The 288358-nt window shown below is 43.0% G+C and overlaps 3 protein-coding genes across 13 annotated transcripts in view; 1 reads left to right on the top strand and 2 right to left on the bottom strand.

Moving 5' to 3' along the window:
* Positions 1-1353: 1353 nt before the first annotated feature.
* On the bottom strand, positions 1354-30021 carry GOLIM4 (golgi integral membrane protein 4). Its single transcript, XM_033069039.2, has 16 exons — positions 29482-30021; positions 17972-18046; positions 16734-16783; positions 15971-16024; positions 15358-15508; positions 14129-14211; positions 13486-13569; positions 10326-10478; positions 9186-9509; positions 7795-8021; positions 7300-7379; positions 6602-6714; positions 5367-5534; positions 4890-4958; positions 3442-3522; positions 1354-3122 (listed from the first exon to the last, which is right to left on the bottom strand). Exons 1-16 carry the CDS (start codon positions 29666-29668, stop codon positions 2964-2966), a joined length of 2058 nt encoding a protein of 685 aa, XP_032924930.1. The 5' UTR covers positions 29669-30021; the 3' UTR covers positions 1354-2963.
* Positions 30022-59875: 29854 nt separating this feature from the next.
* LOC117000611 (multiple epidermal growth factor-like domains protein 6) lies at positions 59876-268164 on the top strand. 7 transcript variants are annotated; one of them, XM_042779597.1, is made up of 37 exons: positions 59876-60069; positions 72620-72754; positions 73384-73493; positions 74857-74961; positions 161006-161128; positions 180191-180313; positions 186122-186247; positions 190331-190453; positions 193026-193148; positions 195714-195851; positions 199512-199634; positions 200478-200600; positions 201525-201683; positions 203917-204048; positions 206878-207006; positions 207742-207870; positions 208989-209123; positions 210101-210235; positions 210744-210869; positions 211174-211305; positions 214013-214138; positions 216996-217124; positions 222779-222907; positions 228400-228528; positions 230167-230295; positions 230765-230890; positions 231845-231973; positions 232145-232273; positions 233367-233498; positions 238105-238233; positions 239095-239220; positions 239645-239773; positions 241741-241869; positions 242153-242281; positions 242965-243090; positions 245618-245746; positions 246144-250875. In XM_042779597.1, the coding sequence occupies exons 2-37, from the start codon at positions 72693-72695 to the stop codon at positions 246221-246223; spliced, it is 4491 nt and encodes a 1496-aa protein (XP_042635531.1). In that variant the 5' UTR covers positions 59876-60069; positions 72620-72692; the 3' UTR covers positions 246224-250875. The 7 variants fall into 7 exon arrangements, 6 of the variants coding, with proteins under 6 accessions (XP_042635531.1, XP_032924276.1, XP_032924277.1 ...); XM_033068385.1 differs by lacking the exon at positions 59876-60069 and adding an exon at positions 60597-60777; XM_033068386.1 differs by lacking the exons at positions 59876-60069; positions 180191-180313 and adding an exon at positions 60597-60777.
* Positions 268165-283646: 15482 nt separating this feature from the next.
* The window catches only part of MECOM (MDS1 and EVI1 complex locus), a 329403-nt gene continuing 324691 nt past the window's right edge, over positions 283647-288358 (bottom strand). For all 5 annotated transcript variants that reach the window (XM_033069196.1, XM_033069199.1, XM_033069197.1 and 2 more), the window contains 3 exons: positions 287019-287255; positions 286277-286463; positions 283647-285355 (listed from right to left, as the gene is read on the bottom strand). In XM_033069196.1, coding sequence (XP_032925087.1) covers positions 285221-285355; positions 286277-286463; positions 287019-287255 — 559 coding nt within the window. In that variant the 3' untranslated portion in view covers positions 283647-285220. The remainder of the gene's footprint in view (positions 285356-286276; positions 286464-287018; positions 287256-288358) is intronic.

The raw sequence follows: 288358 nt of genomic DNA, 5'->3' as shown, positions 1-288358 counted from the left end.
TTAACTGCCAAAACCATTTGCTGCATGGTTGTAAACTACAGAAGACCCAGTTTTATGTTGGTGAGCATGATCAGAAGGCTCAGCAGGACTCTGGGGTTAACTTGGGCCCAGTCTGGAGGTTTCCTCTCAAAAATCCTTGTCCAAATCCCTGTGCTGGCTTCTCTCTGCAATAGGGTTTAACATTTCCTTAAAATGGTTTGAGAACAAAACATGCATTAAAGTCCAGTGACTGTGCTCCAAGGAATGGTAAGTTATTGATCAGAATGCCTGTGGGTTTTCTGAGGTGTTTCAGCACACAGGAACAAGTAAAGCTGTTGTTGTTCTCATCAGCTGACTATAACAGAGCTGATAGACACCTAGAATATGCTGAACTTCTCAGGAAAAAAAAAACCAAACAAATTTTACTAGCAGATACAGCAAAATTATTTAGGTTTTTATTCTCTTTAGTTGTGATGATGATGATTAATACTTCTGCATGTGAACCAGCAAAAAGCAAACTCTGTGTCAGATCTAATTTTTTACCTTGCTCTGGATGCACAGCTCTGGTTTGTCCCTGCCTCACCCTGCAGATGCTGTGTGTGCCCATTTATCCCTGGTGCAGTGGAACAATTTCTGGTCAGAATTCCATGGTGGGGTTTGTTGTGTTTCAGTGGGAGGCTGAGGGCTCCTGCCCCTCTGGGTGGTTCCCTGGGTGTGTTCTCAGCCAGCACTCTGCTCTCCCCATGTCTGTGCACGGATTTTCCTTCCATCAGTAGAATTTTCTCAGTTTTCTGCTCCCTGACCTGTCTCCAGTGTTTTGATGAGTCCTGGTCATGGGATGCCCATGGCTGCTCTGCTGCTGCCAAATCCCATAGGGATGGAACATTTCCCTTTGAATTCAGACTCCCCCTCTCCTCCTAAACCAGAGCAGCATGCTGGGCTCAGTCTGTGAGCTGGGAACTGAGCATTCCCCTGTGCTGCTCATCCTCTGCTCCAGCCTGGGGCTGGGACCCAGCTCCACTTGTTTTCAGGTCACAGAAACTCATTAAATTCTTGATTCAGCCAAGCATTTGGCATTCCCTGAATTGCAGGGATCCCATGGCAATGAGGACCAGCTCAGCTCCCCCAGGGTCCCCCTGGCACTCTGACCCTCATCAGAGGTGGGAAATCACTAACAAAAATATTCCAGGGCTCCATCCCTTCCCCTGCCTGTCCCTGCTTCCTGTATTAAAATGAAATCCAAACACCTCATTAGGAAAACTGACACAAACCCTCATGCCTGTGAAAGATCAGTAACTACATTCCAGTTTATTGACTGCAGTCAAGTTTTATTATGCCTCAAATAATTAAATACTGCAACCATGACATTAAAAATACAGGCCAATTTACCAAAATAATTGTATTCTGAAGATTATGTACATATTATACATTTTACAGTCTCATGTAAACTTTTTTTTTTATACATAAGGTAAATCTGATTTATGGTAACTAGAAAACCCAAAATACTCACTGACAAAAATCTTCCTATGAAACATAAGCACTGGATCTGGGACAATTAGGAAAATTGTAATGAATGGAAACCAACTATAAAACATAATATAATCAAGTTAGTAGAAAAAATGAATTAAATTACATTCATATAAAAAATTAAACTAAAAACATTGCTATGCATCATTATTAAAAAAAAAAAAAGGGAAAAAAACCCCCACTCCCTCTCCCTTTATATATTAACACAGCCTTTGATGGGGAGCTCCCCTGTGCCTCATTTCCAGCAATGGGGCATAGCCTGGGAAATCCAGATTCCCATTCTCCTTTAACATATATTAAATAACTAGTGTCTGTACCAATACAAATATTGTATAATTCATGCACTGGGATTATGTTCAGGGTAGCCCACACCAAGGCACAATTTTTGTGTCATTTCCCCCCCACCCCTCAGGTTTCAGCATGCAGTGCTGGAGATGTTTGCTGGGCTAAACAACTTCTGTGGGCTTTGGCTCGAGTCTGAGTCTCACCCTGGGGCAAACACAAATCCTTCCAGCAGATTTTTGTAAATAAATAAGGAAAAGAAGGTAAAGGCCTTAAAGTTCAACATCTTGTACCAACTGTGTCAGCTCAGCCACCACACCCTCCAGAAAACTTGGCACTGAGGCAACATCACTCTGGTTCTGGTCAAATATTTTGTACATCAGCTAGGACAAGGAAATTGCTGCTGCTGTAAATCTTCCTCCCTGTGACAGCTGTAGTGTTTTGATTTGGCATAATGGAGCTCCAAGTCTAAATTGGTTTTTAGCTCCCAGCTCCTCTGAGCACAGCCCCATTTGCATGAGCAGCCAGGTACTGAATGTAATTGAAGTACCTGGGAAGGCTCATTAAAATAAATGCATAATTGAACCGTATCTAAACAGCTGCCAAAATTAACAGCTGGCAACTTGGCTGCATGCTGAAGGCTTGTATAATTTGCATATTTTATAACTGTTCTGCACCTAGAAAAGGCCTGGTCCTGCAAAGGGCTCGGCCTGTGCTTGGCTTTGTGAGGTTACACGGAATAAGCAGCCCTTGGTCAGAATAAATCCATGGAAGACAACGAGCTGGAGTGACTGAAGTCACCTGGATTTAGGCACTAGGAATGCTCCTTCAGTGCTGAGTGCACCTGACATGACACCAAACATTCTGTCAGGCCTGGACAAGGTGAAAGTGTATCCAAAATGGCCTCTAGAAACCGTGCCCAGAGTTAGAAAAAATTCAGCCTAGAGGATGTCTGGTTATGTACAGCCTGGATAGAAAAGAAATCCTAATCTAGAGTATCAAAATATTGTATTCATATAAACACAGGACAGCACCTAATAGAAAAGTAAAAAGTGGAAAACACAAGCCTTTTTTTTTTTTTTTTGGAAATTAAATACCCTAAAAAAAGTTGGTTTTTTTAAAAAAAAAACAGAACAGGAATTTGTGTAATGGAAAAAAAAAACTGAAGGGAGGAACTACATCTCCCCTCGTCTGCGAGTTTTTGCTGCAACAGCTCTGCCTTCCTCCTCCTCCTCCTCTTCCTCCTCATAATTTTCTTCATGAATTTCTTTCTGGTTGTTGTCTTCTTGCATTTCTTGCTCTTGGTCTGTCCCTCTGTTATTCTTTTCATCTGCCTGATTGGGAAAAACAAAACAAACTTACAACAGATTCAGTGCCAGCTTCTTTACAGCTTATTTTAGGGCAATGAAATGATTTTCAGCTGGAGTTGTGAGAGCTGATGGGCAGAAACAGAAAAAAAATTTTCCAAAGCCTCCAGGGAGCAAGAATTGACACAGAGATGAGGTGAGCTAAAGGAAGCTGGGACAGCATGCAGTGCTAAGCTCTGTGATCCAAAGCAAGCCAGAACAATTGTTATGTCCCATCCCTGTGCCATGTCCAGCTGTCCCTAGGGTTTGAGGCTGTCCCTGACCCCTGGGCTGGCACAGAACTCACATTTTCCTCATTTTCCCCATAGGGCTCCTCAGCATTGTGCTCCAGCTCTCGCTTCTTCTCTTCAGTCAGATCTTCCTGCACCTGCAAAGCACAAGAGATGTTCTGTATGGTTCAACTGCATTTCAAAGAGTGGCCTGTGGCACAGCTGGGCACATTTCCACAGGGGTATTTTTACAGAATGAAGATCCTAAAGAAGGGAGAAGAGAGCAGAGAGAGGTTAAAGGAAGATAAAAAGAAGCATAACCACCCAACAATCAGGAAACTCACTTCCTCTGAGAGCATCTAACTTTTAAAGACAATCCTCACAGACAATCTCTTCCAATGCTCTCCTTGGAGAGAGCAAGTCATGCTGAATCTGTGTCCCTGATGTTCAGCTTCAGGATCTCTCATCCTTTCTGTTCTGCCAGCACTCTCCCTCCATTCCATGCCCCACTTCCCATGTTAGGTGCAAATTTGAGAGAGGAATGTTTTGAAGTAAACCTGATTTGCTTTTGGGAAGTGCTGCTGTGCTTGTCTGCTCCAAAGAGAGTCCTGAGAGCTGGGTCAGAGGCATCCATCACACCAGGATCACCCTGGCCACGAGCTGAACAGCAGTGGGTAATATCTACTAAAGAAACTGATGCTCACTGCAGCATCTTTTCTCTCTTAATTGCTCACTCAGCCCCTGCTCCCTCTTCCCTACTTCCAGGTCAGCACAGTGGGCACATCCTTTAGGAGATGGGTATAAATTGCTTCCTGTAAGCCAAGAGCAGCTGCCAAAGGGCAGCTCTGCCCAATTCTCAGTGGGCTGCTTGGATGTGAGCAGCAGCATTTTGCTCTGGTGAATGCTAAGTGCTCCCCATGAGGGAGTGACAGCAGGCAATTTCAGGGCTTTTTTTGAAAGGGATTTTGTGGGAAGAAGGAATAGGAATTAATCAGGTGCTACTGAGGGGCTGTGGGGTGGCTCAGGGTGGTGCCTGCACAATGAGCATGATATAAAGGAAAAAGTCCCTTCCCTCCCTCTCTCCTCCAGCTCCTGTGCTGTCAGCTTCCTGAGCAGCTCCATGAACTGCAGCTTGGATTGCTCAGGAGGAGCACAGATAAATCAAAGTCAGAGCTAAAGAGTAAGTAAGTGGCCAAGGAAGGAGTTTGCTCAGAACTGCAGTGTGTGATTAGAGATTAATGAGGTTTTCTGTGACCTTGAGGTTTCCAGGAAATTTTCCTTGTGTTGTGAAAGGCTTAATCTTTTCAATTATTGCACAATTAATGCTGTATGGCATGGAAGACTAATGGATTGCAGCACAGGAGCAGGAGTAACCCTGAGTGTATCCAGAAGGGGACAGCAGAGTCATGGCAAAGACTTCCCAGGTTTGCTAAAGTCAATAAAGTGATTTGGGTCCATGCTGCAGTTCCAGGCTGGCTGTGCTCTGCTCCCTGAGCCTGCACCTGCCTTGGCTCTGTGCTCTTACCTCCTCTTCTCCCTCTTCCTGGTATTGTTCATCCACATTATCCTCCTGCTGGTCAGGGTTTCCTGCCATCTGCACAAAAATCACATAAAAATTCAGTTCTATGAGCTTGCCTAATAACCAGAGGGCTGATGATTAAAGCTTCTTGTTCTGGAACTAAAGCTCTCTGTAAAGCTAAAGTAACAATAATGGCAGGAGAAGTTTTAGTGCATTCATTAGCAGTAGTGAGAGCCCAGCTCTGTGATTTAAAATTGCCCTCAATTAAAAAATAGCAAGATGAATATAAGAAAATTCACTTCACAGAATAAAGCAACACTTTCCATACTGAGCAGGAAGACAATGGAATATTCACCCCACTGAAGACCAATGCCATAAAAACTCAGATTCTGCCTGGAGGAGTTTACAGTTCCAACACAGTTAAAATGTGCAGTTTTAACCTCCTGAAGGAGCCCTAGGGGTGCCTCTTTTGCCTTTACCCACCACCAAGTGCTCCTCCATTCCTGGGTGTCCTTGTTTCTGACCCGTTTCCTTGTGCTTTTCATTTTCATCAGGCAGGTTTTCTTCTCTCTCTTGCTCAGCTTCTTCAAATTCATCTTCTCCCTGATTATTGGGGTCATCAGCAGGATTCACATCTTCCATGGCTGCCTTCTGTAATTTACAGGAGTGAGGGTTAAAGAGTTTTAGCTCATGGTCCAGCTGCATTTCCCTTGAAAGAACAGCAGCAGGGGCTGGCAGAGGCAGCTCCAGTGGCAGCACTGGAATCTCTGCAGGATCAGGGCTCACTGAGGTACCTCAGCATGAGCAGGGACAGAGGTGCCTCTTCTGAAAGCCACAGAATCTGAGAATTTCTGTGCCAGAGGCTGCTGAACAACCTGTGTTTACTGACTAGCTGACAGTGCCTGATAAGGCCATGTGAACAAAGATAAGAGTTTAATGCTCACAGCTCCACACAGAGCTGATGGCATCACTCAGTATCAGCCTGTCCTGCTCTGTTGACCTTGCCTGTGTCTACAAGAAAACAAAACACTTTTCACCTTTGCCATGCAGGAAAGGAGCATTTTCTGCTTATCATTCAATAAAAGCAGTTTTATATTGTTATAGACAACAAATTAAAGATCCATTAGAAATATTCACTGTACATCTTAATTTGCTGAATGGGAGGGGAGGAAGGAGATGCACTTGATGCTGACAGCAGCAGAAAGCTGGAGTTTGGGGGAAGGCACAGGGTGATTCTCCTGCCCCAGATCTCTGTGCAGGGCTCAGTTCAGGGCTGACCTACATCCTCTTTCAGGACCTCACATCTCTGTACTGACTCCAGCTGCTTACAGTGGCTTTTGAGCTGCCCTTTAATTAATAACAGCATGAAAAATATCATCCCCTCTCATTATGACTGGGCACTGCTAGTACTTTTTGAAGCCAAATGTACCTGTTCAAGTCCCAGCTAAAACCAAATCCTTTATTCCACCAAAAGCACAGATCAAAGGAACGTGGAAATAAACATCTGGCTTCCAACAAGGAAGCTTTTTCCTTTTATTTCTTCCCAAATGAGTAAGGCCACTTTTAAATGGACTTTAGATGTTGTTTTCAACTCTCAAGCCTGTCTCCCTAGCAGAGCTCTGCTTCTCTCCTTTCTGTAGGTGCAATTATTTCAGATGAGACCTGTGGGCTCTCACTTCAGTAACACTGCAACCCTCAGCATCTTAATTCATACTTACTGATTCATCAGCCTGCTGATTTTCTGCCTGATGTTCTGCTTCTTGCTGTTCATTTGCATTATTCTGATCATCATCTTCACCTTCATCCTGGTGCTGGTTGTCATGTTCATAAGCTGAGGAATTTTTGAGGTGATTATTGTTTTACAGCAGCTTTTAGTTATCCTTTTAAGAGTCTCCTACAGACAAGGTTCCACACGTGCTTTTAGCAGTAGGCAGCCTTTACATAAACAGATAATGCTCACAGAATTGATTTACTCCTAACAGGAAATAGAAATTAAGAGATCAGGCCAGGTTGGATGGGGCATTGAACAACCTGGGCTAGACAAAGCTGTCCCTGTCCATAGCAGGGGTGTGGAAGGAGATGAGTGCCTTCCAACCCAAACAATGTCATGATTCTGTAATTTAAAGAGATCAAACAAACCCCTAGGCAGAGCCAGGAACATAACCAAGATCCACAGAGCCTGGTAATAACAGCTCAATCAAAAGGACACTTCTCCTTTCAGGAATGTGGATATGATCTTTAGTAATTCCTCTATTTCACTCAGAGTTCAGCCATGGTTATCTGAGCTTCTGGTTTTAAATTGCAAGTTTATGTTTCACTTGAATCCAATCTGGATATGAAATGAATATTAAAGTCTCCCATGCAAGGCAGTACACAGGGAGCCTGTGAGATGGCAGGGACAGAAATTCTCTCTTACCTCCTTCCTCTTCCTGAATCCCTTGCTCTTCCTCCCCTTGTACAATGTCCTGGTCCATGTTATCATAATGAGCCTGTTGGCTGAGAACATTAAAAGCCAAGCATCATTTCAGTTTCAAAAGTGTGTTTTCTGCTTCAATAAACAAACCCCCCACCTGCAGCTCTGCCTCTCTCAGCAGCTGCCAGAGCAGGCCCCAGTTTCATGCTCTATTATCTGGTATTTCCTCACATCACCTTTCCTGAAAAATGCCTGATAGAACAGAGACTCTTGTGCTGCTGCACTGACTTTGTGTTGTGCATCTCTGCAGGAGGAATTGTCTTGAAGGATATGGGTCAGGCAAAGAGCAAGGACTGTGATTTCAGGGAATAAACCTCCAGCTCTTCAAGGATTTACCCAACAGGACCCCCTGGAAATCTGCCCTCAGGGACAGGGGAGCAGAACAAAGCTGCCAACATAAAACCCAGAGCACAACAAACTCATGAGGGAGAGCTGAACCTGAGGTGGTTTTTGTAGAGTTTCTCCCCTTGCTCTGCCTGTCTCTGCAGCTGGAGCTCTCTCTCCTGGAGCTGCTGCTGCCTCAGGAGCTGCTCTCTCAGCCTCTGCTGGTGCAGGGACTCCTGCTGCTGCTGGAGCTTCTTGGCCTCCTCTGCTCTCTGGGCTCCGAGGTGCTGCTGCTCCAGCTGCTGCTCATAGGCTGCTTTCTGTCTCTCTGTTGGCATTACCTGTCACAGAAATGTGTTAGTCACACATTAATCATCCTCTCAGTGATCAGAAACAAGCAAGGAGAAACCTGGCCAGAGGGGAAAACGAGCTCCATGCAATTACAGCAAAGTAATTTCAAAGTTTTTGTGTCCCTGCTTGAAGTTAAAACATTTTTTGGAACACAAACTGGAAGTGTTGGGGTGTTTGTGGAGTATACAGGGGAGAAAGAGGAGGTTGTGGGCTGAGCAAAGCCATGCTTTTCCTATAAATAATAATAAAACCTCCCAACAAATTACACACTAAAAGGAGGTTTTGATGACTAATAAGACAGCAAAAGTTGTCATTGATTTAAGTGCTAGTCTCAGGGGGAGTTGCTTTCAGCCCTAAGTGAGACACTGCACATCTTTTATACTCAGCAATAACTTAGACTAACTCCAGTTTCACACTGAACCCATTGCTGCTGCTCTGACCCTCTGCAACAGCTCCTCATTACACCAGAGTGACACAATTAATCTGCCAGGACAGAATGTGCTCACAAAGCCTAAAGTGAGACCAGTGCAATACATTTCCCACTGCAGATCCAATCCAGGATGCAAATCCAGGATTTGCTGGTTTTATTTAGAGATGCACACTGATTTCCCCTGGTTATTTTAGTCATGTTTGTCTGGCAGTTAGAATTCCCTGTCAAACAGTGAGCACTGAGCTGGCAGGGTGTTTGCAGAAGGCAGGTACCTCTGACAAGGGAACACTCTGCAATTTGCTGAGATGCACCACAAAGCAGAGCAGTTCTCCACCCCAGCCTCCCTCTCACCTGCTGAGCTCCTCATCAGCTACCAGGGCCTCAGGTTTAAAGTGGGAGACAGGATTCAGTCTGCTGCTCTTTTTTTTTTTCCATCTGTTGTTTTTTATCAGGAGAATTAATGTTCATTAAATCTGACCAGCGCTGCAGTACAAGTGTGCTCAAGTTGAGCCTGAATCCTATTGCATCCAAGTGCTTTGAATTCCTAATTTTCTATAAGTATGACAGTAATTTTATCTAAAAAAACAGTGAGTGCTCTGAATCCCAAACTCCCTATAAAAACTTGGTTTTGCCTAGAAATAGGTGAGTGCAATACAAGGCCAGCAGTGATAGACAAGCCTCCATCCCAACAGCAGATTTAACCAATTAGAAAAGAGCTCCCTACCTCTGACTGCAGCTGATCACCCAACATGTTGGTTTCTTCTTCCTTTTGCTCCTGCTTTTTCCACTCATGCTCTTCTGGGACTTGGTCCTGTTCCTCCTCCAGGTGCTCAGGCTGCCCTGCCTGCTCCATTTCTTCCTCTTCAAGCTCCTTTTTGCGTTCTTCTTCCATCTGCTCTGCCCGTTGCTCCTCATCCTCTCCAGCCTCCTGCTGCTCCTGGATGTTCAGCTCCTTGGCATCCTTGTGAGCCCTTCCCTGCACATGGAAAGGCTCAGCCCTGTCCTGCTCCTGGCTGTTTGTTTGTTCTCTCTCCCTTGGCTTCTCATTCTGCAAAACAGACACAGGATTATGTGTGCACAACACATTTATGGGTTTCAGTTTCAAGAGAGCCAAGGCCAGACTTGGATCCCTTGTGCCAGCCCAGAGCTGTTGTCAGGAGAGCCAAATGGCTGGTTTGGAATGAGCTCCTCCTGCCAAATGGGCTCATTATCTGCTTTGTGGCTGCACAGCTACACAAGGTGTTGTACAGTTCCACCACAGAGTAAGTTAAGCCTCATTTTAGCTGAAGTGGAATAAAAACTCTTACAATTCTACAAAGCCAGCCTTGTGTTTCAGAGCCACAGTTTAGTGCTGGCTTTGGCAGACCCGGGCTCACAACTGGACTCAAAGATCTTAAAGTTCTTTTCCAACTTAAATGATTCCATGATTTTTATTTCTTGTTGGTTCTGCTGGCCAAAAATTCTTGTAAAACAAAATCACAACTGGTACTTCTTCACTTCTAGATTACATATTTTCTGCTTGAACCTTGGTGTGGCAGTTTTAAATTCACTGATTTCAATGTGCCACTGGAACCTTATTAAATAAAAATTTCTTCAGAACTTCGAGATAGCTAAAATTTTATATTTCTTATTTAAAAAAATTAGATTTTGAGCAACTTCTTAAAACAGCTGGCATAAATACACTTAGAACTGGACAAAGCATGTGAGACACGATCATCATGAATAGATTTTCTTACTACTCAACAATTAAACCATTTCTCACAGCTTTCCTACAGAGCTGACAAAGGTGCACACACACTCCTAGGAGACACTGAGCATGTTTAGCTGGGTCAGAACCATTCCAGGGCTGTCTGAATCCTTTTACCTGCTGCTGCTGCTGCTGCTCCGGGGGGTGGCTGGGGGAGGACGGGCCCCGCACCTCGGGCTGCTCATTCCCTCCTTCCACCTTCTCTGCATCTTGGAAACTTGGGATTTTTTTCAGTGTGTCCTTCAGCTGTTTGTATTCCTCCACCTGAGTCTAAAGCCAATATGTTAATTACAGTGTGTCCAAATTAATTTCTTAATCAAGTGTAGTCACCTTGGAGTGAATTTGCTGGCAGAAAACTTGATCTTTCAGGGAGGAGAAGGGATAGGAACTTTTAAAATGTAATTTTTTCCTCCCAACATTAGATGACACTGATCCATCAGGATCTTTTCAAAGAGCACATGCATACAAAGTGTATTAAAAACACCTCAGTGGGACAAAGAAGAGGAGTTGTTTTATTCATGCCAAGCAGAAGTGTCAGAAGGGGCTGATGCAGCTTTCCTGGCACACTGAAGCGAGGGAAGTGGAGAGCACCACAACTTCTCCTTTGCTGGTAGAAAGAAGTGCAGCTCTTCCAGAAACAGAAGTTTCAAAGTACATCTACGTGACGTGAAAATGCCAAGTCCTCAACATTGAGACAGGTGTTAGACAAGACAACAGCCAACATAAGGAACTGAGGCAAAGAAACTCACAGTGCTGAAGGGGAAAAACAGAAGGGAAAAAAAGAAGTAGAAGGAAAATGTAAATTTCTAAAGGCTTCCTGAAATGCAACAGTAAAGTGTTGGAATTTGATTTGCTGATTAACTTTGGACAGGATCAGGAAGCTTTAAGGAAAATCCAGCAGGGTTGGTACCCCAATCCCTGGCTCTGCAGCAGGAAGATTTCTGATCCAAGTGGATTTTTGGGGTGGGCAGGGGGTATAAAAGCTGACCAGCTGCACACACAACAGGTGCCACACCTGAGAGCTTCCCTGCTGCTCCAGGGGAGGTGTGGGTGTGTTTAGAACCTCCACAAGCCTATGGGCCCCTAAAACAGAATGGCCTAAAGGGAAAGCAGAGTGCACACTCCTGTCAGTCCAGGGGGATGCTTCTGCTCCCTGATTAACTCCAGAGAAAAAAGGAGTATTTACTGAACATAAAACTAATACTCAGATCTCTGTATTTTTTGTCTCCCCTCAGTGAGCATCCAGAGAGATGAACACACTGGGAAGAGTCCAGGAGGCTGTGGAGATGCTCCAAGGGCTGGAGCCCCTCTGGAGCCAGTCTGGGAGAGCTGGGGGTGCTCACCTGGAGAAGAGAAGGCTCCAGGGAGAGCTCAGAGCCCCTTCCAGTGCCCAAAGGGGCTCCAAGAGAGATGGAGAGGGACTGGGGACAAGGGATGGAGGGACAGGACAAGGGGGAGTGGCCTTAAGCTGAAGGAGGGAAGGTTTAGATTTGATATTAAGAATAAATTCGTTACTATAAGGGTGGTGAGGTCCTGCCACAGGTTGCCCAGAGAGGTTGTGGAGTCCCCATCCCTGGAAGTGTCCAAGGCCAGGCTGGACAGGGCTGGGAGCAATCTGGGACAGTGCAAGATGTCCCTGCCCATGGTAGGGGGTGGGACTGGATGAGCTTTAAGGTCCCTTCCAACCCAAACCATTCCATGATATTTTAACAGTGCCCATCCAGAGCAGAATTCAAGTACTCTGCTCTACTGCAGAGTCACTAAACTGAACATTCTGATTCAAGGCCACAGCTTGAAGGTGCTGATACTGGCAGAAAACAGGGTTTATTAAAATATGTAATTAATCTGCCTGGCTGAGGAAGAGCACAAAGACTAAAACACTTTAAAGATTCAGGTCAGTGCAGCACGGACTGCTGGTGTTCTATGTCTAGAATACACCTAGAAACAGAGGGATCATTTATGGAGCTGGGAAAGAATCCCTTGGGGACTTCTGCAGCTGGTTTGCAGGAGAAACTACACAGAAGTGTGAAATACCCTCTGTTCTCAAGGCATGTGCAAGACCCTTCTCTGGAGGGTCCCCACAGGACAAATGTCACACCCTGAGTGCAGACAGAGAGGCTTTGTGTGACACAGGCTTCCTAATTAAAGAGCTGGATCAAAGCCAGGAGTGTGGGGAGCTTCCCTTTGGGTTTGGTGAACCTTCAATCAGCCCCTCCACGTGGCCTTGTGGAATTTCAGATGTTATCAGCACATACCACACAGCAAATGTGGCCAGTGGGAGAGGAGCTCAAAATGAGCTGCCAGTGTGGTTTAATACTGCAGATAATGATTCTTCAGATATTCAGGCTATGAGGGATCTTCCTGATCTTTCCCTAGTTTTTTAATATCTACACATATTGACAGGCACAACAAGCAGAACTGAGAAAAAAAAAAAAAAGATCCAATGCTTTTCATGCTGCTAACGATTTTGTGGACTGTGAAAATGCCTAAATGAAGAAAATCAGTCAGGAATAAAAATAACTTCACATTGCCTCATTGCCTTTCCCTCTGATCTTTCACCAAAAGTCTTCCTCTGCTCCAACATCACTCCCACCTTCAGATTCCCTGTGGTCTCCACAGCTTGCACTGGCACAGCTGACTGAGCCTGCAACAGTTTGTGCTTCAGGGGGAGTTCACTTGAAAATGACATTTAAGGAACTTAATGCTGGCTCTTCTAAGAACTAATTTGAGTTGCACTTGGAGTTTACACACCTCCATACACATCTCATGTCTGTTCTGCTGCTGCTGCACTGATCTGGATTGATCTGTGTCCAGGGCCAGGCTGGATGGGGCTTGGAGCAGCCTGGGACAGGGTGACACTGGATGAGCCTTTTCCAAACCATTCTGGAATTCCATGAAAGCCTCACCACCTTTCCAGTTCACACACAAGAAGAGATTTCAGAGCAGCATCCAGGTCTCAGAGATAAATGTGAAGGTCAGAGTGCAGGATGCTCACAGCAGTTCCAGCAGAGAGGACAGAGACAGAAAGGCACTGACAGCTCCCAGGGAAGCAGATCTGCTCTCAGAACACATGCACTGCTGGGCTGGCCCCCAGCTGCTCTGCTCCCTGAGCCCTGGGAGCTGCTGCAGCCTCTCAGGAGCAGCCCCTCTGTGCCATGCACTGGTGGCACCCCCATGCCAAAGGCACATGCAGCACCCTGCAGCCAGCCAGGCCAGGAGAGATTTGGGAGACAGATTTGGGAAGCTGAGAGCTGGCAGGAGCTGCCTTCCTTCTGACCTGAGCAGCAGCTAGTGCACTCTTGTGGTCTTCCAATGTCACCACAAGCTCGTTGTGCTGGGACAGTAAGTTCTTATGCTGTTGCTACACAAAAAGAAGAACACCACATGTTTCACATAAAGTTCATTCTAAAGATCAGTTAGGGAGGCAGGAGGGGCTTGAACTAGGAAGATAATTCGATTTATTTTGAAAAGGAAATCCTTAGCTGGAATGGCAGCACTTATTTATTTCATGTGGAATGCATATTAAACAGGCAGAGGAAGCAGGCACACCAGGGAAGGCAATTTGGAGGCCAGGATTTGTGTAACTAAAATAAAATTAAAAGTAGGGGTAGATGCTGATGAACACTTAAAAAAAATAGAGCTGGAAAACATTAGGCATTGAGTTTTGCCAAGACCCAATTTTTAATTTGTAAAACCAAATTCTGATTTCTATACTAAATACTTTTCTTTTATTTTTTTATTTTTATGGGCATATACCTAAAGTGCAGGTGACCAAAGACAAATCCAGTTCAGTCTATTCCTCTCCTTCTTCCCACATAACAGAAACTACAATTCTACAGCACAGCCTGATCTGGGCTTGGGAAAACTTGGGAAAATTCCTTCCTAATGATGTTGGAAGTTCTCCTTAGAGCAAAGCCTACCTTGACATCCTGCAGCTGGGTGTGAATGTCTTGGTGAGCTTTTCTCAGCTGCCTGTTCTCCTCTCTTAAGTTATACAGGGATTCTGTTGCAAAGAAATGAGAAGAAATACAGATTTTAAACCTGGCTGGATTTGTAACACCAGGCTAAGCACCAAAATTAAAGCTATAACAGAATCCACATAAAATCCCACAGGAGTGCTGTAGTAAAAATTAGGTAGAATAATTGTAAGGTTTGTTTTTCTTACCTCTCTCCCCAACCCTATTAATAGCTTTCCATTTTCAAGCAGAAAATTGTAACATTTGGTGAAATTTTTTATCAGTGCACCCAACCTGCACCTGGAGTTCTGCATCACTGCTCCTGCTGAGTGTTGCAGATGGCAAAATTCCCAATGGAAATCTGAATCCTGGAAAGGCAGAGGGGAAGGCACCCTCCTCTCTTTCCCCACATCACAGCTGGTGAGTGAGAATTTTCTGTCACAGGACCCAGGGATGTCCAGATGGCTCCAAAAGCTTCTGGGATCAGGGACAGAGGCTTCTATTCCCACTATTTACATGATGTTGATGTGGAGCCAACAAACAACCCCTGCCTGCAGTGCAGACAAAGCTGCAAACAGCTCCAGAAGCAGCCCCTGAGTTAGGGACAGGTGGCAAAAAAGGCTCTGATGGACACAGCCCCATCCTTTTTGTTCTTGAGGAGGAAGAGGCCTGAAACCTGCCCAGAATCTCAAACAGGAAACTGGACACCAAGAGGAAAAACTGAATTCATCACCCCAGTGTACAGGTGCAACATGCTCCAGAGGAACTGGTACATACAAGGAAAAAGGAGGTGTAAAATGTAAATAAAGTCACTTCAGAAAGAGGCACAATTACATCTCTGCTAGCAGTGGCAAATATTTTTAGATTGTCTTTCAGTTACAAAAAAAGAAGAGGCAAAACTTTTTTTTCCAGTCTTAGAATTAAAAATTAAAGACTGACTCAACAACCTCTGACACTCAACAGGCTTTTAAGTGGATTTTTTGCTATTTCTGTAACCCAGACAGAAACACAGAGCAGATATGAACAGATTTCAGAGAGGCCTCAGAAAATCATCAATAAATGTAACTTGTCAGGAGACAGGATGTCATGAAGGACCTGTGAGTGAGAACAGAGAAAATGCCTCTCTCACACCACAAAAACACAATGCCAAACACTCAATTTAATGTGGGCAGCCAGACACAGGTTACATTTACCCTTCAGCTTGGAGATCTCCTGCTCCTTCTCCTGCTGCAGCTGTAGGTATCTCTCCTTGTGATCACTGAATGTCCTGCTGAACTCCTCTCCCTGTTTTCTGTGATCCTCCTCAAGGTCAGCGTGCTGCTTCTTCAGCTCCTCGTGTTGACTCTGCAAACACCAAGTTGGGACACTGGAACAGCTCAGTATCTGCAGATCTGCCTAATATTGTCTTTGGCAATTTGTTTGATGAATAGGAAGCATTCATAACAGGAAGGTTATTATTCAAAGCATGCACATGGCAGCTCCTTCCAAGCACAAAATGATCTCTGTGATGAGCAGGCTCCTGTTCCAGGGCTGTGTCACCTCAGCCCAGAGCTGCTGAATGTGTCTCACAAAATCCCTACGTGCCAAACTCCATCAGGGCTGATAAGTCAGCATTCCCTACAAGTAATTGCATCTGATAAGATTAAATTACCCACTGGAAAGCCTGACTAGGAAAAACTGCATGAAACCATCTTTTAAAAGTCAGAGAAGGCCCTGCCCACACCCTGACATTGTGCAGAGATGGCAGCAGCCAGCCAGGCTGTGTGTCCCCAACTCCCCAGGTGCTCTGCTGTCCCACTCACCCACCTTCAGCATCTGGTGCTGCACGCTCAGAGCGCTGTATCTGCTGTTGGAGTCTTGCTGCAAAACAAAAGCACTGGTGTGAAAGCCCTGGCACTGCCCTGAGCTCTGCACATGCAGCTTTGGGACTCACAGCCACCCCAGGACACAAATCCATCCTGCCCTGGCTTTGGAGCACAGCAAGCTCCCACACTCTGCACCTACTGATTGTAACTCCTGTTCCTCAGCTCCCAAACTGCTCCCCAGTTTCAACATGAAATAGCCATAAAATCCTAATTTACTTGCTTTATAAAGAGTTCTCTACAGGTCTCTGGGTCCTCTGCCAGATAGAGTTTTCCTTCTGGCACTTGGTATATAAAACAAAGTTTCTTTATGTTTTTATGCTTTCCAGTTCAAAGCCCATGTGTTAGAAAGCTGTCACTGTTCTTTTCCCTGGGGGCTAAGCTACAAAAAGATTTCTAACACCTTCTTATTCCCCTTTCCCCTTAAATAAAACAACATTACATTTGAACTACCATAATATAAACAGGGGATTATTTTCTAAATTAATTTTCTGGAGAGGTATTAGCATCTCCCACTATAGCTCAAATAATTAGGAATTGGAGAGCACTTATGAATGCAGAGTAGAACTGGGATAAGTGAGAGCTCTTTCAATTAGCATTTTGCAAGATCTCTTCCTTTGAACAGTCATAATTGCAAAGTATTTCCTTTTCCTTGCAACTCAAATAGCATCAGCTATTAAAAACTTGGACTAGGAATGATGACTTACCCTTCCTTTATTTAGTGTTTCCTGTGCTTCTAGTTTATAAACAAGAAAATCTGCAACATAAAAGGGAAAGTACTGATGAAAAAAAACCACCAGGAAGATGAGAATCTGTGCTTGAATAACTTGACTGTTGAGTACATAAATTCTCTTTAAGAGCTGAACATTCATGCAGAAACAATTTTAACAATTTTCAAAGGATCTTAAACAAAAAAAAAAAAGGAAAACAACCTATGGAGAATTTGACAAAATGTGCACATTTTAAACCACACAAACTTTAAAAAGTTTCATAAAATATTTTCACTTAAAGATTTCATACTCCAGTGAGAGATGCAGGGTTCAGGCTCAAATCTACAGATGGGTGATTAAATCTGATACATGAACTCTCTCAGCAGGAGAGGAATTTTCAAAAGGAAAAGGGCATTTATAAACTGTGTACTTTTGGAAATAATCAAACATTTCCTCATTTATTTCTCAGCCCCTCTCTTTGCAGGGTTTGAGGTGTCTCCCCCTCGGGTAGCAGCAGGACCATTCTACACTAGATGGCACCAGATACCCACCAGGACCTGCACGGTGAGAATCATTCCTTACTCCTTGGCAGCTTTGCTAAAGGCTTATTTTTAATTCAGAGCTGAGTCCTCAGCTTAAGGAAGAACAGAGGCTCTACCCTGAAAATTGCAGTGAATTCAGAGGCTGAGGAAACTCCAGAGGATTGAATCCTGCTGAACTTCCACAGAGGGCACACAGAGGTGTAAGAAATGCAATTTGTGTTTGCCTCACACACACCTAGAATTTAGTTTTAATCAGAAAAAGGTGTTATTATAAGCATGTGCTCCAATACTGATTTCCAAGTTTAATTTCCAGCTGATGGAATGGAGGAAAAGATGCCAGGGCTTTGGTACAAGTTTTGAATTTTTGGCATGCCAGGACAGGATTTACAAGTGCCCATACCCCACATGCATAATGGTTTGTTACATACATGGATACAAACATATTCTCTGTGTATATTACTTCATACTGCAGTCATCTGTAAATTGTGTTTAAAAGATGATTGCTTTTAAAAGGATCTGATTAAAAAGATGAAATAAAAAAGAATTACTAGAAAGAGCAGCACAGCTCTGCCAAGTGGATCCTAATATATTGTTTATATGCTACCCAAGTCATTTAAAATTGAAGAAAAACCATTTGAAATTTACTTTCTACTATAATCAAGTTAAATGTCAAAGTGAAAAGTACATTTTTACCTTCTTTTGCTTTCTTATGTTCCAGCCTTTCCTTTTGCAATGATTTTTCTAACCTTGACCGGTGCTCATACACAACTGAAAAGAGAAATTTTGTACACAACTCATTTAAAAAGTAACATACACAGACCTCACCATCCACCCCAACACACCCAGGGAATGCTGGCACAGAATGCACCAGGAAAATACAAGTGGAATGAGGTCATGGGATAAAAGGCTGTGACAGTAACTTTTCCCTTTTTGCATCCTTTATGGATCCCAAATCCTGCCTTATTTGCATTGCTGGAAACAGAAAGTGATAACCAGGTGAGGGATTTGTTTGTGGGGGCAGAAAGCTGTGCTGGAGCTACCAAACCCTCTTTGCCTCTCAGGGACATTTTCCACATTTCCACCCTCCCCTGCCTTGTTTGCACACAGCCAGGGAAATGAGACAGGACAGCTCCAGTGCCAGAGGAATTCCTGGCAGCACACGAACTGTGCCAAGCAGGGAAGGGAGATGCCCAAGGGCAGAACAGCTCCAGGAGGTGCAGCAGGGCACAGAGAAGCTGGGAGCACCCTAAATTCTTCCAAAATCTGGGAATACAGTATTCCTCTGCAGTCTCCCAGCAAAAATGACTCCCAAAGTCAAGCTGCCCATGATTCCTTTGCAGACACCACCCCAAAATGGGGTTTACATTTATGACTTTGTTGTATCCAGATGTGTATTTCATTCAGCCTGGAGTCTGGGATGTGGCACATCAGTCCCTATTTACCCTTTCCTCACCTCTCATTATCTGAAAGCCAAGTTTGCAGAAAAGATATCAATTAAAACTTATGGAAATGCACAAGAATAGGTGTTTAAGCTCAGTTTAACACAAGTATCTTTCAGTGCCCAAACTACAGTTTGCATTCTTCTAATGAATTATTCATTTGTATTAAAACAATGAGTGATTTTTCCATCAAAACCAGGAAAGTCATTTTCTGAGAATAAACCATTGGTAAATGCAAGCCTTCAACAAGAAGCATCAAATAACAATTTGTATCTTAGCAGCCACAGAAAACTCCTCTTGCACCACAAAACATGTTCTTAATTCCACCAAGGTGCATTCTGCAGCCTTATCTACAAGTGTGTACGTTTTAGCTCTGAAGCTGGATTGCTAATCAATCCCTGGCACCTATCTCCACTTTGCTATTTATCTTCTAAAGTCAAGGGCATCAGTCAAGATGAGCCAATGTATCAACACCCTCTGGAAGAAAACAAGCAGACAATGAATATTGAAAAAATCACCAGCAGGCTTGGAGAAGGAAAAAACAAAAGGCAGCACTACACAGCACTACAGTAATGGTTTTATTTAGGCCCTGGAGGTGGTGAATGCTGAATTATTGTGCAAAAGGAACAGTGGTTGCAGCACAGCAGCTCAGGAGAGCAATGAAAATCCATAATGGGCTTCCCCTCCCATGCAATCAGGGTGGAAAAGGGTTCTTGGCAAACACACGAAACCACAAATGGATTTGGAGGGAACATTTTCCATTCCACTTCTCCATCTGCAAGTGCAGCTTCCACAGCTCCTCCCAGTGCTTTAACCAGTGTGGGGAGAACCCTGCACAGCAAACCCACCACAGGGACAGGGGAAAGGGGCAGGGCAGGCAGGGTCTGGGGCTTAGGGACCTCTCAGAGAATCCCTGCTGAGCTCTGGGTTCATCCTGAACACAGCAGGGCATCCTCTCCTCCACCTGCTGAGTGCTAATGCTTGAACTATGGGACAAAGCTGGAGAAGTGCTAAAACAGCTCCTCACTTTCCTCCTCCCTCACCTCTGCCCCTTCAGCCCAGTTTCTGGTTGGCCTTCCACATTTCTCTCTGACAGATGTCCATAAAGTGCAATTAAGTGATTAAAAACAATTATTAAAGCAGAGTTCCCGTTTTCTCACTTGCTCCTTTGGGGAGCAGGTTGCAGGTCAGATTTTGTAAGCACATATAGGAGTTAATCTCCCATAAAGCTGAATAATTTCCACTAGTTAGGAACTTTAGGAAGAGCTCAAATAAAGGGCTTGTTACTACAATTGGAATTTCTCCTTCTTCACTGCCAGCCTGGAAAGAAATAAATACACTGAAAAACAGGTTTTTAGGAAAGTCCACCCCAGCAGGGGGTGGAACCTATCTAAGGAATCTGACAAAATCCCACTGCTGGGATGCAAAAATCATTTCTCCTAGGGTAAGCTTTTAATTTTGCACTGAGCTTTGCACAAATAATTGAACTTTATTTCTACATTGTCTTTAACAGAATGCTAAAAAAGAGAGGGAAATGTTGTCATTTAATGGTTAATAGGCACTATTCCAAAGGTGGAATTACTGAAGGTGTCAGCTCAATTCTTGAAATTACCTAGAGAATTACCTTTGTTCATTTGTGCTGTCTATACAAATAAACAAAGAGCCACAAACTCACAGAGCCCAGAAACTCAACTGGTAACCTCAGAGATCAATGAAAGACCTTTCACCTTCAACAAGGAAACACAGAAATTCCTGAACTCATCCCAATAAAATCAAGTCCTGAAGATTTTCCCCACAAAGAAAAGGAAGTGAGGGAGAAGAGAGGTGTGGAATGCCCTGTGTGCTCCCAGATTGCACAATTTCGACCAGTGCTGAACGTTAATTACAACACAGGAATCAGGGAGGTGATGAAATGAAGATTATTTAACACATTATTTAACAGCTCCTTCTCTTATCTTTGCTCTGCCTCTCTGAGCAATAAAGCTATTACTAAGCAAAGTAAGCCATTAGTGTACATTTAAAAGAAAGCATTTCCTAGTTTACATTATCAGCAATTTTGTGCCCATGTTATTTTAACCATTTGGTCTGTCAGAAGGATGATCCAGTGCCCCAGCTCCCTGGGAAATTAAGATTACATTGGAATTTAAATACACATGATACAAGAAATTTTACTAATTTCAACATGACTGCTTGTTATACAATTCTGAAATCTTCCTCTGAGCTTACAGTAATACCTTTCACTTAAAACCAGCAGATTTCAGTAGTCTTGGCAACACTCAGTGTTTTCCCTCACACTGTGGCAGAGTTGAACTGAACCAGCAGCATGGGGTAAACCACACTGGCACCTCTCTAGTGACACTGTGAAGGTCTGCAAAACATAAACTTGTTATAAAAATAGTTAATTCCCCATTCTTGTCCCTGCAAATAGAACCATTTAAAATGTGAACCCATGGCAAAAGCTTTCCTGCTGAGAGTAAAGCATTTCCATGAGGCAAAGAGGAATCCCTTCAATATGGGGTGCAGGATAAATTCTCTAATCCAATGACAATAATTAAAATTTTGACCTCAGATGACATTTCATGACTCCTCTGACACATTTCATGTTGGGAGGAGATATTATTAATATAACAAGACCTCCTCCCCAAGCTTCCAGTGAATCTGCTTTCAAACAAGATCCACTGATTTCACTACTGATAATCTCATCAGAACCAGATTATCAAAGTGCAGCAGCAGGATTCCCAACCAGGGTACAAACCATGCTAGGCTCAGCATCACAGCCTGAGCTCCATCTATTTCAGACACTCAGCTGAGGGTGCAGCAAAAAATGGATATTCAACACTGCAAATATCTTGGAAAAACTGGAAGCATTCCCACAATAAAGACTAGGAAATCTCTGTTTGAAGTACAGAGCAAGAAAACAACATTACAAAAACCATCCTTTTATCATAGAATGGTTTGGCTTGGAAGGGACCTTAAAGCTCAGCTTGTTCCACTCCCCTGCCATCCCCACCTTCACTTGCACTGGACCAGGCTGCTCCAAGCCACAGTATTTAGAATATATTGAACAAAATATCAAAGCCATTTAGTAATTTATGTCCTTGAAGTTTTCTGGTTTGAATTTCCACAAAAGGGACAAAAATAGAAGCCAAGGTAGCGTGAAAGTGATTGTGTGTGAGGCTTCACTGTGGAACACCCAGGCAGGGATGGACTGCTCTCATCCTGCTCTCTGCACAGCACAGCTGGCACTGTGTGGACAATGAGAATTACTTTTACTTCCAAACAAACTCCTACACTTTGCAATTCACTCACATGATCAAGGAATGGTTCTGTCTAATTACAACCAGTCACGTCAAGTTCCTCCTGGAAAACCACACCATGCATTGGGAGTTGTGCTGAAAAATGACCCCTGCTTTGACTGAATTCCTTAATCATTTATTTTACTCAGAGTAGTAATGATTTGAAAAGTTTGTATTTAACATCTGGACCTTTACATTCAAGGGATTTTTTTTTTTAAGAGAAAGCATAACATGCTTTTAGAGATCCTGCACCAAAAATGAGCTATCAATTAAAATAAACCTGTTCCTCTGATTTACTCAGTATTCCAGGAAGAAGTTCCAACTAAAAAGTTCCAGTAAGAGGTTCTAGTTTTGCCTTCACTGCAGTTCTGAAAAATGGGAAATGCTGGAGAATATGGCACATTAATGCACTTTACCCCAGAAACACACACTTGTATTTCTAAGAGATCATTGTGGCTTCTGTTCAATTGTAAGGATGACAGGAAAATTAATTTTTAAACTGCAGCAAACATCTACATTTAATAGAATCCTTTTATTGCACCCAGCCTCACATTCTGCCGTTCTTAGAAGTCAATAACACCTCTAGGAAACAACAGATTTAAGATAAGTTGGGACAGAAGGAAGGATTTATCATGTTCCAAGAGTAAACTGTAATAGCTGCTGCTAAAAATAAGTTGCAGAAGGGGTATTAGATGTGATTAAATATTTAATCCGTCACAGATAGGCTTCAGACCTGACTTTTATCAGGAAGGAGATCATGTTCTCCAGAAATTATTTCCAGTGTACTCCACAAAAGGTTTCTTCCAACCCTTGGTACCATGGGTGGGATCAGCATCCCACCTTGCATTCTGTTTTCTATACACCAGCAGATGATAAAAGATATTTTGCTTTTTTTTGAGTGATGATAAATGCAGATAGTGCAAACAAAATCTGTGTAGTGATTTTAGGCTAAAGTTAGCAGAAAAACACATAAACATTGATAAAAGCTGCAGAGACAACAGTTTTCTTCTCACATCACCTCTGAATCTCTGGGTCTGCCCAACCCTCAGCTCCATAAAAGAAGGGGCTCTTCTTTCTCTCAAAGTTTTACAAATTTTTCAATTTTATGAAGGTCTGGTGATTGTACCTACACAGTGTCAGGATGTACATAAATATCTGTATTCAGAAATTAGTAAAAAATACAGCCTGAAGAAAAAAGCCCAACCTACAGATGCACAAACTGCAATCCAGAAATCAAGAGGCTGAGTCAGTGATTCATTTTTTGACTGAGAACGGCTTTGTTGAGTGTGGTGGTGTGGACAGCAGCAGGCTCCTCACTCTGCCCTCCAGGAGCTCAGGCAGGCCATACTTCTCTCATCATCTCTGTCATTAAGTCCTGGAAATGACTGCCAAACTCTGGGGCTGAGTCACCTCAGGAAAATAAGATAGCAGCTAATTTCAGATACCTTAGGGGAGAACGAAGTGGAGCAATTGCAGTTTCTTTTATTGATGAATTACAATTACATAGCAGAAAATTTCAAGAGGTTTGGGTTGTACTACATGACCACAAAAAGATCAGAAGTGCATTCAGCTCACAAGACCCTTCCTTAAACAAGGACAGCATCTAAACAGCTTGAATTCCTCAAGTGCTCACCTCAGGCTCCAACATGACTAGAAATTCATGCCCCTGAATCCTGCAAATCCCAAGAAAAATCACCCAGCAAAGGATTCAGCTTTAATTACTTGTTCTCTAGAGCTCATTTTCCCCCCCAGTAATCTGATTTATTTAGCTTTCATTACCATCAAACCTCAAAGCAGCACCTGACTTTCAGCAGGGCAGATTAAATGACTTTTTCCCTGCAAGGATCCCATTCCAAAAGGAGCAAAGTGAACTCTGTTAGCCACAAATTGCTGGCAATATCCTCAGCAGCACTTCAGAGATGCTATAATGGGCACTCACATCTCTGACAGGGTGGAAGCCTTACTCATAAGTTGCCCCACCCAAACTCACAGGCTGACAAGCAAACAGCCAGCCCAGTGAGACAATGTGCCTGGAACGTGGTTTTTAAAGCTCAGGAATTCAGTGAGGCAGGAGATGACTGTCCAAGAAGCCAGAATGCAAACTCAGCACCATGAACCCACCCTGCCTCCCTCCTGCTGTCCCAGCTGCATCACTGACAAGCTTCAGGAGGCTCAAATCATCATCAGTAACAAACACTTGAATTTATTTTGCATCATGTTGGCTACCAGATCTTGTGTCAAACTGGGGAGGGGGAACAAACCACCCCATGACCTCGTTCTGCCCTGTGATCCTCACTCCAGCTGGGGTGTAAAGGGAATGCTGCAGCAGAAATTCATCCTGGAACTGTTATGCCCACAAGGAAAGGGCATTTGGGCATGGATTACAGCAATGAAAAAATAGAAATATGGGCACTCCTCAATTTATCTTTCAAGTCATGGAAATTCTGCTCTGGGCCTGGAAACAAACTTTCCTGAGTTAACTGATCTGAACAGAGCTCCAGCAGCTTTTCTGTACTTGGGTAATGAGTGAAAGCTGGATAATTCCAGGCAACTCAAAATCTTGAGGTTGAGCCGCAAAACAGACACGTCTGTCTAGTTTATACATGCTTACATGTACATGCAAATGCATATTTATAATTTCCATTCTAAAATTCTGCACTATTTCAAGTGTTTCATGTGTTTTAAGTTTTTAAAACATTAAATATCCATAAAAATGTGAATGGAGGTAGAGCAGCCAGGTGCTCAGAGGAGGTTACAAACCAAAGCTTTCCATTTCAGGAAGCCAGGTAGCAGAATTTGGGATGTTGCACTTGCCATTTCAGGGGAAGCACACACAGAACCAACAGTGCTACCATGGATCTCTCAGGCAGCAACAAAACACTATCAAAGTGCTGCAGTGTTATGTGCAACCTGAAATGGTTGAATGACAGGAATTCAGGATTCTGTTATTAGGAAGAGCAACCAAACCCACAGGAGCTGCAGCAGATGTCTGAGATAAGTGAAAAACCAGCCATTGAAAGTAGTGCTGCTTCTTGCCAGCTCTGCCAACTCAAGTTCAGGTAAGAGAGGGTTGTAATAGCAAAGTACACCCAGAAGTGTGTGATGTCAGGGCAGCTTTGCACACAGATATGATTAATATTAACCACTGAAGTGACACAGAACTGTGTTCTAGATCAGGGCATTGTGCAATTCCACACACACAAAGCCACCACAGATCTGACCAGCTCCCAGCAGGTCACCCCCTCAGCCAGCCTCTATTTAAGACAATTGGCACAGCAGGCACAGAGGAATCACCATTTGCTTTACAGCTGGTGCTTCCTAGCACTGGATCAGAAAGCTTTGAGGAAATCCCCCTTGTCCACAGTAGGGAAAACTCTCAAGTCCAGAGACCCTGCTGTGCTGGCTGCCAAGATCACAGGACACTCAGACTGCACAGAGGTTGCACAAAGACACGTTAAGACTCTCACAGGAAGAGCAGAAAAAATTTAGCTAGTAAGAGGCACTAACTGCAGGCTGTTATCAGGATTAGGGATTAAACCAGATTAAACAGATTAAAATAGTACACGAGGGGTTACTTAACACCCAGAGGATGAGAAGAGAGAAGCTGCAAGGGCTAAGATGTCTGCAGATACTTTCAATCCTGCAGCAGTCCCAGGTACAATCAGGCTCACCTGCAGCTCTCAGTGTGGTTCTGTTCTAGCAACTGAAGCCTGTTCCTCTATGGGCAATAACTCAAGACTTAGTCTGACAGTTTCAAAGGAGGCAAAGAGCATCAAGTTTTGCTTTTATCACTTTAAGAAATACTAAGTAAGATTATCTCCATGTTTCAAATGTATATAGAGCTCAAAGAATGAGACTTGAAAATAATCAGCTTACTGGGAAGATCAGCTTCTCTATGAAAGACCTCAGAGATAACAATGACTTTAGGTTTTCTCAGCAGTCAAAAAATTTTATGTCATCTCTAAATTTTGCCCCTGGTATTCCCTTTGTGGATTACAAAAGCAGCACTACTTTTTCCATGCCCAGCAGAACTTTGTTAGACAAAAATGCCAAAGTTTGGTATTCTGCTACAAAATTCTCTGCAATCTGATCCTCTAAAGGCGGTGAGTTTAAGATCCCAGCCTTTCTAACCCTGTCACTGTCCTTCCCAGGTCTGCCATCCTGCCCTTTGTACCCTGGGCTTATTCCAAGGGGCACAAACACTTCTCAGCAGACTGGCTGAAGCTGTGAACACCAGGGAGAGCAGAACCCCCCAAAGCCATGTGCAGCTCTCCTCAGATCAGGTGGATGTGCTAAATGACTCTGAGACTCTTCCTGCACCATTCCCCAGTGATCTGTGTGTTCTGCCCTGGTATTTCCCCACGTATTCCCAGGAGACTGAGCCTCCTTCATGTGCTGCTGTGCTTGAGCAAAACAAGGCAATGAAAAAGATAAAAATCTGAGACAGCTGGCTTTTCATGGAAAAACAGAAAGAACAGCTCATTCGGGCATGAAGAACTGGCAAGTACCAAAAAGAAGGTTGTTATTACCTACATGGATGAAAAATCCCACAGAAACATGAAAAATAATAGAGGGGACAGCAGAAAGTGAAGGGAGCTGCACTCTGAGCTACAGCTGAGGATCCTGATTCAGATTTTGGGCATTCAGGTCCTAAACTGACACTGTGCCCATAAACCTCAGGCATTTCACAAATGGACCCAAGTTGCACTCCCAAGCCCCTCTGTGTGCAATCAGGAAAACAACTGCCTTTGTAGGCTCCAGCAGCCACAGCAAAACCCTGTAAGAAGTCAGACAACAGGTGACACTTCACTGTCCTCCAAGAGATTGACTCCAGACTTCCAGGGGCACAGCCAGCCTGTCACAACACACCCTCAGCAGTCTCAAAACACCACTTTTAGAAGTTGTCTTTTATTCTTGTAGTTTACATTTAAACCTATAAAAGCTTTCTGATGAAATGGTTGTTCAGGGAATAGAAGTCCAAGGTTTCCTTTTCTGCTCTGCTTTAAAGTCTTATTCCATCACTCAGGAGAGCTGTGAACACCAAGAAATCAATCCCTATTGCTGAAGCACCCTCCTTTTCTTTAACTTTGCCCTTTAACTGGTTTCTTTTTAAAAGATTTCAGAGTGCTTCCATCATAGTTCAGGCCCCCAAGTTATCTCTAGTCCAAGATCTACAGAGAAACTGGTTATGCTGCATGGAAAAGATAAGTTGCATTACTTTACCAATGCAATACTTAATTTTATTGTTCTCATATAGCAATAAACTCAAAGAATAATCTTTGGGCAGCCAAGAGATGTAGCTCAGACATTCACAAAGGGTTTTATTTTGTTTTGGTTTTTTTTTAGCAACAGGAACATTGTTGATTTAAAATCCAGGTCATTTAAAATGAAAAGTTCAAAGTGCAGTCAGATACTGCACTTGCAAACTGGATTTGCTGTCAGCATTTTATGGTGTTTCCAAGCCTTTGCTTAAAGAAAATTCCTTGCTGTTTTTCCATAACAAAGAGTTCAATAGGACAGGCTCAGGAATGGGTTTGGTGGTGGGTATAACAACTTGTGTCCCTCCAGGTGAGCTGGGTGTAGGCACAGGCTCTGAATTCCCTGTGTTCTCCTTACTAACAAACTCCTACTGCAAAAATCTGGGTGATTGTGCAGGGGAGGTCATTGCAGAAGGACAGGGAAGAAAAGTTAATTTCCCAGATCCTCTGGAAATCCTCAGGACTATAATTTTCCTTTACTTTAGTGGGACATCAGGCAGCTAGGGGCAGCTGCTGCATTTGGTATTTCTCTAAGGTGTAACGGCTATTTCCAGAACATAGGAAAATTTAAAGAACCGTTTTTTATTGCTACATTTTACTTTGCCTTCTATTCTGTGACTTAGTTGCCAGTGATTTTTTTTTAAAGAAGGTTTACTGCTACTGTATTTGGCACAGATAAATTCTCCTGCTTAATGGGCATGATACACTGGCATGGATCCCAGAACCATGTGAGTTTATTGCATGGATCATCAAATCTATTAATGTTATCAGATCCTAGTCTGTATTTCACATTTCCTATTGATACACTCAAATAAGCAAGAGAATGACAGAAAATGCAGCTCCCACAATTGCCTGCTGCTTCCATGAACATGTAGGGGATGGCTACTCAAAATCATGTTTCAAGTTCAAACTAACAGTCCAGACTTTATATACCTGACGCAGAGAATCTCTCCTCTGTCAGGATAAAGTTTGTTGCATGCTCCTCTGGCAAAGCCAGAGCAACAGAAAAAGCCAACTTGTCAAATTTGAGCCTGAGAACAAGATGTTCCTGTGTCCTCTGTTGGCAGATGCACAACCTAGCAAGACTAGCCCTTTAGCCATCTGCCACACACCCCCTTCCCAGCCAAACATTTACACCTTTTCTGTCACTAAAATAAATGTTTCTGGCAAAGAGCTCCCTGGAATTACCTGGAAATGGAGTGAAATTGAAATACTAAGTAAGGATGGTGTCAGCTGGTGACTAAACACGTTGAGGGAACAAATCACTGTAAGAATCTAACAGCATAAACCCAAGTCTGTGCTCTCTGCACACAAACTGTGCTGCCAGGCATGCTTTGATGGATGCTTCCACAGGGAAAAGGATGGCTCAGGATCTCCCTGAAGTTTAGTGCTGCTACAGCAGATCCCTCTGATTCTTCTTTCATGCTATTTTGAGAAAGAAAACTTGACTTGACTCTGGGCTTTGTCTGTGCTGACCTGATAACCTCGCATTTGACAATTAGAGAGGTGCTGAGGTCTTTCACTTCCCACACCACTGCTGTTTCAGGTACATCCCTGCTGCTTTGCTTCTGATTTTCTTGGCATGCAGATGTCAGACATGGACAACTTTTCATCTTCAAACAGGACACCCACATCTGCTGCATCCTTAAACCAAGATACACAACGATCTGTATTTATGTGGCACCTTTAAGTCAAGAAATTCAAAGTTATTCCAAAAGTAATAGAACAGCCTTAGTCAAGTAACTTACTTGAACTTTACTTTTAAATCACCCTTTAAAACCACTTTATTAGAATACTTTCCTCCGTCCTGGAGCTGTTTAAGGTTTATGCTGCCCAGCAGCTGCAGACGGATGCTCAACATAAAACCCTGCAAGACAACAGAGAAGCCCAAAAAATCCCAGCCTGGACACGGTCTGCAGTGCACGCCTGCCTTTCCCATCTATGCCAGGAACTGCCCAGTGATGTGCAATCCTCTGGGAATAACTCACTACAGGATGTGAGGGCACGAGAGCTCTCTAGGAATCCAGGGCCAAACCTCACCCTGACCTCGGCGGGAGACCTTTGGGGAGACCCCAAAACCCCACAGGCTGCAGGAGAAGAAGGGGGAGAAGGAGCAAAACTTTGAGAGAGGCTGGACAGCCGCAGGAGGAGGAGGAGGGTGTTCCGCAAGCCTTGGGGAAGGGCAGCAGAGGCTCCTGCCCAGCGAGTACCTTGTAACTGAGCCGAGAGCGACTCCTGATGCTGCTGGTACTTGAGCGCCGTGGCCTCAGCCTTCCTCAGCTGGCCCTGCAGCTCGTAGTAGAGCATCGCCCCGTACAGGAACCCGAACACCACGGTCAGCAGCAGCAGCGTCTGGAAAATCCGCTTCTGTTTCCGGGAGCACATCCCGTTGCCCATGTCCCCGGCGGGGTCCCGAGGGCCCCCGCCCGTCACGGCTCAGCAGCGGGCTGGAGGCGGCGGCATCGGAGGCCCGGGAGGAGCAGGAGCAGGAGGAGGAGGAGGAGGAGAAGGAGGAAGGGAAGGAGGAGCGGCGGAGGCGGGGCCGGCTCAGCGTTTCAGCCCCTGGGCACGGCCGCGGCGCCCGGGGCGGTCCCAGCGGTGCGGGCAGCAGCGGGGCTCATGCCGGGGATGCTCCGTGTCCCTGTGGCCGTGTGCTGCCGCTGCGGCCGGGGGAGGCTGCGGGGGGAACAAAGGCAGATCCCGGCCCCGCACTGACGTGTCCCCGCTCGGCCGCGGCTCCCCCACCGCGGGATCCCCGAAGGAAGTCCCGCTCCGGGCGCGGCCTCATTGGGTCGGGCCGCGGGGCTCTGCCCTCCCTCCGGAGCGCATTGGGTGCCGGCCGCGTCCGTCCGCAGCGGGCCGCGCTTCCCGCCCGCCCCTCAGCCTGCGGCTCGGGTCCCGCATCCACTGAGCCCCGCGTTCACTCAGCCCCCGCGTCCCCTGAGCCCCCATCCCCTGAGCCCCGCATCCTTTCAGCCCCGCGTCCCCTGAGTCCCCATCCCCTGAGCCCCGCATCCTTTCAGCCCCATCCTCTGAGCCCCGCGTCCTCTGAGCCCCGCGTCCTTTCAGCCCCGCATCCTTTCAGTCCCATCCCCTGAGCCCCCATCCCCTGAGCCCCACGTCCCCTGAGCCCCGCATCCTTTCAGCCCCCGCATCCCCTCAGCCCCATCCCCTCAGCCCCGCATCCTTTCAGCCCCCCATCCCCTGAGCCCCCATCCCCTCAGCCCCGCGTCCCCTGAGCCCCGCGTCCCCTAAGCCCCGAATCCCCTGAGCTCCGCGTCCCCTCAGCCCCCGTCCCCTCAGCCCCCATCTCCTCAGCCCTTCATTCCCCGGTGCGGGGCCGCCTCGGGAGCGGGGCTCGTGTGGTGATGAACGGGAGCTGTGACAGCGGGGGTGACACCAGGGGTGGCTCACACCGCGTACCCCAGTGGCACCACCGGCGCCCTCTGGGCTCGGGGGCACCGGGAAGGCAAAGCCGCAAAGAGCCGCTCGTAGCCAAGCACTGAGGTGCTCATGGAATCGCAGGATGGTTTGGGATGGAAGGGACCGTAAAGGTCACCCAGTGCCACCCCTGGGGTGCCTCCCACTGTCCCAGGCTGCTCCAAGCCCAGTGTCCGACCTGGGGCACTGCCAGGGATCCAGGGGCAGCCACAGCTGCCCTGGGAATTCCCCACCCTCACATGGAAGAATTCTTTCCCAATATCCCATCCAAACCTACTCATCACATTATTATAATCTATTATTTTTGTAGTTTGTTGACTGCACTTTGTTTTAAGTGCCCTTGGCCTCTTCTTCCCCCTAGCCCAACCCAGGCCACTGTTACATCTCAGTTCAGGCTCCTGAAATTGTGCCATCCGAATTCAGTGCTCCCAAATCCCTCTGGTGCTGATAAACGTGACACGGGTCACATACACTTCATCAACATAAATTCAGATTTAGCCTAAATACAGCTTCCTCTCCCAGTGCATTTCATTACAGGACAAACAAAACCCAACCAACTCTCAAGCTGAACTAGAGGAATAAGCAAAGAAATCAAATTCATATGCCAAAGTATTTTTGTCCTAAATACATTTAGCTCATAAATCCGTGTTTTGCATAGGCATTATTCTGGCCTTAATAGAAAAACAACATCAAAGAAGCTTAAGAAATTCTTATTCAAATATTCTGCATGTTGCAGTAATTAATAGCAGTCAGTACCTCAAGCTAATATGATTTCTACATGTATTTCAAATATCTGTTTGATATATTTTTATTAAATGGAATCCCTTGCTCTCAGTTTGAGGAACCGAAGTGTTTGAAATTATGAGTTAGATACCCCAGAAAGAACTGTAATTGCTTTGAAACAGTGATGATTTAAAAAATAACAAAAACAAAACATGATCCTTTTCCCTTGTCTTTTGGAAGCGTCCTGGGGTACTCAAAGTTATATTTAAAATCTGTTCCAACCATGAGTGTTTCAAGTTGAGGTATTTTCATGCTGGTTTAGAGCACCCATTTCTTTCACAAAAATATTTCCAGGAAGTTTCTTAATCACCCAAGCTCCAGCTCCCCTCCCTCTACCAAACTCCTTCAGAGCTGTCCTGTGCTTTTTCCATTTCCAGGCTCTTCAGGCTGAGCTCTGCTGAGTAAAATGAGATAATTCTTTATTTTTGGACCTTGACTTTCAAATCACTGGGGGTGATTTATACTTCAGTATTGCAGCTCTTCAAATGATTTAATTTTTTGTTTCCACTTGTTGCTTACATCGCCACTCATAAAACCAGTCTGCGTCTTTAGTTTTGATTACTTTGCATTGCAGAACAATTGGCTGACATTTTTAAACGTTTAAAATGATAAAATGTGAATTCAAAAGGACACTGAACCCACAGTGTTATTTAATATCTATTCCAAATACATTTAATTGATTATGGTGTATATATACTTTAACTGCTAGTAGAAATTGGCAATATCATTAACAAATACTAGGGGGAAAAAAAGCAAATTACTATCTCATTTTGTTTAATCAAATATTACTTATATTCAGTAGCTGCTAGTGATAGATCTCTTCAGCTTGTGTAAATTGTGATTCTCCATGAACAAACCAATTAAAGTTGAAATGAGGAATTTATTGGGAGCAAGGGACTATTATACAAAGCTATTAGGGACATTTGAATTGAAAGTCCCAAAATAGAAAGGTTTGGACCTAAAAGAGGCTGTAATATATTAAAAAGCATTAAATTAGTTGCTGGGAGAGAAATGTAACTTGGCCTAATCTCTGGATACGTTCCTGATCTAATCAGGAGAGATGAGGGATGAGTGGTTTCCGAGCCGTCGGGAGCAGAGGGAATTCGTGGCAGGAATTTACACAGAGCCATTTGTCAGCTCTGCTTCCATTTCCTGGGCAGAGGAGGCTTGTGCAACCCAGCTGGGTGAGTTTGTGCTGCTCAGCACCAGCCCTTGGCCAAAGCATTTGCCAATCCCATCAGATCTAACCAAGAAACGTTGAACAAAATGAAGTTCCTCTACGTTTTGAGAAACGTGCAGATTACAGTCCTGTGAGTTCCTCTCCATCTCCCTCCCTCTATTGGGGGAGAGATGGCAGAAAAATCCCATTTCCTTCAGACACAGGTTCTCTGGAAAGTGCACCCCTCTGGAATTTGGACACCACAGAACTACATTTTTTTGTTTGCTTGTTTCCTTTGTTTATTTTCCTTCTCACAAGATAATTTTCTTGTATTTTCTGTCATTTTATTTCACTGTCAGTTTTACTAAACTCAATGCCACAATTATTACATCTCTAACACAAAATGATCATTGAACAGCTTTGAGCTTTTCCAGAGTGGTGTAATGAGCACAGCAGCTGAACAGATCAGGCAGCTGGTTTTTTATTTTTTTTTACTTTATTTTAATCTTCCAGATCAATGGATCAGGGATCCCAAGCGATGGAAATGCACAGTGAAGGTTGTCCCACACAAGTCACAGTCATTCCTTTGGCTGCCAGAAGCTAAGGAATGTCCTGGCAAGGAATCTGTTATTACTTTTCCAGCTACAAAATACATTCCAGCTGCAGATGTTGAACCTTTTTGTCCAGTGGCTAAAGTTTGCTAAGACATACAGAGATTGTTTTAACATGCAATGTCATCTATTAGTGATCAGGAATAAAAATATTGGACTTGAAGAGCTGAATGTTCCTGGGAAAACTGAATTTACCCTTGCTTGAGGTCATAATTTTGGTGAGATTGGGGGAAGTCAGGATTTTTATAGCTGAGCTGTGTCTGAGTGATCAGTTGAACTCTGCTGATGTCCAGAGTAGAGGTGAGAACAGGAGGGCTGTGTTTTAATATAGAAAGTTCTATGCTATTTAAAATTCTGGGGGAAAAATAATCAAACATAAAGCATCCCAAACTGGACACTCCAAATTATCAGAGCTTTGACAACTATGTTGTGGATGTGGAATAGGAGATGATGATTGATGTTTACTTCATGAATGCTCATAAAGACACCTTTTTATAAATCCTTCTGCATTCATGGTAGGAGTGGGGATGAAACACTGGTGAAAAAATTTTGTGGGGGTACAAAGAGTAATTTAAACAATTTAATGTTTAACAATTTAAAACATTAAAAATGAAGTGAGAAATGTGGTTCCTGATGAGATGACTGAGGAGGCTGCACTGTGACTTTGTTTCTGGTGCTTCCTGACTTAAAACAGCCTTGTCATTTTACTGCCTCAAAACCATTATCCTCAGTAAATAATTCATGCAGGTAAGTAGATGCATTCAAATGTACAGCTGTACAGCAGGGCTTGGGAGTAGTGGAGCTGTATTTGCCACAGAGCCACAAATTCACTTTACATGTGCAGGGTGCACACTGAGTTTGTGTCATTGTGTCATTGCCAGGCAGTCCCCACAGCTGAACTTCAGAGTATCCTGTGCTGGAGCTTGTCAAGGCAGAACAGCTTCTAAGAAACACTGAAATTTGAGCAGCCTTTTGCTGCAGCTCCCAGAGGGAAAAAACCCTCCTCATGCCATTACATGCTCCATTGTTCTTAACATGACAGCTTCCATAAAAACAGTAGTAACACCTAAAATAAAGAGTGGGATCCCATGTTTTATAAACAGCGAATTGACTTTAAACAGTGGTCAGGTGATCCACCTGATGAGAAATTCAGAATTGGAAACCCCTGTTCCAGAGGAACAAAATGATTGTGCTAATGAATAACCTGGATACTCCTACAATTAAGGGGCAGGATATTTGAGCTTTTGGACACTGATCCAATGGCACATTTTGTGCATTTTCACAGGGATCTGTTTGTACTTTGCTTCTCTGTGGTGTTCTGATGCTGCAGATCCCTATGAACCAGTGGGTGAAATACAAACTGCCCCGAGGATGAACAACTGCACATCAAAGCCCTGGGGCTGTGCCTGCAGCCAGGTGGGAATGGGAGGGAAAAATCCAAAATGCGAGGAAAAACCCTGACTGCTGGGGGAGCACCGCGCAGCTGTAAGGACAGGGAGCCTGGTGAATTCTCTGTGCCTGCAATCTTGGGCAATTTCTGTTTTATCTGCCAGGGAAGGAGCTTCCCCACACTGCTGTTTCAAAGGACAGCAGTTACATTCCGCTTTTTATGAGTTGGAGGAAATTGTTGAGCTTGGGAAGGCTGAGTGCAGACATTGTTTCTCTCTCATACATAGGATAATCTCCAGTGATTACTTTTTCCTGGTGCATTTCCCGTTGGGCTGTCCAGACTGGAGGCTGTGGCAGATGCAGGAGTAAATAGGTCAGTGAATTTTGAATTATTCCATTCTCTGCTTTTTTGCAGTCTTGTCACACTTATCCACTTTTGTTTTTTTCCAGCACCTGAATAAAAGCCAGGGTCTGATATCCCACAGCTGTAAAGCTGTCTGGCCTTCCAGAAATCCCATCTTCATAATTGTTTACATTATCATTGCACTGTAAGATAGTGAGTGATGGACTAATGCACATTCCTTGATGTTTATGTCTGGGATATCCTTGGGATTTTTAATGGATCTGAAATGGACACTTTCAAATGGAGTTTGGAAACTCTTACTTTGTAAAGTTAATTTGAAGAGAGAAAAACAACCACTCTGGAATTTATGTTTAAAACCTGAAGAAATTTAGATAAAGTATTTTAAATGAGTTTAAAATGAACTCAGGACTTCAACAGCCATGTCCACATTCCTTTTCATGGGACTGATATCTCTGCTGATGGTATTATCATGGTCTGGCAGACTCAGAAACAAAAGCTGTTTTTCCAGTCAGTTACAGGGTTACCCCTAAATAATAGTTTTAATTTAATTGGAGTTATTGACTTCTAGCTTCTTCCTGTTCACCAGGAAAATGTGTGCAGGCTTTTTTCCCAAAACATAACTATCTTTCCTAACTGTTAGTCTTGGAAGGGCTTTGCTGTTACATTACAAACTAAAATTAGTTCCAGTCCAAAGGAATTCTACATATTTTTTTGGGAATGTGTAAGAGCATGGAGGAGTGGAGAAAAGGGCTGGGTTTGAGAAAAACCTGCTGAAAAATCTCAGTGTCTTCTGAAAGAGATCCAAAATTACTTCAGTCCTATTAGTGAGAATTACTCTTGACTACTTCCTGTTGGAAGAGTTCTTGTGTTTTATTTGTTACCAGAGCCTCGTTTGAGGCATTCTCTTATTTCCTGAAAGATGAACGGCTGCTGGCAGCTCTCAGTCACTGCTCCATCAGTTTTCCTCACAGCTTTCCCTGTTTCCCAGGATCAGGGTGTTCCTGCAGGGGTCAGGTTTATTATGCACATGAGTGAGGATAACAAAGTAAAGAACTTAAATGATGAAGGTCCTGAAAGAAATAATTAATGATTGTACCAGTCAGACTCCTGAACCAGTTGTAGAACCCACACTGGAAATTGATCTTTGTTGTCTGGGAAAAAAAAATAAAACTTAGCTTTTGGCTTGGATCCATCCAGCACTGTAAGGACAGGAAAAAAAGATCCCGGGGGCTGTTTGTTTTTGTAGTTATTAAAACCGATGAGCTCAGAGCTTGGAAATGCTGAAAGAAAAAAAAAAAAAAAAAGATGGGGAGAGAAGACCTGGAGCAGAGCAAGGGGAATTCACACACAGGGTGGAGAGGGAATGTTGGATATCGGTGCCACCTAGTGGGAATTCTCTAGAAGATCAAGGAGAGGCAAGCTGTTCTTTTTCACCCTAAAAAAAATCTAAAAATCTCTTCAAGAAATAAAGAAATCATTGATGATGGTGTGGGCACTCAATAAGTAAGGCCGGGAGTGTGTGAGATGGAGGCTACAGGTGGTGGGTGGAAAAAGTAAAGTTAATTAAATCTCTGGTACAGCTCCTTACAAGGGGACTGTGTCTTTTAGAGTCAGGTAACAAGAACCCCCAGCCCTGCTCAGTGGGTGCAGGGGAGCTCTTTGCCTGTGGAATATTGCCCTGGAAGTTTGGGGAGGGGCTGGGACAGTGCACATGCAGGATTTATTAACCATACCTGGGCTGGAAGTGCTTGGAGGCAATGGAGCTCATAAAGTTTTACAAGCATTTACACAGCACATTTACATTGTGAATAAAGAAGTGCTACAGCTGCTGGTAAGAACCTCTGTGCAGAGTTACTGCCTTACAAATAATGAGCCTTGAGAGCAAAATCTACTCACCTACAGTATCAGACATTCTTGTGCTCTGGCCATGATGATGAACAAGTCCAGCTCAGTGCCTGCCTTTTCTTGTTTGACTGAAAAAAAAAAATAATTTCCTTAGGAAATGATGTTGCAATCAGACAAGGGTGTTGTGTTTTTGTGTTTTTTCACTTTCAAACCTTGCAGTTCATTGTCTAACTCAAGCAGATTTACCAGAGGGCAGCAATCTCAGATATGACATTCCTGAAAGTTTCCTGAAGTGTCCAGGTAGAAGAGAGTCAGCCAGGGGTAAACTGGCCCCTAATAATATGGAAAAATACTTAATATATAGTGCTAGCACAGAAAAAAACCTACCATTACTTTTCATAGTAAAATATAAACCACAAGATTTTCAAAGATAAGCTTCTGCTGGAAGTATTTGTTTAGGCAGAAGCAAGAGAAAAGTGGTAATAAAACAGGAATGTGAGTGGGATTGGGGCATTGAGCAGCATCAGGATTTTACTCCTGATTCCACTCTGCAGTGAGATGCCAGCACATGACCTGGCACCTCTGAATGCCACAGGGATTCTCAGCTGGAATGCATTTATATCCTGGCAGAAACCCAAAGTGTTTGCCTTCCCTGGATGGCTCTTGCTGTTCCAGAGCAGAGAAGCCTGGTGCACTCTGAGCACATTCTTGCTGTTTGTCACTCGTTCTGCTTGAAATGGGAGATCACCTTGTGCCCAGGTGGGGCTCAGAACTGCAGTGTGTGACTGCCCAAGGGGCTGGGTTGAAAGGGGATGGCAACTCACAGAGTCCCAGGAAAAACAAACTGGGATGGAATGGAATGGAATGGGATGGAATGGAATGGAATGGAGTGGAATGGAATGAATGGAATGGAATGGAATGGAATGAACTCCTGATCTCTGTGCTGCCCCTGGGACACCTTTGCCTCTCTCATCTCTGGGCTCAAAGGGACCCTCCCTTCCTCCCCATTTCATGTGGAAAGAGGAGGATTTGTTTCATGGGCAGTTGGCCTTGCATCCACAGGGATCAAATATATGTTTGCAGGAGGAGAGGGGAGGGGAAGTGATCCCAGAAGCCTGGAGATGCAGATCCCAGAATCCCAGAATGGTTTTGGTTGAACAGGACCTTAAAGCCCATCCCATCCCATCCCATCCCATCCCATCCCATCCCATCCCATCCCATCCCATCCCATCTCATCCCATCCCACCCCCAGACACCTTCCACTATCCCAGGTTGCTCCAAGCCCTGTCCAGCCTGATCTGGAGCACTTCCACGAATGGGGAATCCATGATCAATGGGGACAGTCCACATTTTTCAGCAAATAATTCAAACCCCCACAGCATCAAGCTGTGGAAACCTGATTCTCTATGGCTTCTCTTTGGATATTTTATACTTTTTGGTGTGTCACTTTTGCTGACCTGCTCCAGGGCTGGGACACAAGGCTTTAAATGGTATTTCTTGCATATTGTTTATTATCTTCAAAAGGAATCTCCTTTTCAAACAGCCTCACGGAAGTTCCTGTATTTAAAAATAGCAGCCCTGAAGGGCTTGGATTTTCCTTTGGGCTTAGCTTCTTCCACATTGCATGAGTCAAGGAAAAGCCTGAGCATACAGGCAGGAAGTGACATAGACACATTGCTCATGATGAGAGCCCTCAGCAAATGGGAAACAGAAATTTGGCAGGGGCAGTATGGAAGATTAAAATACATCTGGAGCAGAGCTGTGGTATTCCAAGGGGCAAAATAACCAAAACAATTGGAAATCAAAATGCATTATTGGATATTAACATTGAAATGCCAGCAATGAGGAGAGGGAATTTGCCAAATTTCGATAAAATAGTATTTTATTATGGTGGCTCAGGTAAACTTCCTGGTTGCTTAAAATTAACTTGTTTTATCTCTAAAGACACTGAAAGAATGAAGAAAGCTGCTACAGCAAAGCAACAGAGTTTCTGAGTTCATGTAGCACATGTAGAAGAAACCTATTGTTAGGAAGAGCTGATGGTTTCTCTGCAGCTTCAGATGGCAGAAATCTCCAGATCTAAAGTTAAAATAATTGCTGACCTCTTGCCCTTAAGAATGATTGGCTAAAAGTGCAACTCTTAATCAAGTCAAGTAAGAACTATGTTTACCTAGGGGCTGCACTTCTCAGAATTGCTATTTAATGTGCATTATGTGCCTAAAACAAAGACTGGAATTCCTACTGACACTTTTCTGGGTGACACCCTCCTTCTGTTGAAGCCAACATCAGGTTATTGACTACAGCATACTCCAAATTTCACTTTTACTTTCTTTTCCCTTCACAATTTAGGAGGTGCCTGCTTTGTTTTGACTTGACTCATAACCTGAGGCATGACTAACGCTGATGTGCAGCGATAAAACTTCCTGTTAGGGTAAATCCCAAGAAACTCGAGCAACTTTATTGTCAATTTGGACTCGTACCAATGCTACAGTGGAGGATTTTTTTCATTTTTATTTCCACAGTAAAAGTAAGAGGCCCCAGCTGAAGGATGACAGCCAGGCTGCATGTTAGAGCAGTTTGGGTCCAGAGCCAGACCTGTATTCTGCAGCCTGAACCTTTTTCTAATTAAAATACACTTGATCTACTGTTACAGTGTTTGAGAGCTTTTGAAGTCAGACTCTCCCTTTTCCACTTTTGCAGGGTATTTTCAGAAAAGAAGGTTGTCTCTGCTTTGGGACACATAAATGGAGCTTGGTTAATAGATGAGAGTAAGCATAGGGTAGATGAGGTTGTAAAACTTCTTCTTCCCCTTTGATGTGTCCATCCTAAACCCCAAAATTTTTTACTGTATTTATCACAGTGGAATTTGGTGATATATCAGGTTTAAGAGTGGGCTTGCTGTCTTTTTTCCCCCTCAGCTCAGTGTCCACTGTCTTTTTAGAGCTCTCTTCATGTGTTTCAGTGCAAATTTTGAAACTTGTCCAAGAAGTAGGTTTTATATGATTTTCTCAAGACATGAAGCCTCAGGGTTACCCATCCTCTTTGTCACTTAAAACCAAATTTGCCAGTATTCCTCTATAAATACCAAAGGCACATGGCCTCATCTGAAGCAAAGATTTTTTAAATGGAAGATAAATTTCCATTTTTTCCCCCCATGGGAATTACAGTATCTGGGACATTTTCCTTGAAACAGATTTCTTCCCTGATTTGAAGGGAAGAGCTAAACCCCTGACTTTAACAAGCCTCACACTGTTAGCAATGTGCTTTTTAGAGATCACTCCAAAGCCTGTGCAGATATAACAGGATATTTGATATATTCATGTGAATGCAACACACAGCTGAAAACTTCAGGGTTCTCAGAGGCTGGATGACACTCCTGAGTGTCTCTTCTTGGGAAAACAGCTGTTCTGGAAGAGCAAGAGTTGGTTTACACTTGATGTTTGGCATATTAACCTCAGAGAATGCTCCACATCAGCCTCATTTGGGTTGAGGGCTCCCCTGGATCCCTGGAAATGTCCAAATCCATCCTGGGATGGTGGAAGTGTCCCTGTCCATGGCAGGGGTGGAACTGGATGGGCTTTAAGGTCTCTTCCTACCCAAACCATCGTGGGATTCTGTGATAAACCTGTAAGTGGCAGCTGTCCAACACTTTGTTAGTGCAGGATTTCCTCTGGCAATAACAAAACTCTTTAAGGTGTCAAAGCTGTTACCACTGGTCACAACTTCTGCATGTAAATATAAAAAAATTCAGAGTGCAAAGCCACAGGCTAATGATTATCCTTGGGGCTTTTTTCATCATCCAGGGTAGAGCAGTCCCATACAACAGGAAACTTCACCCAAGGGATCTGTCCATAGGTTTTGAAATCCCTGGGAATCTTTTTAGCACTGCCTGGGCTCCAAACCCTCTCATTATAAACCAGATCCAGAGCGTGCATCCAAGCTTTCTATCCTGTTTCCATGCCATAGTGCTTTGTTGGGACACAATTTAAATCCCTTCCACCTCAAATTCTCCTTGACTACAAGAAACATTGACAGGGACCCTGCCTTTAAAAACAGCCAAGCAGAGAAAGCTCTGTGCTCCATCCCAGCCAGGCCTTTGTGACCTGAGCTGCTTTCCACACCAACATCTCCTGTGGGAACAGTGCATGGGTTACACCTTCCTGCCAGTTTAAGTTATTTTTCTTTGCACCTAAAGATTGAGCCTGGAAAAAAATGGGGGTTTTTTATATTTACTTTGATCATGCTGCTTCTCTGTCCAATATCTTATAAATTCCTTTTGCCTTGAAGTTTATGTGGACTTTACTTTGAGACCATATTTACCCCTGAGATCAGGACTCTGTAGTGGAATGGAACTTGGAAAAGGCAGTAGAAAATACAGGGTATGAGCACATGTGCAAAATGTGCAGTAAAGAGCTTTTAACGGGTGTCTGTCCATCCCTAGAGCTCTCCAGAAGTGGCCAACAATGCTGACACACTGAAGAGGATGATGAAGGAAACAAAGAGAGAAACAAAAAAAGAGGCAAAGAGGCTGATTGATGATCCCCAACTCATTAGTAAACTTTTTAAAAGGAGGGAAAGGCACCAAAAATTCCTCACTCCAAGCTCCCTGGTGTGTCCTGTTTTTAAGTTCATCCTAGATGCATCTGCCTTCTGGACAAAGGCCACCTATGTTTTAGGATTTTAGGATTCTGATTCCTTTTCATCAGCAAGAAGCTTATCCAAGCTTTTTTAGGAACCTCCATGTGGATTGAGGGCTGTGTGACCTTTAACTGCATCTTTCCATGACAATAGGCACCACCAAAGTAAATGACTGGAGTACAAATCCTTCTGGGGTTCTCAGTAACCTCTCAAATGCTGAATAATAAATAAGCCCTTTGAAGTGGGTACATAATCCTTTTTTGGAGTTTTTCAGTGAAATATGACTTCATGTTTTAGACATGGCAGGGAAGCCTCTGTATGCAAATCACCTTGTGCTGATGAGGTTTTGTTTTACTTTTTAATGAGGGGAGAAATGCTGACTGAAGTGCAGCCGTGTTCTACATTAAAAAGGAGCAGTATATTTGTTAGCCAAATTTGACACCTTGTAACAAGAACATCCAGTGACAGAAATATTTCTTGCAAGTGCAGCCTGGTGGGAAAATGCTGAGGTGTTCTGGCTCTCAATTTGCACAGCACAGTTCTGCTTTCTGAGGGTATGAGCACTGCTAGGTGTGGTCCCAATGTTCATTTTACATTATTTTTATCCATTACAATCTAGGGATGGCACTGGCACCTGAACTCAGCAAACACAAAGGAGCCAAGTGGGAATTGGTCTCCCTTCCAACAAGTGACAGGATGAGAGGAAACAGCCTCAAATTGCAGGAGAGGAGGTTTAAATTCAATACTAGGGAAAGTTTCTGAATGGAAAGGGTTGCCAAGCAGTGGAGCAGGGTGCCCAGAGCAGTGGTGGAGTCACCATCCCTGGGAATGTTTGAAGATTGTGTGGATGTGGCACTGAAGGACAGGGTTTAATGGTGAGCACGGTGATGGGGCTGGGCTGGCTCTGGATTTAATGACCTCAGAGGTCTTTTCCAACCTTAAAGAGTCCATGGTTTTATGATCCCTGGCTGGAAAAAACTTCTCCAGTCCACCTGGTGCTTCTTTCTGACACAAGGGGCTTTTTTACATTGTTAATCTTTTCTCTGCCATTCAGATTTTTTTCTTCCTCTTCTTTCCTCTCTCCTTGTTCAATGATCTTTAACCCTGAATTATTTAAATTTCTCTTCTATTTACACTCTAATATTCCTCAGCAGCACCAGCCCTTGTTAGGTAACCCCGAGAACTTTGGTTTATGTGCCCGTTCAGTCAATGACATTTCGGATTTAATGCAGGGCCAGGACCTTGGATGTTGTTCCTGCGGGGAGCAGGAGCCTCGCAGGGGATCTTCAGTCAGGAATTCCAGCTCCAGAGGAGGAGGAAGGTGGGACCAGGCGCTTTCCTGGGATCCCCGCTCCCGGTGTCTTTTCGGGATGCGACCGCCAGGTGACACCAGATCCCTAATGCTGGGGGACATCCCGGCAATTCCCGCTTTTCCCGGCCATTCGCACTTTTCCGGCCATTCCCGCACCTCCCGGGCATCCCCGCACCTCCGGGGTATCCCCGAACCTCCCGGGCATCCCCGCATCTCCCAGCAATTCCCGCATCTCCCGAGCATCCCCGCATCTCCTGGGCATTCCCGCATCTCCCGAGCATCCCCGCACCTCCGGGGTATCCCCGAACCTCTCGGGCATCCCCGCATCTCCCGGCAATTCCCGTTTTTCCGAGCATCCCCGCATCTCCTGGGCATTCCCGCATCTCCCACGCATTCCCCCTTTTCCAAGCATCCCCGCACCTCCCGACCATCCCCGCATCTCCCGACCATTCTCACATCTCTCAATATTCCCGCATCTCCCGAGCATTCCCGTTTTCCCAACCATCCCGCACCTCCCGACCATCCCCGCACCTCCCGATATTCCCATTTTCCCAACCATCGCCACACCTCCCGAGCATTCCCGTTTTCCCAGCCATCCCCACACCTCCCGATATTCCCATTTCCCCAGCCATCCCGCACTCCCGAGCATCCCCTGATATCCCAGCACGGCAGCCCGGGACAGCTGGCTCTGGCCCGGAGTGGGAATTCCGGGCTGAGCACGGAGAGCTTTGGCTCCACCTTTGTCTCCTTTTTGTCTGGCCAAACCAAGCCCTGGGAAGGTGAAACCGCTTTGGTTTCCATTTCAGACTTAATAAAATAAAAATTCCTCAGAAGGTGACTACAGAGATTGAGCTAAACTCCAAATATTAAACTTATTGAAAAAAAAAACCTCAAATTGTGGTTTCAGAGCTCCCTAAGCCAGCACATTTGTTGGAGGTGCTGCTCTGAAGGATCTTTGTGAGGAGTTCTTTGAACCCATCTGCCCTCCATGTTCCAGGACATCTTTGTGGAAAAAACTTTCATCCTCCTATCCTTGGCTTCCTTGGTTTTTTTGTGCCACAGAACTCCTCCAGAATTCCACACAGCTGGATGGATTCTGCTCCTCAGCTGTTTGTACCTGCCCTGCTTTCCTGTTCCTCTCTCCACACACCTCCTGCTCCTGTGCCATTCCAGGTGTTTGAGGAACATCTGGAATTCTACAGGGCATAAAGAACTTGGCTACTGCAAGGAAAACAGTAAATACTACACTGACACTCTTCTGCTCTCTTCAGTGAGAGGAATCCATTCAAGGAAAATTTAGTTGGGAACACCTGTCATGATGTTCTTTTTATTCACCAGTTTTATCTCAGAGCCAAAAAAAGAAATAGGAAAATAGAAAATAGGAAAAAAAATCTTGCCCAGTTTGTGACAATTTCTTCACTCAGAGAGGTTCATTTTGTCACAAAACATAAAACTGTGTTTGATGATGCTCACCTGAGCTTCTCATGGTCTGATGCATTGGTGTGACCCTCAAGAGAACTGCTCTGAGGAACTGCTCTGAGCATCCCATCTCTGCTGCACTCTGGACATGTCACAAGCTGCCTTCTCCTCCCCAGGGAATGAGGGATGGTGATTTTCTTCTCCCAACCTGTGGTTTATTTAAACTATAAGAATGGTAATCTCCCACAGTGTATTATTTTATAACTGATTTTGTTTCAGTGGACATCCCTCAACTTTAATATAATGGAAAAATATTTGCTGTGATTATTTTAAATTAATTTTTTTCTTTCTGTTTATCAATTGTTGATAACATCCAGGAAAACTTTTCCAGAACTTTTAGGCAGCTTTTGCCAGAGGTTTGTAAAGTTTTGAGATCTGCAGGATGAACACTCAAAAGTGCCAAGTGAGATGATTAACACTGGATGTTTCTTACCTTGAAACAATTCACAGAGTTTCATCAGAAACAAGAATAAAGTGTTTACCAGCTGATGGAAACTGGGGGCTTAAAAAACATTTTAATTCCCTTCTTCCCCCCTCTGCACTCTCATCCTGCTTTTCCTTGACCTGCTGCTCTCAGGGTGCAGGTGAGTTGCTTGTTTTCAGTGCAAATTTCATTCACACAGCCCAAAGCCTGCACTGGAAGTGAAGCACTTTGGCTCATGTAGCCTCATTATTTTTCTGCTGGCACAAGGGGGGTTTTGCAAAGCTTAAATGAAACCAACAGGCACCTGTCTTGCACTTGTTAGAAATGCCTTCCTGGTACTGAGTTTGTGTATTTGGGCTTGTACAAAAATATTGATGGGAAATTGGTTTCAAACTTATTGTAACAGGGTTGCTGTGGCATCACAGGGTTGTTTATGTCTCAGAATTTCGCCCCTTAAGGTCCAGGTTTTATTAATAACTAAAAATGCATCTGTTCATCTCTGCTAAATGGGATTTTTACCACTGCACAGCCCCACAATCACTGGGAACTGCTCAAACTGGAGGCCTCAGCCAGGGCCCTAAGAGGAGAGGAAAGTGGAAATTTGTGTAAATGGGATTCTTCAGGGCAGCTCCAAATGGGGCTTGGGGTCACTCGCTTTTCTCAGGAACAGCTTTTATAGGAGATGTTTGTGGAGGGAAAATCCTGGCAGTCTTAAAAGCATTGGAAACATGTTTTTCTTTTCAATGGACATCTGTTGTGCTGAAGACAAAACAGGGTTAGAAAATAATGATGACTCTGTGGCTCCAGATTATCTCCACTGCTTGTCCATCCCCAGCACAAACGAGATTTGTCAAAAGTCTGCTGAGCATTAGTTGAGTGTTGATGTAAGTACAACAATCTGGAGCGTGCTTGGAGAAATCCCATCACAGCTCAGGGAAATGTGAGCCAAAGGCAGAGCATCCCCAGCAGCCTGGAGCTCACCCTGCTGCAGGGCAGCTCCAAATTCTTAGGAGAAATTAGAAATGCTCCTGGAATGCAACTTCTGCAGCTTTAGTTTGTCGTCTCTGAGCACGTGGGGCTCTGTTGATTGGCAGTGAGAAGCGAGTCGAATGTGCTGGACAAGGTCAAAGCATTTCAAGGCAGCAATTTCTTTCCTTGGTAACATGAGGCAGAGATGTTTCACCAGCAAAGTGGAGGTCGGGACGATTCAGGGTCAGGCTTAAAAGTGCCAGCCTTGAAAGAGTGATAAACACAGAATTTTCCACTGTTCAACTGGTTTTACAGCTGATTACTCCACAGTGAGCACAGGTAGTCAGTAATCATAAAAAACCCTGCTGCTTTTACACCTGAGGGGAGGAGAACGTGCTGGAAGTTTCTGTGAACACCCATTTTTTTTGTAGGCTGTAAACATGTCAGGAAAGCTCTTTGCAGGGTGATATTTTCCCTCTGGGCTCTGTGAGTTGAAAACTGGCTGGGCTAGGTAGTGACATCTTCTTAGAACTTCAGCACAAGTTGGACATGGTCTCTTATTCCAGATAAGAAGATAAAATTTTGTTTTGTTTGTTAGAAACAGGAGATTCACTGAGTGAGAATAATTCATGTTTCCTAAGCATGCCACATTTCTTTAATATGCCTTTTCTACAGGCAAAATGTGTCTGTGTCCTGTCCATCATCTGTCCAAGAAACGGGAAAATGAGTGACAGAAACTATTTGTTAAAAATGGTTTAAATTGTTCCACAAATGCTACAGGAAAGAAACATTCTTTATGTGGTTACACTGTGATCTGTGCTTAAAGTGAAATGTACTGGGGGAAAAAAACGTGGTCAATGGGCTCAAACGTGTTAAAGGACTTTTATTTGCATGGATGATTCACTTTGCCAGCTCTGATTTATAAATCTGTGGATTCTGGCTAAAAATCCATTTGGATAGCATTTTCCTCTCATAACCACATACTAGAGGTGGAGTTTGCTCAGCAAAACTGTCACCCCCCAGCTGCAAAGATCAGATCTTTCTCAGCATCCTGAAATGTCTGGGGCTTAATGGGAAGAAATTTGTTTTACATATCTAGGGATAATAAAACAAAATCACTGCAGAAGGGAACAGGTGGAAACATTCATGTTCTCTGATGTTTAGACTTGTATATCACAACAGCTAGTGATTTCTAGAGCCTGATGGTTTATTATTAGTTTATTTCTCATAATTAGGCTGTCTGTGTGCTCACACGGACTTTGTGAGTCACATCTCAGCTCATTATCTTGGGAAACAGACCTATTATTTTTGAAAGCCATCCAGTCAATAAATTAGCTTGGAAGAAATGATAGTCCAAAACACCTTTTCAATAGATTGCTGTCATGCTTGGTTCCTATCAAAGAGAAAGCTGGATTTTTTGTCATGACATATGGATTAACTGAGCCTTTCCTGCTGTGAGAAAACAAAAGGCAATTGGTGATGCATGGAGCAAAAAAGATCTTAAAACAGAGACATCAACAAAGAAACACGACAGCATGAAAAGACAGAGTACAGTCTGCTGTCCACATTTACAAAGTCATCCTGCCTGCAGCTTTTCCCTGGTTTTGCCTCAAACTAAGTGACAGTGTTCCTTCCCTGCAGCATCTCAAACCCTGCACCCCAGGCAGGAGGGGGGAGATGTTAAGCAGAGTTGTTTTGGCCTTGATGGTGCTTTCATGCTTGCTGTCGAGCCACAAGAAGCTCACCCAGATTCAACAAGGAATAAATAATTCTCCAGGCACAGCTCCTTTCTTTGCTCTGCCTTCCATTTGCTCTTCCACACTGCTGGGGCCATATGGAAATTTCAGTGGGATACAACAGAACGAGCTGGTTGCTGTTTCCCCCTCATTATTTATGCATGAATATGGCTCTTACCTGATATAATTGTTTTCCTTGTGCTTTATGCAGTTCTGATGTATTTAAATAGCTCATTACATAATGTTTAATGTGACTTTGTAATTGCCAATTACATCTTGATGCTGGATGTAGATATAATGCAGAGATTTAACACAGCTGGTTCTCATCTGCTGTGAGACAAAGGCTCAGGGCTGGATCAGCTCACATCCTCACCAGATCATAAAATCACAGAATATTCTGAGTTGGAAGGGACTCACAGGGATCATCCAGTCCAGCTCCTGGCCCTGCACTGACACCCCAACAATCCCACCCTGTGCATCCCTGGGAGCATTATCCAAAATCTCCTGGGGCTGCCAGGGGCTGTGCCCATTCCCTGGGGAGCCTCCTCAGTGCTCCATCACCCTCTGGGGGAAGAAACTTTCCCTAATCCCAGCCTAGACCTGGCCTGGCACAGCCTCATGCCAGGTCCTGAGCTCAGTTGTTGTTATACTGGGGGTGAAAAGCCCTTGTTTGACAGCACAAGTGACACAGCCATGAGGATTTTCTTCCTGAGTGCAGCCTCAGGAATTTTGTACTTCCTGATGTGACATTTAAAATTGAATCAAGTGAATCTTGATCATTATCTTATACCCTTGCTCAGGTGTTCTGAACTGATATTTTGGCTTTTACCCCTTAAGGATCTGAGCATTTTGGTTTCAGTGTCTTTAGTAATAAATGCTTAGTATTTTCTTGGTTTTCAGAGAGGCAGATATTTTATCTACTATCTCTTTAAAAGTGTGTCACTTCTCTGAAATTCGGGCTTTTTGTGTGAAAAATTATTCATCTATTGTGCAGTTGCTGTCTTTTTGACTATTGCTTTTAAGTGTGATTGATTCTTAAAGAACAGCTAATAGAGCTCTTTGCCCACTATCCCCTTGTCATTGCTGGAGATAGAAAGAACCCTTTCAGGGAGAGAAACTATTGATTTTATTACACCTTGTACAGACTGCCATCCAAACAGAGCCAGGGAGCTTGATCCTTCCCTTTTTACATTGGTAATTCCTCCAGCTCATTTCTGTGAGAAATGAGAGAGGCTCACACAACCTCTGCAGATGGAAGGCTTGGAGCTGCCATCCCTTAAAACATGACTCAGAAAAAAAGCATCAGGACTGTGGGGCTTGCACAGAGACCCTGAGAAGGCAGAAGAAAATGGTCAGGTCTCTTCTTTACCCACAGAGCCTTTAATTATTGATGAGCTCTACCTGCTTACATAACTCCTATAATGTAAACAGACCTGCACATCACACAGATTAATGGATTTGTCCTTAGGCCACCTTGGCAAGGCAGGGAGAACTTAAAGGGAAATTTGAAATTAAAGCACAACCCACCCTGTGCCTTAAGACATGGAGGTGAAATACAAGAGCTTTAATCCTTGCCAGCTCAAAGCTCACAATGGCCATGATTTTGGTCGGGATGTTTCCCTGATGCTTTTAACAATCTGTTCCAGCTTGTGCTCAGAACTGCCTCTCTCAGAGCAGGGCTTTGCCTGCCCTCTGTGCTGCCTGAGATAACCTCTCCACAAGTCATGGAGCCAGTATTTACTCTCAACAGGAATGATGCTGGTCTCTATTCTTGCCCAACAGTTCAAAAGAAAATGCCTTCCCTCAGTGTTTCCTGTACTTCTGCCAGTGTTCACCTTTGGAGACAAAGGAGAAATTGGGATGAGAAATTGCTTATTTCTGGAAAAATGCTGAGAGGAAGAGGAAGCCAAGACAGGGATGGAGATGGGTGGAGGTGCTCAGAGCAGGAGCAGAAGGCACTGAGCTGAAAAAGAGGGGACTTGGCCTTGACCCCTTATCTAAAAATTGCTAAATTATCAGTGATTACTCAACATAAAGATCAGGGCAACCCCAGACTGCAGAGCCCAAACAGATGGAATTTGTTCATAGTCCAGGAAAGTGAGATTTAGGACACATCTTTGTCCCTTGTGTTTTCCTATGGGATAATTTTCATGGCTTCCTTGTGGTGATGCTGTGGATCCATTTCTCCTCTGCTCCAAGTTTAGAAACTGCAGCTCTACTTTAGGGGCTAAACAGCCTGAAGTTATCTTTTTTAAAAAAACTTTACAGCTCTTCTCATGACTCATTTCAGGTCACCTATGAGCTTTGGGAGCAAGAAAAAAACCCAATTCCTATAAACTTTTAATTCCTAAGCTGTCAAATTCTGGTTCTCATGCTGCATTTGCTGACCTTTCAGTAAGTAAAACCAAGCCTTAAGAAGGACAGAATGGTTTATCAGTAAATAATGCATATCTGAATGATATCACTGCTGTGCTCAACACTTCAACAGACAAAATACACAAAAAACCACCTTAAGTTTAAAAATTTTGGCTGCAACAGCCAAAATACGTCCCAGTAGTCAGGAAGCAAATCCCATTTTCACAGAAGAACACCAAGAGAAACTGGCTCTCAGTGTATGGATGCAATTCCAAATAACAGGAGCAGTGTGCTGTGGGGCTGCTGCTTAGTCCAACACACACAGAGTGAAGTGACAGGGGAGAGCACCTCAGCTGCAGGGGCATCCCCCTTTACCCACAGGGCATCCCCTTTATCCATATCATGCCCACACCAAGCTCTGCCTGTCAGTTTTATATTGCCCTGGCCCAAATTATCAGCTATAACACTAATTGATGTTAAGTGAGTGTTGTCTACCACACCAGCTTTATGAAATTAAATGTTTCTGTCGAATTTTTCTCTCACAAGTTCAGTACCAAAGTGGGAAAATGCTGCTGCACAAAATGTTCTGCAGTTGTTTAGATCCACAAAATCAACTTTATAATTGCTGATCAATCCACAGCCTTTTTTTTCCTGCATGCATCATTGCTGAGGATAAAGAAAATTTAGGAGGCAACTTGCTGATGTGATAAAGATGTGATAGAAGCCTCTGACAGCCCTGCAGTGATAACCTTGAGCAGTGAATTTGTGGTTAAAAAAGAAGCTGCTGCTACACTGAAAAGAAAGTTGGCACATATTATTTTCTAATTCTAACTAAATTATAAAAACTGATAAATTCTCAATGTCAGGAACACTGCAAACAAGCTCAGCCAGCAGGTTTGGACTGCCTTGGCACCTGTGCTGTAGTCACCCCTAGTCACACCTATCATGATGAGGGTGCATGCAAATTGCAGCTGGTCTTTGCATTTATTCATCCTCTGGGTGTTCTTCTGTGATCTAAAACACAAACACATTTCTCTGCTTAGAGAAAACACCATGGCATGCTCTAATGTCAGGGTTAATTGTCTATTTTTTGGGTATTATTTAGATTAGCACACGGCTGACCATCCCCAAGCAGGGTGCAGGATTCTCTTGCACCCAGCCACAAACCAAAAAGATTATTCCCATTTCAAGGAGCAAAAGGTTTAATTGTTGGTAGTCACTGACAGTTAGTTAAATTTGCCTCCTCCAAAGCTATTTCCTACAGTTACTTGAGGCACAAGTTTTGAGCACAGGAGTTACCAGGTCAGTGCTGTTCTTGTACCTGAGGCTGCAGCACACTGTGGGGATGGTGATAGATTCAAAATTAAACAGTGAAACCCAGCCAGGAGGGAGGCTTGAAAGGCACTGCCTGGTGACCAGATCCAGCTCCCTGTTATCACATAAAAACATATTTTAGAATTCTCTTAATGAATTTACAAATTTCCTCCATGGTATTTCCTAATTTTGTTGCTATTGCTTGCATTAGGTTATGGCATAGATACTCAGTGCTCAAACACCTGTGGCTGCTTTGGGCTCTCATGCCAGCCTTGCCTTTTACTGTGCCAACAATCCTGGGTGTCCCTGAAATTTATCCCATCCCACCCCCCTTTCCACAGTGTTCTTTAAGAGAGCAATCCCTCTTTTCCTCCCTCACCTCCATCCTGCTAGTTTAAACAAACCTTAGTTTTTAAACAGCTCAAATTCCATTTTTTTCCTGGCTGTTTGGCTCATCCTAATAGTCCTGTTCCATGTTGAAATCTCTTCTCCAGCTCCTGAAGAGTCAAAATTGGATGAGGTAGCTCAGAAGACCCCCCAGTAGGAGAAATTATTCTTAGTCCCCAAGTGTGTCATCCAGCTTTTCATGGCTTTAGATTCCATCCATGTTGTCCATAGACTTCAGCCTCAAAGTAATCTTGTTTTTCCAGCAGGAGATTCTCATCCTCATCAGCCTTTTCCACAGCAAACTCCACGAGGCTGGGCCTATCTCTTATGCCAGGGGCAAAGATATTGCTAATTTTTGCCTTGAGACTCATCACTGGAAGTTCATTAATGAGCTTCCCACAACAGAACAATTCCCCTTTTGACACAACTCACCATTATATCCTCCTTAGCTCTTCCTGCACAGAGAACTGCTCCAGGTTAAACAAGCAATTTTCCACATCTAAGAAACGCTTTGCTGAAGTCTGTATAGATCAGAATTTGCATCTAAAAAGTCAATAATAGAAGAAAAATGTTGGGTTAGTTTGGCAAGGTTTAGCTTCATAAACTTTCCAGAACTTTGCAGCATTCCTATTAATCTTTAATTCTAGTAAACTTCAGAAATATTTTTGATTTTTGCACAAATTAGGAGGTCAAGCCTAAAAAGCCTGTATCTGCTGACATTGCCTTTTCCCCCTGTATATCTAGGTGCTTAATTTATTATTGTCTTGATACTAGAATTAATAAAACATGCTCAGTTTGCAGCAATGCTGATTTTCTTGGAGGGCAGGCTGCTTTTTGGACTGCTGGAGTTCTTTTTGTGTAATTCTTTACAGCAACGTGGGTTCCTCAGACACTTCCAGTGTAAGCCTTTGTAGGAAATGGGTTTCTCCACGAGTTAATCCCAGAATTATGAGTTGGGGATTCCATCCCAGCACCATTAATTGTTGCTGGATGTGGCCGTGGTGCTGCAGATAAAGAGCCAGCAGGCATGTGTGAAATATTTAATTGCCATTTGCTCACTGCAGCCCTGTGCTCGCTGCTTCCTGGAGCATGGGCAGCACAATTCCCACATGCACCATGATTTTATTTGCATTTAGCAACAAATACTGCTGATGCTAATATCTGCCTCCCTGAAGAATTTTAAGAGAAAGCTTATTAAACCATTTTTGGTTCATCAGCTCCCTGTGGACAGCAGTGTTTAAATCCTGCTGTAGAATATGTAAATATCCACCTCTGTGTGCATGGCAGCATGGGGTTAACTCTGTGGATTAAAAGAGCTGTTCCAGGGCATGTAGAATTCCTTGAGAATAAAGGAAATTAAATACCATTTCATGTATCAGAGTTATTACAGTGACATGAATGCTCTGTGCTTCTTAGATATCCAGGATGAGGAAAACAGGATCTGTGTACTGTTAACTTTTAAATAGTTCATTTATTCTTTTAGGAGAACTTGGTCATTAATATTTCAATATTTATTTTTCTTTTAAATCATGATGAGTACTTTTGGAATATAACTTTTGGCATTCCAGAGAAGCTGTGGCTGCCCCATCCCTGGAAGTGCTCAAGGCCAGGTTGGATGGGGCTTGGAGCAGCCTGGGGTTGTGGAAGGTGTGGAACTGGATGATCTTTAATTTCCCTTTCGACCCAAACTATTCTGTGATTCCCTCTTCTCACATCCTTGGGCTCAGACTAAAGCCAAACTAACTGGTGGTGTTTAAACCTTATGTTCAGGCACCTGAGCTTGACCCATTTTGGTCAGGAATGAATCTGGATAAATTTTGGGGGTTGCAGATCACACAGGTCATTCGTGTCTATGGAGAACAGACCCAGCAGGAAGGAAGAAAAGAAAAAAATCCCTTCTTTTTTATATCAAATGTAACAAAGTTATCCTAATATTAGAACACCTGTTTAGTTCTAAAACTATCTGAAAATCTGGGTCAGGTCTTGCAGTTGCCACTCACTCCAAATACACACTGCAGTCTGTGAGTGTCAACAGGGGAAAAACAAATACAAAATCTTAGATTTCTTTTATCTTAGATTTCAGTATCACCCTTCCCATGAAATTCTTCTGGTTTCTGTTAATAGTTGAGAAATAGATTTATAGTAGGTGAACTGACAGGAGGAGAAAGCGCAGACAAATGTTCCTTTATGCTACAGATAAAGCACCTTTCAAAGGCAATAAAAACATCAAGAATAAGGAAAAAAAATCTCCTTTTTCATTTCATCCTTCCCTCCAAGCCACTACATTAATTAGCTCTCTGACTGATTACTCAGTCAAGGACTTAAAAGATCAATGGTGACAGTAGCCAGGCAGGTAATTTGGAGGAAAAACCAGTAAAGTAATGCTCTAATGTCTTTGGGAGAATGAAGTGTGGTCTAGTTGTGTCAGCAGAACAGACAGAGAGGGAAGTTCCACACAGGAACACGCTATTGAGTTTCAGCTCTGTGACAAATCACCTGGAAGTGTATTCCTGGGATTTCATTAGCTCCTAATTGGAAGCAAACAAACAAAGCATTTATTCCTTTGAATTTTAATATTTTAAGTCCCGGTGATGTGCTGTGTATGAGACAAAGGAGGAAGCTCAGGCAGCATCTGAGATCCACGAGCAATTCCAAAGGGACGGGGAAACCCTGAGGAGAATCCGACTTCTGAGCCCTTCTTTTCTTTGATTTATTTTGTGACTGCATTTTCAGTGATGTAGATGAGAGTTACCAGCTTGAACATCTAAAACCCAAATTTTGAGGGGGCTGCTTACCCTGGAGGATAAATTAGAATGATTGAAGTATCAGTGCTGGTTGAGGCTGGGGTTTTGCAGGCTGAGGTTGCTGGGGTGTTGTTTCTGCCTGGTTTGTGTGATTGACTTCATCCCTTTAGTGTTGCCCTGGCACTCACTGAACTGTGCTGTGAACCAATGAAAAATTCATCAGGGCCAGCAAACCTCTTTTATCACTTTTTTTTTTTTTTCATTTATTTCTTTCCATTTTCTTAAAGGATAACTCTTGGAAATTTCCTGTCCTGTTTTAAGACCTTTTTGATGGGTCAGGAATATTTGATAATCAGATTGTTCTTTACCTCTGACTGGCCAAGTCTCCAAGAGCTTTTGTATCTCCTGACTTGATGAGCTTTTAAACTCTCCTAGCATAAATACCCCAAATTTGATTTCTCTGAATGCACAAGCATGAAGATACTCTGCTAAATTTTTGAATGAGTTGCTTGTTCAGCTGCTTGCAGGTGCTGCTTTTTGTGGCCAAAAGAAGATCACTGTGAAAAAAAACCATTAAAAACCAAATAAAATAGTTCTTCCTAGACATTATTTAGTAATACACTGCTCTGCCAAAAAAATAGATTGCTCTAAAGTTTCTAAACCCTAATTCTTTCCTTTGTGTTGAGAGGAGGTTGGAATAGCTGCATTAAATGTAGAGTTCCATCTGGCTCTCACCTGTGTAGGTCAGAGAAGATGTGACTTGCCCCCTAATGTGTGATTTTAATTGGAATGTACACAAGCACACCAGATTAGCCACTCATTGGAGTGTCGTTATCCCAAACCCAGAAATAGATGAAAGCACTCCCAGTTGGTATTGCCTGCCAACATAAAACTTATTTTAGGATTATATTGTCAAGAGCCTGCTCTTACCAGAGTTTTGGTTAACTAATGCTAAAGAGAAAAGCTCAGGAATGAGATCAGTGGTCTTTACAGAAGTAATTGTGGATGTGGGTAACGTTGTATTTTCCCAATCAGATGTAATAGGTCCCTACAGAAATATCCTCCTGACTTGAATACCAATGGGCTTCTCCTAATCATGTCAAAAAGAAATACTTTGGTTGAACATTTCTGCTGTTTGGAAAGGCTGAGTGGGGTGAGGGGACCCCTCACTGCCCTCCAAACCCACCTGAGGGGGGGTCAGGAGTGTCCCAGGGACAGGACAAGAGGAAAAGGTCTAAAGTTTTGCCAGGGGAGGTTCAGAGTTGATATTTGGGAGTTTCTCCATGGAAAGGGTTGTAAGCCCTGGAACAAACTTCCCAGGGCACTGCTGGGGTCTTTGTCCCTGGAAATGTTCAGAAAGTCTGAGGATGTGGCACCTGAGGACGTGGTTGAGTGAATGGTGAATGGAGTGGTGGTTCACTGTTTTCATGACCTTGCAGGACTTTTCCAACCTTACCAACTCTGTGATTCTATTATTCCACTGCTGTGGAGCTGGTTTGTTCAGACTTTTTCTATCTTCCCTCCCTTCCAACCCCTCTTGCCCTCTCCTCTTAAGGAACATGAATGAAAACCTAAATTCCTGTCACTCTGGGAGAGTGCAGCTGGTGGCTTGGCTTGGCTTGGCAGGGAGGAGGTGGCTGGGGAAGGAGCAGGATGCTGACAGAAAATTCCTACAGAATTCAAACCTATATAACAAACATCCCCTGTGCTGGCCCTGCCCAGCAGTGCCCCAGTCCCCAGTTTGTCCAGACCCAGTTTCTCCTCACTCTGTGGATGGATCTGCTGCTCCCAAGTAATGGGAGAGAGGGTCAGAGAGCAGAAATGCTCAGAAAGATAGAAATGAAGCAGGAATTTCAATTCCAAGCTAATGGATGGGGTTTGGAGGCTGCTATTAGCAGAAATTATCACTGTGTTAATGTACTCCAGGCAGCATTTTTTACAGTTGAATATGGTGTTATTTTCCTAGTTATCCATTCCCTGACAAGTGGTTATAATCAAAGCTGTCTGTGAGCACTATTATCAGAAACTTACTATTATGTGCTGGAGGAAAAAAATATCACAGGACGCTGCAGTGCAGGAAACTATTGTAGGTTTTCAAGATCTACTGCAACACCAAGTATTTATTTATGTACTGCTTTTACCTCCTGTGGAAGAAAATAATTTTAACTTAATTTTCTTGTCTCCCCCAACTACTTTAGAAAATGCACCTCCCAAAATAAGTCCATAATTATGATTAACAACATGGGCTAGATCCTCAGTTGCTGTAAATTAGCATTCCCCCATTCCTTGCAGTGGAGCAAAGCCAATTCCTTGCAACAGAGAAAGCTTCCCGTGCCCTTGGCATGCTGCTTTACATCTTTAAGGGTATTAACAAACCTTCTTTAATGTGGCATTGGACAGAATTTGCTCTGGCTGCAAAAAAACTTAAAAAAACCCCCAAGGATAAATCTGGCATCATGGTCCTAAAAGTCTTTAAAATTATCTTGTAAACAAAATGAATTCTTTCAATGTATTCTGTTGATGAATTAAATCAACGAAGCTGCTACTGCTCTATCATGTGATCTGGTTTCAGAGAACAACTTTATTTTCTTCTTAATTTTCAAGTTGTTCCCATACTTAATAATATTACTGTAATTCTGGCACAGCTCTGAGAAGGAAGGAGCTCCAGTGAGACAGCACAGAAAGGAAGCAATTAACAATAAATGTTTATATCTGTATGGTTGACTACAAAACATGAAGAAAAAATCCCCTACCACAGGGACTTTCAGGTTTAAGGATATGAATAGGCAATGAAAATTTCTGCACTTTTCATTTAATAAATCCTCAATAATGATCAGATTAATTTGAGCATCTGAGTAATCATTTCTGAAAACATTCCCTGTTTTAGGCTGCTTTGCCATGCTCTCCATTGGGTTGGTGCTGATGAAAATGATGCTCCAAGGCTAAGATTAGTGAAGAAAAATCCAGAATTCCTGATAGACACTTTACATCTGAAACAGGTACTGTCCCTGCAACTTGTTCTTCTCAGCTTCCCCTCTTTTTCATCTTACACCTGGGAATTGAACAGAGTCCAAAAAGGGTTTGGGAACAATCCTAAATCAGGGATACTGTGAAGACAAATGGTAAATGTCTGTTACCCCAGCTGCTAAGTTAATTACTGTAATGGGAAACATCTTGACAGAAGCATTGCATATGGTTATTAGCAATTAACCCACCACTCCAAAAATCACAATTCTGCTAATAACAGAACAGAGCTCAGCCTTCCTAATTACAATCTCTGCACGAAAATTTCTTTATATCAGAAGGGACTGTTAAATCCTGTAACTAGCTACAATTTAAAAAGACTGGCAATGGAGATGCTGAGTATTAGACAGAAAAATGAAAATAGAACAGGATGGTGTGACACTGACTCAAAGTTTTGGGCAACACTCGTTCATGCTTGGGGATACACAACAACTGTCACAGCCTGTTTGTAGGAAATTACACATCAAAATTAAAATGCTGATGAGGGGGAAATATGCTTTAAAGTGGATGGGATGGAGCATTGTGAGAGATACCAAACCTTTTACAGAATTCGTGATCTGGACAGTGTTGTGCTGAATTTGGATTGTGCTGGAATCTGACAGAACAATTTTCTGATCAACAAGAGAGGAGAATAATGCAATTTCCATCCCTTAGAAAGTCCTTCAGAACTATATGGAGGGCATGAGCTTTTTTTTTCCCCCTAACCACTTGTACTCTAGGCAATTGCATCCCATTATAACTGCACAAAGCCACCAAGGGGAATTGGCACTTTACCTGCTCACTTCAAAAGCTGGTTTAGCTGAGCAAGATGCAATTTAATTTATTCCTTTTCCCAGTCAGGAAGGGAGCTCTGGTCAATGTCCAGTGACTGCTTTGGCTGTGGCCAGGGTGTTGTTTGTAGATGCCAAGGTCAAAGATGCAGAACTTGTAGCAAATGAATTTCAGGAGAGCAGGAACGTGCCTGGTTGGCCATAGCAAGGATGTGGAATATAAAGAACTCCCTTATGCTGTTTTCAGGGCCTTTTTTTGCCAGAGCCCAGTGTAAGAACTGGAATAGATGAGTCAGCTTCTACCTCTGTGTCAGGTCTGCAGGTTTAACTGGCTTGGGATCCCAGCAGATCAATTATCTCAGGAGGTTTTGAAACTCCTCCTTCCAATGCTGCAACTCTACCCAAGGGAATCGTCCCATTAAAGCCAACAGCTCTGCAGGATATTCTCAATTAAAACACAGCCAAGGAGAAAACATCAGATAATGTTTGTAAGAAGAACACATTGCACTGACTGGGTTGGCTTTGGAGTTCAGGACAATGTCAAGGACACAGCAGCTGAAGCCTCCTGCTCAGAAAGAAGGGATTTTTTTACTCCAGAGTTTGGCTGCAGCTGCATTTTGCTGTGTGGCCCCCAGATAAAGGTCTCATCTATTAAGTGGCTTTCACTCTGCATTTCTGTACCTCCCAGTTTGCATCTTGCTGGTCCATTACTCTATACAACTGGGTATAATAAATGCTGTGTATGGTTTATAATGATCACATATAGCTTTGAAGAACAACGTTGAATAGTTTAAGTTCCCTAAGATGGAAAAAATTAAAGTGTTTTTAAGACTAATTTACCTCTCCTGAGGTAACAACTGAGGAATGAGATCCTTTGCTATTTTGCCATGATGTGATCCTGAAAATAATCCAGGCTGGGATGACATCACAGGACATAATGAAGACTCAGCCTTGACATAATGAACGTCTATTATTTTATGAAGAAAGATTTTCTGGGGTTTAAGAAATAAAATGATTAAAAACTATGTGCTCTGTGGGAGGTAATGAGATTAGCTCAACACAGGGTCCTGTGGAGTTAAAACTACTCCAGACACAAGAAAGACTCAGCCATTCATTGGAAATTTCAGGGTACAATTATTCTGCTCTAAGGCCAGATAAGGGCTGTGTGTTTTCTTCCCCATGAAAAAAGAAATCAGTTGATAAAATCTCAAAGGGATCATGTCCATTCAAGCTTCAAAGCAATGAACAATATAAAACCAGTTTTCTTGTTATGAATGGTAAATGTTTACCTACTTCAGCAAAGGCCTTGGAAAATAACAACCATACAGGAAACCACTTGTAAAATGTGTGTAAAATGAGAAGTGGGTGTATCATGTTACAGGGCTGAAAGGGAGATAAATTAATGCTCTGTAAAACAGAGGCTGACTCCTGACTGCTGAGGATGCTGGTGCACCCCTCCAGTCGTGTCTGTCACACATTTGTGCAGGAGAATACTTCAGAGCAGTGGAGAGCAAGCCCATGGCATGGGAGTGGAAAGGAATCGCTGTTTCCAGCTCTGCCTGGCTCAGGGCCCATCTGCTGTTCACAGCCCAGTGCCTGGCTGGTCACAGCTCTCTGGAGAGAGGGAAACCGTGCTGTAATGGACACGGGGACCTGCAGTAGGTCATAAAACGCTTAAGGTGTGTTTTCCTCAATTTTTTATTCGCTACTATGCACAGTTCCCTTTCCAGGTCAGTTGGTCTCCTTCTCTCAGCAGTAAAGGGGAAAGAGTTGTGTTTTGACAGCAGTAAAGGTCTGGAGAGATCATAAAGATGAGAGGATGGTCTAGAGGACGGCAGGCAGCTCTGGGATTCACAAACCGCTCCTCAGTCCCCAGTTTTATGTTCTTGCTGTCACTAACTCTCAGCAGTAGTGGTGTTATCCCTCCCTCAAGACGTTAAACGCGTTTATTTTCACGGTTACCTCTCGGAACTGCTCAGCTATGATTGCAGTGGGCATCCTGCACAGAACAAAGAAGGACCTGAGGAAATAAAGAGCAGCCAAGATACGTCTCTGTGAGTGCAGCAGAACGCACTTGGCATCCCGGCAGCGAGGGGAGAGCGGGGAGGATGCAGGGCTGGAGGATGCAGGGCTGGAGGATGCAGGGCTGGAGGATGCAGGGCTGGAGGATGCAGGGTTGGAGGATGCAGGGCCGGAGGATGCAGGGCTGGAGGATGAAGGGCTGGAGGATGCAGGGCTGGAGGATGCAGGGCTGGAGGATGCAGGCTGGAGGATGCAGGGCAGGAGGATGCAGGGCTGGAGGATGCAGGGCTGGAGGATGCAGGGCTGGAGGATGCAGGCTGGAGGATGCAGGGCTGGAGGATGCACATCCCTGCGTACGGACACTGCACACAGCCTCCTGCCTATCTCCTCCGCTCGTCTCCTCCTGGAGCTGCTCCCCGCGGGGATGCGAGCAGGAGGAGCTCCCCTAGCAGCGGAACACAGCGATATTCCCGAGGGGAGCTCCCGGGACACGCTCCCCGCTGCGGGCGGGGCGGGGCGGGGATGGGGCCGGGCCGGGGATGGGGCCGGGCAGCTCGGCTGTGCCGCCGCTTTAAATGATTTGGGGGGCTGCTGCTGCTGCTGCTGCTGGTGGTGTTGCTGCTGTTCCAGCCGGCTCTCCATCCTCCATCCCCCGGCTGAGCCATGCGAGCCGGCCCGGCGCTGCTCTCCGTGCTGCTGGGCTGCGCGCTGGCCGCGGAGCCGCGGCTGCAGCGGGGCATGTGAGTGACTCTGCGGGGCTCGGCGGGGACAGCACGGCCGGGACACGCCGCCTGTGGCCCTGCAGGGACGGTCCTGCCCCCCTCGGGCCCCCTCGGGCCCCCTCGGGCAGGGAAAGTTTGGGTGGGTGCGCTGTAACTCCGCGCGTCCCGCTGCGCTGTCCGGGATGCAGCGGGGATGGAGCGCTCGGCTCGGCTCTGCCTCGGGAGGGGAAGCAGCTCCGGGGTGCTCTGCTTCCACCTTCAAGCCGAGGAGCTGAGTTTGAGCAGGACAGAGGTGGGGGGATCTTTGGGAAGGCAGGGGAAGGGCAGGGCAGGAGCGCGGAGCATCCTGGCGGCCGGAGCGCACAAAGAGCCGCACGTGTGCGGAGCTGCGCTCAACTTTGTGCCGGGGGCTCCGATGGCACCAAACGCTTCTGTGGGGACTGCCCTGATCGCTCGGGTTTGCTGGTCGGGTTCTGAAAGAGAGTGGCTGGCCGCATGCATAAAATCTGCGGTTAAAGTTTTCGCGTGTCGGAATGGAATGTTGCTGGAAAGTGTTTCCTGCCTTGTGTACCTTTCTTGTGTTTTAAGGAATGTTGTGCCCCACTGCTCCCCACTCTCAAGGCGATCTGACATTAGCCTTTTCTAATGTCTGTGTGTACCCTAATTTCTAACCTCTCTTATCTTCTTGGGGTTTATCTTCATCAACTTCATCCCACTCTTTCATAATTAATGTCTTGTATTTGCTTTCAGTTCAGTTCTTTCTTCTGCCTGAAAATCGAGATTTCCAAGCCTATTGCTCCCTGGCTTTCTGTGCAGTACATATTTACACGGTATTTACCAGAAGTGCTTTCAAGGTGGTTTATATTACTCCATTTTGCTGGAGTACGAAGTATCCATCACAGTGCTTAGAGAAGTTAAGCTCATTCTGTGGTAAACATTTTCCTTTGTTAAAAGTGCTCTGTGTTTCTTTCAGGCATGCTTTGTGCTCTCTTTCTGAGCAATTACTCTATCAGGAGGAGGAATAGCACTGGCCTACATTAATCTGTTTGCATTTGACATCAGTAATAACTATGATTCTGCACTTTAGAAGCTGGAGGTGCTGTTAGCTGTGAATTGCCTCCAAACAATTTTTGGTTGCTTTTACCTTTTTAAAGATTGTGTCGCTGAAAGACTCGAGGGAGCATTTCCTTCTGGAAATGATGCTGTGTGAGGATGTTGCTGCTGGGCTGGAGTCACTGGGAGCAGCAGAGCTCTGTCAGCCAGCAGCAATCAGGAGCAGCCACCCAAACCCCCAGACCTGTGTCAGAGCCTCGAGTGCTTTCCCCAGGAGTCACATTCCTGAAATTACTGCTGTCCTTCCTGCTTTCCCTGAGCTGGGGCAAATATAAGTATTACTCCAAACTTTCTTGCTATTTAGGGGCTTTACCTTTGGTGTAAGCAGAAATACAAGATGTCACCACCCTTTAGGAGTGAGTCTGCCAGCTTTCACCAAGAAACTGTGAAATATCCAGGAGGATTCTTTTTGTGAATCACCTTTGTCTGGTTTGTTCTTTTGACGTTGGTCATCTGCAGTCAATGAAATCAGAACAGCAAATGTATCCCTTGGAACACACCATGCTGAGTGTGTTCTTTGCTGTTGTTTTGATTTAGATCTTATGTGGCTGAGGCTATACAGGATATTCTTCATAATTGTTTTCGTTCTGTTGCTAACTTGAGCGCTTGCTCCTAGTGAGAAATGTGAGGGATCTTTGTGGATGTTGGTGTTCTGCTTCCAAGCCCCCTGAGGAGATTTAATGTAGAACAGATTACAGAATGATGAGATACTTCTATCAACTGCTTTTCCATACAATTAGCCCTTGATGATCCTCTAACAGAACTTCAGAGAGCTCTGGAGTGACCAGAGAACAGATATGCCATTTTCACTGCAAAGCGTATTTGGGCCTCTCAATGAGGAATTAACCATGTCTCATGATAAAAAACACATTTTTAACACCTTCTAGTGAGCTCTCTAGCCCAAAACTGGGGTGTGTAAGACAGTGCAAGTGTGATGTGTGGTTATCCAGCATTGGGTTCACGTTCAGCATTGGGCTTCACAGAAATCCAGGGGTAGTCATGGGACAGTGCAGAAAAGGGAACTAAGAGAAGAGGATTTGGTTTGCTGTCAGAAGTGGTAAATCCTCTGCTAGAGAAACATCCCCCTGGGAGTTTGAGCAGTGCAGATGTCTGCTCGTAGTTAGTGCTGCAGGACAGAGCAGAGGCAGGAGTGGTTGTGAGGCAAGTGCTGGGAACCCCCTTTGTGCAATAAATATCTCCTTTCAGAGTCAGGGCTGGGACAGGGCTCAAGGATGGATTCCTCTGTTCCCAGGTGAGATGAGTGAGACTTCTTTGAAAGAGTCAGGAGATGAGTTTTGTTCCTGTCAGCACTAAGCCCCTTAACTCACTCTGTGTGTTTGCAGCTCCAGGATGACATCTAAAGGGGCTGGTTTGCTTTTAGAGGATCCAGTCTCAATCTTGCAATAAAACTGTTTTGCTCAGAGTTTTTCTTTGCTGCTCACATGTATCTGCATATTTTCACTTTATCCATAAGCAATCTGGCCTCATTCCAAGGAACACCTGGATGCAGAGCTGGATTCCTGCCTGAGTAACTGTTTTCCAGCTTCTTCAATTCTATGGGGCACTATCAGCTTTCTTGTGCTCCTCCTGATAAATCTCATTCCCAAAAGTGAAATCCAGCATCCACATGTCATCTGCATTTGCAAACCTGGAGTGAATTTGGCCCTTCAGCTGCACCAGCTGTTGGGTGCAATGACACAGGACTGGTTTTACACCAGTGCAAACAGATGTGGCTGCAGACAATTTTCAGGTGGCATATATAAAAATTCCTTTTAAAGTATAATTAAAAAAGACAAAGTCCACTTATTTTTTTTATGGAATGCATTTCAAGAATTAACTGCTGTTGTGCAAAGCATTTCCATATGAGGAGATGCCTCTGAGTTGTGATTGTTACAGCAGAACAAATTGCATGGCAATTTGAATATTTGGAATGCAACGCAGAAAACAAAATGAGAAATGCGTCTAGGAAGTAGATGGAGATACAACTTAAACCTGGACTGGGAATTTTTGTTATAATACTATCCAAATGATGTGAAAAGTAGATTGTGTAATCATTTCTTGGTGAGAAATTGTCTCAATGTATTGGCTGTTTAGCCAATGGACTTTATTTTCACCTCCAGCGATGTCAATTTGCAGGTGTGAGGAAACCTCGTCTTCCTAGCATTAAATGAGGGCTTAAAGTACATTTACTTTTTTGAGCTGAACTGAATGATGTAGTGGAATCTCCTTCCATTTCCTTGGATGGATTATCTTACACTTGGAGGTTTTCTAGTCAAAAAAGTTTCCAGGTTTTTCTGGTGAAAATAAGGACTTGGTTTGCTAGTGGTGCATTTAAATTTGCACCATAGCTTAATTTTGTATTAAATTTGTACATCAGGTGAGATTAAGTATTTCTCTTTAAACCTTGGTTGAAGTGATGCTGGCAACTGAGAGAATCATTGACAAATTTTGATTTAGGCTGCTGAATTTTACCTAACTTGTTCTCAGCTGAAACCTCAAGCCCTTCTTCCCACTGGTGTCTGCTCAGAATCCGTGGGGTTGCAGTAAACCCTCACTACTGAACTGCAGCTACTCCAGCCTTGAGGCTTGGAAAATGTGATTTTAGTAAGCATGGTTTTAGGTTTATGCTGCTTTCATCCCCTCATTTCCCCATCCCTGCCCCTCCAATCCTTTAATTTGCAGTTGAAGGCTGGGATGTTTCTCACCGTTGTGAGTGTGAGCATCACACAAAAATAATCTTTTTAGCCTGTGCACTACAGGATGTTGCCACCAGATAGAGCTCATGCTGGTCAGCATTACAGCACAGAACCCATTTCTCAAGACTTTGCACTTAAAGCTTCTGTTTCACAGTTCCTAGAGGAATATTAATTTTGAATTTGGTCTTTTAACAGATGGCAAAGCGCTCTTTTCCTCTTTTTCTGTCCCACTATATTCACTGTCAGGAGACTTAAAGATAATGAATGAGTGTCATGGTGGTATTGTACTTTTCCTGATTTATGACATTTTCCTGCTCTTCAGGAGAAAAATGAGATCAAGACTTTCTCCTAAACTCTCAAATAACTGTAAGACAGGATAATAAAATGGGATAGCCTGAAGTTGTTGTATTTATCAAAGATGAACTGTAAATATTTTCCAGCTTTAGAAGTTCCTGGGTTTGGATCAGAGACATCATAAAATGGTTCTAAATCTAAAGAGGTTTAGAAATTTCCTACTCATAACCACACACTGCATGATTCTTAAATCTGCACATTTAAGGTAAGAAAGTGAAGGGGAACACCCCTCCACTTTTAATGGGATTTGACTTCTCACATTACTGTCCAAAATTACACTCTAAGAGGAAAAAAACTTGTCAGGTTTCTTTAGGTATAATTTTTATGGAATGTTGCTATAGTTTAGTTATTTATGCAATGATTTAATGTGCTTGAAATGTGTTTCTTGGGGAAATTGCCTGGTTTTGCTTTGACTTTTCTTCTGCATTGTTTATATCCAGCATTGCCTGTTTTTCCTTGTTCTAAGCAAGCCATGATGTAGGTATAACAGACTGTGGAATATTTTTAATAAATTTGAAGAAACCTCCTGGTGAGGAGGAATGAGATGATCTGTGGTGGCAGACCTGGTCTGGAGCTGACTTTTTTAGCAGAACTTTGATGAAAGTGGCACTTTGGCTCCCAGAGGGTTAACAGCCCATATTGCAAACTTGTGTTTTTCACCAATTAAATACCTTTTCTCTTTGAACACAGTTAATAGATTTCCTTCCTCTGAAATTCAAGCCTGTTATTGCTTACGTCCCCTCTCAAATCCATTGCTTTTAATTTATTTCTGAGGAGAAAGAAATTTCCTTTCATTACTGCAAAATCAAAGCATTCTAAAATGATGTACTGAACATGTGCAGTTTGTGCTTTGGATCCCAGGCTAGCCTTGGTTTCAAACTAATCATTAATTGTTCCGGAGGGGAACTTGATATTTCTGCCTTTGGTGTGAGATGTTGTGAGCTTTAATGTGTACACTGAGCTCCATTTCAGTGCCTTTGACCTGGGGATGAATATTTGTGCGTGGAAAGGGGAATGTTGTTTAAGTCAGAGGGCTGACACTTGTTTTTGTGTTCTTTAGTAGAAGCACCTTGCTGTCTTCCCTTTGGAAGTCAGAGCAGAACTTAGCACAAAATCTTCTTTAGAACAGAATGCCATGCCCAGACCATGTTTTTATGTGCACAACCCAATTCAATATTGAGAATTTAGCATTATATCTGAGGATGTGCCTGAGAAGAGGCTCTATAGGCTGCTCTGTACTGGTTTTTAACAAAGAAATTTCCATAAATTAGGAAACAATTGGGTGTTTTGGGCCTGCTCTTCCCAGGTTGGAATATTCCCATATAGGAAATGAGTTTTTATACCCCTCAATCCACATGAGGCTCTTCAGTGGTTCCCTTCTGGTTTTAATTGCTGGTGCTCTCCTTGCCTGACCAGTGCACCACCAGTGGTGAAAAATGCAGCTGTGTAAACATCATATCTCTCATTTTTATATTGCTTATATCTTATAATGGTGAGTCAAAGCCTGTCCAGCTCTCTCTGTAGGGTAACACTAGGAGCTGGGGGTTGTTTAGAACCTCACCATAAGTTTCTAATCCAAAAGATATAAATTGAGATTTTTTCCCCCTTCTATTTTGCCACTGTTGAACAGTAATCCACTAATGCATGCATGTTAGTTTTTCTGTGGTTAAAATCAATTAAATATTTAGCTCAACCCAGTTTTCTTAATGTTAAATCAAACAAACAAAACCCCAAATCAAACAAAAACCCTCAAAAACCAGACATTGGTATCACTGGTATCAAGCTAAGGATTTATAGGGGAGTAAAAGACTTGGAATATTTTAACACCTAAAATGTTGGCATGCAGGGATTTTTCTTACATACATTGCATACATTAGAGGTAATCCTGTTTGTTTCAGTTTGACTGGAAGTTATATATGACATGTTATTTTAAAAGTAAGCTGTAAAAAAAAAAAAAAAAAAAAAAGAAAAGTTCTGCTTTGGAACTGTTAAAATCTGGCAACCACCAAAAAAGCAGTTAACAATTCCTGGATATGGTTGCTGAAATAGAATGAGGATTTAAATACCTTCTAACTCATTTAATTGTCAAACAGCGTGGCACTTGCTGTAAACCAGAGTGAGCTTTCTCTCCTTATGACAAAGTGGTGTGACACTTGGAGTGATTTGTATGTAAATCTTATAAGATCAGGTCCCTTTGTGCCTTCCTGCTGCAAGGAGCTCAGGTGTGTGCACCTGGCAGATTTACTGGGGTACCTGTGTTACAAACTTCTCTGCAGGGGATGGCAATGGCAATGGGTGCAGTTAATGTGAAATTACACCTAGAGCTGGCTGCTGCTGCTCAGGGCTTTCCTCTCTCATTTCACACTTTTACATCCTCAGTTTACTCTGAATTTTGGACCCTTTTTTGCTTTGTCTTAACAATGAGTGCACGCCAGCTATTTCTTAGCCTCCTTTGTGCGATATCCCATATGGTTTTCTAATCAAGACAGAGATCCTTGGGACACTGGTCCTTAAGTTTGTAAAGCTAAATGTTTGTGCTGCCTGGGGCTTTGCAGGCTGGGAGTGATTCTGGTGCTCTCCTGGATGTAGTGGACAAAACTATAATCTGGACGTTGCTGGGGATTGAATCTACGTGACACTAAAATAAAAAAAAATAAAAATCACTCCCTGATTTTTAAAATGGAAAAAAAAAAAAAGTGGCTTGGCCAATCATGGTTAAATGATCTGGATGTGCATGTTTATCTTGTGCTTTCCTTGCCAACCAAAATAGATTGTTGTGTCCTGGGGGAGGTGGGAGGATGGTTAAGTAGAAGGTAAAGGACAGGCGCTGCACTTTGATAGCAGCAAGAACTAAAAATCTTATTGTTGTTATAATAGCTGAGTGTGTAATTAATCATCTCCTATTGATTTGCTCTTCATCTAGATGCAGGGCACAAAGGCTGAAGGAACTCTCATGTTATTTAGCTGCCCCATCTAATCAAAGAGAGGATGTGAGTAAGACACAGCAGTGCATTAGTAACCTGTGGGATGAGGGCAGCCTCGTGTGCTGGACCTTCATCCACAGAGCCAGGAGCAGCAGTGATAATGAGACCTAATCTAAATGAGCTTGGTGCTTACAATCCATGTCCCAGAGGGGCTATAAACATCACAAATATTGATACAGGATCAGGAGAGAGCAGGGATTGATTAGTGGTCAAGGGAGCAGGATGTCCTAATTGTCTCTGGTAGTGCTGATTAATTTTATCAGGGAAATGAGCCTTAAAATAGATTAAGGGGAGAAAGGGGAGCTTGGCAGTTGAAAAAAATAAAAGCTTTTTCTGTCATTGAGGTCTTTGTGAATTATTAAGCAATATGTATTGAGAGACAAAATTTAAGTACATAAATTATATAATATATGTAACTTGTTCTTTGCACCTTTTGTTTCTGTGGCCTGTTTCCTGATTTGACTTTTCTTTTTCTATGTTCAAATACAATTAGCTTTTTTCTCCTTTCCAGTTGAGATCATATAGATTAAAAACTTTTAATCAACATCTCTTCTGCATACAATGTCATGCTGCTGGCTGTTTCTTCTCTACAGTTTCTGCAGGGTGCCACCTTGTTTTTCCAGAGGTCTTTTATTGGACAATGGTGATATTTTGCTGAGATGTTGGAGGTGTCAGGGGACTCAGGCAGTTAACCTGAAAAGTTTCTAACCAAATCCTTTGTAGCAGTGTACAACTATTTTCAGATCAACATCAGTGTATCTCTTGTGCAAAACCAGTTATCATCACAGCAGTGGAGATTTGAGCCCTGACTGTAATCTTGGTTCCCTTAAGAAAACTCTTATTTGATCTTTTCAAACCAAAACTGAAAAAGCAGACTGTGGTTTTCTAAACTCTTAGTCACAGCAGAAGGGGATGGAGCAGCAACCAATTAGTGTTTTGAAAATACAGAATTCCAGCAAGTCGCTCCTTGTGACAGGTTTCATCTATTGACTGATTTATGGGAAGATCAATAGTGTTCAGGCTGCAAATCCGTCAGCTGAGGCAATGCAGGCTGCAACATCTCATTTCTAGGGAGATGTTAACAGCCATCTGACTTAGTGTAGAAGGTGGTGTCATTCACAGAGTCTCTGTGGAAAGACCCAAAATCAGACAGCCAAATTCATATTTGTTAATGTTTTGATTTAAAGTTTGTGCTGTTGAAAGAAATCTTTAGGGATATCTTGATGTGTGTTTGCTCTCTTGCTGCTGTTAAATCTACTTACCTTTAGCTTCTTGTACTGAGCTGGGAAAAAGTAATGGGTTAGAATGAGAGATTTTCTTTGGCATTCCAGAAAATGAAAGTATCCCTATCACAGAGATGTGATGGACTTTTACAAACAATGGGAGTGTCCAAGGCCAGGTTGGACAGGGCTTGGACAGCCTGGGGTAGTGGAAGGTGTCCCTGCCATGGCAGGGGGCTGGAACTGATCCTTAAGGTCCTTTCCAACTCAAACCATTCTGTAACTTTGTGGTAGATCTATTCCTTTTCTTTTTAAAATTCCAAACACAAGAACGAGCTACATCCCGCCTGGAGATGCTTTTAATTTTCTCTGAACTTTTCCCATTGTGCAGTGGTTCACAGGCTCCACAGCCATATGATTAGCCCAGGCTGCTCCTGCTCCGTGTTGGTCTAATTATCTGTTCATTAGCATCTCAAGTCTTGAGCTGGAAGTGTGTAGGGTGTCTTTGTTTAAAGGGCAGTCTCCTAATGCAAATATTAAGAGAACTTTCTGCCTTGCCTGAGTCAGACTGACAAGCTAATAATAGCCTTGGTGTTAGCCTTGGCTAGCACAGAGCCCCAGTGCAAAAAGGCTTTAAGGGACTGGTGTATCAATCAAATCGTGGCCCATAATATGCCTTGGTGTCTTTTGCTTGTTTTAACACTTAAACTCCCATTAAGAAATATCTTCTGAATGCAAAGGGCACGGCAGTAAAAGAGGAGCTGGTCTCTAATACACCACCACATCCACCTGGGGCTTCAGCAGAGTCCCAGGGTGCTGAATGGTGCCTTCAGTAGCTGTAGCCTTGCTCCAGAAGCTGCTCTGAAGTTCAGAGGTACCAAGTGAGTCAGATGGCTCAAACACTGCCGTGTTGACTGTGTGTGTGTGTGGGGAGCTGAGAAGATGCTGAATTGTTGGAGAGGGCATGTTTGATTCCCAGCTTTGCCAGCACAGGATTACATGTTATGCAATTGCTGCAATTTAATTATAGTGTTTCAGCAGTTTTGATATCTGCCTTTAAATTATCCCAAGGGCATCAAGGAGGAATGGCTCACTTTGAATAAATCTTCATAAACATATGACTCTGCTGCTGGCTTGTTTTGCTCTGTGAGCGTCATTTGTTCCCATTAACCATATCCTAGAAGTCAATACTGCTATTCCTGGGAACATGGCAATATCACATGAGGAGGAACTGGTGGGATGGGCTCAGTGTGTCATTACAACAATTGCCAGCTCCTCTCTTTTATTTATGGAAGAGCGATGCATATGAATGTACCTTTATCTGGAAAGTTTTAGGCAATTCTAATAAAAGGAGATATGCATGAATTATCAGAACATGATGTTCTATTCACTGGAGGGAGAATCATTTTAAAAAGCCTGCTAAGTGAGGCATGGTTGCTAAGTAAGGCAGGGGTTTTATTAGACCAACTGACGTAATGGAAAGGAAAAAAAAAAACAGGCAAGATTTTGGGCACATGAAGATCTTTGGATGGGAAACAAATGGCAGACTTTGTGCTAAGGATGGCTTGGGAACAATGGCTCTGAAATTCAGATAAATATGTTAAACTAGGAGGTAATTCTGGAGGTAGCTGGGACACATGGGAAGGATTGCTAAGTAATGGAGATGGTGTTGGGAATGTAAGGGAAGGCTGGTTTCCTGAGGGATTTAAGGCAATCTGAAACTGGGCTGTGACCATCTCCTGTTCTGCTTTGAGTGTTGGTACCCAGGGCAGAGCTGAGGAATGGAAATACAGAACAATTTTGAGCATGGACTGTGCATTAGAGGAGGAAGGACATGGAGGGATGTCCACTGGCAGTGTGGTCTAGGATGGAGATGATTGCTGTAAAGCCTGGGAGGAGCAGATATTCTAGTGTAGGAAAATAACTTCTGTCAAGGTCAGGTGTTCCAGAACAAGTGGATTCTTGACTTTTTTCCCCACGTTGATACAGAACAACCAGAGCTTACAGCTGTGGGCTTTCTTCTCCTAACTTCCTTCAGGGCTACCTGAATTCCTGAGGGCTGGCTGGGTTGTGTTTAAATCTGTTCTGCTCCTCCTCCCGAAGTGTCCTTGTTGGGCAGAGTTCCTCTTCACCCTGAGATGATGCCCAGGAGTTCCCTTGGGGTCTGTGGTGCCTTTGGGAGCCTGGCTGGATGTCCCATTCTCCCTGGGGCAATGTCAGAGCTCTGCACAGCGCTGGGACCATTGTGGGTTTGATCCAGGCAGGGCTCCTGCCAAGTGTTCACTCAGCACTAAAACTGATCATGATTACAGCATTTTCTTGTTCTGCACAGGCTTAATTTAATGATAGTTGTAAACTACTTGTAGACCTGTGGATGAAAGATGTTCTTTCTTTAGCAAGGCACCTTGTGTGGTGTCCAGGCTTATTAGGGAGCCTCAGAGATAAAAAGCACCATAAATAAGAATGAGATATTAACAATATCCAGTGTCAGTGATGATGACCAGCTGCCAGGCAGCTCTTGGGCTAGAACTGCTCTCTTCTTAGTGCCACCCCCAGGATTTCTGGCACAGGGTTCCTACCTGTGAGGAGTGACAGAGGAAACGAGTGTGCCAGGCTGTTAGTTGGTCACTCTCCAGCTTGGAGACTGAAATTTGGGGAAGGACTTGTCTGCTGAATGCTGGTGCTGCCAGGGTGGGTATAGAAGGTCCCTGTTCCCCCCTGTGTTTGAGTTATTGAGGTTTGTGCTTGCAAAGCCTCACCAGGCTGTCTTGGGGAATTGGTGATTAAATTATTGCACTAACGATCCATAGACTACTCCAAAACAACCAGTGAATTAATTTCACTCATGTCACAACAGGTTCCTGCCTTAAAGATGACAAAACCCCTCGTGCTTTATGGTTTTAGTTAGACCCTGAATTTTTGATGCTGTTGTTTTCCGTCATGCAGAATTTCCTGATTTATACCAGGGCAAAGAAATGGGGATAAGGCAGACAAAAATCTCTGCAAAACCATCAGCATGTAACCTTTTTTTTTGACCCTCCATACCTCCTGCATTCCTGCTATTTTTGTAACTCTGGCTAGGTAGCAGGATGAAGATCACATATCATCCTCCAAAGCAGCGCTTTTATTTTGGTCTTGTTATTTTAGGAATAATCAGCAGAGAACAGGGATACTTCCTCTTATGAATTTCTTGTGTTTCCCTGAGGGGACTGATAGCAAGGAGGGCTCTCACAGAATATGCAATTTCCCTAGAAATGGTTTAGATAAATCTCATCTGCCCTTGAATCTGTGCTAAATCTTTCATTGACTTGTGTGGAGCCTGAATTTCAGTACATTGTTCACAGGCTGCCTTCTAATGCTTGGAGCTGCAGTGCGTTCAAACATCAGTAAAAATTCTATTTCAAACTTTGCACCCAGCACAGTTTCATGGCTGTTTCTCTAGATGTCTAAATTCAGTGTTAGAAATAAAAATTATCTTTTCCTTTGCCCCCAGGCCGAATGTGTGCCCAGTGCTGGAGCTGGCCCTGGTGGGACACCAGGAGCCCTGCATTCAGTCCTTCAGCAGGATGGTCAAGATGTGGAAACAAGGCTGCACAAAGAGGAGGTGGTGTGTGAGCTATGAGAGAAGGTAATCCACTATCCACTCTTATAAATGGGTTTTGTTGCTCACCTTTCTGCAAGTTTTTCAACTTTTTAAAATTTTTCATCTGCAATGTGTGGTTGTGGACGTGGTGTCCTCCTGAGGTTTGACTTGAAATCTGTTATTACTGAGTAGAAAATGTGACTTTTTAATGTGTTTTGGGTTGCTCATGAGCTTCGTGGCTGGCTTTAGATTCAGAATTTTACACTGTCAGAAAATGTTCCTGTCCTGTTCTTGTTCAGGTGAAGCCCAGCTGTCAAGTCATTGACTTTGAAAAATGGAACTTCTTTCTATTTCTGTCACATGCTTAGAACTGATGGGAGATCTGACTGCCCCAACAGCTAAACCCAAAATGGATTGGAAAAAAAAAAAATTACTCACCTTTGGCTAGCCTGAATACAAATTCTTCAAAAATAATATGTGGGCATAGCATGTCAGAGCTATTGGATGTTATCAGGATGCAGTTTGCTGTATTTGCTTCGTTTTTAACGAGAACTCCTGATGGAGGCTGAAAAAATGTCTCATAAATCTGAGATATGAGTGCAGTGTGCTGCTGGTGAGGTGGAGAGAGGGGAATAGGAGTTGTGATTGCTCTCTTAAACTCCCTGTCCCCACAGGTCTGGCTACTACACGGTTTACAAGCAGGTGTACAGGATGGAGCAGCAGACTGTCTATAAGTGCTGCCCAGGCTGGGCACAGCAGGACAATGAACCCGGCTGTCTGCACTGTGAGTTGGGACAAAAACTGGGACAAACCAAGAGGTGACATCCCCAGGCATTGCCTTCCTACTCAATCCCCACTTGTGGATGTGTGGAATTTGTTTCTTGTGGTTTATGACTGGGATTTTCCCAGCGATGGGGGAATAGATGTCCTTTAAAAATACAAAAAGCACTCATGTAAGAGTAGCAAATAGCTCTGATTTTAATTCACGTGGTGAAACAGTTTAGATTAACAGTCTAAACTCTAATTGGAGTTGTTGCAGCATTTTTATGCCAGCCTGGCTTTGACAGGCCAACCAAATTTATTGCTTTTGCCCAAATTATGCAGAGAAATCTGCTGTGAGGCTCTTGTTTCATGGGTGCAGCACTTGCTGTGGAGTCTGACTGGTTTTGGCATTTTCCCTTCTGCTGTTGCATTTCTACCCTGTGGTTCTCCATCTGATGAGAACCCCTTTCTATCACTGATTTCTAATCATGATTGGATGTTTTCCTAAAAGAAGGAATTTAATTTAAATGATAAGGCAGAACTTCAGCCACTGCTAACAAGACATCAGTAGGAGATGGCAACCTACTCAGTGTTTGGTTTTGTTACTGTTTAGTCAGTAATTGCATTTTCTATGTGAAAGTTAGCATCTGTTCTTATTTATTTTTTAATCTTCTTACCAACTTCAGGGCTGCATTCAGAGAGCTTGCTTTTATGGTTGTCTCTTTGTAGTTAAAAAACAAAAACAAGCCTGAGAGGTATTCCTGTTGGTTTCAGCCTGAATCTACATATTTAGTGTGCACCTGCTTGGTTGTATGAAGTAAAAAATATGTTTACAATCTGTGTTTTAATCTCTGGTGTAAAGGAGTTTAAGGTATGTGAGCACCAGTGGCAAAATGAAATTTTGTGCAGTGCAGACTTGCTTTGAATTCTTTAAGGCACCAAAGTGGTTGAATTACACTTTTGTATTTGATACTCTTTGCAAGTTTGGCTCAAGCATGTGGAATTTAAGTTACTGTAAATAAAACTGTTCAGTGTTAGAGGAAGGGAAGAATTGTAATTCCCTCCACATATATAATATCTCCCAGTGCATCAGTGGTTTTTAACCATTCCTGCATTATTGTCTGGCAGATTTTTCTTATTTTATTTTGGACTTAGGCAGTGCAATATCTAAGTAATTTTTATTAAATTTCTTCATATCAACAAGGTAGTACCACCTATGATACCAAGTCCTGCTGCAGTCCAAGCTTTGCCCTTAAATAAAAATCTCGGTTCTTCTCATTTGGAAAGTCATGTTGCAACAGGGCTATGTCAGAGAGACAGTTCTGGAGGATCCTTGGCACAAAATCAGCTAAAACACCCTGTCCCACTCTGTTTGTGTGCTCTAGTGCTCTGCACTGCTGGCACCTGCTTCAATGGAGGGAAATGCTCTGAGGAAGGATCCCAGGTGTGCCAGTGCCCTGCAGGATTCCAGGGTCCTCGCTGCCAGTATGGTGAGTCCACTGGGAATTGTCAAAGTTCAAATTAAAGATGACTTTGCTGCACTTTTAAGTGGTTATTTGATCATTCTCTGATTTTCCAGAATTTTATTTTTTTTGTATTGAATTTTAACAAAGCAAGATGAAAATCTAACTTGATTTCTATCAGATGAGTGAGTGTCTGTGGTGGATAATATCCCTGAATATCAGCACTGGTGTCCAGTGGAATATCTGTCTGTTGCTTCTCAACTTGAATGTTCCTGTGGTGCTCTTACTACATTTCTCAGCCTTGCTTTTACCTTTGTGAGAGAAATTCTGAGTCAAAGCAGGTGGGCAGCAGGTGAAGAATGCAGCAAATCAACCACACTATTTGTTCATGGGATTTTTTTTTGAGTGCATCTCAAAATAGGAAGGTTTTAGAGCTCACTATCAAATATTTCATAGTATTCCTGGAATAATATATGCACCAATCTTTCATTTCACTGTGTTCTAGCATACTATAGACTGAATTCTGTGTGGCTTAGACTCTATCACCCACTCTCAATGAGAATCTTCTTTGTCTCACACACTGGCTCACAATTTGATAAACCCACAATGGGCTGTCTTGTAATTTAACACACTGTGTAAAGCTCTCCAAAATTACAGAACTGCATCCATTTGGCTTCTTAAGGGAGGGAAGAAAGTCATTCCTTCAGAGTAGGCTGTGATTGGGACAAAGGATTTCTTTTGTATTAGGGAAATGATAATTTCCTTTTCAACTGAAGCATATTGTGCTTTGTTCAAAGGAAGGCAGATTTTTTAAGTGTTTCTTTTTTTTTCCCTTTTAAATTCTAATATGTTCATGTCCTCACCTGGCTTGTCTGTCAGGCAGAGTGAGTGAGAAGAACTGTAACAATAAATCAAATGCAGAGCTGTTTACAATGGAGCTGGGGCTGCCTGCAGACAATATTAGTGCAGGGAAGCTGTGATTGGGTATTTCTTTACTGCCCACAGAAACAAGTTTGTGTGGGTGAGTTGAGATGAGCCAGAGTGACACCAAGGCAGGTTGGCTGTGATTAACTCACACAAGAGCTGCTGCTTCCAGGTAAGCAGGATCACAATCTCCAAGAAGGCTTTATAATAAGCTTTTACCAAATGGAATGGATCTCAGCAAATTATAAATTGTCTTTTGAGACTCCTTTTTCCTTGGAAATACCTATGGAACTGAGGCATTCCCAGCAGGCAGATTGTGTGGATAGCACAGGTCAGATTTGCAAGCAGAAATGAGATTTGTGCAGTCTCTATTTCACAGGTTGGTGACTGCAGCCCCTGTAAAAACAATGAGAGGTATCCTGCAGTCCTTGCTCTTTGCACTTGGGTGGAACTTTTATCTTTGGTCGTTTGTCTGCTTTCTATTGATTCCTGAGGTTTGAATGGAATTCCAGGAGTCATCATTTTCAGGTTTGTACAGCAGCTGCTATCTCAGCCTGGCAGGAGGAAGTTTATAAATTGAATTCTGAAGGGAAAAACCTTCTTTCAGGAAGAATGCTGTGGACCATTCACCTGCCTAACAAAAGCAAGGTAATTTAGAGTGTAAGGCCTCTTAACTGTTGCAGGTGCCTCCAGTCAGGTTCTTCTGAGGTTTGTATCATATTTGTGCAGGCAAAAGGAAGAAGAAATGTGCTGTGGGACTAACAGCCCTAGCTCCCAGTGTTCCTGGCTGATGTTGGAATATTGCTCTTAAGGTAGCCTGGGATTAATGTGCCTGCATTAATCAATACACCCTGGGTTTAGATGATCATTAAGCTTGTTCTGTCCCTCCTCCCTACTTGTCTGTCTGACCTTACTGCAGGTTGGAGTGGTTTCCTTCCATAACCCAAAAGAAAAAGGGGCTCTCTTCCACCAGCATCCTTCCCTTTGAGCATTCAGTGGCAGGGAGGGGTGCCAGGGAAGCCAGCCAGATTTGGAGCACGTGCTGTGACAGTGTCAGAGCTGGTGCTGAGCTGGGGCTGAGTCCCAGGGGACTCCTGGTGCCGTGTCCCTGTGCCTGGGGACTGTCCCCAGGTGCCCCTCTCAGAGGAGGGAGGCTCCAGGTGGGTGTGAGCCCACAGCTGCTGGCAGGAGCTGCCCCTTGGGTGTTCTTGGTTGTAATCTTGCCTTCTGTCCCTTCTGGTGTTGTGGCCTCCTGTCAGTCCTCTGGCAATTCACAGCTGCACTTCAACTCATTTGAGCAAAATTGCTTCATGTATCCCATTTTGTATCTGCCCCTCTCCAACCTTTTTGCTTTTCTTCTCTGTTTCTGTCATCAGTGATGACAGCTGATTCTCAAGTTTTGCTTGTGCAGGAACATCTCCTTGCTGGGTGCTGTGAGCTACAAACAATAGGCAAGAAATTAATATAAAACTATTACTAAATTCAATTGCTCTAAGAAGTGAATGGGAATGTGTATCTCAAGAATCTTCTGATCATTCTTCTTTTTGTGGAGTTTTTATTCGCCTTTGAGTTGGGGAGTAGGTCAAAAATGACAAAATGAAGTTTTGTCCTGAATAAAGTTTGTGATGGATCCTCCACAATGACTGGAGACAGCCCAGTGCCTCCCAGCAGTCCCAGCAGAGGTGATTATTCACAATTGGCACGATAGCAGCTAATGACTTTTCAAAGGAATCTTGGGGTGGTTTTGCAGCCTGGGATACAATTTATTCCTGATGAGATGCTGAAAGGGTCAGGGCTCCCGTAACAAGCTTGATGTAATTGTGTTTAGAAATGTGTTACTGCATCCCTTGTACACGTCACTCCATGGTTTTATTATTTTACCCACACAAGCAGCAATGAAAACTTAGGAGAAAGATTTATGAGTGAAATGGTCGAGTTCTTCATACAGCCATTGCAGGGACTGGGTAACAGATTGAGCTGTCTCTTGCATTGTCTGCTGCAATTTGTCTTGTAATAATAGACTTATATCAATTACAATGTAAACTTGCAAGCTGGATTTCTTTCCATTTATTCAACTTGTTTGGAAGTTGTGATCCCCATTTGTCCCAGTGTAAGGGAGGCAAAACCTGTAACAAAACAGAGAGAAGGCAAAACCCAGTGCCAAGAATAAATTCTGCTGCAGTGCTGGTGTCATTGATATTCACTAGTTGTCCTGGTAATCTTGTCCAAGGCCTGGTAACCACCTGAGCTGGACATGGAAGTAAATTAATTTCATTTAGCTTGTTTAATTTAGCCCTGGGACTTTTACATGGACAGGCAGCCAGTGAAAACATTCCAAATTCTACAAACAGGGATGTATTTATTTACTCCTCATGTACATGGAATTGCTCACTGGAAAATGAGGGGTTAGTTTGGACTCTTAAGTGTTTTGTCATCAAATCTCAAGTTGTTGCTGGTTTCACTGAGTGCCTCCTGATGGGTTTTAAAACAAAGTAAAAATCCAGAGTGAGAACTGAACAGGCTTTATAATGTCTTGACTGATACAAAATCTGAGCATGATTAATGTTTTGCAAGAGGCTCCCATAATTAAGAAAGAATAAGTATAATTGAGTCTATCTTAGACAATGGGTGTAATTGGAAGATGTTTAAAAATAGTTGAGGAATGACCAGGGAAGGCTTGTCAGCAAAGTCATCTCATGGTGACATGGTGTTTGTCCTCTTTCAAGAGAGCTGAATACAATATTCCAGTGTTTAACAGATAAAGTGTCAATAGATTCAATTTTTGCTCTAATGTTTGCTGTCACACAAGTGGAATTTTAAGTTCTTTTGCAGTTCCTGCTGCAGATTATTAAAGACTGCAGTAAGACTTGAGAGGCAGTGTGCTCTGAGTGCAGTGCTCACCTGATAAAAGCTTTTTTTTCCACCTGCCACTGACCTTGGATATTTAGAGCAGCAACTTTTAGCAAATTGCCCCACTCTGCCTGGGCTTTGTTGTACATGAAATGTTGATAATGGTGGCTCGTTCCTTTGTCAGGTGCTTTGAGACCCAAGTAATTAAGTGTAAGATAATAGCACTGGAATGTGTGTATAAAGGCAAAATGCACACTGCATGGGTAGCTAAATGAAATGCTTATGAGGGAGATATTCATCAGTTCATTGACTTGCTGTCAATCTCTGCCTTCACTCTGGTCACACACTATTAAGATATTGAACTATATAAAGATTCTGGTAAACAAAATGTCAGCACCTCCTAGACCAGGTAGATCAGAGTTTACAATATAAAACTCCTTAAAACAAAGGTGGGTTTTTTTTTTTGTTTTTTTAAGCCATTGATTAAAATGGCAGGAATTCTGATATATCTTCTTGCAAATAACAATACCCTTTTCTTTCGCTGTGAAAAAAGAATTTTCTTCCATTTTCCTCTAGGAAATATTTCTTCCTGTAAAGAGTTGTTTGATTCAACTTCTGATTAATGTCCTGCCTGCCATCCTGGTTTCTTGTAGAGATGAAGTTTTTCTTCTTTGATGCTGAAGACCTACACAAGCCTTACAGAGCAGTGTAAAGTCATGAACCAGTTTTACAAATTTTCCTTCTTTTAAACAGCAAATGGCAAGCTGAAAGCTCCCATGGATCTGCTGCCCATAGGAATGTCTTCAGGTTTTTTTTTTCCCACTGAAACTATAAAATGTTTAAATATTTGTGGGGGTAAATTAGTTCTGATAGCTGGGCCCTCATTGTGCAGGGGTTTTGGCATTTTGTTTTCATATTTTGGCCATGAGTCCCCTGAAGCTTGACCCAAGATAACCTTTTTAACTTGAAAATTTGCCATTAGCCCATAGGGAGAGTGGAAGAGGATGGCACAAAAGATAATTTATGCTCAGATTGCTCTAGTTTGGTGCATACAATATCTTAAAGATACCAGTTTTGGTTTTTTTTCTGTTTTAGCACAGTCATTCTCCTGCTCCAAATGACTCAGTCTCATTAGTAAAATGCCAGCCTGTCATGGCAAGGGGAGCAGAGATGAGTGATGAGGCTGCTCAGGGTAGGAAGGCACCTGTCCTAGGCAGCAAGAAGCCTTGTGATCACTCCCTGTCCTAGTGGGACCCTCGGTTCTGTTCTTCCTCTGCTCCTTTTTGACTCCCAGGAGCAGAGCCCCATCAATCCTGTGGCTGTTTTTTGGCTGGGATGGAGAAGAGCCGGCAGGCAGCACATGGGAAGCTGGGGATGCTTTTGGGCTTTCCTGCAGCACTGAAGGAGCCCCAGTGAGCTCTTGACAGCTTGAGAGCATCCTGTGGGCTGGGAGTGTGCTGCAATCACTTGTTCCTGCATTAGGGACTGTGGTAATGAGCCCTTTCTTAGCACTTGTCAAGGTAATAACAGTGCTGTGTGCTCAGAGCGTCCAAAACCCTTCCAAGGAGGAACATTTGAAAACATGAGTGTGTTCTGAAGAGCCAGCAGAGCTAACAAGGTGTGTTGACGTGTTCCATCTCACCAGAAGTTCAGAGTAGATTTTTCTGTCCATCATGTGTGCAGCACACAGGAAACACCAGCAGTGAGGCAGTTGTGGATGATGGTGCTTAAATGTCTTCACTTTGTATGTGGCAGGTTGGCTGTGGCCAGCAAGCAGTGCTTGATCTGATGTTAAAGATGTAGGCACTGCTCTAAACTCAGCCACTTCCACAGCAAATTAGTTTGATTCAGTGAAAGAATAGGCAGTGTAGGATTTAAACCTTAATATTAATTGGTCATACTGCAAAGGCAGAAGCCCTTGATTTTGATGAAGTGATCTGAGAGCCAAGTAAATATTTTTCTTTGCTATAATTCTCTCCTACACTGAAGATTTCAGACATTTAAAGCTGTTTCAGGTGATTTTTAGTCAGTGCTCAGTATGCATTGAACAATACCCCTTCCATGACTTTAGGTGGTTTTGGATTTAAAGCCCAGCTTCAGTTGTCTGGACAGCTCTGCCCTTGCTAAAACCAGTGTAAAATAAGGATGCCCTTTTCAAACTTCCCCTCCCAGTATCTCATTTCATATGGAAACATTTCTGTTTTCCCTGTATTACCCCCAGCCTTCATCTCTTGCTGTCCCAGGTGTGTGTGGAGCTTGCTGCCATCAGGTGAGCTCACAGCACATTCAGCTCTGTGCAGTCTCAGGGTGTCCCAGCCTCAGCTCGGGGCTGGCAGGGCTGAACTGGTGTCCTGCTGTCCCTGCTGCCTTCACTCAGAGGCTTCTCCTGAAATTCTGCTCCTTGGAGCTGCTGCCACAGCCTCACATCTGCACAGCCAGTCTGGGCCCTTCCAGAGGCACAGGGAAAAACTGATGTCTTTTCCTTTCGGTTTATAAGTAGTTTATCCAATTTAGTGAGAATTTAGATGCAGTCAAGTCTTCAATTTCAGCCTTTTAGCTGATTCTACCCTCACTGGAGAGTCAGTCCTTCAGCACTCCAGTGACCTAATTGCCTTGAAATCCTGAGAAACAAAAAGCCACTGCTTGATTTTTTATGTTTTCTTTTAACCCCTAAACCTTAATGAAATCTATAAATTTCACATTAGATTTTTACATCACTTAAAGAGAAGAAAAAAAGATTATGAGTATTAAGAAAAAAAATCTGTTTCTAATCTACAATGTCATCTCATCATGTAGGTCTATCAAAACACTCATCTCCTGACAGGGTTTGGTCTCATGGTGACACAACTTTCTGTGATCTGTCTCCTGTACTCTGGTGACAACTGACAGCTATCCTGACACTTAAAACATAATGGGATTTGTATATTCAAATTATAGCCATATATAGCTACAAATCAATAGGAAGTTAGCACTGGACCTCAATATAAAGTGTCACAAGTCTGGAGTTGATTAGAAACCCATTGAGAGAGTTGAGTTTGGATGTTCTGTTGGGCAGAGATTTGCAGAAGACAAATGTAGTGCACAGACCACTGCAGGAGGTCCAAGCTATCTGTGATCTCTCAAGGAAAAAAAGTTGTGGTCGAGATAAAATGACATTATCTGTTCTGGTGATAGATAACAGTTGATTCAGAGATTAATTCCAGTCCTGAGCAAGGCAGGATTCAAAGAACCTGAGAGCATGGCTTCCTCCAAACTTTCCACCCTTTCTTCTTTGCTTCCCTCCTCACACCCACCTGCTCTTTGCCAACATTGGCCGTGGAAACACCTTTCATCACGGGAGAGACACGAACCTCTCCGGATGAAAAGCCCTTTAAAGCAGCCACTGAAAAGCCGTGAGGAATAAAAGCTTTGCTGTTCTAAAACAGGAAGGGTAGGAACACTGATTGAAAAATCATGCCTGGCTCTCTCCTAGGTATGACAGGATATAATCATCAGCCCATCCTGCTGAAAGGCTCTGCAGTGCCTGGGCTCCACTGCCATTAGCAGGGAGAGACAGGCAGAGAGACAGCAGAGCTGGAGCTGCAAACAAACGTGTCAGGAGTAAATGAACCTCGGAATAACCACTCGAGAGAGAATTCACCCCTGTTGTCTTTGCCACAAAAGGCTGTTTACTCTGTGCTGGCTGCAGGAGGGAAAAGTAAAAAATCACGGGGGAAGAGCTGCTGTCTGGTTGCTGGCATTGTTTGCAGAGCTGAGTGCTGTGCAGAGGGGCTGTGCAGGTACATTCCTCCCCCCCAAATTCACAAAAGGTGAATGAGCAGATTTGGAGTCTCTAGGAACATCTGGGTTCTATTTTGTGACACCTGCCTGGCCTTCCTGTGGCTGGGGGCAGATTTATTTGGGTTTCCAGCTTTCTTCCTTGGGTTTGATCAGGTAATGCAGATGAATTTAATTAGCCCAAGGTACCATGGATAAGTTCTGCCAACACTCAGTTCATGCAGTGCTTGTGTAGCTCTGGATGCAACCTCTGTATTAATAAAGCATCTAGACAGCATGGAATTTTAACTGATTTGGCAGAATACCCAGCAGGTTGTTATGTCTTTAAGAATATTTTTGTTGTGTTTTGGTAGCTTTTCAGAGTGAATTTGGAGATGCTGTGCATTTCATTGTCCTGTCTGCAGAGAGCTCTGCCCTTTTCCAGCCTTCCAAAGCTCTGAGTTAGAGGTCAAACACTTCTGCTGCACTTTCCTTCCCATCCTCAAAAAATCTTTGGGCTGATGTGTGTTTCCAAAGAGGTACAAATAGCAGGAGAACCCCTCACAAAGAAAGCTTGGCTGGCTGTTGTTTTCCTACTTCAGTGGCATTAGTGCAGTGTGTCACTGCTGATTGCTGCTCCTGCCATGAGATGTTCTTGAGGCTTTGTCACTGCAATGTTTGCTGTGAAGGGAGGAGAGGAGCTGCCTTGGGCAGCACTGCAGGGACTCTGACTGACAAAGTCAAATTTGGCCAGCTAATTATTTTTGCTGACCCAAACCCTTTGACACGGGGGTATGGGCAGATTTGCACTGTGAAAGGAAAAAAGGGACATCTCTAGGAATGTGTGGGTTTAGCTGTTCAGCCAGGACTGTGTCACAGGTTTGGAAGGGAGAACATCTTTTTACCTTCCACTGGAGCAGGTTGCTCCAAGCCCTGTCCTTGAACACTCCCAGGAAGGAGGAGCCACAACTTCTTTGGTCTGGCACCTTTAAATCTATTTTAAGCCAGGAACAATGGCCTTTAAAAATTATTTTAGCATCACAGGAAAGCCTGTGGTGCCTGTCCTGGTTCCTTTCCAGCCCTTGTCTGCAATTCTCTCAAGCTGGGTCTGGGTATGTGCTTTATGCCAGAGGCTGTGTTTTAAGGCTTAAGAGTAGAAGTGTTAATGTGTGTCCTGTCACTTTTCCTGCAGCAGTCTCCTTCCATCCCGTGCCTTGTGTCTCCTTGGGTGTCCTCTCAGTGCTTTTAAGGAAACAGCTCTTTGTTATCAGCCATCATCCACCTAGAAATTTGTTTTCTCAGGTGTAATGACTGCAGCAGAATTCTTCAGCATAAATACTATTTTACAGTCATTTAACAGCATTTTCAGTGCTGATGTTTATTTCATCTAAAAGGGGCAGAAGAGTTAATTACATTGTCTAGAAAGGGAGAGAGAATGTTGCCAGCAACCACGAGGCACTGCTGCTCACTTCGATAGAACTGAACTCACAGTAGTGGCAGCTGGATTTAATTATAAGTTTGCAACCCTGTGGTTTCAGCAGCAGCTGCTGAAGAATGGATAATGCAAGTAGCCTTCGAAGCCATTCACATTAGAGATAAAACCTTGTCATTCACAGAGACAGCTGACTGAACAAGTATTAAAATGAATAAAGATTTCCCCAGGGAGGTTGCAGGATGGGGTTTGTTTTTTTGTCTCGCTGGCTCTTGCTCAGATGTGTCAGGGTTTTACTCTGCTTCCACCCAAAAATATGAGGCTGCTCACAAATAAAAGTCTTAGATTATCTAATCTGAGCACTGGTTGTGTGATTAACCTCAACAAGTTAGGAAGGAAATATTACTTACTGGGTATTTTGTATTTCTGTGGCAATCTTAAGAAAGGACTCTCCCTGCCTGGAACAGGGAGGGATGGGAGAAGGCTAAACATACCTTTAAAATTCACTTTATTTGTCATTTCATTCAATGATATGTCAGTAATAGACTGCAGTAACTGAAATGCTATGGAAAAGTATGTGACTGCTGAAGTTATATTTTCATTATTCTGTTGTTGATGTTTTTCAGCTTTTGTAAAATGGTAAAAAATTCTAAAGTGAATTTTAGCCTTGTAAAACTAATAGCTAGAACTTCCACAGCAAATTAAAATATTCTCCAGGTCAGGCTGGAACAAGAACTTGATCTAGATGATTTTTCCAGCATCATTGGACAATTGCTTGCTAAAATGACTTCCCATGCTCTCTTAAGTTTTGAGGTGATTTGGAACATTGGAAACCCTTTTCTGCTTTCTCTGCCATAAGATTTGTTATCCGCTGAAAACAGGTCCTGTTTAAGACAGGTTTTGTTGGTCACATGAAAAGCTAAATTTCAGATTTCACTGTTTAAAAATTGAGTCTCTAAGTGTCCTCTTAGCTGCTTCCTTTTTTCCCCCCAATAATAATGAAAGCACTGATTTACTCTGCTTAAAGGAAGTGCAGCTTTTATTTGTCTAGGCAGATATTTAATTTCTGCTTTGTCACATCTCCTGTGGAACCAGAGGCAGCTGTGGATGAAGTGGTCCCTGGAGGCACTGACCCTGTGATTCTTATTTCTTTCTTTTATTTTTTAGTGTCTTTATCATTCTTTTTCCTCTTCATTTTTTTTCCATTTTTACTACTTTCCAAACCTCAAGTTGTGACTTTAAGTTTAAAGTTCTTAAACTTCAGATCCAGTTATTTCAAAATTGTTTTCTGCTTCTTCAGGTACTTTGTAATAATCTGAGTATGCCAGAAGTTGAAAAGGCCAAATCTATTTTGTGACCACTTGGAATAAAAGTGGCTGCTCCTGTTTTTCAGACATTTGAGAGATTCTCATGGTGCTGCTGAAGTGGGGGAATTGGTGTCTGTGCTATCCTTTTAAAGAAAACTTATTTCTTACTGTTTCCTTTTTTGTAAAATCTAATTGCTTTTGCTTCACCAAGAATTCACAGGCAATTGCTTTTCTCACTGTTATCCATACTGCAAGGGGAGCTTTTGTGTGCAGGGTTGCTGACCTGAATCTGTTTTTTCTCTCTGTAATCTCGCTGTTTGGAGCTCAGAGAGCTGGCAGGAGTTAGGGGAGGCAGTGCTGATGTGCTGCTTGTCTGACATCGTTTCCTTCACGTGTGAGTACTGGAAATCCTGTCAGTATTAACATAATGGAACATGAGGGGATAAAGAGCCCATTCCATGGAAATTATTATGGCTGGGTTTTCACTTGTCCATCCATCTCTTCTTCCTAGACCTGCTCCAATCTGAGATGTACCTGCAGGGTGACTTTTATCCTTCCCCACTGACCCTTTGCAGCTCTCACTGAGTGCTCTAGACCCATGTGCTGCATTTTGTTGTAAATAATCTAGAAGCTATAAATGTAATTTTTTGGGATTAGGGAAAAACAAACAAACAGCTCAATGTGATGTTAAACTTCCTGAATATTTCCTCATTTTGGATCTTGGTATCCTATGAAACATAATCTTGAAATTGTGTGTGAATCTTGTTTAACTGGATATCCTTGTTTGCTTGTTGTGCTGCTGCTATAAATAGGGGCTGTTTATGTAAGTGATGTTTGCCAAGCTGAGTCTGCAGTGCATCCTTTCTGGATCCTTGTACAGCCAAAGAAATCAAGAGTTCAGTTAAACCCTCTCTTCCCTGATTTCTGTGTTTTGTGATTAAAATCTTCTTTCATGCCCTGCAAGGTTGTACTGTATGAATAGAGCTGGGAACTGAATTTGGAATTATTTTGACACACAGTCTCCAGTCTCCACTTGTAATAATCTTCCTTTGGTGTTATGTGTTGTGGGAAGCAACAGGAGGGAGGATGTGCTAACAGAGTAGATAAGAGAGAGATGTTCATCAGAGGGCAGACTTAATAACTGTGAAATAAGTGAATCCATTCCAGTGCTTGCTCAATTCTTTGCATGGAGAGCAAATTCATCTGTGGCATGACTGTGCAATTATACACTGATTGCAGCAGAGTTGTGCCTCACATCTCTAGAGAATTTTGCCACAATTTGTTTCACGTTCCACCTTTGTTCCAGCCAAGTAAACCTGAGACAGAAGAAAATTGCACAATACATGGGGAAAAATGGAAAAGGAGAAGCTGTAGGTGTAGCTCTGAGCGTTGTTCTCGTCATCATCTTTGTATTGCAGAGAGCTTTGTGTGAGGATCCATTTATCCTGGCAGTTGTTCATTATCCTGCCAGCCCCTTGGCATTATCATTCATCCTGACAGGCACATAATAAAGCCAGGAGTTTCAGAGCTGATGAACAACTGTATCTGTGAATAAATACTTCAGGATTTTTGGGTTGGGCAACTAATTCAGTTTCACTGAAAACATTCTCTTGGTTTTGTCTCGTTCTGCATGGAAATGGGATGGTAAATAGGTTCACCAAAACCTGAAATGCCATCACTCCTCTCATGGACTATGGACAGCTTGCTGGAGGTGAAGGATAAAGCTAACTAGCAATTTAAACAAATGTATGAAGAGTGGCATAACTCATTAAAATATCACAGCAAGTTACAGTCACCCATTCAGAGCAGATCAGGCTGAGGTTTGGATGGTACCTGCCTTGTCTCATTTTTCCTCAAAATTCCTGTGTATTGCTAGATAAATATTTGTAATGTAAGGGTCCTGTCTTTATTTAAAAAATATATTTCAAAAGAACTTTTAAAAGTTATTTTATAAAGAACTTATTTTTAAAAAAGAATTTTAATTAAAAAAACCCCATTTATTTATTTAAATTTTTATTTTTTTAAAAAGAACCCCCAGAACCCAAAAAAGGTGGCATGCTACAAGTGTGTTGTTTTACAAACCTGGTCAGGTAATTTGTGAGCTCAGCACTTCAGAATTGTTACTGCATCCCAGAAATTGTTGTTTTCGCTTCCTTGTGTTTTAAAATAAGGAAGACTGTCTAAAGAAAAGCAATTAAACTACCCCAAAATATACAGAAACTCATATTTGTGAAATTTCAGTAGTGCCTAAACATTTAGAAAAGGGAGATGCACAGGTTGGAGTGGGGAAGAATGGATGGGAGAACTGAGTGAGGTTAAATCTGCTCTGACATGAGTAACCAGCATTTTTTGAACCAGGACTCTTCTCTTAGTGCTCCTTATTAATTGACATATTGCTCTCATGGCCTCTTCCTAAATGTTCATTTACATAAGCTTTCAAAAATGCAAATTCAATGCCAGAATCTCTTTGTTTTTATTTTTAATAGATGTATCAATGCATCAAGATGAAAGTGTGTATAGCAACAGCACATTCTATCTTATAAATATCAAAACAGATGTAAAGCTTGCTCTCTGGGTAGCACTGAGCCTTGGGATTGAGGAGCAGAACGTGCCTGAAGTGTAGCTGATCCCAGGGTGTGACCTTGCAGCCACAGCCCTGCACTGCAGCTCATTCTGTCTGTCCAGGGCTCTGAAATAATGCTGGGAGTTCTGTTTGCCCTCTACCCTGACACAGGTACTTAGCAACCATCACCTGATTTATTTTATTGGGCTTGTTCCTGTCCAATATCAAATTTCCTGACTTAGGAGTTTTAAGCAGGCCACATTTTTTGCTCTGTTGGGAGGCCCATATTTCTGTCACCATTCCAGAGGTTTTCTGTGTGGGCATTGTTAACCTTGTTCAGTGCTAACAGCAAACCTGTGAGATTTTTAACTAGTGCTGGTGAGGATCTCTGGCCTGCATAACACACTGGCTTGGCAGATGTGCCAGTCTCTTCCTACTGATATTCTGATGTCTTGGTGGCTACCTTCTTTTCCCTCTGCCTTCACTCAGAGTTGGGATTGAAGCATAAGAGACAAATTTTCCTATTTGGACTCAGTTGTTTATTAATTCTTATCTATAATACAGTGAGTTCCACAGCACCTCTAGCTAACAAGCTAAAACCAAAAAAAATGGAGCTGTATCTCACTGTTACAAGGTCTTTTAAAGCCTAACTATCCAATTAAGACCTGACATCTATATTATTTATACTTGTGACCCAATGACCAAACACCTGTGACCCACAGTGCAGGATTTTCTAAAATCATGTGGAATAAAGAACAAGAAGGAAGAAGCCAACACCCAAAACCTCCATCTTGTCCCATACCTATTGCTATATTCTAAAACCTCAAATTCCAAACCCTTCACCATGTTAATTTGCACACTTCTATTCCAACTACACACCAGTGATTCCAGCTCCATCACTCAAATTAGGAAGCTTTCTCCAAGCCCTCAGGTCAAAAGCAGTGTTCTTTTGAGGGTCAGTGCCAGAAAGCACAGAAAACTCAAAATTCCCAGGCTTCAGGGTTCCAAAAGCTATAGGCTAAATTAAATGGTGACTTACAAAGCTTTTCTGCACTGAAGCTGGAGGACAAAGCATGAGGGGTTGTACTTGTCCAGAAACTACATCAATGTCCATGTCTGAGAGTGTACACAGTCCTGGGGAAAAGAAAATAAATCTGGCTTTGTTGTTTGATAGCAGAGTGACTGGAGGTTCCTCTGTGCTGCTGTGTTGTCATCCCACTTGGGGGACAGAGGGGTCCTGCTTTATCCAGCACCTTCCTCAATCCCTTTCCTTCAGTGCAATTCATGTTCCATCAGGGTTGTTTCTTGCTTTCCTTCTGTGTTTAGTGCTGCAGGGTGTCAGTGTGAGCTGTGAGGCTCAGGGTGGGTGGCTGTGTGTGGTAATCCCTGGGACAAGGATGTTTCAGTCTCCTGGGAAGTGTTCCTTGTGTTTTATTTATTGCACTGGAGTGTGAGTGGAGCTGGTGCAGAAATTCTGCAGAGCTTTGTGGAGCACCTGCTCTGCTCCCCAAGCCAGGGAGGATTTTTTGCCTTGCTGTAGGTTCAGATTATCCTAAATTGAGATAATCCTAACGATTGTCCCCAGCCCTTGGGGTGGAAGTGATGGCTTTAGGTTGTACCCTACACAACCAGAAGTGTGTGTTCCCCAGGAGCCCTTGCCCCATCCCTGCTCTTGCCCAGCCCAGCAGGAGTTGTTTGTGCTGGCTTTGGCCTCTCACAGCCTCTCTCTGAAGGTCTGGTGTGGCAGGTGCTTTGCCAGCTTTAAACCCTGCATCAGGCTCATTTTACTTCTCTAGAGAAAATGAACTCTTAACCCCAGTGCCATGGCTCTGTCCTGGGCTTGTTCTCTGTCTGGGGCAAGCAGCTTTGACTTTCTCATCTTGCCCATCTGTGAAGTTCATATGAGAAATGTGGATGGTTTATTTATCTTTATAATTGCAAAGCCTTTTGAAGCCCTTGTAGAGAATTTCATCTGTATGGAGAAACACTCATTAAAAGCCTATTCAGGTCACAATGAAGGAAGTGAGATTCTGTGGTTTAAAAAAAACACTCATTTCAAAATTCTCTTTAAAGTATTTCAGCAACTACATTAAAACTGAGGAGGGCTATTGATTTAATGCACACAATATGATATTGTGCTGTTAGGTTTTTCTTTTGGTAGAAATTTGCTATTGATTGTTTTCACTTTGACCAGATAGTAATGAATAGTGAAGTAAGTCTACAAAAGTTGTTAATATAAAAAAAGATTTGAAAAGTTTCTTGCCATTTTTGATGTAGTGTACTTGTAATGATCTCATTCTTTCTCATACTTAAGTAAATCATTGTCTTCATTTTCTTGAGAATAGATTTAAACTTAAAATGCAAGTTTATATAAATGGCAGTGCTTTGTGACTTGCTGTTACAGTTCATAGGTAGGAAAATGTGAGTGTTGCAGATAGTTGAAGGGACTTTGGCTGAAATTACCCTGACTTAGACTCTTTTTCAGCCCTGCTGACTTTGAGGGAGGGATATGAGGCAGGAGAAGACTTAATGCACCATTAACCACACTAAAATAGAGGACCTTCTTGACTTAGGTGCTTGCAGCTCAGACTGAAATCACTGGGAGGTTTAAATGTGAAGCAATGCAAGTTTGGGTTGAGATGGGTGAACCTGAAACAAACTGCCCCAGCAGAATTTGGGGGAGAGCAGGGGCAGAGAGTTAAAATAGCATTTTATATACAATGGCTTTGTCTGGCAGGGTCCCTCCTGACTGCACACACCCTAAGCATGTTTGGAAGCTTCATTATTGGTAAAAGATGTGCTGTCACCATGGAGTAAATGAGAAATGATCACCCCCTGCTAGAGGAGGTGGGAGAACTCACACACACGAGGTGTGGCTGAATCTCTCTGTCCAGGGACTCCAAGTTAGTGCCAGTCACAAGGCAGAGTAAAAGTACATCCTAGTTCAGGTGGGGAGGATAAAGAAGAGTCAGAGGAGTTCTGATTCAGTGCTAAGTGATGTGGGGTGGCAGTTCTGCAATTACGTGGATCTGGGACTATGCAGGCAGAGGGAATAGTCCTGGAGCCAGAGAGAAATTTAGGAATAGATGCCAGAAGAATGGATGATTGTTTCATTTTTAATTCTTATTATTTATACCATTAATTTTTTATAGATTTTTTTTTCCCTCTGTCTGATGGCTGAAAGTTAATGGTTTGTGCTATAAACTGAGGTTCTGGTCTTGGCAGTGAAATGCAGCTAGAGGATTTTGGCCGGTCATCTTGCTTAACTCTGCCCATCTGTCATCAGCATCCTCTGCTCTGTGGCAGAGAGAAACGGGGAGTTTGACTTCAGAGATGCTTGTTATGCCTGGCATGTCACTGCTGGTGACAGATCTGATGTGCTCGTGTAGCAATTAATGGTGGTGCAGCTTTTCTTTTGGCACCATCGTGCTTCGTGAGTTTTCATCATCCTGCACTTAGTTTGAAGTGAACAAAACACTGAATATTGGAGACAGAGGAGGCTGAGGTTGCAGATGCCTTTGTAAATAGTGTGAGAGAAGATGTGCTGTGGTCTAGGCCTGGCTGTGCATCAAGATTTCTGTTCTGAGCTTGTTTTCAAGATCAGAGAGATGTTTTGTCTTTGTCTCGCCGTGATTTGGAACAGAGCAACAAAATTCAAATATTTATGGGCCTGAAGATCTCACTTTGCTTCAGGTTGAGAACACCTGCACCTTTAGCAGAGCCCTGCCCTGGCAGGTGCTGAATAAATGTGCAGAGATCCCTGTGCCTCCTTTTAGAGTCCTCCCTGGGATGAGGAGCCCTTCAGCCACAGCATCCCTGGCTCTGTGCAGCCTTGGGGGCCAGCACAGCATCCCCAACACCCCAGCGCTGTGACTGCAGGAAACCCCTGGGCTTTGGGCTCCAGAACCCCTCCAGATGTGCTCTCAGGGCTGCTGCAGGCATCTCCAGCTGCTCTCTGAGCTTTGCTCTGCACGAGCATTGCCTCCTCCAGGTCTCACCAGAGCTGGGCTCCAGCTCGTGTTTGCTGTGAGATGCTTTCTTCATTGAATGATCTAAAAACTAAACAAGCTTGTTTTCCTTGGAAAGGTCTCAACAGCCTTTATTGTAAATTTAATTCTGCTGGTGTTTCTGGAAGATCTGATTGGCACAATCCACTGTGTTGGGCCTCTTCTCAGAGATGGTCAGCAGGGTGGGTTTAGTGCTGCATTAAAATCTCCTCAGCTGAGAACGTGACTGCTTCTATTCTAATGCAAAACTAGTCAAATAAAACACTAAGTTTAAACTACTTTGCCTCAGAATGAAACTCAGTATAAATATTTAGGCTAAAATATGAAATGTTTTACAGCAAGATACAGTTTTCAGCATCTACTCACATAAAAGAAGGTAATAAAACAAAGATAATCTTTATCTTCACCAAATGAAAAAAATCCACAACGCTGATCTCACTTAAGCCTGTATAAATAATTACTCTGAATTAATTTTGGGTTTATGTTTATTCTGCAATGTGATTGTCTGACAGCTGTTTATATGCAGTTGTAGCTTTATAGCCTAATTCTGCTGCTGCTGATGTGAATGTCAAACTCAGCTTCCTTCAGTGGGAGGACAATTGGAGCCATCTGAAGAGAGAAACTGCAAGTTTTTACTTTATAAAAGTAAATTGTTACAAAGCCCCTTCCTGTGTCTGGGTTTTCAGTGACTAGAACGTGTTTTCCATATTCAAACTGTAACCAGTTAAAACTTGCACTATTATCTGTGCTGGTTTTAGTGACTATTACAGCATCTTTCCAAAGTGTTTTACAGGCATAATATTTCAGGATTTTGGTTATTGTAGTCTTTAAACTGAAAAATGGCCTTCCAGAGCTGAGCTGTCCAAGCCCAGCTTGGCAGCTGCTCTGCTGCAGACTTGGACCTGTCCCACTTCACATCTTGTCAATGGAGTTATTCCATATTGTATTACAGATTTCTTATATAAATAACTCCACATCTCAAAGGCACTGTGACTTTTCTGATCTTTTATGCCTTTGCTGGCAATGATGTGTGTGTGGGTCCTGACTCAGCTACTGCACTCTTCTGCCTGCTTTTTTTTAGCTCCTTTTCCATTATTAATACCAGAGGATCCCATAGGCACCTTAGCCTAGGTCTGCACACCCCATTTGCTGGCCAGTTTTGCTCTTCCAGCCTGCAAGGCCTGGATCATCTATGCTTTAGAAAAAGAATTACAGTAAATCTTTCATATGGGAAAAATGCTTCTTGGAGCTTGGACTTTCTTATTTTATTCCCTTTGCCTGTATTATGTGTGACAACTAAAGTACCCAGCCATAATTGTTTCAAACCATCATTATTTAGATTATTTTTCCCAAAGGCTATGTAATTCTTTCTGTTTCTCTGCTGTTGATAGGAATGGAAGGGACAGATTTTAGATGTGGCTTAGTCACTTTACCATTTGCATAGCAACAAAAAACATTTCCTAAAAATCACCTTCTGCTATACAAAAATTTAATATACAAAAATAAATGTCTTTAAAATACCTTGAAAAGCTATTTATCTCTGGAAGCCTTTAAAAGTTAATTTTAATTATCAATGCTGCATGCCAGTATTTTCACAGTGAAAATCCTTTGTAGAAGAAATTTCTTTTAATGCCTTCTTTTGTGGATGGGGGTGGGCCTCAAGATCTATTTGTACCCTCTCAAAAAAAGGGTTTTAGTGAAGTATATCTGCAGAAAGGTGGTGATGCCTGTCATTGAACTGAGTGATTGATTGATTTATGTCTGTGGTTTTAAAAATGCATTTGAGGATATTCCTGTTTTTAAATAAGTCTTTCTGGTTCCAATAAAGAAGGAAAGAGCTGCTTTTGGATGCTGTGAGAAATTTCAAACAGTTCCTTGATTTTCTTTTTCCCAGCCACCAGTGTTACAATGTGGGAATCCTGGTTTATTCCAATTTTCAGGACAGCCCAAGGCACTTCAGTAAAGTCAGGATTGTTTGTTCATAAATCTGGTGTGGATAGAGGTCATCTCTTAATGAATATCTAATTTGGAGGGGTGTTTGTGCATGTCTTTGTACACATCCTATCAAAGGGTAATAAAAAAAGGTCAATTCTGTAAATCTGTAGAGTTTTTTTAGCCAATCTTAAAGGTAATAATGCTGTTTTCCTGCTTTGCTTAGAAATTTTGTTGACATACACATACAAATAAACTCCAAGTCCACTGTCTGAATAGTCTGGGCATTGTGAATACACACAAAAACATTCTTTAAGGGGAGCTCCTTCCTGGCTATTCTCCTTACAAATGCTCACAAGAAGAGCAGAACCTTTCCAAGACAAGCTTTTTTCTGAGGATCTGTGCCTCAGCTGAAAGTCCTTTAGGAGTAATGCTTCTGCTCTAGCCTGGATATTGAAATCTCAGCACCATTAGCTGGAGTGTCCCAATTACTTTAATTGACACAGACATATTTGAGGAGAGAGGCTGTTTCCAAGGTTACCAGGATTTGAATTACAGCAATACTTTTTAAAAAGAAAAAAAAAAAGAAAAGAAAAGATAGAAAAAAAACCACCTTCCCTCAAAACTCCAGTCCTATTAAAAGTCAAAGAAATTGTAGTAAGAGTGGAGTAGGCTCTTCCCAGCCCTAGTAAACATGGTCCTAAGCAAAATTATTCAATGTCTTATCTAATGCTGTGGCCACTTTGATTTGATTTATTCAAAAAGTACCGGTGTTATGACTAAATGCTCTTAAAGGATCAGTTTCTGGATCTTAGCTGCAGCCACTGGGGAATATTGTGAAACACTTTCTTCAGTGTCAGGTCCATGTGCATGTCTGGCACTGAAAGAAAACACATCTTCTCTCATCACCTCTTTTCAGGAGAAATGTGTTACAGTCAGTAGAAATGAGAGCTGAGCCTTCAGCTCTGTTCTATATTAATGTTAAAAATGTTCATCTTATTATAAGTTGGCCTAATTCTAGAAATCTCGTGTCTTCCAAACACTTTTAAATAATTCCTGAAAGTCCTCCCTGCTCTGTGATGCAACTCCTGGTTCCACTGCTGCATTCCAACATCTGTTTCACTGTAGTGGGAATTTCAAACTTGCTCTGAGTGTGCTGTGTGAAAATTTGAGAGTGTGATTCTATCCAGATTCTGAGAGCCTGACACTGGAGATGGCAGCAGGGTGGGTGTGGGCTTTAGGCTGTCCTGAAAGGAGAAGTTATGCCTAAATTGTCCTTCTGCTGGCACTTCATTGTGAATATTGCACAGTAACACAGAGCCAGGCTGTGCTGTGACACCTGGAGCTCCTTGCTGGGCTGGTGGCTTTCCTGGAGCCCCCTCCCATGTGCCCTGCAGACCCTTCCCTCTCCCCCAGGCTCACTCTCAGGCATGGAGACCTGCAGGAGCTGCCAGTGGTGGCTGTAAATGAGGACAAAACATTGGAAGGATGGAGGGAGAATCTATAAAATATACATTATTCTCTTCCCTCTGGCAGCCAGTTTTGCTTTTAGCTCTGGAGATGAGCACTGGGAATTGACTCAGCCAGTGCTGGAGCTCAGCACTTGCTGTTGTCTCCCCTTCTGTTGTCTTGTGGACTAAGTTGTGCTCAAAAGTTCAGGGGATCATTTTGTTCTTAATTCTGTATTTTCTATAATGGCCTAATGCAGAAAGTCTCTCTGCCTGTAAGTTCAGCCAATTAACTTTCTGTGAACTTTCCTGCTAAATTTTCCTCCATTTCCATCACTGTAAATCAAGAGCAGCTTTACTGGCCCCAGTCTGAAGTCTCTCTCTGTAACTGAAAGAGGAGAGTTTGAAAAGCACTCTGCAAAAGGTTTAGTGGCAGGAATTCTCTTAAGAGAAGGAGCTTTTAGTCCTCCTGGGCTGGTGCTACGTTGAGCAGCAGCCTGTGTGCTGTGGAACAAGGACAGGTACCCAGTTAATTTACACCTCAGAGCCCCCTGGGGATGAGAGACCTCCCACTGGCTCAGCTTTCTGCTTGAGCAGGTCCAGGACCATTTAAAAGCCATTTTAAAGGATGCTGTGGCACACCTGCATTCCCCAAATCCCTCCTGTCTGCAGCACAAAGCAGAGGAAGGCACTGAGAGCCTCAGCCCAGTGAAAATCTATTGATAAGGATTTGGACACGGAGCCAGGGGAGTTCCATGAGCAATTCCTTAGCTGGGATGAGTTTAAATAAAGTTCAGCAAGGCACACTGGACTCTCAGATCATCAGTCATCTGTGTGGATGTGGCTGCAGTTGTTACAGGCATTGCTGTCCAGACTCTGGAATACTCTGCTAAGGAACCATTCTCAAGGCAGGTTCATAATCAATTTTTTTATTTGAGTGAAACCAATTCTTTTTCTTATTGGAACAGACTGTGAGATCTGTGGATCTTATCCAGCAGATTTATTCATTTCAAGCCATTCTGGATTATGTCAGCTTTATTGAACTATAACCATTAAAGAAAATAAAAGGCTGTTCTCAGAGCCCAAGATCTTTTCATTAGAGAATTGGAGAATGGGTAAGAAGAGCTTGGGATGAATTTCCCTTCTAGTCCAGGTGTTTGCAAGAAATGATTTGTGGGTGAATCCAGATTTCTGACTGTGTTTGGCCAGGAGAAGAGGCAACAACACCCTCTGAGCAGCATAATGAAAATAAGGCATTTAATTTTTCAGTATTTTCATTAAGCAAAGCCTGCCAGTTCTAGCCATATGTGCCATTACTGTTTTAATCATATAAATGCTACATACACAGAAATGATACACAACTCACACACTTGGAATTACTGAGTGTTCTTTATGCCACTTCTGTGAAAAATAGCCTTTTATTATCATCTTTTAGAGCTCTGAATAGAGAATTGCATTCCTCAGTGTTGAACTGGGGGTTTTAGTGGCTGTGACTTGCAGCAGGAGGGTTGTGTTGAGGAGTGGACATGATGAGTAGAAAGTCTGTAGAGAGAAGGCTGACAAAGAAAAAACTCATTTTCTTTGTGAAACCAAATCTACCAAGACCATCTCCTACTGTATTTTTCTTAATTTTAAAATTCAGTTCCCTCTTTCATTCTGTACAGAATTGAACACTTGGAATAAATGAATTGTAGATAAGGCCAGTTCCTTTGCATGGGTGCAGTGTTCTCCCAGTGCTTTATTCTGGGACCAGTGCTGGTTGATATATGTATGCACTGGGTCCCAGTGCAGGCTCCAGCAGCAAGGAGGAGTTTGGGATGAGTCTGGAGGGGTGGTGGATGCAAACTGACTGTGGCAGCTCCCAGAAAGGCCAGGGAGCTGCAGAAACACTTTGTAGTCTCGTTAAGGGCTGGGACAAATCCCATCTCTGGAACCATCCTGTGCAGAATTCATGTGGTTGTGACTTAAATTGCAGAAAAAAAACACAGAGTGAAGCTGCAGCTTTTATTTTTTCCAAAGAATGCTAGAGATCTTATTGCAAGAACTTAAAAAATGGTAAATTCTGGACGAAGTGCTTTGTTTGACGGATTATTTAATTATTGTCTCTTTCCAGTAAATGTGTTGTAACACACACATGTGTGTTCACCTCCCAGCCATGCTGTAGGAGTTTCTGATCAGATCCGTGGGGGCTGTTCAGTCCCCATGCCCAGCCTTGATTTTCTAATTCCAGTTATGCAAAAACCATTCTGGGGACATGGAGTGAGAAGGCAAACTTTTGTTTTATTCCAACCCATTGAAGAATTGCTTTAACACACTTTTCATCATTTATCTCCTCATTTATATTCAGCTGCTGTTCCGGGATTTACCAGACTCAAAGGTTTTTCATTTTACTATTTCTCTCCTTGTTTAAAGGAAAAAAAAAGATGTAGTAGTTGGTTGCACTTAATAATTGTCTGGGGGTGAAGTCATGGCTCCCTTAAAATTGATAGAAGAGCACTCATTGACTGTAATTAAAGTGACATTTCCTTTTGAAATCTATTTTTAATTATGAAAACAAACCTTTCCTTTTTCTTTTTTTCTTTTGCCTTCTCCTCTCTTCTCGATGTTTCATCCCTGCTCTCTTGCATGGTTGTTCAAAATGCTCTTAGCTGCAATTTGTAGTAACAAGAAACTTTATTTATTTTGAATGATCAACTTATGAGACCCACAGGATCATCCAGCCCAGCTCCTGTCCCTGCACAGACATCCCAAGATCCCACTCAGGGCATCCCTGGGAGCATTATCCAAAAACTCCTGGAGCACCCAGGGGCTGTGCCCATTCCCTGGGGAGCCTGAGCAGTGCCCAGCATCTTCTGGGGAAAGAACCTTTCCTGAAATCCACCCAAGCTGCCCTGACACAGCTCCAGCCACTGCCTGGGGTCCAGTCCCTGGTCCCCAGAGACAAGAGCTCAGTGCCTTTCCCTTCCCCTCCTCAGGAAACACTGGGTTCCTCCAGACCCCTCCCTGTTTTCATAGCCCTGCATGTTCAGCTCTCCTCACTAATTCTTGTGTCTTTTAAAGAGGAAAAACAGCCCTTCAAAAACAGTTTTTGTTGCTGGCAGCAAGCAGAACGTGCTCAATGTCTGTTAGATGGATGTGGGTTCCCTGTTCATCCTTGGAGTTGTTCCTGGGAGGAGCTGCAAGTCCTGACTGAAGGTATCAGAGTGCATGGAAGCCTTTAGGATCTCACCCTAAATGTCTCACTGAGCACTCAGTTGTCCTATTGAAATTAAAAATGAGCTAAGCACATGCTGTAAGTTCTGAAGCAGTTGGTGGAGCTGAAGCCTGTTGGAGGAATATCCTGTTCTGTTTCCCTTTTGATGCCTTCTTTGAAGAGCTGATTCTGGCTGCAATGGCCACCAGGTATTTGCAGAAACCTGGGAGCAGTGTTTCCTAAATCCGTGCACTGTAAATAAACCCAGTGGTTGCATTGTTGTGTGGCAAGCCCTGGGTTTGTGGGGCCTTGAAAAGAGGGAATTGGATGTACAAGTTCCTGCATTGTTAGGTAACCTCAGCAACCAGCTCCTCTGACAGTGAACATGAAAGGGGCTCGTGTCTCCAGACATTGCCTTGCTGCAGTGGCGTTTCTATAACAACTTGAGGAATCATTAATAAATTTGAAACACAGCTTCTCCCCCAAAGCGTTTCTTGCAGCAGAATGGGGGCTCGTGCTGGATTTCAAAGAGAGCATCGTGTCTACAATTTATTTTCAGAGTAAAATATATTTCTTTTTGAATCAGAATCGAGCTGATACACTGAATTAGAAAATCCCTGATGGCTCTGAAATTTGTCCAGTGGGTAGCTTGCTTAAACAAGTAATTATTTCTAACATTCTGTAAATTATTAACTCCTTTAAGATATGAACACATTTATCAGTTGAACTGTTCTTGTAATGTTTTCCCTTCCTATGTTATTTTTCCTCTTCTCTTGTATCTGGAGATTCAAAAATAACTGAAGATCTTGCAGGTTTATGCCCACTTATTTTTATTTTTAGATTTTTGTATTGCTCACCTCTTAGGATTTTTCAAAGATTGCCTCTGAGAAAATTCATTAATGATGCTTTTTTGAGATATGTATTTCATGGGATTATAAAAAGCAGCTTCTGAGCCCATTTCTTACAACCAATTTGTTCTTGGGGCTGTCAGTTAATTTGTCTGTTCCTCAGTTGCTGAAATAAAACTGAGCTTATCTTGTAATGAGGTGTTTGACAACTGTTACATAGCTAACGAGAATGAGAAAGTGTGGTCACAGAAAGAGCTTTAGAAACTTTGCTAACCTTGTGCATAATATAAATATATTACTTTTTTTCAAAGGTTGTACCTCTGTGACTGCCATCCTTGGAAGTAAAAAATAAAAGCCAGCATGTAAAAACTGTTTCTCCTAGGTTTTATTTGTTGCATTGCCACCTGTAATCTCCCCAGAAAAATTACATTAAGCTAAGTGCTCAAAGAATTTATGCATATTGCAGCATCTCCTTGTTTGTGGTTTGACCTAATAATGTGCTACATCTGTTCACTGGTTATCATTTACAGAAGGACCTGATTTAGGGCTCTAATAAATATTGGCCAGTGCTCATACAAACCTGACTTCCAGTTGAAGTTATTCTTCCAATTTAATTTTTGAGATAGTAGATCTCATTGCAGGTGCACAGGCCTCCCCCAGTAATGGCAAAACATCCTTGGTGCAAATGGAATGTTCTGAAGAGCCTGTAATTATGACAGAGGCTTGATCAATATTTATTTGCTGGAAGATCTACTGTGGCTTTCTTGGTGGAGGGCTGGTGCAGTGATTTACCTTCCGCTGAAATGCGCCGAGCGCGGCGTCGTAAAACCAGATAAGACAGTTAATCTAAAAGTCCATTGTGGAATAACAAATGTTATTATTATGGCCTGTGCTGAGCAGCCCAGTGTGTTCCTAGAGAGCAGCCTGGATGATTCATGTGGTCCTTGTTTCCATTCCAGCTGTCCAGGATGAGTAATGGTGTGCTGGCCAGAACATGGGATTTCACAGCTCCTCCTCTTCATGCAGATCTGGTGTTCCACACCAGCCCTATCTGCTCTTAGCTGAATGTCTCAGATCTCTGCTTTCAGAGGACAGAAATGCACAGGCCTTGCTGAGTGGAGTTGAGAGGAACTCTGCTAATTCTTCTTTTAGTTCATTCAGGCTCGTTACTGAAATCAGCTCAGGATGCAGAGCCCAACTCAGTCCAGTTGCATCTCTGTTGAATATAAAACACCGACTTGGAGCTGTCTCTTGTTTGCCCTATAATTTTCAGCCATTGACTCTGTTCTATGATGCCCTCAGGAGGTTATTAAGAAAGTAACTCATTATGGGAATCCAAAGTGTGGCGATAATCACTCGCCATAAACTGCGTAATGGAAGAATTTTATAGATTGTTAAAGCTCATTTTAACATTCCTTATTCCATCCTCTGCTTTGGGTTAATGCAAAGACATTGCAGACAAAGAAGGGATGATTGCTGCTGGATTTGTGATCTTGGATCAGGGTGGATAGAGTCAATGAACAGAGGCAGATGGTTCCTATTGGGCAAACAGGGTCAGGGAAATCAAATTAGTGTGTATTTGTACTCATTTTTTTGCAAATAGTAAGAGCACCAGTCGTGATTTCAAGGTCTCTAGTGTGCTTTTACCAGATGCTTTCAATGAGAAATTCTTTCTTTTTCTGGCAGTAGGATTAATGCACAGTGCCTGCCCAGCCACAGTCTGTGTACTCCACAGTTAAAAGCATTGCAAGAATAGAAAATATTGGTAATAAAACCATTTTAGCATAAGTAAGTGCACTGTCCCTCATTGTGATATTGAAAAGACTTGAGGAGGTTCACTAGAAAATACAATACTTGTGTATGAACATGTAAAGAACTGCCAAACTCGGGGAGGGTGGGGGCCAGAAGGAGAAAGAGAAGGATGTCCCTTGTGATTTGGGAAAAAAGTGACAAAATGCAGGAGTCATCAAATTCTACTGAAATATGGGATTTTGTAGATTTACTTCTTGTTTAACTTGCAGGGATAAAAATTAATTTATTTTTTAATGATATTTCACTTAAGCATCATTACCATGATCAGTTAGGGGTGAGGTCCTGAGACTGATGAAAATACAAAATAATTTTGCTTCTCATTGCTCAGAATTGCTCCTTAAATGTAAAAGATGGTAGACAGGTAGAAAACCAGAGAAAATTTAGGATATTTATTGGGTAAAGTTGTGGTTTTTTTTCATATCCACAACCTAATCTTAGCAGAGCTTCATAGTAACAAAGTTCTTAGAGAGGTTTTTGGTTGAGCTTTGTTTGATGAGAGTCGAGTCCCTGGTCCTGCAAGGTGACAGCCAATGTAAGACAATATGCAAGAAGAGTTCTTTGCTTTTATTTTTATCATATGGGTAATGTAGGCTGACATCTTGATTGATGGGACAGAGCTGTTGGGGACCTTGGAAGGAAGGAAAGGCGAGAAAATAAAAACCTGATGTCGCAGAGATGAAGGAGCAGCAGCAGAAACAGTGCTGAGATCTGGCTGCAAAGGCCACTTACCCAGACTGGGCCTTTCCCAAGTCTGGATGGATATGAGTAAGGGAAATTCCAACACTTGGATTTGAAAAAAACCAAAAAAAGTGATGTGCAGAGTTGGGGGTCACCTCCCAGGATGTCAAGGAGGTGCCTGGTAGGCAAAAGGAGATGTGGCAGAAGCTTTTGTTCTCTCCAAATAAAACCTAGACAGAAAACATGGCAGCCCTGTTCTCCCCACTGCAGTTAAATCCTCAAAGGAGTTGGAGTCTCATTAAAACATCAAAACAATTTGTCCATTCAAAAGTGAATGCAAGGAAATAATTGGAATACCTGGAATCTGAGTTTCTGTGGAAAAGCAGATTTAGAATTTTATGTCTGAGTAAGAGCAAGCAGTAAACTAGCTGCTGTTTTGAGCAAAACAATGGGAGAACTAAGAAAATACAGATGGAGTTGATAAACCAATTATCAAGCAGTTCATCTGAGTGGAAAAGTTACCCCAGGGACTGGATGGATGTCAGTTTTCCTGACCAAGTGCACACTCCCTCTTGTTACCTGCAGTAGGCTCTGTCCTCACATTATTTTTTTTCCTTTCAATATGTAATTATTTAGTTGCTAACAATTATTTTGACTTCCATTTTCCCCCCACCTTGTCAGTTTGAGAAAATTAATAAAATGCCTGACAGTGACCAGAACTATAAATCTCTTGTGCTTCACCATGGGCTTTTTTTGTGTGTTCTTTTCTGAAGCCAAAACATGTTCAGCTTCAGACCCATGTGGCTGGCACGTTCTGTCTCCATAAGGATTCTTTATTTTGGAAGTCCTCTGAGACTCCCAAATAAATTGAGTTGACCTGTGCAGCTCTGTGTTTGTCTCCTGCCTGACCCTCCCCTCGTGCAGCCAGCAGACAGATTGGAGTGAATATGATTATGCAGGCAGGAAAATCCTCTGCTTATAATTGCTTTTAATTGCTGATGCTTGACACTGGAAAGTGCCAATTCTTTTTTTTTTTTTTTTTTTTTTTATCCCCAGAAATATTTTTTCTACAGGAACTTTTCTTTGAAATGGAGATCTGGCTTGTTGAGTGACTATGCCATGACTAGATCCTGGCTGCTATAATTAGTATCTAATTACAGATTTTGATTGCATGTCTAACACCCTGTTTATTCAGAAATAAATGCACCTTTTCTCTGGCTCAGGTGAAATGAGTATCAGTGTTTTGTTATTCTGCCCTGTGATCATGCCCCCTGCACCAGGAGCTTTCCCTTTCATGTGCTGTTGGTAGGAAATTTGTCTCTGTCAGCAGCATTCCCTCGCTCTGCATACCCAAGGATGTGTCTCTGTTTTATCAGGTGCCTCAGAGCCAGCCTGTGCAGAGGGGGAAGTCTCAGAGGAGGAATTTGTCCAGCCATTTGGGTCAGGAGTCTCTTCCCTGGGCAGGATTTTCAATCCAGCTATCACAACATTAATGCAAACACTTGCAAACTGGAAGCTGCAGCATGCTGGAGACAAGGGGGATGTTTATTAATATACTTTGCCTGTGCAAGCTGTAGATAACAAACAACAATAATGATGCTGTGTCTGATACACAGCTGCCAGTAAACTGCTTTTTTTTGTTTAAAAAAGATGATCTAGATAACTCCTCACAAAAAAAAAACCTGCAAGGATTTTCAGTTTAAAATTTATGTATATCCTGCCATCCTTAGATTTGAATCAGAAGTTAAATACCTGTTTTTTTTTTTGTCTGTGTCACTCCTGATAGTGGTACTTGCAGGACAGTTTTTATATCTGAAACTTAGGAAACAGTCATTTTAATGAAAAAAATAGTTCTTTGCTATAATAAGATACAATTTTGTTTTTTCTCTGCATAGACAGTGCTGAATTATTTTTCCTTTCAAGCAGCCTCCTCTGAAGTAGAAGAAAATGTTAAGTACTTCAGATAGGTTGGATGGAAATCTCTGCCTTGCTGCTGCTGCCAGCCCTGACAGTGGTTCTGATATTTCCCTGGCACTTTGTTTACTGGATGGAAATATTTCATCACTGATATCTTCTTTTCCTGTTAGTCACAAAGAGGAGAATTGGACTTCATCCCTTTGCATCAGAACTAATACAAGGAGAGCCATGCAGTGGTGCTGGTAAAGTTAGCACTTATTTTTTGAAGAAAAATGAACTTACATATGTGAAAATAAAACTTTTTTCTCACCTTATCTTAATGTTTAATCACAGCTCCCATTTTCCCTGCCTGGTGCTTAAGGTTTTGATATGATAACTCACACTGTTCTACAAACTTGAAAGCTCAAGGAAATGCCTGTAAGCACATATTAATGGTACAGTTTTTCTGGATTAAATTCACTTACATCGTTCCAAAAAGAGGAGATAAGTTTGAACTGCTAAATCTGCCCAGTTTCTCTCAGAGAGAGGGGAAGGGGGAGATGTGGCTTTATTTGAACTAAAATTACTATCTAGGAAAACAGGGGTGCTTGGACTTTTGAAGAGGAGCAGTCTATTTTGCTGAAATAATTTTACTGTTACAGGGCACAAAGTTTGAAGACTTAACTAGTTGAATGCTGAATTTACAATGCTGATTTAACCTGTGTATGTTTTTATCCTAAGTGTTGTCTTGAGGTTTTTTTAAGCATTTGAATCAGGAAAGTGCTCCCAAGGAGCTCAGCCTCACCTCTCAGAGTGAGGGCATCTCCTGATAACCTGATTATCAGCAGCATTCAGCCTGGCCACAGCACAAATCCCAGCGATGCTTAAAGCCCTGACTCTGCTGGTTCCACGTTTAATTTTGTGTTCCTTGTGAGCATGGTTGTTGTGAGGAGAGGAACAGAACCCTGTGAACATCAGCTCTGGATCCTTCCCTGTGTCCCACACTGGGAGCAGGGGTGTTTCCTTCCAAGCTGTTGGACCCCCAAATGTTCCTCAGTGCTGCTGCTCCTGGTGGAAATGTTTCCCAGCAGGGAGCTAGCTTTGTTCCCACTTCAGGCTTCCAATTTGTGTAAATTGGGGTTATTTTCAGCCTGGTGAGGTATTAGCTGTAATCTGGGTAAAAGCCATTTAACTTTGGAACCAGTATTGGGAGTACAGGATTTATTTGACTGGGAACCATCATTATGTTCAGCATTGTAGAGTAAAATAAACCTAACAAATACTGGTTATCTTTATTCCTTGCCACTCTGTTACAAACAGTGGTGCTCTCAGCACTACAGGTATTCAAAAGTTCAAAGGCTGTTTCACATTAAGCAGCCTTATTCTCTGCAAATGTATTCTTGTGCCATTACTGGGATCTCAGACCTCCCTGCTTGGCCATAAGTCCTCTAAGCTTCCATCACCTCTTTGCAATGATGCTTTTAATGAGACTCTGCAGTTCACATCTGGCTTTTACTACTGTGGATGTGTGACAGAATACAAAGGATTCCTTGTTTAAAAATGAAGTCCTGAGGCTTGTAAGAAAGCAGTAGGAGTTGAAAGTGACTCTAAACAAAATCCATTTAAAATGGATTCGAGCCTGTAAGAGTGTTTCTTGTATATCAAAGGCCTTAATTTCTTGTTTATGATAGGTAAAAATGGCATTGCTCAGTATTGTTTTGTCTTTATTTCACTGTATTAATGCTTGGTTACTTTAGGGCAGCATTATATCCCATAAATCTATTTACCTTTATGCACAAAGAGCAGTGGATATACATTCTCTGTTCGGGGCAGTACCTCTGTGTTTACACAGCACCAGGTGCTGGTGTCCTTTGGTGACAGGTGATGGATGATATTTGCAGAGGGAGCAGAAAAGGGCTGTGCCAGGGAGGAGCAGAGAGGGGCAGCCCCAGCAGGGGCTGATGATCCAAGCAGGAAGAGCCCTTGCTGCTCCTCTGGTGCTTTGGAAAAGGGCAGAGAGCAGGAGTTTGAGGGAGCAGCTTCTCATCTGAGAGCAACATCTGGGGTGGCTGCAGTGATGCTGAGGAGCTGGGAAGATGCTACGAGCTCTTGTGCTGCTCAGCAGAAGGTGCCTGCACAAATCCCCTCCTGCAAAGTGCAGAAATGCATCAGCTCCAGGCATGGTGGTGTTTAAAAATGATAATAACTCACTGGTAGCCCTGCAGAGCTCTGCTGCATCTCTGGGGCAGGCAGCAGGCCTGGCTTGGCTGCAGCATTGCTCTGTCTGCTCTGTGTTGGAGAGTCCTTTTGGCTTTGCTGTGTTGTTGTTTTTCACCTCCTTTCTGGTTTGTTTGAACTAATTCAGGATGGGGATGGTTTCTCACTGCTGTGTGCTCTCAGCTGTGTTATCTTGCAATTTCCCCCAGACTCTGTTGCTATTTTTTTTTTAGCTAATTTTGCCACTCTGCTCCTGATACCTGAGCTAACATAACACAAAGTGTGTGGGAAGTGCTGGAAATGGCAATTTGCTGTGCCATGTAGGCACCTTGTTTGCTTTTGTACAGGTTCTTACAGCTGAGACCTCTAAATGAGACCATATTCTTGCTGGTTTCATTGACATCTTAACCAGATAAAGTCAGGTTGTGTCTCTTTGTGCTTTCCTTTGGTCTCTAATTGGACTTCTCTTCATTACTTACTTCATACAAAGAAATAAAAAGTGATTAAAATTAATGGCATGTGTAAAGCCATGAGAATATGGTATTAAACTAATTATACTTCAGGGAAAATAGAAAATTTGTTATTGTGAAGTTGTGTACCATTTACTCACAAATGAGGAAGCTAATCCCAGCCCAAGATATGAGGAAAATCACTTTTTAAAAAATGATTTTAAGGAATACTGATGTTAACCTCCTCAAGGAGTTCATAAAATAAAGGTTCATCTCTGGAGCAGATAAACTCTGGTAGCTGATTAAGAGATTAAGTAATGAGAGGGGAAAGAAAACAACCTTTAGGTTGGGCCACATACACACACTCATTTTGGTTAAGATAATTTGTGAGGCTGGAAACTGAAAAAAAACCGTGCAGGGGAGAAAATGTTATGACAAAATATATTCCTGCACAGATGGTTTTAGTTAAAAGGTGACCCCAGAGCTTTTCTGTCACTGCTGTGGGTGCCAGGGCTCCTGGGTCTCTCTTGGCTCCCTCTGCTTTGGTCGCAGAGTGGGGCTGATAAATGCCACATCTGAATAATAAATAAATAAATAAAAATATAGATAAATAAATAAATAATAAATGAACATCTGTGGGGGAGCTGAAGGGATTTCTGGGGCAGGTACAGTGCGCTGCACAGACTGCAAAATTCATCTTCAGCACAATAAATTCTCTGCCAGGGATTCAGGGCAGAGCGATGAAGAAACGATTTGTCCATGAACGAAGCCTGAACAAGTGAGCATCAGCGCAGAATTTCCCTGCTTGTTTTTCACCTGCAGCCCCTGATGGGCACAGTTTGTAGGTCTGGGTGTGAGTTTTGCTTGGCAGCTCGTTCCTGGTGTGCTTGGCTGGGCTGTGGCCCTGCCATCCAGCCCTGCTGCCAGCCTGACCTTGGCAGGACCGGCTGTCTCCAACCCGGCTCCATCTGTGACAGAAAGCTCTGGGAGCCTCTCTGTGCCCACAAATGCTTGCTCTGCTCATCCCCACTTTCCTGCTATTTAACAGATGAGGTCCTGCAATTTTTTTTTTTTTTCTTGGAAATGACATCGTATTTCCTTTTTATTCCTGATTTACTTCTTGTGTTTCTTGCCAGGAAAGGAAATTCAGAAGACGTGGTTTTCTAGAGCCAAAGCAATCCCTGTGGTTTGGCATCTGAATCTGTTCCAAAGCAAGAAAGGTCTACCTTCCCCTTTGGGTTTGGTCAGAATATTACAAGATCTTTCAATTCAGACAGAAAGAAACAGTGTAAGAACAGTTAATTTGGGCAGATTTTTACAAATGCACCCTGCCCTGCTCTTCTGGTGCAAGTATGGATTTTATTATGCAAATTTTTTTTTTGGATAATAAATGTCAGAGACTTCCAGTATGCATTAAATTTTGTACTCCATTGGTATATTTATCAGGCAGCATGAGGTGCCAAGGAAACATTTCCACCCTTTGTGGTATCTCTGTTCCTGTCGTGCCATATTCTGTGTTCTTGTGGGCTTTGGTGGCACATACACTTTGTACAAAATGCTGCTCACTGTGAGTGAGGTTAGTGTAATCTGTCCTTAAAATTCAAGATAAGGAGTTTCAGCACCTCCAAGTCCTGAATAGTTGCTTTTGTAGCAAGCAGCGTGATGAGAAATGGAGCTGAGCAATTGAATGCAGGAAAGATCACCAAGGTCTAAGGGAAACAAATACAAGAAAAAAATACTGTGCTGAACAAGCAGAAGCCTTTGCATTGAACAGGCACTGGAAACTTTATCTTCTGGGGGCAGATTGTGTGATCTTTGGTTATCTGCTCCAGAGACAGAAAATACTTTGTCCAGGAAAGTTTCTTTTCCCTCCGTTCATTCTCTCATTATGTGGCCTGAATTTTGCCTGGTTAACCTTTCGTGCTCACACAAGGTTAGAGCTTCGAGGATATTTTCTGCTGCTCCCACAAAAGCTGCAGCATCAGGGAGGTGCAGAATGCAGCTTCATCTGCTGCAGCTCCTCGGGTCACCCAAAGCGCTGCAGAGGCACCAGAGCTGCAGGGCTGGGGGCCAGGCTGTCTTTGTGTGCCTCTGCTCTCTCAGGGCTGGCACAGCATCAATTCACTCCTGGTTTTTAAATGACAGACCCTGAGCACCCCATCTGCAGCACAGATTGTATAAAAAGGGTTATGAGTGAGAGAAACTGAGGCATGCTGTTGTTCAGTGTTTGGGGAAGCAGGGCTTGGTGAAAGGAGAAATAATTGAGCCAAATTTCCCTATCTTAATTTATTTTTGTGGCTCCTACGTGCTGGTCCATGCAGGGTTTAACCCTTGCCATTAGAATATCCATTTTTATTGGTAACCTGCTCTCTTGGCTGTTCAGAAATGCTGACACTGAAACCATCTGGGATCTCATTTTGGGATGTGTGAACTTCACAGCTTTGAAAATGAGACTTTTGGGGTTGTAAAGTGTTGTTCACAGCCTTTAGAGTCAACTCATAGAATGGGTGAGGCTGGAAAGGACCAGGGTGGGTCACTGGGCTATCCCAGAGCACAGGGCTGTGTCCAGATGGCTCTGGAATATCCACAGCCAGGGACACTCCACATCCTCTCTGGGCAAACTGCATTTCTCAGCTCCAGAAAAACAGTTTTTCATTTACTGTGCTGTGGCAGTGGTAAATAATCAAGTGCTCAGTGCTTTGGTTGGAGTCAAGTGCAGTGGGGCATAAATGAGCCCTTAAACCAAACCTGTCCAAAGCTAAAAGCTGAAATACAGGTCCTCCCCTCCAGATTAATGACACCATAAATTGAAACAAAGCTGCAAATGTGCATCCAGGTCAGGGCTTCTTTACCCCTTCTGTCTTCAGTGTGAGCCAAATACTCTCAAGTCTTTCCATTGCTACTTTGGGGATAGAACAGGCTCTAATTGTCCCTGTAATGAAAAGTTGACCTCTTGACTGATTATTTTTCTTTTACTGAATTAATTTCTTTTTGTGTTTGAACAGAGAAGAGACTTTGGATGCCACTAAAGTTGACTCTGTTAAATAAGGTGAACTGATATTTTAAAATAACAGTGATGATGCTTCTCTTGCACTGGGATTTGCTGTCCCCTCTAGGAACATTCTGGCACCATTGTGAGTGGAAATCAGTAGAGTCCTCTCATTAACCCCTAACCAAGGTCATACAAAAAATAAATACAATAGAATATATTACAAATAAATAGATTTTTTTTCATGAAGCTTAATAAGGATGAGCTATATCTTCAGATACTTTTCTTTTATCTCCTTCTATAGCAGCTTGATAGAACTATTGGCTACAAAGAAACTAAAATATTTTTGTCTGTTCCAGCCAACTAACTATTTTCCAAAACTGAAATATCTGACAGCATGAAAAGCTTTTGTGCTAATGCATGTATAGTTTTTATAAACTAATAAAATTTTGAGTAATTAGAAGTTAGCATTAGAAAAACACTCAAAATGAAATATTTTATGAGTAACAGACCTCTATTATGACTGTGTGACATCCCAATACTTTAGGTAATATTGTTTTCTTTGAGAATTCCAGGAGGCTGGGACCCATGAATGACTTGTATGAATTTTTATATCCAAGGAGGATTTAGAGGTCAGCCACTTCCCTGGAATGTCTGCTCTTTAGCTAAATCACAAGCATTGTTCTTTGAAAGGATCAGGAGCAGTAATGAGATGCTGCCTTCTTTCCAAAGAAATATGGAGCCTGGAAAGAAACTCTGTGGGGAAACCAAATGCAACCATCTAATATTTTATGAAGAATTATTTTTCCTCCAGGGTTACTATTTCATGGTTTTATTCTAATAGATCTTGTTAAACAATGAGGCAGGTAACTCTGTCCTTACTTTTAATGACTGCTTTCACAAAAGTGCAGCTGTTCATCAAGTTAACTGCTTAATTATAGTTCCCTAGGCCATTTACAAATATGCCCAGAAACAGTCTATCAGAATAGAGATTAATTGAAGTCTTTTTGTTGTCTGGGGAAAATTTGAAGTAATTTTGTTGTCTAGAGAGAGTTTCAGAAAGTTTTCTCTATTTTTCCCTGGTTTTATGAGTGAGCTCACAGGTGAGGTGTCAGGGACTTGTGCTGGGCTTGTCATGTGTGACAATTTTTTTCTCCAGCTCCAGACAGTCTGTCACTGTTTCTAAAACTATACCTTTGTCGAGGAGCTGCTCCAAAGTCTGTATCTGAGATTTTCAATCAGCTCATGGCAGTGTGTTGGCTTCCTGCTGTGACTCAGAGGACCAAAAGAGCTTCCACTTCACTGATCAACAGGCTCTGATAATAAGGCAGAATGAAGAGACAGTGATTTTTTCTTTGAACACCTAGCAAAAGTTGCTTCATTAAACCATCATCAGCACAAAAAATACCTGTTCAAATAGGCAGTGCCTACCTGCTAAGAGGTTGGCATCCTGAACAAGGTTTTACATTTGATGTATATTCTGCTTTTCATCAGTGCCTGTGGGCTTTATGAAGTGTTTATGAAGTTCTTTGCTTCTCTCCTTGTGAAAGTGCATTAACCTGCAGGCTGGAGTTCCTCAGTCATTACATCACATGCCAGTAGCCTTAGAGAAAGCTGAGAGAGAACTTAAAAATTATTTTTCTCCTCTTTTGGTAGTGTATGAAAGTCCTGATCGTGTTCAGGCTCCTGTTTTGCTGAGCAGTGTAAAGCTACATAACAGGAAGATAATTTATTTCCCAGATACAATAATAAGACAAATATAAACTTAACAATAACAGGTGGAGGCAGCAGATTGAGGGAGCACAAGTTAATGATGATGTGGCTATAATTAAAGTATTAGCAGTGGTTATTTTACAACAGCTGCTTTGTTGTCTGGAACAACCTCTCCAGCTAAAGTAACAATGATATGGGTGAGAATGTAGATTCTAATAAAAACCTCTGAGAGGCATTGCCATCTTGTCATTAATGCCAACTCATCCTGCCATTTCCATGCACTCATTACTGATTTATAACAATCACTGCACCTCTTCAAAGTCTGGTCCAGAAGATGGATCTTATCACAGTTGCAGAGTATTTAAAGTTGTAGTGAGATGGGGATTTGCTTCTCATCCATGTTACTTTTGGCTTTTTTAAATCTTTTTAAATTATTTTTTTAAAAATTGATCTTTGAATATAAATTTTGTTAAGGTTTAAATAATTATATAATTACAATTAAATAAAGGAATCTATCCTTTTAAAAATTGATGGAGAGAACAGAGGAGTTCCCATATCTGTGGAACCCTCACAAACAAGTGAAGGTGATGCTGGAAGACAGACATCTACTTCATTTCTTGAAAAGCTTGAGGCCTGATGGGGCAGAAAACCAAGCTCAATAACACAGTGACAAATGTCCCTACAAGTATATTCCAGCATCTCAGTTTTGGCCAGAATTATGTCACTTGAGAGGGGCTGTTTTAAGTAAATCAGCTAAAGAAACTCAAGGCTGTTGTGGCCATAAAAACAGGAGCAGCTCTGAGGAAAGTTCCCTCTTTGACAGGACTGACACAAACTGGATTTTCTTTCTGGTCATGCAAAAGCCACAGTGATATTTTAGTTCAGATTTTGAAAGCAGGTGTAGGCAGCTCAGGATGAGGAGCACAGGACAGAAGGGAGGGAAGTTCTGTGGTGCTCTTCCAGTGCTGTGAAAATAGCTGGTATAAAGTGATGGTATTACAGGTTGATTATTGTAGTCCTTGCCCTCATTAAGGTCTGTCTGGGAGGCTGATACCTTGCCATTAAGAAGGCAAGGGATTTTTCAGTGTGAAAAGCACAGAATTTGTAAAAGCTGGGAGAGTCTGTTCCCACCAGGAGGGAAATGCTTCTGTCCTCAACCCATGGATTTGTGTGTAATAAATGATTGGAACAAACATATCCTGAGTAACTGAAACAGTCATCACATCCCATCCTACAGCAGTGACACCAAACTGAGCTGGTGGAAGGTGTGAGTGAGATGATCCTTAAAATTCCTCCCAACCCCAGCCATGCTGTGAGTCCATGATAATTCCTGGAGCAGTGTAGGGAGGTAGAGCAGTAATAAATATACCCACTCCTTAGCTTTTGCTTTGCTTCCAAGCAGTGCTGCCACAGGGATCTGCTGAAGGTGAGCTGGAGAAGCTCCTGGCATCAGTCTGAGGCAGCAGAGTCAGCAGGTGCTCATTAATCATCCTGACCTGCTCAGTCCTTGCAGCTCTTCCGTGGTTTCCAGGGCTCTCTGAGCTGCACCTTGTCCCTCTGCAAACAGAATTAAAGAAGCAGCTGTTCACAGAGAGCAATTTCCTGGGAGAAGGAGTGTCTTAGGTGTAGAAATATATATTTTTTTTCAGCACACAGTAGAAAAATAGTGTATTCAGGTCAACAATTCATTGGGAGAAATTTCTTGAAAAGGCAGTCTCCTTGGCTTTGAGTGATGCAGCTTGGCAACCACCACATTCTGCAGTGTAAGCTTGCAAGACCTCAAACGTGTTGTCTTTGCTCAGCACATCACATGTATTAATAATTAAAGTTGGATTTCAAGGGACAACTGGGCTTTGATATGCAGCTCCTCTGCCTCCTCCCTCTTCTGTTCATTAGGGACCTTTGGAGTGAGAGGAAAAGGGAGAGATTTTCATTCCACTTTTGCTTTGCACAGAGAAAGGGCAGTTTTTGAACTGCAGTAACAAATTTATTTTTTCATTGGTCTTGCTGATTGGATTAGCAATACTGCTGGCTTTATTACCCCTGATTAAAGTCAGGGCACTGGGGATCTGACAAATGAATTCTGTCTGTAGTTCACCCAGCACACACTGTTTAATCCTGTTGATTGCAAGGCTTACCAAAACTGTTTAGTCACAAAGCTGCCTCTGTAAGTCAGCAAGGAGAAAAAAGGTAAATAAAAGATGACTCAGGAGGAAATGTGTTTGCAAATTATATAGACTTATATAAGCTCTACTGAAAGTCCAGAAAATCAGAGTGTTAAAAAGTTAGAGCTCTGGGAGACCTTTCAGTCCTCTGGTCCGTGCCTGTACTGATGCTGGATTATTTTCTGTGCTGTACATCTTTTAAACATTACAGAAGGGAGATGATGTCTGAGTACTCTGCTCATGAAAATTACTCAGTGGTAAAACTAAAATAAGAGCAGTGCATATTTCACTGCTCTCTGTGTTCCTTGGACCTCAGATCTTCTAAATGTAGAGGAATGATTACATTATTTTCTTCCATAAACATTTTTTTTCCATAAGACTGAATACAGTAATGGCTCTTTACTAACAGTATTAGTGGCAGGAAAAATTAGTAAGCTCCTATTTTTGGTTGTAATTCTCTATGGGGTTTGTGGTTTTCATTGTTCTCTAAATGCCTTGTCTGCAGCCCTTAATTTCAGTTTCCAGGCTGCAGCCCTGCTTGGCTCCCACCTTGTGCTGTCAAGCAATCAGGCAGAATGTGCCCAGATTTTGTGGGGATCCTCCTGCACTGCCAAGGTTTCTGCAGTGCTCTGTTCAGCCTGGCTTCTTCTGCTCTTTCACTGCAAGAGAGTCTGCTTTGGTGGAGTTTTTCAGGGTTTTGTTCTGCCAGCCTCTGGGAATTGTGAGGAGGAAAGACAGGTCCAGGCAGGGGTGGAAGAATAAAAGCTGCACAGAGCAGAGGGATGCTGAGAGTGCAAGTTGTACAGCAGGGATGATGTATTCTGTGACCTCTTAAGAAAAAGCCTACTCTTAAAATAGCTTGCCAAAGCCTGGAGGGATATGATGAGCTTCACCTTAAAAAGTGAAGTTTGGAGTCCCTGTCATTCTGCAAGTGAAGGTTGTGACTGGTCATTCCTGCTTGGAGTGTGTTTGTGCTCCTGGAGTGAAAACTGGGAGGTTCATGTGAGCTTTTAAAAGCTTGATTGTTGGCCCTGCTCAGGACTGAGAGTTGGTCTTGACTTTTCAGTGTTGCTGCTTAATTCAGTACAGTAACATTGGAAATCTTCTGTTAGAAAACACTAAATTAGATTTTGACTGTAAATTGAGGTTATGTAAATGAGATGTGATAAATCAAAGCTTTTATTTTCTTTTTTTTTTAAAGAGTGTAATTGGTACTGAACAATCTTGGAATGAGTTTTGTGGATTTGGAAGCCGAATATTACAATTTCAATGTGGCAGAAATATGTTTTGTGGGAATTAATTCCTGAGTAACAGAATTATGTTTGTCTACTCAGGCTCTCTTCTCTCCAAGGCTTATTCTCCTTCCCAGTTTAAATTTGGATAAGGTCCGAATGAGAAAACTCTGGGCTGCACTGCAGATCCCCAAGTAACTCAGGGAACCCATTCCTGCTGCAATCCTTCCCCACTCTCTGCTGGAACAGGCCAGGGAAACTCTCTGAGCACACAAACAGAGGAACGATGTGTTTGTCTCTCTAATCCTGGTGAGAAAGGATTCACAGAATCGTTAAGGTTGGCAAAGACACCCAAAAATCACTGATTCCAACCTTATGTATTTACAATTAGCTTGACCAGATGTGCAGACCAAAAATCCAGGAGCAGCTTCTCTTGGTGTTTGGGTTTATGTCATGCTGCGGGGACAGGCTCTTCTGCCCCTCTTCTCCCCAGGTGAGAGCCTGGCAAAGCTGGTAGGAATGAGCTTCCCTGCTTAATGATCCTGCAAAAAACAAAGCAGGAGAGCTGGGAGCATCTCTGCTCCTGTTGAGGTGGGTGGTGGTGTTTTCCAGCAAGGTTGTTTTCACCTCTGCCTTGTTATCCTTTTCACATTGCTTCTCCTTGTCATGCTTGGGGGCTTGGCTTCTGTATTTTTGTTAATAAATTGAAAATACGCAGTGGCGTTCAAATCTTGTTAAATGATGTTTGGGTTGCCTCGTAAAACAAGATAATTGTGCAATCACAAAATGGTTTAAACATCTGATTTGGATTAGAAACAAAAATGCTGTGTAATTGCTCTCTGAAACTTGTAACTCACATGAAATGGGTGTTATCAGGCAGATGTTCTTTTATTCAGCAGCACACTCGGAATCTCTGGCTCCTGAGTGCCAGGATGAGTGAAACCTGCTCAGTGAGCTCAGTGGGCTGTGGCTAATGCTGTGCCCAACCCTGGCTGCCAGGTACAGCTCTGCACTGGCTCCTGACAATCTCAGGCACCTGATGGTGTTACACTGAGCCTGAGTGCAGGACAGAAAATTGGTACAAGTTTGGGAGCAGCACCTCTTACAACTGCCCCCTGAAAATTGAGGATTTTTAAATGGTATTGATGAGTAAAACCATTCACATCTTGCTATGGAGTGACTTAGATGGAAACCTCTATAAAGATTTTTAAAATCTGAATTCTTTCAGGAGTTAAACTTTAAAACCCAGCTTAATTTTTTGCTGTCCCAAAATTAAAGCCTCTCATTTTTGTGCACACTTTCTCTTAGCCTTCAGACCTGTTTGCATGTTCTGAAGTAAATTAAAAAACATTTCCTAGTGAATGCCACCTCTTCCACCAATCTGAGAAGTGATTCCAAAGAAAATTTAAGTAGTAAGAAACTTTAAGTGTAGGGGGCTGTTGGCAGGTCTGAAAGGATCATCCTGGCAAAGAACAGTTCCAGCAGTCCTGAAATCTCTTCTGAGAGCCTCTCAAGTGCTTGGAAGTTCTCAGTGGAGCAGGAAGTTAAAGGTGACTGGAAAAAATCTTTCTAACCAGAGTCTTTTGGTATTTCTGCTGCATGTTAGTGGCTTTCCCCTTGTGCTGTTACCTGTCCTGTTGTTGCCAGGCCTTCAAGGCTTTCTTTAAGCCCAGGTTGAGGCAGAAATTGCTTTTTTAGATAGTGTGAGCAGAGGTTGTGTCTTTCTGTACTGAGCTAAGGCCAAACCCTGGATGTAAAAGGATAGTGGGAGGTTTTAAATCCAAAACTTGGTTCTCATTGCCCTTTAATGATGTGTTTTAATGATGCTAATGCTGGGATATTTAATTTGTCTGGCTAAATTTCCCTTGAGGATTCAAATTCAAAAACTTTTCTCCCAGCTCTCTGGTGCTGATTGCTGGCAGATTTTTCCTTCTATCCTTTTGTCACCAATGTAAGAATTTAATACCCTCAAATACAAACTCTTTTTATTTCATGGATGGGACCATATTCTTTCAAGTTCATTTTCTTTGTGGCACCTCAGCTCCTAAAGCCTAAATACATGAGTCTGAAAAGGAGAAAAGCAGAAATGGTGGCTGAGGTTTGCATTACTCACCATTCTGAATAAAACACAGCACAAAGGGTGCATGTAGACATCTCTGTCTTCTGCAGAGAAGCTTCCAAGAATCCTCCAGGAGAACTATAAAATCCTGTTGCTGAATTAATTAATTGCTAGGAAAGGGAAGTTTAGGTCATAAAAGCAAATTAAAACCATAACATCATACCACAAAGCACCTTCTAATTTTATCAGAAACACTGATCATGCTTAGAAGCATTTATGGGATCGTTTTTCAAGTGAAATTACGACAAACAAAGACAAAAGAAGCCATGTGCAAGCAAGGCTTCCAAACTAATTTTAGGAGAATATAACAATGAGCAGATCCCAAGGTGCAGCATGAGACTGTAAATGGATTGTAACTTGTGTAGTTGACAGTCTAAGAATCCATGTGCAGTCATCCTGAAATATTGTTAAATTAACTTAAAGTTGCCTCATGACAAAAATTGATTTTTTTCCTCCTTATCAGACTTATCTTTCCTACAGGAGAAAAAAAAGCTATTATCATATTTGTTGCATTTAAAGTGTGCCTAGGCACCTTGAAATCTAGTCCTTGGATTAAAATGAACTAGGGATGGACACAGGTTTATTTCTGGTCAAAACAGAATTTGCCAGCTGAAATTTTGGTGGATTTTTAGGGGTCTGCTCTGGCTGTGCTGGACAAATCTATTGAGGACAGCTGGGGCTGTGTTGGACTCCTCATTCTCATTTACCTGCACAGGATCTCTGACACAGACAGGAGATCATGGGAACATGGCACTGCCTTGCAGGACCTGTTTAATTAAAAAAATATAAAAATAATCTGTGCACTTGTACTGGGCTAAAGATTTAACCTCTCCAGCAAATCTGGCAGTGAAATTGGGCCAAATCTTGGAAATGCTCTTTTTTGTGCAGAGCTCAGGGCACTGCAGGTGGGAGCTGCAGGGTCTGTCCCTCTGCACCAGGGCTGGGGCTGGTTTTAACATTCCTCACTGGCACAAGGAGAATTTCCCACCTCTGGAATCAGGCTGCAAAACAGGAAGGTGGTTATGAATCTGTAGCAGCTGGAGGGCTAAGATAATTTTGCAGCTGATTTTTCTGAGGTTTTTAGTCACTGATGGATTGCCCTAGAAAGAACTTAGAATGTAAAGTTTAGTTTAAGCCACGCTTTAACACGTTCTCTTCCTCTGGGGTGGAAGGGGAGCAATGGAATTTGAGCACAGAGCTTGATGTACTTGAGTTCATGTGAGTTATTCTGAGGTTTGTGCAGTAAACTGTAAATTGCATATCAGTATTTAAAGCTTTTCCATCCAGAAGCTGTTTGTAACTTGTTAATAAGGAAGGAAGGATTCAGGAAGCAATTTTGATAGTCATATTGTGTGCTGTGATAAGGGAGTCACACTAATGAAGGCTGACTGAGATTCACTGATCTTGGAAAAGTTAGAGCTGGTAATTATTTCATCAGAGAGACGATGAAACCACTTAGGGAAAAATGGTTGGTGTGGTGAGAGCAATGTTCATGGATCAGGTTATAGAAGGCCTCAGCATCCCCCCTGGAGAGTGGAGGGCTGGAGATGTGTTAATGGGAGAAGGGAAGGACAAGCAGCTGGTATTTGCTAAATTAAATAGTAACAGAAATGAAATGGGTTGAAAAATAGAAATGAGGTTGTAGGGGCTGGGAGACTTGAAAGCACAAACTGAGTTTGGGATTTCTGCACTGGGGGAGAGCTGTGAATGCTCACAGTGTGCAGGTGTGTGGCAGCAGCCAGGGAAGTTGGGATTTGAGAGCTCACTGTAGGTGGAACAATAAAGGGAGTGTTTCAGCAAGGAGACTTTGAGCAAGACTGAAAAGAGGGAAGGTGCTGTGGTGCCAGAGCTCTGCTCACTGGGGCAGCTGAATTCTGCTCCCCTGGGAGCCCAGGGAGGCCTCTCAAACTCCCCTTTTCCTGCTAAAATGGAAAGATTTGTGTTTCCTTACCTCACAGCAGAATGCTGATAGTGAATTAAGAGATTCTCATGAAATAACACAAATCGAGGACTGGAAGAAACTCCTGAGCCACTGACAGAATTTCCAGCTAGAGCGAGCAGATGTGTCTTATTAATCCCTCTATAAACTTGTTAAGCAATTGCTTTAAAAACCTTATGTTCTAGTATTTGTGTCTTCCTTTCAGATTTTACTGTCATTAAATATTTTTTTCATTGCTGTTGCTGGTAAACCATCTGGCAGTGGACGTAGATTTCTAATTTTTCTAAAGGTTTTCTCCAGTTTCTCCTGTTGGGTTTGGGGTTCCTGGTTCAGTACCAGATGTAACTGCAAAGAAATGAAGAATTGAGGGACCAAACCACTATTAATGCTTTTACTTTATGACCCATGTGCAGGCAACACTTACTTGAACCACAGACTGAACTTTGACTGTCATGATGGAAATTTTGCATTTTCATACGTGTTTAGTAAAACATACAGTTCAGAGCACAAAAATATTTATAGATCTTGGACTTGTTGAGTCAAGTCCTTGCATTTTAATTTTTTTTTGAGGAGATACAGTCAAATAAATCTTAGAATGGCAGCAATAGGAAAGGTGAATCAGGATATCAGGTTGGAAAGAGACCTCAAGAACCTTGTGATCCAACTTTTCATGGCAAAAACATCAAAATGCTGTGCTGATGATTAACAGGAATACCAAATGTGAGCAACTACAACATTAAACAGGAAGGAAGGAAAAATGATGGAGAACAAGGATGAAATTATGTTTGAAGATGGTATTTTGGTTGCTATGACATTTCATTTAAAGGACATTCTGCTGTAGGTGAAATGCAAAATATTTTTAAAAATGCAGGCAGAACCCTGGATGCTTTTGCACAACATTTATAGGCACGAGGCACAACTTTTCATGGGGTGTTTTGCTATTTACCTATAACTAAACCACAGTACATCAGTTCTGGTTTTTAGAAAGCAGATTTGTGGCATTAAAGAAACTCTCCTTGGTACCATCTCACTTTGTTGTATCTTAAATCCAATGATATTTTTCTATAGAAAGAGGAGGAATTAGCTGTGGTAGAAGACTTTAGGCAACATTTTTCTCCCAATACAGGCTTGAGTGCAGCGCTCTCCCCTTTTTTTCTCTTTCTAGTTCAAGAGGAAGCAGAAATGGCTGCTGGTCTCATCTCATTTCTCACCTCATCTTTTAAGTGGCTGTTTTATCTAAGTTCACTTTTACTTGGGCTGGTGAAGGTCACGCTCCTCTCTGATGTCATTAACTGCGTGACACTTCTGGTCAACCTTCATTTCTGTAATGAATCTCAAAATGCCAGCTGGAATATGGGGAAGAGTCCTTTTGCTGTCCTTCTGTGTTTGCATGTTTGTTTTGTGGGGACTGTAATTACTCTCTCTGCTTTCTTTGTTTACAAGGTCAAGGTGTGACCCGTTTGCACCTTGCCATTCTGGCTGGAATTGCAGCTCCAGCAGTTAAGGTTGATATTAGATATATCTGCTTCCCCTCCAACACTCTGAGAGCAGAGAAGCCAACTGAACACTGATATCAAGTTCTGTTGATGGCACTCTTTCTTCAGGCCACTCTCCAGACAAACATTTCCGTCCCAATTGTTTTTATGTGGCTTCTCTCAGCACAGTAAATTTTTCCTTGTATTTTTTTTTTCATTTAGATACATTTATTTGAGGCAGAATTGGCTATAAGTGCAATTCTACACCAAAAAAATGGAATATTTTTGTGCTTCAGGCTGCATCAGTTTGTTAAGCACCCTGTCTGCCACTTGGATTTTGGATCCTCTCATCCAAGCTAACTTGCAGACTGACACCAGACTTCCAAGAAAGTCTTGGTGTGAGCCGTGCTGCCTCTGCCCTGGAGCTGTGAGTTGTACAGCTGCGCTGATCCTCTGTATTTACAAAATGATCAATGTGAAAGAAGAGACATCCCTGTGGCAGCTGCTGCTGTTCTGGGTTCCTGGCCAGGATGGCAGCACAAGAGCACATCAGCATCCTTGGTGCCATACGGCCTGAGACTGCTGTGTCGCACACCATGTGCAAGATGAGAGAGAATCATTTCAGCTGAGTGTTTGGGGAAGGCTGCTGGGTATTTCAGGTGCCTCTGTGTCCTCATCTTGACCTCATCTTAAATCTTGTCAGCAGAAAGGTTTGGGACACAAACCCTTCCTCATATTGGATAAATTAATATTTAATAATTAATATTACCCCAATGATTGATTTTACCCCGTGTCCCCCTGTCACCATCTCTCCTTCCTGTTGTGAGCAGGCTTTACATCCTGACATCCCCTTGAAGTGTCTTCACAAATGGCTGAATTAACTTTCTTTTGAGTCTTATCCTGTGTGGTAGACAAGGCTGGTGTTGTTGGTGGAGCTGCTTTCTAGTTAAGCACTCACATCTGATATCAAATGCCCCTTTTTAAATGCAAACAAAACATATTCTGCCAAACGAAAACAAAGCCTGTTAAGCAAAGACCAGGCACTCAGGGCTTGCCTGATGTTCAGAAGTTACTTTTTTTTTTTTTTCTGCTGTGAACTCCTGTCAAAGCCTGGAATCCATGAAAGTAAAAAAGAGCCTTGATTCACTTCTCGTGCCCTTGGGGAATATAGATGGCAAAAAGATTTAAAATTCTGATCCAGCTGCTTCAGAAACATGGCATCCGAGATAAATCATTCTCAGTCCTCAGCAGCAAGAGAACTTTTACACTGAAGTTGTTCCTTTTGAACTTGAGAGGGGTGTGCAGCACCAGAGTCTCGAGCCACTGGCACCGGGCAAACGCCGTCGCCTCCCCGGCTGGTCCCAGCACTGTCAGACTGCTGCTGTCCTCTGCTATTGATCACTTGGCTGGAAAATGAGAAGATAATTAAGAGTCTGCAGTTTAATAGGGCATTGTTTAAAAAACAAGGCAAGGGCCTGGATGGAAAGGGTTGCTGGTGGAAATCACCTGGAGATTGCGTGTTTCACTTAACTGCAGATTTGCCTCATAAATCTTAACAGTTCTGTTCCATATTGAGTGAATTTGGTGTCAGCAAATTTTAAAACTCTGTCTAAAGTGTCTAATGAATTTATAAGCCACTAGAGAAGATAGGATGCTTTGCTTGCAGCGTGGAGCTTAATTTGATATTCAAGGTCAGCACATCAAACTTCTTAATCAGGACCATAATGAGGAGAACATTCCTGCTGAAGCAAAGGAGCAACAAATAGGCTCAGTGCAAAAAGGAGCATTTACACAGCTGATTAACATGTTCTTGTTTTAGGCTCCTGTCAAAGCAAAACCAAAATTCTCGTGCTCTCCATTTAACTGGTGCATTAAAATGCAAAAAAGTTTCCAAGGGATTGGTGAATGGCTCTGAAACCACATCATCCCATTTTATTAGCAAGGTGACAGTGTTCTGCTGCCCTACATTTCAAATGGAAAATCTGAAGCCTTCCAGTCTTAATGCATTAAATGCTCCCTTAAATTGGGCTGGAGTAGAAGTGGAGCATGGGGAAGGAACTTTGAGGAAAGCTCTGCAAGAGCTGGGAGCTGCTTTGGGGAATTAGTGAAGGTATTCTGTTTATATTAGCAAATGAAGATAAGAACTGCTCAGTTCTTTCGCAGCAGAGTTAAAATCTCAGTCCTTAGGGCACTCTTTTCAATGGAAAAACACTCTGATGCTTTAATAATTTTATTTGTACAGCTGATAACAGGAATTGCTTCTGTCTTCACAAGCTGATGTCCAAGGGTTGAAGCAATAGTGCTCAAGTAGAGCTGCTTTCTCGGAGTGCTGCAGGCATTTGACCTTCACTTTGCCCTTCAGCTGGCTGTTTTTGGCTCTGCATCTGCAGACAACACAAGAGGAATGTCCAGAATTATTTCAGGCTGAGATACTGTCAATATGTCATCAACTACAGCCCTACTGGGGAGTTTTAAAATTCCTTCCAACACATAATGGATATATCTGTTTAAACACTTCTTAAAATTCTGAGGAGACAGACAAATCCGGCAGAAAATCAATAGGATGTTGCTAGTGGCTCTATTATTTATTAATTTCAGCCCCATCCAGGACTGCTAGGTGAATACCAAAGGCCAGGACTTTTTTTTTCAGTACATTATGAAGATAATATCTTATGGGGGTGGGAGGATAATTTGAAAGTCTTTTATCAGATAAATATCTCCAGAGGGTCCATCAACTCAACTCCATTCCTTTTGAAGTCTGGGGTTCATTTTAGAGTAAAACCTGGGTATACAGACTAATATTTGCATGGATTTCTGTCGAGTTACTTTTCTTCACAGTGTTTTCTTTTCTGTGAAATTAGAATATCTAACCTTTGGTGTGACCCTTGTGTCCATGGTGTTCTGTAATCTTTCTAGGAAATGAAGTGAAAAGTCTGGTATATAGAAATACTTCCTTTCCCTCACTGGGCTATCTGGTGTGCCTTATAAATAAAGATTTAAGAAAAGCTGCTGCAGTAAGTATATTTATATTGACAATAAATCTATTTTATCACGGTACAAGCTATTATTGCTCATCGTGGGTGTCCACTATAAACTGGCAATAGCTTGGGGCAGCTTCTCAATGGCAAATTGTGATTATGAAGGTATTAAAGCCAGGCACTCTCCTCAGAGTGAGTAGGTAGTGATGATTCCATCTGACTTGCAGATCTGCTTCCTGCAGGTATTAATGGTCCAACCTGCTGATGGAGGAAGCTGAAATAGGTTCTGTTTGCTGACTAGCTCCTGGAAATGGAGCTTTTCTCAGGGCTAAGCAAATCCACCCATCCTTCTTGGGAAAGCTCTGATAGCAGGATCTTTCAAGGCCAGTAATATATTCAGCATAAAGAAGAAAATTGATAATGCTTTTAGATTCAAAATGAAATTGCTATGCTGTCGAAAACCAGTGTGAGGAAGCCAATAAACTGATCAAGATAAACCTAAAAATCTCCTGGGAATGGGACAATCTCCTGGACCATTCAGAAAAGGTAGGAGAGAAGTGTATTCCTTTGCTGCAAAAATGCACCACTGTAGGGAAAAATGTGGCAGGTTTTGTGGTTTTATCTTTCTTCTTCAAATGCAAACTGCAAATCTGAATTCTGTGCAGAGCCTGGTCAGCAGTGCACAAGGACAGGAAGGGAAACGAAGTCTGGAAATGAGAACTGGTTCTTCTGATGTATTCCTTGAGCCATGCTGGGGTGGGATGCAGTGGAATTTTTCAGAACCATGGTGGCCCACTGGAAATGTCCATTTGGGGGAATTTAGGGCAGCTGGATGAGTCTGGGTAACCAGCTCCAACTTTCTGCTGCTGTGGGCCAGCCATGCCACGTTAGTCCTTACAGATTTTTGTTTTCAGACTGCTGTGTTTTCATTTCATCCTGTGCCTTTGCTGTTCTGTAATCAAGGGATTCAGAACTTACAGCTCATTCTCACCCTGTGTTGGGGAATCTTGTGGCAGGTACAGAACTGATAATCTCCTTTTTAGCAGTAATAAGGTTGTTTAATAATTGTTTCTATGACTGGAATTATCCTCCTCTAGCCATCTTAGAACCTTTGTCTTACACCACCCTTTTCCTTCTGTGTATTGGGAATGAAAACAACTTTCTAGAAAGTTTTTCTGTCATTATAACAGACTGAAACATTTAATGGTAAAACCATAGCACAAATTTTTAATACTGCAGTTTAGAAGAAAACTTCTTATGAGGTTTTTATATTGAATTATTTCAATATTATTTCATTCCCATTGTTGGGAAAGTGCCATTCCCATTTTGGCTCCCATGCTTGATCTGTTATTTGCAATGGGGGTATAAATTCTGTTTGGACAGTTTTATGTTCATTGTAGGTTCTGTGACTTCAGATATAGAAATAGTTCAAACTATCTGAAACTAGTGGAATGTGATCCTGATCAGTGGAGTCAAAGTCAACAGTAAAAAATTATTTTATTCTCATTTGAAATAAAATCATAAAAGGAATATGTGATCGTAGGTTTTAGAAACCTCTTTGGAGTTTTAATTTCAGAGTTGTTCTCTAGTATAATGAAGCTAAGTCCTTTACTATCTATTCATGTGTTTGTGTACATAAAATCCCCTTTAAATCATGTATGGATTAGGTCAAATTCAGTCAAGGAAGAATCTTGGCCAAACACAGTAAATCATCAAGTCACACATGAAAAATAAGCTTTAATCCACTTAGCAGGTTCTCTGTAGAAGAGCTGTGAACCATTTTATGCTCTGAGTGATGGGGTGTGGATGTAGGACTCCTGTGGGAAATTTATGAGGGGATATTTGGGAGAAGGTATGTGCTGCAAAGGCAGGAAATCTCATTCTAGTATTTCTTTGTGGTTTTAACAGTAATGTGCATTTTTGGGGGGGTTTTGTGAGTATTTTTTTAGGTTTTTTATTAATTCTGTAGGTGGTTTCTCTTTGCCAAGTGGACTGTGTAGCTGTCTAAGTCTAGTGCAGCTTATTGTTTCATTTGGAATTCCAATTTGCAATAGAAAGTAATTTCTTAATGTCAGATTTGAATTAGCATATTTTTTCTGTAATATATTTGAACATGCAAATATTGAATTCTAGTTTATGGTATCAGAATACCTGCTAAATACACTTTTATCTTCCCCTTCACTAGAAAAGTCATTGTTACCTGAAATATATTACTTTTGTTGGAGACAGATATTTTTCATTTTCAATAATTTATTGCGTATAAATCTTTGCTTATAACTTCATGAAGCCTTCAGGCTGGAGGCATTGTTGAAGAAGAGTTATAGAAGGCAATAATTTTTTATATGTTCCTAATAAATGGAACTAGGCCAGGTAAGGGTATAAAAAAGTCAATCTGCAAGAAGCAAAGACGTGAAGCCAGTGGATTTGTGTTCTCATCTGAATAAGAAGTATTGGAAATGCTACAAAGAGATCAAGTAAGGTTTGTTGTGCATGTGGGTACATAACAAACTCAGTGAAGGTGAATTCTTATTTTGGGTGTTGTTTCTTTCTTGCAAGGAGCCCACAAAGGGGCTGTGTCAATGGTTGTGTCCCAATGCAATTTGGTTTTCTTGGGTTTCAGATCCAGAACAACCCCTTAGATCTGAGTTTGCAGCTGAATTGTGGATGCCATTTTTCACCAAATACACTTGAAATTATTTATACCTTCATTGTGTGGAGCTGGTTTTCCTCATACAAACCCATGCACAGGGACAGTTTTCATGTTCAGCCTCATGATGTGACACCAGTGCCACCATTAAACCTGAACAGTGACAGGGACAGAGCAGCCAGGCTCCTGGAGCTGGGGTATAAAACACAAATCAGGTTCCATGTCCATATATTTGTGTATAAATACCCCAAGGAGAACACCAACACAAACTCCCGTCTCAGGACTTCTCCTGCAGCACAGGAGGCTGCTTCTCCCACCACTTACCCTAAAAAAATTCCAGGTGTGCTCTGGCACTGCCCTGGTGCTGCCAGAGCAGCAGGTAAGAGCCTGCAGTGCCTGTGCAGCTGTGCCAGATGTAAAATCAGCATCTCAGGGAGGGCACACACTCACCTGAACCGTGCTGCTGGTGGAAATATTCTGTTGGTGACAGCACGTGGGGATACCTCCCCTGCTGGCACTGTCCCATTTGTGCCTCCTGTGGCTCAGTGGCAGCTTCTGCTTGGCACCTGCACAGAAATCCTGCTTTGTTCTAAGTGGGAATGCAAGGAGTTGGAAAATTCGGAATTCTCACTAGTGGAAATGAGGGTTTTCAGGTTTTTGGACACCCTGAGAAAAATATGTTTGTGCTAAAGAGGGCACAATCAGGGTCAGCCTTGGCACAAACACAATTGGGAGCTGTGGGAGAGTTCAAGGCTCCTGGTGTTCAGGCATGGAAACAACACAGTTAAAAAATGAAAATAAAACTCCATCTGGATTATTTAAAAAAAAAAAAATTCTAACTCTTCCAGATCTAACTCTTAGACAGAAACAAGGTGAGTAGGAGTGTGACCCTCCCCAGTGTGGGGATGTCTCACCTGTCTGTGTCTCCCCAAGTCAGGGCTTTGCTGTTGGGAGCAATGCTCAGCCTGAGCCACTACCTGAAGAGAAAGATTAATGTGTCAGTGCTGGCTTAAGTTGTCAAGCACGTAATATTTCTTTTTTTCTAAGAAAGTAATTACTAGTGAAGTAAAGGATGGGTTTAGGCATCCAGAGGTTTGAACTGACATGAAGTATTTGGTGCTACTATTCTAAGAGGTGATTTATCCTGGTGGGTCCAGAAGGCTGGGGCAATGAAAATATTTCTGTTACTTTTACTGCTTACCATGCATAAAATCCCTGAAAGAGAAGTATCTGAACCATCCTGAAGAGTAATACTGGAAAGAAACCCAGGATGTGTGGTTCCTTGCAGTTTGTATTCATCATCTCACTCTCACTGTTTTCTTTTTGTTACCTGGAAAATTCCAGTATACTATGAATAATATTTACTGCTAAAACACCCCAACACTTCCACTGTGTTTTAAAACCTACAAGCTGCAGGTCTGTAAATGAAGTGAGCACAAGATTATTTGGCTGATTACCCATTTTCACAATGATGGGTTTCCTTGTTGCGTGTGAAAACCAAATGATGATGTTTGAGTCACGACTGCACCTTGGCAGCCTTTGAATTTGGATGTGCAGAGCTTTCCTTGAGGTAATATCAGAGCAGTAATTGATGGGACTGATCTGCCAGTGAACCCTGCCAGGTGGAAGAGGAATAGCAATGACTTGCAGGAGCTGCAGTAATGAGCCAGGCTGGGTTTTACTCTGCTTTCCTAGGTGGGTGCAGCTGCAGGTTGTACAGACCAACCCTGTGCTGCACAGCCAAGGGCATCCTCAGCTAACCCCAGAATTTCAGTTTTCCTTCATTTCAAACAGATCTATAAATGGAGTGGTTTTATGGGTGGTATAAATGCTCTTGTATATACATTTTGCTAAAAAGGGATTTTTTTTTTTTTTTCTTTTCATAAATCTTCCATCTGAGCAAAATCCCTGTGGTATTTGCAGCGTTGCTTTGGTGTTGTTTCATAACAAGTTACAGGATGGTTTCTTGTATGTAACAAAACAGGTTGCTTAACTTTCACTGGTGTTTAAAAGAAAGAAGAGTTTCCTTCTTTTAAATATTCCTTAAACCCTAAACTAATAAAGTATAACCTGTTACATATGGTTTAGTATTAACACACTGAATCTGGCCATAGCATTTCTTCTACTGAAAGAACTCTCTGCAAATAGCTGGCTTCAAACAAGGGCTGCAAAATATCAGACTCACATTCTCTTGTTTTATCCATGTATCTCACATTTCAAATGATGCTTTTACTTAGTTCTTGATATAAAACCCTTCCCTTGAAAAGCCCCAGTCATGCTGACGTGCTCCAGGAGGTGATTCCAGCAGGGCTCACCTGGGCAGGGCTGGTGTTCAGCTGATGGTTCATGGATTCAGTCTGGGAAATGGGGAGCTGTGGTGGGATATTTCAGAAAAAAACACCAAGTCTCATAGATCACATTGAATGAGATGTTTGCTCGTGGTTTTTTCAATTCTTATCAGTGAAAGTGCATGTGAAGGCATGATGTGAAAGCATGATGTGAAAGCAGAAAATTGAGGGGGATTAATGAAATTGGCAGTGGTTCAACTGAAGGAGCCCATCTCTCTGTAACACAGCAGTGGTGGTTTGCACCCAGCTTTGGCAGGATGAGAAAAGTGGATGTTTAATCCTTGATTTCCTTGGCTTTTCCCTGTCCTCTGCATGCAGCTCCAGCCCTGGCAGCACTGCAAAGTTGGAATTTGTTTGTCAGAGCTAAGGTGAGGGGAGGGTGAGTTTGTGCTGCTGAGGATCAGTGGCAGCACTTTCATTGACTTCCATGGGGTGAGAAAACAGCACCCAGGAATCAGGGCTGGGGGGAGGAGGGATGGGCATTACTGTTTGGATCTGAGGGGAGGTGGGAGTTAACAGGGTCATGAAGTTTATGCATTATTGACAGAATACCCATAATGAGTCCTTAGGAGCTATTACCCAGTGATATGTGATGGCCTTACAGGGGGATGGTTTAATTTATGAATCATTTCTGTGATGGATTGCCTGCTCTGTCAGCCTGGCTGCTGCACTGACTCGGGGTTCTTAGTTCATTATGGAAGATTTTATGCAAAGTAATTGCTGTACAACACCACTCTTCAGAATGAAATAACGTGGCTGCTTTCCCCCCCTCCTGCTGGTGAAAGCTTTTGTTCACATTCTGAGCAATGCCCTGTTTCTGAAGTATCATCTGGAAAAGCTTTGCAAGGGAGCAGCTCTGCTGAAGAAAGGAGTTCCTGAAATGCAGAGGTTTTTTTGCACTTACAGGTCTAATCTTTCAGGTTTCAGCTTCACTTCTGTCTAATGAAGTTAATTCCAGCAGAAGGAACATATTGAAATTCTTCCTTCACAAATCCTCCAGGGGAATTCAGGACTTGGTTCTGAAATATCAGGGGTGAAATTTAAAAAGGTCTTTTTATTATTTTGGTGGTTTTCCTGGCTCATAATCTTTCTCTGCCTTTCTCTTCTTACTGCAAAATGAAGTTACCCATGTGTCCTTATTTTAGAGAAAATGAAAAATTATTTTTTTAAGCAGCACAAACTGAGGGAACTCAGTTTTACAGTGTGTGGAGCCTCAAAAAAATACAAGTGAGTTCTGAAGAATTAGAAAAATTCTGTTCCCACCTGAAACACTTGGGTTCTGTGGGCCAGGTGCAAGTTTTGTCTTGGCAAATCTCAAAAGAATACAAGCAGAGTTTAGAAGGATGGAACATCCCATCCTACAAGGAGGGGCTGGGAGCATTGGGGGTGTTCAGCCTGGAAAAGAGAAGCTTCAGGGTGACCTCATGGGGGCCTTCCAGTACCTGAAGGGGCTGCAGGAAAGATGGAGAGAGACTGAATGGGACTGGAGTGACAGGGAATGAATGGCTTCAAAATGAAGGAGGGCAGGGATGGATGGATATTGGGAAGGAATTGTTCCCTGGGAGGGTGGGGAGGGCTGGCACAGCTGTGGCTGCCCCTGGATCCTGGAAGTGTCCAAGGCTGAACAGGGCTTGGAGCAGCTGGGACAGTGGGAGGTGTCCCTGCCCATGGCAGGGGTGGCACTGGATGAGATTTATAGTCCTTCCAATTCATGCTATTTTATGATTTTATAATTCTTCCTTTCCCTCCTGATGTGCTGATTTCCCAGTGTGGGCCAGGCAGGACATTTCAGTGTGAGCAACCAGGACATTTCAGTGTGAGCAGCCAGGACATTTCAGTGTGAGCAGCCAGGACATTTCCCAGTGTGAGCAATTCCCAGTGAGAGCCAGGCAGGACATCTCAGTGTGAGCACCCAGGACATTCCCAGTGTGAGCACCCAGGACATTTCAGTGTGAGCAATTCCCAGTGTGAGCCAGGCAGGACATCTCAGTGTGAGCACCCAGGACATTTCAGTGTGAGCAACCAGGACATTTCCCAGTTTGAACAACCAGGACATTTCCAGTTGAGCAGATAGGACATTTCAGTGTGAGCAGCCAGGACATTTCAGTGTGAGCAGCCAGGACATTTCCAGTGTGAGCAGATAGGACATTTCAGTGTGAGCAACCAGGACATTTCAGTGTGAGCAACCAGGACATTTCAGTGTGAACCAGCCAGGACATTTCAGTGTGAGCACCCAGGACATTTCAGTGTGAGCAGCAGGTGCTGCCCAGGCCAGGCTGTGACCATCTGGGGCACTCTGGGTCCCTCCTTCCCCTGGTTCCCTGGCAGCCCTGCCCAGCTCCCTGCCTTTCCTGCAGGGTGAGGTTCCAGTCCTGCTCTCCAAGGAGGAGCTCATCTTCTACACACAGTGCAGGGAGGTTGGAGTCAGCCCCAGAAGAAGAAGCTTGTTAAGATGGTACATGCTTAATTTATTCTGCTCCTCAGGGGGTGAGTGGCGAGTCATTACTGAGCAAGAGCACAAACACAGAAATCCAAGGCATGGTTTTGATAGTTATTTTAAAAATCTTAATTCCTTCATTCTGCTTTCCTAATTCAAAGCAGGGATGGAATTGTACTATATTCTTCTGGGAAACACAAAAATGGATTCCTCTGGGGGAAAAAATTCAAATTTGAATATAAAAATAACTCGAGTGATCCTTTTTCTTTCCATTAATATGTCCTATTTTTGAAGTCTGGAGATGAAATCTTGTAAGATTTTTTTTTTTCTTTTTCTTTTCCTTTCAAATAAATGGATGAATAACTTAAAAGTGCAGTCCCAGAAATCTTGTAAGAGGGTACAAGCTCTTCTGCCTTGGACAAGATTGATGAGGTTAGCCTGACTGGCAAGTGTGCAGTTTACATGCTAATAGCAAGTAGGTCGCCTTGCAGGGGGAAAACACATTGCAAAGTAAGTGTGGAATGTTTATTAGTCCCAGTAAAGTGCAGGGGAGACAGCACAGATGATGTCAGAGGAATGCTGTGCAGCAAACACCAGCCACAACATCAGCCATGTGTTTGTTGGCCAAAGCCCTTTGTTTTAGCAGGGCTGTGCAGACAGACACCACCCTCCTCATCCTCACCCCACGCTGCTGCAGACACTGCCCAAGCAGCCCCTGGCCCCAGAAATCAAGGGTGGGTAAGACCTGTAAGCAAACTCCAAGGCGACCCATACTTGGTTTCAGGGGCTGGGGGGTCTCTCCCCGCTGGGTTCTGATGCTCACTCCAGAATTTCTGCTCCTGCCCTGCTCCCACAAAGCCTGGGACAAGGAAAAGCTGAATGGAGAATGGTAAGAGCTTTCTGCATTGGGAGATGAGATGCCAAGCTTTCCTTTTGCTGGTGGAAAGCAGGGAGGGTTTGAAATCTCACCGTCCTTTTCTTCACGTTGTAAATTTGAGGGAATTTGAAGGCACAGTGGCTGGAAACAAAGTGAAATTTATCCTGTCCTGATGCTTCACAGATGGAACTTCTTTTGTGGAAAGCAAGCACCTTGGTGTCATTTTATTGGCTGCAGCTTCCTTGTTTCCTTCTCCATTTTACACAACCTGCTACTTACCAAAATCAAAATGTGATGAATTTATATTAATATAATTTTAGCATGTGGAAGGGGATAACATTTTTTTTATGCTGTACCTACTTTTCTCTAAATTTTCTTCTTCAAGAAAATTCAATTAGTTTTCCTTTCCTTGTTTTATACAAGAAACCCATCAAAAATACCCTGTAGTAATGACTACTTGTCTTCACCTTCCAGTACCCACACTTCATTTTTAAGTTTGTTGGACAAACCATTTGAGTTTTCATTCAGCACAGCTAAAGATTTACTCACATTCCTATTTGCCAAATTAGAGTGGAAATTTCCAACAAACTCTTGTGGTGTTATCAGCTGCAGATAAGGAAAAGCTGTCAGGAAGCAGGAGGAGTCTGTGATGCCTGGTATTGAAAAAGATTACTTTTGCCAGTGAATTTTTTCCAGATATTTTGCCTTGTTAATATTTCTCCTGGTTGTTGATCTGATCATATTTATTTGCCTGTGCAGGTGTAGCTGTCTGCACTAATTATTCCAATATATCTTGTGTTTTGAGTCCCTTGAAGCAGGTGACAAACGTGGTGGACCAAGGAATCAGCACTTTGCTAGAGAAAATCCACTCCATGTCTTTGGGCTTTTGGTTTTGCCTCTGGGTACAGACAGAAAAATATAAATCAAGGAAGGATGGACAAATAAAAGCATCTTTTATATGACAGTTGTCGACAATAATCTCAAACAAAACAAGCCACCTGCTCTAAATATGTTCCAAAATTCACTATCAGTGGCTTTCCAAGCTCAAACACTTAGAAAAAGAAATAAGGAAAGCATTAAATTGACACTTCACTATAGAAACAGAAAGCTCAAAAATTGGAAGACTCCAGCATGATTTTAAAAAATAAAGAAATAAAATCAGATCCCTGCATGCCATTTATCCACATCCTTCCTCATTTGCAAATGGCAATCAAAATAACCTGCTCCCAATCCTCTGAATAGATTCTTCCAGACTATTTTTTTTTAATTTTTTTTTTCTCTTTTCTTAATTGCCCTGTTTCCTTCTGGCATGTAACACAGGGCATTGACTTTTATCTTACCTCTTACTTGAGGTGTAATAGTTTTCAGAGACATGCTTTTCTAGAAATATAAAATTTTGGATAGCATATTTTTAAAGCTGATTTACTGTTTTTCTTTTATTAGCTTAAGGGTTAGAAGCTTTGGACAGATTTTAAAGTGTTTGATCTTTTTTTTTTTTCTTTCGTGGCAATCAGTGAGCTTTATCTTTCTGGGTTTTCTGCAAAATAAATATTTTTTTATGTGAAAATATAGTTTCACATTTTAAACGGGGGCCGTTTCAGGAAAGGCCATATTGTAAAAAGTTTTGAAACAATGATAATGATGAAAGATAATCCTTAAAAAAACAATCTAAACTTCATTCTATCGGTTTTCTCGGTGCAGATTTTACAATTTGTAAGGAGAGAGCCAGTGCAATATCTGGGATTTGTAAATCAAAGCAGGAGTCAGGCATGCTCAGAAGTGTGAATGGATGTTGGTCATGGAGAGGGCTCACAAGAAAGGAAAATATTCTTATTTACAGAAGTTTCATTCTTCTTCTGTCTGTGGCCATCTCTCTGTTTTGTGTTTAGAGCACACTCTGCTTTCCAGTTCCCAGAGGTTTCATTCTGGGTTGCAGCAGATCCTGCCCTGGGCACAGTTTGGTGGCTCTGGATCTGCTCCCAAAGCTGGCACTGCCCCAGTCCAGCCCAGGGCAGGAGCTGCAGGGACAGGCTTGGACAGTCCCAAGCTGAACACCTGAAAGCTCACTGCTTCAATTCAGCAAGGGAAAACGACTCTTTTTCTAGTTAAAAATCAATTTTCTCCAGTTCTCTGCTTTGCTTCAGCACCGTGTCTGCTGGGACTCGTCCCCGACTGTCTTGGGCTTTCCTGGTGAAACTGGAACATTTCTCTGCTTGCCTTTGAGCCCCTTTCCCCCTCCTTTTACACTTCTCCCTTTTTGTTTTCTGTGTGCTCAGCCCTCCCTGAATGCTCTCTTTATCCCTTTATCTTGTGGAAGGACCATAAGAGTTGTTCACTGTGACAAGGCAATGCCTCTCATCTTCTGGGTGTGGATAAATGACATTACATCCACAGCTGTTGGTATCTGTGCAATCTAAGGAATGAGGCTAATCTGGGACACAGCTAAAAGTGGCATTCTCTTTTAAAAAATTTTGACTGTGCTGGAAAATTATCTGTAAGAATTATTCCCATTCCCTTTTCCCAGAGAAAAGGGGGAGAGTGTCTGTCTTGCCTCTTTGGAAAACATTTAACCATTCAATTAGCAAGTTCATCTGGAAGCATGTGAAAAAAAGACACAAGAATCCTCCAGGGCATGCTGGATGAATACCAGTATATTAATTAAAATCTACCTAAATATGTCAGTATTGTGCAGCTAGAGCCATATCACAGGGCCATCTTTTATCATAAAGTTCCACTGTACACAGACAGAACTAGGTATCTATCTTTTAAAAAGCACTTTATTTCTGGGATATGTGTGTAAAATTCTGGAAGGCTCCTGGGTTTATAAAAATGTCTCCTTTCTGCAAACAACCATGTTGCCATTCCAGCAGGGAGATGTGCTGGGTGCCCCACACTGGGCCCTGGAAGGGCAGGGTCTGTTTGGGTTTGTCCCTCTGCTCTCCCTTCTTTGTTTAAACTATGAAACAACACAGTGTAAACACATGGAAAGAGCCAAACCCAAATGTAATCTATTAATTTTGGTGCTTTGGGCTTAGGTTTGTTAAACTGCTCTGGAGTGCATGTTCCCAGGCTCTTGGACTTTGTTCTGAATCAGCAAATCTGCCCCTTTCTCCTCCTCCCTGCAGTGATCTGTTCCACCAGGCTCAGGTCTTGTTGTCACCTTAGCTGCTTCCCCTTCACTTTCTTTTACTTTCTGTTCTTCTTAATTATCCTCCCTTTTTTCTGTAGAGAACTTCCTACTCAGCTTCTAAAAAATTGCTATTTTGGGACCCCAAATCTGTGTGAACTTACAGCTAGAACAGATGCTTGTGCTTTGAGTCCATATTTCCCCAGACCGCTATTATGGAAAAACTAAAAGATACTAAAACCCAGGATTTCCCTACTGTCTGCTGGCAGGAATCCAGGGGAAGGATTTTTTGGGAGAAAATTAGCAGCTATTGCAAGGCTCATGCTAAATTCCAAGGGTGGGTAACCTCACATCATACTCTCAGTTGTGGCTTACAGCAGGTAGGAGGGTGTCATTTAGGGTGCTGTGCTGGAAAATATTTAAAACATGTTGGATTTAATATTAATTTAATATTAATTTAATATAAATACGTGCTGAAGGTGTTTAAAAGATGTATGGACCTGGCATGTGGGGACATGGTTCAGTGGTGGGCTTGGCAGTGCTGGGTTAAAGGTTGCACTTGATGAACTCAGAGGTGTTTTCCAGCCCAAAAAGTGATGATTCTGTGGAAATCCAGAGGATCCTGTGGGCAGGAACATCAGGACACACTCTCAGCCACCAGTACCTGTAATCAGTGCCACCTCCCTTTGCTCCCTGTCCCTTTGGGCAGGGGATGGGGAGCAGGACGCAGGTACAGGTGTTCCACCTGTCAAGGATGGTGCTGCCTTGTCCCTCTCCCTTTAAACCCTTTGTGCCTCCTGTGTTGCTTTATAAAGTTCATAAAGTTTTCCCATTCCATTTGCTGTTGCTAGGTGCTGGATTTTTTTTTTTTTTTCCATTGTGCTTGTTATGAAGAAGCCTTCAGCAGGCTAAGAATATTTTATAAGGTTAGAAAATGGTGTTAAATGTTAATTAGCAGTTGCATAATCCCAGGTGGCATCCTTTCACATGCACTCGTCAATTTTTAATGAGTGTCACTCGTGCACATCAAACTCAAAATTAGCTTTCTTTCCCAAGTACTCTGTTTGATTTTCACACTCACTTCCCCTCCCCTTCTCCTTTGATGTTACTGACACAATATATCATGCTGGCATTTGCTTTGGTTTCATCTCCAATGCATATTGTCATGTAGCTAGTTAGTTATCTGCAACATAGACACACACTCCTACCCGCAGGAGCGCCCTTCAGAGAGGCACAGGATGGAGCTTCACTTTCATTTTTCCCTTCTTAGGCGTAGCCTCTTGTAGCTGCAATAAGGAAAGCCTTTTGCAAAGGCATTTCAGGTTTTGATCTGAGGATTCTGAGTGCTGGAGCTGCTCTCTGAGCTTAGCTGGAGGTGCCCCTCACTAATCTGCGTTGGGTAGAGCATCCAAATTAAAATTTGGAGCAAAAATCTCTGTGTACACTATCTATCACCAGCTAAACACTAAAAAAGCATTGTACTTCCATTTTCCTGCTAACTGGTGAGATATTCCCACTTTATCAGTGCACTATGCTGCTATAAAAGCATGACTGCTCAGAGGTTGAGGGGAGATTTTTATCCCAAAGCCACCCTGTGTGGGGTGCTTTGGTTTCTCAGAAGGGTCAGGAATGGCAGAGCCCAAGCCCAGAGCAGGTTTGCAGCTGGAATAACCTGGTTCTTGCTGCTCTCAGGGCAGCTGAGCAAGCTGGGGAGGTTCTGCCCAAACATCTGGGCTGGGAGGAGGAGCACAGCTGGTCGGGGTGCAGATCAAAGGGCAGCCAGGCTGAGATGATCCCAGCTCCTCTGGAGTCCTTTCTCAGTCTAGCAGAGCTGGAAACTCAAATCTGCTTGGTGGCTTCATGGCAAATAATGGGCCAGCAGAACAGAAGCCCAGATAACTGAATTTTCACTGCTGATCAGTTCCATTAGTCTTCTTGCTTGTTAAAAGCAAAACTCCATCCCCCTCCCCTTCCTCCAACAGCACAGCTTGGCCCTTAGCTTCTGATTTGATCATGGAAGTAATTTCACTTTGGTCTGCATTTTGCTTTGATTTTTATTTGTTAAGGAAAGAGTTCTTCTAAGCACCGGGATGATTTTGTTTTGTTAAATGGAGTTGTTAGCTCACTTGGCAGGAGGCTCTGTACAGACTTTGCTTTGATTTCCCCCAAGAATACCATGTGTTTGTAAAATATTGGCTTCTTGACACCACAGTGCCAGTGACCTCTTTTTTCCAAACTCAGCTTTAAATTATTTTTATTAATCAAGATTTTATCTCTTCCCGGAGATTGACAGCTCTCCAAAATCTTTTTGACAGCTACTGATACATGCAAGAGGTGAATCAGAATTAATGACCAAGGGTTAGGGGGGCCTGATTCCTGCTGTTGCTTCCCAAAACATAAATGGGGGGGAAGCTTGCTGATCCTCCTGTGCTTACAGCAGCACAAATGAGATTAGAGCCCAGTCGTGTATCCAGGAAAATGAAAATGTCACGGCAATGACTTGTGTCCAACTTGTGGAATAAACAGATCAAGCAGGAGTAATTGTGTTTCTCTTTCCCCTGCTCTGCACACAGATACTTTCCACTGTCCTTTGATGATCTCTACAGAAAATGTAGATGATAATAAATATTTCCACACCCTTTTCTAGTTTGCAAGAGTAATGTAGCCACTTAGAGAGAAGAAAGTGGCAAGATAACACAGAAGGTGTTGAAGTGCCAAAATACCAGTCTATTTTCTGAAAGCTTAAGACTTAAAATGTGGGGTTTGCTGTTTAAGGTTTTTTTTTATTATTTATTTACTGTAGCAAAGAGGAAAAAAAAAAAAAGCAACGCTGTTTGGTTTTTCTGGTTTGTGATTTTGGTGTGGTTTTTATTTATCTCAGCAGCAGAGAGAAGCCCCAGTCCTGGACAGACCCCAGTGCTGGCACTGTCCAAGGAGGCAGCAGGGATAAATCTGATCCTGCCACTCTGCCAAGTCCCTCAAAGCTGTCCTCCAGTGCAAGCAAAGATACAAAATACTCAGATGTGCCCACTGAAACATATTGTGCTTTCATCTTAGAGCTCTTACTGCTCACGAGTCTTAAAAGATGCCTCTAATATCAATTAACCTGCTTTTGATGCTTTGTGACAAAAGGCAAGCTGTTGTCATAGGAATCCAGCTTGGAACTTCCAGCTGCTCTAGACACATCTGGAAACTCAAATGCAGTGGATGACTCGAGGAGAGAAATGATCTCTGAGTTTTTCCCCCAGTCTGGAGCAGGAGTTGAATGTTAGAAATGTAACGGGGTAATTTGCTGTGGGGGAATTTGGAACCCCAGTGGAGTTTTTTAAAAGCTCTGAGCAGGGCACAGCATTTCCTAGGACTGGTTTGGGGTTTGTTCTGACTCTCCCTGTCACCCTTCAGCTTTTCATCCTTTCTTTTCAAGAGCTTTGGACTGTCCATCGAAGCTTTGAAGAGCTAGGTACCATAAAAGAGGATGTGGTTTTCAGGCTATTTTTGTTGGCACACTATCAGACAAATTATCAGCTGCTTCTGGAAGATCTCCAGTCATTTCATGTGCATTTGTGACCAGGCATGCACTGCCAGGCATTTGCCTCCTGAAAGCAGCTTATTCTTCAGTCTGCTAAGCCTTGTGCATCAGCCTTAAAATGCTGCCTGGAGAGCCTGGGAGAAAGCAGCAGAAAGGTGCTCCCAGGGCATTACTTCATGTCCTGCTTCCTGACTCATAATTAGGTATTTTTCAACACACATACTATAATAAGTGAAACCTATTCATTTGGAGGGCAGAGGTTTTTCTTTTCTCCCTCTCCTTGCTTTTGAATTATGATTTACTTAATGTAAGATACTCTGCTTTCCAAGAGACAGAAAATTGGTTGCTTCTGCCAATATTTGGAGTTACAAACCATTGCTTAAACTTTATGATGGCATTAATCCCAGTGTATAGATTGTTACTGTGGTTAAGGACTGTCTTATCAGCCTTAACAGCCCTTGGAGTTGCTTCAGGCCATTAAGCAACAAATTGTCTGTGAGAAATAATTTGTTGCATTTCTCCTACCTTGTTTTATAATGAAAGGTGTTATATTTAATGTTATGCTTGCCTGGGTTCAGTTGTCACCCCCAGACAATGCCACCAGCTCTTCAGTCTGTAACTGGCCAGTTATTCCCTCTCTTGGGAATACACCTTGGAGAAGGGGATGTGGATTTTAAAGTATTTGGAATAATGGCAGAGTTCACTTGTTGAAATTCTGAGTCCAGCAATCCCATGAAATCTCTGTTCTTGTGGTTGGGTTTGTTTTTTAGCCCATGACAAGCAAATGTAGACTTTTCATCATCCATTGGCATGTCAGTATTGAGTTTTATGAATGCACATGCTGGCTTACAGAAAGTTGTGACAGAAGAAGGATGTCAAAAGACAGAATTACAGAGGAAATTTAATTATGGAATAAAGTTATTAAATAAAAATAGAGATATGATAAAACTAGAGTATGGCCCTGCTTTGAATGAAGACTATGGAGATGTTTCATGTCATCATGTCTCTTGGATTGTGCTAAATCCCATTAAATCAAACTCTAATTGACTCTAAGCTTGTTCTTGGTGGGTTTTGTTCTCCATGTTTACAGCTTGTTTTGCCAAAGAGAGGAATAAGGGCTTTTTCAGCCTTCATAAGTTTCACTGTAGTTTAAAGGAGGAAGAAGCAAAGGCAAAATTCTCAAAGCACAAGGGGATGAACAGAACTTGCTCGGCAGCAGCAATATTGACTCCCTGTGTGCTGTCCACAGCAAGGTCCCTCCTGCACACAAAAACCATTCCTGTCTCCATCCAGGCACTGGTGAGCAAACACTTCTCTGTAGCCAGCCCTCACTCACTTTTTCTCAATTCATTCTGTGGGTTCATTAGAAAGAATTCAGTTTCTCTGGAAATGCCCCAGGTGCATTTCTGAGGAGAGGCTGGGAGTAATGAACAATTACACTGCCTTGCATCACTGATCCACCTGCAGCTGGGAGATCACAGGGGTGGAAAACGCTGGGAGAAAAGGTAAGAAATGTGTTTGATGGTTCTTTCCTTTTTCCTGGACCGTCTCCTAGTCTGGCTGACTTTGAAAGAAAGGCTGGATTCCAGCTCTGCTCCAGACAGGTGTTAGCATTTCACAGTTACTGATTTGGGCAGGGTGATTTAAAAACCTGTTAAAATCCCTTTTTCCTTCTGCCTTAGACTCCAGGTGCCAGCAAAGCCAAGGACAGTGCTGTAGAGAAAGCTGTGCATGAGTGAACTCCATCGATTGTGATGGAGCCACAGCCACTGACACCACCCAAGGAATCTGCCTGAAGGGAGAGGTGGATTGGATTTTTTTTTCCATTATTACTTAGAGAATTGGGAGGGTTTTACATTCTAGTTAGCTCAGAAATGTGTAAATTTGTTGAAAGCTTTTTGGTGACACAGGGAGCAGCAAGGACATAATTTGGCTCTGTGGAACTTTGAAGTAAGAAGGTGAAAAACAGAGAGGTTTGATTTTCCTTTTAGGGGAATGTAAATCAGAAATAAGCACTGAAATAAGTGAGCTACACAAATGTAAAAAACAGAGAAAGCAAAAAGCAAGTCTGTCCCATTAGCATTTTACTTGTAAACTCAAGGCATCTGATAAAAAATCATTTAGAAATAATAAACATGCCATTTTTGCAGTCACATTTCAGAGCAGAACCACGCTTTGAGGGCTATAATTGTGACCTACATTTTGAATTATTTGATAAGGCTGACCCCCCATGATGATCTCAAATTAAAATCTTATAAATTACCACTTTCTGGCAAATAGGATTGCTGTTATCATTTCACTCTGACATTTATTCTTTGCTATGGGTCACTGCTTTATTACTGTAAGAGCTTTTGGCCAAGTGCTGTTCCCAAAGCATAGAAAAGACGTTAAAGGTTAATTTCTTGCAAACTGTGAGAAAATGTTATGTCTCATTCATTTAGACTTGCATTACTGAATTTGCATTCTTTTTATAGTGTGTGTATTAGTATGTAGCTAAAATCCCTCACAGCAAATCAACCAATAAATTGCACTGAATTGCAGTGCAGTAATGAATTGCTTGTCATTTGGTTCCTAACAACAATAACAAGAAGGTTTTTTATGCTCTTGGCCAGACAATTGGCATATTCTCTGGTGGTGTAACTCTGGAGTCTTTGGAGCTCTGCCTGCACAGAGCTTGGCCCAAAAGTTGCAAGTGCCATAAAAGTCCAATGTCATGTCTTCATCTGAGTGTGCCTGGGGCTGTAGCCTTGCTATAAAACATTGGGATGATGAGAGCTCATGTTTGGTTCCACTCTTCACTGGGTATTCAAATGGACAGGCAATTCCCCTGAAAAGTAGCAGCTGTACCTCCAAGGTAAAACCATTCCTGGCCAGCCAACACAAGAGCAGATGGGCAAATTCCCCCCAGGAAGAGCCCTGGGAAGAGTTTGTGCTGCATGTAAACAAGATCCATGTAGGATTTGGCACAGGGACTTTTGGGATTTCCCAGACCTGCCTTTCAGGTGGTGACAAGGCCAGAGGGCAGCAGGAGTGATCTGAATGTGCAATTCCTCCTGAATACAGTGTGATCCTTGGGAGGGTTCCTTTTGAAGGTATTAATGTCTCCCCAATGGGAAATGCTGAGCAGGGAGCTGTTAATTGTCTCCACACTCAGCTGGTACCAAGGAGGAGCTGAATGACTGTGACACCTTCATGTTGCCTGTGCAAGCACTTCCCTGGGGGGCTGAAATTGTCCTTGGAAAACAGGGGTGCAGCACAGGGCTGATAACAGGGAAGGCTCCCACACACACCTGGATCCTTTGGTGTTACTCAGAGGAGTTTGGCTGCAAAGAGGAGGAGGGAAGGAAACACTGACGCAGGTTTTTACCAGACAGAAATGATTAAAAAATGAATCATGGTTCTACACCAATCACTGGGAGATCCCTGAAGAAGTAGGTTAATAAAGCTGTGGCCTGATTAAGTCACAGAACTCTTTTTGTCCTTGACTGTTGGAGTCTGACACCTGCCAGCCTTTGCCATGGCCCCAGCCCCTCGTGCAGGACAGGTGAGGTGTTTCACAGATTGAGTCACTGAACATTCCACTTTTGCCTTGTTGTTGACTTGTGTTAGCCAGTTTATTGTTTACTAGCAGGGTTTGCATGGAGTTTCTGCTCAACATCAGGAAACATCTGTGGGATCTCTCCCAAGGCTTTTGTCATTACTGCACCGTCTAGCCCTAATTCTCCCCAATTATTTTGGCAATCATGCAGTCTCCCTCTGCTGCCAAGTTTGGAGGCTTCAGTAAATAGCAAATTAAATGTGTAACCTGTGTGTAAGGAAAACCTATATATCATAAAGGCACAGCTCCCCTCTGCACTGCATGACTCACAGTGCAGTCAGGGAGGATGAGCTGTGTTAGATCATGCAGGGTTTGCTTCGTGCCAGCTCTGAGTTACTCATAATTGTGGGTCTCTCCCTGTGCCTGATACCAGTGTTTGACCCTGCTGGTGCTGGGGTTGACTCCCAGTGAGTTTTGCAGCAGTTCAGTACCAGAAATGGAATTAGTGCCTCATTCCTGGCACTGAGTGAGGTTCACATGCAGGATAAAACCAGTGAGATGTTCTCTCTCAAGCTGTACTGTGCTGTGCTGGTACACAACAGGGAGTACACACACACAATATGTACTCACATTCTACTCTTTCATGGCTTCACCAGGGTTAAGATAGGAATTGGAGCTTTATGTATGTCCCTATTTAACCATAAAATAAATCTGACCTTCTGGGATTTTATTTTCTTCAGTGTGTAAGCATATTGTGTCTATGCCTTCATTCTGAGCTGGAGTTTTGAGTTAAGCTCTCTGATAGCTGTCAGTGAAGGATGTAGAGCCATGGTTATGAAATTCAATAAGCCACTGATATGATTATAATAGCCTCAGCAAATAGCTGTGACACTCAGCCCTCACAGAGCTCATTTTTTCATTCTCATTCTTACCTAAAGAAGTGCTAATGAGAACATTTTGGAGTGACTTCTATAACTTTTCTCTTCTTTCTTGTACGAGACTTGGAGGTTTAGTTCGGATTTGTTAGACAGCTTTTTTTTTTTATTAGGTCTTTTTTTTTAACAGGGGAATATCAGGGACTGCAAGGAGAAAAATGATAGAAACATGTTGGAGATGAAAATAGATCAGTATTTGGCACTTCATGTTACTTAATTGGGAAAACATTTAGTTCTTTTTAATTTAATTATTTGGTTGATGTAAAGAACTGTAAGGATTTTGCCATGAAAGATCTCATTGTACATCAATATTCTCATTGATTTTTGGCATAGTTTGAGATATGCATGTTTTCTCAAACATATCCCTGGTGCAGATCCTGAAGATGTTTTATCTGTGCCAGTCTGTTTGACAAAGGGTCACCTGGTGGGAGCTTCTGACCCGAGCAGATCCAGCTCATGTGGGTCAGGTCTTTCCTCAAACTGCCTTAGGAGCTCAGCAGCTGAGAGAGGAAATGCATTTGGTGATGGATCATCCAGTCCCAGTGCCATGCTGCAAACTGTGTTACAGAATAATCAAAGAAAGTGCCTTGAGCTTAGAATTTAATCACTTGGGTGACAAAATTATCAGTGCATGCTGAGCTGCCCATGTCAGTTGTGTCAACTCTAAATTTGGAACTCGCTCTGTTTAAGTAGCAATAGCAAATAATCTTTTTTTTAACCTTAGTGGTAATTAAATTTATCTGATTTAATACTGATTGTTTTCAAGCTTTATCATTTAAGTATTAATGCTAATTAGCCAATTCTTTCATTGCTAAGGGGATGCACAGTTGTCTTACATCTGGAGGAAATTGGGTTTCCTCATCTTCCTGGAGTCCTCAGCCCAAACTTGCCATAAGAGAAAAACTGTCTGGATTTCATTTTAAAAACAAATAATGAATGGAAAACTCCATTCAACTCCTTTAATAAGTAAAAATAACTGATAAAGGATACCAATAGAAAACTGTTTTTTCATGAAGTGTATGATGGGAAGAAATGAATTTTTTTTAGAAATGAAATGCGATCAAGACCTTAAACCAGGGTTGCTTGTTCTGTAGAAGTCAGGCTGGTGACAACTGTCAGTTGAGTGAATTAAGGAGAATAATGAGTGTCTCCCCTCACTCTGTTCTGCTGCCTTGCTCTCCAGATGCTTTCAGCCCCTCACTGGGGATGTCTATTACCTTTCATTGTATGGATTTGTCCTCTAGGTAAACACATTTCTATTTTAAAGGGTGCAGGAATTGTGCCAAGTCACAACTAAATCATCAAAATGTGCTCCCAGCTCTTGGTGTAGTTTTTGGCTCATTGATTTGGTCTGTGTTTGGCTAGAGTAGATTTAAAACCAGACAAATGAGGCAGTGGAAAATAAGGGAATATCCTGCAGTGGCATGGGCTGGCCAGATGATACAACAGGTTTTTTCCTGCTGTAAATCCTGACATTGCACAAGTTTAAATTAAAAAGAAGATTTCAATTTACATGTTAAGTAGTGAGGATATAATGTGTAACTTCAAAATAAAAAGGCAGAAATACAGTATTAAATGTAAGTATTCAGTGTTAAGGCTCCTGAGATGTTTGCCTAGGTTATTATTCTTCTAAGTTTAAATACACAGTAGTGCTTTTGGAAAATCACTTGTACAGACATGCTATTTCTCTTTGGGTAATGATGGTTTACCACCTTTTATTTTATCTTTTGGATATCCAGGGTAGTAGTATTGGCACACTGAAATGAAATCACATTTCTTATATCCTGTTTCATTCTCTTTAACAGCATTTGACAAGACAAAGAACAGTACATCTCCAAACTACAAAATACCCATATGTCCTTAGGAGAATATTATGAAACTAATGAGGCACATTTCTATAACTTCAGTCACGTCGTCAAAGGAGGCAGAAGCAATATATTGACTAGTGAACTACTTATATAAGGAAAAAATGGCACTTACTGTGTTGCAAGGACTTTATGACCATTTTATGGAGATTTCTGGACCCTGAGATTTAATAATCTTTTTGATTTGTCACTCCAGTGGAATGACTGTGCTCATGAATTTACTCAAAATAAAATTTTCTAATCATCCTTAGGAAAATTAGAAATATATGGCAGATTAAGGAACCAGCCATTCATCTGCTGGGTTAAACATACTAACATGAACTTAACAAGCGATGTCGTCTTTTAACACATGCAAAGGACCAAATTATCTGCTGAAAGACTGACATTATGTAAATGTAACATTTGCTGGACCTCTAAACCCTGTGATTAAATTACTGTCTAAATTATTCTGCAATATGAATGTCGCCTACAAAAAGAAAAGCTGTAAAAGAGACGGCTGTGACATCTTCAGGGTTTGCAGTATTTCCATAATGAGTGTTTGAGATGAAGGGTTTGTACGTACAGCTCAAAATCTTAATGAAATAAGGAGAAAGAAAGGGGAGGATGTGATGTGAGGGAAAGTTACTCTGCAAAGAGGTAAATTTATCCTGGGGTTTCCACAAGAATTTGTTAGCAGGAGAAGCATGGCTCAATTAAGGGGGGAATTTAATCCACAAATCAAAACTTGTCACTGGAGAGACGCTTCCCCCACCTTCCTCCGGGGATGTGTTGGGTGATCAGTGGCAGGTAATCTGTTTTCACTTAGTACTGTGAGAGTGACACTTCTGTAAAACAGCAAAAAATTAAAAAAGGGATGAGTGTGCTGAGACTCTGGTACTGCAATAATTACGACCCTAAAAGGCTGCGTGCAAATTGTTCCCTGCAAAAAGCCAGAACAACCCATCAGTTCACTTGCACTGTATCATTAACTCACGTAAATTGTCTTAACTCCTATTCCACTCATTCAAAAAATTAAGATCTAGCAGAACAAATGTGCTTCAGCAAATGGAGGAATTGAATGTTCTGTTAATTGGCTGCTTGGGAAGCTGTGACAGCAGCAGAGAGGGGCTGCACTTCACCCCCTGGCACCCTGAGAGGTGAGATCACTGACAGCTCTCTTTGGGTTACCTGGCACCAGAATCCACAGTGAAAACCCATAAAGGCCAGGGGTTTGCTCCTTTAGCATCTCCACAAAACCCCAGAGTCCAGCACAGATGGAAAGCTGCACAACTGAGATGCTCAGAGCAAGCTCCTGTATCCACCTTCCCTGGCAGCTAAGGATTTCTGGAAAGCTCAGCTTTATTTTGGTGTAGCTTCTGCTCTTTGGTGGGGACCTTGTTCTTTCTCCTCTCTGTGCCTCTTTCTTTCTCAGGGGAAGGATTTGGGGGGACAGGGGAGGCTGTGGGAGGGAAGGGCAGCTCTGAGACCTGAGGGAACACTCCTGCTCCCCTCTAATTTATAAATATCTAAATAGAGATAAAAGGAGACAAATACATGTTCCTTTAGCTAAGGTGGGCTCTTACATTGCTGGGTTTGCAGTGGTTGGGTTGAGCTTGCACTAAGGAAGTCTGTCAGGGCAGTGGGGAGAGAAAAGACAGAATATTTACAAATCTGCATCAAGCAGACACTGGTTTTGTGTTTTCAGGTTTTGCCAACATCCATAACAGTCTCCACAGAAGTGTCCTGTAGTTTGCAAGACACCCTGTTTAATTTGTGCTGCTAGCTTTCCTTCCCTCCTTCTCTTCCTTAAAATAGGCACTGCAAATTTTGTTTTACCCCATAACATTCCCCTCCCTATGGAGATTTTTCAGGGTATTTATTCACAGATCTTTATTAGAAAAGACAGTCAGTGTGAGCAGTGCTGATTAATGTCAGTGACTCAGCAGATTGATCTGGGGGGTCCTTTATCACAGAGATTTTCACACCACTTTACATTTCTGATCAGTTTTGCCTCAAGGTTTGTTGTTATCCTAAGGGAAGCTGCTCCAGATCTCCATCATCCTTAGTGGTATTTTATAATTGAGAAGGCAGGTTCCAACTCATGGATATCCCTCCTTGTTTTCTCAGCAGCTTGATGGGACTTCTTGATTCTTTTTATGAATATTTGTGGTTGCAATGAACAGAAAATGTACTGTGACCATTTTACCTGCAATGTTATCTTTTCTCAGACAGCAGCAAAGTTTCCTCTCAGTGCTGTTTTCCTGAGAGCCTCGTTCCCTTCTTGTTTTGTGGGCAAAGTCCTGTAACAGGAGCAGCAGTTCTGTGTTTCAGACAGGACCATTTCATTCAGATCCTGGGGAAATCAGGTGCCTTTCTGCATCAGCTCATGTTTCCACGAGCCAGGAAATCGTGCTGCTATTTCCAGATGAAACAAATCTCTCTCATTCCCACAGACAAGAAAACTCACCTCTTGTCCCCATCTCCTCTATGGGATTTTGTACAGTGAAATCAAGGTGGAAAAGGGTTTAATTTGTGTGATTGTGTGGTGATGGTACCTGTTGCAGTGTAAGCTGCCTCTTAAATGGTGTCTGATAGTTCATTTTGCTAGAAGATTTTGTTTTTTCACCAAAGAATCCTCCACTTGTCCTTTTGGTTTCCTTCATCCAAACCTTCCTGGTGTGTCGGAAGAAAAGCGGATAAAAGAATAATAAATGTAATAATAATTATAATCATAATCACAGAATAAACCATCTAAACTGACCCACCTCCTCAAACCATTTACAGATTCAACCAAAATGACATCTTAATGTTCAAATTTTCATTTTACGTATGTCTCCTCTTCACTGGCCCTTAGAAATGTAGCCTGGCCAGCACACAGCTGGGAGAATGCTCTGCAGAGGGGACTTGCTGGTTGTAGCTTTTCTTCTTTTGAAGTGGAAATCCAATTTTCTGTGCAACTGTACCAAAGTTACCTGCAGGATTTGCTTCACCTTTTGTTTGAAAAGGAAATATTTTGGGTTTTTCTGTTCCCTGTTTTGTCAGTACCAGATAAATACATCTGAAAACAGCTCCTGGTCTGAGCAGTTGTTTGTCATTGAAAATATGAGGGAAATAGGAAAGCACAGAAATCAGTGGCATGTGTACTCCTTTTTTTTTTTAGTTTATTCATATTCTGAAGAAAATGAGTGGCAAAGGTGACTAGCTGAGTTTAAATGCTTTGGGGGCGAGGGCTAGTCCTATATTTGATTATCTCTGAAATATATATTGCTTTTATTTATCCCATAATCCCTGGTACCTGAGAATTTTGGTCACATCTGGCACAAACATAAGCAGCACTTCAATTTCTTGCCATCCACCTTAAATTACCCCAGGTTTACACTTGTGTAACTATAACTGAACTTTTTCATTAATTTTTCAGCATTAAAAAGAAAAAGTAGGCTAAACTTCAGCTGTTGTAGATGAAGTATTTAGAATAATTTCCCAAAGCCCTTCATAAATGTGACATTGATTCATTGATATACAGACCATTAGCAGTTAGTCTCCTCTGTTCATCTATCATTTCAATTATCTCCAGACTTCCCCAGGGTCTTTGACAAATGGGAGACAATTTGCATTTTGTACATTAATGACCTTGGTGGAATTTGTAATTTTATTCCCCCCATCTTATAATTATACTTTAGCATTGGAGGGGAAAATCCCACAAAACTACACTGGTCCAGTTTTTAATTTAATTGGCAGCATGGGACTGTCGAGGTGAGGGGAAAGGAAGAAATAAGGAAAAGGAAATGTTTTAAAGTATTTTGCAGCTTGTGAAGAACTTTCACCTGGAGATGAAGCAGATTGTTGTAAGTTAAGCCTGAGGTCTGGTTTACAGTTTTACAGTTGCCTCTCTGGTCACAGGCTTAGGGGAGCAGTTAAGCACAGCCTAAATCTTGGCCTAAGGAGATTTGTTGGTCTTGTCCCAAACCAAGGGATTTCTTCCTGAAAAAAGCTGAGCTGTCTCTTGGTTCCTTTGATAATGCACAAAAGGAATTGCAGAAAGTGATCCCTAAAAAGAGAAAGACGTAAAGGAAAAGGAGCTGTGTTTTAAGATGTGCATTTCAGAGGTCTATGGAATGGGTGGGTGCTCAAGAATCTTAAAAATTTCCATTAATAATTTTGGGTTGGCTAATACCAACAAATGATCCTTCTTAGCTTTATGTTCTGCAGAAGTTTGCCCATTAATTTAAACTATAATTTCCTCCTCTCCCATCTTTGAGCCTCTGGTTTTTTGCCCTAGTGGTGTAATAACCAGGTTTTAGCATTACCTGTGTTGGCCACAGTTCACACCTTTCCTGTCTTTGAAAAAATAAATATAGAGAAATAATCACACATTATCTGCACTTTCCACTGTTTGTTAATGGTCATAAAGCAGGTATCCTGGAGAAGAGATACAGGTATTTAGTGAAATTGGGATGTACAAGTATCCAGTAAAATTAACAATTTTACACTCCTGGGTGGGCGACAGAGGCGGTGCAGTGTGGGCAGAAAAAGTGAAATCAGTAACTAAAGTATCCTGTAATTAAGAAATAGTTTATGATCTTGCTGCATTCATTCCTTCAGCAGAAAACTTCAGACCAGCCAGCTGTCATGTTTTGGGGTGGTTTGTTGTTTTTTGAGTAACCCAGGGACGCGCACAGCGCTCCATCCCACGATCGCTGCCTTCTCCAGGAATATCCTCCAGGTGCTAAACTCCCCGTTGCCAGCAGTAACAGCAGCGTGGGATCTGAGACACCAGAGGCTTTGCCTTTCCCTTTGAACACGAAATCACTGCAGTCTCTCAGACAGCATTAGGTGGTAACTGTTGGCAACAGCGGCGATGTTGGGAGCGACGTCTGTTTCTGGCTGCATTTCCAGAACCATCCATAATGCTGTGGTGGATGTACTTTGCTCATAGATCACACTTTCCCTTTGTGCGTCACAGTGAATTTGGCTGCCTCTTCCATGCAAAAAAAAGTAATTAGCCCGGGTTGGATGTGAGGAATTTATTTTTTGATTGGAACTGAAGGGTGAAATTCCGAACGCGGAAACCTGAGCTGTGAACTGGCATCGACCTGCGGCCGCGGCGCTGCTGCAGTCCTGCCTTGCTGCTCGGGTTTGGGGGTGTTTTATTCATGCAGCTGGAAAGATCTTGGTTTTAATCAGTGCTCAGGCCAGGCTGTTCAGCCTTGGATTCCTCTGACGTGCGTTGCAGGACTGTTTTTCCGCCAGCTGAAGAGCCGGCAGCGCTGGGTTTGAAGAGCTTTGGTTAAATGAGATGCTCTGAGTGGTCTGTAAGAGTTAGCTAAAGATCAAGGTAAACATATTTATTGATTTACTTCCTCACTCTTCTGAAAACAGGACTCAGACTCCAAACAATACACGTGTCTGTGGAATACACTCTCTTTGCCTGGGTTACGTGTGCTGCACACAAGTGTGTGCTGGATATGTGTTTATTTTTACACAGCCTTCTGGCTCTGTGTGAATTTTTCTCTCCCTAGTAGTGTTTGCCCTTTGCTGTTTGTTTTTAATTTTTTGAGCATTTTGAATAGATCTTTAAAACTTCGAGTTTATTTCTAATGCACGTTCTGTTTAAGAGATTTAAATTTAATACTTTGACCTTGCTGTTGCTCAAAAAACCAGAGTTTGTTATCCTAAACCAAACAATCTTACAGGAGTGTGGTGTGATGTAATATTTTACTATAGTACACATTTTGTTAATAGTGAGGAACATGAAAATATATGTCAGCTGCTTGCAGGAAGAGAGGTAGAGGAACACATGTTTTAAGGTGTAAAATGATCATATATAAAAAGACCAAATCATGTAGTAACTTTGAAGTTTTAAATTATTTAAGCTGATGAGACGCTGATGTCTCACTGAAAACATGAATGCAAATTTCTCTTCAGTTATACCCCCTGAAAAAATAGGGTATGGCTTGCCATCAAGACCAGATGCCTGACATCCAGAGCAATTTAAAAGGCAAATTTAGCTCGTGTTGAGAACCAGAATGTGAAGTTTGGGTTACATGAAGCTGACTCTTCCTGCTCTGGTATGAATTAATTTCAGCCATGCAGAATTAACAATTTCAGCCCTCTAATTTCTGCCTGCAATCACCTTTGACACCGCTCCATTGGAAAAACCTTGGGATCCCATATTTTTATAAGCAGAATTCCGGGGGGGTGAGGCTGAGCCTGCTCCCCGTGCTCAGGCAGCAGCCACACGTGGTGAGCACATGTGTGAGCAGGAGCAGGGAAGGTCCCAGGTTCACATGCTGGTGTCAGGCTGAAAGAACTGGCTGCCAAATTGTTCCTTCTGCAGAGTGTCTGCCTTACCCCACCATGCTGATTTATTTGTTTTAGAGGAGTGTTCTGTGCTGTTCTGTTCTGCTGGGGAAGGCCCTGAGAAATCACAGCTGTGCTCTGCCCCTCATTGCTGATTTAACTGGAAAGAGAAAATCCTATTCCAGTTCTGTGCTTCAAGCTTGTCACTGGTGAAATCTGCATGGAAGTTAATGGTTTGTACATCCTTCCTTTTTCAAGCTCGATGTAACTCCAAGATTAAATGCCCTGGGTGAATTCCTCGGTGGGAATTCTCTTTCAGTTAAAGGATGCTCACCTGGTGAGCAGGATTCAGACCTCTCTGCAATATTTAGCTCCTGTTCAGCACTCACTGCCATCTCTGCCTCTTCCAGGGACTCCCTTCCAGCAGGGACATAAACAGTAATCACAGTGTGCAGGAGTTAATGAGCACCCATTGGTGTCAGAGAAGTTGGAAGAATTCATAAGACAAATCAGGCAATGGAGTCTCTGGGAATAATGACTTCCCTTGTGTTTCTTTACAAATTAAAATGATGGTGATTTAATATTTTTTTTTTTCTTCCCATGGGTTGCTTTGCCCTTGACACACAAGACTAGTTACTGGAAGGCACAGTGACTGTGCCTGCACTTCTGCCTGTGTAAACTGAATAACCAGCTCCCATTTGTGTCTCTTGTAAACCTGGTTGTGTGCTTCTGTTTCAGCCACGCAGGGAATGATGACAGAAATGCTATTTTCTGTAGTAGGAAGTGGAGTGAGTTTACATTTAAAGTTAGCACGGGATTTTTGTCAGGGCAGTGAGTAATTCTGCCCCCAGAACTGCTGGAAAGGTCTTCTAGAAATGGAAAACAAAAGATGGGACAGAATGTTGAAAGGAAGAGAAATTTAACCCATTTCAGGTCATAGCAGAGGCTGTTTGATCTAATCCCAGGCTAGAGCTGATGATGAGCAAAGTTTCAGATTAGACTGGCAAGGACAACTATTAAGAAAAATAAGAAAAGAAAATAGGAACTTCCATTTAAATCTCCGTAATGAATTCCTATTCTAAACTAGAAGCCAGCACACATCATCCTTTCTCTGCTGAGAAATTTTTTATATTCATTTCTGTTCATAATGGTTTGGGAAAAGAAAAGAGAAGAAAGAAAAAAAAAAGGTTTTCATTATTCATGTGAAAAATGAACTCATTTGCTCACATGCTTAGTGCTGGGGTTAATTATATTATGAAAAAGCACAGTTTGTAAGGAACTGGCTTATTACAATAGGAATGCCCTGAAATTTAAGCTGCCTAATTTGTCAGCTTGCTCAGACCCCATGCTATTGTAACACTCAGCCTGTTTGTGGATTTAGCAGCAACTTCTGGGCTTGGGGCTCTGGTCCTGCACTGGGGCAGATTTGACAAATTCTGTTCTGGGGGTTCCCCTGTGCTCATCACCTGCAGTCCTGGCATCAGGGACTGCACCCTTGGCATCAGGGACTGCTTTGGAGCAGGGAGAGCTGCCCTGGTGTGGATTGAAGTACCAAAAATTGGATGTGGAGTGCTTCAGGTGTCCCTTTCCCACAGTGTTGCAGTAAACACAAGGACACTCCTGGGTTTGAGACATTTATTCTGCAAAAGGAGACATTCTCTTGCTCAGATTGATGAGTTCTTCTGAGGACAGAGTAAAGACAGGGACAAAGGTGGAATAAACACTTACTTTATTCTACACTTACAGCAGGACTTTTCTTTGTTGTCTTTTCTGCAGCTAGAAGCTAAAGCTGTGATTTGTGTCCTTTCCCTGAGTGTTTGGAAGCTGATTTCCAGATAAGCTGTTCTTGCAGCTCTTGGTTCCCTGTTCCTGCATCCTGCTGGCTCGAGCTCATCCTGTCACACTCCTGCTGTCACAAACTCAGATTGCTGCTGTACACAGATTTTCTGGTAATATTACAGCAGAGCTTCTCAACACCCCACGTTGCACGTGTATGCCACCACTAAATGGTAGAATCTGACCCATCCTTACAGGTTTTACCTGGAACAAGCACTTATTTCTGTTTGAAATTGTTCATTCACCTTTCATCCTGGGGAGCCTCGAAGGCATCACCAACATGCACATCTATCTTTATCTCTGGTTTTGTTATTGCTGTGTTGGATCATTGCCGTGCTCTTCATCAGACCTGACATCATAAATCCCCTAAAAGTGCAGGTTGAGCAGAGTACACAAAGTGCTGCCTTTGCTTCCTTGCTGTTCCTTTTTTTGATGCCAGTGCTGTGGTCTCTGAGCTTGTGTTTGGTCCTGAAGATGTTGGCACTGGCTAACCCAGGGGTACCTGCAGGTTATTCACACTTTTATATAACACTGGCTGTCACTCCCCAACTGCCCTGGCATGAAAACCTCCATCCATTTACATAGCCTTGATTTTTTTCTTTTGTTCTCATGGAGATCTGTAAAAATTACTGTAAATGCTAAGCTTTCAGAAATGACCCAGCACATTAGGTTTTTTCCTACATCCTTTTCAATTCAGTTCTGCTGACCTGATTTATAGATGTTTACAGGAAGCTGGAGAAAGGGCAGAAGTTCATGTAAATTTTCTTGAGATCAAGAAAGGAGAGTTGGGGATAATAGAAAATATTAGCAAAGAGTCAGCCTTAGTTCATTTCCAAGTGGTTTACTGACTTCCTCCTCCAGGAAAGCAGAAGGCAGCAGGGTGCAAGGATGTCTGGAGTTCAAGGTGCATTTTGTGAACTTTCCTTTGGGCACCAGGACTTGGCTTGGCTGGAGTCAACTGTGGGGCTTATGCTTGGGGTTTAGCACTCAAAACACCAATCCAGTTGCTAAGAGTCCTGAAGCCTCACTGATAGTCATTGCCTTGGAAATTGTGTTTGAAGAGTGTTTACCTGCCTGCAAAAATACCAAGGGCTTACATTGTGGAATCAGACTTGGAAAGTTCAAAGCCTTTCTGTGTTTGTGTGTGTGCATAACCAGCACTTGTCGGTGCTGGAAGTCAGGTACACTGCAAAGAGACTGCATTTCTAGGGCAAAAGCACTTGTAGACAAAAGCAAGGGCTTTTAAGGATGTCACTGCAGAGCCCTGAATTCTTTCTAAAAGGGTTCCATTTTGTGGCATAAAAAGTCAAAGCAGAAAGAAACTCATCTCGGCAGAGCTCTGATGGGAAGGTGCCGTACAGCCAGCCAGGCTTTCTTTTATGTTTTGCTCATAACCATCATAGCAGGGAAAGGCAAACACTTGTCTAATTTGATAAAATATCTTTAATTGCAGCAGCAGTACTTGAGGTTTGGGCTGGCTGCATCAGCTCTGTTTGTAATCACAGCTCCAGCCGCACTCCACAATCAGCACCGATTGATGCCAATTAGCATCCGCTAGGCTGGTGTTGCTTTATTCAGATCTTCTGGGGTGTTTGGCTGCATTATTCATACCTTGCCTGGGAAAACACAGTTTAAAAATGAGCACCATTACAAGGTTTCATTGTACTGTGATAGACCTTCTCCCAACTCCACCTCTCAGTTTAGTTCTAGTTAGTGAAGAGAGGAAAAACTTCAGGCATCATCTAGGTCCTGCATTTCACTTCTAGGAAATAACTCCTGCTTGAATTTTAAAGAGATCAAAATAAATCAAAGCTGGTGTTTTTTCATGTAACAGTTTGGTTTTGGAAGTTGTTGTTGCAAAATATTGTCAATGTGCAGGACATTAGGAATAAAAGTGAAGAAAAAAGAAATTTTAAAGTGAGCAGGCATGTACATGGTTATGGAGGACTGCCATGACCAGGGACGGGGATTTTAACAGGACTTTTAAGTGCCAGTTTCAGAACAGAGTGTGATCTGTGGTGTAGGAGAGCTTGGGGTGGAAGGGGCCATCTCTGTACCTGCAGCAGGTACAGAGTGTTCTCTGAAGTGGCACAGCATGGGCTGCAGGTCCAGTCTGACACAGCAGGTTCTGCCAGCATCCTGGGCTTTAAGAGCTTGTGGTTTCACCTATTTATACTTTGAGCCTGCTTTTTTCCCCTAAAGGATTTTATTCTGACTTCAAAGGAGTTGTTCTTAATGCGAGCAAGTGCAAATGATTGATGAATGTGTTTGTTTTATTTTCTTCGGATGATGATTTTAATAAGGAGAAATGAATGCTGGCTAAGTATGTTTAACAAGGAGCTTTGTTTGCTTTTGGTTCTGTATCTAAGTTGAATTAAATGAAATTTTTTAGTGCCACAGTAAGAAAAGAAAGCAAACCATGGCAGAGCCCCACATCCCTGGGGAGCAGGGACCACTCAGTACGTGATGGATGCTCTCCACATATGGGAATGTGACATGGGGATAAAGAGGAATGAGTGCACCAGTAATTTCTTTAATTAAAAAAAAAATAAATTAATGGAAAAAGGAGGTGATAACTTGTGGAAGCACAAGGACCACAGCTGCCAGCAGAGAGGGTGGCAGTGATGGGTGTTAGCTGGGAGGTGACGCTCCAGCAGCCTGTGCCAAACTCTCCGACAAGTTTGCTCCACTAATCAGGCGCTTGTTAATAACGGCTCAGATTTACGATACTTCATAACAGCCCAAGAAGAAATATTCATCCTGGTATTGACTTTGTGGGGGAAGAAAACCTAATAAAGCATTGAGAGTGCTTAATCAATAGCCGGGCAGGGCTGTGCTGACTATCAGAACGAGCAGCTTTGTTTGCTATTCAGGCGGATAATTTATGGTTAGTGCTGGAAGTGATGTATGTAATTTATGTTTTAGAGACAATTACTGCTCAAAGACAACTGCTGCAAAGCTTTTTGCAGGAAACCAAGAAAAAGACAAATGCAGTCTTTTGGGGTGTGAGTGTTGTGCCTGGCAGCCTGTGCGGTGTGGTTGTTCATTACATTATATTTATGTGTAATGTTGATATATGTGCATGTGTGCTCGTGTGAGCTGTGTTGCATTGCAGCAGTGAGTGGCCTTTAAAGTTCAAATCAACTTTCTCAGGTTTCAGGATTTTTGAGACATATGGTTTTGGTTGCAGACCATCCAAGCTGTAATTAAAGGGAAAAATAAAAAAACCAGTGTGTAAAACTTAAGGAGGTACTTAATTTTTGGATCTTTGGAATTTTTTAAAAGTTCATTCAAATTATTTAAATCAATTTATGAGAACTTGTCAAATGGGCATTGTGATTTGCAGACACTTTCCTATAATTCCTCCTCATAAAAGAAAATTGTAAGATTTTTGCAGTTCTACACTTTTGTATGCCAGGCACTCAGATATATTAAAGTCCAGGTACAGGAGCATTTCAGGTGCACATGATAAACTATATTTAGACTTTGATCTGAACCATTATGATGGTTTGGTTTGGTTTATTTTGCCCAAGAGCATTTCTGTTTTCTGAGTTAGGAATTTACATCTCTCAGTTGCTATGAAAGTCAATATAAGCTGCCAGTGCCTGTTGAGAGAGGAATCAAACTGCTTTCTTAACATTTAACATTTAGATCCCTGAAATCAGCCCACCTTCATCACAGTCTTCAGGAGAAGGTCCCAAGTGTTATTAATGAAATAATAGCACTTTGTCTTCCCTCTAAATAAATATGTTGTGTTTGCTGTGACCCCTGATTGAAGCAGGCTGTGTTACCCTAACGCTTTTAAACTAATCAAAATCACCTCCTCACTCCGTGCTGGTGGGCTTTGTTCAGGCAGGATTGCAATAACAATGGGAATGATTTTACAGATTTTGTTCCACTTCAGTGATTTATTACAAGTCCAGGGAGCCCTGACACGCGCTGGAGTCAGCGGCTCACGGGTCAGAGCACGGGTTAGCCCCAGAGCTGGGCACCCAAATGGCAACTTGGCATGTGGCTGCCTTAAATGAGTAAAGTTGCTGCTCATATACAGCTGATAAATACAGAAAATGGGCTTTAAATACTGGGTGGCAGTTATGAGATTCCTTTTGTTATCTAAAAAATTTATATTAATGAATATGGCATAAACTTGTTGTATGGGGAAAATAAAAATACCTTAACCTGGAGGCAGCGAGTTAACTGCTGTGTTCCACTGATCTAAACACACAGACTGATGCCAAAATTAGATGGTGTTTCACTCCATGGCTTTCCTGCTGCAGAGCTGAGCCCCTGCTCTGTGCAGGTGATTTCTGCTTCCCCAGCTCTGAGCTCAGGGCAGGTTTAATCCCTCACTGGATTTTAGAGATGCTGAACTGAGCTCCAGGTGGAGACCCTGCAGAGCTGCAGCCCTCACCAACAGCTCAGTGGAGAGGAGACTTCTGCCCCAATGCCAATATGTATTTCTACTTTTCACACTGATTTTTCTTCATCTGCTTCCTACTTTTGAGAGCTAGTGATGGAGCAGGTTGCTGCTGTTAGATTTCAAACTGGAATTTCCAATGAAAACCGCTTAGTCCAGTGTCTGTTTTTACATAAAGCCTTCATTTATTTGTAGGAAATCTGAAATCACGTACATTTTCATAAAAGCTTGGTGAAGGGTTGTTTTCTCTGGAGCTGAGGATGTGTGACATTTTCAGATGGAATAGCAATAAGAAGAGAGAAGTGAAGGGATTGGAATTGTCCTCTATTTAGCATGTAGCTCCTAGGCAGGGTTAATTGGGCAAAGGTGGTCTGCTTCACGAGAAAAAGTTATGTTCCCTTCCATATCAAATATTAAATAAGATTTTTGGAGAAAAGACACCTTTTCACATAGTTCTGTTCTGTAATAGCACGAATGCAAGGAGTGTGGAACATGGGCACATGTCAACAATCCACATTTTAACATGCTACTGAATTTAAAATATATTGTGGAATATTTTCTCCCCTCACATGTAGGCTAGACAGATCATATATAAAGTTCATATCAAGTTAATCTAGATGCAAGGTGTTTTCAGTTATTTTTCCCATGGCAAGATTGAAGGCTCACATCTAGTATGTCCCATGGATAATGTTTTTGTGTTGCAATATTGGCTCTATAAATAAACGTGAAACATTGCAGTAGCAAACATCACATTTTTGTTGTTTTTTTTTTGAATTGCCTACAGCATGTCATTACAGATGGATTGATAGGCTTGATAACATTGAACTTTTGTCAGACCTAACGTGGCAGACTTGTTACGTGTCAGAAATTTTCTGTCATTTTTCTCACTATTCAAAAGGCAAAATATATTTGCAACCTTGAGTGACATTGAATATGGAAAGCAAACAGAAATTTATCATTTGACAGAATTGTTTTTGTTGAGTTTATTTTAACTTTCCTTTTTCATTTTTAAATTTTTTTTTCCTTTTCAGTGGCAAAGCTGTAATCAGATTTTTAAATCCTGACTACTCTGTTTTAGGAATGTGGAACAGCTGATTGTGGCTTGTAAAAGCTCTATGACCCAGCCTTTTACAAATGTAAAACACATTCTTTATTACTTCACATTCAGATCATTTATTTTTGTGCTTCTTTGGACTGAGGCAACATCTGACCTTTATTATGGAGTTGCAGCAAACATCTTGGCAGGGAGCAGGCAGTGGGGAAGGTCTGGAACAGGAGACAGGACAGCAAAGGATGCAGATGCTTAGAGAGCAAATTTTCATAGCATTAGGGCTAAAACTGGTGAGACTTATTCCTACTCACTGTATTCCTTCAAAAGTGATTGCTCTCTAATAAAGCTGTACCAAAAAATCTTTTTTTGATGTCTTAATTCAGAAATTAAATCATGGTTTATTATATAATGGTTAGCTTTAAATAAGGTGTTTGTTTTAAAGACACATGGAGATGGAAAGTCAGAAGAACAGAAGAAGTGGTGGGTTTCTGGTGTAAAAAGCAACAAAGAAATGCATGAAAGCACTTAATCAAAAGATGAAAACAAATATTAAGGCAGAGACAAGGAAATCCTGGACAGAGCATTAAGAAGGTAGGGTTAGAAGGAGGAAATGAGGTTTTCAGTCATACAGCACCAACAGCTGGACCACAGAATTTTATGCTGAACAAGGAAGGAAAAGAATTTTTAATTGCTAACAGGAACACTCTGCAATCAAAGGAGAAACTTCCTATATATTAGCATGCAACAGCACTGCATACTTCTGAATGGATTATACCCTGGTGAAATCAAGGGGATAATGATGAGCTCCTCAGCTAGAAAGGTTTTGTTCCAATATTTTGGTTCAAAATACAGACACTGGTGCTAATAAACCAGGCTGTATATCCTAGACCACCTCACCCAGACAATATTTCATGCAAGGAGGCCACGTAGCATTGTGGGCACTAAAGAATAAAGCGATTCTTCCCTTAATTTTGTTTAAAAAAATTAATAAAAAGAGCAAGGAGATTTTTTATTAGTTTTCAATCCTACTAGCATAAATAGAAGTGGAAGCTGTGGAGCTGGGTTATCATGTGGCTCAGTCATGTTTATCCCCACAAGGTGCGTGTGAGCTGGGGGAGCGAATCCCGCGGAAGGGGCGCGTGCGACGCCGAGCGCTCGCGTGCCTCCCCCCAGAGCTGGGAGGAACACGTCCAAAATCTGTCTCCTGTCATATGTTCTCCCTGCTTCTTGCCGAGGAGAAGCGAGCAGACGCATGTTCTTATTTTGGTGCCGTTTGTTTTTGGAGGGGAGGGAAGGGGGGGAGTGTTTTTCTCAAGGAGAAGTTTCTGTTTCAATCGCGTTCGCGTGAAATCGAGAAGAGCCTCGTTGGCTTCACGCGGGTTAGGATTGGGTTTGTTGTGTAGCTCTGAGATAAATGAATTTTATTTTATTTCTTTATAGTCTGCCAGTGTTTTCCAGTATCGCTGAGGACAAAGAAATTATCATTTTGTTGTTCATTGCATTGAATCCAAAGCTGAGATGGTTTTAGTGGGTTTGTGCCTCTTCAGCTACACTTAGCAAAGGTTGGCGTTTCAGGATACACTTTTCTTTTTGCTTTTTAATAGTCTGAAACCGCCTCAAAAATTTCTTTTAACCTGTGGCTTGTAGCCAGGATCAGAAATGAAGCAGTCAAGTGAAGCTTGAGCTCATCAAAGGACTAACAAACCTTGGTAAATCTTAGTCTTTAACACAGAAAGGTTGCAGTTGAAAGGCTCTCATCTCTCTTGCATGAATGTGAAATTCCTTTTTTTTTTTTTTAAATAATTAAATTTTTTTTTAAAAGCTTCATTTCCCCCTTGGGAACAAGGAGTGCCACTAATACAAAGTCACTCCTTGTTGTTTTTGCAGTCATGATGATTCTTATCTTCTCCTGCTTAATCCTCCTCCTCCTCCTGACTTTCCTGCTGTCTCACCTGCAAGCAATGTGAGCTCCCTCCCAGTGCCAAAGGCGTCAGATCTGTCACCTGCACCCTCAGCCCTGGATCTGCCACCAAGGCAGATCAAGACATTTGCCCAAATATTGAAGCCAAGCTCCCCCCTAGACCATTATTCTCACACAGGTCCATCCCTGCTTGTCCTTGCACTGCTGGACTGGGGATGTGTGGGGCATGAACATCTCAAAGTGATGAGAAGGAATTTCCCAAGTTCAGTGTGCAAGGAATCAGTGCAGTGAATATCTGCTGGGCTTGTTACATTTGCCATCCCCTTTGAACAAATTTTTTATTTTGGAAGTCACCTCCATATAATCTGTTGTCTTTGCTCCTGCTCAGCAGAGCAGCACTGCTGCCCTGATGATTTCTAACATATTTCTTTGGAATTTCTTATGTAGGGTATTTAAGTAGATATGTAAGTGAATGTCTTTGCTATTGATTTTTTTCTCTGCCACTGGCTGTCTATTTACTTATTTATTTATTTATTTTTATTTCCTTCTTTAATGTTCTTCATTTGTAATGTGTAAAGTTCTATTTTGCATGCAGGAAAACACCAGCTCACAAGGTGAATGAGTCAGGTGTGTAGATAACAGCACCTGACAGAAAGCAGGACCATAATTGATTTAAAATCCTACCATCTTTCAGAGGTTTTCTCATCTCTGCCACTGCTTCTAGAAGCAAGCTAATACCCAAGTGAGGAAATGACTGTATAGAAGTTGTTCCAGAGGTGGAAGTTGGGTAGAGCCAGCAGCCAGAGCCAGGTGGGCTCTGCACTCACCTTGGGCAGAAGGGGAGGAGGAAAATCCCACCCTTGCAACTCTTACAATCACAGAATCATTTAGGTTGAAAAGCCTTTTAAGACCATTGAGTCCAACCATTAACCCAGCAGTGCCAAGCCCACCACTAAGCCATGTCCCCAAGTGTCACATCCACTAAAGGTTGGGCTCGAGGACCTTAGGGGTGTTTCCCAGCTGTAATAATTCTATGGTATCTTTCTTTTAAATCCCTCTAGGGATGGTGACTCCACCACTTCCCTGGGCACCCCATTCCAGTGCTTGGCAATGCTTTCAGTGAAGAAATGTTTTGTGATATCCAATCTAAACCTCCCCTGGCACCACCTGGTTGGGCGGAGAGGCTCAGCAGCAGAGCTGGGAGCGCTGCTCCTGGGGTTGTTTCAGGGTCCTGAGCTGTTTATCTCAGAAACTTCCTCATTTTTTAAGCCAGACACGACTGCCCTCAGATCTTCAGGTGCTGTGCCCACTCTTCATGGTTGCTTGTGCTTTCTCCTGGCAGATGTCAACGAGTGCAGCACGGAGAACGGGGGCTGCCAGGAGCGCTGCTGCAACACCATCGGCAGCTACCACTGCAAGTGTCCAGCTGGCCACAGGCTGGGGGAAGATGGAAAATCCTGTGAAGGTAATGCTTTGTGCTATTTGTGCTTTCACTGCCATTAAGGAATCAGCACACTTAGGATGGGGAAGGAAACGTGGCTTTTATGTGGAGCCAGCTGAAGAGTGTGTGCTCAGAGTTGTCGAGAGTGCAGGTCTTCTCGTGCCTGGATTATGAAGATGTAACTGTAAGAACACTTCAAAGGGTTGGGGTTTTGTTTTATTTTGTTGAAAAAAATGTTATCACTTAACCTGGATTGGCTGTGCCATGTTCTGATTATGGGATTTCCGTCATCAGTTTAAAAACTTGAAGAAAGTGTATATGCTTGGTAATATTTCGTCTGTCTCTAAAGCAAAATGGTTCTTATCAGAAAATACACATACATTTTCACATTTCAATCACAATTCCACAGCTAGAGATTAACTGAATAAAAAAGGATTTAAAACCACATGCTATGTAAACCCATTTGTCTTTTTCCTAAGGGAAATTTAAGTCTAGTTAGTGCATGATAGGGTATAATTCATTCTTATGCAAAAACTTATGTTAAACACATAATGAATTATGGTCAGACTTCCTAAAGGTGCACTGGCAAACAGAGTGGCTGTAAACAAGCCCAGGTGATGTGCTGACCTGCAGTCACTCTGTTTTGTGCACCATCAGTGCTGCAGAAGGTCGGGTGTTAGGTACCCAGGGTGTGCTGTACTGCAGCCCAGAGCATTTCCTTCTTCCTGAGCCCTCCCCTGACACAGCTGCAGGGATGTGCTGCCACATGGCCTGGTGTGCTCTGCTGTGTGTCTGGATTGCACCTCCCTTGCCTTTCAGTGCTGCACTAAATGCATCAGAACTGATTTTTTTTTAATCTCAGGGCACCTTTTCATGAACTGCATTATAATCTTTTCACAAGAAATTGTGTTCTCTGGCTTTACCCATTGCACAGTATCTCAAAAATTCCTTTCTTCCAAGATTTCATTTTACCATTGTCCAACTTATTCTTAAGGTTTGCATAAAGCACTGAATTTCTTGCCTGTGGTCATATGATTTATCCTAACTTTATAATTTATTTGGCTGAGCTCCTTTTTTCTCTAAAAGATGATGGAATTATTTTCTATGGCAACCTATCAGTTGAGATCCACGTTGACAGTGTAAATAAGCTGTAGATGGTTATTTTATTTTGATTGAAGTATTTCATTATGGTCCTCCATATTTTCATTTTGGCCTTTGCAGAGCTCAACCCAGGAATGTCATTTATGATTCACAGATCTCTGCTACTTCACCTCTCTTACCTCTTGTGGGGACTGACTGGCAATATGCCCATGAGCCAGTGCACAGGTCTGTGCTTTGATGACTGCTTACTGCTTTCAGTGCATAAAAGTGTCCCAACCCCAAGGTTTTTGAAAGCAGGACTCTTGCTCATCATAAACTTTAGCATGCAAGGGTCATTTTTCCTTTAGACTTGTTGTATTTTAATAAGTAATTAAAATTAGTGTTCCTTCTGCACAATTCTTACAATACACCTTAAATTCTACCATTTGGACAGTCTTTAAAAATTCCAACAGAGATTAAGGTATTTGATTTTTTTACTATATTTTATCTGAGCAGGAATTGCAGGGGAATATACTATTAGCTGTTTTGAAGCCATTTTAAAAAAATCTTCAGGCAAAAATGGAAAAAAAAGGAACTGGAAACAGAGTGAATGTGGTGGTGTCACTAAATACACCTGAACTTTTGCAGAGGTGACAATGACCGAGGGAATTTGGCTGTGCTGACCTGCAAGGAGGCCAATTCCAGCCAAGTTCTGGCCATCAGGTGCTACAATATGAGTAACTTAGTGGTTGGTCACTACTTGAGGGAAAACTGAGCTCCCAAACAAAACTGTGAGTGCTGCTGTGAGGTCCTCCAGGGGTTTTATTGATGCCTCTGCATTGCTCAAAGGAGTAATTTTTGCAAATAGGTGTAAAACAGCTCCTCACTCAGGTTAACCAGTGGTTTTGGAGGAATAAAGTTTATTGTTCTGGGTTGTTCCATTCTTTCTGTCTTTATAGCATCATTGTGCTTTATGTTACCCCTTAGTCTAAACTCAGGCATTAAATAGATGTGCACTATTGTTCTGCTCCCATTATTTGTCTCATGGTTGGTTTTATTTCACTGGTGCCTGCAATGATCGATCAGTGTACGGGGTTTTTTATAAGCCAAGGTACAAATAAGGTGTATTGTTAGAAAAGCAGCATGGAAGTAGCACAGACTTTATTCAGCGAGTCATTATTGCTGGAAAGATTGATTGTATTTTTCAGAAACAAAATAGAGCATCCTTCTGACAAAAGAGAAAGATGTCAGGAAAGAATTGTTGGGTTTTTAAAAATACTTTTTTAGCCATTTGTAGCTGTTTAATGCTAAGGAAGGGAAAGTGGATAAAAATTCACTAACCAACAATGTACTGAAGTGCACTGCTGTTTTGATCAAGCATTGCTGGGGGTTTGTGAGCAAGTTTTTTTGGAGACCCAAAGGCCTAATTTCACAGCTTGAATGAGCTGACAGTGCTAAACATCTCCCCCTTCTAGGGTGTCAGAGGTGTGTGCAAAACACAAGGCTCCATGAATATGCACAAGACAACAGCATAAAATAGGTGAGATAATCTTAAAATAGTTGTTGCCATCAGCTTTGATTAAACCTTCTCCTTCTTGGGTGATTCTGTGGCTGGTTGGACCCAGGTGGGGAAGGAGGTTGAGCATTACAGCCTGGGACACCTGTGGGGTGTGTCCTTATTCCAAGGGCTGTAGGGACATTTCCTGGCTGTTTGAAGGTTCTTTTCTGGCAGTTTGGGGGTTCTTATGGCAGGATATGTCATTCAGAGTTACGGAATTTGTAAAATCTTTCTTCGCTTTGGTGAGGGACACTCGCATCGAGAGGCAAGATGTGGTGAGCTGAAGGCATCTCCAGAGAAATGCCAGCCAGAGCAGTGACCTGATTAGCCTCTCAAAACTAATTATCTCCATGTTGTACTGCAGCTTTCACTCTCCAGCCTTCACGCTCAGAACTTCAGTTTGCTTCTCTGACAGGGAAATATTTCCTGGCAGCTCCTCACGTAGGCATTTCAGGCTGTGACAGAAAGCTCCTGCTTCCCTCCCTCTCCTCGTGTGCCTGATGGAAATGAGTGATGAGACAGGATTTGGCTTAAATCACTGCACAAATAATGTGACAAATTAATACTTGACATTTACCAGTGTAGGACTGTCAGGCTGATGCTGTGCCCTGTGCATCTGTGTGGTGCTCCTGGGGCAGCCTGGGCAGGGCTTGTGGCTGGGTTTGCTCAGAAAGGTGTGACCTGGTCTGAGGAAGGGGGAGGAAATGGGTGTGTGTCCAACACCTCCTTGTTTGTGAAGCAGAGATACCAGTGTGTCAGGCTGTGAAATGCAGAGATATCTCATTTTGTGTTTTATGCTGATGCGAAACGGTTCTACTCGAGCATTGCAAAATGCAGAAATGGTATTTTCTGAACATAAATACCATCTAAAATGGTATTTTAAATGGTAATTTTAAAGCTCAGCTGTTGGCACAAGTCCAGATCTGTAAGGGATGCTGAGGCTACAGCTACAAAAGCGTGTTTTCACACATGAATAAGCTGCAGAAGTCAAGTAGAAAAAGGTCTTGCCCTTATGTTAACCTTCTTTGGTAAACTGTCATTTCTTATTTATATTATTGTGCTCTCATCTGTCAAGGCAACTGAAGGAACTTAGAGACAAGTGAAGTCCTGTGATTAAGTGTTGATGTAAAGGAGCTCCTATTTTGTTGATTAGAGTGATATTGCAATCACTGTAAGCCCATCCTTGGGGGTTTTGGCCAAACCTTGGAGCTCTGGCAGCTCTCCTGACCTTTGCTGGGGGAATTTGGGAGCTGCTGCCTCCAGAGCCAGAGTGTGACTGTGCAGGGCCACCACTGCTTACCCCAGTAATGGAAAAGTCACTGGGGTCACTGCTGGAGCCTGATCCCAGGGCAGGGGGGACTCTCCACTGTGTGTTGCCTTGGAAGAATTAATGGTGGGCTAAAAGGATTACTGAGGGACATGTCTGAGAGCAAGAAAGTGTTTATTAATACAGTGACAGCATTTGTTCAGTTAGTAAGGTCTGAGATGTGACTTATTCTTGCCAGATTCTGGTTTTGTTGGAGAGGACAAATGGTGATTCTGCATTTGGGCTGTTTTCCCTGCCCAGCAAATTATTGTACAGGGGTCTGCCATGTCCTGTGATAAAAAAAAAAAAAAGGACATAATACCATGCACTTCAAGGGAAATGCCAAGGGATTTTTATTATATTTATTTCATTTTTATTAGATCAGGAGAAGTGAGTCTAGTGGAAGGATTCAGGATGCTTTTGCATTAGCTCTAAAAGTTGCATTTGATTCAACACACAGTGTTGGCAGGCCATGACACTGAGGTGCTTATTGCCAGGAACATTTCAACAGGAGGAGAACAAGGAGAATATATTCCACAAAATTCAAAAAGTACCAGTTCTTATTCCAGGTGCAACAAGTACCACACCAACTGAACTCAAATCTTGCAGCACTCAAGTGAAGGCACCCTTAGATGAGGTGAAGCCACCCAACCCTCTTCATCTTCCACTATTTCAAGACCTTGTCTTGAGACAAGGAAATAAATCCAGTTGCAGGAATTGTATCACAATTATCTCATTATCTGTAACTGAATTACTCTGTCCACCTAATGTCTGCCTCCTGGATTGAGGGGAATGGACAACTCCACCTCATCACCTTGGCAGACCCTGGCTGAACCATCTTGATAACTGAGGCATTTCAGGGTATTGGAATTTTACAGCAATTCTAAAAAGAAGAGAAAAAGAATAGGCAAAAGAAAAAGGCTTGTGAAAGGAGAGAAGGTAAAACCTAATTTTTGATTTTTCCAAACCTGTTGTTAGTGGCTCTCAGGTGTCTTGGGACTCCAGCTTGGGTTTTTAGAGCTAAGTCAGATAACTTCAAGTATTTATGTTTCAAGGTATAAAAAACCCACAGTAATCTGCCAAGGGGGTTGAAGAATAAATATTTTCTTCTCCGTTAGTTTGTACATCCAATATACTGGTAAATGTCTTATATTTGAAGTGAATTCAACAAGAAGTAATATCTCATTTTACATTTAAATATTAATTATGTTTGCTTCTACCTGTCAAATCACTATTTTTAGGCATGAGTAAAAAGCTTAATAACTGCTTTTGCTTTCAGATCCCAGCTGGTAATAAAAAATAAAAAAAAAAGAAAAGGGGTTCCCCTACTCCTCTTATAGAGGGAACTGTATTTACTGAGATTAAGGATTAATTGTGCATTATAAACACTATTTGGCATTGTGCACTCAGACTTCTGTGTTTTTCTGGAGACACTTGGATTTGTGCAGGGGGACTGTGTGATTTTTGTGCATGGCTGCAGAGAAGCTCCAGGCACAAACTGCTGGAGATGTTCTACATTTGCAAACTTGATGGGGAATCTAATTTTATTTCTACTCCCAAGTCATTTTTTTGGAATTCTCAATTTCAAGCCTTTCCCTGAGAAGAAATGACAGCTGGAGGTTGTTCCTCTGACCTCCCTCGTGCTCTCCCGTGCCATGTGGATCCGGCTGGGATCAATAGTTACACTCTCCCAGGCAAATTGTGTCATCTGTCTGCATTTGTCTATTCCTGGTAGTTCCACAGCAAAAAAGGCTCTCCAAATAAGTAGCAAAAATGACAACATATTCCTAGTGAGGGTAACACTGACTTCAGCTCATTGGACTCTTTAAATGAATTACCTGAGTGCTGATTCCTGGCAAGCCCAAGCAGGCATGAACCTGAGCTGAATTTTGGGGCTCATTCCAGGCTGGCAGTGCCTTGGTCTGGGCAGTCCCCTTTCTTTTTGGGAGCCCTCCCCAGCAAAAACCACTCAGCTACACAAACCTTCTCAATCTTATTAAAATACATCAAACACCAAACTCAGCAATTCCCAGTGTCTTTTGTCTGTTTCCCTTCAGTCAGGGAAGGACATGTTGCTTGAACAGACATTTCCCACCTGGTTCAGAGCATTTCTCTGTTGGTCAGGGCTGAGAAGAGCACCTGATGCTCTGATAACTGATTTATTGTTGAGTTTTAATTGCCCTGGTTTCGTTTCTTCCCAATTCCTGCCTGGCTGCTGCTGAAGCCTCCCCACTCCTGCCTCACACAGCAAAGGCGGCTGTGAGCTGAAGCACCCGATTTCTCACATCTGCCATCCCTCGGGGTAGACAGGCTCACAGTTATGACAGCTCCCTCCAAAGTGAGCGCTGCCATTGAAGGCTGAGCTCGCTCATCCTGGGTGTGTTTTCGTGATGGGAGCTGAGAACGGGCTGAGGCAGTTCACAGTCACTTTTAAAGCAGAAGTTTTGTGCACACCAGTTGGGTCATGGGTATTATTATCCTAATCCAAGGCTCAAAGCAACAGTTGAAAGGGTCCTACCCAAAAGCCCTTGACTTTTGGGGAAGACTGGGACCACTTATATTTCAAGGATTCTGTGATTATTTCCAGATAATCTTGGTAAATCTCCTTTTCTCCATGGAGCTTGTTTTTTTGTTGGCTAGATTTTTGCCTCGGAACACTTAATTCATCCGCAACGTTTTAATAACAGCCTTTTGCATAAACAGACCATGGAACTGGCAGCTTAATTTTCAGGTTATGTCAGGATCACACAGGGTTAGGTGTAGTGCAGCTTGTCGCCGTGTCATACATTCAACTTGTGCCATGTTCCAAGGCAGCAGCATCTTTTTAAAAAGCACAGCATTGTTCGTACCCCACGGGAAACTGGCACCTTTTCCCTTTGCATTTCAGTTATCAGATGAATTATTGATCACTGCTCTGAAGGGGAAGGCTCGTTTCTGGGTGTCACAGGTAGTAGCAAATGCAGAGCCCCATCTCCATGGCAGCTCCTGATGCTGTCCATACGGCGCTGGCGGCTCCAGTGAATCACAACAGATTACAGACATGGGTTATTCCACAGCAGATTATAGACTCAGCACATGGGTTATTCCACAGTAGATTATACACTCAGCCCATGGGTTATTCCACAGCAGATTATACACTCAGCCATGGGTTATTCCACAGCAGATTATAGACATGGGTTATTCCACAGTAGATTATTGATTCAACCCATGAATTATTCCACAGCAGATTATACACTCAGCACATGGGTTATTCCACAGCAGATTATAGATTCAGCACATGGGTTATTCCACAGCAGATTATAGACTCAGCACATGGGTTATTCCACAGCAGATTATAGACTCAGCACATGGGTTATTCCACAGCAGATTATAGACATGGGTTATTCCACAGTAGATTATACACTCAACACGGGTTATTCCACAGCAGATTATGGACTCAGCACATGGGTTATTCCACAGAGATTATAGACTCAGCCCATTGGTTATTCCACAGCAGATTATACACTCAGCACATGGGTTATTCCACAGCAGATTATGGACTCAGCCCATGGGTTATTCCACAGCAGATTATAGACCCAGCCCATGGGTTTTTCCGCAGCCTTCCTCTTCCTCCAGCTCCACCAGCTGGAAGCAAATACAGAGCAGGAACCTTATCCTTGGAAAGGAGTGTTTGTGGTACGTGCATTGACAGTGACCGCCACCCTCTCCGTGAGCGACTCCAGGTCTTGCAGTTTTGAGTTTGTGTTCACAACAAAGTTGGGCATGGGCAAAAAAAGATTCAAAACTGACCTGGAGAGTTTTCTTTGTCCAAACCACTTGATGAATAAAGCTGTATTGATCAGCTTTTGATAGTGAAAACATTTAAAGTTCAGAAATATTGCAGTATTTGCCACATTTCTCAGGGACTTAATGCTTTTAATTAACAGAGGAGCTGTGAAGAGTTGGATGAAAACCATTATAGAAGTATATAAAAAGGCTCTTATTGTCCAGATGAAAGATAATATTTGGAAATAATTTGACAAAAAATGATAGACTGCAGTACAAATATGTTTTGAGATATTTCTAGGGCTCTGATTAGTTTATATTAGCTAGTTTTTTGCATTTATGACTATGTCTGAAAGGCAGGTTATGGAGAATGTTAACATTCCAGTGGGCTGATTGACAATAATTAGTTTATTTTGAAGGAAAGGAAAGAAGCACGGTATTGTTGGAGCTGACTAATGTGAATTAAAAGCCAGGTAATCTTTTCTGCAATTACAGACATACAATGATTGCTGTTGTCAGAGAAGAAAATCCACTCGTACTTTTAAGAATCATTGTGTAGGAAGGGCTTTGCAAGCCTGAAATTGAAGCTCTGGTCATGATCTCCAAAATTACACTTAGTAGTAATTTTATGCAGAAGTAAGACTTTTGAATACTTAAATTACAGCTTGTTTGTAGCAAGGTATTTACCAGCAAATACAGGCATCTTATAAACAGCACATGAGTCATCTTGGTGTTCATTTCGAGCGCATCGAAAATGCAAATTGCAGCTGAATTATTCTTGTGTGGAGAGGCGAGGCTTAGAAAAACCTTAAATTCGTACTTTAAATGGAAATTGTGAGAGGAAAAATGTGCACATTTGCCTTTCAGAGGAGGGTATTGTGCAGGGTGGCTACAGCTTGTTCTGTAGCTTTGCCTACAGGCTGCATAAACAAGAACTAACAGCAGATACAGGGATGGGAAGAGCACAGCTCCTGACAGGTGTTTATGTTCCTCTTTGGGAGCATTTAACACTGTTCTTCACCAGGACAGCTAATAGAACTCCCTTTTTTTTTATTTTTCTTTTTTTCTTTTTTTATTATTGAAATGCCTGTGGATTTTATGAGCCATCTGATATAACCTTAAAAAGCTTTAAAACAATTTGTGATAAAATCTAAAACAAACAGAAACCCGTCAGCTTCTCTGTTCAAAGCCTTGGCCCAAAGGAAGCGATGCAGACATGACTGTCAGCGAGATAGCAACTGCTGGGAGAGCTACACTGCATTATTAAAAGATCAGTAGTTTGATCAACATCATATTGGATTACTCAAACTTCAATTACAGGAGTACCTGAGGGCTTTAGCTGGGATATATTAGAAGACCAACTTGAAGCAAACCTGCTGTTGTTGCACGCTGGCTCTGTGAAAGGCCCACCTGAGAGCCCTGTGAACAGCCCCTGTCCCAAAAGGGATTCAGTGTCAGCCAAGGAGTTCAGGAATGACTAATAAAAATGGAGCAATCAACTGATTAATTTGATGTGAATTTTAATCTCAGGAAGAGGAAGAAAAAAAGGATGTAAAATAAATTCTTTCGTGGGTGGTGATGTTATTCATACAAAGACAGGGTGAGAGAGCTGGGGTGGTTCAGGCTGGAGATGAGAAGTGTCTGGGGAGATCTCAGAGCCCTTTCCAGTGCCTAAAGAAGCTCCAAGAGCACTGGAGAGGGACTTTTAACAAAAGCATGAAGTGATAAGAGAGAGGGACATGGCTTCAGACTGACAGAGACAGGTTTAGATCAGATAGTGAGAAGAAATTCTGCCCTGTGAGGATTGTGAGGCACAGGCACAGGTTTCCCAGAGAATTCATGGCCTGTACATGGGAGAGTTCAAGGTGTCAGGTTGGGCAGGGCTTGGAGCAGCCTGGGCTAGTGGAAGGTGTCCCTGCACTTGGCAAGGGAATTAGAACTGGTTGATCTTTAAGGTCCCCCCAAACCATTCTGTGGCTCATGATTAGGATCCAGCTCTGCAAGTTGGCACAGATAGGTTCTGGATGTGTTCATGTCACTTCTCTCTTCCCCTGGTAGAATCTCTGCAGTGATTTATGTCATAAAGGAGGCAGAGCAAGACAATCTGTGCAAAATGCTCTCCTTTGCTGGCAGTTTGCTGTTTTAGATTGTCCTGGAGCGGAATGGGGCTCAGTGCTTGTGGTGGCACCTGGAGAGGTGATGGCCTGATGGCTGTAGAGCAGTGCCAGGAGCCAGCCGTGGCAGAGGGACAGGAGGCTGAGCTGTGCTCTCAGTTTTGGACTGGCAGAGGTGCAGCTTGGTGGCTGAAGGGTGCCTGTGCCCTCCCTGCTCTCCTGCTCCTTGTCACAAATCACATCTGTACTTCCAGCCAGCACAGCTCATGTACTGTAGGCTGGAAACATCCGATTATGAAGGTGTTTGCATGATTATAATTTCCTTGTGCATGTTTTACCTGCTGTGTGTGGAAAACACATTTCTCTGCATTCTGCTCTGGTAGAGACACGGAGCTCAGCAAGTGTGCATTAATATTGCTGCTAGCAAAATCCAGGTGCTCTCATCACATCAGGCATTTCTCTTTTTATTCCATAACTACTCTTGGAAACTGCCATATCCTGCCGAGAGAAGATGCTGATGGCCCAACATAAAAATCTCCTTAATACAGCTCAGAACTGAGTCCACACAAGGAGTTTGGCTGTATCATGCTGTCATTTATTAAGTGCAGCTCCTTCTAGAGATCCTCTCCTCCTTTGCCACCCTCCCACCTCACAGCAGGGCCCAACTGGGTTGTGCTGAGGAGCTGTATTTAAAAATTGATAGACCCATAACAAATATTCTCTCTGCTGTTCCGCCCCACATCAGAAAATCTTGCAGGAGCATTGCAGTAGTTGTTGATGCTGGTGATCTCAAAGTCTTTCTCCTAAGCAGAAATCACCTAAAATTTTGATTTTTGTCTTTAAACTGTTCCCTTCCAACTCCCCTGTTTACAGCCAGTACATTCACCTCCTTTCTATGGAAGCAGTGACATTAATGAAGCTGGTTTTTTCGGTGTGTAAACGTGTTTTTAGGAGCCCAAGTTCCCCTTTTATCTGGTTTGTTGTTCTTCAGCTTGTTCTCCCTTGCTATTTCATGTGGTCATTCACTTATCCTGGCACAGTTCTCTGCTGAGAGTTTGTGTCCATCTGTGTGGGTTTCATGTTGATGGGAGTTGGAGTCGTCAAGGGGGTGCAGTTGCCAAAATATCTATTAGTCTAACCCCACTGTGGAGGCTGGTAACACTACCACTCTTCCTTTTTGGATTTTCTTTGCTGAGATGCTGTGTACTACACTGGGATCCCAAAATGGATCGTTATCTTTTGTTTTAAATACTTAGAGTGGAGAAAAGCATGCGGAACTGCTTTGTGAAAGGATGGAAAAATGTATTTGTGAAAACATCACAGTCTGAGGTCTGTCCGTGAAATTGTCGTGTTCCTTGCTGTAATTCTATAGCCTGGCTTTCTTGCAAATTGTCTGGTTTCAATAATTGCCTAAAATGTGTGTGTATATACATATATATGTGTGTGTGTGTCTCTTTGTGTGTATATTTAATGAAGAATTCCTGAAACTCTAATTAGGGCTGCTTGACTCCAAAGCAGTTTACATATCACAGGCTTACACAGCTATCAAACAGATGCTTCTCCTTTTTTTTCATTCAGCTGACATTTTCATTTTCTCTGCATATTTTGAGCACTGAGCAGTGATGTGTTTTGACTCCTGAGGCTACAGATGATATCAAAATGAGGATTAGAAATGAAGTTTACCTGTCAATTAAGTTGTTAAGCTTGTCCTCCACAGTGTCTACACTTTGAAATGGCCTGTTTATTGAATTTGAAATAGTTTTCATTCTTGACTTTGTTTAAATTGAATGGACAGTTCTAATTATAATCTTCAGGGTTTTCATCTGCAACATATGGTTTGCATTGAGAGCTGTGGATGAGGGGCTCTTGGATGTTTATTGAGCTAAACCACTGTTAAATATCTCGTGAGAGAGTGGCATGTCAGGCATTGAGAGTAAGCAGAAATGGGCAGTACAAATATTGGCCAATTTTCTCTTTTCACATCACTCTGTCCAGCAGATCTCCTGGGGGAAAGCTGAGAAATGAACTGTGGTGGCAGGGGCCAGGCACTGGTGAGGAACAATCACCACTTTAAATGGCTGCCTTGTGTGAGTCTTACCTTGAAAGCAGTATTGAAAGCAAGGAAGAAGTTCTAGAGCATCTTTGATATATTCCTCCCCCATCCCAAGTTCAAATTCAATTAATTCAAATTACCAGGATGGTTCTCAGGTCAATGTTGTTGTTTCCAACCACCTGTGGCCCCCACTAACAGGGTCCAACAGGGTTCCATGATATCTCATGGCAGTTTCTTCATCCAATTGTTCTCCAGTAAGGCCAGAGACAGACCAGGAAATGAAATCCAGGTCTCAGACTTGATGGGGCAGATTGTCCACTGCAGTGCTCATGGAAGTTTTCTCCCCAAAAGCTGTGGGGCAGCTCCTGCCATTCCTGCTCCATGGATCTGTCAAAAATGCCATACCTTGGACATGCCTCTGCCCTTTTCCCTCGTAAATAGGCAGCAGGAGATGCATCTCCCTTCAGATCTGGACAAATATATTTATTATCTAACACAAGGTCCCATTGATGACTCTGCTGTTCAACATTTCATAGTGCCCTGATTTCCATCCTTTGGTGTTTTATGCATAGAGAGGGAGGGAAACCTGAAGGAGAGAAATGAAACCTGGCCTTGACACAGCTGGAAGTCCTTAAAACTGCCTGGGAAAACATCTGAGGTGTAGGGCAAGGTACCAACTACAGGGCAAAGATGCCTCTCCATAATGGACCAAATCTCCAGAGAGGTCTGGGGGAAGGACTGACAACACAAAAAGTTGTGGTTTAATGCCATTACCTTCCCTTCCCCATTTCCAGGGGCAGGTAAATAATCAGATTATTTGTAAAACCTCTTTCTCTGCCTCCAAAATGGGTGCTGGCAAAAGTTGCTTTGTCCTTAATCCTGGGTGAAGAAATGTAGCAGAAAACTGGCTGCTCCAACAAGGATCTTCCTCCATTGTGAAATCAGCTTGCAGGGGCTAAATGGGTGAGGAATCATTAACCTTGCCTTTTAACCAGTCTCTTACCAGCCATGACGTGCTCCTTTAGGTTTGCTGAGCCATTCCTGAAGGAATACTGTTGGAGCAGCCTTGCCTGGGACACCTGGGAGCGAGGGACGTGAGGCAGCTGCAGCTGCAGTGCAGGGCTGACCTGGCTGCCTCAGCCAGCAGCTGACAATGGATGCTCATCTAATCCATGGCAGGGGCCAGCAAAGGGCAGAACAAATAGCTGAGGAGCAGAAATAAAAGCCTGGGAGCACTCACAGTTCAAAATGACCCAGCTGGCTCTGCAGGAGCACATTTATCTATGCTGAAAGCTGTTTGTGGAGGTGTATTAACACCCAGGTTCTAGGGAGCCACTCAAGGGAGCTGGTAGCATATTTGTGATGTTTTGGGAAGCATTAAAAAAAAAAAGCCCTAGACCAGGAGTTTTGCAGTTTAAAACCTCCCAGCCACCCAAAATTGCTCTTCTCAATCTTTGCTGCTCAATTTGGTTCAATGAAAAATAAATACGTTTTTATTAATATGAACTGATTTTTTTTTAAACATCAGGTGTTGTTTTGGACCAGACTTTAAACTTGTATTTTCCTTTCCTAGAGTCAATGTAAAACTTTCATTGTGGAAAAGATGGGAAAATATTTTTCTATCAACAGGAGTTTCAAACTCCCTCCAATCAAAGTTTCAAACTCTGAAAATCATTTTAGTGTCAATAAAAGAGGAGAGATCCTTTTCAAAACTTTTGCTGCAAGACCAAATTATGTCATGCTTAGTAGCAAGAGCATTTGTGAGGGGATTCACACTGGTTGTCAAATTTTGGACATTTTCAAGCTTGAGATTTGAGCAGTTCTGTGATTTAAAGGAAGCTGTGAGTTGAATCTGTTATAAATTTACCTACTGACAGCAATAACAGAGACTTATTTTAAGTTTTACTTTATAGAATAATTTCTGACTTTTGGGATCAGCTTAAGAATGTCTGGGAACCAAGCCTGTTTCCCTTCCTTCCCATGAGTACATAAATTATTTAATTGAAAAACACACTAAATAATGTGCAAAATCCACCATGTAATTAGTGGGGAAAGACCATATGATATTTTCACTTTGTAACTTTTGTGAGGTTTAAACACCCTTTGGAATATAGAAAAGAGAGTAGTAACAGTGTAGTTACAAATAACAGAAGGCAGAGCACTGTCATGCATCTTTGTTGATTTAAAATACCACATTAAATAGCAAACAATCAGTTTTCTTATCAGATGTAGGAAATGATCTGCAGCTGAAGAGACTGGGGGGGTTGGTTGGGGCAAGGGAGGGGTGAGCCAGATTGTTGGAACTTATTTCCAATTCTGTGTTGGAGTTGAACACTTTATCCACTTGTGATAATTTTAAATAGAGCCACTTAAAGTTTCTTGCTGTGCTACTTTACTTAAGATCCAATCTTCCCTTTTTTTTCTATCACCATCATTCCTGACTGATCCTCACAATATTTTGTGGGGACCAGTGACCTCCCTGGGTAAAGAGGGGTCAAACCCTGATTTTACTGACTTTTAAGATAATGCTGCAAAGACTAGATCATATTTCCTCTCCCTGTTCAGGATTTTTTAAATAAATAGTCATTGTAATTATTTTTAATTATAATGTGACTGAGGTTGGAAAAGACCTTCCAGATCAAGTCCAGCAGCCAGCCCTGTGCCACCACTGTGCTCACCCTTAAACCATGTCCTCAAGTGCCACATCCACAGATGGGGACATTTCCATCACTGCCCCAGCAGCCTGTTCCAGTGCTTTACAACCCCTTCCAGCATGAAATTTTTCCTGTTATCTATTCTAAATGGTGAGGTTGATACTGTCCAATTCTGGTTTCTTTTTCCTTCAGTACCTGGGCACTAGGAAGAGGAAGTTTTTTGTCTGCTTATCTCTCAGAAAATACTGACTCTGAGCAGTTCTCAAACTAATTGAGAAATTTTAATATTTAAGAGAGATTAAAAATTTTAATAGTCAATGGAGGGAAAGGCTGTTCATTTGTCACCCTCAAGAAATGCCACTGGCTGGGGGAAGCTCCATGAGAGGCAAACCTTGCTGTCACCCTCTGTCACATGGAGCTCTTGGCAGTGTCCTCGTCAGGGAGAATTCCATCCCTGGGATACCTTTGGCACATCATCCCTCCTCCATTCAGGATTCTCAAAATGGAGGCTTGTTTTCAATTCATTTTTCTGTTTTTTTTTTTTTTTTAAAGATCCTTGTTTACATTTCTTAGTGGTCTAAAAGCAAAGCTTTCTGTTAGTAGAGAATTCATCTGGCAGGATCTTGCTTTCTTTCTTCCTTTATAAAAACCATGATTGCAGGTTCACTAATTATCCATGTTTATTACTGCTCTCTGTGTATTTTTGAGGAACTGGTTGATCATTGCTCTTCCTGAGCATTTTGATAATGATATGAAAAAAAGCTGCTGCTGTGACAATCCTGAATTCCAAACAAGCAGCCACACAGCTCTGTACTGAAACAGGTTTTGGGCAGGGCAAATGGACTTTTGTCAATGTGGTTCATCAAATCAGTTAGGGACCAACCTCCTTGGTGATCAGCAGGGCCCTCAGTCAGGGGTGGGGAGGGTTTCACAATCTGGAACTTCACCTGTAGGATCTGCCATGGATTGGGCATTTGAACATCCCCTCCTGTTTTATTGTGTTTGGAACCTGAGGTGTGAGGATGGAGGAAGGGTCAGTCCAAGAGCACAGCCCTAAGGAGCATGAAAAGCTAAAACAGATGTATAACATGGTGGCTAAAATATTTTACATCTTGGGAACACACAGACCTTGGTTTGTGTGACTAAGTGTTAGGCAATTCCTGATGAAAGGTGAATAAACAAGGACGCAGGAAGGTACCTTCAGTGGGAATCCCCTGAAAAACATCTCTGAAATCTTCTGAAGGTGAGAAGGAGAATATCCACACACCCCCTCTGCTTTGTTCACCCAGCAGTGTAATCTCCTAGGCAGGACAGCACACAGTTCTCATTTTCCCTCCTGTCTCCATGGATTGCTCTCCCTCTGTCTTGTGGGGATGCAGCTGCTTTCATCACAGTCTGACTTGTGATAAGCAAGCCATAAGTGGCTTGAAATTCAGGTTATTCAGATAAGCATCCTAAGTTGTAACTGTAGAAAGTCGAGCAGGAGGTGTTTCAGTTTGATCTGTGCTGGAAACTAATCCAAATTTAATCACAGATACAGATACAATCTTCCACAATCCTGTGATGTTCTAGAATTGCAATGGAAGGCATTTATACTTCAAGAATACTTTTAAATATTTGTATACATCTGCTATGCTGGAATAATTTCACCTTTCTATTGCTATTTCCAAGTAGAAAAAAAAAAAAAAAAAAAAAGGCCACTTGTGTACTTACAACTGCAGTTGCTTTACTGCTGTATGTGTCCTTTACTAGTACAGCAATTTGAATGTAAAAGTCCAAATAGTTTAGACTTTTTAAACGTTCAAATGCAGATCAGGCCTTTAGATCAGTGTCTGCTTTGCAGACTGCTCCCCAGACAAAATAATGAGGGAATTTTTCTGCTGGGGGGCGAAGCTGTTTCCTGGCCTTGAGATGGAGGAGACGGGAAAGGCGACTGCGCCCTGCATCTCTCTTGATTTTATCTGGAGGATGTGAAGGAATCTTTCAGCATATAATCCTTAAAATATTGATCTTGCAGAGGAAGTCTGGGGCTGGAAGGGATCATCTGTCAGCGGATTTGCTGTTGATGTGGCGTCGTGGAGCTGCGTTTCCAGCTTCTGGGTGTCGCCTTCCCCTGCTGCAGGGAGTCTCAGGCTGGGTCTAGCTCATGTACCAGTGGCTCAGAATCTTTTATTTTTGCCCTGAATTGTGTTGCCTTTCAGCAATATCACTGCTTTATGGCCCTCTGGGATGTGCCAGCACGAGGGAAATGCCAGTGAGGGAAGAGCTGCTGCTGGGTGCAGAGCTCCCCCATAAACCAAGCCACTCCTTTAAATCTCCAAATGGAGACTAACAAATATCACTAACTCCCAGCTCCTTTTTATTAGCTGGGCTATTTTTTATCCTTTGTAAGTGCCAATATCTGAACTTAAACTGTGTTTGGTATATGGGAGAAATTCTCCAGCTGATCGTAGCCTATAAAATTAAAATATTGAAGCTCCCAGTGTTTGAGTTTATTGAGGTATAAATACTAGAACGTGGTGTACTGTGTGGTTCAGCTGCTTCCTTGTTCTATTTTTCTGAGTCTTTTTGCTTATTTTATTTCTCTGACACTCCATACAAAGAGTTTCCTGGGTTTGATTTTGTCCTGGCATTTTTCAGCAGTCTGGTTCTTAGCAGCATGGAATGGAACAAGGTGAATAACATTTTCTGTTTACTGTTTACATTTTAAAAAGCAAAATTTCTGTTTAAAACAGGGCATATTCCAGATGTCCCCAGGCAGCAGAACATATATGTAGTATACAGTCTAATAAAACAACAAATACAGCAGAAGGATCAAAAAGTGGTGCATGTTAGCAAATGGTCTGAATTTAAACACCAGTCAACACCAGGACTGAGGGAAATTCACCTGTGAAGTATTAACATTTAACTTCATAAATGCATTTCCTCAGGAGTGGGATGTTGTGCATTTCCAAGTCTTCTTTAAAACTTCCTCTTTCAGTTAATTTTGATTAGATTTTCTAAAATGGAATAAACATAAAAGCATTTAAAAAATATGTAAACCATGAAAGTTAAATGCAAAACAGATACAGCCACAGCAGAGATATGAAAGCCAGACCCCTTGTTGCTCAAGTGCAATATGGGGGGGAAATTCCTTCACTGTGGACTCTCCTCCCCATAGGAGCAGTTGTGGACTTACCTCCCATTAGATGATTTCAGAACATGATTTCAAGAGCAATTAAATCAGCAGGAGGCTTCAGTGTTGAAAGGGGGGCTCTTTAGAGACATCTGTTGAAGGAGGGAGGCTTGACTTGGAGAAGAAAATATCTTTGGTATTTGGGATAATTTGGGAGCAGCATTGCCCCTGGGGGAGATGGTGGGAGGAGGAGTTGTTATCCCTGGGGACTGCTGAGGAGAGGACAGACAAAATCTAGGCAAACATCTGCCAGGTGAATTTTTTTCAGGGAATGGCCTAATTGACCCTTATTTCAAATGACCCCTGTGCTGATTTTTAAGGTAATGGTGTCAACATGTCAATCAAATGCTATTTATAGTAGCCCAGCATTGCTGAAGAGGTGCAAAAACTGCTTATGAGGTGCTTCTGGAAATTCAGTTTTATGATTCTGTCTTAGACCTTCACCTGTTTACTTAAACTCTTCTTGATCTTTGTCCATCATTGTCCATCATTTTCAGATAAAACTTTACAGCAGTGTTCTCAAGCTGGTTTAATGCTGGTTTCCCTCTTCATTTGACCGACTGTAATCCTCTAAAATCCCCTGAAACATGGAATGATACCTGCTTAGCTTTGGAAAAGGTATCAGCAGGAGCTCACATCATTTTTCTGGGAGGTCATTTGAGAAGCTGCTATGGAAAGTTTAGGTGAGCACAAGGAAGAACGAGGAACTTTCCTCCCTGGAAGTGCCCAAGAGCAACCTGGGATGGTGGAAGGTGTCCCTGCACATGTCCAGGGGGTTGGAATGACATGAGCCAACCCAAACCATTCTGTGATTCTGTCATTCTATGGCAAGAGACACAGAAAATGTAGCACAAATTCCTCACTCCTCTAAAATTTTCTCTTTATTCTCTCTGTGCTTTGCATGGTTGAAAATGTAATGGTGATGGAGAATGTGTGTGTTTTCCAGTCATGTCAGTGGTACCTGCTTGTAACCCCAAGAACAAATAGGATTAAAGGCCTGATGCAAACGAAGTCTTCACAGAGCAAGTTTTTATAAAAGCCAAAGGTTTGACCAGCAGTTCCTACAGGCTCAGATGTGTTATCTAACCCTAATTCTTGCCTGTATTTTTCTCTTGGCCTGAATGAAAGAGCCATGTCACAAATCACTCTAATTAACAAGGACTTCAGAAGCAGAGACTACAGAGGCGGTGCCTGCAGGAACTTGGAAAAACACCATAAAATTCCACTTTTCTTTGCTGCCAAAACGAAGCAAACAACAACAGCAACCCAGCCGGGTTTTATGGATTTTTATGCATTATGGATGAGCCGTGCAGGAGATCCAGGGTCTGCCTGTGCTGGGCTCTCCTGTGACCCCTCCTCACCCTCTCCCTTCCCTCTGCAGACGTGGATGAGTGTGAGGTGCTGAACGGGGGCTGCCAGCAGGGCTGTGCCAACACCCAGGGCTCCTTCCAGTGCCAGTGCCGGGCGGGATTTCGGCTGCACACCGACGGGCGCACCTGCATCGGTAAGGAACCTTCCCTCCTCCAGCACTGCCTTTTCCCTCTGTGCAAAGCTCTCTGCACTTCTCCAGCCTGAGTTTTGACTAAATATCCTCACCCATTCTGTGAGGATTCAGCTATTGCCAAACTTCCTCTTTATTTTGTTTCAGGATTTTTTTAATGGTGTCGCATGTTGGTGAAAATTCTTTTGGAGCAGGCATTGAGGAGCTTAGGGGATCTTAGTTTTAAATGACAGCATTTTTTGAATTCTGAGTGCTTTTCCTTTGTGGCACATCTCCCTGCAGGGTTCCAGCACTGCCCTGGGACTTGGTGGTTTTAGAGGTTGTTTCCAAGAGAAATGATTGTGATTTACAGGGAGGAGCTCTCCTGTGTGTGCTCATGTCCATGGGGGCACCGTGGAGCTCAGCCACAACACACTGCCTGTTCATGTGAGACAGTCAGCAGTCTGCCATTAGAAATAAACCCTGTGTTTCTTAGGCTGGACTCTAAAGCCTGAAACGAGGCATACCAGAGTTAGTTCTGTGTGTTGTTAAAAACAGGAATATGAAATACACAGTTCTTGCGTTGCATTTAAATCAAAAGTCAAATTTTTAAATTCTGCAAAAAGGATTAAAATGCTCTTTCATCTGGGAAGAAGAAAAGGGCACCTCTTGTTTGAATTTTTAAACCTGATTTGAGGTAATGTGGGAAGAACATTCAAGTACAGTCAGAACACATCTGCAGAATAAGTTCACTCACAGTTTGGGATTGTCTCAGTTCCTGCACAAAGTCTCTTGGTTGTGCTTAACTTCAGCCAGGGAAGTCATCAGTCATTCCTGGAATTATCACAGCAATACATTCACTGATGCAACCAGGACACAGGAGGTACCAGTGCTCAAGCTGTGGGAATAATGGATTTTTTTATTTTAAAACTTACTCTTTTCTGGTTTTTGGGTTTATCACATGCAGAGACTTTCAGTGTTTTTGTAATTAAGTGCAATTAAAAATTTGATGAAGTCTCAATCTTTTCTTGATTATCTTGGTGAAGGACTGGACAAGGAAACATTATAGCGAGAGGGAAAAAATACTATAAAAGCAAAGTGATTCATAATTAACTAGAAGCAATTGTGGTTTTCTGTGAATTAACAGAGAAATTAATCTCGCTCCGATCAGATCTGAGCAGGGAAGACCCAGAAGTGAAAGATGTGTTGTTTGAGCTACATGACTCCCTCTGAATAGTCTCATTTATGGTGGAGAGGGAGTTTTATACAAAAAGAGGACTAAAGGGACTTTGGGGGGAAAAAGAGAAGGAGAACTGTGATAAAGGCAAAAAGTAAGTGTTAATGGCAATTAAATGAATTTACTTGTGTAATGTGTAAAGCTTTCTGTGGATCTTAAATACTCAGGTTTCCTCTTGCCTCAAATAATCAGAAAGCTCAGCTTAGCTTTTTATTTGTGAACAATACCAGAGAACAAGTTTCATAAATGTAAATATTCTCAGGAAGTTATTCAAAATACTTCATACAGTGATCAGCTTGGTTGGTATTATCTCAGAAGTTATCAAGGAGAAACAAAAATAAATCCTAGGATGAGAGACAGGAGTTTCAGAGAGCTCTGTTATCATGATAATGGATGTACAGGATGCTGAGGGAGGATATTGAGCCCTGTTCCAGCTGTTTAGACAAGACACCAAAATAAATGGATATAATAAGCTCTCATGCATTGGAGAACGAGACAGTTACTAATTGATGAGGACAGGGAGAAGCATTTCATATAAATCAGCAGTGCCTAGGATCAGGATTTGGGCATGGAGAGTTTGCCCCTTGCACAGCACCAGGTTGTACATCCAGCTTTCATCACTCATCTGATGAGAAGCAAACCACTAATGCCCCTCTCCTCTGACCCAGTGCAGCTGAGCAGAACATCCAGCATTTCAAACAGCCTTGGATTAGCAGTGGTATTTCTTCCATGGGCACTTCAGAGGATGTAAGGATCTCTCCTGCATGCTGAGAATGAAAAGGGACCACATTCTGGCACTGAGCTGTTTATGGAAGGTGATTATCTCAGCTGCAGAAATAAGAAACAAGAGTTCCTTTAGAGAGGCTTTTCAGAGGAGCCCAGCCCAGATTGCTGTTCCGTTCATTCTTTCCACGTCTCCCTTTTCTTTTTTGGCAACCCTGTGTTTGTGGGAACAAAAGTGCCAAAATCATTTGAGGGGAAGCAGATTTTGCAGCCTGGATGGCTTGGAAATCTCCCATACATAAGGAAGTGGATCTATCATCTTATAACATATTCAGCCTGCATCTGAGGACTCAAAAACCTGGGATAAGATATTTTCTCATGTGATTCATGGAATATTACTGAACTTCTGCCACAAGTTTTCCAGTAAATCTGGTCCTCCTGCCCCCTCATCACAGGGTGTTTGGGATCCTGACTAGTTGCTGGTGGTCCATCCCTGCACTGCCAGTATGAGCCTTAAAATACATGGAGAGAGGAAATCTGCTTTTGTCTTTCTTCCTGCTCTTGCTGGAAACTTCTGCTCATACTCTAAGGCAGAGTAATCTGCTCACACTCTGCTCAGACCCAAAGAATCTCCAGAGTGGGTTGCCTTGTACAGTGTGTGAAAGTAAATTATTTAATTCCTGAATCCTCTGATGTTATCCAATACTTCGTGCCATGATAAAATCCCATCCCTTTCAATGCTCCTTCTCTTCCTTTGGCTTTTTGGTCCCACAAATTTTGCTCAGCATTGAATTAATTTATAAATACACGTGCCAGACCAAATATTCACTGCAACTCAGTCCAATTTTTTTTGTTTGTTTTGTTTGTAATGCCTTGATTATGTTAATGCAATGAATTTGACTTCTCTGGAGTTTAACCAACTGGTATCTGAAAAGCTGAAACTCAGAAAGAACATGTTTATTGTAGTATCAGGCTGTGGGTTTGGATTGTTGTAGATTCATTGTCTTCAGTGGAATTTATTCCTGTTTGAACTCCTAGAAGTGAAAACAGGGCACAGCCGTTAGACCCTGATTCATCTCTGGTGCCAGCTGTTACCTTTGATGTCTGCTTTATGTGGAGAAGCTGTTGAGATGCAGGGGTTTTATGGAGATTTTAGCACACTAAGGCTCTTAATAGAGAAAGCAACAAAGAAAATATCTTTACAAGTCTATAATCTGTGTTTCCCAGCATAAATATAAACCCTGTACGTCTGAAGTTATATTTCTTGACATTGCCAAGGTTGGATTTGAGGTGTTGGAAAACATAGGTTGGAAGAGATTGCACGTTCTAACCCCAGGCTTGCTATGTATGTATCCAACTATGGCTTCAGACCCAGCTCTTTTTAAAAACAACACCTTTATTTTAAAAAATATGGGCAGAGAAATGTGTATTTCTTAACTATCATCAGATTTGGCACCTGAAAGAGAGCTTTGGGGACTTTTTACAAGGACATTGTGACAGGACAAAGCAGAATGGCTTTGAATTGACAGAAAGCAGGGTTAGATGGGATATTGGGAAGGAATTGTTCCCTGGGAGGTGGGGAGCCCCTGGCACAGGGTGCCCAGAGCAGCTGGGGCTGCCCCTGGATCCTGGAGGTGTCCAAGGCTGGACAGGGCTTGGAGCATCCTGGGGCAGTGGAGATGTCCCTGCCCATGGAAGGGGATGGAATGAGATGATTTTTAAGGTGAGCCCAAACCATTCTGTGATTCTGTGATCTTGTGTTTCTCTCCTGGTGTCCCCTCCACTGCCCACCTTCCCAGATCTCCCTCCCTCTCTTGGCATCACCTGGCATCATCCCCAGCCTGTCTGGAATCCACATCAGGGCTGGGTTTCTACCAAATTTCAGGAGTAAATCTTTAAAAGTGAAATTCAGGCCACATTTCTGCCTGTGGAGGTGCTCAGACCTCCAGCCACCAGCGCCTTGGTGACAGATGGAGTCAGACCCATGAGGTGCCAATTTCTCCCTTTCTCTGATCAGAGACGTGCTGCTGGCCTGGCAGCCAGGAGAATATCCATCCTGTCCTGTCCCTGGGGGCTCTTCTCCTTCAGTCTGGCACCTCCTGTCACAGACCCAGTGTGCTGCCTCAGCAGCAGCTGTGACAAACCTGCCCTGGCTGCTCCAGAGCCACCCCTGGCTGCTGGCACAGCCACACACCAAACTGGGATGCATAGTCCCTCCAGCACAGCATTTCACACCTGTCCCCTCCCACCTTCAAACCCTCCAGAATTTCTGTCACAACAGGCTGCTGCTTATCTCCCCTTGCATCCAAATTGGCTGGTGCCCAGGGATGGAGGGAGAAAATGGCACTTTTAAAAGCAGACATGTATATTCTGTCACTTGGATTTAAGATGTTTTTCATCTCCTGAAATATTTTCATCTTATTTGAATATTCTTGCTGAAAAACAGGTCTTTGGATGGAAATGTGCAGGGAGCTGGAAGCTCAGAGGGTGTGGGGTGTGCTGTCTGCTGTGCAGACATGAGGCTGCTCCCAGGTTGTGTCTCTGCAGGGCAGGAGGGTCGTGGGCACAGGTGGGGATCAGAAGCCAGGGTCAGGTTTCTGTGCAGTGAGGTGCCTCCTGCCTCCTGCTGTGTGTGCAGCCAGCAGAATGTAAGAATTTGCTTTTCTCTTCACCTTTTTAGCACATACTTGACTGCACAAACTCAGTGTTTGCTAATTGGTGGCACAGGGTGAAACAAATCCTGTAGCAGGTTATGCAGCTAGCATTTACTAATGTATATTACAGATAAATGAAGAAATATTAATATTACTAAAATAAATGTGAAAAAATAAATATCAAAACTCTTTGCTGACTTAATTGGGTTCAGAGTTTGGTGCATTTCATGAAGGACCAAACAGAACACAGAATCCTAGAATAGTTTGGGTTGGAAGGGACTTAAAACTCATTCAGTGCCACCTCTGCCATGGGCAGAGACACTTCCCACTGTCCCAGGCTGCTCCAAGCCCTGTCCAGTCTGACCTTGGACACTTCCAGGGATCCAGGGCTGCTCTGGGCAATCTGTGCCAGGGTCTCACCACCCTCAGAGTCAAGAATTTCTTGCTCATATCTAATTTAAATCTCTCCATACTCCATCCCTGCTGTGTAATGCAGCCATGCACACACACTTCCATCAGCACACAATAGCAGCATCAAACCACCACTCTTATTTTTACATGCAGCATGTGAATAGGTGTGGGTGTGTGTTAACATGTTTTGTCAGGAGGAGAAATGTTTCTCCAGAGGCCAGGGATATGTGTTGAACTAAAAAGAATATTAATCTGCTTGGGTGAAAGAAGCAGCATCTTTAAAGATGTACAGAGTTGTAAAGATGTGAAGATGCCCTCTGTTCCTGTGGTTTCTTGTGTGAATTTGTTCTGCAGAGCTTGTGGCTTCTGTTTTCTGAATTTTTTTATTTATGAGGCTAAGGAAATCAGCCTGAAAGACAATTACTATTTATAATCAATGAAAGCAAGGAGAGAAAAAGATAATCAATGGGCAAGTGCCAGCAGGGCTGTTCTTTTCCCCCTCCTTGCCTCAGTGGATTGGCAGTGCTTTGGTGCTGTCAGATCAAAGGGTGCTGTGCTTCAGTCAGCATTACAGCCTCAGATCTCACCTGCCTCTCCCTGGAATCAGGATTTCACTGCTGTGGGACACTGTGTCAGCCAGGCTCTGTGAGCACAAGGGAGGGCAATCACTCAGGGGTGGGACAGGTGCATTTCTGAAAGCTGCTCAGCGAGGTTTGCTTGGTTTTGCTGTCATTTATCTATTTAAAATAGGAAATCAGTTCTCCCAGGTTGTTGACATGCATTCCTTCACTGCTTCCTTGGCTCCAGCTGTCAATTCCTGCAGCATTAACAACGGGGGCTGTGAGCAGGACTGTGTTCAGCTCAGTGAGGACCACTACAAGTGCCAGTGCCAGCCAGGCTACCAGCTGAAGACAGATGGCAAATCCTGTGAAGGTGAGTCCTGTGCCACCTGCCTGAACACACAGTACAGGCAATTTAAAAGACCCCAGGATGGTGTTTTGGGTCACTGTGTTCATCCCTATTTCTCCCTGTGTGCCAAAAGCAGCTTTAGGAATTGCTTATTAACAGGATTTTAAAATAGCACATGTTTGAGGTGTGAAGTTCACTTTGAATCACAACTTTGAAGAAAATTTTGGCCTCGTAGATCCCTGGCTGTTCCTTGCACAATGATGGTGATGGCACAGGTTAGGAACTTAATCGTGATTTAATTCTAACATTTTATTGCTCATCAAGTTGTATATAGAGTTGGCCTGCATTACTTGTTTTATTCTACAAAAAGTCTTCTCTTTATCTCCTTTTGGCTTATCACAATCTGATTCATTCTTCCTCCCCTTCAGGTTCCTAAGCATCCTCTCAAGCAGAACTGCAATGCTACCTTTGGGTTTGATTGTTGCTTTTCTTTCCTTGTACATCTTAACATATTCATCAATTTTGAAGGCAACCAACCCCCCCCATTCCCCAAAACAAGCACACACACATCCTTGAACACGCCAGAGAAAGATGGGGCCAAATTTATGGATTTATTGAGCTGCAATTCCTGTCACAAAACCGTTTCCATATGGCTCCTCTTCTGCTCGGAGATTTTACACGCTGTGGATGAAGTGTAAGTAAATCCTGCTGTTCAGATGGCTCCCAGCTCCTGCTGGGTGCAGAGAACTCTTCCCCCCAGTTTGGGCCCCCCCAGACCCTGCTCTCAGCAGGGGCTGCAGCTCAGGGAGCACCCACAGCCTCTGTCCCTCTCAGGGTGGCCAGGATTTGTCCCTGAGATTATCAGAAAGAGCCAGAAAAGGGGAATTTGGGGAGAAGGGGGTCTTAAAGGCCTTCCTCCACTATTCTCCATCCTGTTTCCAAGCATCTCGAGGTGTGTTTGGGCTGTGCAGAGCCTGCACAGGGATTTGGGGTGGGTTTTATGGAGTGGTGGGACAGGGGTTGGGGTCTGAGTGTGGCCGTGCCAGGTGGAGTGGGAGCTGTCCTGGAGTGGTCACAGCACAGTTCAAGATTCCATGGACCACTTCAGCTAGGACCCCTCCCATGGTGGGGCTGAAGAGAGTTAGCCACTCAGAGACAGTGAAATTGCTGAGCCTGAAATTACTGAGCACTGGAGAGGGGCAGGGTCAGCCCTGCCTGCTTACCCCTGGGTGTTCAGGGTGTTTCAATCACAAGAAATAAATGCAGCCCTCCCCAGAAGGGCAGCTGTGCTGGGGGAAGGAGGATCTGTCTTGTAAGCAGAACTTCCAAAATGAACACTGAGTAGGATGCTTTTCTCCCCATAAATACCTTAGTGAATGAATGCCTGGGAGAGAAAAGTGCTGGGTAAGGCCATGGACAAGATTTTTACAGGAACAAATGAGGGTGAAGGGTCATGAATGCATTTGGGTTGTCAGTTCAGAGATATTTTAAGTAGAAGAGGTGGGAGGAGGTGAGTCTGGCTGGTTTTAATTTTCCAGCCAAAGCTTGGCTGCTGGAGTGGTGGTTTGGATGGAGGAAGCAGAGTCAGAGAGGGTTTGCCACAGCAGGTGCAGGTGTTGTGCAGGGGTGGATCCATCCCTGGGCACTCCCTGGGAGTTAATTCTGCACCCACAGCCCTGGAAACCTTAGAGAGACACCAAAGCCTGGCAATTTTGCTGTTTACCTTTTATATTTTCTCCAGTATGAAGTCATGGTTGCTGTGAACAAGGAAATTAATTTGATAAGACCCAAACCTTTTTTCTTTAGCTGCTCTAGGGATTGTGGCAGACAGGACTGGAGACCCTGTTGCTCACAGCCTTGCAGTGAAGGATTAGAAGGTCTGTCCCATTCCTGGAATGTCCAAGACCAGGCTGGATGGGGCTTGGAGCAACCTGGGATAGTGAAAGGAGTCCCTGCCCATGGCAGAGGGTGGAGCTGGATGAGCTTTAAGGCTCCTTCCAACCCAAACATTCTGGGATTCTGTGTCCTGGGGCACCTGGGAAATGAAACCATGCCAGTAAATTTTTCACCATAGTGTTTAACAGCTTGGAGTAGAGCTTTGTAGGATGGAGTCTGTTATCTACTAAAGTTATTAAATGAACCAGTAAGAGGCAAATGTGTGAAAAAGAACATTAATGAGTTATTTTTGCCTTTTCCTGAAACCTGCTTCTAACAGGAACATACATATCACTGCAAAGCAAGTCAATCACAGATTGCCTTATGTCCTGAAGATCTTCCCTTTACAAACTTACCTCACCCAAGGATTTCCAAGGCTGCTACTTTATGTGAATTACTATGTTTTACTAACATCTACCGTGTAATTTGTTGTTTGCCTGTTGTCATGTCACAGAGCATTACAAGCTTTACTCCGTGCTGTAATCATTCTCAAATTAAAGCTTTAGCTGCTCTGAAAACCTTCATAATATGCAGGTTTAACAGATGCTGTTTGATAGTGATTTCATTTAATTTACCCAAATAGAAAAGGAATCGGCAAATAACTCAATATTTCATATCAGCAAGGAGTGAGTTCTTGCTTGGAGCTAAATCCTTTGTAGACTGCAAATTGTTGAGCTGCAGAGCCAAGTTGTCAGCCTTGGAAGTGTCATGCACGATGAAGAGCTGCTGTTCCTTGGAAACCTATTTGCAACCTATCGTGTCAGAAGTCCAATTTCAGTTCTACATCCCTAACCGTGCTTTTATTTTATTTCTCTCTCTCTTTTTTTTTTTTTTTTTTTTTTAAATACTGTCAAGTCAAACTCAGCCCTGCGGATGGAACGTTTTGTGTGCTGTGTGCTCTGAGGTGGCAGGAGGTGACATGAGGGACTTTGAGGGGGTTCTGTGGCTTCTTCCTCCTTTACCAAATGGTGGCACAAAATTGGCTGCACAGAAAAGTGACCAAAAAAAAAAGCCCTGCCCCATATTTAAATCCACATGAAGTAGAGGTTTTTCTCTCCTATTCCTTCTCCTGTGTTGCCAGTGGAAGAGCAAAGCAGCCAGGTCCAGAGCAAAACTCCTTCAGCCCTTCCCCAGGGTTCCTCAAACCCTGACTCCAGTGTTGTTGGACTGATGGTGACTTTCCTCTGGGCTCTGGGAAAATTTGGCTTATACAGAGCAGGGGAAGAAAATGTTAGGCCGGAGGCAAGTGAGGAATATTGGTCATCTGTCTCAAATCAGGAATTAGTAAAATGCTGAAACTGAATTAGAGCTGTAGGGAAATAGATAAAGCTTTTAAGAAGTTTTATTCAAAGCTAAGCAGAACTGTAGAGGACACATTTTCAAGGTGTTACTCACCAGAATTTCGGTGTAATGAGTTCTCCAAAGCAAAACCTCAGCCTGGTGCAGAATGTCAGATCCTAACCCAAGTCAGACCTGTCTAACACTCATGGTAGGTCTTTTTTGGGTTGTGCCAAATCTCTGTTTGGGCAGTATGCTTCCAGCAGGTCCATGTTCCAGAAATAAACCCACAAAACACAATGAAATCTTCAAGATGGAGCCTTCTGTAGGCACCTCATAAAAGTTTTTCAAAGTACTTGCCACTTAGAGCAGCTTATCCTTGAAAAGGTATGTTATTGTTCAAGAAGAGGAAAAAGCCTTGATGTACAACATGAATGGCATATGTTTATATACTGAGAGATGTCTTTGGGGGCTCTTCAGTGTTTATTTCCTCTGGAACCTCTTAAATATTCATTGTTTTGTGGTGAACTCCATCATTGTGTGTGTTTATGGATTCACACATACTGGAGTGCTAATTGCTGTTGTTTAGAGAACTCTTGAAATCTGTTCAGGTACAGCAAAATAACAATAAAATGTACTTTTTTGTCCTACTTCCAATGTAATACAAGCTCGGCTTCCTGCTGTTTAAAGCCTCGTTGCTGCTCTGTGAAAAATGTTGTCCAGCAACAAAGAGCATCCAGAAAAGCAGCAGCTTTACTCACCAGATGCTGTCACATTTTTTTCCCAGTCTAATCTCTTACAGCTACTTCGTCATTAGTTGTAACAATGGCAGGTAAGACCATTTTCAGGCAAAAAGTGACCTTTCAGTTGACAGTGTGCTCTAATTGGTTTCAGAGATAGACCCCTGCACAAGAGGGAATGGAGGATGCTCACAAATCTGTCAGAATGAGAGAGGAATTGCAAAATGCGAGTGTCATCCAGGGCATTCTCTTTCTGCAGACAAAAAGTCCTGTTTAGGTAAGAAACTCTGGATTCTTTATTGTGAAGAAAGTTATTAATCAGTGCTCTGGTTCACTGAGCTGTGAGTGGGAAGGAATTGTTACAAATACCTGTGTGCATTTTGGAACAGCATTTCTGTCTGTGATATTCACATCAGCCCAAAGTCTTGAAGGACTTTTTTAGTGATGGAAATTCCTCTGTGATCTCCTAAGTCATGCTTTCTAGAAACTGGGTTTGTGAGTGCTGTAGTGTTATTCTTGTAGGGTCCCTTTAAAATAATGTCCCAGATACAGCTCCTGGAAAATTGGTTCAAGTAAAACTGTGAACCAGGTCACTGAAAACCTATTTAGAATTCAAAGGGCTTTTTAACTGGAGAACTCTTTCCATATTAATGGAGAAACTACTGTGAAGAAAGAAATCATCATGTGTAAGATTTCCAAAGAGAGGAGCTTAAAATTCTAAACTCCTCTATTTAGTCTGGGGTTGTCAAAAGAACCTGTGGCATTTCTGACTGAAAATTTGGGGGAATTAAAAATCAAAATACCTGCTTTTCTCTTTCAGTGAAACTCTTGGAAGATAGTCTAGCAGTTTTATGAAATAAAAAGCATGTGTGGACTTAAAGGTGCACAGATTTTTAACAACCAAGTCAGGATCAGGGTGTGTGTGTATATATATATACACACTAATTTTACACTCCTCTTTTGAAAACTTACCCAAAATCTTGCCAATATTTAAATGATTGTCTCATATTAAGGGTGCTGGGTGCCTTTCAAAATATTTACTTCCTGCCCTGAGTATTTTATTCAGTTGCCTGTAAGCCCTTCTGTGAGTAGAATGGCAGATCTTAGTGATTCTCTCTTACTGGAATTACTGATGAGTAATTATTGAAAATAAGAACTATTCTTAACACTGATGATGAGTGGATGGGAACAACAGTGGGTTTAGCAGTAGGGTCAGCCTGTTGTTTGTTTTATTTCAGATACACATTGACATTTCTCTTGATTTATGTATAAACTGAATCACTGAGCTAACTTGCAGTGTTATATATTGGAACAAATTTTCTCCCCAGCCTCATGGCAACAATCTTTTGAATCATTAAGCAGCGTGTCTTACCATGGATATACAATTATTGGTTTTTTCTCCTAGAAGTTGCTCAATTCCTTTTGCAAAATTCAAGCTGTTTCACTCTCTGGAAACTGAGCTGGAAGGAGACAGAGGGCAGCTGAGGTGTCATACTTCAGCTATTAGCTGTAGGACAGGAAGAAACCTGTGCAGGATGGTGGCTGTGGTTCAACTTTTTATTTTTCTATTTAAAAAGAAGAAGAGAAAAGAGTATTTACAGCATTGGCCAGCACAGCGTACTCACAAACTGACAATTAGAGAAAAAGGAGAAATAACCCATTTTGTTCTAAGCAGCAGCTGCTCCCATGGCTGCTTCAGAGAAGCTGTCATTTGTTCTGAAATTTTCATGAGCCAGTGTGTGGTGTTTGCACTGCCTGGGGCCTCTCTTTGCAAGGAGCCTGATTGCATCCATCAAACTGCTTGTGCTCAAGTGCAGGGGCCACGAGCACAGCACTGGCCACAGCACATGTGGGGGGACAAAACTGTCAGAAAGTGATTTTTCTGGGGTAAAAAGTGAACAGCTGCACGTCAGATCGCTCCCTGCTGTTTCCAAGACACTGACCCAGCATTGGTGCAATAAATAATCTGTATTTTGCCAGAAAGATGTCAGAATGGGAAGGAACAGGAGCTGGATCAGGGCTTTGCCATGTGTGATGCCAATCTTTGCACAGAGGTCAGTGTTCTGTGCAGCTGTGTTTAGTGTAAATGTTTGTGGGTTTGTTTTTGTGTTTGTTTTTTTTTTTTTTAACTAATTACTGCTTAAAAGTACTTTTATGTTCCACTGAGATTTTAGGACGATGGACATCTTTGGGGGCATTGAACTCCAAAATACAGACCAGCAAGTGTGAAGCTTGAAGAGGAGCAGCCTGCTTGACACAGGACTGTGGGAAGAGCAGCCTCCCCACTTTTTCCATTCCTCCCAGGGCTGGTGAAGCTGCTGTGGTTGCAGCAGGAGCCTCCCCAGTGCACTGCTGCAGAAGCAGCTGCAGGATTCAGGAATGATCTGTCTCATTGTCCCTGCTGAAACCCAACCACCAATTAATCCAGATCATTTGACATTCAGAAAATAAACAGCTATTTCCTGTTCCATTAATTGAACTATAATGGCTTGGAGGGCATGAATCCTCCAATTTCAGAATTTTGGAAGTTTCTTCTGAGTTCTTCACACGAGGTCTTCTTTTGCCATTGCTCTTTTTACAGGAGTAATAAATAAGTTGCTTTGGCTGATAGAGCAAATATAGTGTTTGATACTGTAAATGCTCACACCGAGAAGTTCAAGGTCAATGGTGCCCAGAAAAAAAGATTGTTCTGGGGAATAATGTGAGTATAATGCTCCTGGGTTCATCAGTGCTGTCCTTTGCAGACACCAGGACAATCCTCGCAGCAGACATTTGGGAATGCAGCCGTGTAGAGCAGCATTATTATTTCATTTCAACATCCATCTGAGCGGGTTTCTGTGTGCTTGCAGACGTTGATGAGTGTGCAGAGGGCAGAGCCAGGTGTGCCCATCGCTGTGTGAACACCCCGGGCTCCTTCAGCTGTGCCTGCAGCCCTGGCTTCGAGCTGGGCGCGGACGGGCGGCAGTGCTACCGTAAGTGACCCTGCTCACCCTGCCCTGAGCCTCTTCTCTCTGCTCCCTGCTAGGATTAGCATCCCCAGCTGAAAAAAAAAATGTGTGCAAAAGCTCAAGCTTAATACTGTTTTCTTCCTCTGCTGCTGCTGCTGGGATTGCAGGGCGACACGTTCCTAAGCTTGTGTTCACAGACCTTAATTACTGCCTTTCAAAGAGCAAATAGCCCTGTTGGTTTATCTTCAGAGACTGGAGAATTCTGCAGCAGAGCTACCAGAATGCTGCTGTTCTGTGAAATGTATTCATTCCTGCCCTTCTCCTCCCAGCTTTCTTACAGACCTGATGCAAGAGAAAACCAACACGATGTTCTGCTCTTGTCTTTACCTGTCTGGGTTTGGTTATGTTTCTCCTGAGATTACTGACACTATTAAGAGGATGCTTTTTTAAAAAAAAGCAAAAAAAAAGAGAAAGATTTGGGATGAAAAAATAGTTGAACAACTCAAACTTCCCAAACTAAAGCCAGCCTTGTCTTTCCTCACATACTTACCTCTTGCCAGCGGGGTTTCTTAATCAACACAGCTTTTCTGGAGAGGGGGACTGACTCCCGGTGCTGTTAGCTGATAGGTGATCCTGGCCTGCCCTCGAGGGCAAATTTAGATTAATAAAGGAGGTGATGTGGAAGAGTTGGGGTTATTATGGACCTAACATAAGCTCCCTGGAATGCAGACAAAAGCATGACCTGTTTTAGCAAAGAGGTGGGCAAAGATCATTCAATCTAATAATACTGTGCAAGAGCTTTCAGCAGAGCTTCCTTAGGAAAATATGCTGCATGCCAGAGAATGAGTGCTTTATTTAAGAATGTGTGTGTAAGAAATAGTTATTAAGAATGAAATCCAGTTTCAAGGCATTAACATACATTAAAAACAAAACCCAATTATGTGAGAGACATCCTGGAGAGTTATTTCATAGGTGATGGGGAACTGTGAGTGGTGCAATGGCAGAGGAAATGTGATTAATATACAGATATGAAATCTTCTGTCATAGGCATAAAAAAGAGATTTAGACCACTTAGATTTCATTGTACTTTTCTAATAATATTTTTTCTGGATGTTCAGCAGATCTCAGGGGATGGTGATTCTCTGTGCCTCATGTACAATATTGCAGAGCAAACAATAAAAATAAAAACATTCTGCATATATTTATGATCAGGATTATCCCAGTGTTTGAGCAATTTACAATCTTTGTTTATTCTTTCATTTCCCCAGTGGCTGGGGAAGAGCTGGTATTTCAGTTTTACTGATGAAGAACTGAGACAAAGTAAATGATGAAGATAGTGTATAAAGTCAGATTCTGCATTTAATCGCTGGGTTTACTAAATCCCAGCTTAACACACTGGGCAGGAGACACGATTTTTTCTCCCTGGTGCAAATAATCAGACTATGCATGAGATGTAGATATATCTATTCTCTTAATTTATACCCTCTTCCAGCTGGAATTACATTTCTTGTTGGCAAGCAGGTTACTCCCTGGGAACTCAATGAGGGGTAGGACCAGAGGCCATCAATATAGATGTGTCTGGGGAAATTCTGTGCCAGATCTGATGTCCACCACTCTGAGCTGGGGTGTTTCTGGAAGTACAGTGGCTCCTTTAGGAAAGGTGTTCCACAGTTCCCCTATGTAGTAGGAGAAATTATTTCCTCTCTAAAAACTCTGTAATGAGACAAGCTGGCTAATCTTTCATGAAAAGCTTTACAACTGATTCTGTGGTTTCATCCTGGAGAAATAATCTGATGAAGTAGCTGGGTGGGAATGAGGTGGCCAAGTGTCCTTTTTTTATGTGAGGGTTCTCATTGGAAGTGGCCAGGGTGTTCTGAGGGCTGTCCAGTGGAAGTCTGTCAGGGCAAAGGGGCTGGCAGTGGCACTGTACCACCCTGTCTTAGCTGTCAATGTCTCAGCAGAGCTGCTTGTCCCCCTGGAAGGGACATCCAAGAACCAGAACCCAGAGATTGTTTGCACTGTGGTTGGGTTTCCAGCAGGACTCTGCTGAGGAAGTCTCAATGCCTTTATGTTTGGAGGATGTTTCAGAATCCAGCTCTTTGCCATTCCCATGCAAAAACTCCAAGCTGCTCTTTGGGCAGTGTGTCAGACTGGGTTCAAGGGCACCACCTGGGCTCCTCAGATGGTTCTGTTCCCCTTTGGGGCAAGCACTGTGTCCAAACAAAGCATTAACCTCAGGAAACCTGGGAAGGCTTCTGTAGCAAGACCTTCTAAATGGTCAGATGTAGGTTATTGTTAAGCAGAACATTTTTGAGGGCTAGTGCATCCTTGCTGTTGTCTCTCTTCACAGAGCCATGAAGCTGCTGGAGCACTGAAGCAGCTTCACATGGCTGAATTTGGGAGCATCCACTGGATGCAACACCTGGAGCTCGGTGACTCCAGAGCTGCCCTTCTGGGGACGGGTTATGAGCTGGTTACACTCACTGTAACACTCACAGCACTCCTGATTTTACAGCAGCCTGACCCTCCAGCGACTCCCCCGACCCTGGGCTCACATTTTAACATCCTTTTGATGTATTTCTCCACTAGGCATTGAGATGGAGATCGTGGACAGCTGCCGGGAGGGGAACGGGGGCTGCTCGCACCACTGCGAGCCCACGGCAGCGGGACCGCGCTGCTCCTGCGGCCGCGGGCAGCGCCTCGGCCAGGACGGAAAAACCTGCTCAGGTAACCGTGCCCAGAGCCCAGGGCAGCTGTGCCAGGCCCAGGGAGCTGCAGCAGAGCTGTGCCCCGGGAAAATGCCTGCCCTCCTCCTGCAGGTGTTCATGAACAGTGCTACTCTGGCGCACCTGCTGTGGGAGCTCGCTAGGATGAGGCTGGTGAGGGGAGGGATGGATGGAGGGATGGATGGATGGATGGATGATGGATGGATGGATGGATGATGGATGGACAGGGATGGATGGATGATGCATGGATGATGGATGGATGATGGATGGATGATGGATGGATGGATGGATGGATGGATGGATGATGGATGGATGATGAATGGATGGATGGATGATGGATGGATGATGGATGGACAGGGATGGATGGATGATGCATGGATGATGGATGGATGATGGATGGATGATGGATGGACAGGGATGGATGGATGATAGATGGATGATGGATGATGGATAGATGATGGATGGATGATGGATGGATGATGGATGGATGGATGGATGATGGATGGATGGATGGATGGATGGATCGATGATGGATGGATGGATGGATGATGGATGGATGGAGGGATGGATGGATGGATGATGGATGATGGATGGATGGATGGATGATAGATGGATGATGGATGACGGATAGATGATGGATGGATAATGGATGGATGGATGATGGATGGATGATGGATGATGGATGATGGATGGATGATGGATGGATGATGGATGGATGGATGGATGGATGATGGATGGATGGATGGATGGATGGATGATGGATGGATGGATGGATGATGGATGGATGGAGGGATGGATGGATGGATGGATGATGGATGATGGATGGATGGAAGGATGGATGGAAGATGGATGGATGGATGGATCGATGATGGATGGATGGATGGATGATGGATGGATGGATGATGGATGGATGGATCGATGATGGATGGATGGATGGATGGATAGATGGATGGATGGATGGATGGATGGATGATGGATGGATGGATGGATGGATGGATGGATGGAAGTGACACTGGTGCCGTGGCTGTGTCTCACTGTAAGAGCCTGACAGAGAGATGGAGGCTTTAGATGGCTCTGAAAATGCTGTTTATTGCATAGATGAGCTTCCAGCAGTGGATGGGCTTACAGCTGCTGGTTATAGGCAAGCCATGTGTCCTGAACCCCGTTCTGTTCATGTCACAAAGCATTACATCTCTTTCTCTGCTCTGCATCTTATTGCATAACAACTAATAAGCATCATGCACAATACTTTTTACATTTACATATAACCTATCAAAACTGCTAAAATTACCATATTGTGTTAGTGACTAGTCCATCATCTGAGTTAGTAGTTATGTGTTAAATTTCAGATTTGTTTTGCAGTGGAAATTCTTCTAGCTTTGGTAAAAAGCATCTTTTTGTCTGCCTATGATTTTTTGCTTGGTAGAAAACATGCCTTATTTGAAGAGGATTTAACATTTTGTTTGAAGGCCACTTAGTTTTTGGACTTTAGTTATAAAACTTTTTTCAACTCAACTAAACTTCTGGGTTTTTAGCTGTTTCAGTAACAACTGGCCTTAAAAGCATTTTTTATATATCAAAACTTGTTTTTATTTCTATAAAACCTTCTGTATATTTGCAAAATTTTCTGTTAAATTTTTATCCTTCCCAGCATCTCTCCATGGGCAGCCTGAGCATCCAGACCTGGCCTTGCTTCCCTTCCCTGGTGGGCTGTGGCTGGGAGCAGCAGCACACCTGCTCCCAAGTGCTTCACCCACAAACTCCGTGCTCCAGAAGTGTTTCCCTCAGATTTGCTCAGTGATGAGGTTACACTTCTGCCTGTGAGAAGTCTCACTTGGGAGGTGAAAGCAACAGAGTTAGATTTGGGTTTATTTCGAGACAAGAGCTTAAAAATTCATTCATGTTTTAAGCAATTCTACTATGAGATTTCTTTTGTGTGTGTTCATTTTATGTTTTGTTTATGGCTTTTGACATGCAAACTGTATCTCATTCTGCTTTGGGCTTGCTGTCACTATGTCATTACAATTCTTAAGAATAGCCAGGAAGAGAGGGGGGCTGGAAAAAGGAACAGGCACCACAAAGCAGTGTAGTGAGACATGAGATGGTGAGAAGAGGTAGAGAGTGGGAGCACTGATGAGTGTGAGAGGCATTACAGACAAAAGGAGTCTTGCAAGGAGAAAAAGCCAAGTGCAGGAGAGAGGAGGAGGAGGGGAGGAGGGAAGCACTGAGGGCTGCAAGGGCAGGTGCTGATGGAGCTTAAAAAGCAAAACAGAAAAGTTTGGGAGGCAGATTTGGAGCCAGAGCCTCACAGGGGTGGGTGGGTTACACAGTCTTGTCTGTACAGCTGACAGGAGGCAAAGCAGCCTCCTGCCCACATCCCAGCTCAGAGGGAAGCAGACACTCCAGACACAGCAGGGGGAGAACACAGAGGAAGGTTGAGGACATGAAAAGTTGCTCTCAATAGAAAAAATCTCCTTTTTGTTGGATGCAGATTTTGCATTCCTACACAAACAAGGGGCTATTTTGGAAGCCAGAGCGAGGCATCACCTGATGTACTGCAGAGGAGCTCAGCTTGTGACATTTCTGGAAAACACTGCCTTCAAATAACCTGCATTAATCATTTTCACACTGACCTCCTCACCTCCATTGATTAATTACATTTTCTTTCTCCTGTCCGTGTTTCCTCATAAAGTTGGTGCTCTTTCCAAGGTTAATTGAGACACTGACCTTTCCCATCTGCAGCTGCTCAGCCAGGCCACGTCCAGAAGCATTTTGCAGACTCAGCATTGACAAGGTGGCCCTTGGATGGCCACTGACCTGCTCAGCAGCCTGACAGCAGCCAGGAGCCTGCAGAGCACAGATAACAGCTCAGCTCTCCTATCTAATCACCAGAGCAGTGGTGTCAGTGATACCAATTTCTGAGTGGGCACAGAGCAGGAGGAGGCAACAGGAAATCAGTTATCAAAAACTACAATTGAACCTTCCAGGCTGCTGCTGTCCAGCAAGTGCCTGGTTGGATCAGAGCATTGTTAGTTTGCATTGAATAAGGTTGAATGTAAAGAAGTCTAAATGGTCAAATGTAGGTTACTGTTAAACAGAATGTTTCTGAGGGCTGGTGGGTCCTTGCTGTTGTCTCTTTTCACAGAACCATAGAATATTCTGAGTTGAAAGGGACACACAAGGATCATTGATTCCCATTCCTGGCCCTGCACAGACCCCCCAGCAATCCCATCCTGGGAGTGTTGTCCAAACCTTCCTGGAGCTCTGGAAGCCTTGGGGGCCATGCTCATTCCCTGGGGACCCTGGGCAGTGCCCAGCACCCTCTGGGGGAAGAACCTTTCCTGATATCCAACCTAAACCTCCCTGGCACAGCTCCAGCCATCCCCAGCTCTGTCCTTGGTCACCTGTGAGACCAGCTGTGTTTTATAAATCCCCCTATGGCAGCTCAGACTTGCAGAGGAGATGCCTGTCCCAGGATGTGGTGGGTCCTGGTTGCTATGGGAGAAGGCAGAAGGCAGCTCTGTCAGGATTTAGGATTCAGTGTTTGTGTGGGTGAAGGAAGGTGTAAAGCAATGAGTGCTGCAGCACAACAGCTCTGAGCAGAGCTGGGGCAGCAGCTCGGGGTGTCTCAGGGGCTGAACGTGCTGCCCTTTCCTTGCAGAGGTGGATGAGTGTGAGACTGGAGAGTCCTGCTGCTCCCAGTTCTGCATCAACTACTCAGGGGGCTACGAGTGTGCCTGCAAGGCAGGGTTCCAGCTCAGCACTGACGGCTGCTCCTGTGATGGTAAGCACAGAATCAGGGGATGGGCTGGGCTGGAAGGGACCTCAAAACCATCTCATTCCACCCCTGCCATGGCCAGGGACACCTTCCACTGTCCTAGGTTGCTCCAAGCCCTGTCCAACCATCCAGGGATGGGGCAGCCACAGCTTCTCTGGGCAATCAGGGTCTCACCACCCTCACAGGGAAGAATTCCCTCCTAATATCCAATCTAAACCTTTCCTCTGTTAGTCTAAAGCCATTCCCACTTGTCCTGCATCATTCCATGCCCTTGTCAAAAGTCCTTTGGCTCGGTCTAGCTAATCACAGCCCAGGGTAGAAGAAATGCAGTCAAAGCCCTTTGCAGGGCTTTGTGAGCACTGCCCTAATGAGAGTCACTGACCCCATGCCAGCTTTGCTGATAAGGTTTTACAAACGTGTAATTTCCACTTTGTGAGGCTGGAATGCAGGAATAACCCAACATCCAGTCTGGGGAAGTAGGGATGTGGGAGATGAGCCAACAGAGAAAAACTTTCCCTCCTCTCTCCATGGACACTGTGTATTGATGTGTGTTAAAACACTCCTTCCACAAAAGAGGAGCCCTCAAAATAACTGAAAGATCAGCTGATCTTAACAGCTTAAAGCATCTGTTTTCACTTGAGACAAAAAAATCAGTGAAATAATCTGCTCCCTGTTGCCCTGAAATGTTTTCATACCTCCAATACCAAAGAGAAACAGAGCCCCAAAACACATAAGAAAAATTGTGTTTTCTTATGTACAGAATAATTTGTCAGATACAGCTGGGCACAGCGTGGGCTCTCCAAGCAGAAGTGCTTGTTCCTAATCACCTTTTATGTCTGGATTTTCTAGATGTGGATGAATGTCATCTGGATAATGGCAACTGTGACCATTTCTGTGTGAATTCCCTGGGGTCCTACGAGTGTGCCTGCAAGGAGGGTTACAGGCTGGGGGACAGCAGATGGGCCTGTGTGGGTGAGTTCCTCTCAAAACTTGAGGGCCATTAAGCACTTCCCACTGATTTAACAAGTGATTTTGGAATGGGGATTTTCACAGATCCTGGGGTTTTGGGAGCCCAGCTTGAGCCATCTCTGAACGTGGCCAGGGCAGGACTACGTGCAGTGCGTGGATCCAAGTTCATCCTCCACTAATGGGTTTTGCCAAAGATTAATGGCAGATGAGCACTTAAATCCCCTGGACATGTTTGAAAACCTAAAGCTCCTGGTTTAGAAATAAATACTATTTTGACACTTTTCTTACACTATTTGATGAAGTCTAACATCCTGTGGAAAAAAAAAAAAGGTAGCCAGATTCTTCTTTGATCAACCATGGCAAGTTTTCCATTAGTCAGTGATGTTATTCTGGATTTCTGCCAGTGTAACCAGTGCAGAGTTTAGCAGAGCAACTCAATTTTATAACCGAGTTTAGCAACTGCTAAACCTTAATCCAGAGTTTGATATTCCAACCAACACCAAAAAGAAAGCCAGCTGATTTCCCGTCATTTTAAGGCTCAAATTTTAATGTTTCTGAAAATAAATTGCACAGCCAGCCTCACTTTCTATTTGTCATCTCCAAAACGAGCAAGAGTAATGACCTTCATTAACTAAAAATAATCTCAAATTTCAAGTGAGGAAAATTAATCTCCTCATTTAATTTTGATTCTTTGGGAGCAGAGATTTTTTTTTTTCCCAGAAGAAAGAAAAGGGAAAGCTGGGGTGGGAGGGTGCCTCCTCTTTTTTCTTTTTTGTTTTTTGGATAGCAGAAACTCTGTAAGTACAGATGAGAAAATGCCTGGGCTGGGAGTGCTGGGTAGAGGTGTGACTGTATCTAATGGCATCATAATAATAAAAAAAGATGTAAATGGGAGGCAGGCTGGGGTGGTGATGGTGTGTCTGTCAGCCCTAGGTGTGGAGGAGGTGGATGCAGAGGAGGAGGCAGGGCTGGCTGGAGCCCCAGGGCTGCAGTTCCGAGGGCCCCCCCAGCTGCTCCGCTACGCGCTGGGATCCCTGGCAGAGGATGGAGACCCCCGAGGAGAGCTCACCCTGGTGCACAGGGTTGGTGAGTGACCAGCAGGGCCCTGAGCCAGCACAGCACACTGGGGGGATCCTCTCAGGGTCAGGATTTGGGGCTGGGCTGGCAGGGCTCCATGGCAGGAGGAGGGATGAGCGTTAATCCTGCATCCCGCCCGTCTCCATGGCGTGGTCCATCCCAAATGGGACATGTTTGAGGAGCCAGGAGGCTGCCTGGATGCTTTGGGGAAAAAGGGAACAGTACAACAAACAGTGATTGGGAGGCTGCTTGGTAAACAGGGTCTGCACAGAGCCCCAGGGGCAGAGCTCATGGTGAGAGGATGGCACGGCTCACTGACGTGCCCTAAATCCCTGGGGAAACAAAACCCTTCCTTCCACCTGCAGCTGGGAGCATGGCTCCCTGTTTACAAACCCTCTTATAACAACTGGAGGCTTTTTGTTTGAGATGTTTGTGTTTTATCTGTGTTAAAAACAATCCCCTGACGATCCAGGTTTCCCTTGACTCTCTGGGAAAGCACCAACCCATCCATGCCCTGCTCAGCTCAAGGGGTGGCAAACAGCACAGGAGCACCCACTGTCACAGGAGTGGGTGCAGAGCAGCCTTGCATGATTCAGTCTTTCCACTCAAAGGTGGAAACTTCACAATTGTAAGAGTATTATGAGGTGAATCCCTGTTTGTGCTTTGTGCTGAGTGCTACTGGATCACCAGGGAGGATTTCTTGTTTTTTTCCTATGTGTCTCCTGTGATTTTTATATAAACTCTATAATTACCCATCAGAGGACTGTGCCCTGCAGGCAAAAATCAGGAGCTGGTCTCGACTTTAATAAAAAATTAACTTATTTTTATGAACAAAACTGTTAAGACCCTCCCAAATCACGCAGCATCCAGCCGGACCCAACGACGCCGATAACCAACTGGGAAACTGATAAATGAGATAACCACAGGCAAAATTATCAGGCCTAGAAACCACAATCAAATATTTATTGACCACTTTTTGCATGTTTTATTTATATTTAGCTACAGAAATTTGGGTGTTATCAGTCACAGCTGAGCAGCTGCACTTTTCCTAAGGCTTAGGCTTTGCAGCATGCGGTGGTTTGTATGAAAAGGTGATGGAGAAAAGGAACTTTAAATAGTTTAATAAGTTCTTTTACTTCCCAAATAGCAATTTATTCCTTATATTTTCAGACATTATTTTGTGCTGCTATCTAAATTATAAAAATGCTTGCTTTGACAGTAAGCTGGTGCAAGTAATTAAATATATTCTAAAACTTGAATGACTCTTTAAGGTGGAAGCATGATGTTTTTAATGATGGTCTGTATTCTTTTCCTGAAGTATTAATTTGTAGCCTGTTCTAGGTGGGAGCACTGGGATTCTGAGTGTCCCTGAAAACTTGGGCATTTGTTCAGCTACAGAAAAGGGAACAGTTGGGGGCTCAGACCTAGAGGAAATCTGGCCTTACACAGAAAACTGTTGGTGAAATGCAACCAGCCTGTGACTTACTGTAGGCTGAAATAAGCTGCCAGTTCACTTTCAGGTGCTGTTAAAAATCCCTTTCCAAAAAGCCTCTGGCCACAGCCATAAAGCCTTGAAGGCTCTGCACTGTGGGGATGGGATCTTCAATACCACTGAAATATTTTATCAGTCACTTTATTTTGCATGCCTGTCTCAATAGACCCCACAAAGAGAACATGAGGGTGCAAGGGATAAAAGGAGGGTGGGGAAGGAGAAGGATAAATGCATTTTCATACCAGGTTTCTCATATAAAACTATACATATCCATGAAGAGAAGAGACATGATAAATGTGTATTTTGCTTTTTTTTCCTAGAACACTCAAATTACATGGTTGAAAATATCACTGAACTATGTTTAAGCAGCACTACATTCACTTACTGCAATAAAACAACAGGGATAGCCTAGCAAAGTCCTAATAGAGAAGTAAAGTCTCAATAAATTCTTCTAGTTATATACAGTGTTATCAAACATTATTTCACTTCTTCTGAAGGCAAACCCCTTGCTTTTAAAAAATACCTCAAAGTGCTCTTTGCTGGAGAATTACAGCATTTAGCAGAGTAAATTCCAGCTGAACACACAGATTTCCTTTTACTTGGAGTCCAAAATGAAGAGGGACACTCAGGAATGCCCATTTTGCCTTTTGTGCCGAACCGGCGGGGTTTGCACCCCAGTGACAGGTAAGAGCTTGTGGAAGCATTTTTGTCTGGCTGCTCGCTCAGCCCTGTGTATTTTTCTGCTGTCAGTGTGCCTGGGGGACACGTTTGGCCAGGACTGCAGCCTGAGGTGTGAGGATTGTCTGCACGGGGGCCGCTGCAACAGCGAGCGCAGCGGCTGCGTCTGCGCGCCCGGCTGGGCTGGTGTCATCTGCAATGAGAGTGAGTACGGGGGTTTGGAGGGGGGATGATCCTCCTGCAGGGCCTCTGCAGGTAGGGAACAGGAGTCACCTCTTGTGCTTTTCATCTGTGAAGCTCCTGAAGGAGCACAGCTGTCCCATAATCAAATCTGTTGTGGTGGCGCGCGTTAAATGGGGACTGTAAGTGGTGCTGCAGCACACAGAGGTCCCTGCACTCCAGTGAAGGTCAGGACAGAATCATCTCCCTCCTAAATATTTGGCTGTTGTTCATTCCTATCCACTGTGCTGCTAAAAGCTGCTGAAGTTTGCTGACCGTGCTTTGTTCCACAGCCTACCTTGGTGACTTCCAGAAACTGGTGTGACAGTCCGGGTGGACATGCAAATTTGAGTTTTTCCCTTGTAGCACCCCAAGAAATTGCCTTTTAAATTTTTTTCTTATGTTTTCATTTCTTTCTCCTTATCATTCTTTTTATTATCACTTTCTTGGAACAGTTAATTTTTCATATTGGAAATGGTATTTTTCTGAATTCTGTTGCCAAGTCAGTGCCCTTTATAATAGCTTTTCACTCTCCTTGCTCCTGTTTCCTGGCAGAAGATCTTTCTGATTCAGAAGTATGTGTCAAAACCCATTGGAAAGAGAGTGGTGATTTCTTGATGTGCTGTTCTTCATCTGCAGTTTGGCAAAACTTGTCTGCTGCTTGTCTGAGACATCATAGAGCAGATTTCCTGTTTGAGATGGGTCCCTCCATTTCGTGGTGTGTGACATGATGGCCCATCATTCTCAGAAAGTCTTTGCTGTCACTGGTGAGACAAAAAGTCGATGAAAATTTATTACTTGACATCAGTAGACAGAACTCTTCAGGTTAATTGCCATCAAGATTGTTTAGGGGACGTCATCACATGGACAGATATGTAGAAAAATCAAGGGAATGATTGAAACCAACAGTCTGCCTGTGATTATTTTGGGAGACTGATGGTGGGGTTGGTTTGTAAACACTGGGGGCAGCCAAGAGAATAGGAATGGGGAGGATTAAAATAATAATTTCCAGTCTGTCTAAGATAGTTCAAGCTATCAAGTGTGGATATTCTTGCTTCTATCCCTGGTGTGCTGATAGTTCAGGATAGATTATAAAAATTTCAAGGCAGTATCCAAATTCTTTATTTCATTTCATAAATAACAGTATTTATGATGTGTATTTGCACTAGATATCCATGCATGTAGTCTAATGGAATTCAGCTCTGGAATTTAAAGAATTTTAATAGGACTGTGTTATTGAGCTAAACCCGCTGTCTGATGGAACCAGCAGGGACAGTGATAAATACAATATCTAATCTGTGTGAATTAGTCATATGTGATTGCTTTCACTCTTTTCTCTTGCATTTTTTGATACACAGCACAAGTCATGGGTTTAGGGTAAGCAGGTTTAGGGTAAGCTAAAAAGCAGTGGAAAAAACTGGAACTAAATTTCTCTAATAATGCACCAAAGAAACCAAATGGAAATTGATGTGAAATGTCAACTTTCTTAATGTACATTGATAAAATGTCAGTGAAGTCAGATGACTCCAGCAACTGTATTCACTCAGCCAGCTCAGGCTGCAAACAGCAGGGCGAGGCTTCATCTCACAGTTTGTTTTTGCTGTTGTGGATCCATTGCTGCCATGATTACCTGGGGAGTTTCAGAAACCAGATTTGAAAAACAAGATATTATTTTTGTGATAGCGTTTGAAAGAGAAAAAATAATGTTTAAAATATTTTTCTCCAATTATTCAAAGCTGTCCTCTGATGTTTAAGTTTTGGACTAGGCAGGCAGTGGTTTTTGAGCGTGTGTTTTGTGGGGAGTGGAGCATCTGCAGAAGAGGATGGATACATGGCAGTACTTCCCAAAGCTTGGTTAATTCAGGGTCCTTTGAGATGTCCTAGTAAATATCAGGTGAATGTGCTTTACAGAAGGTATAACTTTGTTTAGAGCTTGCTCAACTGAAAGGGCTCTCTCCTTACTCAGTCTTCACAGAATCACAGACTCAATTAAGCTGGAGAAGACCTTTGAGGTCAAGTCCAACCTAAGACGCAACACCACCTTGTCAGCCAGACCACAGCACTGAGTGCCACATCCAGTCTTTCCTTAAACACCTCCAGGGACAGTGACTCCACTTCTCACCAGGGCTGCCCATCCCAATGCCCAATCCCCCTTCTGGGAAGAAATTCCTCCTCAAAAAACTGAACCTCCCCCGGTGCAGCTTCAGGCTGTGTCCTCTTGTCCTGTTGCTGGTTGCCTGGGAGAGGAGATCGACCCCTGTCATTGTAAAGTTAGGAAGTAGAAAAAGAATTCAGTAACACAGGCTTCTTCCAGAAAGCAGAAGAAGCAATTTATTGCAGAAATAGACACATATTTATAGACTGGTTTGCAGAACCAAGGATAGAGTTAAGCTCATTGGTCCAAGGAAGGCAACACCTCTTGTAAACATGCCTTTACTAAAACATCACGTTTCTCATGCACTCTCCTGTGCACAACAGCAGGTGCTAAACTTTGTTATTAATTCTTTCCCTTCTGTTTTCCTTTGAGTAGCTTGGAAAAAACTCACTCTTCTTTTTTTCCCTGACTGTCACCATCACCCACAAACCCCCACCTGGTTACAATCCCTCCTCTCAGGGAGTTGTAGGGAGCAATGAGGTCTCCCATGAGTTTTCCAGGCTGAACACCCCCAGCTCCCCCAGTCACTCCTCACAGGACTCGCCTCCCAGACCCTTCCTCAGCCTTGCTGCCCTTCTCAACGACCAAAGCCTTGTTTTGCACCTTTCCAGCAGAGGAAGGATGTCTCAGTGTGTTCACTCTCCCTGCTCTCTCCACAGCCTGTCCCCCCGGGACATTTGGCAGGGGATGTGCCAGTGTCTGCCAGTGCCAGAACGGAGGCTCCTGTGACCCTGGCACAGGGCAGTGCCACTGTCCCCCCGGTGTGCTGGGACGGCTCTGTGAGGATGGTATGGCTCCAGCTCTGCCTCTCCACTTCTCCCCTTGTACTGGTTTGAAAGCAAAACCAATAAGAGACTCCAAGTTGGAAATACAATTTAATAGGGAAAAAATTAAAATGCATGCAATAGTACAAAAGGAAAGCACTGACAGAATCACAATACAACCTGACACCCTGCTGGTTAGGGTGGTGGTATCAGTCCAGATGAAGTGGTCTTGTTGAAGTAGTGATCCTGTAGAAAGGTCTGGTAGCTCTTGTCCTCTGGAAACCCGTGGGTAAGGGCTACCTTGGTGTCCCAAATTTCAGTTTTTATCTAGGTAGGAAATGTTTGGCTCCTCCCCGTGACTGGAGCATCTCCCCATGGGATGATGTAATTTTTCATGCAGTGGCACTCAATGGCCCATTAACAGAAAATATCTCCCTGGAGGAAAGATGGGTTGAGGAAAAGATAAAGAACACTGCCCCACCTGTTTTTTAACAGATGGCCCATTAACAGGAGATATCTCCCACAGAGATAAGGGTCACTGCCCCACCTGGTTTCACCAGATGGTGATAGAATACATACTTTTGGGCACATCTTTACATTGTAACCTAGGACACCCCTCTTGCTCCTTTATTTTAAGTAATGAGCAGAACAGCCATGGCTGCCAAGGCTGCCAGAGCCCCAGCTTGGCCACAAACCACTTTGGGGCCGGGGCTTTGACCCATAACCACTGATGTCTTCCTGTGTTTGTGCACTCCAAAGGTTGCCCAAAAGGTTTCTTTGGGAAGAACTGCAACAAACCATGCAACTGTGCCCACAAGGGCCACTGCCACAGACTGTACGGAGCCTGCCTGTGTGACCCCGGGCTCTACGGCCGCTTCTGCCACCTCAGTAAGTCCCCAGAGTTTTTTTGATCTCTTTAGTGTGTGCACAATGTAATAGTCTGTAAAAGATTCCACATCACATAAAGGGGGCTGGCAGAAAGGAAGGAGAGTGACTTCTCGCACAGTCAGGCAGTGCTAGGACACGGAGGAATGGATTTACTAAAAGAGTAGAGATTTAGCTTAGATGTTAGAAAAATGTTCTTTGCTGTGAGGGTTGGGAGGCCATGGCACAGAGAAGCTGTGGCTGTCCCATCCCTGGGAGTGTCCAAGGCCAGGCTGGATGGAGCTTTGGGCAACCTGGGATAGTGGGAGGTGTCTCTGCCCATGGCAGGGAGATGGAATGAGATGGGTTTTATGGGACCTTCCAACCCAAACCAATGAGCAAAACTTTGGGTTCTGCAATGGGCTGGGAGTAGCAGGAGGACTGGATTTTTAAATGTGCCATGAAGCCCCAGAAGCTTCATTAATCTTTTTCTCTAGTGATTAATCTTTGCCATAAAGACTGAGATTTAGTGATGCTCAAAGGTGAGGATTATAGGTGGGGTGGGCAGGTTAACATTAGGGTTATTGCTGAGGCTGGAATCTGTTTGGAGCTGGTTAGTGGCTGCTGATGAGCTGGAGTGGGAGCTGAGGAGCAGGGCTGGCTGGGACAGGATGAGGATCAGACACTAGATGGAATAAAAAGAATTAAAACAAAAAACTTTGCAAAACAGATGATGGGGTTTCTTTTTACTTACAGGGATTTTTTGTAAAATCTGTGCAAGATCAAAAATCTTTTGTGTTTTATTTTGTTTTGGGTTTTATTATGAAAGCTTTTGTCTTGAAGTGCACCCAACTTTTTTTTAAATTTGGAAAATCAGCTGAGTTTGCTTTGAAACGTTTCTGGTTCTTGCATTCACCACGTATTGCTTGACATGAAATGAATGACCTAACACAGGAACCATGTAAACTCTATTTTTACCCACCCACACATGAACAGGTGCTGCTGTAGGAATGGGGGATGTACTTGCTGAAAGCAAAACAGAGCTCCTGCTTCTTGCAGCAGTTGCATTCTGCAGCAGTGTGCAATTTCAGCCAGACCCTGCATAATTACAGAGCTGATGCTTCCTTTCCTTGTGGCTGCAGCCTGTCCCAGGTGGGCGTTCGGCGCGGGCTGCTCGGAGGAGTGTCAGTGTGTGAAGGAGCACACGCTGGAGTGCAGCCCCAGGAACGGCTCCTGCACCTGCCAGCCTGGCTACCACGGCAAAAAGTGTCACAAAGGTACCACACACAGCCAGCTTCCCCACCTCTGCTTGCTCCTTGTCCCACTAACACCTCCTTCTTCCGTCCTTCTGCTTTGTTTGGCTGCTGCCACTCATGTGTTCATATCCTGCTAATGGTTTTGGGGGGTTTTAACCCTGCTAGGGTTATGAGGGGAATAGAGGTTAAGAATTGGAGGAGTTTTAGCCTGGTCAAGTGACAACAGAAATCCAGAACCCAAATCCTAATACAACCTTAAATAATGAAGATCGTGTGAGTTTTCATTTCTGTGCGTTTTTGACACAGTCAGTAAATAAGTGGCAAAATCTTTTTTCTGGCAGTGGGCTGATTTGTAAACAGGTTCAGTAATGCTGCTTTGCCTTCAGATTTGCAGCTCTTTGAATTCAACTTACTCTTTGTAGTTTTTGGGGGTAGTTCAAAGAGAATTGTATCCTATATTCATGTTTGCATGTCTCAGTAGCCCTTTCCAGACAGCAGTGGAGTAACACAATAAAGACTGTCCCTTCAGATTTTTCTCTGGCCAGCCAGAACTGTGTTGGATTTATGGCAGTAGTTCTAGTGGGTTTGGTGGAGAACAATAATGACAGTATTTAATATTTTTATCATTCTTGGTAATGGGCTCAGTTCTGACAGGGAGCATGCCTTGCCCAGCACTGGCTGTGCACCAAGAGGGAGTAGCAGAACTCACATATATAAGAAGAGAATTCCATAATGCATTTAATTGAATACATCCTCAAGTGTTCTAATTGAATAAATCTTTAAGCATTCTGCCACTCTGTTTCTGGGTTATATTTAGGCAGTAACCTCTTTGAAGTGTAAGCATTTATTAAGCATTTACACTTTGTTAACAACACCTCTAAAACGTACATTATAATATATTCTCTGCAAGTTTCTACCAAATTATTTTCTGATTTTTGTTCATTTTTCTTAACTTTTTCTTTGTCTTATACGTGTTCTGTATCTACTTCTATTTCCAGAGTGCACCCCAGGGTTTTATGGGGCTGGTTGCAAGCTGAGGTGCAGCTGTCCTCCTGATGTTCCGTGTGATCCTGAGACAGGAGCCTGCAAACACCCGTGTCCAGCTGGGTTTCATGGAGAAAAATGCCATTTGTGTAGGTACTCACTGCATGTTTCCCTGGGATGGGAAAGCTTGTTCAGGAAGCTTAGGTTCAGATATAGAAGTTTCAGATAAATGGGTACATTTGTTGTTGATAGGAGTTGGCAGCTCCCCACTGAAACCAGACTGATATTTGGAGCTTGGCAAAGGCTGTGTCTCTCTCTTTCCCTCTCTCCCTGCAAAGGTCAAGGCACAAGGCTGAGGCCAGTTACCCAAACCAACATTTGTCCAAGTAACAACAGCTGCTTTCAAAGCTTCAGGCACAGATTTTGGGATTTTAAAGATTTTTGGATTTTTAAAGATTTTTGGATTCTAAAGCTTCAGGCACAGGGCTCTGCTGCAGTTGATTTCAGACCACCAGTTGCTCAGACACTAATGACTGATCACATTGATCACTTCTACCAGCACAGCTCAGTTTAAAACTGGTGGCTGTTAGGTGCCAATAGGTGCCCCCTAATGTCTTCAAAATGCTCCTAACCATGACTTTGGGGTTTTTTGTCCAGCCTGTCAGCCTGGCAGCTTCGGGCTGGGCTGCAGACAGAGGTGCAGCTGCGGAGGAGCCCCGTGTGATCCGAAGACAGGGCAGTGTGTTTGCCCAGCTGGGAAGACTGGTGCTACCTGTGAGCAAGGTGTGTGAGCTGCTGGACCAAGGTAGGGAGTGCCTGGCTTTGGAGGATGTGATAAGAAGCAGAATTTTGCTGTTTCCCAAACCAATAAGCAGATAAACTGTGATGGAAATTGGGAATTTGCTCTCTTTAGCTGTGTTCTTGTGTGCTGCAGTTTAATGGCAGGGCTCACAGGGATGTAGAGATAATATAACAATGCAGCTCAGATTTACTATTATTTTTAAATACATCAGTGCAACAGCAGAAATCTACAACTGTCCTGAAACAGAACATGGCACTGGTTACACCTCATGTGCTTTTTCTCCAGACTGCCCAGATGGCCAGTGGGGACCAGACTGCCAGAACCCCTGCGAGCCCTGTGCCAATGGGGGACAGTGCAACAGAGAAACTGGAGCCTGTGACTGTCCCCCTGGCTACACTGGGCCATCCTGCTCTGCCAGTAAGTCCTTGCCTCAGCCTTCCCCACGAAAAGAAAGTCAGATTGGAAATTCAGGTTATGGTTTGATTTCTGCCCTCTTATTCTTTTGTGAGATAAAACACGCTGATCTGAGATTAAGTGCCCTTCATCTCCAGGAATTCCCCAGGCTGGATTTGACATTATTTGTGGGAGGGAGGTTGCAGATAAAGGCACGTGATCAGCTGAGCTGCATCCCAAATGGATGTTATCATTAGACCTAATTTATGGCAAGCTGTTCTTGGAAATACAGTGTTTAAGAGCCACAGCACTGGTGGTGTAATCCTGGCTGTTTGGCAAGAGGTGTGAGCAGCTGGCCCACATGGCATCAATCTTGAGTTATGTTTGCAGCAGCACTCCTTGGTGTAGATCATTTAGGATTAAATCATACTGAAGATGAGGGAGCAGTATCAGTATCCCTGCAGCCATGGGAATATGTTCAAGAAACTGTTCTGTGCTGCTCTGCAGCCTCTGGGTGTTAAAAGGCTGCTTGAGTGTGGCTGCTGAGCTGCACAGAGGCTCTCAGGACAGCTCTGCTTGGTGCAAGACCTTGGTGGTGGAATTTCTTTCATTGTTTTAGTCACAAAGTGGCTTTTGGGGGAGGTTTTCTTTCCTCCTCTGAGGAAACAGCCTGATGCACAGGAGTACCCAAAGCTATTCCCACATTCCAGAACACAGCCCCAGACACCCAGGCTGCAGATCCCAGATATCTCTGTGTGGCTGATCTGATTCCTGAGCTCAGCTAAAGCCTGTTTTAGGGGTGAGCTGTCCCTGTCTGTCTGGGAAGAAGAGCCTGTGGCTGTGTGGTGAGCAGGGTGAGGTCACAGCCTGTGTCTGCCCCAATGGGCACTGTGGGCTGAACTGCCTGTCACTGTGCAGCTGTGGCACTGTGCCCAGTGTCACCATGTCACTGCAGAGTGCTCCTGTCCCCCAGGCTGGACTGGCCACCCCTATACACACCGTGAGTCAGGGCACTCCCCGGGGCTGCACGTGGAGGAACCAGCTCTGTTTGCTCTTAGTTTATTACAGTTTTTTAATATAGTTTTGCTAATCTCACTCCTTCTGAAACGGCGTGTTTGTGGGTTTGCACAGCCTGGGTGGTTGTAATCCTTAATTATCCAGGTTCAAAGCATGAAATAGATGGCTGATGAAGCACAAAGTATTGATATAAGCTCTTATTTCAACACTATGGATCCCTTTGCCCAATACCATCTGTCCCGTCAGCATTTTGACTGACAGACAGTTTTGTTTTTCATTTTCAGTGCAGATTAGTTTTGAGATTAATTCTCCATTTCTCATTTTGTTTGGGGGAGATTTATTCAACAAGTGAATGGCATGTAGAGTCGTGTGTCTAAAGGTCACTTTTTAACTTGGGAATATAAATGCTGTGAAAAATTCTGTTCTCTGGAAGAGCAGAGCATCCTTCTGTTGACTTTAGCATTGCTCTCCATATTGGTGGCTGTGTGAGAGAGTAGATTTGCCCTTTTTGGATGGCACCATATAAATGTGAAGCCATCCTGCTTGATTCCTCCCTTTTCCTGTGACACATTTCTTCTGTTTGATTCATTGTGATGGCAAAAGCCAACAGAAGACAAACCTCTTTCTAAACTTGGTCTTACACACATAAAATCATTTAATTGGCAGTGTTGACAGCAGCAAGTTTTGCACCTGACTTCTCAGGCTCTGTACTGAAGAAACTGTTGGGAAAATCAGAAGTTTCCACCCATATGCATATTTTAAAAATCAAGTTGATAGTGTGTAGAGCCACGGAGATGGCTTTTCATGACTCCCTGGGCCGTCTGGAGAATTGAGATACCATGACAAAGGAAAGCTTTTATTTCTATTCAGCGTAAGATCTGAGAAAAATTGTTTTGCAGTGGTATGTCGGTAAGGCAGCTTCCAGCTATTGCAGACCAGGCATTAAACAGATTCCCAACTCCAAAACCAGGTTTCTGTTGCCCTAATTGGCACTTTCATCTTCATCCTTTACTTGAAAGAAAGGAAATGCTGCGGTACATTGTCGTAATTGTGTCAGTGCTATGTGATTTTAGGATGAAAGCAGTAAGTTGCTTTAAAAACATTGTGATATTTCCTTTGTGTCCATGCTGCATTTCCCAGTATTTTGGGGGAAACATGGAGGGTGCCCCCAAATCTGTCTGGTTAAACCCATTAACTATTGTGGTTATGCAGGTTTTCGTTGAGTGAGTCAATAGCTGATATTTTATTTCCATGAAATTATAGATTTGTGACTGATGGGTGTGGATTCACAGAATCACTAGGTTGGAAGAGACCTTTAAGATCATCCAGTCCAACACATACCCTAACACCTCAACTAAACCATGGCACTGAGTACCACATCCAATCTTTTTTTAAACACATCCATGGATGGTGACTCCACCACCTCCCCAGGAAGATGATTCCAGTACTTGATCACTCTTTCAGTAAAAAACTTTTTCCTAACATCTAACCTAAATTTCCCTTGGCCCAACTTACGAATGGTTAGTTTTATCTGGAAGGGATAATACCTGCCTGTGTCCAGCTGAACCAGACCAGCAAAAATTATCTTTATTTCCGCGATTCGCACCTGTGCTGCAACTGGGAGCTTAGTCTTGTGCCATGCTGTGTATTCTGAGTTCTGTCACGTGGAAGTGCAGCAGGATGATGCTGGATGTGACCCTGTTTCCCTTGGCAGCCTGCAGCAGTGGCCACTGGGGCCAGGGCTGCGCCAACTCCTGCGCCTGCGACGGCGGCGACTGCGACCCCGCCACGGGCACCTGCTCCTGCCAGCCAGGATTCACCGGGCAGCACTGCCAGCTCAGTAAGTGCCCAGCACCTGGAACACCCAAAGCCCAGCTCTGGAAGTTGTGTTTTCCTGGTTGTTCCTTGCAGGAATGCTGTTCCGCCCCCGCTCTGCCCCGCGCCGCGCTCTCGCGTTTCACCAGGGTTAGATGCTTTCCCTAATTTCATTTCCAGAAAAGGTATTTTCAGCCTTGTTTTGGACCCAGCTGCTATTTTTAATGTTAGGATCTCGTGAGAGGGATAGGATTGATGCGTATTTGGGTTGTGGCCTAAGAGTTTCTTCGGTTTTAGGGCAGCACTTACCCTTTGTAAATCTCTATTTCAGGTCAGGCATATAGAAATACTTCCCATGTATATAACAGAAGAAAAACCAGGAATTTTTGGAGTCCTGTATTTATTAACAACAAAAATGTACAATGGTCTTAGAGGCCCATGACCCTCACCTTAACACTCACTTCTAACTGAGGTCAGTAGGAGATGCTTCAAACATTTGGAAACAGGCTCATAGTCAGTTCCTCATATGTCTCCCCAGGTATCACCAATTTCTCACTCAGGAGCTTCTTAAGACAGAAGCAATATCTCTATATTTAATACTATTTGATTTTTTTTTTCCAATTAATGTACCTATTTTCTTTTTCATTTCATGCAAGCATTTGGAATCCACTTCATCTTGTGGCAGTAAGTTGCGTAGTTAAGCTGCTATTACTATTATTATTGATTATATTGATGTTGTTAAATAAAATAAACATTTTATCTACTAGCTTAACGATCTTACAGTAGCACAGATGTAGCTACCAGAGTCTCAGTAGCGTGGGCAGGATTAACTGCTGGTGTCACACAGAAATGTCAAAACAATTAATCTGGAACCGTGACCTAAGACAGGAAAGCCTGGAAAGTTGATCTTGCAGCCCTTGTTGCTGTTGGCACAGAGGGGATGGAAGGACAATGTGTGGGGAGAACCATCTCCCAGAGAAGGAGCTGCCAGCTCTGCTTTTCTGTCTCTCTTGATCTCTCTCAAAATAGCATCTCTGCAGAGAGAGAGTGGCCAAATAGCTGCTTGTAATCCTCGCTGGGAAGGGAATCAGTGGAGCCATCACCACTGGCAAAACATCTTTCAATCCCTAAAGTTCTTTCTGTGGGCTTTCTGTTCTATTTAGTCTGCTTTTGACTCTCTTGTGTGTGTGTGTGTGTGTGTATATATGTTTAAAATCCCACATATCTGTATGAGTATGTGTGTGTGCATGCATTATGAAAACCATAATTCTCCCCATAATTTCATGCTGCCTTGGAGGTGAAATCTTCACTATCCCTGGATATTTCCTCTGCTCCCCAGGCATCCCTACCCTCTCCCTGCAGGTTGGGCTCCTTCCCCTGGCAGGAGCTCAGGTTCTCTGTCGGGGTGGCTGGATCCTGACATGCATCACAGCAGCCTGTGCCTGCTGGAGCAGGGGCAGATTCCCTGTGCTGTGGACTGTGAAATCATTTGTGAAGTGCTCTGACCCTTTACCATCACCTTGAAAAGCCTCAGCTCTGGGCTAAACACTGTGGGCCTGAAGGGAGCTCTGCTGAGAGCCCTGCACCTCTTGCTGCACTGCAGCACCATTTCCCTTGCACAGACCCTCTGACTGAAATTTCACCTGAAAAGGAGAGATGGAGAAGCTTTTAAGGCACAAGTGCACCTCTGTGTATTTCTTTGTTAAAAGTGATGTGCAGCTTTGGGAAGAGGATTTCACCTGTAAGTGCAAAAAAATAGATTCTAACATACTCCTATTTAAACAACGTCTCGTTTTTTGACTCTGAAAGCAAAGAAATACTTGAGGCACCTTGCTCATCTCCCATCTCCTCTGTGAGACACACAGTTGGCAGAGTCACTGAGCTGCAGGAGCACCTGAATTCATGCCAGCTCAAATCACTGCCCACCCATGGCACCAAACAAACAACACCAAACCCACCCCCCTACTCCAGACATGAGCTGTCTTTGAGAACTCTTGTTTTCTGTTCTCTCTGATTCCTTCCAGATTGCCTGAAAATCACTTTTTTGCTGTAAATGCTAAAATCATGGGCTTCTAGAAGAGGTCTGGCAATAATCTCCATAACTCATTTAGAGGGATGTTCACAAGACCTTCAAACATGGGTAGAGGCCCTGTAATATTGTATTTAGCCAAGTCTATCTCTGTGTTTCAGCCTGTCCAAAACATCCAATGTGAATTAGGCAACTGACCCTGTTCTTAATTGATTTTCCTATAATCCTAGAAGAAATTATTTTCATTCTCAAATGTTTTCTTTCTTCTAATGGCAAGTACCATACAAATCTTTTAAAACTCCTCACATTAACTGCTGTGGAAATGTAATTGTTAATCTGTCCCCCAGATGTAATGCTTTCACTTGAATTTTTCAAAGCAGAGCATGAAAGTAAAGCGTGCAGCATTCAATTTGGAGCTTTGTGAAGGCAACCAACACATTTTATATTTTCTCCAGATTTCTGGGGAAAGAGGATTTGCAGAAAAACAGAGGAGCTTTTCCCCTCCCAGCTGATGAAGTCCCAGAGGAGATGTGCACATAAGCAACTCCAGACCAGTGGGCAAAGTGTCATCATGCAGAACCTGTGAAGTCTCAGGCTTTGCAACAGAAGATGTTCATTTTCTGTGCAGAATTTAGTCTTTCAGCACTTTGGAAATTTTCTAAAATAGATCTTAAATGCAGCCCAACTTACCTGAACCTCAAGGGGAAAGCTCAAATCTTAGTTTTAAGCCATTACCTTTACACCTTAGTTTTTTGGGAAATTGTCAGATTTCCCACTTATGTAAAAATTCCCCATTGATCCCTGATGTGCTCTGGCATTAACCCATCATCTGGTTGTGATTCCTGTGCTGCAGGGTGTCCTGAGGGGAGCTTTGGCCCGGGCTGTGAGTCCAGCTGTCAGTGCCAGAACGGAGCTGCCTGCGACCACGTCAGCGGAGCCTGCACCTGCACGGCGGGCTGGACAGGAACCTTTTGTGAAAGAGGTACTGCTGCTCCCCCTGGTCCCCTTAGGATTCATGGAGAATTTGCTTTGGTTTTTATTCAGAGAGCAGCATTGGATCTAAATGAACCACTGAACTTTATTGGAAGCTGATACCGAAATGTGAGCTCCCCTCCTAACTCATCGTGCTGGGTGCCAAATGTTGGGCACGTGTTTTCACATGGTTAAAATTAGATATATGCTTAAGGCTTCTGCTGTATCACATCTTTATGAAGCCTCTTTTCAAGTAGAGTCCCACTGTTTGAGCACTGAGCAGGGAGATGCTTGTTCAGCCTTACACTTGCATGTCTTGAGTGCCTCCCTGAAGTGATTTTGAGAAAAACATGGATGTGTGCATCATCCCTGTGGAACTCTTTAAGAACAGATTCACTTCTAACTTAAATAAATCCAGTTCCATTCTATCTAATCTTCTATTACCTAGTCATTTAGTAAAGTGTGGGAAAAGTTGGACTGGATTCTTTAGCTACATTATGGTGAGTCAGTCTGTGGCATTATCACAGGAGGTTGCTGTCGTTCTGCATAATTTTGCAGATTTTTTGTATAAAAAGTAAAAGAAAAACTACACAGGGCCATTCAGGCACTGAGAAGTTAAGTGTGGGTGATTGAAGATTCTGAAAATTATGGTGCTTCAACCAAAGTCACAACTATTTTGCATGGAAAGCAGCTTTATCAGCCAGTTTCAGCAGCGAGGATGGAGGGAAGTGGCAGCATCACAGGCAGCTGCTGCCCTCTCATGGGAAGGAAGAAGCTCCACAGCCTGACCAGGAATGTGGCAAGGCTCCCACTGGTTGCAGTTGATATTTCTTGTTGTTTCCCTCTCATTCTTACCAGGCACTCTTATACAAAATAAATATTATTTCCACGGTTCTGCTGCAAATTGCACCTTATAATCTATGGTATCTCCTGTATGTCCCTTTTTAATATAATTTAGATGAAATATGTTTTCCTAAATCTACTATTTTTTTTTTAATTATGGTATTTTTATTGGGGAAAAAAATGAGGCAGTTTTCTGTGTCATTGTGTAAATCTCTTCATTCCAGCAGGAATTATAGTGGGAACCAAGAGGCTAAACATCCTTTGCCAGAATAGGTGTGAGGAATATGGAGAAGACTGGGTGATTCTATTGGTGGGAAAAAAAAAAGAACAAATCTCAGCTTCCAAATCAGTCATGCTGGACATTTTTATCTTTTTCTAATTACTGAAAGAAGATAGTGGAGAGGAGAGTGAAATGTAAAACACCATTTTCTGAGTGTTTTCTCTAAAGAAAGCAGAGTGTTTGCTCTCAGCTGATCTGGGTTACCTCTTAACTTAGGAAGTTTTAACCAAAACAGTTTGGCAGCTTCCAAAAGACGCCGAGGGAGGAAAACATGTGGGTGGCTTGCCCTTGGTAGAACCTTCTTGGCACCTTCTCTCAGAGGAGCTGTAGCGCTTCTGTTTCGAGTGACTGGGAGACTGGCAGGGTTTCCTTCTGGCAGGGATGTGCTTTTTGCTGTCCTCTTGGCAATCCACCCACGTTGGCCAGGCTCTGTGCCTTGCAGGCAGAAATTCACATCGAGCCCTGGCGCTGCAGAGTCGCCTTGGACTTCAGATATCCTGCTGATGTCTCAGCCTGTGGCTGGGAAGGACTTCTCCATCACCACAGAAATGTTCAAACTGAGACTTTTGCAGCCTTCTAAGACCTCGGAGATGTCCCTTACAAAATCTGATTTTGATTGATATTAATAATTAACATCACCCCTGCACAGCGAGGGTGTTTGAACCTGTAGTTGTTGCTTTTGGTATTTTGTATTGTGGCAGCACAGGATCTGGATTCAAGCTAAGGTTGCAGAAATCCTTTTGGTTTTCATTTGGGGAAAGTTTCTTCCCATGTTGGTGGGAAGCTGCTGTTTCTTTTCATTAATTTGCTGCCCTCAGTATGAATCAAGGTTTCATAGGTTTAGGCACCAGCCCCTGTTTCAAAACACCATTTTGGTGACCATTTCCAAGCTTATTTGCCACAAATTTCCACAATCTCTTACTAATATTTATTAGAATTGTTAATGTAATCCTAGTCCTTGCTGAGTCTCAATCTATCTACATCATCTGTCAGTAACACAGACAACAACCAAAGCCCCACCATCATCATCATCATCATCATCACCCACCAGCACAGGACAGTTTCCAGCTCACCCATAGCAGGAGACACTTTTGCTCCAGGGCTGTTGTTTTATGAGACCTTGCTGTGAATTATTCAGGAGCTGACTGAACTTCTGTGCTCTGAGCCACAGGATGCTGACAAAAGACCTCACACTCTTCAAAGTACTTTTGTCTGTCCCTCAGCATCTCGGTTCTGCTCTGCCCTGAGTCACTTTTGATCAGCTGCTCTTCATCTGGTACCACTCCGTGGTCCTGCTGCCTCTGCAGTTGTGCCGTGGTCACATATAATAATGATGGGGAAGAATAAAGCTATCAAGACACTCTCTGAAAGAAAATTAGACATTTCTTGAAAGTCATGCCTGTTCCTTCTTTCAGGCCCGCTCAGTGCTTTGTGAAAATGAACCTTGTGAATCTTGTGACACTTTCAAAGGAGTTTCAAAAGCAGCAAATCTGTTTCAGTTGCAGAGTAGGTAACGATTGCAAATAAGGCTGAAAACAAAATAATCTACAAAGAAATGATTTCAGTCTGTGAGAGCAATCTAGGAAAGGCTTCCTTTGAATTTTCTTGAAAGCAGCAAGCGATACAAGCGGAACACTGATGAAATAATGTGTGTTTCTTCACAAGGTCTTGCATTACCAAAGGAAAATGAATCATTTTTGGTGGATGCTGCTGGCCACCAGCCAGCTTCCATAGCTGAGTGGAGAATGTTATGTGCTTGGGCAGAAGGTGCCAGAGGGACACAGGGAATTCTGTCTGTTCCTGAACTGAAGCAGCAGTCAGTGCCTCTGCATTCCTGGGCTCAGCAAGGGCAGGGATCACAGGTGGCTTTGTAAGTCCTTTCTGTCCTGTTCGAGCACAGACAACCTAAGTGTCATCTTCTCCAGAAAAGATCTGCTGCAGGGCTGGGGTTATAATGCAATTCCAGCTAAACAGGCAAGGCAAAAAAAAAAAAATCCAACCCAAACCAATCGTTATTGTGATACACAGATAAATATATCAATGTTTCTCTAACTAAATGCAAGAATCTGCCATGCAGGAAGCCTGAGCCATAGGCTCCTGACAAACCTAGAGGAATCCAGGTGTGCCTGATTCCCCAGCCACACTCACAGCTCTGTTACAGATGTGCCAAGTGAGCTGGACACCCTGCCCTGCACTAGGGCTGCTCCACTCCTGTTTGGGAAGGCAGTTGTTGTAATTGATTTAATTCTGTCAAGTGCTGAGCATCTGCTGCTCCCACTTTGAAGGCTGCAATTGCCTTCTCTGCACTGTAATTGTTTAATTCCCTTCCCTGCTGCTCTCTGGTATGTGCTGTATGACCCAAGGCTTGTGTCCAGTTTTGGGATCAGGCCAACAGAAGAATTATCCAGTTCATTGATTCATCTGTCTGAATATCCCAAAATGCCAGATAATTAGTGCACTAACTGGAGGCAGCAGGAGCCTCAGAGCATTCCTACAATATATTTATTAATTGATGCACTAATAACAACAATATATCACCCTCATGGATCACAGAACTTGGCTTTTGCATCTGAACTGCTGTGGGATCAGCACTGCCAGAAGATGGATGGAGGGGACCCTTCCCTTGGGATTTCAGCAGTTAATCATTACCATGAGAGAGCCCAGCAAGATTGCTGTTTTGCTGAGATAAAAGGGGAAAATGAGCACAGTGCATGTCAAGGAATAGCTGACAAGGCTGTGCAGCCCCTGTGTCAAAGAAGAACTTTGTCAACTTTTGAAGTCACTGAGGGTTCAGCAGGAGGAGCCCATCCTTGTGCTGTGCCATATCTGCTGCTGAAGCAGAGTAAATGAGGAACATCAGATTAAACATCACCCTAGTGGCTCTTCCTTGCACGTTGGTATCAGCTCTCTTCTGGTGAGCACTGAGCAGAGGCTGATGGATGCTCTATTGTCATGAAGCCCTTCCCTGTTTTCCTGAAGCAGCACAAACCTGGGAAGGGCAGTGGGTTTCCCTCTCATCTGCCAGGGAAGAAGCTGCAGCCTGGACAGGATTTTTGATTTTGAGTGGATGAACAACCATGTGTATCAGCAAAGCAGCCAAAGCAGATGTTCAGTGTTTTACACTGTCACTGGATGATGGTCCTGGTTTTCCTAAAGCTGTGGATTCAGAATTCCCTGAACTCATAGCCAAAGCAGCCAGCAGTGCACACGGCTGCAGAACTGCATTTGCAGTGTGATGGACTGGCACAAAAAGCCTGGGCATGAAGAAACACCAGGGCAAAAAAAGGGACAGAAGAGTCCAACAGTGGAAGATGCACATGGAGAACTCACTGGAAATGTTCAAGCCAGGTTGGGTGGGGCTTGGAGCAGCCTGGTCTGTGGAAGGTGTCCCTGGCCAGGGCAGGGGTGTCGATGGCAGATGATCTTTAAGGTCCCTTTCAACCTAAACCATTCTTTGATGACACCAGTGTTGCTGTGACCTGGTAGAGAGCTGTGAATTAGCATGGAGGGCTGTTGGTCAGTGTAGATGATGGTAATCATTGTAAGATTCCCTTGACATTCCCTTCATTCTCATTCCATGGTAGAAGTGTGAGGATTGGATTTTAAATATAAGTTTATATTGGACAAGGAGGAGAAAGAGATAAGTTTTACTGAACTACTGCTAATTTCATGAGCACCATCGCTCCTGAGGTTGATTCAGGGATTCTGTGAAAAGAATGATGTAAAGTTGTGTACCTATAGATTTGTTATCACTTAGTGTAACATAATATACTGCACTGTGTGATATAATATATGCACTTACATAATCTAAACACACACACAGAGGTTAAATTAAGACTACATAGAGAATATATTTTTAAACTCTGCATAGCAGCCTTAGTGTTCTTGCAATTTAGGGTATGATATGGCCCACTGAGAAGCACTGATCCTTATTTTCACTGCTGTCAGCACTGGCACAGATAAAAATTGAATCCATGGGGCTGCTCTTCCTTAGTCCAGGTTCAGTTCCAGATGTAGGTGCAGAGCTCCTTCAGCCCCCTGGGGTTGTTTTGCTACATTTAATTTGTCTTGCTTTTCTCTCCTCATTCACTTTGCCAGTTTTTAATTTCAGCACTAAACTGCACCACTGTGGCTTGGGTTCACTGTTAAAGAATCTTTAGAAAAGTGTCAGGACAGTAAATGGGAGCAGAAGTTTTGCATTTCCAAAGGGAGGCAGGTCAGCAGGGATGGCCCTGGAGTCTTGTATCATGTTGAATTATTTCCTCTGTCCATTACAGAGGCACAAGGAGCAGCTTGTGTGAACCCAGCTCCATTCTCTCACTTGTTTTATGGCTTTTCAATATTCTCAGCCCTGTTTTCCTGTGCAGAAATCTGTTGCTTGTGTAAAAGGGTCACACTTTTCCAAGATGCACGTAGCAGAACTGGGCAGGCTTAACCCTTGATGCAACTGCAGTTCTTAAGCAGCTGTGAAAAGACGGGATGGAGTTTATACAGGAAAAAAAAAAGAAACTGTGCTAAAAAGGAATGTTTTGCATTTCCAGCTTGTCCAGACGGATTCTTTGGGATTGACTGCCACCAGGTGTGCAAGTGCAAGAATGCTGCTGGCTGTGACCACGTGCTGGGCTCCTGCCACTGCCTCCCGGGCTGGCTGGGGGAGAGCTGCGAGCAGCGTAAGTACCTGTGCCAAACCCCAAACCTGCCCTGGGAACGGGGCAATGCCCTGACACACACACCTTCATACCCCAGACCTGCCCTGGGAATGGCAATGCCCTGGTAGGACACACCTTCATACCCCAAACCTGCCCTGATATCACACACCTTCATACCCCAAACCTGCCCTGGGAATGGGCAATGCCCTGATATCACACACCTTCATACCCCAACCCTGCCCTGGGAACGGGGCAATGCCCTGAGAGCACACACCTTCATACCCCAAACCTGCTCTGGGAACTGAGCAATGCCCTGATATCACACACCTTCATACCCCAAACCTGCCCTGGGAATGGGCAATGCCCTGGCAGGACACACCTTCATACCCCAAACCTGCCCTGGGAATGGCAATGCCCTGATATCACACACCTTCATACAGGGCACCTTCCTTCCCAAAAATCCCAAAAATGGAACCATTTTTGGTGGCTGTGTAAAACCATCATCTCTTTTTAATTTATTTTTTTTTAACTCATCAAACATGATAAGCATCAGGTTTTAAATAGCAAAGCTGTCTCCTGCCATATGACAACTCTCTGCTTTTTTATTTTTGTGTGACATTAAGAGATTAAATGTTATGTATCTGTTTCTGGTGTATCTCATCTAATTATCGATTATAAAGTGTAAGATTACAAATGCACAAAATGGAAAAAGCAGAGCTGGGACTATTTTGTTATTTGAGCATGACAAAATAGTTTTAAAAATAATTATTAAAGAAGTTATTTGGTTTAAAATAAATGTCAGCTTCCCAGATGTTCACAAGTATGGATTATGCCACAATTTTGAAGCAAACAAGGTGCTAGTGTGAATATAGATATATAAAATTAGCTATTCTGAGAAATTTTCCATCGCATTTCATGGGAAATTAGTTTATTTTCTTTAGCTGCACGGCATTACATATGGAGATCACTGAGCCTATTTGCAAAGTTTAGCAAGTAAGTGGGTTTTTTTAAGATTTTCAGGTTTTAGCTTCTCAACTTCCTTGTTTTCCTTTCGGATGATGTCATGGTCTGAGCTTCCTTTTGAAAATATGAGTGCTGTCTGCAGGACTGGGGAGTAGAGCTGGGCTCCAGGGCAGCTCCACAATGAGCCAGCTCTGTTGTTCTGAAGGGGACACTTCTTTAATTCCATAGGTCATGGCTTTCTGCAATAGAAAAGTGATTTAATTTAGAAAATAGAGAGAAATGTGGTTTGTATTGAGGCAATGCTGTTCTCCAGCCATACACTATTTTATCATCAGCCCTGTTTGAGGGCAGTGCTTGCTCTTCATTATATTTCCCCCTCATTTCTCTCACCACTCAACACAGCCCATCTTCTGAGAAGGCTTCTCCTGCAGCATCCCCTGCTCTTTTGTTTACAGGAGGATCAGTTCTGCTGAATCTTCCCAATTCAGACACTTTTCCTAACATCCCACTGCAGATTTTTGCCTCCTCATGCCCTCCCACAGGAACACTTGTCCCTGCACCTCCCACCCCCTGAAGATGCTGGTGGTAGCATAGCCTGTGAGAATGGATTAATGGAGTGAGCACAGAACAAAAGCAGACCAAAGTCACTAACCCACCCCACAGATCACAAGAGGTGCTACTGAACAGATAAACTATTTGATTCTGGGTCTCAGCCTGCTTTTCCTGTCAATCCAAGCATTGGCAATGTGTCACCTTGCCCCTTCCCCAATCCTTAGCATTAGGGATGGGAAGCTTTGTTACATATTTCATTGAATTCAATTAAGAAATGCAGCTCCTTCTCCATGGCCTCTGGTGCCCTGCTCTACTCACATAAAGGAAAAAACCCTATTTATTATCTTGTGCCAGAGCCATTAGAGCTTTGTGCTGGGTTGATTTATTCCTCCTGCTGGTGAAGGTGCCAAAGCCCTCGAAGCCTCCGAGAGTGAGAGAGAGGGGTCAGTCACCAGTGCAGGGTGTCTCCTCCTTTTCTCTTGGCAAAGTGAGGGATCTTCATTCTGATTTTACAACTGGACCTCATCCACACTGCTCCAGAGCAGCTCAGATCAAGGCAGCTACGGGTGGGAGACAGCTCAGCACTCCCCATGCTCCCAGGGTGTTTAATATTCACCTTGCCTGTTCCTGGGACCCGCCAGCTCCAGCAGCTGGAAGGACAGCACTCGTGTGGAAGTAATCAGATTGCAGGCAATGTGCTGGAGGATATTGAGGAATAATTTTGGCATCATGGGATTTGAATTGATCCTAAGCCAGCCATGCAGTGAGTTTTATACTCTGCTATCTAATTACAGGCAATACGGACAGTGATGCCTTTTGTTGAAGCTGCCTAATGCTTTCCATTACCAGCCCGTGGGTTTCAGTTGTTTGAAAATGGATTATGTTAATCTGGGGTGAAATCTGCCAAGCAAGCTCTGCCTCAGCTTCAGTTTGTGCTCAGAGATTTTATTTGGGGATTTTTTTGAGTATCCACCTGAGGTATTTGAGGTTTCCAAGAAAGAGGCTTAGGAAAAGTATGTTACCTATTCTTTTTTTGTTTTTTGTTTTGTTTGTTTTGTTTTGTTTTGTTTTAATAGACTGTTTTACTGAGTGCTGTGATACCTCAGTGACACAGAAGTGAGGAGCTGACATTTGTCATTTGTGATGGAGATGTAACCTTCCTTTCTTGATAATCCATCTCTGGAAGTGTTCAAGACCAGGTTGGATGGAAGGAACAACCTGATCTAGTAGTGACATCCCTGTTCATGACAGGGGGGTTGGAAACTGATGATCTTTAGGGCCCCTTCCAACCCAAACCATTCCGATCCACTGTAAATTCATCCAAAGTTTGCAAACTTAAAAAAACCTAACCAAACCCTCCAAAAATCTCATGCTGCATATGGTCTGTAGCATATGTACACAATTCAGCATCTGAATTTTGCCTTAACTCTGTCAGTACTAAACATGCCTCTTTCTGAAGCTGTTGGAGCTCAGCAGAATCTTCACTGAAGTGGCTCCTTGTGGTTAAAAAGAGACCACACTGGTTTGAGAAATAAATGACTACAGAAAAATTTGCTCGGCCAGAGGCACTTATAGCAGGAGTTTGACATTTCATGGTGTGTGAGCACTTGAATTTGCAAATTCCCTGTTCTTTTAAAGCTAAAGCTTCATTTTGTGGAGAATAATCCACAGAAGTCACTTGAAATCAAAGCTACTGGATACCCTATGGAACACTAGCACCCATCATTTCCTGTGCTCCTGGGCACTTTTGATGCCTGTTGACTTCTAGTCTGGAAGAAAAGTCTCCGTTTTCATGTGTTCCTTACTCTGCATGCAAAAAGGGATTTTAAAGACTGCAAAGAGATAAATCCTCCTCTTGCAGAGGAAAGACATCAAGAGGAAAATTTTGAACCAGGAAGAAATCTATTAATTTAAACCTTTGGATTAAGTTATCCCTTTCTCTCATGGTGAAAATAGAAAAGGCCCAGGCATATTTGTACATTGTTGTGGAACTCCATTAAATAGCTTCAGTATATGACTTTTTTCCTTAATCTTCAGAACAGTACTTTGAAAATCAGGATTGTCCCACCAGGAAGCAAAAAAACCCCCAAAAAACCCCTAAACATTTGTGTCTACCCAATAGAATAGTTCAAATTTTATTCTCCAGAATTTCTGCTTTCTTACCAGAATTTTCACTGAAACAATCTACTGTCTTTTTGATAAGTGTAACAAGCTTTACACACATGCTTCAAAAACCTCACACAAGCCACTGGTAACCAGTCAGGGGATCTGGTGATGAGCTGGTTTTTCCTTTGGCTTGGTTGTGCTATAGTTCTGGTCTGTATTGTGGAAATATTTAGTTCTGCTCCCAAAGACCGAGCCAGAGCTCTGTAGATGTGCTGAACTTTTCACTTGGCAACCAAGCTTCATTTGCAGAACAAACTTTTAGCTGTGATGGGACTGAGCTCCTGCTCTTTCTTGTGGTTTCAACGTGGACAGGGTCCAAGCGATGACAAGAACGAGCAGTGTGGAAAAGAAGTCCTGGGAGAAATGGTGTCTGAGAACCAGGCTGGGAAGCTGGAAGCTCTCAGATGGGGAGAAAAGGGCTGAGAATGGGTCAGAGACTGTCAACCAAGTTCAACTCTAAGATCAAGGTGGTTTCACACCTCCCTTCTCTCCCCAGACTTGCTGTCCCACAGTGCTGCATCATGTTCACTGACACCCTGAAAGGCAGAGAGGTTTGGTGAAAATTCCCTGCTTGGCTGTGAAACGTGGAAGACGTCACACTCACGGGTGCAGGACACTCTCCTGGATCAGGGATCCAGGCTTTTTTTGCCTCTCCAGTGCATGCCAGAAGTGTTGCAGGGATGAGAGGCTCTAACAGGAACCCCTGCAATGCAGAACAGAAACCATGCAAGGAGGCGATCCAGCTCCATCAACCCCCTCTGTATCATTTTGGATGCTATCTGAAGGAAACAGGGTAGCAGAACTGTCTGTTTTCCATAATTCAAAGCTATCCAAATCTCCAGTGCAATAGAGACTGCAGGAGTTTTATCACTGCCATTTTTCACAGGCAGCAGCACTGAAAGCAGAGCGTTTGCTTGCGAGATGACTGCGTTAAGTTTTCACCTGGGAGCCAGCTGCTTAACCAAACTCATTGAAAATATCACCCCTCTCTGACCAAAGAATGAGAGTCTGGGTGAGCAGAGGCACCCAGCTGTGAAAAATGAACACTGAAAACAATGAAGTTGTCAGTTCTCTTACCAGGATGCAAATAAATACTGGGGCTGTCAGGCTGGCAGTTCTGCTGGACCATTAGTTTAGCACAAAGACGTTCTGCAGAGCAGGGGATGACAGCTGATCCATCACATCCACTGATCCAGCCCCTTGATAGAAACCTCTTCAGAATGGGCTGGGATACATATTTTTAACCCACATTATTATGTTAGGCTTTCATAAGACACATTATCTCTAAACTGCGAGTGTTATGGAGCAGTTTCAGTTTATGCCATCTTAATTTGCAGAGTATTTTTTTTTAAGAAGCTTTTACAGTTTATGTATTGGCTGCTATTGTGGACTTAGCAGTGCTGAGTTAACAGTCAAACTTGATGATCTTAAAGGTCTTTTCAAACCTAAATGATTCTATTATTGTTTCTAGAGTCAGATATGGGGTTATATATATATATATATATATATATATATATATATATATATATATATATTTCCAGGGGTGATGGAGTCACCATTCCTTGAAATGTTAAAAAAACTAGTTGACACAGCACTTTTTGATTGAAGAATCATCATGGTATTTGGCCAAAGGTTGGACTGATGATCTTGAAGATCTTTTCCAACCTTAATGATTCTATGATTCTCTATGGACTTAGGCACCCTTATGATGTGAAAACTGTCATTGGAGCACAGCTCCTGCCTGATTTCCCTGGCACTGCATTGTGTCTCGCACTTGCTCTGTGCGCCCTTGGAGCTTCCTGATGGGGTTTTATGGAATTCTGTCGTTGCAGCCTGCCAGGGAAACAGCTATGGGCCAGGCTGCAGGAACACTTGTCACTGTCACAACGGAGCTCTCTGTCACCACATAACTGGGACGTGCCTTTGTAATCCTGGCTGGAAAGGAGCCACCTGCCAAGAAGGTACAGTTGGAAATTCCAATCCCTGCCTATGGATTATAGGGGGGAAAAATAAAACCTGTGTTTGGGGAAAGCTCACTGATATTTTAGCTCTCAGCTCGTTGCTCTGTGTTGTCATTGGGTTTGGATCCACAGTGACGTGAATTGGTCCATTAAATTAATCCATGACTCTGTGCTGTAGGATCCCAGTGAACACAGGGAAGAGGGTAGAAACAGCCATAAACTGGAAAGAAAGCTGATTTTGAAGGCTGATGAAGGGAGAAAAAGTCCATAAAACTCCCAATTATGACGCAGAAATGAAGCTCTGTTTCTTTTCTATTGGCTACTTTACTGTCCCATGCACCAGACTGATCCCCGGCATTACCTTGTGCTGTTCCAGACAGGGCCTAAATCCAGAACATGTGAAAGGCATTGAGCCTTCCAGCCTTGGCAATCAGATCCATACATGAGGCTCAAAAACAAGCCCAGCTCCACAGAGCTTTAAGAAGAGGCTGGCAAAGAAAGGCTGCACTGCACATCCTAATCCATGCATCCCAGGCAGTTGGAAAAGTCTGCCCATCCCCTTAGCTCCTTGTTCTGTGCCTTCCCCACAAGGTCCCTGGGGTGGCAGCAGTACCATGGAGCTGGGAATGCTGCTGTGGGTGCTCCTGGGTCAGCAGGGATTTGGAGTCACCACCTCCACTCAGACTCTGCCCTTCAGCATCCCAAGAGGATTGTTGTTAGGAAGAGGGGATGAAAGTAGGTAGGGGTAGAGTGATATTTAAGTTCAGCACATTCCCCTTTTAAAACCTGGATATGAAGAGGCCTTTCCATGAAGGATTTAAAAATTGGGAAGGCGCCAAACTATTTTTGATGACATGTATGGCGTGACCTACATTTTTGTTTTGTCCAAAGGCCACAAATACAAAACCAAAATGAAAGTTAGAAAAGATGTTTCAAACATGCCTTTTCTCTTTAAATACATGTTTGGGGATTTCTTTTCTCTTTGAAGTGAGGAGGTAGAATAATTTTGTGAGGCTTGGGGAGCTATCCTCTGATGTCTGTGCTTTTCCAAAGTGAGAGCTTGCCTCTTTGCCATCTAAAAGAAGTGTCACTCTGGCACGTGACAGAGGTGTGTGGTTTTTTGCCAAAAAGTTAGGTTCTATCAATAGAAACTTGTTGTGATAGGAATTAATGGACTTTCCTAACTAAAATGAGGTAAATGGTGAAATGTCATCAGCCAGCTGTGGGCAGCAAGATCAGTTAGAGAAGGAGCTGTGATTTTAAGAGGATTGTACAAAGAAATTCTGAGAACAGGGAAATCAAGAGCTGCCCTCCCCTATGTTGAGAAAGCTGGAAGGAAACAAAAATTGGGTTTTGTACGTACAAACAAAAAGTCTCAAGGTTATTTGGTGAGTCACTAATTCACTTCATCACCTACTTTGTTCCAAGACTAGTTTTACAATGGTCAGAGTAATTCCCTGCTGGTTGTGTCCCCATTTCTGCTTGGTTGTACCTCCCACTGCATCTTCCTGGGCCAGCATCTTTCAGGGCCAGATGCTTCCATCTTACAGAAGGGCTGTAAGGTGGGAGAGGTGATGTTGAACCTGTGTCCTTCTCCTGCACTTCCTGATGGCAAGTTTTCCCTGCCTCCCTTCACAGCCTGTCCCCCCGGGTGGTATGGAGCCAACTGCCAGCAGCGCTGCCTCTGCCATGGCCAGGCCACCTGTGACCCTGTGAGTGGGCAGTGCCAGTGTCCCCAGGGCTGGACAGGGACAGCCTGTGAGCTGGGTGAGTGTCACCACCTCCTCCACCCTCCAACACCTTTGTGCCGGGGTCTGGTTTGAGACAACCCAGAAAAAAAGGAGACAGAAGGACGGAAAACACCAGGTGGGGAGAAGTTAGAAAACCTGGGGTTGTTTAGTCAGAAAAGAGAAGGCTGAGGGGAGACATGGTATTGGGACTTGGACATATCCATAGTGCTGGAAACTTGGTGAGCAGAGGAGAGGAATAAGGTAGGTATTCTTTGTCCTTTAGGAACTGGGAAGATAGGTAATGAACTCCATTTGAGGAGAAAGAAATGCCAAAAGAGGGAAATGGTGTATTCCTAGAGAACTTTGCCAAGGGAGGCATCAAAATTTCCTTCACTGAAGGTTTTTAAGCCCAGTTTAGGTGGCTCATCATGTTTCAGAGGCATGAGCAGTTCTTGCTGGGGTTGCTCCATCCTGGCCCCCCATCAGCCTCCCCCATCCCGTTTCAGAGTGTGGGGATGGGCAGTTTGGAGAGGGCTGTGAGCAGAACTGCAGCTGCCACCACGGGGAGTGTGACCAGCCCTCGGGGAAGTGCCTCTGCCACGCCGGCTGGACTGGGGACCGCTGTGACGTTGGTAAGGGCAGCTCCTTCTGCAAATCCTTCATTTTAACCATCTACCATTTCCCAGTTTTCTATTTTCTATATTAAATTCCCTGTATTCTGCAGGCCAATCAGGATTTATACCCTCTCACCCCATCTCAGACCCACAGGCAGGTCTCTGCCAACCATGCCCTTGTCCAAATTATTTTATCTCCTCCTACATCTGTTCCCTGCCTGCTAAGAAAATGAAGGTATTGCTCTACCTTATGCACACAAGGAAGAACACACGAAAGGAAGGGAGTTTTAAGGAGAATTTGCCAGGTCAGCCATCTCTTGCTGAGTCTCTGTGGGTCATTGAGGGGAACTCAGCAAACTGGACTGTGATGGTCCAGATAGTTCAGATCTGGCACATGACCCAGATTTGACAGAGCTGTTTGGCAGGCTTAGACCCATCTGAATCCCTGAAATAGGGATTAAATCTCATACAAAGGTGAGTTAAAACACACTTTCAGCTCAGCCACTGAGGTGCTGTGTTTTTAGCAAGCCACAAGCAGCTTTCTGAGGTCTCCTGAGGTGCTGAAGACTCACAAAACCTCAGCCACCAGTGCAACCTGTCAAACCTTCTCAGTGCCCACCTCCCTTTCTCTGTGGTCACTTTGCAGGGACTGGGGAGGTTCTGGGCACAGTTCCCACTGCTCAAACAGCTGTCCTCGTGTGCATAGTTGTGTCAAAACAAACAGCATCACCCTCTCCCTGGACCCCATCTGGATTCACACTCCAGGCTGTGACTCAGTGTTTGCAAACTTTCATTAGCAACCAGCGTTAAATGCTTTTAATATTTTCAGTATCTTCACTGATATTTTCTGGTCATGCACTCTGCTAAATATCCTCATGAGCAGCAGCGCAGGCAAGGAGGATCCTGGCTGATGGCCAGTGAGGCTGCTCCCAGGCCAGCAGGTAGAACATGGCTCTTTCTGCTTGCCCCCAGCCTGTCCCCGCGGATTTTTCGGCCCGCACTGCGAGGAGAGGTGTGACTGCACCCACGGCTGGTCCTGCCACCCCCGGACTGGAGCGTGTCACTGCGAGAGGGGGTGGCGAGGGCGGCACTGTGACAAACGTGAGTGAGGCCTGCAGCCGGGCCTGGGCCGCGCGCTCCCCCAAACCCTGAGCCATGGCCGGAGATTGTCACGGCCTCGTTCCACGGGGTTGGGCTGCTCTCAGGGATGGGTGTGTGGAGGGGGTGGTTTGTCCCTCCTGCTGTCCCTGACGGGGTTGGTGTCCCCTGCAGCCTGCCTGCCGGGCCGCTACGGCGCGGGCTGTGCCCGGCGGTGCCGCTGTCCCCCGGGAAGGCCTTGCCACCACCTAACGGGCGCCTGCGGATGTCCCCCGGGATTCACCGGCCTCGGCTGCGACAAGAGTGAGTTTGTGATCACAGCAGGAATGCTTCCCTTGTCAATTAATTAGCACATTGATTTCCTGAATCAAAACGTGGTGAAGTGATGCCTGAAGATGGGGGGAGACAACCTGACGGGAGGGAAGATGGCCAAGGGCTGCTCGTAGCTTGCCCAAGTGGTTTGGCCAGGTTTGAGCTCTGTGCCACTGCAGTTTGGGCTGCTGGGGTTTGCCCTCTCTGTTTGCAGCTGTTGGACTGGCAGGGGTCAGCCAGGGGCTGAGCTGGACCCAAAAAGGCTGAGGATGTGCCAGTGGAACCCAGCCCTGCCCATGACCAGTACTGTGTTGCCAGTGAAGCCGTAGTTCAGCTTTTCTTGTCCCTGTGTGAGGTTATCTATTCCTACTCTCAAAGCTCATGGAAAGGACATTTTCTGGCTTTTATTAGCATGGAATCTGGTCCCCCAGAGGCGTCTTTGGAAGCAGGCTTCTGCTCTGACCGCAGCTGCAACACCCTGATTTTGTTCCTCCCTACAAAACTTTGCCTGAGCCCTGTTTTAGCCAAAGGAGAACCAGCAATAAATAAGAATTGAAAGGATTGACATCGGTGTTCCATATCCTCCACCAGAGGACTCTAAATGCTGACCCACAACCGGCAGCTTAATGGAAATGAGATGTAAGAATTAAATGTGGAAGGTCCAAAACCTGTAGGCAATGTGGCTGTCAGCAGGCAGAATGAAACCTGTGGAGATGTTGATGGTGCAGCAGCTTTGCAAGTTTAAACTCTCTGCAAAAGGTAGAATGTCTTTATCCACACGCCTGATCCCTTGGGAATTATACTGTTATTTTAGTCAATTTTACCTGACATTTCCCTATGATTTTTTTTCTAGTGACAAGAAAATTGTATCTGGCCCTTGACAGTTGGGCACAAATTGACTGAACAAAACAAAATCAAGCAGTCAAGTAACCCCCAAGTAAATGTAATAAATCCAACGTCCCACAGGAGAGCGTCATTCCGTAGGCAGGGATTTTATTTAATAAATCTCAGCCCGCTCTTTGTTTGAGGGCTATATTTACCAAGACAAATTTAATTTATTGGTTTGCATTTCTTCTTCCCAAAGCTTGTCCACCGGGCACGTATGGGCAGGACTGTCACGGAGTGTGCCAGTGCCCTGCTGAGAATCAGGAATGTCACCCTGTCACCGGCCAGTGCTCCTGCAGCCTGGGCTACCACGGGGCCCGCTGCCACCTCCGTGAGTATTTTTGGGTGTTGCTGCCTTTCTAACAGAGAACTGAGTCTTGCAGGAGAGTCTGCTGGTGCTTTGAGTTCATCTGTGTCAGTACAGAGGTGACTGAGAGAAGCAGAGGTTAATTATTGTATACAAGTTTGAGTATTACAAATAAGTTATAGTATAGAAAGTAAGCATAGGGTGGGTTAATTTGCACTAAAAAAAGTAGTTGTATCATTGCAAGGAATTAATTTTAAAAACCATTTTCTAAAAAAGTTCATTAATAATGTTAGTTCAAAAATATAACTAATTCAATCCTTCAAATTAATTTTTAAAGCCACCAGATTTACCAGCTAAACTCTTTCCAATCTCATTCCATGCTAAAGAATGTAAAGATCATTCTCTGCATTGCATCTCTCAGCTACACCTGGATATTGTGCAGCTTTCTCATTTTTAAATACCAAGTCCAAAATACTTCCCGAAATCTCTGCGTGCTCAAGTAAGGACAAATGGTTATGAGAAAACAACAAGCTGAAATTGGCAATAAATCCAAGTGATTCATAAAGTCCTTTCAGTTGCAGAGCCTTCTGAGGAACAATCAAATTAAACCAACTGTTACTCTGGATTGAAAAATGGTGACTAGTGTAGAGGACAAAATGCCAACTGGCCCAATGCTCCATCATAAAAAATATTCCCAGATCCACATGGCTCATGCTGGTATTTTAGGACATCTGTAAAGTTGTTTCTGGTGGAATGTGGCAACTGATAAGAAACATACACCAAAGCAGCCAATAAAGGAGACAGTTAATTACCTTTTTATTTACAACTTTAATTTTGGTTTTACTCCATGGCTTGTAATAGTCTCATTTAGAGGAGGAAAAAAAAAAAAAAAAAAAAGCTGTTGTCTTTCTTGCTCAGTTTTTCTCTCTTTGGCGAGTGCTGATTTCCCTTTCTTGGGAATCCAGCACAACTCTGTTCAACTTAATTGTTTTTTGGAGTGACAATTTAGATACAAAAGCCAGCTGTGACATGTGTAGCTCGGATAAGGGTTAAACCACTGTTTTATTCCTTGAGCAGAAATAGGAGAAAGATGCACTTTAAAGATGGGCCTTTGTATTGCCATCACGTCATCACAAGTTATTCTTTAAAATATAAATTATAAATAAAATACAAAGAATTGATTCTGTCCTCATTTGTGCATCAGTTTTTTCTGTGAGATCGAAATCTGGCCTTCAGCACTGAGGCTGGAGCCATCTGGATCCATTATACATTAGATTATAATAAATGTTATAGTAGAGCAGTAGTGGAGATCAACTATTTAACAGGATCATTTTAAAAGAATTAATCATGGTCAGCTTATTACCCTTATGTAGCAATTTCTCAGTAGTCATTACCTGTGTGTCTAGCACTAAATCTCTCATTGCAGTAAATGTCCTCAGACTTACTTAGATATTTCAGGTTTTATTTCAGAATTTTAAAATTTAAATCATTGACAATTACACTGAAGTTCTGATAGAAAATATATAGAAAGATTAATTGCAAAATAAAATCTGTGTTTTGGTGCATTCAGGGGGGATTTTTGCCATGGATTTCTGTGTAGCTGGGGTTAAACCTAAAGAGCATGAGATTTGAGATTTCATGGTGTTCTGTACTCTGAGATTCCCAAAATGTACAGCAAATTCTTAAACACAGGTTTGTTAGATGTTTGTTGGAGAAATAATGAAATGATGGAAGTTCCCAGAAAAATATTTATCTATGTTGGTGTTGTTCCTGTTGTCCCCTGTGCCATTTGTAGACAGACACAAAAAATTGAAGGAAAACAGTTAATTGCAGTTATTTTAAGTTTAGGTCAGTGGGGGGAGAGATTCTGGGCTGATTCTGCAGTGACTGACTGAAAAGCAAGGATGGTTTGCGTGACTTTGGTGGGAATACTCCAAGTTCCTGCTGTCCTCACTGCAGGGAAAGCTGGGGCTGCTCCAGGGTGAAGAAGCTCTCGACAGAATATTAAAACCAGCACAGGGAGCCGCTCCCAAACGGGCTCTGGTCCAGTCAACATGTGGTTGGATGCTGCTGGAAACAGTTTCTGGCAACTGCTGCTGTATTTATAGTACAGTGAAAAAAAATGCTCAAGAAAGTATCTATAAAAGGTGTAGTTGGCTGGGAAGTCAAATTTCCAGGAGCCAAGAGCAACGGGGCTTTCATGTTCTCAAATTTTGGAGTGAGGAGCTGAAAAAGTCTCTTGGCAGGGTCCAGAGGAAGCAGACAAACTAGCAGTAAGGTTCCCATCACTTGTCCATAACTTGGTGGATGGGCAGATCTACTTGTTAAAAGGAGTAAAAAGCAATAAGTGGTGGTGAAATGATTTTTAAAAAACAAAGCATGGTATGTTGCTGTGACATTGACTGGGCTGGGAGCACCCAGAGCCAGAAAGAACTCACCAGCTTCACTTTCAAGCTGTAGGTGACAGGATGTGTCAGAAGGGATTATTTGACAATGCGATTTAATAGCATTGGTCAGAAAAGCCTCAGTGTGTGCAATTGCTATGGAAAGATTTAGGAGCTTTTGGTCATGACAAACCCACTCAAAGCAGAAGGAAAATCAGGAAATGAGGTGGAAATCTGGCTGCCACTCTTTTGTTCGCAGAAAAAAACTGTAAGTCAGAAGCACAGGAAACTGTTAAATTAGAAAATGTCTTTATGAGATAACTGGTGGTGCAAGAATAACACCAGCCCTCTTTGCAAAGGCAGAGCCTACTGAAATGGTGGGACATGGTGCAAATTGCCCTCGTTATCTGCATCAAAATTCTTCTGCAAAGTACTAACAGATGAGGTGGCCTTGTTATTGAGCATGTGCACATTGCAGCAGCTGAACATGCCCTGTGTGTGCTGCTCCTTCTCGAGCCAAAATACAGGAAATTCTGCAAGGACAAAGAATTTGGTAAGGAGGGAATTACTGCATCCCGTTCAGTAATGGAGCAACTACTGCTAGCCTTGAGCTAAGAAATAGCTCTGAAAGCTTTGCAGCATCTTTTGGAGTCTGGAAGAGAGAATTTAAAAAAAAAAAAGGAGAAAATCCAAATGATGACCAAAAGGAAAAGAAGGAGGAAAAGGGAAACTCATAGAGCACGTAAATCATTGAATCTGGATGAGTCCTTAACTTCAAGTCTTGGTGGGAATGAAGGGGGTGTTGCAGGGCTCACTCCTTGATGCCAGGGCTTGCATGTGAAACAGATTTTGCTTCCTGGCAGATGGAAGCACTGATGACAGAGCATTTATTGAGAAGAATCTGTGTTTGAGAAAGGCTGGGGAGAATATCTGTGTGTTATAAAAGCGTGTATCTGTTTAGTCCTGATGATCTGCTATCCTGGTCTTTGAGCAGAAGCCAACATTCAGTTTTATTTTAAAAGGCACCCCTCCCCCATAAGCTCTCCCTCACTATTGAATAGTTCAGAAAAGCCAGAGATTTCTCCAGCCACTCAAGCCATGCTTTCATGCCTTTAGGAAAGACAAAATACATGAAGTTATTTATGCACAGATTGCAAGGGATCTGTTGCTTGGAGACGTGAGCAAATATATTTTCAACCAGGTTTCTAAAGTAGCCACAGACTTTCTGCCAGGGAAGAGAAGGAAGGGGTGAGCAAAGAAATGACATTCAGAGGTAGTAGCACAAGTGGAACTGTTGGATGATGATCATGCTGCTCAAGCACCAGCTACTCCTTCTCCCTGGAAAATTAGGAGAATAAGCTGCGTTGCCAGAGTTCAGAGGTGGCACACTGCAGGTTCACTGGTGTCTGTGCCCAGCAGCTCTGCCCAGCTCTTCCCCTCAGTTCCACATCTGTCTTCTGAGAAGGTGTCTCCTGAAATTCTGTGTTGCTGCCGTGCACATTTTCATGGTCTTCCACCCACAGGGTTGAAAGGGAACTTAAAGCCCATCCTGTTCCAGCCCCTTCCTCTGTCCCAGGTTGCTCCAAGCCCTGTCCAACCCGGCCTTGGACACTTCCAGGGATGGAGAACTCTTCCACAGCCTCTCAGGGCAGCCACTAACAATGCCAGCTCCAGTTTGTGGAGAAAGAGTAGATTATAACGAAAACAAACTTTCTCCAACTTAGAGATTTTTGGAAGATGTGACCTACTCCATATCCATAAAACAGCTGCTAAAAAACAGCTGCTAAAAGAGGCAGAAATGTCTCACAGCTTCTCACTGACTTGGGTAAACCATGTGTTGCCCAAAGGAAGAGAGAGAATGACCCCATCCCTCCTTTTTAGGAGGGAAAGAGGGAATATGTTCATTTGGAACAAAAATCCCAAGAGGAAAATCTCTGTGGAACGGGGCTTGCTTTCCTTGCTACTGTCACATGAGGGGAATGGGAGAGCCCAGAGCTTGGAGCAGCAGCACTCAGTCCAGCTCTCCAGGATCTGACATTACAATCAGTGCTGTCCCAAAGGCTCATTGTCCAAAGCAGCCATCTGCTCCTCAACACCTACTACTGGCCCTCTGGAAGTGAATAACATTAGAAAATAAAAATAAAACTTTGATTGAAAGCAACAAAGTGCTTAGGACATGAAATGAAATGAAACAGGCCCAGTAACAACCTAACCTAATTGCTGGCTATTTTTTTCTTTTAAAACAGGGTGTCCAAAAGGTACTTATGGTCCAAACTGCCAAAATCCCTGTAAATGCATGAACGGAGGCCACTGTGACCCTGTGTCAGGAACGTGTGATTGCGCTCCCGGTTTCATCGGAGCCAACTGCAGCAAAAGTAAGCCAACATTCATGTTCTGCTTCTGTCAAAACACAGCAGAGAGCATCATTTGCATAAGAGCTTGTCAGAAGAAAAACAGACAGATCCCAGCTACCTCTTCCTTGAATTGTAAATCAGGATTCCAGCTTTGTAAAAAATCTCTTGCAAAATATTTTCCCTTGCTTCTGCATGCATGGAAGCAAGGACACTTACCCAGGATTACAACCTGCTTGCCCAAATTTATTTCTAGAACCAGCTCAGCATGAATTGCTCAAGTTCCTTCTTCCTGTCCAAAATTTGGAGGTTGAGAAATTATCTCAATATTTTGCTTCACACTATGGTGCCATTACTTTCAATAAATGGGAAAAATATCAAGTTTTGTGATGGCAAAAGAGGTAAAGACTCCATGGCAGCCCTACTGTTACTTCTCTATTTCAGAGCTAAATGGTGTGGCTGAATTTCTGTGCTGCTTCCAAAGCTCTGGTCTCTGTGAAGCTCTCTTCAGCTTATTCAAAAAAAGGCAATGTTTGAATGTTTGGTTGCCCTTAGCTTTGCTCTTCAGTGTTGGGCAGCATCAACATTAAGGAAGGAAAGATGTTTTAAGCTAGAAGGGTAAGCAGCTTATATTTCAGTTGTACATTCACTCTTATGATAGGAAAGACAGTAAATAATTCCATGTGAAATCATGGATTATATTTATAATCACAAGTAGTCTCAGAAGGTAAAGCAGTTGTTTCTTTGGGTGGATTTTGGCTTCATAGTTGATACTTTGAAGTGCATTAGGTGGAATAAAAACAAAGCCAGCTCTTCCCCTAAGATTATGACTATGCTAAAAATGAAAACTTCTGAGTGTTTTAACAAATTCTGTGTTCCCTTCAGCTTGCCCTGAGAGCAGGTATGGGAAGGACTGTGCCCAGTTCTGTGCCTGTGGCAAAGGCCAGTGTGACCCACGGACTGGCGAGTGCACCTGTGCCCCTGGCCACACGGGACCTGCCTGTCAGCAAGGTAACAAAGCAGAACCCAGGTCACCTTGCCAGTGGGTGACACACTTCAAATGCCCAGCAAATAAACTCAGTGCCAAACATTGTTCACAGCCACGTTCCCCAGGGCCTTTGCTGATAACGCTGCAGTTTGGGGTGCTCAGCCTCTGTCCCTCCACGCTCCATCACCCAGCCTAATCCTGCTCACACCTCCCTGCCATCCTCGTGCCAGGGCACTGGTTCTCCAGGATGCTGAGGGGATATGTCAGGACAGAGGGTTTGGGTGAAACTGATAATAATCATGGAGTAGTGTCCCAGCACCCTAGGGAGACCCTAATCACTTGGGATACATGTGGGGAGCATGTGTTTGTATTTATTTCCTGTCACCTTCATCCTTTTCTTGGGGTGCTAATTTTTGGGTTTTTTCAAACTTTGTTAATTCTCTGTAGTGTGTCCCCAGGGACAATATGGCCCCAACTGCCACCTGACATGTACCTGTCAGAATGGTGGCATCTGTGACCCCGTGGATGGCAACTGCACCTGTGGGCTGGGCTGGACTGGAAGATCCTGTGAGAAAGGTGATTTCCTGCTTCGATGGCAGTGCATCTGTGCACTGAAGCTGGGGTTTGCAGTGTCCCCACACACCCACAGACAAGGACAAACAGTTTCAGAACTGCCTCTAGTTAGAGCTTCAGGTCTCTTTTCAAAGACAATTTCCTCCTGAGTCCTGCTCATTAATTTCCTTATTTCTTCTTCACTCCATTATTTCTTCTTCTGCCCAACTTCTGTGTTCTTTTGTTCACAGGAATGTTGGGTTTTGTCTTTGTCCACGAGATCCTCAGAAGTCTATGTCTTCCTCCTCACTGGTTATGTTCTTCTCTTTCATTTGATTCTGGTCTGGAGTTGAACTTCCCATGCATTGACTTCCCGGATGTTCTGATAATATCTGTCTGAAGCAATTGAGATTGTCCTGCTCTCTCACCCTTACTTCTCCATGACAGCTATCCCTGCAAGACAAAGCACACTAACAGAATAAGCTCATATCCTGCTCCAGAATCTCTCCTGTCAGCCCAGTCTTCCACAGCTGTCCTGTCCATCTCCCAAAAACCATTCTGCCTTTCTGTGTGCCTATTTTTCTCTGTAGGTAAGAGATATCTGTATAGTTGTGACTTAAATGTTCAGGAAAGCACAAGTTTACTGGTATGAAATATAATTAAATAGTTCTGAGTACACATTAAATCATTAAATCATAACTGCTGTAGTTCAAGCTGGCCAACACCATCCCAGGCTCTCATTTACAGCACTTCTGTCCCTGACACCTGTAGAATATTCACCTCAAACTCCGTATGTATCTATACCAAGGACTGGTTGTTACAGGGAAGTGTCCCTATATAAAAATGTGATATAGAATTGACACTTTTTAATGGCATTCTGAGCTGCAGATGTTTCATTCTGCATGTGAAGAGACTCAGAGCCCCACCATGCACCTGTATACAGAGGAAGAGCAGGGAGGAAAGGAAAGATGCAACTACTCACCGTGTGAATTCTGTGAGGATGCAGTGGGTAGTGAATGTTCTCTGTCTACAGGCTCTAAAACATTTGCAGTGACCCAATATATTGTATAAGGGACTGTGTATTGTATCACTGGAGAGAGCTTCACTATTTGTCTTTTTACAGAGGGAGCAAAATTATTGGAAAATGGAGTCTTGATCTCCACAGCAGTATGAGTTTGAGTGTGTTGTGACTGGAAATCAAAGACAGCTAATCAGGCATCCTTTTAATAGAGATTAGATATGATGTTCCTGGAAGAGCCTGTCTGGCATTTGCTGAGTTCTCAATCTGATTATTTGGACGGCCACGCTCATTTAAGTTCGTCTGCCCAGATTCAAATTATCCCAGCAGTGGGAAGTTAACTTATTCAGAGATGATGCTGAGGTTAATTATATTGGCACAGTCCCTTCTGCATGGCTTGGCTTTCAGTAATTTGAGACGTGTTTAGTTCTGTTAAAGCAGATAGCTCATTATACATGGACAGACTGTTGCTATGTGTGAAAAAGATCCTCCTGCTTTTATTGGGAATGCAAATAGTGTGAACTCCAATGACAACACAGAGGAGGAAAAGCTTCATGTTTTCTTTCACACTTTTTAAGCACCTAAAAGAAAATATTGCTGTAGATAAAGAAAAAAAAAAAAAGAGAGAGAAAATCTAATTTATGCCATTCACTACAAGGCTTTACAACACATGATGCAGGTTCGGCATTGAGTCCATGAAGAGACAAATTGAAAAAGGCAGATTGTTAAAACTGTGAGGAAATTGCTGTTCAAATATCTATGTAGAATAAAATATTTCTTACCAAAGTATGTAAATGCATCATGATTGTGTAGAAATCCTGTATCTTCACAACAAATATTCTTGGGTCTGCAAGTCATTCTCCGGGCATCATGTCTGGGCAATGCAATCTATCACATGTGAGCTTTTCTGGGTGAGGGCAGTGATTGATTGTTTAGTTGTTTGTCTGTTTTTCTGTCCATGTCCTGCCTGCAGAATGTCTCCCAGGAAAATATGGGGCTGGCTGTTCCTTGGACTGCCCGTGCCAGCACAATGGCACCTGTGACAGGTTCACAGGGTGCTGCAGATGCCCTGAGGGTTTCTACGGCCAATCCTGTGAGCACAGTAAGTGGAGGCACTCGAGGTAATTCTCACAGGTTTGGGGCTTCAGAGTGGTCAAGAAACACCTCTCTGGTTCAGATAAAATTTTGGAGATGTCCCAGATCATCCAGCTCCTTCCAGATCTTGCATGTCTCTGATGCTGCATGGTACAGGTTTAAAAGCCCATGGCATTATTAAAGATAAATATCATTTTTTGTTGGCTACCAGGGACTGTCACAGAGAATACAGAGGATTTTAATGGTGTGTATGATTTTCTTCATGAACCTTCTTCATTTTAATTTTTTAGGGTGCCCCCTTGGATTTTATGGCCTGGGCTGTCTTCAGGCCTGTGCTTGTAAAAATGGAGCAACTTGTGATGCAGTGACAGGACAGTGCCTTTGTCCTTTGGGTTATCATGGTGTCCACTGTGAAAAAGGTACTGGTACTCTGATGGGAAAGAAAAAAGGAAAAGGGAAAAAAGGGGAAAAAAAGAAAACAAAAAGCAGAACTCTAAAAACTTCATATAATTACTGAAATATTTGTTGGGAGCCACTTCTTCCATATTTTGACCTTAATGAATATCCTGAAACACTGAATTTGGGACAGATTTCCTGTTATACAGCTGGGTGTTCCCATTCTCTTATAAATTAACTAATCTGGTTCCAATTAATACAGTGAAAGTCCTGGTCTCCATGATGTCTTGCATCAATGAGTTCCACATGCCATTTGTTAAAAATAAGTCCCTTTTACTGATTCTAAATTTGCTTCTAAAACTCCAAATAAGATTATTAAATAGGTGCATGTCAGACCTGTTGAGTGTTATGGAGAGGTCTTCTAGAGGGTTCTAATTAAAAAGAAAAATAAAAATAAGTGCCAGCTACAGTTCTGGGACAGATTTACAGATACCTTTGAGAAGTTATATCAGACAACCCCAACAGAAGGAGAGCTTATATAAATATTGTGCCCATTCCACTATGCTTGATTCTTCATTAAGCTTGGCATTTACACTGACTTCAGCAGAGAGTTTATGAGCTTTCCTCTGAGACATCCTGGGAAAACTCTGGGTTTAATGTACATCTTGCCACTCAAATGTGCATCTAAGGGTTCTCTTGCTGTCAGGCTGTGACAGGGGCTGGTTTGGTGAGAGGTGCCAGCATCAGTGTGACTGTGGAGCTGCTCCTTGTGATCCAGAGACTGGGAAGTGCCTTTGCCCACCTGGGAAGACTGGAGACAAGTGTGACATTGGTAAGAGCAATATTTTTAGGGGCTGGACTGGGTATAGTTAAGCCACTCTGACCTGTTGGATTCAGAATAACTGTAAAAGGGCATTTGCTGGTTTTCAAGACCATATTGTTTGTAGAAAATTGCTCTTTGGGGTTATCGACACCTTTATCAGCAGGCTTGTACCTCTTGATTTAATCTATATTTGAATTGATATACTGATAGGAAAACTGTTCATGGGTCAGCTGTAAAATGTCATTTGCCTTGAATTTTGGAGAACACAGACTGGGGAAAGAACAGATCAAGAAGTCTTGCAAATGTAGTGGGGGAGACTCCAGAGGGTGCAGTTGGGCACTTAGGGCTCCAGTTGCTGTGAGTTTGTCACACTGACATTTGTGACCATTTTCAGACCAAGGCAAAAGTATGTCCAGCTCTGGATTTGCTTCCCTTGGAAGCAGGATGGAATTCCCACAGATGAGGATAGTGGAGCTGAAACAGCTGTGCTTGGACTGGGCCTTCAGCAGCAACCAGGAGCTTTTAACCCAAATTTAATTCCCTCCTTTGCAGCACAGGCACTTGGGCTGTGTGTTGGCCCACAGGAGCAGAATTCTTCCGTAACAAGGATATAAAAATAAGTGAGAAACTTTTCCTGTAGGGAAAACCAGCCTCACTGCTGTACCCTGATGGGGCTGGGTGGAGGATTGAGAGGCAGAAGTGACAGATTCCTGAGCCAGTCTCTGGTCACTGCTCTGGCTCTGATCAGAGTTCAGGGCCAGGTTGGATGGGGCTTGGAGCAACCTGGTCTGGTGAAAAACGTCCCATGCCTGTGGTGGGAACCAGATGAGTTTAGAGGTCCCTTCTAACCCAGGCTATTCTAGGATCCTGTGATTATGATGGAGCAGTTTTAGGGTAAGCACTGGAGTAAAAGGGATGGCAGTGGTTTAACTGAGTGTCAGAAAACATTTGTGATCCCAATGCTGGGACAAACAAGATAAAAGGAGTGAACATCCATGTGCTACTGTGGAGCTTCACCAAGAATCAAAATCTTTCTGAGCTCTTGGAAAAGAGGGGGAAAATTATTTCTCTTTTTGTTCTAGGTTGGGGCAGAAATAGATTTAAGCAGGCTGTTATTAATACAAATTGCTGTGATCTTAAGCATTAGTGCAGCTTGCAAAACTAATTTGATTCCCTCTATGCAGTGTCCTGTGGTCAGGAAATGAAGCTCCCAGTCTGCAGCACTGTTCCAGGGGAAACATGAGCCACCCTCACTGCCCACACAGCACTGGGTCCATGAGCCTTTCCAGTCAATTTTAGCAGAAGTGGAACGCAAGGGGGAAGCTCAGCACCAAAAATGGGAATTGAGGTTTTCCTCCTTGCAAACTCTGCGAGTCATTTTTATTTTTCTTAAATCAGCTAGGGTAGCCCCCATCCATGAAAAGCTGTTATGGGGTAGGTTTTATTTGCATTTTTATTTTCAATTAGGCTCAGTTCATCTGTGATATAACTGTGAGCAGCTGTGACTGTGCAACAGCCATAAAGATAAAAGGCCTGATTTTAATTTGAACTCTGGTAAAGCACCCATTAAACAGGCAAAATGTTAATTAAAAAAAAAAAAGAGAGAGAGAGAGAATATAACAGACTTTTATGGGCGTTCTTTTTCTGTAGTAAATTAACATTGCAGACTTTCAAACAGATGTCTTAAATACACATTGTTATTAACATGAAAATGTGGTATTACATAAATTAAAATCAGGTCCAGAGGTGTTTGGGGAGACCTTTTCTCATAACATTTCCTAATTGAAAAGGCCAAGCTCGGAGTGCATGGGGCGAGTTCTCCCACGTGCTGGGGCTGCAGCTGATGCAGGGCTCAGCAGGACTTTATTTACCCAAGGGTGCTTGTGGGAGAAGGTAAATTCCCTGGTTACAGGGTTTTTCAGCAAGGTGAGGGAGAGAGGGCCATTGTTTGCTGTGTGTTTCACACCCTGCCTTGTGAGCCTGCTGCTCACTTTTCTTTCCTGCCTGTCCTCCGATGCATAAAAAATTGCAGTGAGGATTTACCAGCCTAGGTATGAAATGTATTTGCATTTGGAAGTGAGGTTTTTTTTGTGAGTTTAATTTGCCAGGAGGGAGCAGAACTGTGCAATCAGAGCAAGACATGGGTATCTATAAAAAGGATTAATTCTCAGTGTCACATTCTGTGAGGGAAGGCTCTTGGCCAGCACGCACTGACAGGACAGACAGGGGCAGGAGATAGCGTGGATCCAGGATGCTGACAGCAACTTTCCTGAGCAGATCCCAAGATGTCCTCTGTTGGGCTGTCAACCCCTGTTTTTACACCAGTAATGATTTCCTTTCTGGGAATCCCTTCAGGACAGCTGGGCTGCAGCTTGGGCAGAGCATGTTGCAGACAAAACTTGACTGCTGCGCTTTCCCAAACATCATGTTTTAACGTGAACAGATGAAGGTGTCTAAGCAGCTTCCTGACCCCACAGAAGGGGAGGGACTACCAAGGGGGTCCCAAACCCTCTCCCAACCCCTCCTGTCCTTGCAGGGTGCAGGCCAGACAGGTACGGCCCCGGCTGCTCCCTGCGGTGCCAGTGTGCCGGCAGATCCCGCTGCAATCCCCACAACGGGAACTGCGCCTGCCCAAACTCCTGGATGGGCCCAACCTGCACAGAAGGTAACCAGCCTGGGGGCTGGGGGCTGCAGCCTTTCCTGCTGGGATAAAACACGTGTGGCCCGTGCTGGTGGTCGGTTTGGATGGGAGTGTCAACCCACTGGGTTGTTTGGATAATTTCTCTTCTTAATGAAATAGAGTATGGAGGGAAAGTTTCTTCTCACTTGTAGTCTAATCATAACTCCTCCTTCAGTTTAGGAAAAACGTTGGGAACCTTCTGATTTGGAGGTGTTTTACAGTTTTGCCTGCTCTCTGTGAGGAGGCTGCTGTAACTCCCTCCTCTACGTTCTTTTCAAGGCTACCATTTATTGAATTATTTAAGTGTAAATTGTATAATCTCTATAATATTTCAGTGTTAGGTTATATGGACCTGAAATCGTGTTTCTACTTAATTGTCTAGGTGGCCCTCCAAAGCTTCCTTTTTATGAAGAACAAGCTCAAGAAAGAGGGAGTATTTTTCCAAGAGCTCTACAACAGTAACATTTGGACTAATAAATGAACTGTTTTATATGCACAGACGGTATTTGAATTTGGATATGAAAACAGTTATTCAATTCAGCTTGAATTGTACTGAAGTATTCACACTTCTTATGGAAGACTACAGAGGCCATTTAGTAGCTGGATCCTTTTAAAAAGTTGAATCTGTTTCATGTGCTCATTCCTAGCCTCTTGTCCCTCCATTAATCTACTCTGGACATTCTTTCTGATATTAATATAACTCATTGCTTGAAAGCCTGGACATGTTTTTAATCAGACCAGCTCCAAAGAGTATCAGGATAAGCAGCTTGTAACACATCACCATGGAATGAGCCACGCTCCGTATCAGGGACTTTCTAAACCCACTTGACAACCAGCACCAAGTTTGAAGAGTGTTCCACAGATTATTTTTCTACAGATTCACTGCAAAATCCCATTGCACAGAAACTAGAGGGATTCATCAAGTTAAATTCCTATTTAAATAACATTGTGTGTTCTGGAGAATCATGCAGTTGAATTTTGAACTTGCAGCTGAAGAAGAATCCACCACAATCCGACAAGAGTCTTCAATACATTGTTAATTTATTTAAGAGGATCTTCTGCATTTCTGGTGTGGTTTGTCTGATTGGGAGGTCTCTGTCTGAGTCTGTCTTCCAGAGAACATGGTGTTATCTGCCAGACTCTCCTGGCGTTCTGTATTCTCACATCTTACCAGAGTAATTTCTCAGTGGGTTGTCAAGCCAAACTGTGCAGCACTTCTCATCAAACAGTATCTGCTGATGCATAAAAAGGGTTTCATCTTGAATGGAGAAAGCAGACAGTGAGCAAGGAGAGATGCTTAAAGATAATATCTTTGGGTTTTGTGTTTTTATTGAGCAATATTTTTTTTATCAAGTCGTCTCACAACAGTCCTGATCTCATCCAACAGCTGCTGGTGGCCACCTCTTAGAACAGAGATATTTTGGTGCTATTTTGTCTGTTTAAAAATGTTTCCTTTGATATAGAAGTATGTCATTATAAAGAAATTTATGTTCTGTATTTTAATATTCTGAGTTAATCTGAGACTGAAACATTTCAGAGTGCCTCTTTATACCTCTCTTTAGGTTAGGAGTTACAAAATCTGTGTAGTAACCACTTGATTCTGACTGTATCAAAAGTGCACTTAAGAAGGGCCATGAGGACCATGGTAGACACAGAGTATGGGCAGTTCCAGCTCTTGTGCTGACACTCCATTCACCACCAGAACAAACTGCAGCTCTGCAAGAGCAGGTTTTTGTTTTGCAAGAGGAAAAATGGCAATAATTGATGGTAACTTGGGATGTTTGAAGAGTTTTGTTGTTGTGGTAAGTGATGAGTTGGTGAAGCAGGATCTGGGAGGTTGGATGGGAAGGTGAGGTAACAATATTTCCCCTGTGGTTCACCTCAGTTCTTAAACACATCTTGAGTCAGTGTCTGTCCAGGCCAAAGCAAGTGGCACTTGCTCCCCTGGGAGTTTATTTCAAATTGTGATCTATGGGAGGCAATACAGTTTTAGGAGGTATTTTCCAAGCTTCATGGAAGTCTTATTGTTGTTATTCATCACTTCATAGGTATTGAAAGTAAAGGTATTTGTGAATGTGTCAAAGTTAATTAAGTAATTGTGCTTTCAGCTGGAAAATCACTGGAGCTGATGCTGATCCTTTTTAATTTCTTTTGTAGAGCTCAACGAATGTCACTGAAAAGTTCATTCAATGTAAATGTGGCAAAATTATGGTCCCAGAAGTGTGTGACTCTCAGAAAGGCAGTGACATTTTAAATGTTCTTTTGGAGGTGTGATGGCCTGGGTCTGATACAACAATTATGTGAATTTCAGGCAATTTCACTGAACAGGAACCTGTAAGGTAAATCTCCTGTGAGACAAGGAGATATAATCCTAGCAACTGCTGGAGAAAAACAATTCAAGTTGAGCAGTTGGCATATTTTGATCTCAGCTCTTTATTTACTGCAGAGCCAAACTACAGCAGTAGTGCAAGTGTCACGCTACACTCAAGATTTTGTGTAGAGTCATCAAGTGAGTAAAGCTGTAGAAAACCTCTGCAGGTCTGAGCTTCCCTTTAAAGCCTGGTCAGCAGCAGAGTCAAATGGATCAGAGATTCATCATTCAAGTCAAATTTCAGAGACTCATCCCACCCAGTTTTGAATATCTCCAAGGATGGAGGTTCTACCACCTCTTTGAACCTGTCCTAGTGGAGATTTCATTTGCTTCTTTTTTTTTTTTCCTGGTTTCTAATCAGAATTTCTTGAGTTTCCTCTTTGGTCCACTGTTTCTCATCCTTCCACTGTGGATCTCTGAGGAGCCTTTGGCTTCCTCTCCCCACAGCCCCCATGGGGTAGTTGGCTGCAGCTTTGGTCTTCTGTTTTGAAGACACCCCATTACCTCAGTGACCCTCCACTGGCCACATTCCAGTACCTCAGAGTTTCCAGTTCATTCCAGCTGCCCAGACACTGGTGTGGTTACTCAGCAGCTCGTGCATAAAACCCTGTACACTGCTGTCAGACAGCAGAATGTATCAAATGTACTGTTTTTCTCTCATTTTTGTAGCTTGATGTGTGATTTGAGCAGCTAATCAAAGGGGAAACCTTTCTCAAGCCATATCATTCACACCTGTGTATACTTGTTTACATTTTCCACAGTACCTTGATAATAGAATTGTAAATATGTAGTATAAGGAAATAAAAGATTTTTGTATTAAGTGTTTTTAAAGGATTTCAGGTACATGATGGAACACATATTTCAAGTGACTGATACTGAGCCTGTGCCAATGAATTAAGAGGCCCAAGTAGAGGCCCATTTTTTTAAAATCAAAAAATGTCAATACATACAAACCACTCCACATGCTATAGACGTTTTTATTCAAAATGCTTCTTGGCTTCTTTATATTATTACCTTGGGAAAAGAAGCTCACTTCAGTGCCATCAAACAGAGCATTCTGATTTGTGGCTCTTCATGACTTTTGTTCCAAAACAAAGTACAGTCATATACAGGTAAAAATCAGAATTAAAGATTTCAAAAATGTAAAAAGAGGAATTTTGATTGGGGTAGTTGGAGTGTCTTATCTTGGTTCTTATTTTTTTCATAAGGCAGAGAAAATGTTTACAGGATTTTGTTCTCTAGAAGAGCCACACTTTACATTATTAGCTATGAATTAAGGAAGTTTACTTGATTCTGATATTATTGTTGTGATTCTGCTCCTTACTACAGTTTAACACATTTCCATAATTCCTTGCCTACAAAGTAGTCTTTATGAGACAGGAAGGAATTTTTTAATGGAAAACTGACTAAATCAGCTTTTGCAGAGATTAATTTTGTGGCAAGTGACTGTAGTTGCTACTAAATTAACACAACTCTGCTTATTTGCTTCATCAGATTCCAGTGGAAGGGTGTCAGGCTGATACAGTCCTGACCACAGCACTGGGGCTTGTTGAAAATGAAAGTGAAAAATGCAGTGAAAATGGGGTTTATAGTTAAATTGATGTCCATCTTCCTCTTGGTGGAGGCGTTTGCTGGCTCCCCATTTCCCAGGAGGCTGAAGTTAATTACACTTCCTTGAAGAGAGCGCTCTGTGTATCCCTCTGTAACACACTTGCACGTGCAGATAACTCCTTTCAGAAAGACATTGGAATTATTTCAGCCATGCAGCTCCCATGCCAAATCCCCCTCTCTTACCTTGTGTGTTCCAGATAACTTCAGTTGGGGTGGGAAGGAGCTGAGTGTAACTCAGTGGGCCCAGCAGAACCTCGCTCGCTGCGAATTCATGAAACCAGAAGAACATGTTTTAAGTTAGACCTCACTAACACTATCCTCATAGGAAAACAATCAGAATTTTAAAAATTCCCCGCTTCCCCTGCCAAAAATTATTATTCTACTTTTATCCTTTTTATGTTGAAGAACCATAGCTATTAAAGTTTGCCCAGATTCCTTGCCAACCATATTATTTTGATTGGCTGCAGGTTTCTGTTTGTGTAAGTAATAACCAGCATAGTGTCAGGAGTTGCCAACGGGACAAACATGGAAATAATACCTTCATGTCCTTCCCAGAAGAGGCAAAGACACATTTGGGAGCCATCGTGGCTTCACTGTGCAGATCAAACAGTGACTCTCTTAGAATTTAACTTCTTATCAGAGCAAAGTAAAGCTTAGGAACAAACTTTGAGAGTGCTGTTGGACCAAGAAACCTCCATCTTCCCATCCTTGTGTTAATATTTTTATATTTAGGCTAGAAACTTTCTCAGTCCCCAGTTCTAGGAGGACTTTTCATTCAGGTTGACCTGTGACTGACTGAGCAGCTCCGTGCATGGGCTGCTATTGTGCCCAGTAATACTTTTGCAAGGTCACAGCTTTAAATTCTGACACTGTGTAAAGCAATTTCCTGCAGTAAACACCAAATTTCAACCTTGTAGAGCATAAATTGTTCGTTCTGTTCTTTTTACCGCTTTTAATAAGCACTTGCATAGTTATATTATGTCTCTGTGCATTTGTAACCCCTCTTCAAGGAATGTGTGGGATGTATCTCAGATTTATACTGTACTTTCTGTAGTAGATATGTTGTAATAAAAGGATGCTGATTTTTTTTTATATAAACATGTCAATAAAACTTGGTCTTGTTTTTCCCTTATTGCTAGTCTTGAAGCAACAAGCTTACATTGTGGATGAGACTTTATTCTGCTGAACTAATTCACATTCAGAGCAGACAGGCTGAAATCACACCTGCTTTTAGTAGTTTGTATAGAATAAATAATGGCCTGTGCCCAAATGGGTTTGTATATGATTCCTGACCAGGGCAACCTGGCCAGTGACTGAGCCTGACAAATAGAGCTCCTGGCACTCAGACTCCAGAGTATTAGAAATATTCAAAACACGGCATAAATCTTGCTGGAAGAGGATGGTTATGAAGTGCAACATTTCGGGAAGACATGGGCACGGAGCACTTTGAAGGCATTTGAAACCACACACCTGCTGCCTCCCATCAGCCTGCTTGGGCACTTCCCAGAGCCCAGTTCTGCCAACAAATTGCCTGGTTCACCTTCAGGGTATTGTCTTCTCACATTGGCAGGAGCTGAAGAAACACGTGTGCCTGCTTAGTGCCAAATAATGCACTAGGAGTGTGCTGGTTAATTGGAAGTAGCAGGCTAAATTGAATTCAAAATGTGTAACAAAGGGGGAACGGTAGATCAAGCTGTCAGAGAAAAAGTGGACAGCTCTGGCTTGCTGCTTTCTGGGAGAGCAGGCTTGGATTCCTTTTGAAATTTCAGGGCAAACGTTTTGAATTGAGCTGTGTAATACTGCAGGGTTCTGTCTTGCGTGATTTACTTCACTCTTCCTGCAGTTTTCAACAAGGAACAGAATAATTAAGTTCATTTGGTTTGTCATCTTTTTGACATATGTTCTAAAAATAATTCTGTAATCCTTGCAATTTATCTGGTAATTTCTTTATTAGAAGCCATATTTAAACTATTCAAAGAAGCTGTTAATGTTATTGCTATTAACCTCTCAGATTGCTGTTAAAAACTGATCAAAAACTAGATGTGGAATATTAAACCAGATTATTCTCAATCTCTGCAGAGTTAGCATTGATGTGTGTTTTAAACCTTTAAAAAGCCATGCCTCTGCAGCACTTGAAATGTTCATAAATCATGGAATGGTTTGGGTTGGAAAGGACCTCAAATTCCATCTATTTCCAGCTAGAAGAGGGGCAGCCACAACTTCTCTGGGCACCCTTTGCCAGTGCCTCTCACAGTAAAGGTTTTTTTCCTGATATCTGAGATCTGTGGGACCAGAGTGACCTTGTGACTGTATCCAGGGAGCACTGTTCCATGGGATGGTCCCTCAGCACCTTCAGAAATCCTTATCCCAATCTGCAGCCAGCACTGCTTATCTCTTCTTTTAGTCAGCACTAAAAGTTCACTGGGTGCTCACAGAATATTCTGTATGCATGCAATAAAAACAACCATCCAAAGCCCATGAATGGTTTAAAAATTACTTTAAAGTGCTGTATGATAAGGCACTGCTTTGTTGATTCCTTCAAGTATGGTAGTTAAAAAAAAAAACACAACTCAGTTGTGTTGTTTTATATATGAATAAAGATGTCAGCAAGTAGTCATCTAACTGTCCGTGCCATTTGGCAGTATCTAGCTTCCTTTTCAGTAATAGCCCAATAAATCTTTATCTTTTACTAAGCTGGTGACAGCAAAACATCTTGAGAAGCTGCATGTGGTGTGGATATTATAGTCAAAGCTTAAATGTTTCATGCCATCATCTACTGGGTGTTTTTTCCTGTCCAGATGTAACATCCTGGTTTAAGGCATGTGCTCGCTTCTCCCTCTAGTGATTCCAAGAGCCTAATGATTATTAATTAATTAATTAATTAAGGTCTGTTATCTGAGATCACCATGTTGGTCCACCTGATCTGGTGCCCTCACTGGCAATAATACAAAAAATACAAAAGTTTGGGATTTTTTTTGCCATGTGGAGCAGGTTCTGTACTTTGTGCTTTCTTTCTGCCTACAAGTCCTTGGTTCATCCAGAAACCCAGGGGTTGTCCCAGCTCTGTCCCCTGCTTTGGAGGGGGCTGTGGAGGCTTCCCAGTGAGAGCAGCACTGTGAACTGGGCTCAGGTTGGCTGAGTAAGTGGAGCCACGTTTGGGGTGGGAGTGCTCCGTGCCCCACTGATTCTGCCCTGTTCCCATTAAAACCAGCCTGTCATTTCTTTGTTATTTGGTAAGTCTTAAGGTGCCATAAATTACTTACAAAGCAGCTTACTGAAAATTCTCTAATTTTTGCAGCTGGAGGAGGCTTTTTTCAACCAGAAATCCAGTTTTTAAATGATTTATTTCTCCTCTAAGAACCACATTAAGACTTCTTGCTGTACATCATCATCAAAGAGCGAGATCAGTGCGAGTAAAGACTGTGGGGTAATTCCTGCCTGTCCATTTGCTTTTTTTCCCTTTTCCTTGACATTTCAGCTGTGGTAGCCGTTGTGGATGTTGGCCTTGCACTACCAGACACAGGGGAAGGCTGCTCTTAATTATTACTTTACATTAAGGGCATAGATGAAATACCAAGCAGCAAACAGCATCACATTAAATATGGGCTGTATCCCTGGGTAATGAGGGGTGGGAATGCTGCAGGAACAGCAGCCATGGATGGCATCACTCTGCTCAAGCCTTTTGAGGAGCCCTTCACCCTCTCAAAAGTCAGAGATTTGAACAGGCAGCTTGAAGGACGATTAGAACTGCTCACAGCCATAGTTAACGTGTTAAAATATTTTACAAGAACCAGTGAATTTGATCAGAAAATAGTTATTTTTGGCTGCCAATGTGGCAAAACCACTTAAAATACAAACTCAAGAATGTGTTGAAAGGAGTCAGTTTGCCAGCACAGCTATTGTTGTAGCAAAGTCTCTCCTCTGATCCAACGGGAATCATCTCCTCAAGTTTTATTACTTAAAAAGTTAACGTGGATGTCAAGCACCTGGAAATCTTTGTGTCTTTGAAAAGAGCAGTGGTAGGGGCTGGGTGAGTTTGGTTTCTTGTTGCAAACTCTTTTGCTGTGAGGTGTTAGCTGGGGATTTTTTTCCCTTGGGAAGCTTTGAGGATTGATTTGGTAGTTCAGTCCCACTGCTTTGATGATGTGCTCTCTACAAGGGATAGCAAGATGTGCAATTTGATACATAAGTATTACAATTTGCAGTGGATTTTCTCTTATTATTGATTTCTAGCTTTAAAAAAAAAAAAAAAAAGAAAGAAAAAAGAAGAAAAATTATAAAGCCTTGGCTTTTTTGTCTTTAAAAAAAAAATAAAGAACCCTAACCACTACAGAGGGATCCTCTGAAAAGACAGGTCTGCCTCCTTTGAGAAAAATAAAAAAATGCCTGTAAGCACTGGGGACAGAGTGATGTCAGCAGCAGAAATCCATTTTAATGCATGTCTCAGTGAGGGCTTGTGCAAGCAGAAAGCCCCTGGATCCTTCAGAGCTGGAGAGGGATGGATCTGCAGCCCTTGGTATCTCAAGTACATCAGTGGTGCTGCAGCATCACACACCAAGGCAGGGAGATGTGAAAAGCACCTTGATCACTAAACTAATGTGGTCATTACTTTGAGTGGGCAAGAAGGAGGATTTTGAAAACTGGGTTTCTTCCTGCCTCTGCTGCCAGCAAAGCAAAGCCCCACACAAGAGGGTTTGGAGGTGCCTGTGGGAAAAAATGCCATTGCCAGCTCCACCAGAGTGCCTTGTCCAAGTTGCCCTGAAGGAACCTCTGCCAGAAATACCTGCTAACAATAAGGACCTGTTAATGTTTCACAATTATTTTCTCAAGTATTTAATTGCTGCAGCAGTCCCCAACACAAGAAACTGGCAGATATTAAATACACAATAACTGTGGAAACCTCTGGTCTGTCTGCATGTGCCAGGACCGAGCTGCACATCTGCAGGTGTGGTGAGGACTCTGTGTGCAATCAAGAAGAATAAAAAGCTGGGGCTCTCTCAGTCATAACTACAACTTTTCCAAAGAAAATCAATGTGATTTTCATCTTTTGTGGAAGGAAGCTAAGCCACAAATTGCCCATGGCAGGCACATCCCAACTTTTCTGCTCAGAGGCTGCTCTGGGGAATGAATTAGTGTTAGTGGCCAGCCAGGAGGGATTGGTTGCAATTCCCCATCCCCACGAAGGTGTTGCTTTGTCAGTGGCTTCTGAGCAGATAAAAACTCATGATTTACCAAGGTGTGATCTTCCTGCCTCAAGGTGTGTTTACAGAGCTCTTGCTTGGCTTCCCCTTGTGGATGACAAAGCTGACCAGGCTGACTTTTACAACTGAAAAAACCCACAAATTTTAGCTTCTCTGCCTAATATCAAGGCACCATTGAAGCTCATTTTGATAGATTATCTTCCCCAAGTGAGGAAACTGCAGCACTGGCCCAACACCTCCAACATTTCTGCCTCACTCTGCAGGATCTTAAAGACAAGGCTGTGCCTTGATGGATGTCAGAAGGGGACATTGGCTTTTGAAGTGGTACTGAGAGCCTGTCTTCATTCTTGAGCCTGGATACACCTTTTCAGCTTGTAAATTTAGCTGTCTGCCTAAATTTCATCTGCCTGATAGAGTTTATGAGCTACTTGACAGCAGAGCTTCCCAGCTCCTGACGGGTTGATCACTGACAGGGGACCCACGGAGCAGTTCCAGCAATGCTGCTGGATTCTCCTGTGCTGTGACATCCATTGCTTGAAAAAGATATTCACGGACTGCCACGACACTGACTGACTCATTCTGGGGTTTTTCAGAGGAATAAGTGGATTCAAACCTGCTGGGGGTCAAGCAGGAGCTGAACTGGAGTGTCCCATACCCTGCTTAGAGCTCCAGTCACTGAGTGATTTGATAACCAGAACACTCCCTATGGCTATCTTCCCACAGGCTTACAAATATAGCTGGAAGGTTTGTTTATTTTTAACTGGAATGAGCATATTGGTAATTTGCATGATTTTTTTTGGCCTCCAAAAATGTTTGAGCGACTCAGTAGGTGGCACCCTTTCTATTCCTTTATTTTCCACCAAATGTCAAAAATAAGTTGGAGCTGGAGCCTGTGAGTGTGTGTGTGTGAGAAACAAGTTCAGTAAAAATGTAAATGCATATTTGTCTCCTTAATTGAATATAGTATATTGTGAAATCATTACTGTCAGGGCACACTGGGGTTTATACAAACGCTTAAGTAAAGAAAATATATAAACCTAGATTGACTTGAACAATTTGAATGTGATAGTGGACATCTGTGTTCAATAACATCACTTTGGTAAGCGGTGTTTAATATTTCATGTCAAAGCAAGGAGAGTAATAGAACAGGGTATTTTCAGAATTCTTAGATTGCTGAAGTTTATGGCATGGCATAATATATAATCTGTCCTTTGTCAAGCTCACCAGAAAGAGCCCTACTGCAGCTGAAGACGTAAAGTGCTCTAATATATATGTTCCTAGACCTCTCCCTGCTTGAGGAATTAATCTTGGAAGGTGCTGAGTGCCCTGAAGTGCCAGTGAAGTCAGTGGGATTTGAAGTTTCTCGCAGCTCAGAGAACAGGGATTCTTACAGGGGCTAATCACTCTCCTCCAGTCCTGGCCAGAAAAGCCCTTCAGAGCTCCTTAACTTTTAGTGTCTGAGGAGTCCTCTTAAAACTGGCATCAGGAATGCTGTTGGGACAGTGTCCAGAGGCCATTCCTCCATCATCTGATAAAATTAGAGCTGCTCCCTAGCCTTGGGAATTCAAAATTTGGTGGAGAAGAGGTGAAAATGAGAAAGTTCCTTGTCCAGGGGCAGATCTGCCGCTGAGGTCCGAGCTCAGAGTGCCCCAAAGTGGATCAGAGCCTTCTCTGCTGGGTTTGGGGGTGCAGGAGGAGGAAAGGGGCACCCCTCATTCCAAGTGAAGTCCATGCACAAGTACATTGCCAGCTCAGGGACTCTGTTTGGCTGCAGAAAGTTCAAAGGAAGAGAAACATTTTTAAGTATCCTCCAACTCTCTTATTAATGAGCAATTACACTGATGTTCTTGGATGAATTTCCACAGAGTAATTCATCTACAAACAAATCTTTCTTTTGTATTTCTCCCCCCCCAAAACCCCAGCCTTTTGTATTTCATTTTTAGGTGAAATTCTGTAGTGAAAGGGGCCAAAAGAAACATGCTTTCCTGAGCCTCATGCTGAATGTCTGTCTGGATAGTTTCATTTTAACTGCAGCTTGGGAAAAAAAAATGTAAACATGGTGTGAGTATCGTTTTTAAGCTGAAACTGTTTTTCCCCCGTGTTCAAATAGCATTATAAATGTTTGCTCAAAAGAGGCATATTTATTCATCTAGCCTCTGAGAGAGCACTGTGTGCATAGGTAGCAATAAAAATGTGTTAAGGGCTGAGAGAGATTCCCCTGGTAAATGGCTTTTCTCTTGACCTCCTCTTAAGCATCTTAGCGGGGCTCTGCTGCTGCCTCTCTGAGGAAGTATGTTTGCACTGGGGAGGAAGAATTTTTAAAGTTGCAGAGTGTTACAAACAGTGAGCAAATAACTGTGGGGGTTTGGATGTTTGGTCTTTTTTTTATAATGTTGGGAAAAAACTCTTATGAAAAAGACATGTGATGCAAAGCAGTCACACACACTGAAAGTTGTTCCCAACTTGCTGTATGATTTCTTGTGAGGAAGATGATCTATGCAATTCTTATTGTCTAAAATTTTTTAACTAATTTCTCAACAAATCTTTTTTTGGTGTGGCTATTCACCACTCCTGTGTTTGATAGCTGAATCTTCCTGCAAGGGTTTTTCAGCATGGAGAAAAGGAGGATCAGGGCAACCTTATCACTTTCTACAACTCCCTTAGGTGGGAAGTGATCTTTTCTTCCAGGTAATGAGCAATATGGCAAGAGGAAATGGCTTCAAGTTGTGTCCAGGACAGGTTTTGGTTGGATATCAGGGGAAATATCTTCTCTGAAAGGGTGGTCAGGCATTGGAACAGGCTGTGCAGGGCAGTGGTGGAATCACCACACTGGGAATTGTTCAAATAACATGTAAATGTGGTGCTTAGGGTCCTGGCTCGTGGTGGACTCAGCTGTGCTGGGTTAATGGTGGATTTGATGGTCTTAGATGGTTTTCCAGCCGAAATCTGATTCTGTGCATATTCAGATATAGATCAGACACTCAGCATCATGAGGCTTCTCTGGCACACGAGGTTACTGTCCCCTGAGTACAAACCCCAGCGTTTTTGTGTGCAGAAATGATTTCCAGTAACTCTTTTGCATGAGACCATGGAATTACCAAATTCACTCAAATGTTTGTGGAAAGGAAACGCAAAATAAGGAGGGAATGTAGCAGAAAGAAATTCATCAGGCTGTTTGTATGAACAAGGGCAAGCCTTCCCTGCTTTGCTCACCCAACTCTCTCTCCTATCCCATTAAATGTGCACTTGGCAGTTGTCAGGCTGAATAACTCCACTCTCCACGGAAGCTGGAGATGGAAAACACCTGCTCAGACCATCCCTGTCCAGTGTGGAGCCTTTTCCCTGCAGGACACGGGTCATCCCTAAATCCTGCAGCTGACACACAACGCACAGCCCCAACTGGCAACATCCTGCCCAGAGCTGCACTTCATAAATCAGGGGCAGGCCCAGTAAATCAGCAAGGAAGAGCAGTTACCAGCGCTGTATCTCCCCGTTTTCCCTTTCCCTACGCTCTGAGGAATCAGTGGCATGTCAGAAATGGTTCTCTTACCCAAGCCCTGACCAGTATCTCCACAGTGCTCTATCTTGCCAAGCAGGAACATAAGCAAACACTCAGGTCTGCACTGGGGGCTTGAGCAATCTCCCAGCACGGCCAACATTCCTCCAGCTGTTTATGTGTCCGTCCCGGGGTCGCTGCTGCTGTTATCAATAGCTGATGTTGTTGCTGCTGCAGCGCTGTGTCATTTTATCGTTCCTGGGTGGGAGGATGAGTTAAACGGCGAATCCGCGCATATTTGTCACGTTGGGAGCCTCCAGATCGCCGTGTTCCTATGGAAACCTGGCCCTGGTTTGGCTGAACTGGCCCCATCGTGGGTGCTGAGCGCTCAGAACAGGAAAAAAAGCTGGCGCTGGGCTCCGCTTGGAAATCTGCTCGCAGATGTATGGATGTTTGTTTATTTTTGCATTTAAGAGATCTAGAAAACTGCACCAAGATGCAAAATAGCACGGAAGAAACAGTCTTTGCAAAGACTAATCCTCACTGATTGGCATAAAGCGGGTATGTATTCTTTCCATAAATTTTGGGTAAGATTAAATTACAAGAGGCCTAAAAGGAAAGATTAAAAAAAAAAATAAAAAGCACAACTTGGCCAAGATTGTTAGTTTAGAATATATGTAGTGCCAAAACAATACAAGTTGCACTATTTCATCACACATACCCATTTCTTAACCCATTCTGGCTTCATCAAACTCAACAGAAGTTGGTGACTCCAGCAGACCGTGATGGGCTTCACACTGGGTTGATGCCCTGCTCCTGGTAATGGCCTGCTGACCTCAATCAGGAAATACTGGACACTGTAGGGCTATTTCTACCCTACCTGGTGAGTATTTTGAGGACAGAAATGGTGCACCCTCCCCTCTGCTAGATGTGGGTTGGAAGCAAGCTCTGCTCTAAGGCTGCTGCTTCACTTTCTGAAAAAGCCCAGTGTTACTGTGTGTGCCTTGCCAGGCCTCGAGATGAAGTTTTTCCATGTGGTCTTGAGATATCTGTAACATATGGTGACATTTTCAAATCCTCACCACGCTGGAGAGTCTGTGCTGTAATGTCACTGCCACGCTGCAGGGATGCTGGGGAAATGGCTGCTGGAGCAAAGATCAAATTGCACTGCCCAAATTTTAACAAGTTATCACAGCAGCCCTGGGAAAGCTTCAGCCATGTGGTTCTCTGAAGACTTTGGGGTATTATTAATTAAATGACTGCTGTGTTTTTACCTCCAATAAAAAAACTTTGCCTCCCATAGAAGGTTTTTAGCTTGACCATGCATCAGGCAGAATTCCTGCCTTATATTGCTGCTGGGGCTGTGCAAGCAACACAGCTCCAGTGCCAGCACCCAAACCCAACTGTGTCTGGCTGGAAGGGCCCTGAAACACCAGTCCTGCCTCCTTTTGGGTCACGAGGGAGACAGTGGCAGTAATTTTCTGGCTGATGAACAACCAGGCAAGATGGGAAGGGCATGAAAACATTCAGATTGCCATGAGTGAGAAGCAACACAACATCCATATTGCGTCTCTTGTTCTTGGCATTGCAACAATGCATAGTTTTCTGTTGTCTCTGGAACCACTCAGGCCTGTAATGAATGGAGTACCAGTGATTGGAAACGGTCCTTTTAAGCGGATGTTTCCATTAATTTGCTTTCCTCCTTAAACCTTGTAATGTTTTTTTTCAAGTGTCGGCAGAAGGGCTGAAGCATCTCTTGATCTTGCAGATTGTGTGTCCGTGTGGACCAGTCCAGGCACTGCGTGGAATTCCCAACACAATATCCACTTGTTCTCCATGTTTTGATTAGTTCATTTCACTGGTACTAAAAAGGGAAGACATCCAAGGTCTACATGTTTAAAAGTGATCACAGACAGCAATTCTGTTCACGAACATGGTATATGTACAGCTGATTTTAGAAAGGCTGAGGTTACCTCCTTCTCCATGACTTCAGGCAAAGTTATGGTAGTTTGATGTCTCCAAAGAGCTGAAAAAAAATTATGGTCACCCTTTAAAATATCAGTCAAATGTTTAGAGTTGATGAGGACACTTCAATTAAAACAAATCTTTAGAAAATTGTTTGTCAACACCAAAACCCTGTGAAAAATAAGATTAATTTAGACCTCCCTCCATTTTCTCCACTTCTTACTCTGTGATTTACCCAAATCATAAGAATTTTGCTGGTTTGAACATCCCAGTGGTCAGGAGAGCTCACGTAAGTGAGAACTGGGATTATGATCTTCAGCTGAACATGTCTGATTTAGTCTTGAATTTCCCACACACAAAGGCCCAACTTCTAGGATATTAGCAAGATAGAAAAAGTTGTAAGGCGTCTATCTTTTTCTGTTGCAGAAAAAAAGGTGGAAAAAGAGAGAGGAGGAGAGAAAAAGCCCTTGGCTTCATCCTAGCTCAGAAATCTTTTCCCATCTCAATTTGGCTGAAAAAAAGAGCCAAGACTAACAGCCAATCCTTAGTAACATAGGGACCCCATTCAGAAAACTGTTTAATCCCATGCTTAAGTGTACCTATGGATATGGGTTCTGTTCAAACTTACATGTTTTGCTGGATTTGGATGGACTTAGATGGAAACTTGAAGATCTGGAGAAATAAGTCTGTATTAGGGTGGTTTTTGAGGCCCTGGTACAGAGAAGGAGAAGCTCAGAGAAGCAGTGGCTGCCCCATCCCTGGGAATGTTCAAGGCCAGGTTGGATGGGGCTTGGCGCAGTCTGGGACAGTGGAATGTGTCCCTGCTCATGGTGGGGGGTTGGAATGAGATGGGCTTTAAAGGCCCCCTTGCAATTCAAGCCATCCCAGCACTCTGTGATAAAAGAGGAATATCCTGGATCTGATTTACTTTTGCACCACTTCAGCAGAGAAGCCCCAGGTTCCCATGCTCCCAGACGTGCTGGACGTGTTTAGATGAGCTCACAGAAATGCAGAGCTGGCTGGGACCTGGGAGATCACTCAGCCAAGCTGCTGCACTGAGGCCAAGACCATCCCTGAGGTGTTTGCCTGCAGTTATTGCAAACCTCTTCCCAAGGGACTCGCTGACTTCCCTCTTTGCATTTAGGGATTCACGAGGTCTGTGGTTGGGAAGTGCTGCCTGATGTCCGAGCTACACCACCCCTGACACAAACCCTGTGGGATACAGAGCTGTCCATGCCCTTTCCATAACCCCCTGGAGCTGTGCCCTCTGTCCCACCCCATTGCTGGAACCCAAAAATTCCTCTTGACCACTCTCCCACCTACACATCAGACAACCCTGAGCTCTTTCCTCCATTTTTGTAGATTTTGCCAGACTCTGTTGAACAGGGACTCTCAAAATCCTCCCCAAATCCCTGAGGTCCAACATGGGGAGGTGCTGGAGGATCTGCAAATCCCAGTGGCCATGTGGGGTGATCCATTTTCTGGGGGTTCTCACGCTGATATAATGGCAATCCCAATGTGCTGGGATTCAGGCACGACTCTGCCCCACAGGATCATGAGTGATTTAATATTTTAAACTATGAAACTTGGCTTTTAACAGTTTCTGCAGGGTGCAAGGGGACTTACAAGATAGCACTGTATTATTCACTACCATGGGCCACCTTCTGAATATTATAAACCTTAATTTACTTTTTTTATAATCTGAATGGACTTTTTAAGTATATCTAAGGGAATTGGAGTGAGGAGAAACATTGCTTAATTCAGCCATTGCATCCTTAAAGCCAGATTGGAAACATGGAAACCATATGTGAGCTTTTAGCTAATAAAATAAAATGCCAAAATGTGGCGGCTGAAGCTATTGCACCCAAAATATAATTGCACATATGCTCATTTACTCACTTATAATCAAAACATTTAAAATAATAATAAAAAAAAATCTTTGATACTCAGAACTAGGTGTAAGTGTTGGACTAAGTTATTTTACAAAATTATTTTACATGGAAAGAATGTGCACGGGTTTTTCTAATGGCAATATGAAAAGCAAACTGTATAAATACAGCCACACACAGCAGCAATTGATAATGTTTCACCTGAACACAAAAATGTCTTCAAAATCCTTTAGCAAGCCAAATTTATATTCATTTTACTATAAGGTAATCTTACTTTTAGATAGCTCTAGACTACATATTAATGGTAAATGTGTGTTTTATGCTGAGTGTTGGTTTTCTTAGTGGAACATTCATTTTTTCATTACTGAGTCCTGAAGAGATATTTAGCCTTGCCAAAGGTGCCAGAACTGAAATCATCTCTTTGCTTTAACACTTCATCCCTCATGTCCTGACTGTCTCTAAAACATTAGTTTTAGCTGGTTTTAGCCTTTCTTCAGTCCAAGTTTTACTGTCCCAGAACTGATTGGAAGCCTCACAGAGATGTTGAAAATGGTCTGTTTAAAAATCAGTCAGTGAAGATTCTGCTTCTCATGCAGAGGTTAAGGACCATATAATCCTTTTCCTCCTCCCATTTTTTGCTCTGCTATCACTTGCCTGAATCCAAGGAACCTCAGCTCAGTTTTTAAGAAAAGGGATTTGCAGCACATGATCCCTTGGGAGATGTTTGCTGAAGCCACGGAGGGATGGGCAAAGAACATTGGTGGCATCAATCTTGGACGCCGAGGCGTAGTGCAGGGCTGAACCACTGATGGGGCCACAATAAATTCCCTTTTCCTGTGGATTAGCTGTCAAGAGTGGGAAGCAGGAGGAGCAGCATTGCTCTCTGTGACCGATAGACTGCACTAAAACTTGTCTGAGCATAAACCTCAACCCAGCGTGCAGCGAGGTGCCTTGTCTGGCTGGAAATAACAGGAGCAGCTCTTTAATTTTGGCAGCAGTGACCTTCCTGGTGCTGCCCTCACCAGGGGCAAACCCAAGCCTGATCCCAAGGCCAACACAAAGTTCCTAGAAATTAGCCAAAGTGACTGAAAAAATGCGTGACGTTCGTGAAGAATTGGATGCGTCGATCGCCAGCACTTTATTTTTTTAGAAACACGAGAGAAGGCGGTAAAAATTATCATGTGCCTTCTAAAAGGATGAGAGAGGAAAATTAATTAGTAGGGAAGCAATTGGATGGGAATGTGGGTTAAGTGGCTGGCTCTGCCACTGGCTTCTTTCACAACCAGGGCCAACATCCATAATTCTTCCCCTCTCCAACCTCCATGTCCCTCCTGCCCCCATCCTCCATCTGTACAACAGCTCCCATCTGTAAAGTGTTTCCATTGTTTGTCTCAAGGGCTTGATGGCTTTTGACTCTGTGCAGCGTGTTGCACAATGGCCTCTGGATGCAATTTTATAAACAGCAAATATAAATAGAAGACTTTTAGGGGAGACTAATGAAAAAACTTCAGGAATAATCTGTTTAGAGTGAATTTGAAAGTGAAAAGCTGACATGCAGATGCAGTGCTGGGATATCTTTAAGAGGGGCTAGCCAAGAAATTGGCCCTTGTTTATTTTCTTATGTGATAAGTTCGATAGCAAAAATGTTTTTTGTTTTTTGGGTTTTTTTTATAATTATAAAATCAGATGGAACAGCCAAAGGAATGAGTGAAGTCAGATCAAAGATGATAAATTGAGTCTGATGAGATGAAGACTTTACCTATTTCAAATACCCAACTGAAAGTCTAATTTTGCAGAAAATTCTTTCTTAAAAAAAAGAGAGAGAGAGAGAGGAAGAAAAAAAACACAAGAGAAATGAAAAGAAAAACATGCCATAGTCAATAAGTTGTGAAAAACTCTGGAGACTGGCACTTTCAGATGCTTGGCAGGTTTTTAAGCCAATTTTTATTTAGTCCACTATAACTGTTGGAGGGTCTGTGATTCCCAACTGTTTCACATCAGAGAATGAAAACAACTATAGCCCAGCCAAGACCACATTGGTGACTGCCAGCCCCTTTATGTGCCAAACATGAAAGCAACAAGTCCAGATGCTTTGATCCCAGCATTTTTGGATTTAGCCCAGAATGTTTTTAACTCATGTTAGGACAACATACATTATAACTGGAAATCAATCAATAGCACTGTGACCTTCAAACACAGTAAATGTTTGGAGTTAGTTTCTGAGCGTGTAATCTAAATTGGGGATTGGAAGTTGGAAACAATCCTAACCTAACAGAAAAAAAAAAATGTGTATAGTTTAAAATCTGGAGTTGCAAGGAAGCAACAAATGAAGGTTTAATTGTCTAGGGAAAGATTATCAGGCACTGGAGATGCATCTGATGTGGAGGGAGGGCTGGAAAAGCCCAAGGAGCAAAGCAATGCCATCCAGCCAAGCATGGTGGAGAAACAGCCAACGGGGTAATATGGGAGAAATAAATATGGAGAGAGAGATAAATAAATAAATAAATAAATAAATAAATAAATAAACAAACAAATAAATAAACCCCTTGCCCACTCTGGACATGATTGGTCTTCACTCCACACTGAGGGTTTGTTTACAGGGCAGGGTGGCACAAAAGGGTGAGGAGATGCCTGTGGGAAACACACATGGAAAACCCATCCATGCATCCCAAGAAAATTTGTATTTAAAATTTATACCCAGTATCTGCACCCTGGACATTTCACGTGAATCCTGAGCGACAGCCCCACACTGGGGGACCCCTTTGACAAAGTTTGTAGCAAGAAAAAAAAAAATCCAAACAGATTTATTGCAAATAAAGTTGTGTTACAGGCCAGGCTTTAGCCTGTCTTACAGACAAACACATGATCCCTTCCACCCTCACACTGCTGCTACATCAGTGGGCCAACACCTGATGTGCACTGATTTAAATCAAGTTCTGACCTCCACAGTGAAGAAGTAGCTTCAAAAGGTAATTAAAATAATTTAATCTCTTTTTCTTTTTTTCTTCTGCAGTATGATTTAATTGTATTTTCACTAAATACCAGTCTAGACAAGGTCTTGTTAAAAGCTTTAAAATCCCTGAGTAGTTTTACCTATTAGTGATGGTGAGTAAATGCTGGCACGTGGACCAAGCTCACACAAAGCTCACTTATAGTAGTCCTCCCAAACCCTATCACCAGGAATAAAAAAACACCCAAAAACACAAAATTAGGGGGGAAAAGCATTCTCCAGCTAGAAAAGCAAGCTACTTTTAGCCAATATGAAATCTGGAATAACGCAAATCGCAAATTTTCAAACAGCTGTGTCCATAAAATACCAACCCCATGCCCAGCCTGTTGTCACCTGCAGTTGTGGGGACACAGGGACAGTGGTGATGGCAAAAAGAGTCAAACCTTGCAGTGAAATTCAGGGAAAGGAGAGATTCAGGTCAGTGGGCACATGGAGAGCACTGGGAGAGGACACTGCCCTCAGGCTGGGGTGTCACCTGCTGGCAGGAAAACCTTTATCGCAGTGAACACAGGCTGGGGAGTGCAGGAGGGGCTCAGAAGTGATTCTGGGGGCAGGCAGAGGCAGCACCACCCCTGGGCTGAGCCTGGGCGGGGTTTGGGAGCTCCAAACCCCTGTCAGAAGGGGCTGACTGCAGATGGACTGTGTCCTTCATGGTTTTGCTTTTACTTCTCGCACCTGGACCTCTCACACCTGTGCTCCTCACACCTGTGCTCCCTTTGCCCTCTGAGCACAGCCCTCTCTCCTTTTCCAGTGCACCACATTCTCAGTGGCCCATTTTGAGGAAAAGGGAAGATGCCCCAAGTGTCCAGGGGATCCAAAAATGTTTTCATGAACCTCCAGCCCTTCACTGCCAGAAAAAATGTTTTTTGTCAATACTAGGAGAAAATAACCTGGTGGTGGATAATTGCCCTCATTTGTCAGTCTGAGCTGATGACTTTCCCATTTCATTTCCTCCTGTGTAATGTTACAGGGGACATATATGAGATATTCAGCAAGGACTGAAGCAGGGAAGTCTGCAGGAGTGTTTAGTGGGAGGTCAGGAATTTTTAAGAGGTATTATTACAAGGCAGTGTGGTTTGGGTCATGTTTCTTGTAGACATCTTGTCAGGAAACTTTTTGAATAATAAATTATAATCTTTTTATATATTGTACAAGCTTATTAAACTTAATCTTCAAACATAAAACTGAATTTTGAAAATATCATCAGACAAGCTCAGAAACTAAACAAACAACATAGAAACATAAAAAAGAAGAGAAATAAAACATATGCTGGCCAGAGTTTTAGAGACAGTAGCCACAGCACAGCAGATTTTAATTAGCAGCTACCTGCAGTGGCAGTGGCCTGGGATGAAATGTTTTGATGTGTGTAAATGTTTCTATAAAACAGTTGAAGCTTTCTTAGATCCTGTATCACTTTTTTCCTGAGCATTGTGGTTTTCCAGCATGGACATTTCACAGACTGAGATCTCAGGAAGATCTAAAGTCTTTGCTTTCTGTCTTTGTTTCTCCAATCATAAATTGAGGATACTTATATTTATTTACTATGAAAGGCTCTCAGTGCTTCCAAAAACCCAGTATTTAATGGCTGGGTAGGGCCAGCAGTTGTGGTAGCAATCATTGAAGGCACAATCTTGCCATAAATCCTGCTCACACTCAGACTTGAAAAATAACTCCATATTTAGTGATACAGAATTCCTCTTTGAAATATTTCTGCTGTGCCATCTTTTATTAAAACATTCTTCAGCTTAGCCAGCACCCTCCTTTCCAAGCAATTTCTGCTCATTCTGCCAAGTGCTTGCTGCAAGTGGCAGGGCACTGCTGAGTCCCACTCACCCAAGGCACTTCACAAACTGAATCCTTGGAGGTGGCTTGGTGACCAAAGCTCCAGCTCTGCAGGGATTTCCTCATGGCAGGACCTCAGCTCTGGTGTGCATGTGGGGAAATTTGCTTTATCATCACCTCTTCCCTTCCAGATGGGTCAGGACCACCTGAAATCCTGGCAAAAAGCAGCGATGGAACCACTGACATCACCTTGTGTCCCCAAAAGACATGGGATGATGAGGTGGGTCTTGAAGAGCTTTTGGAGAAGGAGGAGATGCCCAGCACCATGCTCATCCCTTGCCCATCCCAAGGGACTGACTCCATGGGAAAAGCAGGACCAATGCAGTCTGTGGGTCATGACTCCATGGTAAGGGCTGACAATGTCTGATAAAGTCAGGAGAAAATCCACCTTCCTGAGCACAGCCTGATTTATGTAATTTATAAAGGCTGAGCTGTGCTTGGAGTCCTCTACATAAAAGCTGCCCCAAGTCAGGCAGGTAGGTGCTGATTCTGCCTAAATGAATGTTTTCAAATCACTGGGATATCCCTTAATCCATGTGCACTGTGGATCTAAATGGGAGAGACAATCTATTAGTGAAGATCTGTGCCCCACCTTCTGTGCCTGTGATGCTCATTTCTGGGCTTGTATTTCTGCCCCGAATTCCCTGGAGCCCAAAATGAAGGATCCTGTCTTGCAGTCCACACCAGGTCACCCCATCCCATGGAGTCCTGAGAAGCAGAGGATGCACCATGTCCTGTCCTGATTTACACCCTACTCAGCCCAGCCCTGTCCCCAGCTGGCACCTGGTGAGCAGATAATATTTATAGAGATATAAATCATGGAGCCCCTTTCCAATGTAAATAGTACCAAAAGGATTTGACTCTAGGTACTAATTTCCTGTCTTAATCCATAGTCTAATAGAGTGTTCTTGTAAAATTCAACTTCTCTTCAAAGGTGCCTTTTTTCAAACTCTTGATGGAGGTCGGTGAATTGATGGATTGTGAATCTCCAGCCTCAGAGTGAGGGTGAATGTGATTCAGGTAATTATGTTCTAAGCACTGTGACATATTAGAGATAACTATAGATTGGTGTTATCTGCTGTGTCACATTTAATTGGTGGCTCTTGGTGCCATGTCAGAACTGAAGACACACAAAGTTTTTTAATGGGAAATCTGGTCTCACCTGGGGGCATCTTCTGTCTGCAATCATTCTGCTCTATCCCAGGAAATACTTCTATTCATCAGTACCACAGCAGCTCTTGATGGAAAAAAAAATCTTCAAGTGGTCATGAGGAGGAGCTAGAAGTTCCAGGATAAATGGGTAGATCGACAGGACAGTATGGGGGATACCAAGGAACCAAGAGTTTATTCTCTTGCAATGCCAATTACCTGTGTTTGAATTTCTGTCCATTTCTATCTACTTTTGTAAGTTCTCCAAGATAATAAGAATTACACTATATTGGTACAGAGATGGCCATATTGGCTCTTGAATTATTTTTGGGTCTGTTGGCCTTCCTGTAACACAAATAATAACTATGGAATACTACCAGACACTGGGGATCCTTTAAGAATTTTATTTCAAAGTGAGATCCAGATCCAGGCTTAGAACAAGAATTTTTGGCACGGCCACAGAACAGGGAAGGGAATTGTATGAATCTTTAATTAACCAAGGGCCAAGCAAGGTAGGTTGGCAAATCCCACTGCTGATTCCAGCAATGCACCACAAGGGGACCTTGAATTCTCCTGGAGGAAACATCCTTCCAGCTGAACCACACAGCTCATCAACCCCACATAACTGGCTGGATTTATCCTCTGCAAATTCTCATCTCCATGTACAGAGTCAGTCCAATGTTGTTAAACTTGTGAAATTTGATGGGCTCACAGCACGAGGCAGTTTAGCTGCTGCCATGTGAGCTCCCCATCAGTGTTCAGGTTTATTGAAAACCTCATGTCCCATCTGTTTCTAGATGCTCCTTTCATGTTCCTCATCTCTTTGGGCTGTCTTTTCCAAAGAGCTCACTGGATCCATGTGGACTTAATAAGAGGTTTTGGTGTGTGCATATAAGAGCAAGGACCAAGATGTCTCATTTCATAAAAGTCTGCCACTGATTTATTCTTCCTTGTGCTGCCCTGCTTCCTGTTCATTTCTCCTCGCACTTCCAGAGCGAGGGACGCTGTTTACATTAAGGATGTTTCTTGTGTTTACAGATGGGGCAGCATTTGTAAATGATTCCAAGGAGTTGTTGTTTCCAAGGAGCCTCTTCAGGCTTTCAAGAAGGGCTCTCACCATGTTAGTGCTTTGTTCTCACTGTTTGTTTAAAATTTGTTTTATATGTCCTAAAAACATCCCATGGGACCAGCCAACTCCTGATGCTGTAATAACCTCCCTCCACTCCATTTTCTGGTGGCTGGACAGCCAGCAATGCAAGTGGACACTGGATCCAGCAGCATTTGTCTTCTCCTTGAGTGGAATTGAGTGTGACACTCAACCAGTGGGGTTTATTTCAGAAAGGCACCATTCCACCTCCTCTGTCCCCCGTGTGTGTTGAGTCTCTACATCATAATTGGGAGCACTGGAGTTTTATAAAAGCACTGCTTTTTTTTCAGGAAAAGGATCAAAACCACACTAGTTTTCTGTTTTGTTGTTTTGTGTTCTCTGTCATTCGAGCTCTGCTTGAAAGACACATTTGTTGTTTAGGACATTTTCAAGTTAATTAAAAATATAGTCCAGGAATGGATCAATCAGAGGCATGGCTCCTCCTGGAAGTCCTTCTGTCACTCAGGGTGGAGTTTGTCCTTCTCTTGACATCCAAACCATAGAGGGACACTGGAAATAAACACATTTATCAGCTAGATGTGCATGCACTGTCATGGAAGAGTGGACATGAATTTGATTTGACTGCCATCCTTTTTATCCTGGGATGCAGGAGGATATATTTTCCCTACCATCTTGACACAGTTTTGCATAGCCTCAAATAAAAAGCACATGTTTGCATGGAGGCGAAGTGCACTGATATCTAAACTGTCAAAGAGGAACAGCAACCAAGCCAAATATCTTTGGCTAAATGAGGCAGGAATTCAAAGCTGAGCACTGATGATGAAGAAAATGCCAAATTCATTGTCATTGCTCGTAGTTTTTTATAAAAGAGGAGCATTGTTGGCTGATCTCAGCAGGCAAACCTAACCTGGAGCCAGTGAGACCTGCAAATGCATGTGGCAGCTGGCACAAAGCAGCTGATGGCTTTTGGAAAACCTCCCCTGAGCAGGAGCATTTCTATGTCTTCTAAGTCAAGCATTCAGCTCCTACTTGTTGAACAACTTTATTTAGATCCAGTTTCTTGGATGAGATGGAAAACTGAGGTCTTAACCTCCTGTTTTACAGATTTTTTTTTTTTAATTCAATTTTAAACTTCAAAATGTCTCAATGTTCTTACTAAAATGCTGACACTTATACTCAGTCATGTCCTGGGGGGGATTTTTTAACCATTTCTTCTCCAAAGTAAATTCCCCTGGGAGGAATTGAACTCAGCAGAAATATTTGCTTGAACAAGCACAGTGGGAGAAATTTTAAAACACACTGCACTTGCTGGAGCTTCTTGTGCTTGTGAAAACTGTGGAAATTAACTAAAGTCACTAAATAGATATTTAAAACCTCAATTTTGGCAAAAACCATCTCCATCTGGAGACATGTACAGCCAAACTGTTGCAACCTGAAACACGGAGAGAATAATTTTGAATTAAAGACAGAAACCTGCCTAGGTGTGGATTTAATATACACAATTTCAGTTTTAAACATAATCCATGAGCCAAATTTTAGGTAGAGCTGCTGCTGCTGAAATGTTATCCAGGACAAGGTCTGAAAGGAACTGATACTTCTGTGACAATGCAGATTTGGGTACTTGATTATTCTTTCAATTTCTGTTTTTACTATGCTCCATTACCAGTAAAATATTCAATGTCAGTCCAGCTCTACCAGTTTTGAAGTGCTGCTTGAGAATTGTAGGAATCTTCTGGCAGGAAAAATGTATCTTTCATATGAAATTCTATAACTATCAAGATAAGTTTTAAAAATATTTTCATTCTGAAAGAACTGCAGATCAAGCACTGCTCTGCAAACTGACACTCTTGATGAAGCAACGAGCCCGAGCTGCCTGAAAGCAAAGTGAAGAGGCTACAAGTCCATAAATTTGCTGTTATCTGAGTGCCTTTCCAAAAGGTACTTGAATTGATTTGTATTCCTGGAAATACCATTTTCTGTGTCAACACTGTAGGATGAAGCTGCCAAAAAGCCCCTCATCCTTCTGGGGAAAGAGGCAGCTCAGATGTGGATGAGCCTGACTCTTATCCCCACTTTTGTCTGGCTGCATCTCCCTAGAAGCTGCCAGCCTTTGGGATTCAGTTCTTGCTTTAATGGATTTAAATGGAGAGTCAGTTTTCAAGCCCCTTGACCATCCATGCCTTGAGTTTTAATATTATTCCTACAAGCACCTCTGACATAAAGCACCTTTGATGTAAAGAGAAAGCTGGGTTCTCTCTCGGCCATTATGGGAAATATTATCTTTCAAAAGAAGGGCAGCATTTACATCTTTTAAAAAATCAATTCAAGATCAGAAACAGTGACTTCCAATGCTATTTTTCTTTCAAGTTTTCAGTGCCCTGAGCCATCTGAGCTCACCTAATAATGGTGATCACTTCGGCTGATGAGTTCCTAGGTAGCCTCCACCAAGATGTGTTTGGGTAAGGTACCGTGCAATATTGTTTTGGGGTGGATGGTTTTCTGATGTTTGATTGCCTTGGGTAAGACATTTTTGGTGAATCATTATACCAAAATGCAAAGAAGGTAACTTGAGAAAGATGCTTATGTTTCTGTAGCACTTTGCAGCAGATGTCTCCTATTTACTGCTTTATTTTATTGCTTAATGACTGGATCTCGAGTAATTGAGCGATTTGACAGATATTTATTTGTAAAACATGATTCATTTAGTCAGACATTGTGAAACAGTTTCATGCCAGTTCTAGATATTTTGGTAGAACTTTCTAAAGATGCAAACATTCAAGTAAATTGCTCATGTCAGTAGCACATCCACTTTTTACTGTTCTTTACTGCACACAAATATTTGAGTTGACAAAAAAGCGCTGGTGAACAGACTACAGGGACTTCTGAACTTTAATCAACCACAAGCACTGGCAGGGTTCAGAAGTAATTTCCTAACTATGAATCACCTGCAGACAATGAATCACATTCTGGAGAAGATTGCCAAATAAAACAAGCCATCATGTATAGCTCGCATTGACTGGACTATGGAAAGGCCTTTGATTCACCTAGCTGAAAGAGAAGATGTGATGAAAGCACTGAAATAAAGGCATAAAAGAATGTAGCAATCCCAAACCACATCTGCTAGCAGTGAATGGCGACATTTAAGTTCGACAAGGAAGATAAAAGAAAGCGAGACTAAGCAAAATAGCAGGCAAGGAGACACTATCTTACTGGAAAAGACTTGCCTGGAGAAGAACTTCACAAAGCATTTCTGGGAAGAAGACCTTAGCTTAACTTCAACCAGATGTGAGAGCTCAGATTTCGGCTGTGATGGAGCAGTTGTCTCTGCTGAACTGGCCAATGATCTCCAGGCGATTTTTAGGGGAATTGAAGTGGAGGGAGAGCAGGGAAGACAAATAGCAGGGGAAGGCTGCGGGGAGAAGAGCTCTGGTGCTTGCTGAGGTGAACAGAAAGCTTCTCCAGGGATTTTACAGGCCAAACTCCTGCTGCTGGAGAAGTCGTGTTAGGTTTCCACCTCAAACAGAAAGAGGCCAAGATTTTGGGTGCTAACAGTACAGAAAGGACAGGATCTTGTATAATGTTTTTCAGAGACAACGCTGAATAAAGGGATTGTGAAATAAGAGAAGAAACTGAAAACTTCCTAGAGACTGTAAAGGATCACATATAAGACTAAGTCCTACCACAAGGAAAAGAAATAGAAGAAGGGATAAAATTGACTTTTTTTACTATTTTATTTCTTTTGAGAGGTCTTTGGCCATGCTCTCCCGAGCAGTGAGACAATAGCTGGTAAAGCAATGACAGCAGAAGCAACGAGAGCCCTGCAATTATCTCCACTTTGATGATTCCCCTCTGGTTGTGCCAGCATTCAATAAACCCTCAAATTGCATGCTGTAGCAGGAGAGTGAATTTACTGCAGCCAAAATCATATGAGTGCAATGAATCAAGACAGCCTTTCCTCGCTGCTCAGGTCTGGCTCGTGCGTTCCGCTCCACAGACTAACATATATTACAGAAAAAAAAAAAAGAAAAAAAGAAAAAAAAAGAAGAAGGAAAGCTGAATTCCAAAATCCTAACAGCACCTACCAGCTAACATAAGGAGGTCAAAATTGGTACCTCTGCCTTGCTTTGTCAGGTGAAAAACTGAATTTGCCTCACAGAAAGGAGCTGTGGTAGTTTGATATAGAGGTACTGGGATGTGCAGGGGATTTTGCAGACATCCAGCCTGATTCCCAGCTGGAGTCGGGCTCTTTGCTCGGATTTGCTGTGCAGAGGTGCGATCTGAGCGGAGGGGAAGGGAGCATTTCCCTGCGCAGCCACGAGAGAGCAGCCGGCAATTAGGGCTGGAGCGCTCCGGCAGCATCCATCACCCGCAGCGCCCCGGGAACATCCCTGCACAAAAAAAAATTAAAAAAAAAAAAAAAAAAAAAAAAAAAAAAATCCCTGCACAAAATCCGACCCAACAATGCTAGCTAAACCCACCCTACTCGTTCTGAGCCGCTGAGAGGTTTGGCCGTGGGTTGGTGGTGTATGGATGGGCTGGAGGCTGTGGATGCTGCCCCGGACAAGGGGATGGGGGTTTGTCCTCCTGGCTTTGGGGATTCTTGTTCTAAAGGCTGCCTAATGACTGCTGGCAACTTCGACAGCCCTTTCACAGCCCTTTCACTTTACCTAAAAGTCTGAAAGTTAAGTTGTCCATTTTCCTGTGTGCTGAATAATATACTCAGGCTTTGGCTGATCAAAGCGCCTGCCCCGTGAAATGCAGCTGAAATAAGTTTTCCACACTTTATTTCTCACATGTTAGATGCACTGATAGAGGCAAGAAATGTCGTGTGGATAAGCAGGCACAGGGAGGGGGTCTGTGGGGGTCACTTTCCTGCTGCTGTCTCCGTCAGGGCACATTCTATTGAATCATAGAATCATTTAGGTTGGAAAACACCTCTAAAATCATCAAGTCCAACCACTCCTGATGCTCCTGTGAAGAATTGCAGCAGTCCCAGAGTATATTAAACTCTTGGTTATGAACTCAAACTTTTTTTTTTCCAAAGAGCTTCTGCCATGAGGTTTGGGGTGAGCTAGCAAGAAAGGAACACAAATATTAAAAATAATAGAAAAATTACTTATGTTCCTGGACAATACTTTCAAACATGGATAATATTTAGAAAATGCAGAAATCCCCTGAAACTTCAGCTCACATATGAATCCTGTAGCTCACGAGGCACATGTTTACTTGTGTGGTTACTGGGGTACATATTTTCACAGGCATGTAAGAGCAACTCCTGGGCACAGGTCCGGGGCAGCGTGCCCAGCCCAGAGCTGGGATGTCCAAGGCTGAATCCCATCCCATTCCCAGAGCCTTGCACACCTCCAGACATGGCCTGGCACTGCCTGAACAAGGCTGGGGTCACAGTGAGGACCCTCAGCAAGGGGGATTTGGCTCTTTGGTTTCAGCTCTGGGGTGTCCCTGAGCTGGGGTTCCATCAGCTGGGGGAGATACTTTGCTGCCAGGACTTTCTCTTGGGAGAAGGAGGAAGAGGAGGAGGAGGAGGGACACTGGGTTTTGGGCTGAGGAATCTGCAAAGAGATTTTAGTGTTTTGCCCCACATCCTGAAAGGCACTGAGCTCCAAGTGAGGAGCCTCTGCCGCACCAGCCCACGCCCAGGTACTGTCAAATTCGAGCCTTAAAAAAGAAATAAAACCCCCCTAACAATAAACAAAAAAAGTAAAGTTAAAAAACAACAAAGTAATTAACCACCAGTCCACCCTGTGTGTTTTTTTCTCCTTGGCAGCCCCTTGCAGAGACGCTCTGGCTCCAGCCATTCAAGCAGTTTCCTATCACTTGACTTCAAAACCCAGCACCACCAGCAATGTCCAGCAGCTCTGCCATCACTGACCTGCACTGACCCTGGGACAGGACACACACAACCTGCCCAGGACAGGGGGGTGAGCCCCTCACCTTTCAGTCAGGGGAGTTTGAAACCACCTCCTCATTTCTCGCCTCTGTCCCTTAGGTGAGCACTTTCTCCAAATTACGTTAATATATAGGCAATTAAATATCATACTTACATATAAGTACCTATTATGATATGCAGTATATGAATATTGTAAACAGATAAAGTCAGGAAGGAGTGAAAAGCTGCAAAATTAATTTGAAACCACTTTAGGGATATTTCCAGCCCTGCCTTAGAGAGAGTCAGCCTAATTCAGCAGAGGCTTCATTCAAGTTACCCTGTTGTAGGAAAACCACTAATAAAGTCTACACTTAAATATCAGATAAACAGTAAGAAAACAAAGTCTTGCTTTATACTTAATAAACGCTTAATATTTAGTACTTAATATAAAAGTTTGTGTCAATACACTCAACTCAGAGAGAGAACAGATAGTTGATTCAATTACCAGGTGGTATAAAATGTAGCAGAAGGTGCTTTGAAGGACAACCCCAGTGTTTGGTGGGGAAGTGAAAAAAATCCTCCAAATGAAGTACATCATGGATCTATTCCTCTAAATAAATTTGGAGTTGCTGATGGGCAGTAACAGCCACCATGTGGTGGTACCACGGGAAAAGCAGAGCCAAGCAGCCAGTGCTCAAGTTAAATTTTCACAAAGTTTTCTCAATCCCTTCATTTGATCATCCTAAAACGTTTTCAGAAGCTGAAATTTTTTCCTCCTGATGTATGTTGTACCCAGTAAATGTTGTTTATATCGACCGCAAACAAATCTTAACTGAATCTCTACGACTGATGTCTAAATTCAGCGAACAAAAATAATCATTCCAAAGAGTGTTTAAGGTGAAATCAAGCTAGGGTTGCAAAAGGCTGGTGGAAAACATATTGGATGGCACGGGCTGACAGTCAGGCTGCTAAAGACACCTTCTGGACCAGTTTTAGGAATTGCTTATTAACCACTTCAATAATAAACACAGAGAGTAAGGGCATGCAATAAAAGAAAATCCAGTGGATATTTCACTCAATATCCTCAAGCACGACACATTCATTTCATTCAAAAAATTCCTTGTTGTTGACTCTGTAATGTGATTCAATGTTTACCTCAGCTAATGATTTTTAGGGATCTTTCATTGGCCTTTTGGGGCTATAAATGCAGTGAAGATCTGTGAGACATATAAGGGTTCAGTTTGGTTTTGAAATGAAAACCATATCAAAGGAAGTTAAATTACTATTTAATCTTCACCAACAAGTTTCTGGAAGATCATACATCCTGAAAGCATTGTACAGTGACACAGTGATGAAACAGAGCAAGGCAAAAGAAGGGTTTTATTCCCATACCTGTCATCATTTGTGTGCTTTGGGGTCAGCAGGAACAGCCCCAGAGGTGGGTACTGCTCTTGGAAGATGCTGAGCAATGAATTACTTTAGGGCTCTTCTGCAGTAGGCACTGACCCCTAAGTGGTTTCTAGTTCATCCCCTAATGTGTGGTTTTAGAAGTAAATATGCCTATTTCCTTTTTTTTTTTTTTTTTGGGAAATATTCAAGGTTCAGTTTGCATTTCTGAAAGTCACATTGTGCTGAGGATGGGCTGCTGGGGAAAGACAGACCAAGAAGTTGGTCCTTAAAGAGGTTCTCATTTCTGCTCTGAGCTAAAATTTGCTTCTCACAGCACTTTGAAGCGAGTGAATAAAATGCAAGCAGAGTTAGTTCTGTCATCCTTAAGAAAATAAGTTAGAGTGGGTCCTTGCAGTTTGCTGATCCAGGATTGTTTTAAGATACAATTGTTAGGCATGTTTTAAAAAGAAAAAAAGATCTTTCAAGAGCTCATTTCCCAGAACATTACCAGCCAACAACCCTAATGGACTCACGCCACACAACAATTGTTGACTAATACTATGTGCTTTGCAAAGAAAAAAAAAAAAAAAAAAAGAAGAAACAAACTGTTATATGTTTTTTGTTGAGATATATTTAGAGAGCTTTCTTATTGTTAAGAGCTTTAGGAACAATAATCAGTGGTATGTCATTCTGGTATTGTTAGCAAAGTCCTTTCTATTGAATTTTCAAGATGTTGTAAAGTGAGATTATGTGAGTAGCACCTCTGGACACTTTTTCCCATCATTGTGTTGGTATCAATCGCTGACTTCCACTGTTTCTCCTGGTATTAAATGAAAATGTTGTTTCCCACTACGCTGATTGGAGGCTGTATAATGCATGACATAACTGATAACCCTACTGAGATTACACATTGTAAGATTCGAACTGCACGAGAAATTTGGACAACAAAGTAGGTGGCCACTTGGACTGGGAGACAAAGTTTAAAAGAAAATGTACCAGGATCATTGTTTCAGCTGAAATGAAGAAACATTACAAATGGATAATTTACGAGGCTGGTTCCTCAGGTTTTGGGAAAATGCTTCTTTTTGTTGTGTTTTTTTCCTTGTTGTTCTGTGGGGACAGTAGCTAGAATATATTTTCCAAGGGCAAAGTGTTACCCTAAGGCACCTCAGCCTCTCTCAGCCCTGGCAGAGCTGTATTAGAGCAGAAACCCACACCCTGCTGAGACTCCTGACATTTTCCAAAGAGGAAATATTAAAAATTCAGTGGCAGAGTGGAGGAGGAGTAAGTTATACTTTGGAATAGCGGCGAGCTGAGAAAGCCAGATTTTTCAACTCTGTAATAAAACCCCCTGAAAATAATGAAAGGTTTTGAGCTGATTTCTGTGTTACACCCCTCCAGTATCTGGGCAGCATAAAGAGCAACACAGGGAATTCCCTTACAGCAGGTTCTGGCTGGTGCTGTTTCTCTTACACCATGTCAGGTTGTTTTGGTCTTGCACTGGTGCTTCAGAAGGATTTTTTGGGGAGATGATTGAGCTGCTCAATGCCTCTGTGCCATCCTGATGGTTACCCACACCTGCTTCTTCTCCCCCAGCACTATAAGTTTAGGGTGATTCAAGATTTTTGTTGGGTTTTTTTGGGGGGTGGGATTTACCCCAGTCCCTGCTCTGTTTTGTTCTTCACACAGTTCCCTTCTGTCCAGCTTTGCTGTTTCCTAAACTAACAGAGGGTGGCATGTTCAGAGCTTGGCTTATGGCCAGCACAAGGGGAAGGAGAGGTCACTGGCATCCCACTCCCTGTCCATCCTTACAGACAGCAAAGGAAAACATGGGGAAAAACTCAGCTACAAGCCATGGTTCTGCCCTTCAGCATCCCTCAGCCTGGTCTCCAGCTCAGCCAGGGCAGGGACAAATCCACACCTGACTCTGGCACTCCTCAGCTGATGGGGTATTAGGTCCAAAAAGTAGTTCTTGATCTCCCATTCAGAATTTTTATGGATGAGTGTAAAGCTGGAGTGAGTTGCTCCATGCAGTGGTTAAGGTTTTAATAGCTCTTAAGTAATAAAAACATCAGAACTGCTTCCAGGGAGTACCAGGGAATCAAGTCTAAATGTAATAAAGGTCTCTCCTTCGTTACGGGGGATTGCAAAGTGTTTTGTGGCTTGTGGTTGCACAGAGTAGAGGCGCTGTGGATCCTTCTGAACCAAACTTTTATTACACCAGTGTGACTGCAGCTGACTGGACTTCACACCTCTGGGAGTGCCTCCAGAGGAAGGGTAGGTGTGTCAATGTGCTAGGACCTCTCAGCCTGAGAATGGCAAAGATTTTCCTCCCTTAAGACCTGACCCCAGTACTGGGTGCTATAAAATATTCCTGGCCATTCTCAGACTGAGGCTGAGGCCATTCAGAGATGAATTCAAAAAGGAACCACCAGACTGGTGCCCAACCACCCCTGCAGCCACAGGGGGCAGGGACCAGACTCTAATGGGGCTTGTTCAACTGGACAGCGAGTGATGGCTTCAAACTAAAAGATGATAGATTTAGACTAGACCTAAAGAAGAATTTTTTTACAATGTGGGTGGTGAGGGCTTCTGGCTGCCCAGAAAAGCTGTGGCTGCCCTGGCCCTGGAAGTGCCCAAAGCCAGGTTGTGAAAGGTGTCCCAGCCCATGGCACAGGGGTTGGAACTGGATGGCCTTTAAAGATCCCCTCTAGTCTAAATTATTGCATGAACCTATGAAACAGTTGGGTTCCTAAATTAGAAAGATCAAAATCCTTCAGATATTTGTAGGAATCAGTTTTGAATTAGACCATTAGGTTTTGTCCTCCAATGTTTTACTTCCATTTGGATAATGGATGACCTGATACTGAATCTGCTGGGATTTTCACATAAATCCCTCTGAAATTCAGGGGAGGTTGAATGTTTTAAATTAATTTCAACATCTCAGCTCATGCCTAAATTTTAATTTTTTTTCCTAGTGTATCAGCACTTCAGACGTCCAAAAAAGTCTTTTTATTTTGGAAGTGGAGAAAGATGTGTGGATGAGATGAGGGAGGATCCTTGGAGGATGCTGATGTCAGGTTTGCATTTTGTGTGTGGAGAAGGCAGCTCAGCACCTTTCTGTCTCTTTTGATGGCAGCTTTACTGCAGGAGACCCCACAGTGAGCTGCTGTCGAGCACCCTGAGCTCTCTTATCCACGCTGAAATCTCCTGCTCCACTTGTGAACTTTTCCAGGAGATTTTCTAGCAGTTCCTCCACTGGCCACCCTGGGGAAGCCAGAGGGGCTGGTGTGGCCTGGACAAAGGGGCTGCTTTGCTGCAGGGCCCCGTTACACCCCTGCATACCTCACCCCAATTAGCACCAGCCCGCCTGGACCTTAATTGGGGCTGACACGCTCCCGTTGAAAGAGATTCCCCAGGAATTCCAGCGCTACTTCTCCAGTTTGAGTTGGCTGCTGATGTGAAACATGACATGGTCTTGGAGAGTTTTCTGTGCTTGCCATGAAACGAGCCTGCCACAGGTATCAAGCGGGCTTTGTGTTGGGGCTATAATCATATTACAAATTGAACGCTTCCACATGTGCGCGCTGGCACATCCACCCTCGCCTATCTCGCATGTATCTGCCCCAAGGTACAGATGCTGAGGTCTTGACATAGCATAATATGGATCTAAATATATTTTCCAGATTGCCTTAGCACATGCTAATGAAAATGAGGAGTAAAAGGCCCGAAAGAAGCAGCTGTTTAAAATTTTCTTCAATCCCCGAAAATCAACTTCTTAATTACTGATAATTTAAGCATCAAAATCACCACTAACCCTCTTCTCCCACTAGACTCTCCCAAGCTGGGAGGCCTGCTTGAAGACTCTGGGGCAAAACTTTTTCTTAGAAGTGTAGCATTTCATCAGATTTCTTTAGCTTTTCTGGAATTAATTAGTATTAAAATAAAGCAGGGAAAAGGCGAGTGCCTGCTGGAGGTGCCTTCTCTCAGACCCCCCGCCTAGACTGCTAAATTATACCACAATACTTTCATATTTCCACAGCACCTTTCATAAGAAGAGGTTCCCCAAACTTCCCCAAAAGGATTTATAGATATAAATAACTTCAACTGCCTTTAAAATGTGCACCCTCTTGGATCAAAAAAAGCAGGCTTTGCGTCCACCATGCAAAAGGATCTGTGTTCAGCCTGGTTTATGTTCATGCAGCAGTTTTGGGATAAAGGCTTGCAAGATGTTCCATGAGTTTGTGGATCACTGTGTAGCAGTGGGGCCTCATTCTAGGGATTATCTAAATGTTAGTCTTATTAAAAGCTAAATTCTGGGATAATTTTGCTGAAAATTGTTTTCCTCTAGCAGCAAAAGACTCTGAATCAGGGGGGGAAATAATGGAAAAGAAGAGGGACACAGTGCTTGTTTTTTCACTTTTTATTTGATGTTCACCACCTCCCCAGACTTCCCTAAATGACTCTGAACTTGAGTTGAGCCTTTCCTAAAGCTGGCACCATTTTCTGTACAGAAACAGAAGCTGAGTTAGTTTGGCTCTTGCCAGCCCCAGACTAGGAGTACTCCCAGACCTACAGAGCCAGTCAATGGATGGGAGAAAAACTGGTTTTGGCCAGGCTGCACAAAACATTTTCCTGCTCACTGGAGTCCTGGCAAGGAGCATGGGCTTCGACATGGAAAAAGGAGGTTTCTGTATGCTGTTGGATACCTTTGTTTTGTTTAAATCATTACTGGAAGCATCTTTAAAACTGGCTTTTCCACACCACTCCATGAGTGAGCAACAAAACCACAACTGGGACTAAATATAGCTGGAGGGAGAGTGCAGCAGAGCCATCCAGGAGCTCACAGTGAGCTCTACATGTGAGAGACCTGACAGAAAGTTTTAAAGCTCAAGACACACATGGAGCAACAGGCCAAACTGAATAGCTGAGCAAAAGCAGCCCTGCAAATGCTTTTATAATAACTTCCCCTCCCACTACTCCACAAATGTACCCACTGGAAACAGCAGCTGACAAGGGAACAGTGACTGAGACCCACAGGGGTATTGAGGAGCTGGGCCAGGGTGAAATATTGATTAATCATCTTGTCATGCTGGGGCTTTGTTCGGTTCTGTAGATAGGAATTGAGAGGGTAATGTGCAGCTCCTCCATCTAGGAAGGCTGCTGGATCACATGGGAATGATTTGTTGACTTACAGAAAAGTACTACAGTGGGGTGAACAGTAGGATGAGGCTGAAATAAGCTGAAGAGATTTTTGAAAAGTATTGACTCTTTTTTTTTCCCCTTAAAAAAAAATTAAATGTCTGTAGCAGAAAGCCAGAAACAATCCTCATTCAGCATCTGTTTGCATCTGGATATTGCACCTGTGTGGTCCATTGGGGAGGGTATGATACAGAGACAAAAATTACCCAGTTCTCTTTGCTTGTTGGGGGATGAGATGAGCAAACAAATCTGGGTTTGCTTTTCAGCTGTTCCTCTGGGTGAACAACTCTGGCACTGAGGCAAGGCAATGAAAATCAAGGTCATGGTAAGGGATCTACATGGAGTTGAAGGACTCGTGATATTACAGAAATACACTTTGTCCCCTCTGCTCATCAAATCCCATGGGCAGAGCTGCTGGGTGGGATGCTGTGACCAGTAAATACCAAATTCCAGAGGACCAGTGGGAAAATCACCCCAGGGATTGGCAGCAGTCACTCCCTAATGGCCACCAGCCCTGGTTATGGGCAGGTTGAACTAACCCTGAGCCCAGCTCAAGGAGGTCTTTTCCTGACAGGTCTATGATCCTTGTGCTGCTGTAACAGAACATTAAACCCAGGGGACACTTTCCCCTCCTTTCCCCACCTCCCAAACCCTCTTTCATCTAGGGCAGGTGAGAGCAGAGCTGATAAGAACTGCCATTACATCAAATCAAAGGGGAAAACAATCTGGAAAGTTGTTTGCAGATAAAACTTGACTTGATTAATCTATTTGTTCTCTGCATTTGGCAGAAACCTAAAACCAAGTTTCACAGTGACTTTAACTGCACTAAAAATAATAGCCCATTTATGCAATTATCTGCATGTACCTGGCCATTGCCTCAGGCCAGTGCAGTACAAGAATATGCACATAGGATTTTTTGGGTTTTTTTCATCTGTTTACATTTTTTTCCAGCTGGACTTTAGGCTTCCTGCATGAAAACCATTGGGGTGTAGGTCTCAGCTTGCCACCAACTTGTGCAGGAGCTGAAGGAGCAAACCAAAGAAGCCCTGGGCTGAAGGCAAGAATGACGCATACAGGTTATTCTGAAATATAACTTAAATATCTTATGAGCTACAAGGTCCTTGTGCACTGAGACAGGCTGAGAGAGGAGCATCTCAGCCCTTCCATCTCTGCTGATGAGAAGAGCAGCAAGATGGGCATTCCCTGGGAAATGCTGGCTTTTCCTGACATCCCTCCTCCACAGGTTGCCCAGGAGCAGGGATTTGGATATTATTTCAAAGGGAACACAAATTAAAATGCTCTCTTATTTTTTCCCCTTTTAGACTCTAAAAGGCTCATTTTAGCTTCTCAACCATGGGTTTTGATCGTTCTGGTGAGTGAATATTTCACTATGCACCAGCCAAACCACTGCTTCCCAGCGTTGTCCCCACAAGCTGCAGGCAGGCAAAACTCAAACTCAGGGCTCCACAAGTGCCTTTGAAGGTGACACTGCACCAGCCTCCTCTGTGAAACAACCTAAATATCCCTCTTTTCCAAGGCAGTGTTTTGAAACTCGAAGGATTTAACTAAACCCCTCCAACAGTTGGTCTATTGAGAGGCTCTGGCTCGTGTCCCACATTTCATGGCCAAGTCCAAGACACCTCCCAGTGCCCCATCCTCTGGTTGCCCTCACAACCCCACAGATCCATCTTTGCTGCAGAGGAAATGCTCCTTTTTTTTTGCCCCAACCCAGACAAAACCATGACAAAAAGGAAATAGATCCCTTCAGTTTTGGTAGTCCTTTATTATTTTTTTTTTAAGTTGATCCTCCCATAGTAATGTACTGAAATGCGTAACAGTTACATTGTACAAAGCATTTAAAGAAAGTACCTCAACTTGCCGATTATTTCAAAATGAGATTATAAACAAAAGGAAAAATAAATCTGGTCCCTCACTAAAGGCCAAAAAAACCCCCAAAAATAACTGAATACCTTCCATTATTTATTTATTTTTTTTTAAAACATAAATTTGGAACACTTCATCTTACAAATAGGATTAACATGAACATAACATCACACAAGCTCGCAGACAACCAGCATAAAATATTGGGTACAGTTTTTTTTTAATCAGAAGAATCATGCTTTCATGAAGAAATTATAACTGTTTATACAATCGAATCAATTTACTGTATTACAAAAAAAAAAAAACAAACAGAACAAAACTAAGTCGCATCTATTAGTTATTTAGTTCATTAAAAGGCAAAAAAAATAAAATAAAAGAGGAATGTAAGAAAATTTCAAACACTGTTTTGCACTCCCATATACACAGATCAGTTCACCTCACTTTTTTTTTGGAAGTACATGGGTGCCTTGCATCGTAACGCAGTGGGGGACTGGAGCAGTGCTGTTTGTTACAGGAACAGTGCTATTGTAATCAACAAACAATCGTTTGCCAACAAATAAATACACGGTACACACAACACAAAGGAGAAATTAAGAGGGTAGGGGGAAAGAAAACAATACAACAAAATAGTGACATGATTGTCGAAAATTAAAAATCTCCTTACAATGATTGGAACTAGTGGTGTTGTCGATGAACGCGGTGCTTTCACGGAATTATCTGGATGATTTAGCTTCTTGGAGTAGTGAACATTCATAGTTTACAATATACACAAGCCTCTTATGTATTGTTTCTCAGAGTTCTTTCTTTTTCTGACTCTTTTTTTTCTCGTTTTTCCTTTTTTTAAAACAATGCAGCTGAGAAGGCAAAAGAATTATGGACAGAACAAAATATTCCCTGTTACTTCTTTCTACATTTACGATGGATAGTGTGCATTTGATAGAACTATTTTCTTTTTTTTTTGAAGGGCTAAAATGCATAAAGCTTTAATGAAGAGATTTGTACATAAAAGCAACTGTTCCCAATCCTGTGTCAAACTATCTTATACAAAAAGAAAATCAATTCAGTTCCTACTTTAAAGGAGTGCCCATGTGTGTATCAATGCAGTCTTAACCCTTCTGCCCCTGTCCCTCAAAGCCGGGTGAACTGGAAGACACTTTTTCCCGGCCCCGTTTACATAATCCACAGAAACCTTTTTTTTTTTTTTTTTTTTTTTTTTAAGTCGCATTGATCCTCCAGAAGTCAGCAGCTGCCTTTGCTGTGCAAAACAAAATATTGAGAATAAATAGTTTCTTTCTTTTTTTCTTTTTAAAATTATTCAGTTTAAGGTCACCGGACTTTAAATGAGTGACCCTGCAGATTTATAAGGCATTCTGCTCAGCAGTCTTTTAAATAGTCATATATGAAAGAGCCATGCTACTGGTTTGGACTTGGTCCCATCCTTGGAAAGACTCCGCACTGTCATACGTGGCTGATGGACTGGATGGCGCTGGATTCCGCGGCGGCTCTCGCCATACTGTGCCACATGTTGGGAGAACTGTGGGATGCAGAATGAAGGGAGTCCTTGTCGGAGAGAGAGAGCATCATGGCATAGGCCTGGGTGGGGACAGAAGAAGGACAAGGAGGTCACAATCCCGTGGCAGCGATCTGAGCCTGGATTTGTGCCACTCCTGCATGGTCAGGGCAGCAGTCAGGCTACGACCACTGAGCTCAACTTAGTTAAAAGAAAACCCCAACAAAATGCCTTAGGTAAAACCACTGTCAGCCCTTTCACTGACACTTTTGACTCACTAATAGTAATAATAATTTCTGCTTTCATCTGGCTTCACAAAGCTCAGAGAAACCTTTGATAGTCGACAAGGTCCCAAAGTCTCCTTTGCCTTCAGATTCTTGGCACAGGAGGCTCTTTTCAAGAGGCTGAGGAATCACATTATCCCTTGTCTCGTCCTGTATTTCACCAAATATAACAGTCTCCTTTGTTGACCTTTCTTACATGCATATTCTGCAGTTTTTAAAATTTCAAAGGGGATAAAATAACTCCATTTTAATTAATTAATGTTTAGAAAACTGCAAGAAATAGCACAAGGATACCATTTCAGTTATTGCTATTTGTAAAACATGCTGAGGACCTAGAGGTGCTACCATCCAACAGGCTATAAAAAAATACCAAAAAGCCAAGCCAGCCAGAAGATCAAGTCACATCCCCGTGAGGCTGCAGCTGAACTCCACAGCATCAGTGGGAGTGGGACTAGTTCTTACCATGGCATTTGTGGGCAGCAGGCAGAACAAAAGTAGTAAAAGAAGTAAGAAAAAAGTATGGGAATGCTCTGTTCTCAGGGAGCAGAGCATCCTGCCGTGTCTCTGGGGTGCATTGGGATGTTGGGTGAGCCTGAGGTTTGTGGACATGGAGCACAGCCCTGTCTGACAGAGCTGGAACAAGCCTGCCTGCCACACACCAACAGCTTAATCCTGCGAGTATTTGGTGACAATAATATTTTAACTGAGTTAAGCTTTTACCTGGGATTTGGATTTCCTGTACAACGGTTGCTTGAGGTCCTCTGGCAGCTGGGAAGCATTGAAAGCTGCCAATTCAGCTTCACTGTATTGATTTTCTTCCATTTTCCTCATTTTGAGACTATCTGTGAAGTGCCTTATGTGGTCCAAAGCCGAAAGTCCAGTCTTATTATACTCCTCTTCCTTATACCTACAAAAACACCATAGAGGTTTTAAATGTCAATTAAATGATCCTCTCTGCGTTCCCTCATCTTCTCAGATTTACACATCTGAGCAATTTCCCCCTTTTTCACGTCCATAAACTACTTTGCCTCATGGAATAGTGATCCTGAAATGAAAAGAGTTCCCTTTTCTGTTCCAAAGAAAGAGCAGTTGAGTGGGGGAGGGAGAGTTTGTCTCTCTCATGGTGTCTCCACAGCCTTTCCCAAGGCCATTATGAGAGATCCAGGACGGTTCACAGAGCAGATAACGTCTCTCCCATGGAACTGTCTCACCCTGCTTCCTGTCTCACCCAGAACCTCACAATAGCTCCCCAAGCACAGTCAATTTTCCTAACAAGGGCTCCAGACTGCACGAAGAGGCTGAAAGCAGAGTTGGTGTTGACCCAAACTCACGTTGCTATTGTGAGTGGGAAGCGGCTGCTCCGGACCCGTTCCCACGGCAGCCGGTTTGGTGCTGGCACTCTTGTATGGTTTATTGTTTTTATTCCGCCCATCGGGCACACCAATACTCGGAAGGAACCAACCTGCCAGGGGAAGCTTTGCAGTTCATGTCCAAAGCACTCGTTTCCTCATAATCCTCCTCGGGAGTGCCCTCATGCATGTCACTCGTCACGGGCTCTTTGACTGCTTTCCCTGCCATTTCACTCTCTTCATCCTCTTCATCCATCATTACTTCATCTTCTGCCTCCTCGTCGTCCAACAGATCCGAGTTCTGGCTGGCTATCATGGCTTTTTCATCCTTAAAGTGGCTGCCATTCATTCTGAAAGTACCAAAACAAATGCAAGCTATAAACACAGATCAGATATGAAAGCCCCTCATCGGCAGACTCTTGGAGGCAGATCTGAAAAGCATCTGTCCCAGCAGAACAAAGTGATTTCTGTATTTTATATCTTGCTTAGCTTCAGACATTCAGGCAGGGGAGAAAATTCCGCTCAGAAATCAGTGGGGCGTTACAGCACCATCATGGGATTTTTCTGTTATCCTACTAAAACTACTGTTCTAACAGAGGCATGTTCAGATAACCATTCCAAATTTTCTCATGCGTTATTTCATCTCAAGTTTCCAATCATACGTGTAGTGTGGGCAGAACAACTCACTGCCTTTTAACAGAAGCTGTAGGGGCCAAGAAAGTGAAAATTGAATCTGACATTTTTAACAAAAAAATGGCATCCAATATTGCATTCAGAGTTTTAAAGTCAAAATTACATGCATAATTAATTTTGCACGCTACCACCTTTTTGGAAGCCATATTGTTTCACTGAATGTATGGATTTCATACATGGGAACCTAAGGGACTTCACCTGGACACCTGAAGAGTGGCCTGCAATATTGCCTCCGTGCTGAACTAGGTTATTGACTGATTTGAAGGGTAAAAAGCAATGAAAAGAAAGGTCATATGGCAATTTAAGTGCATTTATTCTTATTAAATGAGTAATTACAGCAATACACACATGGAAAACCATTTGGTCTATACACTGTTATTACACTGCCCTTTGCACTCAGACAATGACTTCTCTTAACTACTTCCTACAGGATTTTTATCAAGGACATAATACCCATGCTGAAGTAGGGTCTTGTTTGGCAATGCTCTCACCCCTGCAGGATTCAGAGCTGCACTGTGTCCATCACATCAAATGAGAGCTAAAGAAATTCGGCACCACAGACCCAATGAACGCCCAAGCAGAGGCACGGTGATGTGAATGCTGCACCCAGTGGAACCCCCCCAAAATTCATGCTACCACTGTATCTGCCCCCATCACGTCATGTAGCACAGAGGCCTTGATTCATCTATTGTTCTCATTGTGCAAAAGGTCCTTAACTCTTCCAGGAATACAGTTATATAAATGGAAACCTTATTGTCCG

Source organism: Catharus ustulatus, chromosome 10 (assembly GCF_009819885.2).
Source record: "Catharus ustulatus isolate bCatUst1 chromosome 10, bCatUst1.pri.v2, whole genome shotgun sequence".
Lineage (NCBI taxonomy): Eukaryota > Metazoa > Chordata > Aves > Passeriformes > Turdidae > Catharus > Catharus ustulatus.
The sequence above is the reverse complement of the archived record's forward strand: the minus strand, read 5'-3'. Positions and strand labels throughout refer to the sequence as shown.

What these genes read in the sequence shown, in the direction of transcription:
- GOLIM4 (XM_033069039.2), bottom strand. Translation starts at nt 29,668, where the DNA reads ATGGGCAACGGGATGTGCTCCCGGAAACAGAAGCGGATTTTCCAGACG. An exon ending in TGCAGCACCAGATGCTGAAG is followed by an intron (nt 15,509 to 15,970) that starts GTGGGTGAGTGG and finishes TGGTGTTTGCAG; the next exon opens with AGTCAACACGAGGAGCTGAA. An exon ending in ATGGGGAAAATGAGGAAAAT is followed by an intron (nt 3,123 to 3,441) that starts GTGAGTTCTGTG and finishes TTTCCCAATCAG; the next exon opens with GCAGATGAAAAGAATAACAG.
- LOC117000611 (XM_033068385.1), top strand. Translation starts at nt 60,701, where the DNA reads ATGCGAGCCGGCCCGGCGCTGCTCTCCGTGCTGCTGGGCTGCGCGCTG. An exon ending in AGATGGAAAATCCTGTGAAG is followed by an intron (nt 161,129 to 180,190) that starts GTAATGCTTTGT and finishes TTCCCTCTGCAG; the next exon opens with ACGTGGATGAGTGTGAGGTG. An exon ending in CGACGGGCGCACCTGCATCG is followed by an intron (nt 180,314 to 186,121) that starts GTAAGGAACCTT and finishes CCTTGGCTCCAG; the next exon opens with CTGTCAATTCCTGCAGCATT.